Here is a 288358-nt window from a genome sequence, read left to right on the forward strand (position 1 = left end):
ATGTATCTGTTATTCTTTTATGATCTTGAGACATTGTACTTAGAACTTAAACTAATTAATTTAAAAACATTAAATGTGACTCAACGTAAAGAAACTATTGAGGAATTGAAACTATATCTGTAATTGCAAATGTGTATTTGTTGTGTATGTTCATATTGCTTCCGCATTAATGTTATCTTGATGTTGTTTAAACTTCAAAAAAATAAATAGTTCAGTAAACATTGTAATATGTTAGGTTTATTTCTCTTGGGTTCCCGAGCGGGGCGTTACAACTAGTTTCTAATTTTGTTTATAAAATTAAAAATCTTGTGAAATGTTGGTGAGCGAAGGTGTTTTTCCTAACAACTTCAACAATGAAAATATCTATTTTTGCATTTTATCGATCAAATACATTTGTTGAGGTAATGAATTTTGACTTTTATTTTTTTTAATTTAATAAGAATTTTATGGATTACTATGCAAATACATATAAGAAAAATACTAGTGTACAATATAAGATAAGAAAAATATATTAGCTTTTAGAGATATATTGGTTTGCCAAGTTATAAAATGTAAAATGTAAATAATATTAATAATGTGTTTAAAAAAAATCATTAGTAAAAATACTAAAAATATTATTATACAATTTTCTCTCTAATCTATCATGTATTTATTGGTATAAATTTAGTTAAAATAATAGATTGATTAGAAATTGGTAATTGATTTCTTTAATTTCAAAAAAAAATTATCAATAATATAATAAAAAGTAAAAATGATTGTTGCTTAGTTCTATTTATAGAATGTAAATAATATTAATAAAATGTTTCAAAAGTTTTATTATCAAATAAATTCAAAGAAGGATATTTAATTTTTCATCAATAAAAAACAATAGTTATCATAAGTTAAAATTATTTTAAAAATATATTAGTTGATAACATTATTAATTCTTTCATTTAAAAATAATAATTTCTATTGCTATAAAGTTTTATTTATAATATATTTATTTGATAAATTAATCAAGTCATTTTGAGAAAAAAAACATTATCTTTGCTCATAGTTTTGGCGGTTGGTAATGTTGAGTAGGGTGTCAAAGGCACTTAGTTTGTGAGTTAGACATTCTGTTTTGGTAAAATCTTAATCTTCACAGTGAAAACAATCCTATCCGGTCGTTATTTTATTGAATATTGATGCCCAACAATTAGCAAAAAATAATGAAATGTGACTTCAGCAGTTCTAGCTTCTAAAAAGACCATAAATGAAAACAAGCATTGAACATTCCAGGACATTGGCACGGGAATTCGTTTGTTTTACAACGTTAAAATACTTATATTACATTTCAAGAGAGATTACAACATGACAAAGAAGCGTTCCTGTTTCTTCAAAATGCACAGAAAATTTGATTGAAGACGTATGGGCCAAAAATGTTGGATGCCTGAGAATTTGTCGTCAACTATTCTTGAAGGCTGTTAATGCCTCTTTTGTTGCAGCAGATATCACCGCATCTGAGGCATTAGGCAAATAGTAATATTTCCCTGCCATTTCAAGCACATTAAATAAGTTAACAACGGGTCTAGTTTTTAACAGTGGATACTTGTGACAAGCAGATTACTAGATCTAGACATTTAGCTATCCTAACCAGAGGAGTAAGATCCATAGAAGGGCATTACCCTGAGCAACTCTAGCAATTTCCTTTGCAAAGCCCGTGGATATAAATTTATTCTCCGTGTCTATAACAAGAAGGGACATTCCTGCCTTGTAAATCTTTCCCGCAATCTCCAATATCTCCTCCTAATTACAGCAATGAACCATTGAAAATTTTCAAAGGTTAAAAAAAACGGATATCGAAATTTAGAATTTAGGAAAAGGGAAAAAATCAGAAACAAAAACCAAAACAACTTCATACTGTGACCTAAACACAAGATATCAAACAAGATTATAGCTGTATTTAGACAATCTTTACCATTCAATTTTAAGTCATTTAAAAAAGTTTGGACTAAAGCTAGTTCAACTTTGCACTGATCTAGGAATGTTGAAAGTTGAAACAATCTACAGCCATAAAGGAACATCATGCCACCTAACATATCAATGTACTATTGCCGGTGATGAATATGATATATTACAACTTAGTTATTGGTAATGTATTCCTGAGGATGCATGACATGAAAATATGCAATTCAATTTACTGAGGGTTATGGTGGTGAGAACGCAGCTGCTGATGTCACCAGGGTTATCCTGGACATCTAAGGATATCAGCGGATAAAACAGAAAGGAAATGAATAAAGCTCTTTGAGGTGCTAGAAACACTACGTCGTTTTATCACTCTTTTTTCCAATAAAAAGGTCAAATTGCATTAATCAAAAGGAGAGACTTTTTACAAAACACCCAGCATTGGTGTTTACAGAAATCATATGTGAGAAAAATACTTTTACTTCTTAGAAGATTTTTGGAATTAACTATGCAAGCTTATTTGACCTAATGTGAAGGTATGTCAAAATTAGCCAGGCCACAAAAAAGCTTATACAGTTAACCCCTAAAGCTCTCTAATAAATCTTCATGGACCCTAGGAAAGGCATGGTAATATTGTTGTGCAAGAAATATTGCACTGGGAAGAGATAGCAGAAAATGACTTTTGTAACATTCCTAGATCACTTTTCAAGGTCAAAAATGCTCTGGTAAATACAATGATTTTCATCAGAAGTTTATTGAGCCATGATCCTAACCTGATGAAGTCCTTGCTTCTATGAAGATTCTGCATCTCTCTGATCACCATTGGGATAGACAGTTCTTCATCATCAATACTAATAGGCCGACTCTCCTTTTTCTGGAGAATTAGCCCTAAGACACATATTGATTGTTGAGTTCAACATGTAGCCTTTAAATTCCATTAATCTCAATTGACTACAAGGAATGTATGTAATCAGAGATGGTTAAACAAACATTAATAGAGGTAAATCTATAAATATAAATATATATCCCGGGTCTTTCTTGAAGAAGGGTCCAATTTTTAATTTATAAAGTTATTTAACTGTTAAATAACAACAAATAACCCAAACCCCCATGTGTATGAACCAAATGTGAATGACAGGAAATCATATGGTAAAAGTAACATATAAAAATAACAGCCACAAAAAATGAAGCATGATGAATTATAGAAAGAAAACACACACAAACTAAGTAAAATGCAAGAACTAAATGTTTAGAAGATTGAAAAAAATGCAAGAACGCATGAATTAACATCCAAGAGATTAAAGTCGCAAGGTGGCATTTTAATAACTATATAATGCAAACAATTAATAATGAATACACAGAGCTCAAAAAACACGACGTTGCTAGTTTTGGAGAACACAAGAAAACAAAAGTGAAATAAGGGAAAAAGACTACAGGGAACTAGACAGAATAGAACATATAGAATTTTGGAGCATCAGGTGGAACACAGCCAAAACAACAGTTTGTATGGATAGGAAGGATATTGTTGAGAGGTTAACACTTCTACCCGCAGTGATGAAGAAATTTCCATCTTCTCAAGTATGAAACCTGTTTTTCATACAACCAAGCAGTTTTCCACAGCTTAAATTCATTCCTCTAAAGTATACACTTTACACACAAATTTAACACGTTTTTAGAGTTGAGAAAGCTTGGGACAACATGCTATTATTTTGGTTTCATCCCCAAAGTTCAGCATTCATCACATCAGACTTTTTAAAATGGAAGTCAATCAAACCTTTAAATCTTCGTACAACTTATCTCATACAAGATGCTGAGTAACAGATCATAACAATGAATAGAAATGATCTTTTTGTTCTTCAATCAGCAGAGCTCAACATTTCTAGAATTATTTTTTGAATAGATCCTATTTCATGTACTGTCCGATAAGTCAATCTGGAACACAGTTACTTGAATAGCTTTCCCATTTTTCTCCCAAGTACATCAGTGTTGTAAACAGCATTCTTTTATTAGTGAAATAAATTTATTTTAAAATCAAATATCAAATAAACTAATCTCTAATATGTCACTATAGAAACCATATTTAGTTGTTTGGATATTGAATGTGCATTGATCAAACACTGGGAATTAATATAGTTTTCTTGTATTGCCAATTAAACTGTCTTGAGTGCATTACCTTCAGCTCTTTTGATGAAGGCTTTGGTCCATCTGTAGCAGCAGCAGAATCTGGATCAGTAGACCTTTTCAATGAAATGTTGGCTCTTCCATCTGTGACAGCAACTATCATCACACGTCCAACATCTCCACTCTTTTCAGCATTTAGGCCAACTCGAACTGCCTGTAAAATCACATTTTCCTGATCTTAGTATGTAATTCAATTTTAGAAAGATCGTTGATACTTCAAAAAAGAAATATACAAATTATGTACATCTAATTAAAGAACATGATCAATTACAACATCATTTCCAAAAAAAATCAAATTTACCATGCTGAGGCCATGTGCCAAAGGAGAGCCACCACCACAAGGTAGCCGCTCTAGCCGTTTTCTTGCCATTGCTATTGATCGAGATGGAGGTAGGAGGACTTCTGCCATGTCTCCACGAAATGGTATTATTGAAACCTGCCCATGTATCTCCTCTTATAATTCTAGAATGCAAAATTGATGTTTGTCTTTTCCTTTCATAGAACATTGTGCAAGATAATGGAACTCAAATATTATTCATATTATGTCGATGATTTTATTAGTTCAACAAAACAAGATTTTAGTGCAAGACAATATTCTATAATGTTTTTCTTTCAGCATCATAAAAGAAAGAAAAGGAATGCCTATCTGTAACACCCCTCCTGTTGGCAGGTCGGTTTTCTGTTCATATTGTCATCTAGTTTTAGTTTGATGGTCGTCTTTGTAGATTTAATTAATATTTAGTCTGTTTTAATATGTTTTTGATTGAAATACATATTTTATATTGAGAACCACTTCTGTCATTAGTATGAATAGGCAAATACTATAAATCATAGGCATGATGGTAGGAGTATAATTGTGCTTGAACCATATATGTATAGATTTATTGGGTCATGTTATTTTCTTTAGCAAAGGGTTACAATACATTTCTTAATATAAAAAAACATTAAATATACATAGTAAAAATTTAAATATAGATATATTAAGTATTGGAATCACCGCTGTCATTATACCAAAAGCTCGTGCTATTTATGAACATCACATCAGCCCGAGACAAGGATCTACAAGAGGTGGTTAAGCACGTCACGAATCCATTGGTCTATGCTGAACGGTACCTTCACTTAGAGGGGATGGAGGCACCAACCTCCCAACAATCACCTGCCTCCTCCCTCCCCCCCCATCCCCCAACATCACCCAAGGGCCCGTAACCCAGTGCTCCAATACCAATTGTTGGAATCATTGCTGTCATTAAACTGAAAGCTTGAGCTATCAATGAACATCACAACAACCAGAGACAAGGATCCATGAGAAGTGGTTAAGCACATGTCACAAATTCATCAGTCTATGTTGAATGGTACCTTGACTTTGAGGAGACATAGGCCCTCCCAACATTTAAAACATTGATTTAATAATTAAGGTTAGTATTCGAACTGATTATTGGTCTTTTATACAATAGAGTAAAATAAAAATGTTATAAATATTAGTATTAAATAACATTTTCGAAGTGGTATTAATGGTATGTAATTTTGTGGCATGTGAAAATTAATACAAGTGACTATTTGCCTAATATAAAAGTGTACATTTAGTATTGTATAGTGAAATTATGTTAAGTCAATTGGATTAACATATTAGAAGAAAATATAAGTAATGTTTAAATAAGATTCATCAAGGTACATGATATGTAAATGAAAATAAACAAATATTTAAATAAAAAATTGACATGTACATATATGCATACTTTTGACACTATTGTTATCTATTGATGTCATTTTTATCAAAACACATAAATATATACTTTTATGTCCATATTACAAGGTGAATTAAGTAATTATGATTGTAGAATCAAATTAAATCTATTAGTAAGAATTTTAATAAGCTTGTCTATATTGAATATTGGTAAAACCATTAAGGATAAAATCAAAAAAAATTAATTATTATGTTTTAATTTATGTATTTATATGCAATGGCAAGAAAATAATAATAAAATATTTATGTAAATTGACTTACATACAATAACTAATTATCACCGATACAATTAAGGAGATACTTATATTTTAACATTATTAGAAGTTTCTTAATTTAAATTTGAACAAAATTGACTAACAATTATGTAATAAATAGTTATTAAATACATTTCCTTGTTTATGGAAAAGCTATATGATCACACCATGGGAAGTTTCTAAAATGATTTTGGTACCTTATGATTATTTGCATAAGTTTTCTATCAAGGGATTTTATTTTTTGGGTGGTTAAAAGGGTTTTTGAGCTTTTCTATTTGGGAAGGATTTTCTTCTTTGTGTTTTTCTAGCATCACTTTTTGGGTTTTGCAATATGAAGTTTTCCTGTGAAACTTGCTCAATCTGACAGACTAGATCTGAATCGAATGAATTTTTCTTCACAATTTTCTTTGTAAATCGACTTTTGTATTATATGTTCTCAATCTGGGGCAAGCGTGGATTACTATTTTCGGTAATGATTGCAAGATTTTCTTTTGGTGACCCTTGCATAACTGATTAATACCTTCACAATTTAGTTACATGAAAACGTTTCTTGCTTTCTGAGCAGTTGTCAATAAAATCACTTCTGCATGTGTTTGGTGTAACACTAACATTTTTTTCCTTTTGAAAAACTATAGGTCTGCATAAACCTCCTTCATGATTGGCATTATACTTAATTTTTCTTTAAATCTGGTGTTAAATCTCTCTTTTATGTTGTCCTGTTTTCTGCACCATATTTAATGATTTTGGCATCTTATTCTGTCCTTCATTCCTTGAAAGCCAATCTATAGTGGTTGTTGTGGGTTCTAGTTTGCACACTATTTTGTTGGCTAAGATTTATGGTTTGGGCTCTTCATTCCTATGCAATAGTTTTGGGCAAAATGAATTTCTTTTTATTGTTGATTGCATTTTACTGCCTTGAATGTTACACCATGTAATGTCCCCTGCTGGGACTTGGTTAAATATTTCTCTATTAAGCTTCTTGCAAAATTATTTCATATACTAGTCTCCATATATCTTTTTAATCTAAACAGGATACTTGCAAAGTTATTTCGTATACTCTCCATATATCTTTTTAATCTAAACAGAATACTTTTATAACATTATTTCAAACTGGTGCCTCATTAGAGGCAAGGGTTGAGGCTTTGGATTTATTAATTATATATATTCTTGATTTTATTTATTTATAATTAGTCTTGATGTATCATATTTAATTTATAATATATTATTATTTTAATATATTATAAAAACTATTGTTTGTCTTTAATGATGTATATTGTATTAAAGAACCAATTAATATATAACTTCTGATATATGATTATTAGTTATATTATAATATTTAATTAATATAACTTTTCTATATTTTAAGCTAATTTTATGTCATAATATCATTATTTATAATTATATTGAATCGTGGATATATCTGTATCTACATATAATATTTATAAAATATATCAATATATTTATTTGTCATAATAAAATATTATCTTATAATTGTATCATTATTTATATTATTATTATATTATTCTTGTTTATTATTTATCCATAAAATAATTCATATTTTGATAGGAATATCCCAGTCCTCCCCTCTTAATTTTTGCTTGTCCTCAAACAAAATCATAAATTTTCATGTAGAGCATATAATTGAATGCAAGGAAGCATAATGGATTAATGGAGTGTGCAAGAAAACACGAATCATACATGAAGTGAACACGTAAGTGCATGAAAACACGAAGTAGACACACCAATGCATAAAGGCACAAAGCAGACACGATGTAGACATATAATGCATGCATTCTTGATTACTGCCTTTTAATTGGTAATGAAATAGGGTCAAGAAAAAGATTTACACAATTTACTTCTTCAATAGAACCCTACAAGCACAACTTATCATTAGTACATACATGTATGTATAAGTTTCAAGAAAATGTGAGTCAAGATAATTTATTCCAATCCAATCCCATACTAAATCCAAGAGCCGAACTTTGGCCCCTTTGACCTCGGTGGACGTGTTTACTCATCCATACGGGATGGCCTACTTAGCGGGATGCTTGTTTTGTTTTGCTCTTATTATTGTTCATAGTCAAGAAGAGCACTTAGGATGTAAACAAATTGCTTAGGCACCAACTCAAGGGCTTCCCTCAAGGCTTTATAGGGCCAAGCCCTTAAGTCTTTCTTGGACGTGTCTGCAAGGCACTTGGGGATGTTGATCCTATCCTTTGAGTAAAAGCACAAACCTATGTCACCTTTTATAAAGGAAAGTGATATCAGAATTTAAACTCTTCAACTTTAACGACATAAAAGTGGCATTTTTGTTAAGAATTTGAAGATGATGTAAACTAATGAAATGTGTAAAATTGGATGAAGTTTATGTCTGTAATTTTTTTTTAAAAATTTGGGTGAAAATTTTATTTATTTTTGAATTTTTTAAGTCTATTTTTTTTTTTTCTTAAATGCTGAAAATATAGAGTTTTTTTTCCCATCAAACAAATATATGCAAATGATCATATTTTGGTCTAATTATGAAATATGTTAAGAGTTGACATGTATACCTAGTGCACCAAAAAAATAATTTGAAATTCGGCTAATATTTTTCAAGTTATAACATATTATCCATAACCAAAATAATAAAAAAATTATATGATCATAATCTTGACTCCGAGACCTACAGAAGTATATTTTTAATTTTTTTAAAAACTTCATTTTAGTAGGTCAAATTGGCCTTCAAAGTGAGATGTTTACAGAAGTTCTTATTTTTGCTTGTGTGGCTGCTACTTAGGATGCTACATAGACAGTTACGGCCGAAACACTTACGACTGAAACGGTTCCAGCCGAAACTGTTTCGGTCATAACCTCATCAGCCAATCAAACACCTAGCAGTGAAAATGATGGCCGAAAATAGCCGAAAAGTGATTTTTGCATTTATATAAAGCGTCAGGGTTATGGCCAAAACCCTTCCAGCCGAAAGGGTTTCGACTGTAATGGTACAAGCCACGTCAACAGGGAAACCTGCCACATATGTACGGTCGGAAATATTCGGCCATAACTCATACGGTCGTAAGCGTTTCAACCGTAACGCCTCTAGATATCACAAAGGGTGACACAGGTTTGTGCTTTTACCCCATTATTGGAATCATCGATTGGCTTGATTTACACTAGCCTCTCTTTGAATACACCAATGTTCTCTCTCCCAAGGTTAACCTTATAGGTAAGTTAGTAATAAACTATATGTGAATTGAAAAGGTCATGCTATCTTGGTTATAACTCTAGCCTAGAAGGAATGATGAGATACAATAGGTCACTTTGACACCAAACTTAATGGTCTCCCTCAAGGTTTTGTGGATCCAAAGCCTTAAGCTTTTCTTGGACATGTCCTCAAGGGCTTGGGGATGTTGATCCTTACCTATATTGAGATAACCTGCTAGCTGGATTTATACAGGTCTTTCCCATATTGTATCCCTACTCATTTCTTCTAGCTTAGAATTATAACTTATCTGAGCATGGGTGGTATTGATTCTACTTATTACAATAGATAATATACTTACCTCGAAGATAAATGAAGTCTTGTTCTATTAATAGAATATTCTTCCTTCTGAGTTGGTGGTAATGTTTGTATATTATATCTGATTGTATTAGACCCAAATTAGTGGATTTATTTATTTACACTTTTTAAGGGTATTGTGGGTAGTATGTTGTCGGGTTACCTCTTGATGGTGCTCAATGTAATTTAGTATAACCCTTACACAATACTATGCTTTGAGCCATGACAGGAGTCTTTGAACTACAATGCAAATTTCTCTCTCTTGATTGATAAGACACCAAATAAACCAAGGTAGAAAGAACACAGGGAAAGATCAATAATATTCTCCAAAATTGTTACTTCTGCTTGTTAGGATAGTAATGATAAGATTCAGAAATCCCTCTAAATAGACTTCTTCCCTTGAGCTCTTATCACTCAAAATCTAGAGAATGCTAATCTCATAAGATCTCCATACATGTCTTCCACATTTTGTTCCAAAACTGAGTCGGTATTCCTTGATGTTGGAATATGAAATGTCGCTCCACTCTTTGATAAACCTCCAAGCAAGTATTTCTTGTGACAAATATGTTGACAGACTTCTACAGGGCTTAAAAATTTGCAATAAAATAATATTACTAGCCCGCTATTATGGTTAGACTGCAATAGCCAAAGTTATGCGGTGATATCAATATTTCAAGCTACCCTTCATTGAGTCCAGCAATAAATAATTCTGACCAGAATAAAATTAATCTTAAGAAAATCACATTATAAGTCGAGCCCACACAAATATTTTATAATGTTTCTCTCACCGATAGCGAAGGCTCCATACTTTTTACCTTGATTTGCCCAATATGAATCTCCACCAAACCAACATGAAGTGGGTAATATGCCAATTGAGAGTCCGATATTATATTTTAAAATTTCAACTTCTAAGGACCAATTAAAAAGTTAAACTATGTTCAAAAAATATTATGGAAAACATAAATGTAAACTCCCCTTTTTTTTATGTGCTCCTTTTTGCCTTGAGAAAGGTTGCATCACGGGGCATTAGAGACCTTAATATTGAAGGAGATTCTGCTCTAATCATACATTCCGTCAAGTCTAAGTCGGCTTCTAATTGGAAATCAGATACATTATGCAGCAGGTATGGGACTCTCACCTACACTTTTAGAATGTGATTATTGGTCAGACACTCCATGAGGGGAACAATTTAGCTGATGCATTTGATATTATGGCATCAAATAATATTTAAATCAGCTTGGAAGGAACATCCAATAATCTCCATGATTTCCCACAACTTGTTCATATCCTAACAAAGGAGATGGTGTAATTTGTATCCCATATTATCATTTGGCTTGTCTTTCATTTCTAAGTGCGTGGGTACTCCTTGGGTTTATTAACAATTTGACACCTCTCATGCTCGCCGCCCCAATATCTAATACTCATTCCTAGTAATAATGGTGCAATTGTCATTCTCCTTGGGGATTGGTGATGTCATATGACAAGTTAACTTGCACAAACCAAATCCCACCATATCCCACCAAAGATCTTGAAATTCCCATTTGAAATATTTTTCGTCAGCGTTTCTCTCTCTATCACCCATCACATGGCCACGTTCCCTTGCTCGTACGCGGAGCAATTTTAATATCCTGACACGCCATTAACTCAGGCATTCATTTCTTAGTCACCACTCCTCTCTCACATGCTTTTTATTCTCCTCTTCCCTCACCATTTTTTTTTATGATTATGCCCACGGGTGATTTTCTCTGCAAGCGTGTGTTGTCATTGCTATATAACAATGAGCTCGGATGCATCGGTGTTCATGGAGAAAGAGCTTCCTCTATGTTCACGGTGCATCGGTAAGATGGAGAATGTTAAGTATAACCACCGTATTGCCATTCGCCTACAAATTCCATGTCACTCTTTCTCCGGGAAATATCTCGGAAGATGCCCTCAGTGCTTTTTTCGGTATGGAGTGTAACCAACGTGTTTCAAACCTGCGAGTCTTCCTTGGGGATGAGATCTTGTCCCCTAGTGCTCGATGCTTGTTGTATCTACACAACCTGATCTTTGTATTCCTCTCTAATGCTATAGATCTTCTTCAATCAGAGTCTAATCTGTTCGGCTTAGCAGATAAGCTCCTTAAGCCTGGCCCTTTCTCGGCTACTATGGAGGATTACTAGTTGTGGTCTTTCTTGGCATCAGTTGGTGGAGTTATCCCATTGGAAGAACTTGGAAAGGGCCCACCGTATGATCCTCTTTTTGATGCCATTCGTTCCATATTGGAGGTGTGGGACTTCAATTTTGTCAATTGGACCCTCTGTAAGTACAGTGATCAGTTGGGTAAGTCAATGGTCTTGCTTAGTAAGTCCAAGGTGAATGCACTATTTTCTCTTGTGGATCACTCCCATTATGACAAGTTTCCTCCTCCTGTTCACTATGCTTGCCATCTTTGCCATCCTGCTCCTACTCCATCAATGAGATCGCTGGCTCATGCTCTGGTGGACGCTCATAGCGATGACATGCATGACTGATGTCCCTTTGGGTATGATGCTCTTCCTAGGGTTGGCGTTTTTGGTTTCTCCTTTGGCTCAACATGTTAATACTAGATGAAGCTATTGTTCTGATAGCCCAGTTGGTGTCTTTTTGAGTTTTTGTTAATCTCAACCATCTACACTATAATTTTCTGGATAGTTATAGTGAACTAGTTTCTATGTTTCTAGTCCTATTCTTTTGATAGTCCTCTTTTCCTAGTTCTTCCTTTTTGCATCTTGGGCTCTCTTCCAATTGTTCATCCTGTCTCCTGGTCTACTTCCACTATAAACGTGGTGTTTTTCCATTCTGCTAATGGTCTATGCTCTCTATCTCATTTTGGTGCCCCACCATCTTCGATATTGTAAAAAAATTATACTTATTATTAAGAGATATAGACTTATGTCTTTTGTTTTTTAAAAACAAAAAAACTCCCCTTTTTATCAGCAGTAGTAGCCAAAATATATATCTAAATACGCTCATGCCCTTGGGCCTCGTTACCAAATACACATTTCACCGACACAAAATACTTGGAATAAAGTAATATTTATTTCTCAATAGAGATGGAAGCAAGCATCTTAATATTCAACCATGTAACCAAGCTAGACCACTCTCTCATTCATAAAAGCCTCACAAGCTAGTAGGAGAACCAACTCAGATACCATTTGTAATGTTCCCTGCTAGGACTTAGTTAAATATTTCACTATTAGATTCTTGTAGACTTATTTCATATATTTTCGGTCTATCTTTTTAATCTGAAGAGGGTCCTTTTTATACCATTATTTCAAAACTAGTATGTCATTAGAGGCAAGGGTTGTGGCTTTTGATTTATTTATTATATATATATTTTTGGTTTTTCTTTAATATTAATAATAGATTTATTTATTTATAATTAGTTCTCTTATATCTTAATCTATCATTTTGAATTTTTAATATATTATATTAATAATATATTATAAAAAATATTGTTTGTCTTTAATGATGTATATGGTATTAAATAACCAATTAATATATATTTTGATATATGAATATTAGTTATATTAAAACATTAAACATGTGATTAATATAACTTTTCTACATTTTAAGTATATTCTAATTGTCTTAATATCATTATTTATAATTATATTGAATCACTGTAACATTGTAGTATATATATTATTATATAATATTTATAAAATATGTCATTATTTTTATTTGTCGTAATAAATAGTATATTATAATTGTATCATTATTTATATTGTAACTATATTATTCTTGTTTATTAATTATCCATAATATAATTCATATTTTGACAAAAACATCACACACCATGTTTTTTGCACTAAAGCTGACTTAATGTTTGTTCTTCTGGGCATCTTTTCCCAACCCATACCACTCTTTTCTTTAAATGTACAACTATAATGTCACATAGGATTTAGATATTGAGCCAAGTTAATTTCATGTTTCCTTAGTATTTTTCCCTTATGAATATAATCCATTATTTATAAGGTTCTATTCATTGTATTACAATTGTTTGTATGTAGGAATTCATGCAAAGTTGCATTTTGGTATTTAGACCCAAAGGAGAGCTTTCAATTTTAGTTTAGTCTTTTGAGAATATAAATTCATTGATTCTCTAGAATTTAAAACTAGTCAAGGATTAGTTAGTTAAAAACTAAGTTAAGTTGGGGTTTCTCCTTAGTTACTAGTGTTTAGATATGTATTATGTATTATAGATGCAAAGTAAAATGAGGTTTTGTAAGATTAAGAAATTTATTAAATAAGTTAGAGTGTGGATAAAGTACATGTATATTAATATAATGCTTTATGTCAAATTAGAATGTAGCTCTTTATTTTATCGTTTTGACAATTACTAATGATTGGTTCTTTTTTGTTTTTTATAATTAATTAAATATAATTTTAGCATTGTTAGATTAGTAAATACATGACATATTACAATTGCATTAAGTAGAATAATTGATTAATCCAGTGAAAAGTTTAATTAAGTTGAATAAAATATGTTATTACATTATTCACCAAATGGTAATGATATAATGTATTTAATCTATTCGATTAGGACTTGTGTTTCAATATTAGTTAATAATTATAGTTAGAAATTTGACTTTTTAGGAAATTATATCTCAATGTTCGTTAGGAAATCATATTTGATAAGATAAAAGTTAGAGAACTCATAGATAAGTTTTATTTGAATTTAGATTATTAAGGATTATTAATATGAGTGGTATTTAGGTATTTACTTAGTTGTTGTGCATACTTCTTATATTGGATATTAATGCTCTCTTAGAAACTAAGGTTATATTTGGGTGGAGTTCTCTCTTCATATTTCTAGAATGTATTAAAGTTAATATTTTCTTTGCCTATCTTATCACAAATTTTCTTTTCACACTTGAACTATCTTCTTATCATCCTTAATTTGACTTGATATATCTAGTTTACATGTAATGTCTATTGATATATTTGAGTACCATGATGTAGTAGTTGAGTCATGTAGCTCTTTTAGATTTTGGAATCATTAAGTATCTATTCATCAAGTATAAGATGTTACATATGTAACTTAGATTTCATGTTGATGGTCGTTATATGTGTATACAAATGTGAGTAATGTGATGTGATTATTTGTCCTATTATAGATGTGCTTGTTTTCGTGTTTTGTTATTCGGGTTAGAAATATTTGATTTTGAATGACATCTCATAAATGTTTGACGTTTTATGGTCAGTGTTTGACATGTTGATTTATCGTTGACTTGGTATACTTATGTGATTGGATATCGCAAGTGCCACAGGCTTTGCACCATCCTTAAAGCTCGTGCCATAGTGGATTTTAAATAGATGTTTGGGGTTATAAAGATGCCAAACGGGGAACCAGAGACCAAGTGCTCAAGGTGCTTGACAGAATGCTTTTGACGTGGTGATAAGCTTTTGCCTATCACAGCCCGCTGCTATTTATCAACTATCACCCAACCACCTTGGGGGATATTGCAGGGATATTGTCGGGATTGTTTCGCCTTTGTGTTTGCCGTGGGGATTGTTTGTAGGGATATCTATAGAAAATTTCATAGCTGTCCATAAACTATTTGACAAAGTGTCTGGTCTGTGTTAAGGCTGTGTGCTTCTAGGAACACCTTTTATATGCTATGGCACACTTTTCTGATCCAATTACACTCCAGCAGCTCGCTGATCATTTGGCTACAGGTGAGTCTGCTAATATTGTCCTACAAAATGTTGTTACTCAGTCAACTTCACTCTATGTTAAAATCACAGAACAATTGGCTTTGTTGGAATCCAAGAACCACACTACGAGATACTATGCAATCTCTAGTTGCTAAAAATACAGACCTCAAGGCTAATCTGGAATCTGCTACCATGCAACTTAGGGAGTTTGACACTATCAAGGAGAAACAATCGGAGATTGTAGATAGGCATTCTTCACTGTTAACAGAGACTGAATTAAAGGTGAAGTCTTGGGCTTCTTTGTGCAATTCTGTGGCTGAGGCTCCCCTTTCAGACGTTGAGAAGTTTGTTCAAGGGAAGATGGATGATGAGCGAGTTAGGCAGACCTGTGAACTAAACTTACGAGTCCGTGGTCTCTCCATTGATGATCCCTCGACTGCTGGATACTCTTTTCTCAAGGACCAGCTGGACATTTCAGACATCACTCTTGACAGGTGTTGGTTAGGTGCTAATGGTAACTCTCTTCATCCAATTCCTCTCCCTCTTTGACAGGTTGCGAGCTCTTAGGGAAAAGAAAAAGCTATTCTCTCTTTCCCCTAAGATCTATCTAGATTAGGATCTCACCTGATCACAGGTGGCAGAACTCAAGCTAGCTCGTGCCCTCGGTGTGGCAACAAGACAAGAGGGTAAATATGTGGTCATTAGAAATCTTAAAGTAGTAACCCGCGAAACCTTTCCTATAGGCTGGGTCCCAAGGGCGGCCTCTAAGGCCAAATGACTGGCCCAACGACAGTTGAGCACAGGCTCTTTGTGTCTCAACTGCTCGAACGGTAATGGTATCCTCTGATCTATGCCTGGCTTACTTAATGATGCTATTGGTTCTGCCGAGCTTTTTATTACAAAGGCACATGAGAGCCCCATGCGTCCTCTTCTCGGTATTTCTGGCTATCAGTGGCTCTCCCCTTTTAGAGACGAAGTTAGGTGCTTTGGTGGGGTGGCCTGTCTTATTCAGGACCACCTTTTCAGTAAAATTTTATTGGTTTACTCCGACAAGTATGCCAGATTCATGTGGTTTCGATCGAGGAACCTTGCTCTATAAAGATACTTATATCGTTGTCTGTTACTTTTTGCCAACATCTTCGTTCTATGCAGTTCACAATACTAAGGGTGGGGACCCCTATGAGGACCTTCTTGAGCACATTATCCGATTCTTTGCCGTGGGGGACATCATTATTTTGGGAGACTTTAACACATAGACCAAAGACCCACAGCCTCCTCTCCATGATCGCAAGTCTGATCCCATGTGTACGATTGATTTTGATCCTAGTTCTGTGGGTCTGCTTTGGCTCTCCGAGGATTGTCAAGGGCCCTTCACCATGTATGGTTGTAATTTGTTACAGCTTTGTGATTCTTCTAATTTAGTGATCTTGAATGGACTCTCTTGCTTTCCTGGATCCGAACTCTTCACTTGTTGGCCACATGGTGGTGGTGCTAGCGTTGTTGACTATGTTCTCTCTACTGCCTCCTTCATCCCTCTCATTTTCCGCTTTACCATCTCTCACCTTCCTCTGACTGATCATGCCCTCCTTAGCATCACTCTTTGGGGACCCCTCACACCTTCTCCTTGCTTATCCGCTTCTTCTTGCCCCCCTCTTCCCTCCCCTGATGCTCGTACTTCTTTTCGCTTCTCGAATGGTGACACAAAGCTCTTTATCCATTACCTCAGACGACTTCTCCTAGAGGACCCCTTCCTCGACTTTGGGGATGTCACCTCCATGTTCCACTCACTTGCGTCCACCTTGTGGGAGTCCACCCTTCTCTCCATTCCCCACTGCACCTCCTCGCTCTCTCCTCGCCCCACTCGCAGGTCTTGCCCCATGATCTAGTGGTTTGATGAGAATTGCAAATCCTTTCATTGCATGCTTCGCTCTGCTCCATCCACTACTTCTTCCTCCTCTTCTTCTCAATTGAGGCTCGACTACCTGGAAGTTCACTTTACTGTAGTGTAAGTCTCTTTGTGCCATGTTCTTCTAGTCCCCAAAGCTCTATTGGCGTACCATGTTTCCTCACCCCCCCCCCCCCCCACTCTACTATAGACCTTCACTCCCTTGCCTCCCACACCTCCACACTCTATGATATTCTTGGCCAACCCCTTCTCCATCTCATCCTCCAACCCACCCGTTGTCACCTTTTCTCCTTCTCCCACATTAGTGAGGTAGTTAGAGTTATGAACAGTAGCAGAACCCCAGATGAGGAAGGATTTCAAACTGAATTCTTCAAGTTGGGTATCTCTGTTTTGGGTCCCTTTCTTACGGCGCTCTTTAATCGAATGGTTTATGTCGGCTTCCCCGACTCTTAGTCACGACATATTATCTATCTGATCCATACATCTGGGCCAGTCTCTGACCTCGAAAACTACAGGACCATCATGGTTGGACATAACTTCAGCGAGCTCTATGCAACTGTGTTGAATAGTATCATGTCCAGTGAGCTCGATCAGCGACATTGTCGAGCTAGAGGTCAGGCTAGGTTTTGTTCAGATTTTCAGATCATTGATCACATTTCGACTTTACGAGCCATTATTGAGGAAGCTAGCCACCGCTCGGCAAAATTTTATTGTTGTTTTGTTGACTTCCGCAAAGCTTTCGACTCTATTCCTCGGGCAGCTCTCTTTCAACGTCTTAGGGACATTGGGATCTCAAAGATTCTTATTATAACTATTATGAGGTTATACGAGCGTGTTGAGGGAAGATTCAGGACTCCACAGGGATTCTCTAATCCTATCCAGAGCACTATCGGGGTGAAAGAGGGTTGTCCTCTCTCCCCCACTCTCTTCAGCATCTAAATCAACGAGCTTGAGGCTTTTCTTCGTGATTGTTCACTCCTTGGTGAAGGTTGTTATTTACATTAGGTATTGATCTCTATTCTCTTGTTTGTTGATGATGTGATTCTCCTAGCATCTTCTCCCGATGGTCTTCAACGACTCCTTAATGGCTTGGCCTCTTTCTACGACTCATGTGAGCTAGTTGTAAATCTGGGAAAGACTGGGGTTATGGTCTTCAATTGTTTGAGGACATCCCATCTCCATTTTTACTTCTAGGGTACCAAGATTGAGATTGCATCTTCATATACTTACTTGGGGGTTAAGTTTTCTGGACCTCGATTCAGCCTGAGACCAGCCATGCAACCCAGAGTCAACAAGGGGCTCGAATCCCTTGCTATTCTTGAGCGACAGTGCTTTCAACACCACTTCCAGGATACCATGACTAAGATGTCTCTTCTTGACTCCCTGGTCAAGCCAACTATCCTCTATGGCTCTACTGTTTGGGGCCCCTCCCTCTTGGAGTCTGACTAGGCCTCTATTGAGAGTGTCCAAACTCTTTTCCTTCGATGCGTTGTCAGATGCCACTGGTTCACACTACATAGCGTCGTTCTAGCTCAGTTTGGTGCTCACCCTTTCAGATTAGGGACCATCTTTGATTTAGTTTGGCTCCTTCACCAGCTCCAGAGCTTTGCTGATTCCTCCGACGATAGTTATACATATTCCTACTTGGCTTATTGTTCCTCTATGGAGGTTGCAAGTTCAAACTCTGGTCACAGGTCTCGTTGTTGGTACACCCAGGTCTCTTCTTTCTTGGGCTCAATTGTTATTAGTTTAGATCGTCTTCCCCCCTTCCAATTTTCTCTGGATGCTCCAACCCATCTTCTTCCACCTCAACGGAAGTTGAATGAGCATGTTAGAATTGACATCTACAGACAATATGTTATCACTACTTGGAGGAATCCCACAGGTGGGCTCCATTCACACATGGCCTTCTATGCTGAGTACTTTCTTGATATCCAGGACGGGATCATTTTACGTCCCTGGTACCTCACTCGTCGTTGGACTCACGCTCTTCGCATCTCCTTGGGATCTTTTAGGGTGGGTTCTCACCGACTACGTATTCAGACTGATCACCAAATTGGTAGGGAGGATAGGATCTATCGGCTTTGTCACCTCAGGGAGGTCGAGACCGAGTCTCACTTTATTTTTCGTTGTCCCATTTACTATGAGATTTGAGGGAGATTCTATTGTTTGTTCACAGAGTGTTGGTCTCTTCCCTCATTCTTCAGATATATTGACCAGTACTATCTTGCACTCTATCTTCAGGAGACCATGTAGCTTTGCAAGCACACTATAGAGCTCCAGCCTTGCTCGACATCGACCCCTACATAGCTCATCACCTCTTTCTTCAGTCCTACAATTCCTACCCGAGAATTGAAGCGGCCTCTCTGCACTATCTCGGTTCACACCAGATCTATGAGACCCCTCAGAGATTACAGTCGGTAATGCCCCTCTAGTAGACCTCAGAGGCAACCTTCCAGAGTATTTGATTGCCCTAATGTCCATCTTTCCATTCTGGACTACTTCCCGCCTGTGAGGAGTTCTTAACTGTTGTTATTCCTTTTTCTTGGCTCTTTTGTTTGTTTTGCTTTCAGGTTCTTTCAATGGAGACCGTTTGGTGCTCCCTCTGCTAGTGTTTGCCCTTTGTACTGTTTCCAATCCTTTAGACCCTCGTTGGTCTCTTGTTGGACATTAATAAATTTATCTTATCTTCTAATGGCATTTTGTCTAATTTCATTGCTTTATGACTATTTGTAAGAACCCCCGCTGGTTCTAACTTGAGAAACACTAAACTGATTTACATTTTTAGATGTTTGACATTTTGTCAAACACTTTGCATGAAACCTTTGTCTTGCTCTCTTTTATTTCCAGATTGTATTTGCTTGCTTGAAATCATTTAAAATGAGATTTAAATGCTTGCAGATGATTACTAGGAAATCCAGGCAAAGAATTGGAACACAAATATAATCCTTTTGAACCGGTTGAGTGCATAAATATGAATTTTTACATGTTAAATATGCATCTACAGCCAATAGAGATTTTTACAAACAATTGGCATGCAATCTAGTAATAATGTAAAATAATAATCATTTACTTCAAAACTCCAATTAATTCCTTGGCATAGGCTTCCATGGATTAATTAAATAAATGGCCCCTTCCAAAGATGACTCAACCCTCATCTTGAGTGGAGTTATAAAGTTAAAACTATTCGCCATGGCGCCACCCCCTCCCCCCCATTATTTTGCCCTTTTAAACCCATTATTTTTATAGGCTTATTGATTGGGAGGATTGGGGTCGGGGGGGGGGGGGGGGGTAGGGGGGTAAAGGGGGCTTGCATCTGCATGCACCACCAACATTAGCCTCCCACATGAACACCCCCTGTGCATGAACAAGATTATAATTTTATAATAAGCCATTTAATGATTTAATAATAATTTGGCCACTAAAATAATAATAACTTCCAAAATACTTATCCTTTAAATATGTCGTTTGAAACAAGTCACACCTATTATTTCCCCATGTGGCTAAATGCACTTTCCTAAACTAGAAAGGGTCCCTCTCAACCATCACCAAATTTGCCATAAACAGTAGGTGCATGAAACTAAAGCCCAAACGAAGACCAAACTAGAACATACTGAATTGTGAACAAGACAAGACCCTCCCATAACTAAGGCTTTGCCTCAAAAGACCCTCTATCCACAAGAATTAGCCTACAAGGGTCTCAATAATAGGATAATACCTCAAACTCTGTTGCTAGCAAAAATGGGGACATTAGATTATTTGGTGCTTGTAACGCCTAGCTATGTTATTATTGGTTTGGGGAGATTCTTTTCCCTCATGTCTGGGTGATTCATAATCCGTAGAAATACTAGAGGCTTGGGGTTTGATATGATTATTCAATTGATACGCAGGAGATAATTTCCACAGCTAGTCAAATTGTGATATGAATATCAGGATTTAACTGTGTGATTTTGAGTCAAACTCGATGACCCATGTTTCATGAGTAGTGATTCAACATGAATCCATCTCTCATGAGAATAAATGGAACACTTAGCACTCATTGGATCTAGGTGATGCTCACAGGGGTGAAGCACCGGGACTTCCCGAGAGGTCACCCATCCCAGTACTACTCCAGCCTGAGCGCGCTTAACTACAGAGTTTCCTCCATAGTTAAACCCAAAGCTTGCAACCCCATTTGCAAAACCTTCACCAAGTGTTCATAAGGCACAACACTTGATGAGCTTAAGGGGCTTTCTAATGAATGGTTCATAAGGCACAACACTTGGTGAAGGTTTTGCAAATGGGGTTGCAAGCTTTGGGTTTAACTATGGAGGAAACTCTGTAGTTAAGCGCGCTCAGGCTGGAGTAGTACTGGGATGGGTGACCTCCCGGGAAGTCTCGGTGCTTCACCCCTGTGAGCATCACCTAGATCCAATGAGTGCTAAGTGTTCCATTTATTCTCATGAGAGATGGATTCATGTTGAATCACTACTCATGAAACATGAGTCATCGAGTTTGACTCAAAATCACAGTTAAATCCTGATATTCATATCACAATGATTATTCAATTTAACTTAAGTTGTTGGTTCACTTTAGGTTCGAGATTTGGATTCAAAATTCATTCAAGTTTTGGAGGGGTGGGCTCAAATTCGTCATGGGTTCATTTGTACAAAAATATATGTTTAATAGTATGTATGATATGTATATCTATAGTATATGTATATGTATATACATGAAACAACAAACAAGTTCATACACTAGTATGCTAATAGTAAAGCAAAATAGCAAAATGTACCATATTTATTAGTGTTTTAGTTCAAATGGAAAATAACTTTTTGGCCTTTTTAGCTCTCTACTTTAGGGTTGGAGTGTTGGATTGACTAAAATAGACCAAAACAAAACTTTAAATAGTCAAAAAACTCTATTTTTTGGCAGAATTTGGCCTGGGTCTTGCCAGAGATTTTGTAAATTTGCAATATAAAGGGCAAAATTTGCATTGGGTTTGTCTTGACAAAATTTGGGCCAACTTTGAAGATCTACGACAAACTTTTGTATGAATATGAAAGGACCAAACTTTTGCAAGAACTTTAGGACTTTGGGATTACTAGGAAGAATTCGATAACATAGAATTTAATGTTGTTCAGGTCATTGGTTTATAAAGTTTTCTTGTATATTTTTACAGTTTGGGCCTATTAGTGTAATTTAGGTCGCACTAAAGTCCTAGTTAAGTTTCTTAGCATCATATTATTGGAATCAGTTTAATGTTGACTTGTTTACGAATGGGGTTCTCTTAATCTTCTATTTTATTTGATGGTCATGTATTTATTATATTACGGTTTACTAGTATTCTTGAGCCAGATTATGCATTTGATGGATCAAGAAGATTTATTGTACCCAATTTGTTGGTACGGATCAAAAAGAGGACTTTCTCTTTTACTATGTTGTATTCATAATTATGGATATGCTTTGGAACCTAAAGAGTTCCTATGTGATCCTCATTATGATGTTTATATGATTTGGATGTCTTTTTTGTTATATTGGCATTGTGGATCCTATTGTGATTTTGAGTCTATGCTCCAAACTTCGTCTTGTCAACTTCTATTATTATGAGGATTTTATGTGGCTCCATTTGATTTTGATTCTTTTGATTTTAGTTTGGAGTATAAGAGGGTCTTGTTAGCAGCATAGTGTGGTTCGCAATGGGGGTTGGGGCCCAAAGTGGTTAGTCTAGGGACCCGTTGTGGAGTTTTTTAATCAAGTGGTAATTTAAAAAAATTAACTTGGTTGGGAATTCACATTAATTAAAAGATAATTGCCTCGCTCATGCCTAGAGTTTGTATGCACTCTTTTTTATGAGGATGGGTTGAGAAGGCCTAATCATCCGTGGGGCATTGATTTGGTAGTACGACACCTTGGTTTAGTGAGGTGCTCATTTCCACATTGTGTCCAACTAGGCACTAGGTCCAAAGAGACTATGGGGTGGCACTAGCATGGAACCATGCGATGACAGTCTTTTGTTTGTATCCTAGGATTCCCTCGTGTTTGTTTTAGATTTGCCTCTGGTATAGGATGTTCTTTTATGATTATCTTTTGTTATCTTTTTGTATCCCGTTGTGGACTCCTATATTACTCCTTGGATTGGATGTTTCTTTCATGATGCCTTGCTTGTGATTGTTTGCATGGTGTGGGCCGTGTGTTATCTCCTAGCTTGGGGGAATGGGCCTAAGGGTTCCACATAGTTGGGTGGAAAATCTTGTCTATCGAGTACTTTCCCTGAGTGTGATTCAGAGCTGGGATGGACTTGCATCTTCTTCTTTGTCGTCATTATTCATGTGGTCAGACAACTTCTATGATTTGTTGTATCTTACTATGCAACTTCATGTGGATGTATCATGACTATATCAGTATATTAATATACTGATGTTGTATTTTAACCTTCTTGAAGAGACAAACAGAAAATGCATTTCATTGTGGATCAGTGATTACTTGTAATGGTTTATGTAAACATGTATCTATGATTACTTGGGATATATTTAAGTGGTTTATGATGTATAACTTGATTTGTTCATATGAACGTTTGTTCTCTAGTTGCACTATTAAAATGAATGTGTGCATAGTCTATTAATGATCATAGTTTAGTGGAGATCTTAGTGTATAAATATTGTTCGTTATGTGTTGCTGGTAGCTATGTCGAGGAACCTTAGAGAACTTGGTTACCTGATTAATGTTCTATATTCATGTTTCCATCTAATGAAATGCATCATTAATGAGTCATATCAAATGAAATACTATTGTACTGTTTGTTGCACTTTTAGTTTCAAAGAAAAAAAAATTATCTGCTCTTTTCCTTGTATGTTGTGTTGTCCCCTCGGGCTCCCTGGCAGGGAATTACACTATGAGTTTCCAACTATGTTGATACACTTGATGAAATCCCTTATATAGATGATTGAAAGAAATAAAAAAATACCTGATCTCTGCTTGTGTAGCTCTCAGCCAGAAGTTGCAAGGCAGCACCTTTTGCATTCTGCATGCGATTCAATGCCATACTTCCACTGGCATCAACAACAAATATTACCTGCCAATCATCCAAAGACTTCCATCAAGAAAGATGTATTTTAAATGCCACAAAAAGTGGACATACCAAAAAAGTGTACATTAAGATTCTGTTCAAATTTGACTTCATTAAATAACTTAAAAGACAATCGTATTGATACGGTCATACTGGAATTATAAGTGTTTTCTGTCATTTATTGCTTTATAAATAAATGTTTAACATACTTGAGAACCAATGCAAAACTGATAATATGTAATTTCACATCAAAGGTGCTCATCCAATCACTTGTTACATTATTTTCAATGTGGTAAGGGACTTGATATATGTTGTACACAGGCCACGAAGTTGACATTACTCCAATATACATCACCCTTGGCAACCTGCTAATATGCACAGGATTCTAACAAACAATAGTTGAAGCCTATAGTTCTTTCATTTATTAATCTAAAAGATGTATCTTGCATATTAAAACAATAACAATGCCCAAAATGCTAATTCATAATCACAATGTGTTACAAAACTCGGTGGAAATTTTTAACTACATCCAGAAGACTAGTTCTACTTTCATAGGTTACTAACAATCGATAGTGATTAAGATTCTGATTTACACCTAATCCTTTCGGCAATATATTTAATGTATACTACAACAGGACCCATTACTGTAATGTTCTCTTTCTAGGCAACAACAAATTAGCATAGGGTTGGCCTATCACTTGAGTTCCCGTAGGTCAACAACATGGTTAGAGAAGTCATTTTGTGGGCTGTAGAGCCTTGCAAGGGCTTTGTAAGCCATTTGTCCTTCTGAAGCCAATTCCTATATTTTAGGGAGGTATCCTACATTTTAGAGAGAACTGGCATGTGACTGGATGACCTTATAAGGGACCGTAAGGCAGTTTAGGGACCACTTGAGCAGTTTTTGGTATCTTAGGTATGGTTTCTACTTATTAGGGTGAGTTCCTATTTTCTAGGAGGAACTGTCAATTAGCCTGCAGAGGTTCAGTTATCAAGAGAGATCATGTTATATGAGACAACATTCAATTTTGGGCCCAAATTTACATTTTATGGATTAACAAGGAAATGTTTAATATTTATAAGTTAAGGAATTAAATAAATTAATATTATAATTACTTTAAAATAGAAAATTTATAATAAGTTGTGGACCCCTTACCTAGGCATCTCCACATAAAAAGGGGCCAACATTATAATAATGTAGTATCTTCCCCCATGGATCGAATTTTATGAAGAGGGTGACTTTTTAATAGAGTTATTCAATGAAATAACAGGGAAAACCCTACTTAGGGTTTGAATGGGAGAAGAAACCAATAAAAAGAAAAAAGTGATTTCATTGTGGTCATCCAGGTTATGAAATTGAAGGCATTTTTATGAAGCGGATTTTGTATGACATGGTTTTCTACAATCCAAGCCAAAGAATGAAACCTCTTGAGCTTTCCAGACTGGACGTTAACCCAGTAGGCTGGAGAAATTGAAGGTTCTTGATTGTATCAGCTGATTCGCAGAAACAATCGGGATTGAACTTAGAGGAATCAGTCCAGGGTGGCATTGTGAAGCACATAATTCATAGTTCAAACCTCACAGTGTGCAGATCCGATAGGAAAAGGTCTAATTTGTTTTCGAAATAGCAGATCAGAATTTTTTGTTAACTCGTTGTAGAATGTTGAATCAGATACATCAGCCATAGAGCAGCAAATTGGAGAAAGGGAGCTTTCTAAGGGGGGCAATCTGAGTTTTTAGCCTAACCATGATCTGAAATAGCAAGCTCGATCTGAACAGTACAAATAAAAAGTGATCAGAATTCTTTAAGCCTAGCTAGGAGCTGTACACTTCCCAGATACAGCTGACGGCAATCGTAGAGGGCAACCAGTAGGATATTTTGGGATGCAGATCAGTCACAAATGTATTTCCAGATTTTCAAAATTAATTGGCACATCCTTACCTGGTACAATTCTTGTGTTGTCCATTTGATAGGAATTTACGGAGTTTGGACTCACTTCAGACCTAATATTTTTTTGTAATCAGACTAGTTATGATGATAATAGAGACATATTTGGTGTTGGAAACTTGATATCTTTGAAAACAAAATTATTGTCTATGTTTCTTTTATATTGGGCTATGTGAAAACCATCCTAAACAAGCATCAAACCAAGCATTAAACTCAGAAATCAGTATGCAGTTACCTTGCATGACAAGTGTTTGACAAAATATTTCAATTCACTTAACCGAAAAAATCAGGGCAGAATTTAGTCAGGATCTTTCAGTGATCAAAGCGTGATCTTGCTAGCATGTAGGGTTAAGGGCAATTGTTTGCCTTTCAATTTGGCTTGAGTTTTGGTTGTGGACAGCAAGTTGGATCATTTTTGAGAAGGATTCATGCTTAGTGTGGGATAGTTCATGAAGGATCTTGCCCGAGCACAACCAGATAAAAGGGAAGAAGTAGTACTTACCATATTTGAGGAATATGATACTCTTCCTATATGTTAAGAGAGAAGTATCGTTCATTGATTACATGGACTTACATCCAAGAGTATACTACAAGACTGATTTGGCAAAACAACAAAATCACAGGATAGCAGTTGAACTACTTGCACGAGAAGAGGAGCAGCCACTTATAGATACTGAAAACATGAGTCAGATCAGTGATGAAATATTGCATCAGCCTGAGATATCAGTGTTTACATATAAACAAGACAGTACCAAAGGGCTGTCACATGAAGGCACTCACAAGTCGGGCACCAAATGATGCTTTATAGATTGAGGATTTGTGGCTTGATGAGTCTGATTTCTCAAATCAGACCTTAGAAAACATATTATAAAATTCAGTTAGTTGCATTGAATCCCAGGATTGTGAGATGGATGGTGACACAACTACATGTAAAGTGGAGGTGGCTGAAGATACTATCATATTGGCAGCTTCTACATTACTAGATGAGCCATCCATTGAGGTTCTTAAGAGCATGCCCTTGGATGTTGATGAGTGCACTGATGACAGCACATGTGCTACTATAGATCATGAGGAGAGTGACGTAAACACAATATCACAGTGAAGATTTTGGGGGCAGAACACTTGCATGGGAGTTATGATTTATGGAATTCTCATCATTTGGTTGGGCAACTTAAGGTTAATGACAACATGATTGCCACATCCATTATTGTTTTGATGTTGTTCGTCAGATGTTGGCTACCTATGATTGGAGTACTTCTATGACAGATAGGCACCATGATAGTAGTCTCTCCCTAGCAGAGTTTTCTATACTTCGAGGAGACATTGCATAACTATTTACATTAATTGGCTGCTAGAGACTATCTTCTCGGGTGGGATTGCACTTGCTATGATGTGTTGAGGGGAAAGGAGGAGGTAGATGAGCTCACTCATGAGCTTGAGGTGACTATAGATTCTTGGGAAAGCACACAATTGTCTCTTCGTGAGTTTCAGTCAAAAATTGAGGGGCTTACCGTGGAGTTGAGTTTTTACAATCTTTGCTAGCTACAAATTGTCAAATACAATACAATTTTCTACAGTGGCAGTTAGTGGTGATCACATATCTACGGGTTGTGGTGATTGATGTGTTGACAATGTAGCTACATCCATTACAGAGACAGGTGCAATAGTCTCATATAGGCTGAGTATTTTCGTTGAAAACAGCAAGAAACTTGTTACTTCAAGTTCTCACGAGGTTATTACTGTGACAGATGATGCTAGTGAGATTGTTGAAAGCTCTTGTGTATTAGTGATAGATCCTCCAAACAGTTGTGTGTGTGCACAATGCTACTCTGTCATCTACACAGGAGACTTGTAGAATGTCATCTGGTTGGGAGTATGGCTCTCTAGTAGTTTTGTTTCCCTCTCTTGGAAGAAAATATGTTACTTCATCTCATGTGGTTGAGTTTGAATGCCAAATTGTGTTGTAGAATCAGAGTGATCATCTGAAGGTTGTAGAAGAAAAGGTTAATTCTTCATATTTGTTTTTACTACATGCATACATTTATTGAGTACCTAATTGATTGTTTGGAGTCACCAAGGATACTCTCGTTTGTGATTCGTGTAGTATTTTAGTGTTTGGCAGGAGAAAGTATAGATACTCTAACTACAATGCTTCCTCATATAGATTTTTTGGTTGGGCTTGCAAAGAGGGTTACTCTATCCCCTACCCAATCAGTTGTCCGTCAGAGATTAGAGCCATCTCTTGATTCTAGAGTTATCAATGATGAGCCATTGACCGAGGTTGGAGGCTTCTACCATAATTACATAGTGAAGAGTGTTCATCATTTTTCTTTGATCCACGTGTGGAGGACTTGATGAAGCGTTGATGTGGATTAGCTTTGAGAATATACCATCCTTTGTGGAATGGATATTTCCTATCTACAAGAGATGAGATGACAGGCTTTAAGTACCCATCTCAATTGTTTGCAGGTGAGTACTTGCAGGCTCAGTGTTCAGTATTCCATCATATTGACGGGTATCCGATAGAAATTGCTACTTCAATTATTCACGAATACTTGGATTCAAAGAGATCGTTACTTTGGCAAGCATGAGGGCATGGTTGGATTTCACATCCATACGAGATTGGCAGAGTGTAGAGAGAGATCTGGTGTAGTAGATGCTTCCAAATATTCTTACCACCTTAGGATGGATAGATGTGAGTTTCGTTTATTTTGGGATCTAGGTGGTAACATGGTTAGCACTGCAGGTTGGATGGGTTCCATGAGATTGTTTCACCATTTCCAGCATGGTGACATTGTGTTCTAATTAGTGCGCGGAAGAATTCTGAGAGTGGATTTCATGGAAGACTTCCCCTCTAGACTTGGGATCTATGAGCTCTCCAAAGAACTACAGTATGAAAATATGATCAGTTATATGAGAGTGGTGCAGCGGATTGGAAGAGCAATAGTTCTAAGATGGATATGAAATCTGGGAATTGGTGTTTAGTGCACAGGTGTAGATGCTTAAGGAAAAGCAATCTCTAAGAAGAAAGGACTGTAATGTCCTCTTTCTAGGTGACAACAAATTAGCAGAGGGTTGGCCTATCACTCAAGTTCTAGTAGGTCAACAAATGGTTAGGGAACTCATTTTGTGGGTCATAGAGATTTGCAAGGACCATGTCAACCACTTTCATTCTTCTGATGGCAGTTCCTATTTTCTAGGGAGGTCTCCTACATTTTAGGGAGAACTGATAGTTGACAGCATAGTTGAAAAATTCGGTTTCAGCAATATCTCGGTTGGCCAATTTTTTTTGAAAATCTTGAAATCGGCAAAAGCTCGGCGAAAAATTAGGCAATATATTGGCACTTTTATCGAACATTAAAAAATATGCAATTTCTTAAAATATATAATCTATTAAAATATCAAAAACTAAATTATGAATCTACTAAAATTTAAAATACTAATTAGTAAATACATTTACATATCAAAATGTATACAATAATAAAATCTACTATAAATCAATTGAAATATTGTTATAAATCTATTCGAATCAATTATAAATCTATTAAAATATATCTATTATTAAATTTGAATCTATTTAACATTTTTATAAATACATATTTATAAATCAGTTAAAAACTTGTAGAATTATAAATACTAAACATTAATACTGTTATATATTTAATATGTTTTATTAATAAATACTAATTTACTGAATATTAAATAGTAAAAAATTGTAAAACAAAAGTAAATAGTAAAATTCATTAATAAATATATTAAAATTTAATATACTATCACTATAGTCCATTTGAATATTATAGAATTAGGGAAGCAGATTTTGATCGAATAAATTTAAAATTTATTAAAATTTATTATTATTTGATATTGTTAAAAGTTTAAAATACCCTACTCTCTCTATCGTCGACTTCAAATGTCTACAACTGTTGATCTTCACCGTTGACTATGAAATCTCTGCCTTGTCCGCAATTGACTATGAAATCTCTGCCCTATCCGCCGTCATCTTCTTTTGATCTAGATTCCAAATGTATAGTTGCCTGCTAGAAGACGTGTCGTTGCCTGGAAATGTGTTTGTGATTGCGGAAATGGAGATACCAAATAACAGCTTTGGACGCCTTTGTCAATGATGTTTGACTGTTTTATTCGGCATTTCCCAACGATATTTCAGGAAAAATATGCAGCAATTTATTTTGAATATCGTTGCTGATATTTGCAGCAATATAATCGCCAATTGCTTGCTAATGCGAAATATCGCGATACAAGCGATATCTCACCGAATTTTTAAACTATGGTTGACAGGATGACCTTTGAGGGGACCATGAGGTAGTATAGGAACCACTTGAGTTATTTCTGGTGTTTTGGGTGTGGTTCCTACTTTAAAGGGTGAGTTCCTATTTTCTAGGGGAAACTATTAGTTAGCTTGTAGGGGCCTAGTCATCACTGTAGAGCACGTTACTCCTGAAGGAATTCAATTTTGAGCCTCAATTTGCATTTTATGGATTAATAAGGAAATATTTAATATAAGTTAAGGAATTTAATTAATTAATATTATCGAGTAATATTATGAAAGATCCCCAATCTCGGTGACCATGGAAATTGATGTTTGTTCCAAAATTCGAGACTTTGACCAAAATTTTGTACCTCTGAATAGACTTTATAGAATTCTGATTTATTTTTGGTTTTTCCTTGTTTTCAAGTTTTTAGGTGTTTTTGAAGATATATGCAAGTAAATGACAAATAACAAATAACTTTGAACTAAGAATGATGAGCAGCATTCATATATTGAAAACACTTAACAATTTGGAAATGATTCAAATTGTACTAGGCATAGTATTTAGATTTTTGCAGTCAAAGAAATAAATATATCAAATGGATTTGTTGCTATCTACAATAAACCTAACACAGCTCTAGAAGGGTTTTACAATCACAAAAGATGGAGAGCTTGCTGTCACAAACCCCTGTATGATCTCCCAACTGCAAAACGTGGTTGCTATTAAAGAATGCCACCCACAATACAAGCCCGGGCTGCCTTTGGAAGAAATGCCCAAGCTGGAATAGGTTGGCTTCCTAGCTGAATGTGATGTTTCCTTTTGATAAATGGTGCTATGAAGAATGTCGATCCTTGCCATAGAGAATAGTACCTTCCAACTCCAATACTGAATCACCAAATCCTTTTGAGGTTTGTGTCTCAAAACTTCAGACTTAGGGTCTTCGTCCCAAGCCTCTAAATCACTCCACTAGAGCAATTTCCAATCTTACAAGTTTCAAATGTCAAAAGATGCTCCACAATTAGGTCTTCATCTCCTTATAACTCCTCCCAAGTGCAAATCAAACCCTAAATGAGAATTACACTTTGCACTTTATAATAAAATAACATTTTCCCAAATAAAGGCGTTCAGGCTATAGGAAAAACATTACTTTATTAAAATGTTATAACTCAAAGCATCAAAAAGTCTCCAGCTAGTGAAAATAGTTTATAATAATTCAAGACCTTTCCAACGAGCTATAACACAAGGGCACATCTGACAGAACGAAGCCATATTCCCCTTATTACTCTGAAATGGCTATATAAATAGCCTTATTATAAATTATTTAAATGTTAACTTAGGAAATATTTAAATATATTAAAATATTCCCCATTTTGCCTCTAAAAGCCCAAACTAGCCAAATAAACGTGAAACTGACCATGTCAACTGTCTGTGACTGATACCGGACGAGATGGATCAATTGGCAGCCCCTTCCCTATAATCTAGGGATGCTCCTAGAAACTAGGGAACACACCCTATCATCTTAAAACCAAAACCATGGAATGGTCCAGTAGAACCTCACATCTGGAAACTGCTACATCCTCCTAAAATGTAGGGATACCGCCTAAAAACAAGGAACTGGCTCCCAACTGCCTGTAAAGTCAAGCCCAGTCACTGAATACCCTTTATGAGTCTCTATCCACAACTGCTAGCCTACGAGATCCCCATGATATGCTAACTCACATAACTCTGCTAGTCAAACTAAAGAGGGGAAATGACAATCCTCCCTTCTCAGAGATGCTTTCCCACAAGCAACTGCAATGTTGGGTGTTGCAAAATGGATTCACCCTCCCAAGTTGTATCCTTGATGGGAAGACCTCTCCAGCATACCAAATACTCCAGAATCACCTTGCTTCTTAGTCGCCGTTCCCTCACCTCAAGAAACTCCTTAGGAACCTAAGTCAACTTACCTTCCTCATCCAAGGGAGGTAAATCGAGTGATGCTAATACATGTTGCCACAGTGCCTTGCTCAGGCATGACACGTGGAACACATTATGAATTCTACTATTAGGGGGTAACTCAATCTCATAAGAAACCTCTCCAACTTGCCTGAGAACTTTGTAAGATCCGCAGAAATGAGGTTTGGGCTTCTCAGCTCCCCCCCCTTTAAGGGTGCTCTTTCGGTAGGGCTGTAAGCATAGGAAAACCATGTCATCCACCTCAAATACCCTCTCGGTCCTATGATGATCAGAGTACATCTACTAATTCCATGCATGTTGTAAGTTCTCCCTGAGAGAACTCATGATATCCTGGTTCTCCTATAACCAATCCTTTGCCAAAGGAACTCTGATGTCACTCAAAGCTAGATCAACAAAAGATAATGCATCGTAGCCATAAAGAACTCTGAAAAGAGACATATCAATGGACATGTGGTGCATGGTATTATAACAATACTCACCCAAATACAACCAACACACCCATGCCTTCTGCTCCCCCGACACATAGTTACGCAGATATCCCTCAATCCACTTACTATCTCCATTTGCCCATCCGTCTGAGGGTGGTAGCTAGTATTAGGAGTCAACGATGTGCCCACGAGCCTGAAAAGTTTTTGCCAAAAGGAACTCAAGAATCTGTTGTCCCTGTCACTCACTATGGTCTTAGGGAGACCATGGAGTCTGAACACCTTCCTGAAGAATAGCTCAGCTACCTAGGATGTTGCGAAATCAACTGCAATCGGAAAGTAGGCATATTTAGTCAACCTGTCCATCACAACGTAAATACAATCCTCCTACTCGAGGAAGACCTGTAATGAAGTCCATCGAGAGTCCTGTCGACTTCTGTTCGGGTATAGGCAAGTACTGCAGCAAACCAACTGGGAAAGTATGCTCTGTCTTGTTCTGCTGGCAAATCATGAATTCACAAACATGGTGTAAGACATCATCCTTGGGACCCTTCCAAGAGAATCTCTCCCATACTGCTGTATATGTCTTACCATAACCAAGGTGCCCTGCTATAGGAGTATCATGGAGGGCATGCAAAATCTATCCTTTTAATTGTGATTTGGGAACAACATAGACTTTGTTTTTGTAGTAGATGACATCATCAATCACCCTGTAATTATTATCATATGCCAATCCATCCATGATCTCACAAGCATGCTAATTTTTGGATTACTCAACTAAAAGTTGAGCCTTCCAATCTGTTTAAATCTCACTCAATGAACATAGGGCAGCAAGTGATGGTTTCCTAGAAAGTGCATCAGCAACAATTTTCTTCTTCCCCTTAATAAATTCTATGTCAAAATGGTAGGCTTGAATCTTGTTTACCAACTTTTATTGATGATCATTGAGCTCTTTTTTATCAAGGAAATATTTCAGACTATTGTGGACAGTTCTTACCATGAATTTGTTGCCAACAAGATACTATCTGAATTTGACTAATGCATGTACAATAGCCAACATTTCCTTATCATAAGTAGAGTACAACCTCTCATTATCACGCAGCTTCCTACTCTTGTAGGCAATGGGATGCCTGTTTTGCATCAAAACAACCCCTATACCCTCACCTGAAGCATCAAACTCAAGTACAAAAGGCTGTGAGAAATCAAGGAGTGCTAAAATCGGACATGTGCTCATAACCTCCTTGAGATTGTCAAAGAATCCTTGTGTTTGCTCTGTCCATCTGAAGGCTCCCTTCTTTGTGAGATCTATCAAGGGTGCTGCTAATTGAGAGAATCCCCTCACGAACCTCCGATAATATGCACATAAACCAAGGAATCCACGTAACTCAATAATGTTCCTAGGATAGGGCCAATCCTGAATTGCCTAGATTTTCTCCTCATGCACCTTCACTCCATCAGTATTGATCACATGGCCCAAAAATAAAATCTCATTGAGTCCAAACATTTGGACAACTTAGCAAATAGAGATTGGTTCTCCATGATGCTAAGTACCTCCTCTAGGTGTCTGAGATGATCCTCCAAGTACAACTATAAATCAAGGTATCATCGAAAAACACTAGAACCGATTTCCTCAACTACTTCTTGAATACATGGTTCATACAAGACTGGAAAGTGGCCGGTGCATTTGTGAGACCAAAAGGCATCACCAAGAACTCATAATGCGCATAGTGACAACGGAATGCAATCTTATGTACGTCCTCGTCCCACATACGTATCTGAACCTAAATGAAGATCAATCTTAGAGAAGTAGATAGCTCCATGAAGCTCATCCAACAACTCATCAATGCGTGGAATGGGATATCCATTTTTTATCTTCTTCTTGTTCAAGGCCCTATAATCTATACACAACCGCAGAGTCCCATCCTTCTTCTTAACAGGTACCACATAAGAAGAAAAAGGACTAGAGCTAGGGCGAATGAACCCCATGTCTAACAACTCATGAATGGTCTTCTAAATCTCATCCTTGTATGCTCGAGGATGACAATATGGAGTGGTAATTATTAGCTTAGCTCCATCTTCCATCTCTATCCCATGCTCAAATCCTCTATTAGGAGGTACACCCAGGGGTATATCACCAAACACTCGACCATGCTGATCCATCACTGACTATATATCGACATGAAATGCCCTGCCATCCTAAGGTGTAGGTGTCTTGGACTTCACATAACAATGTGTAGCCCAAATCACATCATCATGTCTAATGAGTCTCTATCCTGTGAGAAGACACCTCCATAGGTCCACCATCTGATGCTGCCCTCAAGATAGTCTTCTTCACTCCAGAAAGGAACTCTAACTACATACAGCGGTGGTCAATAATGTATTGTCCAATACCCTGTAACCACTACATGCCCAAAACCACATCATAATCCTCCAATGGAAGTACATAGAAATCATCTATCAAGGTATAATCCTCCATCTGAATGCTAAGTTGAGGAATCCTCCTAGTACAGCTCAATACTGCACCATCGGCAACCTTCATCCCAAAACCAGCAAACACCTCATATTGCAAGCCACACCTATCCACTCATTTCTGATCAATAAAATTGTGCATGGCGCCTATGTCAACCAAGCTCATAACCCGCTAGCTTTGAAGTGTTCCTTTCAAACAAAAGGCATGAAATATGGGATAACTAGATAGAGTAGCCATAGTCACTTTAACTCATGCCAAGGGCTTAGAAGTGCCTAACTCCAACTTTAGATGCTCCTTCTCAATCTCCTCCGGATTATCCTCAGTATCAGTATCAAGAATTTCCTCATCTCCCATCTCAGATGTCACATCAATCAAATGAACTTTACGTTTACCAAGGCAACGACATCCGGGCTCCCATGGCTCCTTACATGAGAAGCATAGCTTCTCCTTCTCAAATCGTTCCTTGTCTCCTAGTCCATCCTGCAAGGTCGAGGTGATGATCCACCTCTACCTTGGGGAGTGTTGGCCTTCTGTCGAGGTCAAGAATCCTAGAATGGCTTCTTATCTGTCTGATAAGAAGTAGGGGTGATGTCCAGTCTCAATGTCACATCAATCGCAACCTTGGCCGGCTTGAAAGCATGTACCAATCCCTTAAGCCTATCTTGCAGTCCCTCAATAAATAACATCAAGCTACGCCTCTGGGGCATATCAGGTACCATAACTGCAATACAATGGAACTCATTGACATATGCCTTTGCATGTCCAGTCTGTCTAAGATACGCTAACTCCCTATAGTAGGGTTTTGTGTCCTTATGGTCAAACCGGGTAATGAGACACTCGGTGAACTTTGCATAGGAGTGAACCATGGTGTGATCCTAGGTGACCAATCCATGGTGCCACCAGTCATAGGTAACCCTGTCTAAATGCAAGACCGCAAATTGAATAGCATCACGCTCAAGCATGGGCCTCAAAGATGGATATATGTCCAACTTGTGCACCCAGGCTCATGCACTCGTACCACTAGTACCATCATATGTAGCCAATGGGATCTTCCCAATAGCTATATTGAGGTCATTGTTCTGCTGGGCCTATGGCCCATGTCTCCTCTAAACCTAGCAACATCTCTCTGTTGTGCACAATATTGGGGAAGAGGAAAAGCGTCCCTAACCTCCTGAGGTAAGGTTCTCCACTCATCTATGGCTGCCATAACTGAATCCTGGAATCCCACCTCGGGTGCTTTTACTTGTGTCAATTTCTCACCTTGTACAAACCATGGAAGTAGGGCTCTATCCCTAACTGGTGTACGAGGGCATGCCTATCTGTTGGAATGAAGGGAGCTCCCAACTGATGTGTGGGATCTATGACTATGCTGACTTCCTGCGACTAAACTTGATCTGCTCCGCTCCTGTCTCTCATGCCTACCTCCATGTCTACCCAACTCCATCTGTTCCAAGGTGCCCTTTAACCTTTCCAAGGTCTGAACTATCCTAGGTTGTGTAGTGATGAGAGTTCGCATCATCTCCCTCTCTTCCTCCTTTGTTTGGTTATGTCTAGCACCTCTCTATTCATCTGCTATAATAGTTTCTTGTTCAATTCCAAACCCTTGCTCGAATTGAGCTCTCCTGCGAGTGTAAAATTTGTCTATCTCAGCTCTAACCAAATGCATAGAAGTGTCAATAAAATTCACAGGTTGGCAAGATTAAAGCTCTGATACCACTGAAAGATTCCCAATCCCAATGACCTTGGAAATTGATGTTTGTTTCAAAATTCGAGACTTTGACTAGAAATTTGTACCTCTAAATAGACTTTATGGAATTTTGATTTCTTTTTGGTTTTTTCTCTTTTCCAAGTTTTTAGGTGTTTTTGAAGATATATGCAAGTAAATGACAAATAACAAATAACTTTGAACTAAGAATGATGAGCAGCATTCATATATTGAAAACACTTAACAATTTAAAAATGATTCAAATTGTACCAGGCATAGTATTCAAATTTTTGCAATCAAAGAAATAAATATATCAAATGGATTTGTTGTTGTCTACAATAAACCTGACGCCAGCTCTAGAAGGGTTTTACAATCACAAAAGATGGGGAGCTTGATGTTAGAAACCCTTGTATGATCTCTAAATTGCAAAACGTGGCTGCTAATAAAGAATGGTGCCCACAATACAACTCCAAGCTGCCTCTGGAAGAAACGCCCAAGCTAGAATAGGCTAGCCGCCTAGCTAAATGTGATGTTTCTTCTAATAAATAATGCTATGAAGAATGTTGATCCTTAAACCAGAGAATAGTACCTTCCGACTCCAATACTGAATCACCAAATTCTTGTTGAGGTTTGCGTCCCAACACTCCAGACTTAGGGTTTTCGTCCCAAGCCTCTAAATCGCTCCACTATAGCAATTTCCAATCTCACAAGTTTCAAATGTCAAAAGATACTCCACAATTAGGTCTTCATCTCCTTATAACTCCTCCCAAATGCAAATCGAACCCTAACTGAGAATTAAACTTTGCACTTTATAATAAAATAATATTTTCCCAAATAAAGGCATCTAGGCTATAGGAAAAACATTACTTTACTAAAATGTCATAACTCAAAGTGCCAAAAAGTTTGTGGATAGTAAAAATAGTTTATAATAATTCAAGACCTTTCCAACGAGCTATAACACAAGGGCACATCTGACCAAACGAAGCCATATTCCCCTTATTACTCTGAAATGATTGTATAAATAACCTTATTATAAATTATTTAAATGCTAACTTAGGAAATATTAAAATATTCCCCATTTTGCCTTTGAAAGCCCAAACCAACCAAATAAACTTGAAACTGACCATGTCACCTGTTTGTGACCGATACCGAATGAGATGGGTCAACTGGTAGTCCCTTCCCTATAATCTAGGGATGCTCTTAGAAATTAGGGAACACACCCTGTCATCCTGAAACTGAAACCATGGAATGGTCCCATGGGACCTCACATCTAGAAACTGCCACATCCTCCTAAAATGTAGGGATACCCACTAAAATCAAGGAACTGCACCCAACAAGTTGTAAAGTCAAGCCCGGTCATTGAAAATCCTCTATGAGTCTCTATCCACAACTGCTAACCTATGAGACCCCCATGATAGGCTAACTCACATAACTCTGCTAGTCAGACTTAAGAGGGGACATGACATAGTAAATATAATAATATACATTATAATAAGTGTTGGACCCCTTACCTAGGCGTCTCTACATAAAATACTAAAATAAAGGGGCCAACATTATAATAATGTTACATATTCCCCTCATGGATCGAATTTTATAAAGAGGGCCGACTTTTTAATAAAGTTGTTCAAGATTATAGAGAAAACCTATTTAGGGTTTGAATGGGAGAAGAAGCCAATAAAAAGAAAAAGGAAATTAATTTTGCTTATCTAGGCTATGAAATTGAAGGCATTTTTCTGAAGAGAATTCTGGATGACAGGGTTTTCGACAATCCAAGCCCAAGAACGAAATCTCTTGAGCTTTCCAAGCTGGATGTAACCCCGTTAGGCTGGAGAAATCAAAGGTTCTAGACTGTATTAGCTGATTGGCAGAGAAAGTTGGCATCAAACTTAGAGGAATCAGTCTAGGGTTGCATTGTGAAGCATATAATTCATAGTTCAAACCTCGCAGTGTGCATTTCTGATTGGAAGATGCCGAATTAGTTTTAGAAATACAAGATCAGAAATTTTTGTGAATTGGTTGTATATTGCTTAACCAAATACATCTGTTGGACAACAACAAATTGGAGAAAGGAAGTTTTGTAAGGGGGGTAATCTGAGTTTTTAGCCTAACCATAATCTGAAACAGAAAACTCGACCTGAAAAGTACAAAATAAAAGGTGATCAGAATTGTTTCAACCCAGCTAGGAGCTGTACACTTGCCAAATACAGATGACGTCAGTCAAAGAGGACACCCAACAGGATATTTTGGGATGCAGACCAGTCACAAATCTATTTCCAGATTTTAAAAAATTATAGCGCACATCCTTACCTGCTATGATTCTTGTCTTGGTCATTCAAAAGGGAATTTAGGGACTTTGGACTTACCTCAGACCTGATAAACTTGGTATGATGATGATAAAGACATATTTGGTGTTGGAAACTTGATGTATTAGAATGCAAAATTATTGTTTATGTTCCTTTTGTATTGGCATATGTGAAAAGCTTAGTTACCCACTTCTCCCTCTAGCCCTTTGAACCAGATGAATTTCGAACCGGACATTGATCCTAAACCTGGTTCCCTTTTGGGTTCGACTTAGGTTCAAACCCAGGCAGCCGAACCTAGGTCATGCCATGATCAAACCAAGGCAAACCGATTGCGAACCTGGTACAGTTCTGTTGAGAAACATTCTATAATTTAGCGTAGAAAACGATTATTACAGAATTTGAATTAAAAAATTTAACATTACAAAACAAAATTTGTTGAAATTCAGATATTTATTACATCAAATTAAACTAGCCCTCAAGATTTCTTCCTGTGAATTTTTTATATTCAATTGCTGATAATGCCCCCCGTTCGATTAATTGGAAGCTCTGTAAAGAGATAAATCATATTTTAAACATCAAACAATATCTTCAATAGTGAAGGGAGTTGCAAGATAGTTATATAACATTTTTCAAGTAGGATGTTAATTAAAAACATACAATCTCTTTATACAATGTAAAAGTAATAAGCATTTGACAACTTCGATACAAGCTCTCTATACAATGTAAAAGTAATAAGCATTTGACAACTTGGAAAGCCAGAATATTATTAGTGCAGCTGACCCTGTTGACATTGGCAGTGTTTGTGAATCAACTAATGCCTTTGATGAATAAGAAGAAGAAGAACATGAAGACTTACACAATCCATTAGATGATTGAAGTATTAAGTTCTACATGTTGAAAGGTAAAATAATGATACTTGAACTCAATATTATTTTAATATTTTGGGGTTGACAGTAGATATGATGCCATGATTACAAGTTCGTAAAGTTTTTGTTGTTTTTATGATACTATGTGGCATTCTAATCTTAATTTTAGGATATATTACATATTTTTGTACTAACGAACCCAACCCCCATTTCAAAATTTTGTCGTACCAAAAAACCAGTTCTTTGAACCTAAACTCGAACCGGTAACTTAGGTGAAAACCATCCTATAAAAGCATTAAAATCAAAAATTGGGATACAGACCTTGCATGACAAGTATTCAACCAAATGTCAATACATTCAAACTGAAAAAATCTATAATAAGTTAATAACCCCTAGCCAGTTATAACTTTAATCCTGTCCGTTATGACCTCAAACGAACATCAATTTTCTTTACTAATCAATAATTTGTCATCTTGTCAAACACTTGGCAGGCTGCACTATTCTCATGATAGTTACGAGACTCGGACTCGCCTCTGACTTGGAAAGTCAAAATCCGACTTAGACTTGGCTCGGCGACCGGACTTGGCAAGGACTTGGAAAATCGAAAAACTCATGAAATTCAAAGATTTTTAAAGATTTAACGATTTTTTCATGCATCATTTAGTCAATTAACATCAAATACACAATAATTGAGATAAATAGAAGCTACTTAACACTCCTACACAATTTTGCATAGATCACATAATTATAACACCGAATTTCTGAAGAAAAAAGACTGAATAACAAAATATAAAGTTGAAGATTTAAGATTTAAGATTCAATTCTTAATAAATTCCTGACATACCACAACATCATTTTCAGAATTAATATACACTGAAAAAAAAAAACACCTTCCAGAAATCTCTATCTTTTTAAATTTAAAAAAATTTAAAATAAAATTCAAGAGAGTCCTGGGCTCGGGACTCGGTAGAGTCCACGTGGACTCTACCAGGACTTGGCCAAGTCATAGTCCAGAGGCCATTTGCCTCAAAAAGGCCGCCTCTGCCTCGGACTCGCAGATTCCCGAAACATTGATTCTCACTGTACAAATGAAATTCTAAAATTTCAAACACCAACTAGAGAATGCAATGAAGATCTTATATCAATTGGAACTATTTGGTTCTAAGTAATTTGCACACATGAAAGCAAAATATGGATATATAGTTCTGCCCTATAGACTTTACAAATAGACAACTCTGGAATGAGAAATGATTCACACCTAACCTCTAAGTTTATTCATTAGCAATCAATCCCACTCGATTACAATTTATCACACTGAAATTTACAATTGCATAATTAAATTGAATGATCTTAAATGGAACCTGGATAGATTGCAATAGCTTCCATACAGATCTGATATGCTAAATATTATGTGAACTGCTTAACACAATGGAGCCTCCAACATACATAGCAGTCCCAAACAAAAATGCAGGTCTGAAACTTATAATCGTTGTTATCAAACCCTTCCAAATCAGACAATTACACTTGCATAAACCGGCTCCACTTGCCAGTAATCACAGTTCTGAAAGACAACCAATTCCTCTCAAGAAATCACGCCCAAAAACAAACAATAATAGTGTCCAGATCAGATGTATCCAGATTCAATTTCTTCAGTCATCAACAAACTTCCCAGTCACAACATGTACAGTAGGAAAGTCCAGGCAGCAGCAAATTGTAAACAACTCCAAACAATCTCGACTACAATGCTAACTCCCAGCCACAATCAAAACAGTAAGGAGAGACAATTTTCAAAATTAAATCACTATACCTCAACGATGATTCAGTGTACCTCTCAGCTTCAAACCTTTATACCTCAGCAAGGGCACAGGAAACAACCTCAGAATACGTCACAAAGACGACAAGCAAATAAACAAATCAATAATTGGATGCTTTTCTCATCAAATGTCCTCATATTTATAATCTCCAAATCGCACCAGTTTCGCAAAAGAACTCCACTTACACCACATTAAAATATAATAAAGTGCCATTAATATAATTTATTAATTGCTTTTGGCTCCAAAAATGACCTTTTCCACCATAACTTAATATTTTGACACACAAGGCCACTGTTTCTTGTTCCCATGATTTCAAACTTTTGGTCTTGGTTCCAATGAGCTATGATACTGAGGTGACCAACCAACAACAACAAAAATAGCAACCTCAACGTATTTAGATAATGAATAATAATAATTCACCTGTCATGCGAAAACATTTGAAGAAGCATCATAATCGAAACCTAACAACACCAAAGTAACCTTGATGATGAAAGACAATGAATGAACCTGACGGGGTGACTTACTATAAATAGACGTTCCCTCCAAGATTCTTGGAGCCCAAACTAGAAGCGCAAAATAAAAATTGAAAGCATCACACAACTCCTCTAACTCAATTGAGCTAATCAAAACCAACAGTTGACTTACAATAAATAAGTCCGTCAAATGGAGCCAAAACACACCATAGGCCGTTGGAAAGCCTACTGCCAGCTCGATAAGGTTGCAATGGTGAACTGACCTAGCTAACTCCAAGAAGCTACCAAAATTGGAGACATTACAATCCTCCCTCCCTAAGATTGCTTGTCCCCAAGCAATCTCGGAGCAAAATGGACATCACAATCCACCTAGATCCCAAAGGTAGAGCTGCGTACTATTCTTGTTGTGTACAAGCGACCCCTGTAGCACCAACACCCAAATACTGAACATCAATATCAAAATTATCTGAAAAATGACCCAAGGTGCTGATGAAGGCAACAATTCATCAGAACTCAACCCAACTAAAATACCAACTCTGTCCACACCTGAGTCCCCATCAAATTGATACTCGCACCCAACTGCACTATGGAGATGGTAACAACCATAGGTACCTGAAACACTACCACTAACTCAAACCTCTACCAAACTGTCACCTGAAGCATGCAAGCAGAGGTCCAATCAGTCACCCCATTCATTAACCTTTAAGCTCTATGCATCCAAGTTGTTATTGTAAGGTCAAGACTGTGCATTCTTTGTACTTTATGTTAGTAAATAAAAGAATATTCATCGGATGTTACTCTGGAAAACAAAAAATAAGTCTCTGCTTTTCCATGTATATGTCTTGGATATATCCATAGATGATGCATGATCATGTTAAGAAATCAATCTCTATTAGCAAGGAGTGGTCAGAAATCATTGATTTAACAAGTGGCAATTACAGGACAGTGAACAGTAAATATCATACTCATATTGATCATAATCACACATATATAAGGCAGGGCTAAAGACTTGTTATATGACTTAGGCAAGCGTGTTTACAACAGTAAACAGCAATAACATATTATGATATGTAATTCATGACAAGGAAATGGAGTCAGGAGAAATATTATCTGCATGACAGAAATCCATAATGTATATTCACTTCATATTTGCATGGCCTTAACAGGACTAAACATCCTCATTAATATTTCGCTTCATTGATACTGTTTTGCAGGTATGGTTCATCATATCGAACCACGATTTTCAAGAATATGAAAAGCATGGATCAGCAATAATCAAGAAGGCACCAGAATTAATAAGAAATGTCTAGTATGGAACTAAGGGAAACAAGTATTGAGTGACTTAGAGAAGCAAATAAGATAATTAAGATTATATTTGATATCGATTCATAAAAGGTGCATATGTTAAGGGAAAGGCAAGTCAGCTATTAGGGATAAAAACAGTGTTAATTGTATTATGGCAGAAATCACTGAAAGGAGAGTAATTGCCTTAACAGCGATCCAAAAGAACCAAAAGATGAGCTTAAGAACGATGGTTAATGTACAAGCACTGTTAAAGAGAATACAAGCTACAGGGGTGCAATTTAGTTAAACAAGGAGTTGTGATTCACTATGAAGAAGCGTTTCACTTTTAATCAATGTATCCCTATCACCTCCATGTAAAGACGTGAAGATACAGAAGAAGAATTTAGAAGGAAAGGGAAATAAGTGTAAGAAATTTATTATAGAAAATAAAACTAAACCATGTGCTCAGATTGAGCCACAGACTTGTAAGTCATGGATGCACGATTCCTAAAGAGGTTGTAAAACAGAAACATCATTGTAAGAACATCACATAGGCAACAGGATCTATATCAGAAACAGTGATAAAGAGGTTCAGTTTGGCTATAATATCAAGACATCCTTTGAATCAGGGATTAGATCATCACATAAATCAGACTAACAAGATCACGAACATGTGATACATCCTAGCCACCATTAGAGTCAGAATTAGATCATCATATAAATCAGATTAAAAAGATTAGGAACTGCGATACATATATCAATTGAAGATTCCTGTAAGAGCAATTATACTTCTAATTCATACGATCCTTGAAAAAAAAATTAAGACTCATCAGGCATCTTTATTGTTAGATTGGAATGTCCATATGCTGTGTTTATCCTACATATTGATCAGCAGGTTGCCATCTTAAGCAATTGTAATTATAATTCATTGCACCATAATACCTGCGATTCATATAGGGCCTCCAATATCTCTCAGATCAGATACATAAAGTAAATCAAAGCAATACAAGATTGAGAATTAGAGAGATCCATATAAAACATTCATATTGGTGGATCAATTGCTAATTATATCACTGATTATCTTACATTAAGCATTAAGGATACTAAGTCAATCTTTGTTGATCAAATGTACTATCCATCATATTGTAACTATACCATTATCAAGAGTCATATCCAAAAGAGTTGTTTGGTAATATAACATGATTGTTTGGCAATAGAACTCTTGCATAACATCAAGATGGCAGACATTTGCGTTCATAAAATCAAGGATATTGTTACCATACATATCTGTGAGTCATATTAAATACATACATTTGTATCAAATAAAGGATTACACCAAAAGAAGTCTCTTTCAATTTGAGAATTTAGGTAAAACCATAAGAAATCACATAAGGGTTACAAGTGGTATCAGTGAAAGCAATCCTGCCAGCCTGTGAAGGTTTATGGTAGGGAAAGAAGTGAATTACTACTTTAGAAAGAAATCTGCGAAACTACAGAAGTTAAGATGACATCCAAGTCCTCCTCAAAGAACAGAAAACGAGAAGAAATTACTAGAAGGGGAAATGGAGAATTCGACAACCACATGAATAAGTTCATTGCAGAACAAAAAAACACTCATGAGAGAATGGCTAAATTGTTGGACATGCTAACACAAACCATGATAAACAACGACAATAATGGCAACGATGATGGAAACAACGGAGGCAATGTAGGGAATGGAGATCAATCCATCAACAGTCGAACTCCAACTAGATGTATGCCTACAACAAGTTTGAGGCTGATGATACCAACATTCCCACCTACAGTAAAATTTCAAAAAGGCAATGGACCCACATTGGCTAACCTACAAGATCAATTTCGACAGGACTTAACAAATGGAGGATTACAACACAATGTCTCTATGAGACTACATGCATCTAAGGATGAAGCACGTGCCTAAAGGACATAGAGATCATCTCTTTGACCTAAGGAGAAAAATTGAAAAGTGTGAACACTTGAAAGAACAAGAGATGAATGGTTGTGATTCAAATATTGTATCAAGAGTTTCACATAAACTCATTTAACAATAATCACAAAAAATGTTATCAAAGGCCTTGAAGGTTGTTACATCCAAGTGAGTGGGTCTGAAGAGTTTGACAGTTGCAAGTTATGAAACCTCAGATTTATACAAACAAGAAAAGGCTAAATCAAAATAATCATCAAGCATTACAAGAAGCAAAAAATCAGAATATTATTGCCAAACACCTTAAGGAGCCAAAGAACAAGGGACGAACTAGATTAAAAAAGAGACTAAGCTACATGTGAAAAACCTATGATCATTGTCCCATAGAATCAGACGAAGAAAGTTTGTAAATTGAAAGTCTATGGATACAATTCAACTTGTGAGTAATCCTTTCTTTGAGGTTGAAGTGAATAAGGTCTATTATAACCCTCTTTTTGAGTTAGATAAAGAAGACACTCTAGAACCATGTGATAAGATTGAAGTCAATCAAAAAACTCAGGATCCAGATGCACTTTCCTTCAATAAAGATTTGAGACATAAGCAAAGCTGAAAGGTAATTCCTAGTGGTGTTACCATTAGCCACTCCCCAAACAATTTACAAGAGATTGCAATTCAGAAAAGTACAATTAACTCTTTTGATCAACAAACAAATGTTGGACACTTTATTTTGGTTGAAAGAAAAAGGGACACTTCAATTATATAAATGTTCATACCTCCTAAAATATATAGTTATTCTTTTCCCATAGTAATGACAACAATTAATGACCAAGTGGTTGTTAAACCATCACTAGCTTTATGGCAGCTAATTGTGAGAAATACTGCAAGCACAATTCAAATTATTGCATCCACCATAGTGAACAGTGATCTATGCCCACAATCTAGGGTATTGCTATACATGCCTACCCAGAACTTCACGATGATTGTAACAGATTGGAGAACATGGAGTTTCCCTTTTGATGCCTTACAGAAATATATTAAGGAATATGTTCAATAGTTCAACAAATTCTCTTGCCATTGAACAAGGATTAGTCTAACAGTGATAACCATTTCAGATTGGATTTAGACAATGAAAACTTTTAAAATTATAGAATAGACGGACACAACTTGGGCCTAAGAATCAGATTACAGAAATCAGAGTAGCGCAGCATCAGCATGATGGTTCCATTCCAAGACAAATTTGGAATCTTGGATTCATTTGGGATCCAATTGTTGTGGTGAATGAGATGGACTATGATGGTTTTTGAAGGCTTATGAAATTAAGGTTGAGTTCATCAAAGGACATTATTTGGAAAGATAGTGCAACTGTCGTCGGTAGATGTTGCATTCTGTAGCTGACTGGGTTATGCCGTCGGAGATTTTGTATTTGGTAGCTGACGGGTAGATTAGGATTGTTTTGTAGCTGACGGACCCCTTCAGGAAGGTTCGGTGGAAAGTATTTATAACCCGTCTAGGTGCATTGTAATTCATCTTACCATTAGTTATGTAATCTCTTGGCATATGCGAATAAAGGAGTATTGCTGTTGCTATTCTTGTTCATTGTCTATGTGCATTAATCTATTTACTCTATGCCGTAAACATTTGGCGCCATTGCCGAGGAACGAACCTGGGTCACCCGCGTGATAGGCAAGAATACTCACCACTATGTGGCACTGCAGGCTATGACTCAGCTGAGGGAGTGGCATTTGGTTCGAGCTTACGTCAGGGGATTTGTTCGCAACGGTTCCGTTCATGTTTTGAGGAGGTTGGCCAGCAATCGAGACATCGGAGATGTTGGCAGCTTGGGCCACTAAGCTGGAGTTGGGCCCGTGCAACACTGCCATGGAGAAGCTAGCGCACAAGATAGTAGGACTATACAAATAAGTCTACTATGCTCGCAGGCGTGCAGAGGCAGACAGGGCAGCAGACAGAGTTGCAGCCGAGAGATCTCTAGCAATCGAGAGGGAGGCTAGGGAGAAGATAGCGACCGACTTGGCCAGCCAGCAGCATGGGCAGCTAAGCGGGCAGCACTATTGAGGGATAAGGAAGTAGCTGTGCGAGATAAGGATGCAACAGAACAGGAGTTGCAATTAGCTAGGACACAGGCTATGGATGCGGCACTTCTTCTAAAGGAGGCCATAGAGGTTAATTCACAGATTCAGAAGGATTTGCAAATCCGGACAAATCAAGTGTATGAGTTGTGTCACCAGCAGCACTCTTCAAGGGCACTATCTTCTCTCTAGTATTTTTTGTTTTGTTGTATGCGGGTTGTCTCCTATTTTGTTAGTCGTCAGGAGACGACTTTTCTTTTTGGGGGGGATGATGTCATCGGTAGATTTTGCATTCTGTAGCCGACTGGGTTATGCCGTCGGAGATTTTGTATTTGGTAGCCGACGGGTAGATTAGGATTTTTTTGTAGCCGACAGACCCCTTCGGGAAGGTTCAACGGAAAGTATTTATAACCCGTCTGGGTGCATTGTAAATCATTTTATCATCAGTTATGTAATCTCTTGTTATACGTGAATAAAGGAGTACTGTTGTTGCTATTCTTGTTCATTGTTTGTGTGCATTAATCCGTTTACTCTATGCGGTAAACAACAACTAACCTTGGGACCTCGAAAATTTATATGACAGGTAAGCTACACAATGAGGTGATAGAATCTAACCACCCTTATAAATTTAGTGACAAAAAGCAAGGAATGTGCATTGAGGTATTCTACTAATTTAATTGGGACCCTGGTATCAACATGAAGATCTACAAATGCTTCTGGTCAAGCAATTTCCAAGGAGGGGAGACCGTAATAACCCTATTGGTTATTAAAGGCCAAAGGCCACTAAATTGATGAACAAGACATAGACAATGCATGATCATGTTAAGACATCAATCTCTATAAGAAAGGAGTGATCGGAAATTGTTACAGGCCCAACAATACTTCTTAAGAAACAAACAAAGTTCATTGAAGTTTGGCGGATATTTGTTCTCTTTTGCAAGTTAGCAAAGTTTCTTGTTTCTCACTAGAATAGATTTGTTTTACAAAGTTAGTAGGAAATGAATGAAGGATTGCTAGTATTTCTTATGGTGAGATCACTAACTTCATAATTCATACCTTTTATGATTGGATGATTTTCAATTGTAGTGTAAGGTTAGCCTAAACTTTTGAATGATAAACTTAACTTCTATTACTTTGTTCACTATTACATATCTTCTATTACTTTGTTCACTGTTCAAAATATTGGTGAACATGAGTGGTGTGAAAATCTATTAGGTTCCTTAAAAGATTGCACCGTCTGTGGAGTTGTTGAAATCGGCAAAAAAAAGACATTGATTTCAAAAATGTAATACTCATCTCTTGAATTTGTAGGAGTAGTCCATGAAATCAATTTAGGGTTAGAATTATCTTCCTAAAACTCTCTAGTTTTGCATTTTATTTTCAACGGTTTTTGTAGATGTAAATCCAAAGAACTCAAAGCAATATCATTCAAATTAAAAAGTGTTGGAGGAAGTTGGCAAAACTTGGAATTGGGTTAACATCCAAGAATGATTACATAAATCTCCTTGGGTATCAGCATTACATCAAGCCAAATTGAGTCTATTCCAAAAAGCAAATTACCCACAGTAGGAACCTTGGAGTCCACTTTGTAATCGCATAGTTTAGCACATTGAAGGTTTTGTTCAAGAGATTAAAAACAATGACAAAAAGAGTCACCAATGTCTGGGGCTTTCTATTCAATGAACTAATAACAGATGGGAAGTTCCACAAACAGACACAGTTTACTATTTAACTCAATTTCAAAAGTTTTGGAATATGAATTATGAAAGGATTATCTAGTATGTTGAAACCACACATCAAGGTTGATCATCCTATTTAAATGAGGGAAAGATTTTCTCTTCAAACAAAAATGAAGTAATTTTGAGAAAAAAGATGATCATTGAGCCTTTTAAATAATATACTAAGGCATGGATCTTACAAATTAAGGCATGAATGGCACGATCCAGATGTTTGATGACTAGAGAAACATGGTAAACAATCTTCTAATATGAGGATCTCCTTTGCAAGAATAATAACTTGTTTGATATCTTTTAAACTAAGTTTCTAACACAAATTTATGAAATGGATTTGGACGTACGAATTCCAACACACAGGTTACCCAGAATAAATTAGATAGTCATTTCAGCAACTAACAAATCTTTGGTGATGAAATTGAGCTTACTGTTGTCTCAGCCATTTTATGTGCATTGTGAATAATGGACAATACCTTTTAAAGTGTATTCTGAAAATCCTGTTCTTCACTTTTAGTAGATTTTAGGAAGGACAAAGCTGCAACATGAAACACTTGGACTAGATTCTAAATTACTTAGCAGTGAATGTTGAGACCCCTATGTCAAAAAAGAACATATATTAAGAAATACACAAGTTATGTGCTTTAGAATACCATCAAGGCTGTCTATATGCCAGAACAACGAAATACAATTACCAGAGCTCCAGCTTTGCGTGCCATTCGCTTGGATCTCATGTCCGTCTTCTCCACATAAACCCGTTTCAATTCTCCCTTTTCAAAAGCTCTCTTCCTCCGCAATTTCTGGTATGGTGCTGCAGCCCTTAGGGTTGCATCAACAGCTAGTCTCCGCACAGGTCCCTGTTTAAGAGTCATCTACTCAGAATGTATATTAAGAAGAACTTAGAGAACCAGGCAGGGTTGCAAGAAATAATGATTTCTACCAGATACCTTTAGACTTCTACTTTTCATTCTTGTTTAACTCTTTATTACTAGACCAGCTGGAGAAAATAGGTACATTTTTATATATAAACAGGTTGCATCTGTAAGAAGTTCAATTTGTAAGTCCAATCTAATTTACCTCATTGTTTCTGTGAGAGGAAAAGTTTTCATGAGATAAGAAATTATTACAGATAAAAGAAAAATTACTGCAAAAGAGAATTCCCAGCTTGATCATTATCAGAATGCATGCTAAACAATGACTTGCCTTCAGATGCGTTCCTGATTCTGAAGTGCCCCAGAAACAAATGATCTATGAATGTCTTCTAACCATTTACTATTTTTAGTTTTCTATTGTTTCCAACTTGATGAAAATTATAGAAGCATCCAATGCAAGCTACAACTAGATAGAGGAATATAATTATATATACATTTAGAAGCTTAGCCTTAATGTCTTAGCCTCTGTCCCCAACAATGTAACATTAGTATCACACCTAGCTTTCGCCTTGTGCCTCAGTGCTTGTCCCTTGGGCACAAAATATATATGCACAAACTATTTTTCATTTTCTTGCATTTTTTTATATTTTGAAACAGAAGGCCCTGAATAATTACTCTCCTTCCAATTTGTTTCCAACTTGAACTAAATATAGAATTAGGATCAGATACAAATCACAACTAGATAAAGGAATATAAACCTTTGGAATCATAGGCTTGATGTATCGCCCTCTATCTTCAGAAAATATGACATTTTTGGCACGCCCAGCTTTGCCCTTGCGCCTCTGTGCTTGTTGTGCAAAGAAAAGCAGTTTTGGATCCATCAAACCACCTTCTGCATCAAAGATAAATTCATCCGGTATTTGCTCTTCCTGTTGTTGTTCATCTTCAAGGTCATCTTCTTCCTGAATCAAAGGCACACAAGAAAGAGTGATGTTAATACAAGCACCCACACATAAATAACCGTGTCTTACATCATCCAGGAAATGACACAACAGCAGAACCAAGCATATGTAGAAAATAAAAGTGGAAAGAACTGTACAGAACAAAAATACAAAAAAATTCAGGATCATCTTACATCTTCTTTCTCTTCTTCACTTTGTTCTTCTGCAGGGTCCTGATTTTGAGGTGGTGGGGGTGGAGGAGGAGGAGGAGGTTGGTTTTGCTTCTCCTGTGGGTTATCGTTCACCATGGAACGAGGTAATATCACCAATTCTACCTGCATTTATGAGAATTAATGTGGCTACTCGAAGAATCAAACTCTCTTTTAAAAACTTATTCTGATTTGAAAGAAATCTCCAGGAAAAACAAAGGGCAGATACAGGTGCAAAAAGAATATGCCAGCAAAGAATATACGCATTTATTCACCACTATTTTCAAGTCAGAGCTAACACATTTAACTCAAAAGGAATTAGGATCTCATCCTCTAGTTTCTGCAAACTAGAGCTATTGACAGTTCAATGTGCTCAGACCACTGCCATTTTTGAAAAAAAATCAAGAACCCCAGTTACCAAGAAAAAGTTTGGTGCCAAAGCGACAAGTAGTCCTAAACCTACACTTCCATATAGTCCTACCTCAAAATAAAAAATATGAGGTCTAATATCTTCATAGCTATAAAGTAATATTCTTTACTTTAATTTCAGAAAAGCATGCAAAACACATATTCCGGACTACTAAACTGCATTAAACCCCCAAAATGTGACTGCTCTTTTAGGAGATACCTTGAGAACAAAAATCCTTTAAACATTATCAAAATTAAAATGCTAATTTTTGGCTTCAACTTTAACTTTGCTAAAAAAATTCAGTACAGACTCGAATTTTAGAAAATTATATTAAAATAACATTTTTTACACTACTTTGAAACATATAAAACTAATCAAATGCTTGCTACTTTGTTCACAACTTCACACACAAGTACACATAAAAACAATGAGTCCAAAGGCAAATTTGACCTAGAGAAAACACGATTCTTCAACATATTAGTAATTGACAACTGGTTTTAGTGTACAGAAACTATGAGTAAAGGTATCCGGGCATCAAATGCAAGAAGGGCAACATGGACTAAGGTAGAAAGGAGCCTACATCACTCAATCCAGGATCAAGAGCTTTATGGAGGCTTCTGTAATAGCATTCCAAACAAGTCCTCAAGGTTATTGCAATCATGAAACCTCCATGGTTGTTTGTGATAACCTTGGGATCTGCTCAAGCCCTTTGTGTTGGAGTTATAACATTTATATTAGTATATTAGATTAGTAAGTATTTAAATAGATGCTTTAAGTTGGTAAATAGATTATTACATAAAAGTCATTGAGAAGTTTTTCAATAAGTCGGTTTGGGAAGTTAAACTTTGAAATGGCTTTATAAAGCCAGATTGTAATGAATTTCTAATCAATCTGTCATCCCAAATGAATAATATTATTTTTGTGACCTTGTCATGATGTAAGCATTCATCATTCTCAAAATGGTGTCAGAGCAGGTTCTGATGTGGAGCAGAAAAGGTTATGCTTAAGGAGATGCAAAGTGGGGTGAAGACTTGCTCATTAAAATAACATGTGCAGCAAAGAAGCTTTGTACCATCCCTTTTTTGCATGCATACATAAAATGAGCTACTACTTGATGAAGATCAACTAATTATTATTTGCAGAAAAGGAGACTTGATCGGCAGCATTAGTAATATGCTCATCAGATCACTAAAATTTCATCATCTTTCACTTTACTAGTCTTCCCCAAAGCAATACAAGGCCTTTCGTAATGCGTTGTTTTTTCCTTTACTGCTACTGGCATCTGTCTCAGTAAAATTTATTTTAAAATCCCTAGAAATTCAAAATATGATTTGAATATACAATTTCTTCCCCAAAAACAGTTGCAATAACTATATGTGAGTAGTTGTACCCTGCAGGAGAATGGAGAGTGTAGTGAAGTGGACCGTTTGCCAAGTCCATAGATTGAAAAATGTTTGGACATGGAAATACTGTATGCCTCCTGTAATTTTGACCAAATGTTGGAGAAGAATTGCCACCTCTCATACCTTGCAAAGATAATGTGGTTATACATCCTACTTATGCACTATTGGACATGATGGTTACATGAAAGGAAGACTAGAATGAAAGCACGATACATCATGCTGACTCCAATGGTAGCTGGGTGCTATACAATGTGAGCACAATTTGCCAATCTCTGCAATGTGTGAAGCGAACAGAAACCACTAGAATAGGTCGTACACTAGGCACTGAACAATAAGGAGACTGTATGCTTGGCACTGAACGAAGAAGAGGTTGTATGCTTTTGCATTTACCAGCTTATAAATATTGAGATGCAATCTCTCTATCACAGTCATTTGTATGATCAAGAAGATAACGACAGTTGCAGAATTGAATATGTATGAGGCACATGTACGATCGAATGAGGGTACATAGTAAGGATTCACTTCCATACAATGAACCCTAGACACTGCCATATGCTCAATAAAATAGATTGTAGGTCAAATGAAAGAGCATATTGTAAAACTAATAAGATATGCACAAGCCATACAATGCTAAGGTTGGGAGGTTTGTATGATTCACCTTGTATTTTTTCTAGTTATCCATATGATGGAAATGACTCTTGTATGCTCTATGATGAGAACAACCAAAATCTGACTGCAAGGAGAATAATAATGAAGGATTGCTCGATTTTCATACCATATAATACGTACAACTCTCTAAGTCCATACATTAAAGGGTACTTCATTTTGTCTCCTTTAATGATTTTCTGGCAATCTTTTACTTTTTGCAATTTCTTTATAATTCATTCCCCTTCATTGTTGTGCAACATAAAAAGTGTTTGGCCTTATTTTACACTTATTAAAAGAAAATTTTTAATACTGGCCTACTTCCGTATTTAAAAACTTCACATATTTAATTTTATTATAATTTCCAGCATTAATATTTTTTTGACTGTCATCATTTCAAACATATTTTGCTATTTCTTTTTATTTTCTTCTCCACTTTCTCTTTTTTTCCACCTTTCATTAATTTTTACCTTTATCTCCTAGTTATATTGTTGCATGCACAAATCATAGCATCTTCCATACCATTTGTTTTCAAAATATGTGGCCATACACTCTAAATTAAAAAGTTTATCAACTATCAGCAATGATGTCAAACTCTTTCTACATTTCGATGATCATCGAGAAACCTTCCTCCATGTTATTGGTACCAGGTAATAGTGTCTTTGTATTATCAGGCTTCCAAGTGGCTTGTGAATGGCTTGCCAAAGCCTACTTGTACATGTTAGTGGTGGTGGCGACATCCCATGTTTCTTTGCATACTAAACCAGACCCATTGTATCCTGACTTATTCAGCCATAAAGCATTTCATCATTACTATAGGTCACTGCTTTGGACCTTCTCCATCTTCCTCTGCAGACTTGGGCCATATTGCTACCTTCTTACTTCCCCTTCCTACAATGTATTCATCCATCTCATGGCTTACATATCTAATTCTTTTTCCCAAATAGAGAGCACTCATTATAAAGGAGCCATCATAAAATCATATTTGTGTAGTCATTGACCAAATAACATGAAATATTCCAAACGGATCTTTGCTCTGCTGCTGCTATAATTTTTAATTATATAAATTATATTTTCCTATAGATTTTTCGTGATCTTATAGAGCTAGATAGTAGTTGCAAAAGAATGTTGTTTCTTTTTGTATTTTTCAGAATATAGGTGTAATGTCCCCGTTTTTGGCCAGTCTGTGCAGTTGATTGAGTTAGCTCATCATAGCGACCCTCGTGAGCTGACAAAGTGTTTTGGGGCTCTCAATTGATTACTTACTATTTTTAGTAAGTCTATTATGGGCAATTGCTATTTTTAGCAGCACAGTGGATGGCTTGGCAGTTGGTCGTCACTTGCGGTTGATCAGGTTAATAATTACATGAGCTCTTATTTATTTATTCATTGAGTTGCATTATTATAATAATGTTTATATTATTATTATAAATAATGACTCAAAGAGATATTTCTAAAAAGCAAGTCAAAAAGTTTCTAGTGTTGAGTTCTTTTGTGAAACTTCCATGTTTTCTGAAGTGGAATTTTATGGAAACTTTTGCCATCGAAAAGCTTTTAAATGAGAGCTCTTTTCATCGGGAAAAAGCACGCTTGATTATATATATTTGATTTTGCGCCTTTGTGGCTTCTTCCTGGATTCTTAATTGTATGCCCTTGCTGATGTATAAGGGTTGGAAATTCTCAGAATTGCACTTGCAATTTAGCTGCTGAGGTATAGTTAAGATTGCCTAACTTCTCTACTATTCATTATTGTATCTGAGAAGTGTTTTATTCCACCGCTGAAGTATAGTGGATTTGTCGTCTTTCTCCTATTGTATTCCTGTGTCTAAAAAGAGTTTGGTTGTGAGCGTCTTCAATTGTGGTGATTTACGAATTTCTGCATGGTGGAGGACGTTATTGATTTCTAAAGATTACATATTGCTGGCATCGTCTTAAGGAGCTTGGAATTGTGCCATATTGGGGCAACGTTTCATCTTGGGTTTGCAGGTGACTGTCATTATGACCTACGTCCATTCTTCTACCTCTTGAATGCTGAATGGACACACACAGCAACATATTTTAAGAGCCATGCATCAGCATTGAGCATCCTCATTTGTGGCTGGCCTGCATTTCCCATTTTCGGGCACATTAAAGGGTCTGCGGCTGCATTTCTAGGTAAGCCATCAGCATCCTACAAGCCTATCGTCTAATAATATATTGCGGGAGCTTCATTGTGAGGCCGAACTTCATTGGCAGGTGGGCTATACATTCTAAAGGAGCCGTTTTACATGTTGGAGGTTGTACCTGTGATTTTAGGGATATCAATTATACAAGCGGGTGCCACACATAGCTGCCAAGTTCTAAATCATATGTATTGATTTGAAATTTAATTAGATAAAATATCTTCATTCAAGTTTGGTGAATGGTTTCTATTACTTTTAGTACGGAATTGCAAATTATTGTTTATGTTTGAAATGTTAAAAGTATATATATATATATATATATTCAAAAACCAAACTAATCAGAAAACAGGGAAAATCAAAGGTTCTTTTCACAACTTCCCAGTCTTGGATAAGAAAGGGTTTTTACAATAGCTATTACAATGAATAAATACAGTAACCGATAAAATAGAAGTGATAGAAATCATATGCAGCAATACATACTAATCTGGAAATGATTCTAAACCGTACCAGTAGAGTCTGACTTATTTCAAAATAGTCCCAATAAAGACATACTTCAAACAAGGTTGGTGCCAGCTAAAGACGGGAACCAGCTACAACCAAACAAGTTCAAATGATAAAGCCCAAGCTGCTGCAATAAAACAACTCCTGTCTGCTGCAAATAAACACCCCAAAATTCCTCACTTGAGCTGCTTCAAGGAAACACCAAGCTGAACGAAAGTGGCCGCCTTCCCTAAAAATTCACTACCTGCAATGTGTGACTGAAGTACTAAAAATCAATCCTCTGGCTTGATCAAACTTTATGCATAAGAAGCTTCGAATCTGATCTTGTTGAGGGCTACGTCCCAACAAATCTGCTCTTAGCACTAGGGATTGCGTCCTAGGTGAGGAATGCTCTTCTAAAGCAATGGCGTCCAAAATAGGTTGATAAAATGATAAAGATACTCCTCTTTAGTTTGCCTTCTCTTTTGTAACGTCCCCTTTTTAGCATTCATAGCATGATGTTGTCGTTAGCCTATTTCCCCACGGCCCCGTAGGCTAACCAGGACATTAAAGGGGCTTAGAGGCCATTTGGCCTATATAGTTTCAGTTGCAGGTCTTTCTGAGGGGTTTTGAGGCAACTTTGGGCGTACTTACTATTTATAGTAAGTCATCTTGGACATGGGCGGACATCCAGTGGCAACGGTATGTCGATGGTAATTGTTTAAAAAATCAACAAGAAGACTTGTTTATCATTGATAAGATTTGTTATGCATTGATAAAGCTATTTTATAAAGTTAAATTTAAATATTTAACTTTATTAATGCATAGACTATAGTTTGTCGGAAATATTTAAATTAAAAGAGTCCCCTTTATTTTATAACACATTGGAGACATAAGTTACATAAAGGGAGTTATGTTTTATCCCACATTGAGAAAACGAAGGATGGAGCTCTTGTGAAGACACTATAAAAGAAATGGAAGAGCTTCTTTTATGCATGGTTGGAAATATCAAAGAAATTGGGAAATTTTCTGGAGATTATGTCTCAATAGTTTGAAGGACGAAATCCCTTCAAGCTGGAAATCTTGACGCCATTGAAAGATATGGTCTTGAGATTCAACAGGATAGCAGTCTGAAAAAGCAGATACGAAAAAGCAGTTCGAAAAAGCGAAACCGAAAAAACAGTCCGAAAAAGCGAAACCGAAAAAGTAGGCCGAAAAAGCAGTCCAAAAAAGCAGTTCGAAAAAGCAAATCGGAAAAGTACAGCCATCTACAACCAGGTTCCTTTGTTAGTATTTCTTTTTTAGGTGTGATAAGTTTCAGCTGTAGGTGTGCATTATACCAGCATTATCATTTTGTAATCCATGTAAATGCCAAAAGTCTTGGCCATATTTCATGAGCATTGTATTAGAAATTTCATTGCAAATTAATAAGATAATAGTTGCTGGTGTCATTTAAGCAATACAATATCATTATTTATCAGCTAATTAGTTTGCATACCAACTGTTTGTAAAAATGCCAATTGGCTGTAGGTGTTCATTTTTCATGCTTAGATCATATCAAAGTAACAAGAATCGGAATCGGATCGAAATCGGCAAGGCCGAATCAAATCGTGAATCGGCCATGAATCGGAATCGAATCGGCCATGAATCGGAAAATTAAAAAAACCCTTGAAATTTAGTGAGTAACTTATTTCATAAACCCTTTATCGCTGATTCGATTCACTGATTCACAAAAAATCGTTTGGCTTGAATCGAATCGCCAAATCGCGTGAATCGCATGAATCGCCGTGATTCTTGGAACTATGGATCATATATATGCACTGAATATTGTCAAAATTAGTAGCACACTCATGTTAGGCCATTGTGTAGTCCATTTGGAGTCTTTTAGCATAAGAATCTCATTGATGCAAATTGAAAAAAGTCATTTAAAACCAGCTGAAAAATTATATCAGTCATACGTCCCTTGCATGTGAATTGTTTGATGAAATTCCTTGAGCTTTCATCAACATTTTTTGAGGGCAGATTTGAGGAGGGTTATTACATCTTTATATCCCCTTTCCAAGGCAATTTGAACCCTAGAAGAACCCTAAAGTGGAATTCATTTGAACTTTATAATATAACATTATTTTCCCCAATAAAGGTGTCCAAATAGAAAGAAATCATTACTGTATTAATAACAAATAGCTCCAAGCATCAAATAGGTCCTCGTAAGTGATAATCAAATTGTAGAGACTGAGCTCTTTCCAAGGAGCGATCACACATAGGCAAATCGATCCAGATGGAGCTAGAAAACTCTTTATTACTCTAAAATGGCTAAACACTTAGCCTTATTCAAATTATTAAAATGCTAACTTAGGAGAATATTTAAATATATTAAAATATTTCCCAAGTAGCCAAGAAACAACCCAAACACCTATAAAACATGAAACTAAGTTTGCCACTTGCCTATGATTGATGCTAGACAACCTGGGCCAACTAGCAGTCTCACTCTCAAATCTAGGGATACTCTTAAAAATAGGGAACACACCCAAATCTCTTGAAATTGAGACCAAGGGGTAATCGTATAGAACCTCAACTCTGGAAAACGTCACCACCTCCTAAATGGTAGTTAATCTCCTCCTACAATCAAGGAACTGCTCTCAACTAATCTACTATTGCTCGTAATACCAAATCCAAACACCGAAAACCCTGACTGAGTCCCTAATCAACACTGCCGACCTACGAGACTCCATAATAGGCTAACTCTCAAGTCACTGCTAAACAGAGCTAAAGAGGGGACATGACATAACATACAAGTAATTGAATGTGGTTTTTTTGTTGATATAGCAATTCCTTCAATCCCTTATGCAATAGGTTGCTCCACATTATTACTCGATTGGTTGACTGGTTTTCTCTAGGTTGAGCAATCCACCATAGAAATCATTAATTTCTTCAATCTCTTAAGCAATCGGTTGCTCCACTATTATTACTCTAGGCTGGTTGACAGGTTTTGTGTGCATTGTGAAACTTACTGTATTGATTGCAACTTGGGTCTCTATTCTCTCCTTGCATAGTTCTAGTTATGAGCCATTTATATTGTCTCTGGGTAGAGTGTTGTCCAATCTCCCCAACCTATTGGTTCCATTATCACAAACCTTTCTAAGGGACCTAGACATCTCACTTTGAACTTCCTTTGTTTAATATTTTTACATTTTTTATATTTCAAATCTAATTGTCTAGGCTTGAACTTCATCCTTCAAAGACGTTTCTCATGCCAGTACTTCATTTATGCATCTCTTTGGTTGCCCAGTAAGAAAGCAACCTTCATTTGTCAAGCTTATTCAACACAAAGAGTCATTCCTTTATATTCTTTGTATCACCAAGTCTCCACGGAAATCCTCAAACTCAAAACCATGTATTCAGCAGGGATGATTACTTCCTAGTCATACAACAATGAAATGGTGTGCATCTCATCATCACCGTGTAAATGGTTCAGTGTGCCCATATTATAGCTAGTAGCTCTCCTCCCAATCTACTTCAATGTGTCTTACCTTGATTATGAATAAAAGAATGTAATTATATGCATTCATTCACTCTCATATATTAAGGTCCATAGTGAAGCAAAAGTTAGAATTTACAACAAAATAGTAATATAATGTTATGCAGGATAAGGGTATGCACAAGATACAAACAAGAGATTAAGACAATGAATACATATATTGGAGTTCAGCATATTTGGTAACCCATTTCATAAGTTGATAGTATGCCTTCTAATAATAGATCAAAGCAATTAAAATTATGCATTCTACTTTTCTTAAACATAAAGGAAGCATGCTGGTGTCAACAATCACAGTCACGGTCAATTGAAAGGAAAACTTACTGCTTTCTTCAGATCTTCTACTCCAACTCTATCACGTCCCTCCAGAGCAGCAAAAGATTTTGCAACTTTAGTAGCATACAATTCAGCCCTGTGGCCCTGTCACAATTCCAATTTGTAAAAGAAATTATCTTTCTTTACACAAGGAATCTAATGTAGCACAGATATTGTGTAACAGATTTGAAATCAAAGACATGTAAATTATCATAAAGGAAGTATACAAAACTTTATTTGTGAAAGAAAATATTCTTTGAAATCAAAGACAAGTAAATTATTGTAATGGAAGTATAATAAAACTTTACTTGGGAAAGAAAACATTCTTCCTCATCAACCAGTTGCTTTACCTAAAACATTATATTCACACCTCCAGACAACTTAATTGACATTCCCAAGTTATAGTTCTATTAAACAATTATGTAGCATTACAGCATTGAAACTAAGTTTCTAAGTTTCTACAGTCATGTTACACAACCATGAAGTACACAAGAATGCATTTTTATTAATTAGTGTTCATACTTTTTCTTAATCTATAGATGCTATATCCTGCAAAGACATCACACACATTTATCAGTGTCAAGAATTCATATGGTTTGCATATTTTTTAAATTGGATGCATAGAATTTCCTTTTAATACATCAATTGTTTTTCAGAGAAAATAAATACTGCGTAATGGGCAGAATTATTCATAGTAGTAGCAAATACTCATTAATAAACATGGATAGCTGGAGCAGAGCTCCTCCCCCAAAAAATTACAGGACATCAAGAAGACTTTATAGGGGGTTGTTTCATTCTAATTGCTTATAGATTGCAATGAAAGGAAACTGATGACTGTATCAGAACGTAAACATGCTGACATTCTTCTTTTAGATCATTTTCAGGTGAGGGAATCACTATTTAGTAGCAGTCAACACAAATTTTCTGTAATAGACAATACTTCGTCAATTATGTTTGTTATTTATTCATCCAAGTCTTTGATTATGATTATGGATTCAGCTGTACCATCTCATAGTTCTATAATTCTATTCATGTGCATTTGTGTAATTAAAAAGGATATAATAGGTACATGTATTGATCGATGATAATCAGTTGTTTTACATATGCAAGGCACCATGTCTGCACACTCACACAACTCCACATTCAATTTCTATTCCTAGAGCTGCAAACTCGAGAATTGCAATCAGAAGAGCAATATCACTGCTTGTCTACATGAATGTAAATCTAAACACCTGATAATGCAAGCAGTCAAAACAATGTTAGATAGATGGAAGTTCATTAACTTTGGTATGCAGTTGATTTTATTGATTGTAAAAATGAACACAGAGAGAGAGTTGTGTCTAGCTGTCTTAATTGGCTATGGCACAGTTTCCAGCTACTGCATTAAAAAGTTATTATACTGTATACTTGATTCAGCTTCATGTAAGATCATCAGTGATGGGTTACTTGAATATTTATTACAGCATAACTTATTTGTCTACATCTATATAAATTATAACTATTTTATAAGGGGGTCACACTGAAAATCCCACATGGTTAGTTCATAGGATTGTAAACCTTGAGCATAGTATTTTAAAGTGGTACTTTGAATTTGTACATAATAGTGGTTATATCCACTAGAGTGTATTCAACCCATAGTAACAAGATTTACCGTGAGTCAGGCAAGTCATCCGAGTCGGCAAGTCGAGTTACCTTGGCCGGGTCAAAATGACCCGTGACCCTGACTCAGTGGGTCAACTAGGGTGACTCGCCCGACTCGCTTGACTCGGCTGGTTGACTCACCTGACTTGCCTAGCTGACTCTGCTGACTCATCTGACTCGTCTGATTTTTTATTTTTGTTTTCAAAATTTTCTTAATACATTTAATGTTTACCTTTGTACTTATGTAATCGATGTATATTATATATGTGATCAAATTACCTTCTATTTCATGATGTTATTGTGTCTTTAAGCTTTATTCAATAATGGGTGCATGGAATTTCTTTAAATCCTAAAAAATCTCTAAATTTCAAGGGCTTTGTCACTTTGCCGAGTTCGAGCCAGGTCACGAATCGAGTTACCCTTGCCGAGTTCGGGTCGGGTCCAAGTCTCGTTACTTTGATTCAACCTACTCAACCAAACCTATTGACACCCATAGAAGGCTCAACTCTTACATTTCCCCTCCATAAAAGCTTTGTCCAATAAGTATATAAATGACAGCATATAATATACATGATTAGAATTCATCAAACATCAATAAATTTGCACCAAGAGGTTTACTTCTATTTAGCAATTTAATTCAATGGAAAAGTGTGTATAGTAAATCATCTTTGAATTATATTGGTGTGTATGGTAAATTGTTCTTCAAATTATAATTGGAAGTTCCCTTTGACCTAAACTTCTGAGTTTTAAATGCATACAATACAAACTTAATAAGAACTTATCATTTTTTCCCAATCTGTAGGAAAAGATGATTTCAACACATTGCAGTGGATAATAAATATTGGGACATATTAAAGCTATCTACAGCAAAAACTAATTAAACACAACTAAAGGACATTTATAATTTTCAATTAATGCAAAGGTCAAAAATCATTAATGGAACAACATAGGATGGATTAAACATAAAGATGTTTACCATGTCATATATGAGAAGGATTGTGGACAAGTTCCTAGTACTTCCACTGATAACTTAAACAATACAAAGATTTCTTAACTATTGGAAACACTCAACTCGCAACACAAATGGCTTCAAAGATGATAACTTTGTGAACAAAAATTTCACCAATAGGCAGCTTTGGAAATAACTAATAGTAAACTTGGTGCACAAAGGCAATTATTTTTAATGTGTACAAAGCCTAGTATACACATAAATGAAGGAAATAAACTTACCTTTTATCCTAGAAATAGCCCTCTTGCATGCACCATGAATGCAAGCTTCATTACCATTTATTCCAACCATTAAAAATAAAAATAAAGCATGCAACTATTAATTAATCAAACAATTGGGATTACTAAAATAAAAAATAAAAACTTACCTAAACTTCACATCATTTGTTGGAGTAATTAGGATATTATCTAATTATTTTTTTGTTTAGGCCCTTTAATTACATTATTCACTTAAGCTAAACTTAGGTTATTTTTCCTTCTATTAGAATAGGCTAATAATAGCCTTACTTAATTGAGCTAATTTTAAGTTATTTGAGCTAATTTTAGTCTCCTGATTTTCATTAGGTTGCTCTTGCTTTCTATAAAGCAAGTCATTCATTCTTTTACAAGTTAATCACAAGATCAAATTACTTTTTGGATCAATTCTCTCCATAGCATTAATCGTGGCTTCTTCTCTTCAGATGTGATAGGTATTTTGCTTGTAACTGATTCAAAACTTATGGTGTAGAACAAAGAATTCCAACATGGTATTAGAGCACCAAATATGTTTAACTTCCAATCCGTTTTTTGAGAGATCCAACCTTCAGGAGAAAAATTGGTTCATCATGGAGAAATTTAATTTTGGATTCTTTTCATAACCACAAAAATCCATTTAGGTCATCACTCTTCCAAGATTCGTTGTATTTTGCAAGAAAAATAAAAAAGCAAACAAGAAACTGAAAATAGCACAAAAAAGAAAACAATCAAAATATGCCCATAACCTTTCTTCTACCAAAAACAAAAAAGTTTTCGCATTGTATTCTTCCCCCTGAAAATCTATATGCATATTTATCGAATTTTGCAGAAGGTAGGCAGATTTTGCAGAAATCAAATCACAAAGGGTTGTGCTGTTGGTTGTCGGCTAGCTGAATTTAGCTTGTTCTTTTTGCCATAGCTTTAGCATATGGTGTCAAGATTGTGCAAACAAGATATTATTGGAGAGATGTTTTCAAGCACTTTCTAGTGGTGGTGGTCTCATCTTCAAATTCTACTCCATATTCTTGTTATTCTCAATCAAACTCAGATCTTTAGTTTAAGCTTTGAGCTCCCAGTAAAAATTGCTTTGACATGGGGGCATACATTCTGTTATATTTTACATTTTTTGCACACATATCAAGTTTGGTTTGTACACTTTGACCACCCAACATAATTTTCTTGGTACCACTGTAGCAACCATTTAGTAGTCTCACATCAAGTTTCTGATTGTTGCACACTATAACAGCCATTTACAACTGTATTTTCAGATGACCTAGCAAATAGAAGACTTTCTTTGTAATCATTGTGTTTAGTGCACAATGCAGCACCCATTTTGCAGTCATTCTTTTCAGATTATCTAGCAGTAACCTTTTGCTAGAGTTGACTACCATAACACACCATGCTAGATTTGTTTGACTCTTCATTCTCTATCATGACTCCTAGTAAGTAGCCCTTGCTAGATCAAGAAGTCGTGTCACTTCTCTTAAGGCTCCTAGTAAGAAACTCTTACTAGAGCTAGATGCCATATCTCTTCTTTGTTCTTGCATGCTCTATGTGTGTGTAACCTATGATGATTGTGTTTGTCCTTTTATCTTGATATTTTAGATTGATAAGTTCCTAAGTCTTGGGGGCCTTGTGTTGTCTTGTCTCTTTAAGTCTTGATGAAATTTTGTTGATGCTATCCTACACTTTACCAAAAGTATGAACTAAGATCTTACTCCTACTCAAGTGGGGGATAAATGTAGTGTCGTAAACTGTATCCTCATTAATTTCACACTCATTTGGTGCTCACTTTGGTTGTCTTCCCTCATGCCGCTACAAGATGACTGATTTTGCTCATTCCATGACCAAATCTAGAAGCCCGAGGCAATCCTAAGCACCCAAACTATAATTCACAACAAAGTAGCAAGCTATAGTGCTAGGCACCGTTGTATAGCCATTTTGGGCCCAGATTTAAACCACTAACAATCATAAGTTTGTTGAGCAGGAACGTGCTCCCAGTATTGGCCTATTTCAAACATTCAATGACATTAAGTACAAAAACAAGTGTCACCCCCTCATTTAAACGTCTCCCATCAAGCAATTATATTCCTATTCACATCGAGCAATTGAGCAAGCAATCAAGCATCTCCAAGTCATTGAAGGAGAGATAAAACATTCAATCATTTGAATCTCAAGTTGGAATCCATGATTAAGTTTATGTGTTTCTGTCATGCCCCAAAATCTAGGGCAAAACACACCTACAAAATTTTTTTGAAAGATAAACCTAGGTTATTTACACATCGACATTAACCCAATTTAACATTTCGAGTATCATCGTGATTCAGTTTCTATCATAACAATGGAACACTGAAACATATCCATTAAAACCATTGAAACATGTAAAATAGGTCCTAGTTCACAACATGAGTAAAGATTGCCAAAAGTGGCATGTTGTGATGGTTAAGTTGTTGTGTTGATGTCCTTGCCATCAAGGTCCAAATCTCATGGGGATGAGGTCCCCTATTTGTGGCCTCATTGGTTCATAGCTCCAAGTCAAAGCGTTTACCCCTCTTTAGAAAAAAAAAAAACATGAGTAAAGATCACCATAATGCAGACATTAAAGGTAAATGATAATGTAAGTCTCTGTCTAACAAACCAAAAGTGTGTCAAAGCATCGAGTCATAAGGTATCAAAATGTGAATAAATCATCTACGCTATGATGGGTCGGGGTGAGGCCTCACATCCTCCCCTCCTAGGCATGAACCTCCTCCTAGAGTTCATCAAAAAGGTACGGGTATTGTGATCTCATCTATGTTGCATCCTCCCACAAAGCCATGACCAAATCATAACAATCGCATTAGACCCTAACTTGGTCCAACAAGATAAAATGTGAATGGGCTCCAACGCTAACTGTCCGTCCGACTCTACTTGCAAAGCATCCCAATCTATGATGTGAGACTCACCATAAATATACCTCTGCAATACAGAAACATGAAATGCATTGTGGATGCGTGGCAAGCTAGGTGGCAGGGCTAAACAATAAGCAACTGGTCCTGTCCGCTCCAAAATCTCAAAAGGTCCAACAAAGCGAGGTGCTAACTTAGAGTCTCTTCCGTAAAGGATTGGACTCTTGTGCGGTCGCACTCTCAAGAATACTATGTCTCCAACCATATACTCTCTATCGACGTGTTGGTTCCCAATACCGCAGATTGGAAATTCAAGAGCTTGTCACTTCTCCAATAGGATTCCGCAATCAGGTCTGGCCAACGAACGAGAATCACCTTGATTCCCCTGCACTTTAGGCTCTGCTACACCTAGGCGGGTAGACCTTCTCCTCAAACCTGATGACTTGGTTTAGAGCTTTTCTAAAGAGGATTTAAGCTTTGGGAGTTCTCCGGCTACCAAGGTCCTTGAACTTGATTAAAATGAGACTAAATGCTGAGTATTTGAATTGAATGAATTGTATAATATTTTTAAATAATGGATTTGATGCTTGTAGGAAGGAAATATAGATTTTCTGACTTCAATAATAAAAAGACCAATGCCTCTGCTCATTCAAGCAATAGAGTCAACTTCAGTGAAGATTTTCACATACAACTTTATAATGTTCTACGCACTTATACCGCCAACAATTAAATAATCAAGATGCGACAGATCAAATATTTATGCAATCTTAAATTAGTCCTGATTGAACTTTAACTCCTCTGGTAGGGAGACAAACTAGACACAAATACGGAAACAATTTGATATTTCACAATATCTGTGATGATCATATTCAAGATGCTAAATGACCGTGTCCACTTATCTAACATTTCAATTGTACGCAGAATTCAAAAAAATGATTATAAAGGACGAATCATCTACAATTTAATTCTCCATGCCATTTAGAAATAAATAACAAACATTTTATTATAATTAAAATAAAATAATAGAATTCATATTACAAAGCCATATTGAGCCCTTATTGCTCCATACAAGTAGTTATAAAATGCTTCTTCTTAAGAATGTCTTTTTCAAATGTGTCTTCTTTTGAATGTCTCATTTCTTTCCAATATTTATATTTGCCAATATAATAAATCACGACTTTTCACAATTAAAAGTCACATCATCTCTTGACCAAAGTAAATTATCTTTTGATTTATCAATTTTAATTATCTTCTATTGAATGACCATGTATTCGAATTCGACCTTAATAAGGAACACCGCATACACATCCCTGATGATTAGCGCATGATTTTAATATTCATACTTCACAGTAATATCAGTCATTCCCATCGCAGCTCTGGGTTTACTTATCTGCCAGCACATATAAAAGCTTTGGAATGAAGTCGTTAACAATTGAGAGCATTCTGAATTCTCTTCTTCTAACCCATAATAGTTCCGTGATTTTCCCCATTTTCAAGGAGTCTTCTTCAATTTTAAATAGAGACGATTATTATCTCTTGATTGCCCACCGCGAATGAATTGCAAATATTAACCGTGACTACGCACAACCTTTGGTCATCTACGTGAACAAACTCTCAGTATCACATGTCTCCAGTGCTCCAAATTTGATCAAAAATAGGTCTCAAAGTCACTGTTAGATATTTTCCATAAAAAATCTACAATCATTTCCTCTAAGCATCTCCAGGTTCAATAATCGCAGAATATTTGAGGAATTATTATCGGGTGATAGAAAAAAATTCCACTCATAAATCTCACGTGGAATCTTCAGGTTGGACACAATGGTCTTTATTGCCAGGCCTCTATTTTATTACTGACTCATAACCAAAGAACTCATCCTTGTCTCAATTACAAATTTTCTGTTATGCTTTTTATCTTCAGTCCCGTTCATGCTCAGTTTGCCTCTGTTTGTGGCTCCCTTCTCAATCATGCCTTTCTCAATTTATTGCAGCCTTTGTCTCTTACCACATCTTTTATATGCTGAATTATTTTCCAAATCCTTGACAATACTTGGATGATGTTATAATTTTGTCTTATATACTGCCATCCTCTGCATTTTGTCTCATCGCTGCACACTCTATGTTGGTGATCTGGACAATAATATCCCATCTTTATCGTTGTGATTTTTAATTTCAGTTCTCTTTCTTTTGATTGTATTTATATGATGTATAAATCTGTTCATCTCTGTTTCTTTACAGCATCCTGATTGCAGATATTTCCTTCATACACAAATATTGACTAAAACGTTGGATAATCACGTAGAATTCTGGAACTTTCAGCATGCTTGCTACTCCTTTACCAGATATGATGATCATATCACCGTGCACAGGTGGTTGCCTGATATCAGATATGTATAGGATGCTGCTGTATGATGCTTTTACTTTCATGGTGATCTTTGTATATGCTTTGACTTGTTCATAGTTACAATGTGATATTTCTATTGTGACAAATCTGGAAGTCACAGTCCTTTACATCCTTATAAATATGAATGATGAAATGCTGAGGTATATACATGTTGCCGAGGTATATACATGTTGCCCAAGTGTTTGCCTCCGGTGATATCACTGACTGTTATATCTCAACCCTTCTTCATTGCCTATATTATGTGAAACTCTCGTTACTTCTTTCATTCTTCTGTTATCACTGATATATATGGAACTTCACCAAATCATGTTATTTGTATTAGTTGTTGTGGCATCCCACTCAATGACAATACCATAAAGCATAGTTTAAAAACTCGATATCGGCAATATCTCGGCGGGCCCAAATTTTTTGAAAAACTCGAAATCAGCAATAACTCGGCGAAAAATTCGGCAATAAATCGGCACCTTTATTGAACATTCAAAAATATACAATTTCTTAAAATAATCTTAAAACACACGCAAGCTTGGTTTTTTTTAAATTTCATTGTATGATTTATTCTCAAACAGGGATCTATTAACATTTTTTTACATTTTTTACAAGTATCTCTTAACAAAACACTAAAACACTTAATAATAAATATTATAAATTTATAATATTACAAAATAGTAAACAATAAAATATAAAAACAAAATTAGTATATTTTTAAAATTGTAAACATGTAGTATTTTAATAATTTTTATCAAAATAAAATAGTTAAATAATTTTATATTTAAATTTGTACAAAATAAATTAAGTTCTAAGCATAACATTTAAGTTTGAATTTTAAAATCAAATAGATTATAATTAAAAAAGAAAAAACAATCTGGTAAATTCAACTATGAATGCAGTTGTGTAGAGTCCGAATGGAAGTCAAACTGTGAATGAAGACGTGGTAAATTGCCTGCACGAAATGTCCAGATGGAAAGCACGAAAACTCCAAGTCCAAAGGCACAAAGACTCTAGGTCAACCATGAGGAGTCCAGATCGAATGCAGGGTCAGGTCGAATGCGGAGTCCAGATTGGATGCGGAGCCGACAAAGACTTTTCAATGGTTTTTTCTAGCGATTTTTTGGATTTATTGTGAAATGTACAGATTGAAGTGCCACAATTTTTTAATTTATTTCAGCGCCGATAAATGCTGCGTTAAATTCGGCAAGGAAAACTATGCCATAAAGTTTTCAACATTATTTCACAAATGGAGACCTAAATTTTTCGGCTCCATCACCACCCTCTTCGCATCTGCATATTTCTTTTATCTATCCTGGGCCTCTTTCAGACGTTGCCTCCATGATTAAGTTTATGCTAAGTTGTCAATTCGGGTCCGAGGACGGATTCGGGTTCGGGGTTCGTGGGTTCTAGCAAAAAAATTCCCATTTGGGTTCGTGAGCATGTGTGTGTGTGTGTGTGTGTGTGTGTGTATGTGTGTGTGTGCATGTGCATTATATATACAAAAAACTCGGCGAAAAATTCGGCAATAAATCGGCACTTTTATTGAACATTCAAAAATATACAATTTCTTAAAATAATCTTAAAACACACGCAAGCTTGGTTTTTTTAAAATTTCATTGTATGATTTATTCTCAAACAGGGATCTATTAACATTTTTTTACATTTTTTACAAGTATCTCTTAACAAAACACTAAAACACTTAATAATAAATATTATAAATTTATAATATTACAAAATAGTAAACAATAAAATATAAAAACAAAATTAGTATATTTTTAAAATTGTAAACATGTAGTATTTTAATAATTTTTATCAAAATAAAATAGTTAAATAATTTTATATTTAAATTTGTACAAAATAAATTAAGTTCTAAGCATAACATTTAAGTTTGAATTTTAAAATCAAATAGATTATAATTAAAAAAGAAAAAACAATCTGGGAAATTCAACTATGAATGCAGTTGTGTAGAGTCCGAATGGAAGTCAAACTGTGAATGAAGACGTGGTAAATTGCCTGCACGAAATGTCCAGATGGAAAGCACGAAAACTCCAAGTCCAAAGGCACAAAGACTCTAGGTCAACCATAAGGAGTCTAGATCGAATGCAGGGTCAGGTCGAATGCGGAGTCCAGATTGGATGCGGAGCCGACAAAGACTTTTCAATGGTTTTTTCTAGCGATTTTTTGGATTTATTGCGAAATGTACAGATTGAAGTGCCACAATTTTTTAATTTATTTCAGCGCCGATAAATGCTGCGTTAAATTCGGCAAGGCAATCTACTCGCAAAATATCGTGAGATCTGCAATATTTCGCCACTTTTAAAACTATGCCATAAAGTTTTCAACATTATTTCACAAATGGAGACCTAAATTTTTCGGCTCCATCACCACCCTCTTCGCATCTGCATATTTCTTTTATCTATCCTAGGCCTCTTTCAGACGTTGCCTCCATGATTAAGTTTATGCTAAGTTGTCAATTCGGGTCCGAGGACGGATTCGGGTTCGGGGTTCGTGGGTTCTAGCAAAAAAATTCCCATTTGGGTTCGTGAGCATGTGTGTGTGTGTGTGTGTGTGTGTGTGTGTGTGTGTGTGTGTGTGTGTGTGTGCATGTGCATTATATATACAAAAAAACTCGGCAAAAAATTCGGCAATAAATCGGCACTTTTATTGAACATTCAAAAATATACAATTTCTTAAAATAATCTTAAAACACACGCAAGCTTGGTTTTTTTAAAATTTCATTGTATGATTTATTCTCAAACAGGGATCTATTAACATTTTTTTACATTTTTTACAAGTATCTCTTAACAAAACACTAAAACACTTAATAATAAATATTATAAATTTATAATATTACAAAATAGTAAACAATAAAATATAAAAACAAAATTAGTATATTTTTAAAATTGTAAAAATGTAGTATTTTAATAATTTTTATCAAAATAAAATAGTTAAATAATTTTATATTTAAATTTGTACAAAATAAATTAAGTTCTAAGCATAACATTTAAGTTTGAATTTTAAAATCAAATAGATTATAATTAAAAAAGAAAAAACAATCTGGGAAATTCAACTATGAATACAGTTGTGTAGAGTCCGAATGGAAGTCAAACTGTGAATGAAGACGTGGTAAATTGCCTGCACGAAATGTCCAGATGGAAAGCACGAAAACTCCAAGTCCAAAGGCACAAAGACTCTAGGTCAACCATAAGGAGTCTAGATCGAATGCAGGGTCAGGTCGAATGCGGAGTCCAGATTGGATGTGGAGCCGACAAAGACTTTTCAATGGTTTTTTCTAGCGATTTTTTGGATTTATTGCGAAATGTACAGATTGAAGTGCCACAATTTTTTAATTTATTTCAGCGCCGATAAATGCTGCGTTAAATTCGGCAAGGAAATCTACTCGCGAAATATCGTGAGATCTGCAATATTTCGCCACTTTTAAAACTATGCCATAAAGTTTTCAACATTATTTCACAAATGGAGACCTAAATTTTTCGGCTCCATCACCACCCTCTTCGCATCTGCATATTTCTTTTATCTATCCTGGGCCTCTTTCAGACGTTGCCTCCATGATTAAGTTTATGCTAAGTTGTCAATTCGGGTCCAAGGACGGATTCGAGTTCGGGGTTCGTGGGTTCTAGCAAAAAAATTCCCATTTGGGTTCGTGAGCATGTGTGTGTGTGTGTGTGTGTGTGTGTGTGTGTGTGTGCATGTGCATTATATATACAAAAAACTCGGCGAAAAATTCGGCAATAAATCGGCACTTTTATTGAACATTCAAAAATATACAATTTCTTAAAATAATCTTAAAACACACGCAAGCTTGGTTTTTTTTAAATTTCATTGTATGATTTATTCTCAAACAGGGATCTATTAACATTTTTTTACATTTTTTACAAGTATCTCTTAACAAAACACTAAAACACTTAATAATAAATATTATAAATTTATAATATTACAAAATAGTAAACAATAAAATATAAAAACAAAATTAGTATATTTTTAAAATTGTAAACATGTAGTATTTTAATAATTTTTATCAAAATAAAATAGTTAAATAATTTTATATTTAAATTTGTACAAAATAAATTAAGTTCTAAGCATAACATTTAAGTTTGAATTTTAAAATCAAATAGATTATAATTAAAAAAGAAAAAACAATCTGGGAAATTCAACTATGAATGCAGTTGTGTAGAGTCCGAATGGAAGTCAAACTGTGAATGAAGACGTGGTAAATTGCCTGCACGAAATGTCCAGATGGAAAGCACAAAAACTCCAAGTCCAAAGGCACAAAGACTCTAGGTCAACCATGAGGAGTCCAGATCGAATGCAGGGTCAGGTCGAATGCGGAGTCCAGATTAGATGCGGAGCCGACAAAGACTTTTCAATGGTTTTTTCTAGCGATTTTTTGGATTTATTGCGAAATGTACAGATTGAAGTGCCACAATTTTTTAATTTATTTCAGCGCCAATAAATGCTGCGTTAAATTCAGCAAGGAAATCTACTCGCGAAATATCGTGAGATCTGCAATATTTCGCCACTTTTAAAACTATGCCATAAAGTTTTCAACATTATTTCACAAATGGAGACCTAAATTTTTCGGCTCCATCACCACCCTCTTCGCATCTGCATATTTCTTTTATCTATCCTGGGCCTCTTTCAGACGTTGCCTCCATGATTAAGTTTATGCTAAGTTGTCAATTCGGGTCCGAGGACGGATTCGGGTTCGGGGTTCGTGGGTTCTAGCAAAAAAATTCACATTTGGGTTCGTGAGCATGTGTGTGTGTGTGTGTGTGTGTGTCTGTGCATGTGCATTATATATACAAAAAAATAAGAGAAACCCATGTGTCCACTTGAGTCCTCCCGGGTTCGTTGTGGGTCCTCCTGGATTCACCACGAGTCCTCTCGAGTTCACCGTGGGTTCGTCCGGATTTGCCCGAGTTGGCTGCGGGTCCGAGTAGGGTCCTTAGTTTGGACCATAGTTATGGGACTCGGACTCGTCTCTGACTTGGAAAGTCAAAATCAAACTCAAACTCAGACTCAACCAAGACTCAGCAAGGACTCGGAAAATCAGAAAACCCATGAAATTCAAAGATTTTTAAGGATTTAACATTTTTTTCATGCATCATTAGTCAATTAACATCAAATACACAATAATTGAGATAAATAGAAGCTACTTAACACTCAAAATGGATCACATAACAGCGAATTTCTGAAGGAAAAAAACTGAATAACATAATATAAAGTTGAAAATTTAAGATTTAAGATTCAATCCTTAATAAATTCGTGACATACCACAACATCATTTTCAAAATTAATATACACTGAAAAAAAAAACCTTCCAGAAATCTCTATCTTTTTAAAAAAAAATTTAAAAATTAATTTTTTTAAAAATAAATTAAAATTTTCAAAAAAAAAATTTGGGAGAGTCCTGGGCTCAGGACTCGGCAAGTCCACATGGACTCTACCAAGATTCGGCGGAGTCAGAGTCCAGAGGCCACTTGCCTCAGAAAGGCCGCCTCTGCCTCAGACTCGTAGAGTCCTGGAACACTAGTTTGGACTATGGGTCCGCTCCGGTTCGCACGGACCCACAGTCCAAATTAAGGACCCTGCCCAAACCCACAGCGAACCTGGGCAGCAGGTTCCAAACCCGATAACTAAGAGTTTATGTGTTTCCTCCATGAGTGAGACATGCATGAACTCCTACTTGGCAGCATCACCCTTTCGCACGGACCCACAGTCCAAATTAAGGACCCTACCCAAACCCACAGCGAACCTGGGCAGCAGGGTCCAAACCCGATAACTAAGAGTTTATGTGTTTCCTCCATGAGTGAGAGATGCATGAACTCCTACTTGGTAGCATCACCCTTTCATAAATCTTCAAGGCGCAAAGGTCATAGCAAAGGTACAATTTAACTAGCCTCTAACTAATCACAGGGATGCTCTTTTTCTAACCATCTTTGTTGTAGTACAGGTTAATTCCTAGTTGGGGTTTGACTTAGGAAGCCCCTATAGTACCCAACACATTTTCTCTCTTTTCTACGTGGATTCCAAAACCAATGAAAAAGGACTACACATCCATGAAGAGAAAACTAAGATGAGAAAATCCAAACGTTTAAGAGGGATAAAGACCTGGTCACTATCAATATGCCCTAGTGGCTATCACTTTTTGTGCAAAAATTTAGCAAAATGATGTGTTAGACATCTTCATCCAAAACTCATGATATTTGTATCGAGTACTTTCAAGTTAATGGCACCTATCTTCATAGACCAACATTTTAACATCTTTCTAAATCCTATCCTATTTCCACATTGTCTTTAGAATTTGCATATCTATTATATAGTGTAATGCCCCCTTTTTAGCCGGTGTTTGAGGACAAGTTATTAGCCCATCATTGTGACCCTTGTGGGCTAATGTTATGATTAGGGGGTCTCAGTTGCTTGAACCAGTGGCTAGTTCCTACTCCATTGGTCAAGGATGTTCAAGTTTGCATTTCGTTTGAGATAGATTGGTACACTTTCTATTTATAGTGTCTATTTCGGGTAATATTGCATTGTGATATTGATGGAGTTTGCTAGCAAGATGGAGTTGTGGTAAATATTGATGGAGCTTTCAGTTTCAGACTTACTATTTATACTAAGTCAAATTATGTTCAGAACTATTTTTGGCATGGGCACTTGAACTCATGGTATGCACAATGATTCACTCATTTGCCAATTGGTGCTAAGTTTCAGGGACTTACTATTTATAGTAATTCAATATTGCCCATGTTACCATTTAGAGTAAAGCACCTAGACATTATGGGTTTTCAGCGTTGATCTCCTAGTCCAGTTGATTTGGTCAGTTGATAAAAAAATTTAAGAAGTTATTATCATTAAATTTGTTTTAATGATAATAAAATATTATAAAATCGTAATATAAATATTTATGTGCACTTTATATCCAATGAATCCATGACCCTTCATTTAGGTGACTAAAAGTGCAACAAATGATTTTAATATCTGAGGTCCATTTATTGCTACACATTTTAAAGTCGAAAAGCAAATATAGCGTATGTTTTTACATGATTATTAAAAAACATTACTTTTGAGAGGCCATTTATTAAAGCATTCAAAGAAGTTGAAAAGAAAAGAATTTGTACCATTTTAAATCATTTAAAGCACACATGACGGAAATCGACCTCTTGATGAAAATATATAAAGCTTTTGAAAAGAAAATAGAAGGCATTCATTCATTTTGACAATTGAAGACTTTGAGGTTTGGGCTTGTGCTCTTCTCATGGAGAACTAGAAACCAGCATTTCTTGGTATTAGCATTGGAGAACGAAGATTCTTCATTGTTTTAGCAATTTTGGGGTTGTGAAAGACCAGCTAAAGTTTGCCTGCAAGACTGACTTCATCTAGAAGTCAACATTGTGTCTCATTGGAGATTATATCAAGGACTTTGAAGGATATTTGATTGCTGATCAGAAATTTGAGGATTCACTTTTGGAGAATACTCGTTGCTGGTTGTATCTCATTCTTCTTCAAGACATAGGGTTTATATTGTGCATATTGGGAGCTATTATCTATAGAATTCAAAAGGGTTTGCAGTTGAAAGTTGTTCTTTTTGGGGCAGGCTGAGGGTTTGATATAAATTCTCTGCATTTGTTTATTGAAGAAATTCATCTGCTGCTGATATTCATCTTTTCAGAAGCTTTCAAGGCATGTATTACCTTAGTTCATCAATTGTAATTCTTAGATTTTCTAAGTATTGTTGTTTTAAGTGATAGGAGTTATTTGATGAATTAGGTTGTCATTATTGTGAAAATTCTAAGTATTCAAGCTGGTATTGAAATCTGAAATTTGTAGCTATGTATTTTCTATACAATTTTAGTTTTGAGTTGGAAAATTGTTATTGCAGCATCATTATTTTCTGCATTATAATCATATCAAACATTGCAAATATACCACATTCATTCATCAAAACAAATACAAACAAAGCAGAAAATTTGTATTTACAAGAATCCGCTTGGAGAGGGTTTTTACAGTGGTTTCAGAGCTTGCACGTAAAGTGTCTGACCAAATGTCAAACATCCAAAATTGAAACAACTCCAGTGTTTGTTAGAGTTAGAACCAATTGGGGTTCTTATAATGTATCAGAGAAATTTCATGTCATCCTGTGGGAAAGGCTTCTTACATTCAGGACTAGGGGTTTATGTGAGCCATAGGGAAAACAAAATCTATACAAGATCTCATGCCAGAGCTTATGCATGCCTTGCAAGGTTATAATGATGCCTTTTAGAACTATTATAAAAAATATTCAGAACTTCTACAACACCTAGAAATTTTGGATCCTTTGTTTGCACAGAAAAAGAAGCAAACACTTATTCAAGTACCAATAAAAGTTCTGATTTTTATGACAGCAGTCCCTTGCTTGAGTGTAATGATGGTGTTGATGACATGGCAGGTATGGAGGATGTTGACATTCAAAATGGGAGTGTCCAACATGAAGATTGTTTGAAAAATACGAGCTACTACAACTCTGATTTTCATGACAGCAGTGACTTGTGTTTGTATTAGCATGAGACAGCAAAGGTTTCACATATGGATGATGTTGGTACTTGAGATCTGGGTACTTATGACGTAATTTATGAGGATAACTCAAGCTGCAGTGAGTCTGATTTGGGTACTTATGATGTAATTTATGAGGAAAACTCATGCTGCAGTGAGTCTGATTTTTCATATCAGACCTTAGAAAATGAACCTGAAAATTCATTTATGGGTAATGGGTCCTATGATCGTGACTTGCAGGGACTTGTATTTACATGAGAAGTGGGAGTGACCAAGGGGACTATTGTAGAAGCAGCTTCCACTTTATCAGATGGGCCATTTGTTGAGGTGCTTAGCAGCAGTACCTCAGTTGTTGATGTGTGTGGACATGATAGCACACATGATGATTGTTGTCATAAGATGAGAGATGTTGATACAACTTCATATCACAGCGCAGATTGTGGATCAAAGAGCTTGCATGAGTGTCATGATTTCAGAGACAATAATTGGTTGGGATACTAAAGGTGAATGACAATCAGATTGCCACAGCCATTAAGCATTTTGATGATGCTCGTCAAATGTTGGCTACCTATGGCCAGGGTACTCTTGTGACGGATGAGCATTATGATGGTAGGCTTTCTCGTAGAGAGTTTTATACATTTCAAGAAGCCATCAAAATAATAAAATAGAACTTTTTACGCATATTGGTTAACAAAGAGTATCTTCTCGAGTGAGGTTGTGCTCGTTATGATGCACTAGGAGGGGGGGGAAGGAAGATGAACTCGATGAGCTCATTCATGAGTTAGGGGTCTCTATGGATTCTTTGGAGAGCACCTAGTTGGCCCTTTAGGAGTCAGTCATTGCTAGAGGAGGTTACTGTGGAGTTGAGCGCAGTCTTCACCATCTACAGTTGGTGTACAGTTTCTTACAGTGGCAGTTGGTGATGGTTAGATATCCATGGGCTATGGTTGTGAGCAAGTTGAGTATGTGGCCACACATATCACAGTTACAAATGCAGATAATGAAGTTGGGATGAGTGCATTTGAAGAGAGTAGTAGAGACCCACATATTCCATCAGGTTCTCCTATGGTTACACCCACTAGAGGTATTGATGGTGATGATTCAAATGACAGAGATTATATTTAGAGCTATGACAAGCGCTTGACCAAGGTGGGAGATTTTTATCGTGATTGCATAGGGAGTACTCATCACTACTTGACAAATCCACATGTAGAGGATTTGATGATGCATTAGTGCAGTTTGGTTTAGAGATTGTACAAACCTTTGGGGGATGTGTATTTTTCATCTATAATAGATAGGATCAGTGGCTGCAAGTTGCATTACTTGCAAAGTCAGCACATCTATTGGAGCCTAATAGAGGACGGAGATAGTGGTAGTGACAGACATTTTCAAATGATCTTATCAGGTGGATGTGATTTTAGTGTGCTTTGGGACCCACGTGATGACAATAGCACTACAATTTTGGTGGGTCCCATTGATTAGCTTCACCACTTTGGGCACAGTGAAGTTGAGTTCAAAGTTGAGTAGTAGAAGTTTGAGGATGTTCCTTTTGGTAGGTTGTTCAATGTTTGGGATCCTTCTAGTGCGTTGGGATTTCAAATAAGGCTCGCAAAGGAATTTTGGTATGTGTACATGGTGTCAAGCACATATGGTTTTATTTTTGACCCTTTGTGCATGACCTCTGTCGGGTGCATAGTTCAGTTGTTCACGTGTTAAACGGTGTCTATGGAAGCTCACTCTACATAGTTTGGAGAAGCAAGCTTTGTCAATCTATCGAATTGGTTCTCTTTGAGATGTTCACTCCTGTGACATCTACCATCAAATTTGAGTCAATTTTGTACGTTCTTCAATTGTACTAGTGAACACGTTACAAGAGTTGGTTACTGATCACTGCAACATTACACAATCTTACGCTTGGGATCCAAGTGGATTGATGTGCTATTTGTTTTTGAGATTGCATGGGGATAAGAAATTTCATGGAGAGCAGATTATAATGTCCCCTTTTTAGCCTGTGCCTAACGACGAGTTACTAGCTCATCATTGTGACCATCATGGGCTAATGTTATGGATAGGGGGTCTCGGTTGAGCCAATGACCAGTTCCTACTCCATTGCTGAGGGATGTTTAGGTTTGCACTTTGTTTGAGTCAAATTGGCACACTTATATAGTAAGTGTCTATTTCGGGTAAGTCAAAGTTTTTATCTTTAGCAGGGTACCTAGACAATTTGCTAGCAGTATGGAGTTGTGGTGATATTGATGAAGCTTCCAATTTGGGACTTACTACTTATAGTAAGTCAAATTATGGTCAGAGTTATTTTTTGTAGTGGCAATCAAACTCATGGTATACATAGTGATTGACATTTGTTGGTTGGCTAAGCTTGAGATACTTACTATTTATACTAACTTAATTATGCCCATGTTACTATTTTGATTAAGGCACCTCGACATTATAGGTTTGCAATGTTGATCTCCTAGTTCAGTTAATTTGGCGAGTTGATGAGTATTATGCAGTTATTATCATTAAATTCATTTGAATGATGATAAAATATTATAAATTCATAATATAAAGTTTTATGTTCACTTTATATCCAATGTGGCCATGACCCTTCATTTAAGTGACTTAAAGTGCAATTAATGACTTAATTTTTTAGGCCCATTTATTGATGCACTTTATAAAGTCAAAAAACAGGTATAAAGTATGTTTTAATATAATTATTAAAAACATTACTTTTTTGTTACATCCCAATTTTTGACCTAGCTTGAAATATAGATGTTGAAGTTCACACTAAGTCAGTTGGTAGTTTAATTTGATATAATCTGGCGAAATGGTAAGATAGTTAGTCGTTATGATTTCAAGTGAAGATGACATGCTAGTTATTTGTTAATCGCGAATTCATGGAATTAAGACGAAAGGTTAACTAATATGATTATTTATAACCTATAATTTAGTTACAGAGAAATTCCTTGCAGGGAGCTTGTCAAAGGGGTGGAAGCATTGTCAGAAAAGAATTAGGCAGGGCATCACCATCATTGGACAGACAAGTAGAGGACCAAGCGATTTGTAACAGGACTTATCTCTGGAACTGCATGAGTTGTTAATAATTAATTAAATTTAATTAATTAAGTTTAAATATAAAACGTATTCTTAAAAGATTTTAAGAATCTTTCGTTGTATTATTTTTAATAATAGTTTATAAATGTGTATTTGAATATAAAAATACTTTGGCATCTTTATATGTTAATAAATTAATAGAATGATGTTTTTATAAGATTTTAATAAATTTTCGAATTATATTTATATTATTAAAACTTTTTCACCCCATATTCCAACGTTTCATATTTTCCAATCGATGGGAATTTCAATCGCATTTCAATCTTGTAACGGCAGAAGTTGAAGAGCCATTCTTTATCTTTTTATATGCTTGCCTAGTTGTTTTCAGAGATCACCACTTTATACCATTTGTTCTTGACTCCGCCATAGTCTTAGACCCTCAGTTATTTGCAACCCAAGTTAACTATTCGCTTTGTATTCTGTTTTACCCGACTCAAATCCTTATTCTGCAAATACGTTTATCCTATGCTAAGTTTCGTCGCCCATTCTGCAAAACATCATCACCTGCCACATTAATCCTGCTTAGCGCGATATCATACCACTAAGCTCACATGGAAATCATTCTTGCGCATCACTGAGCAGGGGATACAGCGAGTATTTTGAAGAGATCACAAAGCAGGGCATAGTAATTCGTAGTCAAGTAAGGATGTGCTATTTCGTTTCTAAATTCTTTCACTCATGTTTTTCTTTGTCTTTTCTAGGTCGGGTTGATACAAAATGAAAGAGTTGAATGCACAGAATAGAGTCTGTTGTTACCTTGAGCTCAGCATATTAGAAAATGCCAACAGAGCTTGTTACATGATTACCAAAAAGGTAGTTGATAAAGGAAGAAATAAAACTTATGTTCTCATCTTATTTGTCTGATATTACTGATTGCCATCACTTAATTCAAAAATGTTTTTGAATGTAAAACTAAACCTTTATCATACCATGTCTTAAATTTGTAGATTGTGTCATGAAATGTTCTATCACCAACAAACAAAAACAATAATAATGATCAACTCAGAATACCAAGGAAATTCTGAGAATGTAAAGTCTTAATTTTATGAATAGGTATAAGATGTACTGGATCAAGCACCGAGGAGACACCAATCTAAAGATCTGTTGATGGTTAGTGAGTGCAATGAGTTGTTCTTTTCTAGTTTGCAAGTTGGATATAATATGAGTTTATTTGCTGTATCTGTGTGTATTGGGAGTTGTTTTTCAAGGATATAGATATTAAAAATTGGTTGAAGATATAAGCGTAGGAGACAAGTAAGAATGTTACCGAATTTAGAATGGCCAATCGTGTTTTTCTTTCTAATGCAACTGTTGAATCAAGAATGTTTAATAAGTCTCTTTTTCATTAATACAATTGTAGACTGAATTGAGATGGTCAGTAAAAGAATTCTTGTTCTTGGAAAACTATCATAAACCATAAATGTTTCTTTATTCATAAGAGAGTATTAAACATATAAAAAAAATATGGATATTCAGTTTAGAATGTATTACAAACATTCATACCCTACAAGAGTGAATCTATTGATATTAAACAAGCACCTAGAAATCACGAGCTTGGAGGCCTGATGAGATTGAGGGGGCGTGAGGAAAGATTCATCAACAATAAGAATCAGTAATATCAGTTATGACATTTTAATACATATCATTAATAATAGCTCATGCATATTCCTATTATGATGATCTCCTGCTGCCAAGTCGTATGGCGTGTTATATATCATGATGCCCAGTGAATGGTAAGATGTTCCCTGTCAATTCCGGGTAGGGAGGGCCTTTCTCGTTAAGAGATCGTGTGGGGATATATATTGTGGTCCGAGGTTGGGTGGTAAAGCCCCTGGCAATGTTTCACCTCTCTCAAAATATCAGATATGCGTCAAACAGAGATAAGTATTGAAATCAATTGTCTATCAGAAATAGGTATTATCATTTTTGTTTATGAGAAGGTAAGATTAAATTGAGGTATTTCATTGTTATTTTACTTCATATAAATGAATATTGAATATAAGTAATTATCTAATTTTTAGAAATTGTCACAGATAAGCAATCGGAAGGAAAAGAAATCCGAAGCCCTAATTGATTGTGTGATAGTTGGAACCTTAATTGATATGGTGGTATTGGAAGCCCTAACTGAATCCGTGGTATCGAAAACCCTAGTTGAATCCATGGTTGCAGAAGCGCTAAATTGAATCCGTTGTCGCGGAAGCCCTAAATTGAATCCGTGGTCGCAGAAGCCCTAAGTGGTAAAGCAATACCAAAAGCCCTAAATAAACCGATGGTAATTGATGCCCTAATTGGGAAGATGATATGTGATGCCCTAATTTAAGTTATAATGGTATTTAGTGGTATTCATCAAATGATTTTTGAGATAGCAGTCGATTTGAGAAATTGTTATAGTAAATTTGTGGACTAACTCGGGTGGTTGCAGAAGCATTCTTAGATGAATTTCAGTCTCAGTTTTTCCGAGGTATGTGATTTCAATTTCTGAAGTAATTTCATTAAAAAGTATTTCAAGTATTTAGTTAAGCAATTTTGTTTAACTGACTTTAACGGTAATCTTCTTGACATGAACATGAATGATGTAACTGCCTTCCTATGAAATCAAAGTTATAACTGAATTCTACGCTTATGTTAGATGTTAAAATTTAGACCCGGAAAATCTGGATGTTACATTTTTAGAGGACATTTATTAAAGCATTCAATGAAGTTGCAAAGAAAAGAGTTGATATCATTTCAAATCATTTAAGGTGGGCATGAAGGAACTCAACCTCTCGAGGAAAATATATAAGGCTTTTGAAGAGAAAAGATAAGGTACTCGTTCATTTTGATAATTGAAGACTTTGAAGTTTGTGCTTGTGCTCTTCTCATGGAGAAGTGGAAATCAGGGATTGTTGGTATTGGCATTGGAGAATGAAGATTCTGCATTGTTTTAGCATTCTAAGGTTGTGAAAGACCAACTGAAGTTTGTTTGTGAGATCAACATTGTGTCTTATTGGAGATTATATCAAGTGTTTTGAAGAAAATGTAAATGTTGATCAGAAGTTAGAGGATTAATTTTTGGAGAATACTCGTTCTTGGTTGTATGTCATTCTTCTTTAGCGTGTGGGTTTTATATTGTGCATACTGGGAGCTATTATCAATAGAATTTAACAAGGGTTTGCAGCTGAAAGTTAGTTATTCTTTTTTGGGCAGCTAAGGGTTTGATATAAATTTGCTTCATTGTTTTGTTGAAGAAATTTGTCTTATGTATTACCTATGAGTTCAATCATTGTATCTCTTAGATTTTCTGGGTATTTTAATTTTAGATGATAGGGGCTATTTTCAATACAATTTTTTTTTGAGTTGGAAAAAATATTATTGCAATATCTTTTATCTCCTGCATTTTATTGTCATAACAAACATTGTGAATATACCACATTCATTCACCATAACAAATACAAACAATGCAGAAATTTGTATTTACAAGAATGCGCTTGGAGAGGGTTCTTGCAGTGGTATCAAAGTTTGCATGCAGAGTGTTTGACCAATTGTCAAACATCCAAAATGGAAACAATTCCAGTTTTTGTTAGAGTTAGAATTGGTTACGATTCTTGCATATAGCTTATTGTTTATGCGGGTTTGGTCAATTTCCTAGCATTCATCCTAGTTATTGCATCTTTGGCTATCATAATCATAATCGATCATATCAAACCTTCAAAAAAGGATGATCAATTAATCCATCATGATCATCTCTCTTAGGGGACTATTGTTGAGCCCAATTGATTAATCCCCTAATGAAATAGAATGATTCCTAGGTTGTATGCTTAGGCTAGATCCCATTTTGCCTACATTTCAATGACGGTATGCTACTTGACCAAAAGCAACGACTACTAATTTTGATTGTGCATTCAAACAGTTAACTCTCTTTAAAAAATAAGATCTACAACTAGATTTATTTCAAACTGCTTGACAAATAACATTGAGTTTGAACTATTAACTGATACTGACATTGAAATCAACACCTCCTCCATCATCTTTTCTATCTTTGCTTGTACTCAATATGTAGGATTCATTATTTATGGTATCCAAAGTACAACTCATGTGCTCACTATCACAGGAAATCTTGTGAACACAGGTCCATGTTGGAAGCAACAATTGGAATAATTATTATGTTGTCATTGATGTCAAACATTATTGGTGAAACATTTACTAACAGTGTAGAGTGTCATATCAGTTGATTGATGAAGAGGATTTGAAAAGAGAGTTAACTAGATGAACTAGGGAAGTTGTTGAGTAAAGAGGAGCAAGTATGTTGGAATTACAATGGACACTTGATCAGTTAAGTCTTTGACAAGATAATGTGTTGTTTAATCATTATATGAAGTGACGAAGACAGTTGAGTTGATGTATAGAAAAGAAAAAAAGAAGTTGAGTAAAACACTAAGCTTGACCGAGCATCAATTTTACTAGGCTAATGAAGCAAAAGATTAACGTGCTTAAGAGATAGTCGAGTAAACAGTATTAGCCGAGTAATAGTTATGGTCGAGCAAGATTAAGTAGGAAAATATAGTAGTGACCAAGCGTAGTGAAGACCGAGCGAACCAATGTAAGCCGAGCAAGCCAGAACAATAGAGACTGAGCTACACGGTGATGATCGAGTGTCAGCATTTTTACAATTTGTGAAGAATCAAGTTTTGAGGCCTACATAGTTGAATTTTCAGATTTGTCAAATGGGTGGATGATAAGAATTGATGAGCTAGCGTATTTAATGCACGAATTGAGTTTGTTAAGTGATCAAAGGAAAGGATTTAAAAAGAAGTTTCTAGAAGTGTCAAGAAAGGAGAAGGACAAAATGATGATCAGATTCATTGAATCTAATCAAACCCTAAGATCTACAGTGATGTTTAAGCGGCAAAAGATCAAAGCTACCTATTTAAGGAGGGCATAAGGGATGTTTATTAAGGTTTGTTCATTGTTGATTAGCGATTTTGTGGAGAATCTATGAAGAACATAGTAGCAGAGGAAAAGTGAGATAATTGGTGAAGTGTGATCAGAGATGGAGACTATAATGAAATCCAATCAACGAACCAGCAATTAAGCCGAATGGAGATCTGAATTTACAAAGTGAGTTGTATCTTGAGTCTTGACAAATCAAACCTAGTTGTTACTCTCTAACAATTGTGATAGTAAAATTCTTTAATCAAGGTTGACCTCACAGTCATTTGTAAATCCTTAAGCAAGGTGACATTCCAATAGAATGATCCAAACTTCTTTAGCCAAGCCACTCTTAGCAGGGTGATTAAATCCTCTAACCAGGTCACACCTAACAGTGTATTTTGTAACCTTTAATAGGGTTGGCTTAATCGAGCTCACTTCAGAAGGTTGAAAAGTGGTAGCATGTTACTTGGTGGTTTTTACCAAATTGGGTTTCCACGTTAAATCCTGGTGTTATATTTGTGTGAATGTTGTTTTGTAATGCATGCTATGTATTGATGTTTTATTTCTGTTAGTCGGCATATACTGAACAGAGGGTTAGTGATGAATGAATAAGTTAAGTTGCTGATAAGTTGCTATATTGGCCAAGTGATTTTATGAGTTTGAATAAGTTGTTTGAAATTGTTGAATGTTGAATTGGTACATTTAGACCTGAGAATAATTGATTCACGCCCACCCTGCAACCCCCCCCCCTAATTATTCTAAATATTATAACAGTCCATGCAAATACAACTATACAATCTAGAAAAACATTCAAAGTTGCAGCTGTCAAAGCTAGACTTCAATTGTCAACTATGTTGATCAATTGCAAATTTCCTTACATGGATATTGACAATCAAAGGTCTCTTATACTTGATATATTAGCACCAACAAACTTGTATGTTGGTCCTATGACCTTAGCTTCACCATTCTTGCATGGTTAGAACCCCTTCATGGACATTGCATTTATTCCAGATTTTCTTTATTATTTAATGAATTGACCAAAGCTTTACACAATTGTCTCACAAGCATCAATAGTTCTTACAAAGGTGGATTCCACTCTTTTTTACTTTGAAGTACATGGGACCAACAACAAACAATAAAACATCATCAGCACTGCCTGAACAATGAAAACTAATAAATAATCAAAAGCAGCACTGATGATGATTGGCTATAAACATGCCCACAAAAAAGATATAATCTTAAAGAGATAGCTTTCCATAAAGCACTATTTACCAACCTGGCAACCACCACGTAGAGCTTCCATAACAAGGTACTTTATTTGATCCCTACTAACATTTACATCCTTCAGGTACTCTCTAGCTAGTATGATCTGCGTAGGAACAAAAACATGATAAGAAAGTCTTATCTAGCTATTCATGCTAAAGTTAAAATGCTTGAGATTTAACAATGAAACCCTTTACTTTACAGGAATCTAACTTTTAATGTGAGCTTATTCGTCCACTCAATGTGTCCAATTATGAAATAAAAAACTCCAAATAAATATGTTCAACATCCTTAAACTAACCCATATGCTTGCCCAATTAATACATTTTTCTTATTTTCTGAAAGTTGTTTCAGCATTTTCATTTCATTAATTCTGGAATATGAAACTTGAGAAAGGTCCAAAGACACACTGGAGTCACAGTTCCTCCTCAGTTATGAGGTAATCTTCTATTTATTTATTATTATGAGAGATTTACAGAATTACAAACCCAGATTGATTAAGATATCCACATTCTGCATAACTGATATTTCAGGCATCTGCATGATGAAATTTCTCTATTAAGACTACTTTGAAAAATAAAATAAGAACTGTGCACATCTGTACAGTAAATAATAGAGCACAAAACTAAATGTGATAGGATAAACCTCAAAAAAATTAGCATGATATTCCAAATACACAATCGCCTCAATTCAGCCTTTTATGCTTATCCATGTATGTTTGATGTTGCCACTTCTGGGGCCTTATTTCTACTCCCCTGTCTGGAGCTCTTAACTCGACCTATTTGATCCATTCTCAAGGATCCCATTCTAGGAGAAATCGTAGCTTCATCTTATTGTCAAAACTTTAAGAACATCAAAATCTTATTATCAAGACTGCTGTCGCAAAATTCAATACTCAAATCTGTGTAAAAATAACGTTTTGTTTTTTCAATACAAAGCTTACATAACCATGTGAAGTCCAATTTTCCCCAAAAAAAGGAAAGTAGCTGCTATGTTCAAATAAAAAAGCCACTGAAATGTCCTCTATTGAAGAAATGGAAAAAGGTTGTAGCATTTTAAGAGCATTAATATGCAGATTCATGAGGACCTGTCTAGCTCCAAAAGCCATGCAAATCTGGATTAAAAGGATCAAAAAGCCTTGGATTTAGTAAAGATACTTGTGGCTATCTTCTCCTCCAGGAAATAAAAAGATCAAGCTCCCCAAGTAGGTACTTGGTCCCAGAAGAAATTAATGTTCAATAAAATTTTGGTCTATTTTCAAATCAACAAAAAAGCTTACACGCTCATCCAGGATGGGTTAATTTTTATCCCACTTTTTTACAAGTGAATACTTGTGGGAATGTTCCTTACCAAATATAAGAAACACAGTATAGAAAATAAATTTATTTTTAAAAATAAGGCATTCCTGAACCAAGGTAGAACATTTATCAATATTAATTTGGAAAAGCAGTTCCTAGCAGAATTTGTCCGAGGGAGGTGGTGTATGGGAGCAACCAGCTGATCATGACAATATCCCGTTTAGGCGTAGCATCTAAACACGCACACCTGAGGAGAGTTTATCTCACAAAAGAACATCCTGAAACAAATGGTGAGAATCAAACGGACTAAAGACAAACACAATAAGAATGAAAGGCAAGTGGCAACCAAAATCTAAGTTAAAGATATCTGCAATGTAGAAACCATTCAGCATGGCAGCAAAGGATTTAATTTGGTGATAAATTTTTCGACTAGATTACATTTCAAACAAGTTTTAAATGGTTTCACCAATGATTCCATGCATGTGACCCAAGTTCATCTGTATTGTTGAATCTTATTGAGGTGTGTGGGGTGTGTGGGGTAGACCTTCTTCAATGTGTGGGGTAGACCTTCTTCAAATAGAACTGGAAATCAATTTCCTTGCATTCCATCAAATAAATTTGGTTGATTAGAGATTAAAGCCAGTCAATATCTAAAATCCCCTTTTGGAAATACTTGTTTCATTAAATTATAGGTAGCTATTTTACTGTTGTTGATGATGAGAGACGACTCCAAAGTAATATTTTTAGTAGATTAACTGAGGGTTCTGTATGGAACCTCACCCGAAGGAAATACGCAAAGTACAATAAGGGCTGGATACATCATATAATACCAGAAAGGAAGCTAAATTCCAAGAAGACTAAAATGACTAGGACAGCCACCTGGGAAAAGATACGCCCACCAAAAAAATACAAAGGCCACAACTAAAAACTATTGTTCTAGAAAAATTAATTTCTTCCACCATTCAAATGATAAGAGGTGATCTAAACCAAAGTTTTATATTTTTTTCAAAGGAATAGATCTAGTATAAGCAAGCAAATAATGTCCCATTAGTTGAGAAGATCACTGAACTTCACTGTAAACAAATAATGCTCAATCAGAGGTTATGGGTATCCTATGACCTGATTGAACCTCCGGATTCTAGGCCAGTTCCTATCTGATGTTATACAATGAATCACCTAACTAAGGAAAACTAAGGAATACTTGTGAGGGAAAGAGATAGAGAAATACTGATAACTGAAAATTGCATAAACAAACAAGGGTGATGCACCAATATAATTCAAATGAAGCTAATATCTTTCCAAGCACAATCTACCAGCTTACAGCAATCTAGACACAGATACAACTCCTGGTTATATACTTTGCACGTAAGTATTTCAGAGGAAAACTTAGAACCTAAAAATATTAAAAGGAATCAATCAGAATTAATATCTTCAAACACTTGAGATAACCCCTGACCTGTGCATAATACCTTAAGTCATAAAGATGCAGAATGAGACATAATCTGAAGGTTTCCTATAAGAAACACAAGAAAATAACATCAATCACTGCCAACGCATACAAGTATGACTCCAGAAATAGATCCAATATATGTTATATAAGCTCTCACTAGCTCTGAAAATACATTCTCCAAATCTGATACAGTAATGAAAAATAAGCACAATGCCCAAAAATGCCAAAAGCTCTGCTCTCCAAAAAAATGACTCTCTACACTCAAAAATGAGAAGTATATATCCTAAACTGATACCTGACCAAATCCTGCAAGATACAAATTCTGAACTTGGATTCGGAAAGAATCAGTCAAAAATAGGACTCTAAAGACTCCAAAAAGGTGCCAAATGTCTCTCAAACTCCATCTCTGCCATGTGTCTATGATGACAACTCAACTGAACCTACAAAACATCCACAAAAGACTCCAAATGCTAATGAAAAGTTCTACTCTCTTGAAGAATTCCAAAAAAAACCCCAAACTTGTTCCATCAAACTTCAATTCATAAAACCTTAGGTGGTTTCTAATATATGAATTAATGATTATTAGATTAACAATGCAAGGGTAAGAATCTACCAATTTTGAAGAATTTTATGTCCATGGGAAGAAACTAAGGTTTTATATTTCCAAGAAACACGTTGCCCAAAGACAAAATACCCATAGAGATTTAGTCGAACATCTTTCCCATTTAAAATATGTTTCACTAGAAAACTATTGGTTACACCCTAACCAAATACCCCACAATAAGAAACAAAGAGCAACCTTCCAATGGGGTCTCAACAAAGAACATTTTTGAAGCCAACTATATGATTGTTGTTTTAGGCTTACAAGAAGATCCAAGGACATTTGAACCTTTTGGATAAAGGTTAGCCAATTCACTAAGAGTACTCATAGTGCATCAAAGGGTTATCAAAAAAATTCTTTTTTCTAGAATAAGAAACATCTTGAAGGACATTAAAATCTTATTTATAAAGATCATACAAGGTGAGGTTTTATTGAATCTATCCAACCAAAACAAAAGAACTTCATTTTAGAGAGGACTTGCAATTCCAAGTAAGGTCCATGACTAATTCTTAAAAGTGTGGAAATTCATTGTTGATGTTTTGTAGCTTCAGTCGGATAAATCCCATGAGACCATAGTTACACCGCCTTGCGAGACTGGGGGACAGCGAGACGGGGGGACAAGTTTCCGAGACGAGGAGACAGAGGAGCCTTGATTTGGGGACGGCAAGGGGACGGCGGGGTAGCGGGGGGAGCAAGGGTGTATATACTATACTATGGTACTCGAAATGCTAATTATGAAAATATGCACTACAATTATACAATATAGCTTGATATAATCATATAAAGATGTAAAAAAGTTAAAAACAGTAAACTACTAAACTTAAACAATAAAATATTAACATTGAACATTGCATTAAGGTTTGAATTGGAACATCATGATTCATGATCAAATGACAAACAAACAATGAACATTGACATTGAACATCAGCAAATATTAGTCTATATATTAGTCTTCAGATCAATAGTATGAATATCTAGATTCTACTATTTAAAAGTAATCAATGATCATATGAGTCATGACATAAAGATGATTACAATAAGTATCAAGTGCCATGAATCATGATATCAAAATAAGTATATAATATTATAATGCAAACAAAAACTACAAGTCTCCCCGCACCCACAGTAAAGGAGACTCCGTCGTGTCCCCCCACAATAAAGGAGACTCCGTCACGTCCCCACGCACCCACATAGGAGACGTCTCGCCGTCTCCGGCGATGGTGGTGCCGCTCGAAATGCCGAGACACCATCCCGCCATCCCGGGGACGTCCCTATCTCCAAGACAGCCCAATTTTTTTTTGGAGGGGGGACGGATCCCCATGTTACACTGCATGAAACTAAACTGAAGATATATATATGTATAATCAATTATTATTATGTTAATCACATAATAACAATAGACATGTCCCTTCGTCTCACCCTGCCTCATCCTCAATATAAATGCAAGAGAGATCACTACATTTGAATAACACATAAAACACAGGCAGTGATATTACATTTGCAACAATCCTAAGTTAACATGGTATCAGAGCAGGTTGTTTGTTGAGAATAATTAGAGTACAAAGGTCAAAACTTAGCAAAGAAAAATTGAAGGATTTGTAAAAGCCAGTGCAGATCCACACTCTAGAGAATACTTACAGCCTCGATATTATGAGAGGATTTCAATGACTAGGTCGGGCTACTACCTCACACACATGAATCCAGATCAAGTCACATGCAGCATAATCCTGAGCTTTTGCGTTGATTTGCATAGGATGTGTGCGAGTGGCAAAAACTACCACAGATTGCAGCATGGAAGATTAGAGGTATTGCTAGTGGGTATCGTGTAAGACCAAAGCCTTGTGTTTGCTGAAACTACATTGAAACTAGGAGGCATTCATGTAATTTTCAACAAAAGATTACAGTAATGAACAACACTATGAACATCAAGCATCCTTGTCCTTAATTATTCATTTTGCACTTTAATGGTAGTTGTGAAATGGAGGATATTTCATTGGTTCCAAGACTAATATTGGAAACCAATATAGTTATGTCAAACATTACATATCCTGACACATTCCTAGTGCAACATTTTGAATAAGTTCTGAAAAGGCCACTGTATCTCGACACGTCACTTGGAACTGAAATTGGAGCAAACACATTGAGCAGAAAAACATGAGGTTCTTGAAAATGCATAGGGCCTGCAATGGCACCCATAAGCACTAAGAAGGGGATGGCACATATGAGCACAGAGAAAAGTCACTTAGAAGCAAAATCGTGAGTTCTAAAACTCATTTTGGAAATTGACACCAGATTTGGAAGTATAGTAAAAAGGGTATTTCATCGAGTTTTGAAACAAGTATCAAAACCCGATGGAGGTTCTAGTATTTAACCATCTCACCGATAAGAATGGATTTTAGAAGTTTCTATTTTGTTTATGACAGTAGTGATGAAGTCCTCTAGAAACCTGTGTGGCCAAAGCATATACGTGGAAGCACAAGTGCTCAAAGGTGCTCGAAAAGAGCTCTTGAACTACTCACCCCACTCAATATGTTGTGAGAGGGAAAGTTAAGTCATCAACATATTTATAAGAATGTGGAAATGGCTTTGGAGCCCACACAAGCGATTGCAAAAGGAAATACTTTTAATTTTCCCAGTATAGCATGACAGGCCAAATTATTAGTGAATACGAAGGGCCCCATCATTCTAATATGTACCTCGATGAGTACAGCTTTAAGGTATTAGCATATAAAGCTATTATTGGTAAAGAAAATAGAGAGCTCAATGAAAACTTCCAACCAAGCCTCGAGGGAAAGGGAATATTTGGATATGGTATAAGGACCAATTAAGAATGCATCCTTGGTTGAATGTGTCGATAATACAACTTACAACAAGTTCTTGTTGCCTATCTCCCTATGTATGGATGTTATTCGAAGCACACAACATGCACTCAGTTGTACAAAACTGCCCCATCACAATTTTGTTTCAGATCTATGAAGGTCATAGGACAGAGCACGTGTTTTCTTAGTTGATTGATCTATATAGATGTGAAGGAGCAAGATTGATATCTCAAATTTAGAGGGAGTCTAACACTTCATCAGAGGTAACTTTGGATCAAGAGCTTAGAAGATTGATTCAGAAGATTGATTCAAAGGGAGTCTAACGATTTATCATAAGTAATCTTGGATGAAAAGGTCAATAGATTGATATCTATTAATGAGTTCTTCTCTGTGAGAGAAGTTCAAGGTGAAATCCCTTGTTCTACCCTTTTCAAGTAGGTATGGTGGATCCACCCTCTAGGTTGAGGCATGGGGGAAATGCATACTTCTCTAAGAGAAGTTTGAGGTAAAAGCCCTTGGTTCCACCCTCTACGTTGAGGCATGGTGGATGTCACGTGAGTTACTACATGACTTTGTGGTTACTACAGTAAGGTGATGGTCTAACAATAGTCTAACCCTCTATCATGACGAATATCTTATGATATCTAAGCAAATCATGATAGATTATATCTTGCATGGTGGATTAATTTCCTTGAACAAGCCATGAATATTATGTTCCTATGGTAAGTATTATTGAGGATAGGTGTGCACATACCTTATGAGCATTTTGAATATTTTGTGAATATCATGTGATTTGATATTCAGGAGGCCATTACTCAAAGTACTTGGTGAATTTCATGCAACTTGATATTTTGAGGCCATTGTTCTTGATATCATGAGATGATATCTAATGGTAAATATCTTCTGATTAATGATATTCTTGAACATGTCATTCTTGATATTATGCTGATGTAATATCATATCCTATGTTTATTCTCCCTAGCTAAGAGGGAGTGTCGATGTTTTGTAGCTTCAGCCGGATAAATCCCATGAGACTAAACTGAAGATATATATATATATATATATATATATATATATATAGTTACATAATCAATTGTTATTATATTAATCACATAATAATGAATAGACATGTCCCATGCACATATGTGTCTCTCATTGCCTCATCCCTAATATAAATGCAAGAGAGATCACTGCATTTGAATAACACATAAAACACAGGCAATGCTATTACATTTGCAGCAATCCTAAATTAACATTCACAAGTAGGAGAATCGTTTAGATTTTCTCTCAACTTCTTGATTTCTTAAATAGCTCCCAAAAGCCTCTACCATTCAAATAAAAAGATGAGAGAGGATCACCTTGTCTTATACCTCTAAAATAAGAAAAGAAACTGGCATGGCTTCAATTTACAACGATAGAGAACCAAAATTTAGTTACTATATTCAAAACCCATTTTGTTTAACAAGGGAGAGTTTAACGCAAAGAGAATTGAGGCTAGTAATAACAAATCAATCTTATCATAAGACCTCATTATATCAACTTAATAGCAATACCATGTAGTTTCTTTGTTTTGAGAGAGTGAAGATCTTTGTATGATGAAAGATGACATCTAATATTTGTTTTGCACAAACAAACCCACCTTATTCTAAATAAATCAAGTTATGGATAAAAGGCTTCAATCTTTATCCTATAGCTTTTGAAATGAACTTTTACATCGTGTTATGTATAAAACAAACAAAAGGTTGTCCTTCTTTGAAAGGGAGGAAAGTCCATTTGAGATCTTTTAGCACTTGTTTTGGTTTTTTGGGTTCACTTACAACATCTATGAGGTGCTTACTAACTCATGAGTGGAAGAGATGTGCTCTATGCGACGGAGAATATAATAGCCCTCTCTAAAAGCCTACTCAATCTCCCTCATCAAGGCATCCACCCGATTCTACCCTACTCTCTCCCTGAGAGCCCAATCCTTCATCATAGCAAAGGACTTTGTAGCTCGTCATCCCCGAGACTCATAGAACTCTCAGAATGGAAGGTTACATCCCCCTTGAACAAAAGTCAACAACCTCCCCAACTCTTGAACCACCCCTTCTTGGGCCTGTGTATGAGAATAGGTTATCACTCACCTAGCTCCTATGGCCACATCCTATAAGTACTACTCCAAGCTACCATCTCCAAACTCCCTTTGTGGCTCCTATAGAGGGTCATGCTCCTATTGTAGGTACAATGTCTCTGTCAGGGGTATGCTCTGGCATAGTTGGTATAATCGTCGAAAAATTGGTGAGTTTCTACTAATCGCTGAGTTTTTGGGACCGATGAGTTTTTCCAAGATTTAATCGCGACTTGGCTAGAGAAAAAATCGCCGAGTCTTTGTGAAAAAATTGTCGATTAATCGCTGAGTTTTTGCAAAAAATTGGCAAGTTTTTCAAAAAAACTCTATTTTTTTAATTTAAATTTATTTTATTTTTGTTAAAAACAAAAGGCAAAAATCCTATATATATTATGCAAAATAGAGAATTACAGTATGCTAGTAAAGCTATGAAGAGGATGATGTGATTGTACTGATGTTTTTACTTCTAGTTTGACACAAACTAATTACTATTATGCTTCCCGCCATCAGCATTCCACATGAGAATGCGATTTTGTACCCACTATGCATTTACATATATCTTAACTCCTGCTTGTTTCTTTTGTGTTCTCTTTAATTAACTCATTAGATGCATCTTCTCATTGAAATTTGCAAAAAAATGTAATCTTGAATTAAATTTTAGTAGTTTTTTTAGGTTCCCAAGTTTTCCTGTTTTTTTTTTAAAATGGCCGAGCTTTTCCCAATTAAACTTTTTGGGGGCTTGGCGAGTTGTTGCCAAGTCCGAGTTTTCCAACTATGTGCTCTGGTACTATCTCTACTAAAGTCTCTGGCTCTCGAAGATGCTCAAAATCTATCTGCTCCAACTCAATGGGCATTGGCCAAATTGGTAAACTCTCATCATCAAGATCTACTATCTCATGAGCAAGAGGTAATGTGTGTCAAGGAGAGGTGAGGGTGGTTCTAACTAGTGCCATCACTGTTATGTTGTACTCACTTAAAAAAGAATTTAGCTTTTTTTATCTCAGCGTTTGGTAGCACACCACTCCCCATAGGCTCTACCCTCTACCTCTGTCTCGGCTATCTCTATCTCTGTTTGCGGCTCTACAGGCTACCAATCTCTTCCAAGCAACTCCAACTCAGCTCTAGGATCCACTATCTCATCTGTTGCGAGAAATTCCTCAACCAACTCCATTGGTGCAACTACTATTGGTGCCATGCTTACAAGTGTCCAAATCTGACTGATGGTAGGAATGGGTGTCGTGGTCATCAACCCTACTTATGTTGACATTGTTAAGTGTGTCCCCTTGAACAAAAGAGGTTGTGTTGTGTGTGTGTATGGACATGGATGCCACAATGCCAATTACAACAGACTCTACGGCCTCATCCTCCACCACTTGACTATCACCAACTCAGCTCTAGGATCCACTATCTCATCTATTGCGAGAAATTCCTCAACCAACTCCATTGGTGCAACTACTATTGGTGCCATACTTACAAGTGTCCAAATCTGACTGATGGTAGGAATGGGTGTTGTGGTCATCAACCTTACTGATGTTGATAGTGTTAAGTGTGTCACCTTGAACAAAAGAGGTTGTGTTGTGTGTGTGTGGACATGGATGCCACAATGCCAATTACAACAGACTCTACAGCCTCATCCTCCACCACTTGACTATTACAACAAACTCTAGAGCTCTCTGACGTAGCTTCTCTTCCTCTATCCACATCCTTAGACTCGGACCCCGAAACTACTTGATGTCACTTCTTCCACCGCATTGGCGTTGTCCCTAAATCTAACTGCCTCCAATACATTATAGGTGGCTCGCTATTTGCTAGGATGCCCTCAAGCTTCACCTCAAGCTCTTCCTGTGGAATCTGTTCCTGCGCAGCATCCAAAAACAAACCTATGGCATAATATGGCATGAAGAATGCCTATATGCTACAACATCATAAACTCAAACATTCAATCTGCTAAGAGTGTCGGCAAGTCATACACTAGGTTGTTCATGAGGCCATTCATCAAGACAATCTAGGGAAGGGCTATGTCTAAGGTGCTCAACCCTATCAACTGACTCTTCACTGCATTCATAATGCATCTCTATGACCCTTCTACAATGAAGGACTTCTTCATCCCTAACCTTTTTGACACTTTTGCCACCATGTCTATCTCTTTAGGTTCGAAAGTTTTGGATACCATTTTAATTCAATATTCCTTCACCTCCCTCGTCATCTTCTTTTCCTTCACATCAATCTTCTTACCATGTCTTCCAAGTATGCCAAAGACTCTAGTAAACTCTGTAGCAGTAAAGGAAACCTTCAAGTCACACCCCAAATACTGAAACGTGTTGGATCATGAGAATCTGTCAAAAGTATATCATTGTCTAAAGGGGACCCTTGTAGTCATCGTCTGAAGGGGACCCTTGTAGTCACGAATGTAGAAAATGGTCCACTGAACTTGTGCTTTCCTCGGGCTTTTCTCTATCAAATCATCATCGGGAGTATCTTGTCACCATTTTTTGCACCCCAATTCATTCAATCCCTTAAAGACCATTGTTTGTGGTGTTACCGCATCTTTTTGAGCAGCCACTTGTACCTTCAGTCCTAGTTTCTTCTTGCCACTAAAGCTTGTGTCCATTTTGCCTACAACTTTGACACCAAATGGCAACACCCTTGTCATTTATCCATGCTAGAACTACTCGATTGTGACTGTAGTTGAGCCATCCAATTTCTTTTCCCAATTGAGAACATTAATAAAAGTCTCTTAATGTGTCATTTTGTATAAGAATAGCAAAACGGTTAGGGTTATTGGCACCCCAAATGGTGTTCACACCTGTTCTTCACATGCAAACTTATGTCTGCCAATAGTGGTAGTGTCGTGTGGCCCAATTCTGCCTCCAATTGTCCGTGTATATCCTACATACAGTATCCTCCAATATCGTCGTACACAATCCCAAACCTCATGTATCACCATGAGTCTTCTTCCAACCTACCCATAGTCTTGTCGTTCTCCATACCTTGCATGTGTCTTACATCCTTGGTGGAGAAAAAAGATGAAAAAAAGCCCTTTTTGTTTCTTCGCATGGTGCCCTTGGTGGTTTAGTCCTTTCCCTATGTCGTGCTACCTTAATTTGGTGTGATATTGTACATTCTTCAGAAGAAACTTTGTCATCTTGATAGGATTTTCTACCGCCGAATGCCTATACACGTGAAGACAACCTGGCACATACCCCTTCATGCGTTAATGCCTCTTAATATACCTGTGTTCTATTGCCTATTCCATATGGTCTTGGTAGATGTTATTGTTGCTTCATTATGGAAAAAATCATCATTCGACATGTCTGTGTTTCCCACCATACAACATGGTTTTAACAACTACCAAAGCTTGCTTGCCTAGCATCATACGGTATCAACGCCACCATCGATGGTCACCATACAAGCCCACCACCCAGTGGACACCAAACAATGACATCATATGGTGTGCACTGGTTGGTCATTCTCTTTTCTTTTCTTTTTTCAAATTCCTTATCGACTTCATCTAGAAGTGCCCTCTGGCTCGAGACGCCCTACCTGTTGTCTTCGCCTTTCACGCCAGGGCTTCATCTTAGACCCTTTCACCACCTTCGAGATCTCCTGTCCATCCAGTGTCCATAATTTGATAGCACCACTCTCGCCAACTTCTTGTACCTGGTATGGACCTATCCATTTAATCTTAAATTTTGGCATCTTGATCTCATTCCTTCTCTTGTATTTAAATGGTAGTTGCCCTGGGGTTAACTAAACCCATCTGAGATGCTTATTATGCCACACATTGCACCTCTTATGCACTACTTTGGTGGCCCACTAAGTCGTCATCTGACACTCATGCAATTTGTTTAAGTAGTACAATCTCTCTCGGAGACTTTCCATATCACCCAATCTATTTTCAATCGCTATTTGACGCTCAAAACCATGAACTTTGTGGGGAGAACAGCTTCCTATCCGAACATCAACTGGGATGGTGTTTGCTTGGTTGTTACTTTGTAGGTTGTGCAATATGCCTAGAGTAGCGATGGTAACTTCTCCTCCCAGCCAAGTTGTTCTACTCTGCATGACTTGTATATCACCAACACCAAGATCTTGTTTGTCTTCCACTTGGTAATTGGCTCGAGGGTAATATGGACTTGATACATAGTGAATGAGAAATCTTTAACTTTGTTGTGAGCAATCGGATGACATGGTTCGCAAAGTGACCTCCTCTATCATTAGTCAACTAGATTGGGATATTGTACCTTGTAATGTTTTGCTCATATATGAACCTTGCCATGTCCATTGTTGAGTTGTCCAGCAAAGTTCGTGCCTTCAAAGGTCTGAAAAATCCAAGCCCCAACACTCAAGAAGTTCTTGGGCATGAAAAAGATTAAGCGGCATGAAATCCCTCTTCAGTAGTTTCCCCACTCTCTGACAAGTGTTACAACTTATGACCCAATCCCTAGCATCCTTGTACAGAGTAGGCCACCACAATCTTGCAAGGAACACCTTCCATACGATGATATCTAGTCCAATATGTCCTACAACTGGTCTTTCATGTGCCTCTCTTAGAACGCTCTATACTTCCTCTTCCATGACACATCTCCTCAACACTTGGTCGAGTCCCATTTTGTATATCAGACCGCCAATCAAGTGAAAGGTCTGACTTGTAAGTACCATTGTTGCTCCCCCAATGGCATGTCACTCGAAAACTGTGAGGTTGATAAGTACTCTCTGATGCTCTTATACCAATCTAGCAAGACTACAATCTGAAACAAGTGTGTCAGGAAAGTCACAATTAACTCCTTCTGGCGGCTCTCTAGACTTAATCCTAGAGAGTTGATCTGCGATGACATGGCTCTTCCTAGGCCGCACAATAGTGAAGGTGAATTCTTGTAGCAGCAACAACCATCTGCTCACCCTCCCTATATGATTGGTTTATTCACCAGATCCATTAGTGTCTAGTGGTCCATGCAGAACATGGATAGTGTCGCCAACAAATAATCTCTAAACATTGTACAACATAAACCATTCCTAGCGCCTCCTGCTCTGTAATGACCCCTCGTCAAGGCCTATGGAATTTGGGACTGATTCCTTCAAATTGTTTATAGAAGACTTCTTACTCATCAATGACTTTACTTAAAGTATAATATCCTTGCAATTTCAGATGGACAATCTGATATCTACTAGATGACTTAATGTTATAGTCACACTTAGTGCTCTAAGATCTCTATTAATCCTGATAAGATTAGGTTGGAAAGAACTTGATACTCAGTAGGTTTCCCTAAATTGATGTAAGAGTGGACTGCTGATATAAATATTATTTCATAATCTATAATATTCTGGACGGTATGACTGAAGATCCCATTTTTGTACACTCTATTGGCGCTCGAGTGCAATCAGTGCTGAGACCCACCTCTGTAGGTCTTATTATTGTTGGAGTATATGGTATTGATGTGTTCTAAGACTGCAACAGTGCCTTGTTATGGCTGATGTGACTTTGCAGAATGGTTGCCTCGATGCCTCCTTGTAATGCCTTATTGCTTCTGTCTGCTCAATCTGCCACAAAAATGTTATTCATCTTCTACTTAGTTTTTCCATTCATTGTTTTCTCTCGGTGTTTTCTGCCTTATTGCTTCCTGCGTGACTTATCTCTGTCAATATATACTCCCCAAATAATATCCAAAGTTGTATTGTAATTCCTGCTCATGCACCAACTGTATCATTTGATTGGGGTTTGAATCCACGTTCCTATCCAGTGGAAGTTAAGGTTAATTGTAATTCCTCTGTGCTGACTCGATAAGTTTCGGTGCCTTGGAGAGCTCTACTTGTTTCCACCATCAATGATTCTACTCATGCTGACTCTGTAGTCTTTCATCTTATGCAACTCTCCCTTCTATATTCTCCTTGCTATGCTCTTCGAATGGGTACAAGTTTGATCCTTTATGGATACTGTAGTTATACAATACAGAGAAGAACGATGCCTGCAATTTCTGGCAGACTGTATTTGATTCATGATATCCCCTTATGTAATAGAATGTCACCTTGCATTAGATAAATAAGATTCTTTTTATCAGACCTTGTGTCTATGGGTCTATGGAGCAGTCAGGCCTCTAAACTACTATCCAAAAGTCACGAGCCTCTATTCGATAAAGGGAAATCTGCGAAGGATCTGAACTATGAATAAATATCAAGGATTAATGCTCAATGTGCTAATGAATATCGTGCTGACTGTGTAACTGAATGTCGACTTGACTATTTGTTTTCTGATCACTATATATTTATATACTCACAACATATCTTTGCCAGTCAGACCTTGTTGAACTGTGCAGATCAAAATCTGGGCGTATATGGAATGGAATGTTCTGAATGCTACTCTCATCAATAACAACAAAGGATAAGATAGTGATTGATATATCTGATATGATATATTCTTTATGCTATTTCCTTCAATTGGTGGTACTATCTCACATATGTGCACACGAATTCATAATTGATTCAAATCCTGTAGCTTGCCGTTTCTACAGAATATCGAATGATGGAAGTAGGACTTGATATTTCTATTCGCTGATTTTCATTTCTAACTTCTCTGTTTTGTGATTTTCTGAACATAATAGAATAATAATATGTTATGTTTCGTCCATGATCTCCTCCCGATTCCTTCTTGTTTTTTCCTTCTTATAGCTTCTACATGCGATTAGACGTGTATTGGTCATGACACCATTATAGTTGGAATAGATTTATATTTAAGTTTTCTTTTTTATAAACTTGTTTATATTGAATCGTTATATCATATTGGTGATTATATCACTACCTTGTTTATAATTGTTTTTATCATTTATTTTATTGTAGTGATATTATTATCTAGTAATAATAATATTAAAACATTATATTCATTTAATATATTATTATTTTTTTATCTCCATTTTACAATTTATTTATGTGCCATGATAATAATATCATTTATTTTAATATATTATATCTTTATTGCATTATAATATATTCTGTTATATTTTTCTATTATCATTATATTGATAATATAATTAATAAATACTATTATAATTTATTTATTCATTTTGATTATTATTTTGTTATCATTTATTATTTAATTCTATTGAAGGAAAATAGGGGACATGACATGCTCCTTTGTAGTATAATTCCTTTTGCACTCAACAACAACCTACTAGCAAAATAAATGGGGTGGTCCAAGCCATGATCATACAACTGCGCTAGAGTTGCACCAATTGCAAATTTAAAGTATCCACGTGCACGTGGAACTCCCTATCCCAATTGAGATATGCTAGAATTGGTGCCCCGATTAGTCTTGTCTTTTGTTCTGCAAATGAGGCATCTTGTTTCATTCCCCAAACATAGGGTTCTCCTATCCACATCAACCTATCAAGGGGGTAGGAAACTTGAGCGGAGTTCTTTATAAATTGCCTATAGTAGCCAATATGGTCCAAAATGACTTCAACCCTGTGACATCTGTGGGAGCCTCCATCTCGATGATTACTCTAACCTTGTTGGGGTTGGTCTTTAATCTGACCTTGCAAACGATATGAGCTAGCAACATCCCCTGCAGGACCATAAACCTACACTTCTTCACATTGAGTGCCAACCTTGCTCTCTATCATGTCTCCATAAATTCTCAAAATGGTGCTAAGTGTGTACTACCCACTGAAAATTGATTAGTCATCAAGGAAGACCCGAAAATTCTCTATCGACATCTTGTTGAAGATGTGGAGGATTATTCTTTGGAATGTTTTCCGTGCATTGCATAGACCAAAGGGCATTCGGTTATATGCATACACTTTGTCCTCCACACAAAGGTTTTTTCCACTTAACCTCCTTTGCGATGGATATTTGGTTGTATCAAGAGAATACATCCATAAATGAGTACATTTCATATTCAGCAACCTCCTCTAGGACTATATCCCTAATCAGGATAGGGAAGGGATCCTTCACGAGGCAGCAGTAAGGCACCTAAAGTCGATACAATGTCTGATTTGGTTGGCCTCCTTTTTCAGTGATATCACAATCGAGGACACCCATTACTTGTCTACACCTTGAGAATGATCCCCACATCGAGCATCCATTCAATCTCTTCATTCACCCTTGTTGCATAGTCTTTATTCATTTTGTAAGGCCTTTCCCACACAAGTATGGTTCTAGGTACTAGAGTAATGCGGTGTACACATAACTTCAACGGTATGCCCTTGAGATCTTTATAAGCCTATGCGAATACAACCTTGTCTTCCAGAAAGATCTTGAATGTCGCGGACTTTAACAAAGGATTCCAATCATTTCCTAGCAGTATATGTGCGGATTTTCTTCATCTCAAAGGTTGGTTATTTGTAAGGACAGTTCTTCATACTTGATTGGTCTCTCAACATCAAATTTGTGAGATGGTGTTTTGTTCACACAGACCTCCCCCTCTTTATACTCCTCGTACTCAAGCGGAAAAAAATCTCTTCAACACTTGTTCTACTTCTTCCACCTCCAACATATAACTGTCAAATAGCTCATAGTCTTCCATTTGCCAGTGAAAGAGTCCATTCATCAAGCCAATTTCATCCTCTGAACATTCCTCAAGTTCTAGAACACCTTCAGCATTAGGCTACATTTGGTTCTCCTTCCTTCATCCACTATGCCATGCTCTGTGTCAGATTCCAACTTCGAGGAAGATGCAATCTCTTCGCTCACCAACTAGGTACGGAGGTCGATGACAAACATTCTCAGATCCTTGACACCATCCTAGGAAGCAAAGAGTAGTGATATTGAGAAAGTGATGCCTCTTATTCCAAGATTCAATAGGGAGATATTGATTACTAAGTTACAAGCCTTCAAAACATCTTGATTAAAAGATGCTTCACCTAAAGTTGAAAACTTGAATCTTCTCTCAAATCTATTGTTCATAAGGATAAAATAATGCTAATGAAGACTGTGAGAACTAGAAGAGCTATTAGAAACCTTGGAGAATATGCTAAGGATTGGGCTTCCAATTGTGATTGACCCTCACCACCACTAGCCATCCCCTACCGAGAATGGTGTCATATCATTTCTTTTTGAGTGGAATCATAATACAATCTAGCACGCACGATTGTGTTCCTATAGTGACCTGTTGGGCCATTAATGTCCCAAGGGTTTTGATTCCCTGTCGGTCTGCCTCTAGTAAATTGAAAGTTGAAGGCTAAAGAGTTGGTTTCTTGAGTTTCTTCCACATCTCCTCCAGAAGGACATTTACCCCAAACTAGTCATCTATGATGGTATCTGTCAAAATAGTTGTAAGGATGAACATCTCTACGACCATAGGGTGTCTACCATTATTCACAGCTAGCAACATCAAATCCATGGAAGACCTGCCAAGAACATTCATACCACTTATTTAATTGGTTTTGTATTTAATTAATTTCACATGCCTTGCAGGATAGTCTCTAGCTGCATCCTTTATAGCTCCATGGCCTATGTCACATATGGTTGGATCATCAATGGTTCATTGTACAAATCAGTGTTCCGGGACTCTGCGAGTCTGAGGCAGAGGCAGCCTTTTCGAGGCAAATGGCCTCTAGACTCTAACGCAGCCAAGTCCTAGCAGAGTCCACATGGACTTGCCGAGTCTCGAGCCTAGGACTCTCGATTTTTTTTTTTTTTTTTTTTTTTTTTTTAAAATCTTTTTTTTTAATTTAAAAAGATAGAGATTTCTGGAAGGTGTTTTTTTTTCAGTGTATATTAATTCTGAAAATGATGTTGTGGTATGTCAGGAATTTATTAAGGATTGAATCTTAAATCTTAAATCTTCAACTTTATATTATGTTATTCAGTTTTTTTTTTCAAAAATTTGGTGTTATACTTATGTAATCTATGCAAAATTGTGTATGAGTGTTAAGTAGCTTCTATTTATCTCAATTATTGTGTATTTGATGTTAATTGACTAAATGATGCATGAAAAAATCGTTAAATCCTTAAAAATCTTTGAATTTCATGGGTTTTTTGATTTTCCGAGTCCTTGCCAAGTCCAGTCGTCGGGGCCGAGTCCGGGTCGGATTTTGACTTTCTGAGTCAGAGGCGAGTCCGAATCCTGTAACTATGGTACAAATACTCCACCTTCATATTCTGAGTTTGATGAGTAAGAAATGTTATTCTATATTCCAAGAGACACTTGTAAGAAAGTATTTCATGAAGGATGGGAAAATTTTACCAAATTTTCCACTCAGAAAGCTTTAAGAGAACTAGCTTCCTCTCTGGAGTTTACAGAGTGGGCTCTTAATAATGCTGACAGAATAATGCTAAGTCCAGCTGGTAGTACGAAAAACAATTACTATACTGACAGTGATTCTATAGATTCCATAGAAGAAGATCATAGCAGTGGCGGTGGCTGGTTTGATAGACAAAGATTCTAAGAAAGTTTTAATGGTCATTCCTATACAAAATGAGATCTGTAAAAAAATCAGATGATGTCGAGATTATTAGGACAAATGCTTTCATCCTCCAAAGTCATGAGACAAAGGGTGTTAGCATGTTTTTGGTTAGCATCTGTGATACCGGATTGCATATTGACAGAGATTGGTCTTCCAATCACCAAATGAGACAGCGACAGGCAAGTCAAACTCCAAATTCATAAGAAGTATCACAGTTAATGATATCGGCTAGTGACTAAGGTTTCATCATGACTTTGCATCAAGATTAGATATGTCACATAGGCTCTAGAAAATAGTGTTGGCAGTCACAAGAATTTGTAAAGATCGACACGGGCTCATTCAACAAGATGTTTGCAATTATCCATGAACCAAGGCGTGGCTTTTACCCTTTTGATGATTAAATTCAAGAGTCTTGAGTGCGTAGATCCCCAGTATAAGAAAGAAGAAATAATTATTGTTGTTTTAGTCACTTGCAAAAGAAATCTGAAAGATGATCCTAAATTTCACAATCCTATCCTTTGTAATTATCACCAAAGCAATAACACATGATGTCGTGCAGTGAAGATAAAAAGTGTCTTTGACAAGGATATCAGTGCATGGGTAATATAGAATAGATACATTGATGGGGTATTGATTGCTGACTGAAGCGCAAAAGGAAGCATTTAAACATACGCACTTTTCATCCAATTGTGTTGGTGAGTATGTCCAAGCATGGGTGATAGAATTATATTTGAAAGGGTGTGATAGCCAAACTAAAGAAAGTTAACATAAAAATATATGAATTTTTAAGGGAATGACTTTTCATTTGAAAGGTCGTATCTTCCCTTATAGCTAAGATATAAATAAGGGGTAAGTTATTTGTAAATAGGACATGAAGTTAACTTATTGGGCCCTCCCTTGGTTACACAAGCTGATTTTTGGGCTTTCTAGCACAAGAACTTCATAATATTTTGGCTATTAAGGGCAACAGCTTGGGCATTCACTCATAATCATCTTCTCTATCAAGATTTGGGAGCAGGCATGTAGGTCTGCCATACTAAATTGAATCAAAAGGCTTACACCTCTTTTTCCAAATTGGCTAGTAAGCCTCCTCCCACAAGCAAAGTTTGTGATACCTTTCTGAGACTCGAGACCAATCTGGAATCAATCTGAATCTTTGGTTTTAGCCATATTAGTATCATTTCCTTAAGATGTGGTCTCAAAACGAGGATTGATTAAGTCTATCACTTTTCAAAGAGAGGTGGAACCATCTAACCCTCCCCTCCTCTTCTTGTTGAGTTTGGTTGCATTGTATTTGCAGGACTGCAGATTTTTGAAGTTGGACCCACTTTATGGAGGAAATGATATACATTTTATTCACATTTGCTCCTAATCTTCCAACTTCTTTTTGATTCTTTTTTTATGTAAGGGTTGGTATGCCTACCCAAAGCCCTCACTCTGAGGCAAGTGTAGATGGTGGTATGCCACCCCTGCCATCTAGTTGGCCATTGTAAACAGAGGCTATGCCCTCTCAATCATGTACTGGAGGCTCTTCCTCTTCATCCCCTTGTATGCAAGATTTCGGTCCTAAGCTACACCAAGGGTTTTCTTCCCCTTTTTTTTCCCTAGTGCCCGAACTTTAAATGGGGTAAACAATGTAAATATTTAATAAATTTAATAAAATTTGGCAATTGCCTTTTACTGACCTAAAAAATAGAAAAGAAAAGCAATAAAAAAATTACTCAGTATCCAAATTTTGTAAGGAAGGTTGCAGATCAGAAGGAATGGCTTGTACATAGACTGATATATTATAATTTAATGATAAATAAAAAATCTCTATTTGTGTTTATTTAAGGCAAAGAGAATAAAATACAATTTAAATTTGTCCTTTGTGATCAATAAGGCGATTATTGGATTATTTCCAACAATGCTTATGCGTTAGATGTTATAGCATTCTTTGTTTGATAATTAGGGATATGTGAAATATATATATGTGTGTTTCCTCACCAATGTCTAATTGGACTTCCCACCAAAGAAGTTAGAATCCTTTTAGACTGGCATCAAATTGCATAGGTGATTTAGCTTCTGCATTTAGAGCACAGGAATAATTGATGATATTTAAATTATATTGTCTCATAAAGTTGTACATAAGAATCTTCATTGTGGTAGGGGCTGATTTTTGGGCTCTCCAGCACAAGAACTTCATTATATTTTGGCTATTCAAGTCGGCAGCTTGGGCATTCACTCATAATGATCTTCTCTATCTAGAGTTGGGAGCAGGCATGGAGGCCTGCCATACTCAATTGAATCAGCAGGCTTACACCTGTTTTTCCAAATTGGCTAGTAAGCTTCCTCCCACAAGCAGAGTTTGTGATACCTTTCTGAGACTCAAGGCCGACCTGGAATCAGTCTGAATCTTTGGTTTTAGTCATATTAGTATCATTTCCTTAAGATATGGTCTCACGACGAGTATTGATTAAGTCTATCACTTTTCAAAGAGAGGTGGAACCATCTAACCCTCCCCCCCTCTTCTTGTTGAGCTTGGTTGCATTGTATTTGCAGGACTGCAGATTTTTGAAGTTGGGCCCACTTTATGGAGGAAATGTTATACATTTTATTCACATTTGCTCCTAATCTTCCAACTTCCTTTTTTGGTTCTTTTTTTACATAAGGGTTGGTATGCCTACCCAAAGCCCTCACTCTGAGGCAAGTGTAAATGGTGGTATGCCACCCCTGCCATCTAATCAGCCATTGTAAATAGAGGCTATTCCTCTCAATCATGTACTGGAGGCTCTTCCTCTTCCTCCCCTTGTATGCAAGACTTCGGTCCCGGGCTACACTAGGGGTTTTCTTCCTCGTTCTTTTTTCCCCAACGCCCACACTTTGAATGGGGTAAACAATGTAAATATTTAATAAATTTAATAAAATTTGGCAATTGCCTTTTACTGACCTAAAAATAGAAAAGAAGAGCAATAAAAAAATTACTGAGTATCCAAATTTTGTAAGGAAGGTTGCAGATCAGAAGGCATGGCTTGTACATAGACTAATACATATATTAATGATAAATAAAAAATCTCTATTTGTATTTATTTAAGGCAAAGAGAATAAAATACAATTTAAATTTGTTCTTTGTGATCAATAAGGCGATTATTGGATTATTTCCGACAATGCTTATGTATTAGATGTCATAGCATTCTTTGTTTGATAATTAGGGATATGTGAAATATATGTGTTTCCTCATCCATGTCTAATTGTGCTTCCCACCAAGAAGTTAGAATCCTTTTAGACTGGCATCGAATTGCATAGGCGATTTATTCTCTGCATTTAGAGCACAAGAACAATTGATGATATTTTAAATTATATTGTCTCATAAAGTTGTAAATAAGAATCTTCATTGTGGTAGACTCTATTGCTTGAATAAACAAGGCACTGGTCTTTGGAATCATTGAAATATAATCATTGGATTTATATTTGAAGTCAGTGATTCTCTTATGTATTTCCTTCTTGCAAGCATCAACTCAATTATTGATAAAATCTTATATAAACATTAAATCGTTTCAAGCAATCATATAACTTTATTTTGATCAAGTTTAAAGACTTTGCCAACTTATGAATTCACAAAGGTAAATTCATTGTAGAAAATATTTGAACCAAGTTAGAAGGATTAAACTGAAGGTTCATCCACCTAGATTTAGCGAAGCCTAAAGTGCTGGGGAATTGAGGTTATTCCTATTCATTGGGCAAACTTGATTGGGTAATCCTATTGGAGAATTGGCAAAGCTCTTGGATTTCCAATCTCTGGTTTTGGGAACCAACACTTGCCTCAATAATGCAAGTGCATTTCCATGCTTTCATCTTCCATATTCAATCCATTATCCAAATTCATTCAAACTCCATATTCCTACATATGTAATTGTATTCTCCAAACCCAATTACATATTTACATCAAGTAAAAATGATGATTTTTACCATATGTAATTGCATCTCTTAAACCTGATTTTGATAATAATAAAAACTCACATTTTTAAGCACCTAAACTCTCAGTTTGCACACATCCATATGCTTCCAACTTGCATTCTTTGTCATGCAAAACAAAAGCCCCATTTTGCCTACATGTATTCCATCATCCTAAACCTGATTTTGGTCATTTTTGCCCAAAATACAAGCTATCCTAAACATTCCCAGCCTTCTAAAGTGTTCAACAAATATCTAAATCCATACTTCAAACATGCATCCCTCATGGATTTGTCATTGTAACTCAAATCTCAAAGTTTTCAAGGATCCAATCCTATTGGAAGATGTTTTCATCTTCATGTTATGGTGCACTCTTCAAGATATGTCATAATTTCCTCAAAGAGTAGAGACATCCCATCAAGAAGATATGCTTTGAATCCAAAGAAGCAACTTTCATTTGGTCTCCACTTTCCCAATGGCTTCCCTAGAGCCTGAGTTTGTGTGAAAATGCGTTAAAGCACTTTGATCCGAAAAAAAAAAACAGAGAGAGAGAGAGAGAGAGAGAGAGGGAAATCAATTGAAGATGTTTATGGGAAAGTTGTTACAGGTTTACATCTCAGCAACTTTGAAAAGGTCCTCGAAGTGTTGAAAGTTCCAGAATGTGTAAACCTGACAAAGGAGGATTAAGAACTTGATCACATCAAGTTTTCAAAAGACAATTGGCAATTCATTAAAGAGAATATATTGGCAAGGAATATAGGGACTCCCGATCCAGTGATCATCCACAATTGCATCACCAAGTACAGAGGTTTTCGCTAACAATCTACAAAATTGATTCAGCAATTCCAACTTTTGCTCCATATTGTTGTAGTTTCAGAAGATGGATTGCATGTAATCCAATTACATGAACCTTCAATCATGTAATCCAATAAATCTTCTTTCCTATTTTGATTGAGTCAAGGTGGAGTTTCTCCCACCATTTTCTCCTTTCTCTCATTCCTTTTTCCTATATAAGGAATGCCCCCCTCATTGTAAAAATCATCCTTATTATATGCAAGAGAGCTCTGCCAAAATTGTGCAAGCATAATTGTGATTGTGTAGCACAAATTTGAAAGAAAAGTGAATAGAAAGAAACATTTGGATTCTAAGCTGTGACTAGAAACAATTGCGACAGAACAAATTCGAAGTTGTGACTGCAATTTGTTTCTATTATTTTTCGTTCAAGTTATTATTGTGTGTTTAAATAGAGCATAGTGAATCTAAGAAGCAATTGGAGCCGAAGTTGTGATAGGGAGCAATTGTGGTAATTTATAGACTATAAGTTATGATTGTAGCTTATATTACTGTCTAAAATTCATGCACATAGTTAGAAATTATGTTTGTTTACCCCAATGGTAGAAACTTTTCTTATAGAATAGATAAAAATAGACAGAGATCTAAGTCGATACACTCAATCAGCCTATGAGTTGGTGTTTAGTATTGGTATCATTGTTTCCAATTCCTATATAGAAGTCTAGTTTAGAGGTTCTTCTTTCCCATTACCCACTCCACGAGTAAGACGATTCTTTCTTGAAATAAGAGGAAAGAATAATAGTAACACCCTTCAAAAGACCTCTAGCTTCTTGCTTACCTTAAGTTGATCCAAGGGGTAGTGAGAAGGGGGAACCTTCCCTTCAAGGTAGGAGAGGATTTGTCTCACACATTGTAGCTAGTCATCCCATTTTGTGACTGAATTTGAATAAATTGTTGGTTGCAAAATATCCACCCAACACAACCTTCCAATTTCAAATTTTAAAAGATGCTATAGAAGAGGTTGGCTCTTCAGATGTTGTGTAGGTAGTAACAAATTCAGCTCAGATGTGTAGGTCAGCTTGGATTAGAGGAAGAGAGTACTTATAGGCACAATTTTTAGACCCCATGTTATGTACATGCACTGAACAACACCTTGAAGGACATTGGAAAAATTGATTGGATAAAGGCTATGGTATATAAGGCTAGAAATGAGAAAATGTTCAGCCGCAATCACAACACATGTCTTGCACTATTTAGGACATTTTCAAAGAAAGAATCCCTCAAGCCCGTGGAGGCTAGGTAAGCTAGCTACTGTATTTTGACGGAGAGGATGCTTGAGGTCCAAGAGGCCTTAGTTCATGGTGATCAATGTAGAGTGGAATAGATGGCATGAATCTCATACACAGGTTGGAAGAAGTGTGAAACAAAGAATCCTTGATGATAATTGGTGGTCTACCATGAGATAAGAAATTTGAAAAATTGTTATTGCTGATTTAATAAAATTATTTCTGATTTTAGCATTTACTGATTTTATTATTTAAGAATTTAGAATTTTAAAATTTATGATGTTTTTAACTTGTAACTTTTTTGCATTTGCAGCTACATTTGCTCCTTCATTAATATCATTGTACAAGTCACTATATATGTTGATACTGACTTTCCTAGCCTTGGAGAGGTTTATGTGACCTTTGATAGCATGCTTGGGCAAATCAAGCATGTCATTCATGCCAAGGACCCTACTGGGGAGTTTTATGAGGAGCATCTTAGGCCCATGTGATACAATGGTGGAACATTATGAACACTACAGTCTATATGGAAGCCTATGCTGTGAATCCTAAATGTTATGCACTGAGCCTTAGGAGAGTCATTCCATCTAGGGATGAGGAGGTGAGTCTCGAATCTAAAATCTCGAATTTTCAGTTTAAAAATATTTAATTAAATCATGTGAAATAGCAAGCTGCAAATTTCTTTCAAATTTCAAATTAATAAATAAATATGTTTTTTATTTGTTCAACTTAGGTCAAGGAGGGCTTCTTCAAGGCCCTTGCAAAAATGTACAATCTAGATGATGCTAGTAAGATTCGTCAACAGTGGCTTGACTTTGCCAATCTCCTTCGTCCAACATTAAATAGACTAGAGGCAAAAACAAATAGAGCTACATTAGCTCAAAGGGACCCCATTGGATTGTGGACGTGGCATGGAAAAGATACACCTAAGCTGAATATTCTTGTTGTTCATCTTCTTTCACAGGTTGTGAGTTCCTCTGCTATAGAGAGGAACTGGTCCACACATAGCTTCGTCCAATCAATGATGAGGAACAACTTTACTTCTAAACAATCAAAGAAGTTAGTGGTTGTTCATAGTGTATTGCGGCTACAGAATTAGTAGACTCCTCCATATTGTTAGACTCCAGCATTATGATAGAATGTTAATCCCAAGGAAGCTCTGCAGGTTGAGGAGGATGACACACCTCCAGGACTACTTGGGATTCCATTGGATGAGATCCCTCATCCCACCCCTACCAGTGACTCAAAGGCTAGCTCTCATGATGATCTTGATTTAGATTGAGATTCCTAGAGGACAGTCATTTATTTGGCATATATCATATGCAGATACATTATTGATTTTGATTATTATGGACATATGATTATGGAGTTGAACTTCTATGTTATTGTTTAGCATTTTAGTAGGACTTTTTTTTATGTCATTTTGATCTCATGCGTGAAACTTGGAGCCTTTGGGCAATATTGGTATATGTACGCCATATTTTTAGAATGAAATTGTAAAATTGTTTGAATCTTTTTTATTTGCTATTTATTCATTGTATTGAATCAATGTTATGATGTGCATATATGAATTCTCTCTCTATATATATATATAAATTTTCCTACGTTTTTAATAGCTATCCCTTGTCGTCTCTTAAAATTTGGCTTCGAACAGTACCCATATCAGAAACACGTCCTAACATCCCCGCCCCTAATACTCTATGGAGCATAGATCTAGAATAAATGCATGCCACACTGATTTGTTGACAAGAAAGCATTAATCTCTTTTTCAACACTCTAATTAGCTATAGATTGGTAGGTTGGTCACTTATTTCATCAAATGGTCTTCATTCAAACACCACATTTATTTGTTAACGTCATTTTAAAATGCCTACATCTAAGCATATTTCATTATGTCTACTTTGATTGTTTTTTAAGGCCTCATAGAAGAGGTCTTTATTATGCCAAATCCTCGGCGTTAAAATGCGCTTAATCCATAATCCATTCCACACTAAATTAATTCACTAAATCAGAAGCCACTGAAAGTAGACTCTCTCTCTCTCTCTCTCTCTCTCTCTCTCTCTCTCTCTCTCTCTCTCTCTGCACACGTGCACACACACATCTCTATGTGTGCATGTGTGTGTGTAACTACCTAAATTACATATATTTCATGTGTGTGTAACTACCTAAATTAAATCACTAAATCAGCAGCCACTGAAAGTAGAGGTACAAAAACCCTTCTTCCATTTTCTAAATATATAAATATATATCTCTCTGCGTGTGTGCATGTCTGTAAGTGGGTGTGTAACTACCTAAATAATATATATTTCATGTGTTTTTGCCTGTGGCGTACATGTGTGTGCGCGCGTGTGACTACCTAAATTATATATATTTCAGATCATAAGAATATCAAGTATGCACACAAAACATAAAAAGAAACAAATTTACCTGAGTCTTTATTGAATCCGTTGCCTCTTCTACTGATTTAAATACTTCCTTGGAGCTTTCCTGGAACTGTGTTGCAATATCAACGGCTGATACGCGATCATCAAAATCCATAGGAACATCAGCACTGCAAGGTAAACCAGGTTCATAACAATGTCTATAAATAATCCCAAGGAAACTGGTAAACTTTGTATTCCCCCACCAAAAGATCCAATATTAACTTTCCAAACTTTGGTATCCATGATGTAAAATTTAATGTGTATGTCATTTAGTGATACTATAAAATTCTTAAACAGGGAAAAACAAGCCAAATTCAAACATAACCATACCTCAGATCAAGAGAAGGTAACTGAGCAAACATTATTTGTTGATCAAATTATTAAAAGAAAGGAAAAAATACCTGAGGTTAATTGCAATCCGATCAAGTAAATGTTCCCGTACAGAGCCTTCTTCAGGATTGTAAGTAGCAATGAGAAGTGGTTTGCAGGGATGCCGAAAACTAATTCCTTCTCTTTCCACAGTATTCACCCCTTCTGTAAGAACATTGAGAAGCAAGTTGCATATACCTTCCTCAAGAAGATTTATCTCATCAAAATATAAAACCCCTCTGTGAGCTTCAGCAAGAAGACCTGGCTGATATACTGTTGTTCCAGATTTAACAGACTCTTCAACATCCACTGACCCAAGAAGCCTATCTTCTGTAACCCCAAGTGGAATCTGTATTTCAAAGAAGTAATAACTTGACCAGTAAGAGAGTTCATTGCAAGATCCAAAGAAAGTCCCAAGCTTAAAAGACCAAACAAGCTACCTGCACAAAGGGAGCTTTGATTATCTTTGTCTTCAGTGTACCGTCACTATTATATTTCAATTGATTAGCTAGTCCTTCTTCCCACCTGCAGATGAATCATTAATTTCTACTTGATGGTAAGAAATTAAGTATACATAGGTTGCAAAAAACAAATCAAGGCAGTTTGTTTTACAAATATAGGTTAAATTTCAGCTGAAACAAGAATCCCATTCAACACTAAGCACATATCTCCATATGGTTGGCTTGCACTTAGATATATTGTACTTCCACTAAGCTTGCCAGATGATTATGGTAAAACTGTTCCATTTTTACCAGAGGTCTAAGGATTGATGAGATTATAAAATGCAAAAGAACTAAAAAGTACTTTTAATGATATAATAAATAATTATTGTATATGGCAATAAACAAAGTGCATGTAAGATTTCTCTACAACAACTTAGCCAGGTTAAGGAGGCCAATGCTATGGAAAGGGAGATGAAAAGGATGAGACTATTTTAATCACAAGGTGATCTCAATAAACAAAGTGTCAGTAAAAATTTTCTACAACAAGATCTCATATCTTAGCCAGGCTTTGAAAGTTAAAACTATGAAAAGGAAGAGTATTATATACTAATATTATTTACTACTACAAAAAGGGAGATGAACTCCCACCATTCCTCCCCCAACCCCCACACTCTCTCTCTCTCAAGTATAATTTAGTTAGTAGAGATAACTATAAATTCTTGATATAAATATGTCTAACAACCTGTATCTGTGATCATGGAAGGCACATAGCCTCATGAAAGTTTACAATCATATGAAGAATGGTGAAGTCTGCATTAACCATGTTCATCAGAATATGTTTTGGCAGAAACTCACTGCCAGAAAGGTTAATTAATAAATCAGCTAACAGTATAACTGCCTCTGGAAGAATGTCAGAGTTTGTGTGGCATTTGGCATAGTTAGAGACTCAACTCAAAATTAAAAGAAAAGAGATACAATTCTTGACAAAGCTCAATGAATAACCTCTTCCTATTAGACCAGAATTCAAATACTACCTCACAGGGTCAAATTATTTACCAAATATTACATTTGGTGCAAAAACTTTCCTAGGACCACTTGTCATCAAATAGTGATTAAGTAGCTTACTCTTCAGGACACAACGGATCAGCATTGGCAACAGATCCTTCAACAACTTCGATGGGGGGAAGTATATCATGCAATCCACGTGCCATTACTGTCTTTGCTGTTCCTCTTTTTCCTGAAATGGTAATGCCACCAATGGCATTGTCCACAGCTCCCAGTAGCAATGCAGTCTTAATAGCATCCTATATATAAAAAAATAAAAAATCAGAAAGCATAATTTAGTAGTAATCTCTCTGCAGAGGTCAAGCACAAGTTAACAACCAAGCAAACAACAAACAATATAATTTCCCATGGTAAAGACTAACAAGAATGCTCCATTCTCCCATTGATACACAGATTCAGCTAGCTAAAAAAGCTCAGAAAAAAATTGGAAGACTAAAGAACAAAATGCTAAGACAATTTGAATAAACCTTAAGTTAGATCTAAAACATTAAACAGAGGGCACAAAAGTGACAAAATGCACAGTCTAAGCAAATACACAAAGCAAAAAACAGCTATACACTAAACACTCAACTGCCAAGTGCATTCGACGGTGCATTTGCTGAAGCCCATGATGCATCTGTGGATTTGATTCATTTGAATAAGCAAATACAAAGAGGTTTGTGTATTTCTTTTCTTTATTTTAGTTTTTTCCATTGACTATTTGAAAACTCATTTTGTCCACTTTTGATCACGGTGCAAGAGAAAAAAACAAAAGGGAAATATGAAGATCTTATTTTCCTTTGACTTTTCCTTTTTAATTTATTTTTCCATAATCGGTTATCTCCTCGCTCCCTCTGTCCCCCTTTCTTCCATCCCTCTCTTTCTCTTAGTCTACCATCTGCTTAGTCTACCGTCTGCTTGTAATCATGTAGCCTACGTGTAATCTTACTGGAAGAGGCATCAATCCCATTAAATTTCACACTGCTTGTATGTCTGACCAGCATCCTTCTTTTTGCACAGAGACCCATCTGGAAGATCCGCAACAGGTGAAGACTCAAACAGAAATTTTTGATGGAAAAGACCTCAGAAACAGGAGAATAGAAAAGATGGCAGCCATGGACCAAGCAGATACTTCGAGTGTTCTTCCATTGCCTTCAAGTTCAAGCACAACTGTAAGCCCTGGAGAATGGATACCAGTATTGTATTCCTACATTGTATCATGTACTTCTCTAAGTTCCACTGCTTGCAATCATGGTTGGAAATTGCAATAGACACAAGCGCAAAGTCAAAGGCATGTAATTGGAGACTCCTTGTCGTCTCATACAATTAGATATCATCTGACCAGGTAATTACTTCTGATTGTTGTTTGAAAGTCTGAATTTTGATTTGTACGTGTCTTGAATTTTGAAAGTGTGTTATTTTTTTTTTATCATACTCGCTTTTAAAGATCTCCTAATTGGAAAAATTCAGTGGACGCTAATATTAATTTTGGAATGAGGTTAAAAGTCCCTACTGAACAAGAGATAATGGGTCCAATTATGAATGTAAAGACAACAAATGTGAGGTCCATAAGTGATGAGCAACATGATATATGGTAGAAAAATGTTCGACTCACCATGTCTCATGGTTGAACAAATAGGAGAAATAAGGCATTGAATTTCTTGTTTCCTCCTCAAGTAGAACAATTTTCTTGAAATAAACAAAACATAAAATTCCTATGCAAGAATTTTGAGGAAGTTGTGGCTGCAATGGGTGAGGCCAATGTTGTAATATCCCTGTCATAAAATAAATGAATTATTAAAACCTTTGTTTATGGGCTGATTTATTTAGCAGATCTCGGACCCATTTTATTTTTAATTGTTTCCATAGGAGCTTGTCGTCTCTTTTTGGCATGTAGTTTCTCCCTCCACGGGTTATTTATACCCATGAGGTTGAGTTATTTTGATATGCAATTTTGTAATTATTTTGTTGTACTGCAAATTCCTGTTGGAGTTCAGTATGTTCATCATTTTGGAAGTGGAAGATCTTCCCTACTTGGCTATTTCCGGTTTTGGTGAGATTCAACCCTCACCTGATTTTGTTTCTATATTACTTAGCTCGGATCTAGCAAATCAGAGCACCATCATTTTATTTGCAACTGTAATCTCTATTCAGTGTTTTGTGTGCATTCAGTGTCCATTTGGCAATTCGAAGGTAATTAACAATCTCTATGTTTATAAAAACATCGTTGATCAAGTCTGCCATACCATACAGATCACTCTATTCATATCCATACATCCTTGCACGGTTGCCCCTCCATCACCTCTGCCCTCCATACGACTTGTTCAACCCTACCGTATGGCCAGCCCGATCCCCACTGTACGGATTGCCCCATATAACTATGCGAACCTACAACTCAGGCACTGTCAAACGACTATATTTCCACCACCGTACGACATCCTTCATTGCTCATTTGTACGATCTGTAGCCATTACCATACAAGTCACTATTGTACTCCATCCCAACATTTACCGTATGGCCCTTTCTTTGTCCATACACTATCTTCCCTCCACCAACATCTCACTCCGTCCAACTTCCTCCAGAATCCCTCCCATCAACCTTATATCATACGGCTACAAGCCCTCCATACAAGAAACCCCCATACTGTACAAACTTTCAGCTCTCCCAAACATCCCATTATGTACGAATATTTGCAGCTACTATGCACTATTCAATTAGCTTCAACTGTACAAACATTGTTCCATCCTTCGATAGATTTGGTGGATCCAGAAACAAGGGTAGTTTGGAACATCCTGCCAGCCTGTGGACAGTAAATGAAAGTTTATAGCCGAAAACGAAGGAGATCCCACTCAGTTGATAGAATGGCAGATCTACAAGAACCCACTTTTGTTGAAGTTGTGGCATTACTGAGGGAGCTTTCAAGGAATCAAGCACAGATCAATAATTTTCAGCGACTTATGGAAGACTCTGAGGAAACTAGCTGAAAGTAAAATATCTAGCAAACAAAATGGTAATAGTGATGATTCAATTTCCAAAAAAGCGAATCCTCATCAAGCACGCTCTCAACCCTCCATGCCAACTTTCCCTCCACCGACCGAGGTGCCGCACGAAGGAAGGGTACCAACTTTTGAGGAAGTTCAAGAACAATTGAAAGAAGATTAGAAGAATGCAAACTTGGAAGGAGATATATCCTACAAAGACTACACGGAATTGAGAATGTGATATTCTAGGGGTTGAAACCGAGGATATTTTAACAATGATCTCTAAAGGAAGTTGAGTAAAGTAAATCTGTCTCCATTTGATGCATCCGGATCAATATCTGCAAAGGCATGGGTAATGAAAGTTGATACCTACTTCCATCGCAAACCGATGCCAGAAGTAGAAGCAATTAAATTTGCAGCGATCTATTTGGAGGGAGTGACGCATGAATGGTAGCGTCATGGCACAATTACGCTCAGAGATGACCAAGTAAATATGTATGCAAAATTCATTGAAAATTTGATAAATCGGTTTGATGGCAAAGATCTAGAACTTAATTTTAAAGAGTTGACGTAGTTGAGGCAAATGAGATCAGTCAACCGGTACATCACAGAATTTCAGAAACTCTTTGTACTAGTTACAGACATTTTTGAAAGGAGGCGGATAGTACTATTCATGGACAGACTGACAGAACCACTAAGGGGTTGGGTAAAGAGTTTCTGTCCTATCAAAAAGGCACAAAGTACGGCATTGTCATCGGCATTATACTCTTGAGGTTACTCCCACTCCAAACCGCCAGTAATCATTAGGGACAAAGACAACAAACCTCCGCTGAAGAAGCCTTCATTGGACGAAGTGACCAGACATGAGCTCCAAAGGAAGAAATTATGTTTCACTTGTAAGAAGTTGTGGCAACCTGGGCACAGATGCCTTGAAAAAGGGATATAATTACATAGAAATCATATCTAATGATAAGATTGAACAGGAAAATTTAACCACAGAGGGTGGTTACCCACCAGAGGACACCAAGATGGTCAGCCTAAATCATACAGAGAATATCACTGCATTGGTACACTGCAGAGGAACCATCGCCCTAGTTGAGAGCCCGAGATGTAGGGTACTCCGGGTACAGGGAGTCCTTCAAGGCAGAGGGCCATTGTGATGTTGGATAGCAAAGCTACTCTAAACTTTATAAATTCATCACTAGTGAAACAAAGAGGTCTACCTACAAAGGCACACATAAGTTTCCCAGTTAAGGTCACTGGAGGACGCTCTTACCTTGCACCCATCTTGTTCCCCAAGTTAGTATCACCATGGCCAATCACAAAATGATGGAGAATTTCTTTGTAGTAGACCAGGATGATATGGAGGTCATTCCAAGCATATAATGGATGGAGTCATTGAATGAATACACACAGAGCTTCAAATAGATGGACTTCACTTTTGTTGTCGATGGGAAGAAAGTTATTCTTTGAGGGATGGCCAATGAGGGACCGAAGGAAGTTTATGCACAACAAATGGAGATCATTTTCCAACAAGATGACATTGTGTGGTCTCCACATTGTTTTGTTTCAGCAGAAGCATTAAAAGGACAACAGACATACCATCAAGATGATGAACTACAAGCCATCTTGAATAACCAAGATAATTTTTTTGCAAACATTCCTCCTAGCATACCTCTCCATCGTGGTTTTGAGCATACAATCAAATTGGAAGCTGGCGTCAAACCAGTTATCACTACGTCATACTATAACCCTCGAAAATTTAAAGATAAAATTGAGAAGACAATTTAGGACCTACTTGAGAAGGGAAGGATCCATCCCAACTCTAGCCCTTTTGCATCCTCAGTATTGTTGGTTTAAAAGAAGGATGAGACGTTACGCATGTGTATAGACTACCGTGCATTAAACAAGACAACAATCAAAAATAGATACCCTATTCCCAGGATCAATGAATTGTTGGATGAGTTGCATGGTGTAGTTTATTTTTCTAAAATAGATCTTTGCTCCGGATACCATCAGATCCGCATACGGGAGAAAGATGTGGAAAAGACGGCTTTTTGTTGTCACTACAAGCATTATGAATTCCTAATCATGCCATTTGGATTAAGGAACGCACCAGCTATATTTTAGTCCTGCATGAATCGCATCTTCAACAAACAGTACTTGTTGGTATTTTTTGATGATATCCTTATTTACAATAAAGCATGGGAAGAACACTTGAGGCGTTTGGATGAAATCCTTTGGATCATGGACGCACAATTCTTGTTCGCCAAGCAATCCATGAGCAAATTCAAAATGACAAAGATATTATACTTAGGGCATGTTGTCAATAAATTTTGAGTACAGGTCAACCAAGAAAAGATTCAGGTTATCCTTGATTGGCCTCCACCAAAATCACTCTTTGAGTTGCGAGGTTTCTTTGGGTTGTGCAGTTACTACTGGAGGTTTGTAAAAGGATTCTCTCAACTTAGAGGACCATTAACAAATCTAACTAAGCAGGGCTCCTTCCAGTGGAATGAAAAGGCGCAACACACTTTTGATAAATTAAAAGAAGCAATGAGCACTTGCCCAATTCTCACCTTACTTGACTTAACCATTCGTTTTGGAGTGTGATGCATCCAACAAGGGCATTAGTGTTGTACTGATGCAGGAAAGGCACCCTATAGCCTATGAGAGTCAAAAACTTACACAAGTTGAGCGTCTATATTCCATCTATGACAAAGAGATATTGGCCATCGTCCATGCCCTAACCAAGTTTCGGCAATATTGGTGGGAGCCAAGTTGGTTGTGCGTACCAATCATAATAGCTTGAGAAATTTTCTGAAGCACCAAGATCTAAACGAGAGGCAACAAAAATGCGTAAGATTCAAGTTTTTTATTTTGACATTGAATATGTTAATGGAAAGAATAATGTGGTAGCAAATGCTCTATAAAGAAAACCCACCATTTATTTATTATCTCGGATTTCAGCCGATTGGAAAGTACACTTATTGGTGGAATACTCTAAACACACATTTGCATGTAATCTAATGGATGGCGACATTTAGGACGACCAATATAAGGTGGTTGATGACATCATTTACTACAACGATCGAATATATTTATTATTTAGTGCCTGAGTCCAAATTGAAGTAGATAATCCTAAAGGAAATGCAAGCCTCACCGTTGGTCGGACACCCTATGTTTCTCAAGACCTATAGATAGCTCAGGGAGAGGTTCTCGTGGAAAGGACTTAAAGATGATGTCTTGCATTACATCCAGGAATGTGCAATATGCTAGTAAAACAAATCCGAACTCATCTTACCTGTCGGATTATTACAACCCTTGCCAATTCTAGAATAGAAGTGGGACAGAATCTCTATGGATTTCATCACCAGACTTCCGAAGGTAAATGGAAGGGATTATATCTTTGTGGTAGTTGAGCGGTTGACAAAGTACGCGCACTTCTTCGCCATCTTCTCAAATTTCTAGGTCACCCAGGTGGCCGACTTATTTTTCAGTGAAGTTTTCTACCTACATGGGTTACCCTGAGACATTGTTAGTGACAAGGATGGTTGATTGATCAGTACCTTCTGGATAGAATTATTTTTGTTGGTGGGAACAAAATTATCACCAAGTACCAACTACCACCCCCAAACCAATGGACAAACAAAGATTGTGAACAAATGTTTAGAAGGCTTATGTTTCAACACAGCAACGAGCACGGGTCAAATGGTTGCATTTCAAGGAATATTATTACAATACAACATATCACATGTCGATCAGGATGGTACCCTTCAAAGCACTCTATGAGTATGAGCTCCTTTCATTTGTGGACATGATTTTGGGTGGCAGTTGCACACCTAGGACCAAAGACTAGCTATAGGAGGTACAAGACATTCTGAGGTTCTTAAAGGAAAAGTTGCAAAAGGCACAGAATTAACAAAAGATCTATGCTAATAAACATCAAATAGAGAGAAGCTTTGAAGCGAGTGATCTGATCTATCTCAGACTACATCTGTATAGACAATCATCATTGAAGGCAAATGGAAACGAAAAACTAAGGCCACGTTTTTACGGTCCCTATCATGTAACTCGCCGCATCGGTAAAGTGGCCCATGAACTTGAACTACTAAAGGGAAGTCACATCCACAACATCTTTCTTGTATCTTGCTTGAAGAAAGTCGTGGGATAGAATATCACAGAAACCACAGATCTTCCACCTCTCAATGAAGAAGGGAAACTTGTGTTGGAATCGGTTGAAATCATTGATGTATGAGAGAAGACAATGTGGAATCGTGTAGTAAAGGAATACTTGGTACGATGGAAGCACTTTCCACTTGATGACGCCACTTGGTAAGGTGAACACATTCTACAGCATCTGGCTTTGTGTTTGTTGAGGACAAGAAAACTTTGGGACGGGAGGACTGTAATAACCCTGTCATAAAATAAATGAACTATTAAAACCTTTGTTTATGGGCCGATTGATTTAGCATATCTGGGACCCATTTTATTTTTAATTATTTATGTAAGAGTTTGTCGTGTCTTGTTGGCCCTTAGATTCTCCCTCCACAGGGTATTTATGTCTATGAGGCTGAGTTGTTTTGATATGCGATTTTGAAATTATTTTGTTGTACTGCGAGTTCCTATTGGAGTTCTGCATGTTTGCCATTTCGAAAGTGGAAGATCTTCCCTACTTGGCTATTTCTACTTTTGATGGGATTCAACCCTCACCGTATTTTGTTTCTGCATTATTTGGCTTGAGTCTGGCAAATCGGAGCACCGTCATTTTATTTGCAACTATAATCAATGTTCAATGTTTTGTGTGCATTCAGTGTCCATTTGGCAATTCGAAGGTAATTAGCAATCTTTGTGTTTATAGCAACATCATTGATCAAGTCTGCAATACCATACAAGTCCGTCCATTTATATCCATACATCCTTGTAGGGTCGTCCCTCCGTTACATCTGCCCTCCGTACGCCTTGTTTATCCCTACCGTACCACCAGCCCAATCCCCATCGTATGGATTGCCCCATATCACTGTATGAACCTACAACTATGGCACCATCGGACAACTATATTTCCACCACCGTACGACATCCTTCATTGCTCATTCGTACAATCTGTAGCCATTACCATACGTGTCACTACTGTATATCCCTTTCTCCATCCATATGCTATCTTCCCTCCATCAACATCTCACTCCATCCACCTTCCTCTAACATACCTCTCGTCATTCTTACACCGTACGACTATAGGCGTACCATTCGGGCAATGCCCATACCATATGGTCATTCAGCAATCCCAAACATCCCATTTTGTACAAATATTTGCAGCCACTATATGCTATTCCATTAGCTTCACCTATATGAACATTGTTCCCTTCGATAGATTTGGTGAATCCAGAAGCAAGGGTAGTTTGGAACATTACAAATGTTGTGCAAGTAATTATAAAAAATATAGCAAGTTATTTTGTTGTGAGTAGGCTTCTCATGAAAGAGCACCTATCTCTTTTCTAAAATCCTTGTTCTGCTCATTTCCTCAACCTTATCGTAGATGATATTGCCAAAATTCCTTGGATCAAACCCATTTTGGACCATGGTTGTAACATCTACCATAGATGAAAGACTCACAAAAAACTCAATGAATTTTTGAAAACCCCCCAGTTTTTTTGGCTCTATGATTTTTTGCACAAGAAAACTTGCAATAATAACTAGTCGAGTTTTGGCAAGTTTTAACTCTAGAGATTGTCCGAACTAGGGTCGTTTTTCCCTAGGTGGACAGCATGGATTCCAAAAAAAATCAAGAGTCAAATTTGTCCTAACATGGGTGTTTTTTTCCCTCAAGTGGAATTTAGAATGTGGGAAATTTTATAAGTGTCGAATTTATCCAAACTAAGGAGTGATGATAAATCGTCTTAGTGTTGAAAGTGTCCGGACATGGATGTTTTTTCCCTCAAGAGGAGTATGGAATGTGGAAATTTTTCTAAGTGTAAGAATTATCCTAACTAGAGTTGAATTTCCCCTTTGGAGCTAAATCGCAAAAAAATTCCAAGTACCGAGGATGTCCATACTAGGGTGGATTTCCCCTTTGCGATGGAAAAGTGAGATCAAATTTTTTGTAACTACAAGTTGAATCCTATCCAAGCCTTGATCATTTTTTCCACTTTGCATGATCGCAATTAGAGTGTGGATGTGCCCTTTGGATCCATGGATGATGTGTTGGAGAGGGAAATGTGGACTTAATCAAATTCTTGGAAGTTCATACCTAGGTCATTTTTCCCTTTTTAGACCTTTTTTATTATTAAATACAACAAATAAAGAGAAATTAATAAAGTAAAGTAAGAAGCTTCTAGAAGGGCATCAAACTTTTGTCCCACATTGCTTGTGGGAGGTAAATCAACAAGCTAAACGCCATTAAAAGGCCATCAATATGAGAAGAAATCATAAGGATTAATGAAGACAAAGGCTAAGTGGCTCAAAAATCTAGAGCGACCAAGGTGAGACACAATCCAACATTGGTGATTGGAGTCTAGGTGAAGAAGGAAGGTGGCTATCATTGAAAGGGTGGCCTGACATTGTTGTAAGTCTGAGGTAAGCCATGAAAGTGACTGAAATCTGACAATAACCTCCATGGAAGTAATGTTGTGCCAAACATGAGATATTTATCCTAGCTTCTAAACTGGTCCAGCTATGATTGCAGACTTATGGAGAGTATCTTCTGAGACATGAAGGCCACTGGAGGGCCAAAGACAAGGATTTTACAGTCCAAATCTGCAGACTTCTGAGATTGGCGATTATTTTTAAAAAGTGATGAAATTTTTTTCAAGTGCCCAGATTGCGAAGCACTCATTCTAAAATCCTTGGGCATCGAGGAGGCCATTAGAGGTTTAAATATAAGATATGCAAGCCCAGATCAGAAAAATTCATTAACAGGGGCGATTTTTTTGAAAAATCATAGAAAATAATCGAAGGGTTTTAAGCATCCAAACTTGTTTGCAGACTGTTTGGTCACCATCACCAAATACCTTTCTTTTCAAACCACTTTCAGTCATTAGGGAACTGTGGCAAGTCTGCCACAAATGAAAGTCTGAGGACTATGTGAGAAAATCACATTTTTTCCATGTAAATCTGGGTTTTGTCTTTGTTCATAATCTGATCCTAACCTTGTTACAGCCTTTTGATGGCATCTTGAGGCCCATTTCGAGCCATTTGAAGTCTGAAACCCTTGAGTTGCAGACCCAGGTCTGCAGATATAAAGAGCAAGGGCAACTTTATTTGAATATTCATATAAATTCTTTGAAGGCTCAAGGCTCCCAGCACGCATTTGCACATTGATCTCCACATCAAAACCTACCATTTCCAATTGATTTCAGTCACTTGGGGTCTGAGGTAAGGCTGTTACAAGCAAAAGTCTGAGGATAATTTCTGGAAGTCAATTTTTTTTAAGATCTGGGATTGTTCTATTCATTGCAATCTAATCCAAGTCATACTAGCACCTTGTGCATGTCACCTAAAGGTAATTCCGTAGGCCATAAAAAGATCTGAAAAGGTATGTTGCAGACTTGTTCTCAGAAAATCAGGACTTCTCTTGTCATGGCAATAAGGTTTGACCTAAGTCAAATCCATTCATGCTCCTATGAGAGCTCACATGTATTGATTGGATTATGTGGGGATTAATGTTGGAGCCTGTTTAAAAACAATTTTCAGACTTATTTCCCTAATGTCTTCATTGCAGTCTGATTCAAGTCATGCTAGTACCTTGTGGATGTCACCTAGAGGTAATTTCGTAGGCCATACAAAGATCTGAAAAGGAATGTTGCAGAATTGTGTTAGAAAATCAGGACTTCTGTTGTCAGGACAATAAGATTTGTCCTAAGTCAAATCCATTCATGCTCCTATGAGAGCTCACATGTATTGATTGGATTATGTTGGAATTAATGTTGGAGCCTATTTAAAACTAATATTCAGATGTATTTCGCTAATGCCTTCATTGCAGTCTGATCCGAGTCATATGAGCAGACCTTGTGGATGACACCTAGAGGTAATTTCATAGGTCATACAAAGATCTGAAAAGGTATGTGGCAGACTTGACCTCAGAAAATCAGGACTTGTCTTGTCATGACAATAAGGTTTGTCCTGAGTCAAATCCACTCATGCTCCTATGAAAGCTCACATGTATTGATTGGATTATGTTGGGATTAATGTTGGAGCCTATTAAAAACTAATTTTCAGACTTATTTCCCTCATGTCTTCAGAAATTAGAATATAATACAGGTCTGATTTTATCACTTTTTTGCAGTAAATCATGATTCTAATCATAGCTGAAAATTTTGGTTTAAGCAATTTCTCAGCCAGGCCAAAAAATTTGAAAATCTTGGAATCGGCACTTTTATCAAACATTTGAAAATATACAACTTAGAATATTCTTAAAAATGCACACACACACCAAATTTGTTATAAATTTATTAAAATATATTTATTATTAATTTTGAATCTATTGAAAATTTTTATAAATCAGTTAAATGTTAAAATACAGTAAAATTGTAAATACTAAATAGTAAACTGTAATGTTCCTATATATTTATAATTTTATATTATTAAATACTAATTTACTAAATAGTAAATCCCAAAATTTATTTTCACTTATATTAACAGATATATTAAAATTTAATATAGTTATACTATGAGAGATATTATAGATATTAATAATTATAGCTGAAGGAAACATTACTAAAATTTATAGACATTATTTAAAATTTAAATAAAATCCTCTCTCGCTACCATCAACTTCAAATGTTTGCAACTTCATTATCAAATCAAAATGCTCTACCTTGATTCATAACCTTGTCCTGGACCCAGGTCTTCATTATACTTCCTAGCTATTGATCTGGGTGCTAGCTGGAATATCATTATTAGTTGTCGATCTGGATACTAGCTGCAATATCTCAAATCTCCTTTTCTATTCTACCGTAGGCCTCATCCAAAACGGAGATGGCGCCATATTAAAACTAAAAACCTAAAAGCGTCTGACTTTGTCAATGATATTTGACTATTTTTTCCACATTTAGTGCGATATATTAAGAAAACATCACTGCATTTTTTTGGTAATATTATTGCCGATATCTGCAGCGATATAATCACAGTCTGTTGGCTTCCGCGACATATTGTGAGACTTGCAATATTTCACCTTTTTTTAAACTATGGTTCTAACTTCTAATAATGACAGATCTTGTGTTCCAAACCTTCACTACAGTTTTTGTGTATAGATTTAGAACTATGTTACCGATGCGTCAGCTCAAGAGGGGGGTGCGGATGCGGATGCGGATGCGGACTGGTGCATGGATGCGGGAGGAGGCATGGTGGATGCTAGCAAGAAGCGCTGTTGTCTCCTGCAGATGGGCACAAGGTGCTCTGGAGAGTATCCCAAAGCATCTCGTGAGCATCCAGCTGTTTCCACTGCCTAGTCACTTAAGTGACTTAAAAGACGTGCTCTAAATGGTTTTTTTTTTGTTTTTCTTCTTTCTATTTGCCTCACAACCCTAAAACGGCCCTAAAAGAGGCCATTCATTGCCCATTCTTCCCATTTTGTTTTCAGCTGGGCTCTCTTCTCATTTGGTCTCCACTGTGAAATTATGGAAACAAGGTCATTAGTTTTGAAGAGGATCATTCGTAGGGTGTCTATTAAGCTTCCACAAAGGATGAATAAGCATCTAAGGTAAGCATTCGATCCATTTCATGAGTTTTTTTAGTTCTTCATGAATTTTTCAAGTTTTAGGAGAAATTTTTCAAGATATTTGTTTTTTTTTTTTGTAAAGAAATGGAGTAAGTTTTTTTAAACATTTCTAAGTTAAATTTTTCTATTTTCTTATTAGATTCATAGTTTCTATTGTGCAAGAATGGCCATTACTAATAGTCAAAGTTCAGCAGCAGGGCAAGAACGAAGTGATAACTTCAATATTGATGTGGCATCTCCATTATGGAGACACGCCACAAGATTATCACAGGTTTCTGGAGGTGGGTCATACATTTGGAGATGCAATATATGTCATAGTAAACCATTCAACAGCTCATATTCTCAGGTCAAAGATCATTTTATGGGCCCTATAGGTAAAGGAATAGCATTGTGCAAGGGAAGTAAAGATGGAAAAAGGTTGAGCAATGCACAGTTAGCCGAATTCATAAAAGAACAGGAGGCTGCTAATCGTTTAGTGAGCAAATCAAAAACAAGTTTGTACAAACCTTCATCTACAAAGAGCAAAATGAATGTGCCCACTGATCATGTTGCATCCTCCAAACATCCATTCTTGGAAGTGGGAGAGGAGGATGATGAAGTAAAAGTTATTACTCTCAAAAGAGGTTTGTTGGATCAAGCATTCAAAATGGAGGCAAGAGAGATTGTTGATGAAGCAATTGCACGTTGCCTTTATGCCAATGGTCTTCCTTTCAATTTGGTAAGATCGCCATGTTGGAGGGAAATGATTGCAGCCATCCTTACAGCACCAGCTGATTACATTAGCCCTGGGTATGAAAAGGTGCATACTACTCTTTTCCAAAAAAAAAGATTTCTATAGACAAAACTCTTCAACCAATTAGGACATCATGGAAAACTTCCGGCATAACTATTGTATCTAATGGATGGAAAGACACAAGAAACCGACCATTGATAAATGTGATTGCAATGTCCCCCAAAGGGGCAATGTTTTTGAGGGTTATTGATTGTGAAGGACAAGTTAAGGATTCACAATTCATTTCTAGAATTCTCATTGAGGCAATAGAGATGGTGGGTAGTGAGAATTTGGCCCAGGTCATCACAGATAATGCCACGAATTGTAGGGGTGCAGGTGCTTTGGTTGAGTCTCGATACGACCATATTTTTTGGACACCATTCATCGTACACTCTCTCAACTTGATCATGCAACAAATTGGCACCCAAATAGATTGGGTGAAGTAAATATACCAAGAGGGAGAGGAGATACAAATGTTTGTGACAAACCACCACATGTCACAATCTATATTCTAATCATTCTCCAAGTTGGAGTTGTTGAAGGAAGATTTAAAATCGTAATTATTTAGTTTCATTTATTTATTTATTTTGAATAAGTTTTATATTCATGTTCAATATTAAATTTCTTGTTTATAACTTCGTTTTATATTTGATGTCATATTGTCAACTTGCTTATAGGTAGCTGAGACTAGATTTGCATCTCATACTATTGTTCTGAAACGACTCCTCAAGGTGAAATCAGCATTGAGCCAAATGGTTATTTGTAACCAATAGGCTATACAGAAGGCTTCAAATTCAGAGAGAGCCTTGAAGGTCAAGCGTATGATCTTGGATGAGCATCAGTGGGCGCGTGTGTAATTTGTGTTGGATTTCACCGAGCCTATCATGACTATGCTATGCTTTTCCGATACAAATGCACCTTGCTTGGGGGATGTGTAGGATGGCATGGACACCATGGTAGAAAAGGTAAAGCTTTCCATACAAGCACATGAGACTAACCCCACAGAATGTGAAGACTTGTGCAAAAAGGTGGAGGATATTATTCATCATCGTTGGGAGAGGATGACTACCCCATTGCACCTCCTTGCATATGCCTCATCTCCAAGGTACTATAGCCAGGAAATACTTGCTATGCCGGATAGAATTGCACCATATACAGATGAAGAAGTTGCTATTGGGTGCTACATTGCATTTGTAAGACACTTCCAAATGATGAAATACACAAAAAGGTGAGGCAAGAATTTGGCTTATTTGCTTCAAGATCAAAACTTACTCCATATGCAATAAAGGACCAAAATGAAATGGAAGCTATCACATGGTGGTACATGTATGGTCAGCCATTCAAGCATCTACAACCTCTTGCAATCAAGATCCTCTCACAAGTAAGTTTTCATTTATTTATTTATTTCTAGCAATTGTATTCTACACTTTAGTGTTTAATATTCTCTAATTTGCTTTTCATTTGTATGTTCAATTTTAAAATTTTAAAATTTTATGAACACTATTCAAGGTGCAAGTTCTTCTTTTGCTGAACGGAATTGGAGTACATACTCCTATATCCATTCAGTGAAGCGCAACCGGTTGGGCTCAAAGAAAGCTGAGGACTTGGTTTATATACATACCAACTTGCGTCTTTTGTCATGTGAGGATGATGGATACAAGGAAGGGTCAACCAAGCTTTGGGATGTAGCCCCTGAATCTGCAGACTTGGATGCAACACTTCAAGATCTTACTGTGATGACGGATGATGATGTTGATAACATCATAGCACGTGCATCTAGCACAATTGGAACCATGCATGGTTCAAATGAATTTGCAAATGTTGCAGCAAGAGGAGATGATGAGAATGTGGATTTTTTTGAGAATCCTTATGATTCTGAATGACTGAATGTGATTTGTGAATCTTGAGACTTGACTCTTGATTATCAACATTGAACCATGAACTATGTTTTGATTTTGTAATTCAATTTGATTATGATAATGATTCAATGAATGGTTTATTTTTGTATATTTGATATTTCTTGTATTTCTTTGCATACATTGTCATAAATTATAGTTGACAACTTTATATATATATATATATATATATATATATATATATATATATATATATATATATATATATATATATATATATATATATATATACAAACACACCCAAACGCATCCAAAATCCCCAAAAAAAAAAAGCATCCACGCATCCACGCATCAACACGCCGCACCCGCATCAGCATCAAAACCAGAATCAGTAAATTAGATTTAGAAAATGGTTTGGATCAATTGCAACTTATCTTCAGACTTGTCCTTAGAAAACTTTTGGTTAGTTTTGATCATGAACTTGGTTGTAATGCTTCATCATTTTGGTCATGGCTCACTAAAGAGTCCATGGACAAAGAATTTTCTTAATTTTGAATGTTGGGATCATCTTAAGAGGGACTAAAATGCAATTGCAGACTTCCCTTCAGAAGTTTAAACTTTCCAAGTAACTAATTCACTGCCCTGATCGGATTGTTATTTGTTTCCAAAGTCTTGTGTGAATCTTAGGTCATGATTTGGAGTTAATTTGATAAGTTAATAGGACTGAATTAAGGATGTTATCATGAATAATTTAAAAATCAGAATTCATAAGTTTGTCTAAGCATTAAGGATCTTTGATATCTTCATATTCTCGCTTGCATTTTGATTGTTTCTTTCCTTGGATTAGTTTGTTAAAACTAAGTGTGAATTAATCATTTCATCCATGGATACATTCAAGCACTTTCATGATCTAGACTTGATATTTTTTTATCTTTAATCCTACTAACTTTGAGCTTTGTACTAGGAATCGTGTTCAGATCAAGAGCAGGGACAGTCACAAGGAAGTGAACAGAAGATGATGGAAGACAAGTTCAAGCTCAAGGCCAAGGATAGAATTGAAAGAGAACTAGTATAAAGCGGTCAAGATCAAAGGAAGACAACACTTCAAGATGGTGTGCACTTCAAAAAAGCTGGAACAAAGGAAAGAAAGATCAATGATCAAGTTCAAGGAATTATCCCAAGATCAAACCTTCATCAAGCAAGGACATAACGAAAAGTCTGAGGTTGAGAGCGAGAAGGAATTCAAGGACAAGACTCTCATCGCGGGCGTGATCCTGATGATGATTGAGGCACACAAGGAAATGGATTTAATATGCCAAGGAAGATGTTAATGTGTTCAAGGGATTGCTCCAAGGATCAAATACAAAGATGAAGAAGACAAAGAAAAATTCCAAACAATGAAGGTGGAAATACCAAGACTTCAAGTATTGTAAAGTTCATCCATCCAAGAGAAATAAGTCCAAGAACGATGAAGAATTCCTAAGGATAAGGTGATGAATTAAGAGAAAAATTGCATTCATAAGTTAGAGGTCACGAAGTTATAGCATGGAGGCCTTACTAGTATTGACAAGGAGAAACTTAGTCAAATTTTACTTAAGTTCATTGATAGGGAAAAGGAGAAAGGAGTATACATCTTGGATGATAACTTGGCGGCTTCCTTGTTTCTTATTGGTCCTTGGGCCATTGAATTTCTTTATTGGCCTATTTTGTGGTGCTTCATTTCTATTGGCTACTTTTGGTTGCCCCAATTAGGGTTTGTAATAGATTAATTTGGGCCATTGATTTCAGATCAATCTTGGTCGTTCGTTGTAATTGGGGCTCTTATATTATCCTCACCCCTCTCATTTCTAAGCAACACTTGTTGGAGAATTGTTGCTAATATAATGCCAGATTTTCTCTACTTTTCATTGTTGTGTCTTGCATGGTGAATTGTTGTGATCAAGTTTGCATTATTGCATGGTGATCCATATTTCCTCACTTAGCTTAGGATTTCATTCATGTTGTTTGAAAGTAGTTTAGTGGATGAAAGATTTGTGGATATTTACTTGCTTGACTCAAATATAAACTAGGCCACTAGCATCTTGCTAATGGTAGGAGCACCTTGTGAGGTGAGCTAGTGAAAGTACTTAAATTCAATTGATATCCAATCTTTAGTTTGCATCCATCAATGGGAATGAAGAGGGTAGATATTGATTTAAAAACCAATTTAGTATATCCTTAGAAGCTTGCACTAGGTGGTGGAGTCATTGATTAAGCTACATCTAATAGAGCCCAAGTCCATCCATGATTCCTTGCATTCATAGTAGAAGTAGAAGTAGAGGTTGGAAGTTTAAGTTGAAATTGAAGTGGAAAATTCAAACCATATTTTCGTTGCACATTGTGAAGCTAAATCTTTAGAAGTGAATAACGTAAGTCCCCTAAGTGATTACAGCAAATCAGATTATTTCACTAAGCGAGTATCCATCATTGAAGGAAACCTTGAAGTCATTTCATGATCTTACTTTGCAAGCTTAGCATGAGAGATGACCTTATATCAAGAGAGAATTGAATATTTGGTGTTTCACTCTGAAACATTGAGTGTTTGATTCTGCCTGTTGTAGTGGAATAAAACTCACATTAACAGGTCTCCACGCCCAACCTCCACTAGTTAGTGCAGTTTCTTGTCATATAAGAAATTTGACTACAATGAGGGGGTCCAGAAATGAAACCAAAGTTAAGAGCTTAGATAACAAATTTTATCACTGCCATAATATCATAGATCAATGATGAAACATCATACTATCAGCATCCAAGATTCAAATGTGATTATTAGAAAATTAGAGCCTCTCCCAAAGTTTTAACTAGAATATGGAAGAGGAATATGTAAAATGTTGTAATATGCAATTTATGAGTTATGCTAAATCATGATCATGTTCAAAGGCAATGATCATAAATTCATTATAGTAGTCAGCTGACCATAATATTAGGATTACACATGAGGATGCAATTTTGTACTCAATTTGCAATCAAATCAATCTTATTTAATAGAACACACGTTTGTACTCTTCTGTAGAACCATTCGATGTTGTGTTTGAATTTTGTAATAAAAACATGTGTTTCTAATTAAATTCAAGCAATTTTTTAAGTTTTCAAGTTTTTGCAAAGTTTTTGCTGAATTTCTACTAAGTTTTTGCAAAGTTGCAGTTTTTGGGCATGTTGAATTCTTGCCAAGTCCAGGTTTTTCAAATATGACATCTACAATAACATATCAAATGATGCTTGGGTCCTCGACTGAATAAGGAAACATACAAGGAGTAAAGAGTGAGTTCATCTCGATTTAACCCACTTTGAGACCAACTGTATCACATTGTAACTTTTGTTTCAATCAAATGTTGTTTGTATGTTTGTTAGTGAGGACTAGTCCTAATCCTCATGATCACAGACCACTAGAAAAGTTGATGTTGTGGATTAGGTCTTTATAAACAAAAATTTTGGCTTCCATCATGGAGATTGTAGAGGCAAGTTCTTTTGCCTCCCTCGGTAGTTTTATATTCTTCTTCTTTGTATGTCTTCTCATTTTTTTTTTCTATTTTTTTAACAGGACTCAAAGCCTTTTGTAACATCCCCTTTTTCCACAAGTCTTAGCTAACAACTAGCAAATCAATGAAATGCAGTTACTACTTCACATTCATTAGAAGGCAGTTATAACAGTTATCTTACATGTTCATGCTAAAGAGATTTAACGGTTACAATCAGTTTAACTGAAATATCATAACTAACAATTGAAGGTATCATCAATAAATCTAGATAGATGATCTAAATTTTCCATACCCTAAATTCCAAAACCGAATTCGCCTAGGGCAGCATCTACAAAACCCAAGTTAGTCCACATATACCACTTAAAGCACAAATAGATATACCATTGTATCGTAATGACAGATACCATTTAGGGCATCAAATACCACTGTATCATCCCCTTTCTTTCCTATTGATGATTATATCAATAACATATAGTTAGAAGATACGTTCATTTTCGTTATTCACATAAAAGGACAATCATAACATCCATCAGTAAGCCTATCTCAAGCATACAGATATATTTCATGTTCAATTGGAAGATCAACTAATCTAACTGTCTACCAAATTACATTGAAGAGGAAAAATTGATTCAACGGTATTAATCAATCTAACATATCTTCAACTTGTAATTTCAAGAATCACAAAAGTTAAATACCCATTACTAGAAGTTATTGAATGCGTAATCATATCTTTGTCTTGTGCAAGCCTTGGCATTTGGTGGAGAGGAGAAGCATTGTCAGGGGCTTAACCTCCCAACCGTGGACCCTTAAATATCCCTACACAATCTCATCCGAGAAAGGCCCTCCCTACCCAAGAATAGTCATGGAACACCTTGTCCAGCCACTGACCATCCTAGTACTAGAGTATCAATCCCACCGCTCGACTAGGCATCAAGATGTAAACATTGGACTACCATGAGCTGACTCAGTATTACTTATATAGTTTAATTATTCATTTACTTCCATTTACTGACATTCATTTGTTCTTGCAGGGATACTTCTCCTCCTCACCCATTCATGGCTGACCTTCCTGGTCTAGGGTGTATCTCGGGAGGTCTCAATGTATACAATGCATTTCAGTATAGTAATCAGAGTTCCTTGCTCAAGTTTGGTTCTTATCTCAATAGCATATAGATTATACCACTGTATAAGTCAGATCTCGTGAGTAATATTAGGACAAGCTCTATATATATATATATATATATATATATATAGTTGTTGTACAATTTACACATTTGGTTGTGATTACTAAGAAAAAATAATACAAGTGAAAGAATGACAGTTGATCGGGTTTGTGCATTCTATATGACATCCATCACCCGATACATCCAAAATATAATATGAAAAGAAAATAGAATAGCTTCCATGCTCTCTAAATCATTATTCAAGGCCTTCGGACAATGCTGGTGTTTCTAATCCTAACTCATGGATGCAAGACATCAGTATGATCATTCATTATCAACAGTATGTTTGAAAGAAAAGACAGAGTGCATGTAAAAGTGTAACATGGCAAATGGTAGCATGACCTGAGAATTGATATTCACGTTGGTGATTGCAGCACCTCACCAAGAGCTTCAATCACAAGCTTTGCTTTCTGAACTATGAGCAATCGCTGATTACTTTGCAGTTTGAGATGTCATAAGTGCAACAAGAATGATGGTTTATCAATGTTGCATATGCAACGAGAATAATGGTACATCAATGTCGCATAATAATTCTCTGCTCAGACTTCAAAGTTCTTATGCTTATGGAAAAGAAAAGAGGAGCGCAAGAGAGAGTCTCTTTGGTAGAGGAAGGCTCATATATACACTACACACTCCCTCCGTTACAAGACAGGAAGTGGTGTGATCATCCATCAATCACTAGTAACTCCTCAAGAGTCTTTAAATGAATTTCAAAGAGGATTGTGGCCGATATGGAGGTGGAAATATCTCAATGCCATGGAACCGATAAAGACATATAACTCAAATTTGATATATAAATACAAATTATATATATATTGGCATCATGTTATTTCATGTCACCTATAATTGTACGTACACCTATGCCTATGTATATACATACATATGCACGTGTAATTTCAAATCATGTGGTTTGCTTTTTTCTTTTCAATTTATTATTTTATACACACACATATGTATGTGTATATGGCCATACATGTAGGTGCAATTATAGGTGTTAAAATATAATGGTGTATATATATAGATTCACATACTGACGACAACTTAATGCCACAACAAAAATTAAAAGAAGGTCACATCTCCCTTTTCAACAATTATTTAAATGTTTACTTGCTTTAAGAACTGACTAGGTAGCTCATGGTCGGCCAACATACACTCTTGCTTGTATAGCCATTTTCCCTTAGCCATAGTGGTTCACGACTCGTACCTATTTTCCTAGTGACAGTGGTGCCCCCCCATGCCCAATTCGTTTTTGGCAATGTTTTCCCTCCCTTTGACGTGCTCCTATCAACTGACTTCACATGAAAGCTCAACGGCTATGAACAATTTTAAATTGAGCCAAAACTTGGGATGTAACACCTTTAATCAGTTTTTTTCATATTATTGAGAGGAAGAAACCTTTGATGGGTTATGTGTAAGAGCACATGGGCATGACCAAGCCTTCAGAGCCATCTATGGTAGCATTGGCAGCAAACGCCATTCAAAAATTATCAACTGGTAAGAGCACCATCAGCTCTATAAGCTGCTACGTACAACAACTTCTCTCCAAATCTAGTGTTAAAATTCTACAAAATGTCTAGGCTAATGAAGAGGGTTTAAGTAGGCTTATACAGTCATAGAGTGGAAGGACATGAGTTCTCAAATGAAACAAATAACCATCTAAGGTGGATATTTTCACAATTGCACAAAGGCAACACTTTTCTTGAGATATATGCAACACAACTGAATGGACATTATAGCCAATTAAAAGTTATTGAAAGTCATACTTTTAGTTTTCTTGAACTATTCATAAATAGAGACCTTGAGCTCTTTTCCACTTTTTTCTACTTAATTTGAGACATATGGTTGGAGAGGTTTGTTACTAAGGTACCCAAATTCAAAGGATTGTTGCACATATTTTCATCCAATCTTCCAATGATTATTGAGTGCATATGCAATTGAAGTATACTTGAGCACATACATTACAAGAAGCACAATAAATTGACCATGTGAATGTTGAATGTGGTGCACCCATATAAAAAAAATCTTTTTTAAACCCTTGAAGTTGTTTTATTTTTTACGAATGTCAAATTGATATATAGATAAGCCTAATATCATAACCATAGATAAAAAATAACCCCAAAAAGTATTTTGAGAAAATTAGGTTCCCAAGTCACTTACCCAATAACCTAGTGGCATTTTTTACAGAAAACCCTTCTAACAACTATAAGATGCTATCACTGTCATTCACAACAATAGGATTCTCTAACTATTACTTAGAAAACAACCCTTCCAACTACAAATAAAAAATTTTAAAAATCTATGTTAAGGATTCAACCCTAGGATGTTGGAATCAGAGTGTATGGTTTTAATGTGGGTCCAATTTAGATTCACCTAGGGTTTCACCCTAATGCCCAAGCAAAATAAGGTGGAACCCTGGGCAAACTGAGACTAAACTTGGGCAAACCTAGGCATTTCTAACATCCTAGACATCTAGAACAGGCTCTAGAATGCAAAAAAAAGAAAAGCCCTAATTTCACCCTAAACTCCCTTCTTTTTGTCATTCTAACTCATTTCTTCACTACAAAACTTGCATTCTCACTATTTGTTTCCCAAGCTAGTTTTGAAGGTTGCTACATTTGTTCTTGAGGTGACGGCTACAAAGGAGTAAGACACATACCAAAGTATTAGAAATCGTTGAAGAAGGAAGATTTAGCCATCAAAGGTGAGTAAATTTCACCCTTTTCAAGATTTTCAAGTGTTCTCTAGTTTTTTGGAAATTTTGGATGTTTTTTCAAACTTCTTGTGCATAACAAGGGGTTATAATGCCAATTTTAAAAAATCAGTGTTGATGTTTGGTAGCTTCAATCAGATAAACCTATGAGACAATACAATTGTAGGTATATATACATATATATGACATATAACTTTTATATATATATATATGAGATATAACTTTTACATATTTAAGTACTATTATGTTAGAGAAATAAATGCCATAAGATATATATATATATATTAGAGTATATGTTAATGAATAGACATGTCCCATGAAAGGATATCTCTCCATGTCTCATCCACAATATAAACAAGGACACAATGCGTCTAGTTCCTGCCATAGTAGTTTAGTAGTTTTGATTTATGTTGCCGATAGTGTTGTTGATTTTTGTTGCATTCAATAGAAAGAAGTAATATTAATGTAAAGTGTTGTTTAACAATTAAAACAAATGTTATTGATTTTTTGAGGAAAAAAAAGATGTTTTTAGAATTTCTCATTAACTAATAAATACTACTTTCAATGAAAAAATATTACTTTTAATGAAAAAAATAGATGTTTCAAGAATCAAAAGTTTATTAAAAAAAAGTCTAGAGTTGAGGAATAAATATTACTTTTTATGAAAAAAATAGATGTCTCCATACTTGTGCATTTATTGCAACCACCAACTAAAAATTAGATATGTCCAAAAGTTTATTAAAAAAGTCTAAAGTTGAGGAATAAATATTATAGTTTTGAAGTTGTTGCACTCATGACTGTTCATTGTACTAACCAATAAGAAGAGATATAAAACTTTTTTAATAAATTGTATTTAAACATTAAAAATTAGAAACATTATAAATGCACAGACATTTGTAAAAATTCTATGATTTGATTGGTCAAAAGAAAAAAAGAAAAAACATTCATGAATGTTATAGTATCCTGCCTATGGCAAGAACTAATAAGAGAGAGATTGCTGCCTTTGAAAAACACATACCAAACTAGTTGTGTTATTTGTTAATTCTGTAACTCAGATATCATAACTGATATGAACTACAAATTGTACAGATCCAGTAAAGCATGAATATCCTTAATAGGATTTGCCTCTTTGATAACCTTATATGATTAACCTAATCGGCAGCTTCCTTAGGAGCATTTAATAATGTTTATTTTGCATAGTTGTTGTTAGTATAATTACTAACTAATTATGAATTTTGGGAGACGCCAATCTTGGAATATTATCATTAGTTTATACATAAGGGCCAACCTAGAAAGAGTCATGTCCTTTGTAAGGACATGCCTCTTGGATGCTATATAAGTATGAGGTAAGAATGAGGATAGAGAACACACACAAATAAAATTAAGTCTGCTCCTCTACATTACTACCTTATGCAATTTATAGCAGGGATAAACATTTTCGGATCAATTATTATACTATATGTAACACTTCATATACAGGTCTATATATTCAAGACCATCTTCAACATAAAGAAAGGCATTATATCAGTTTGATTCATAGCAGAATTTGCAGAAACTTTACATGGTATCAAAGCTCTGGTAGTCGAACCTTGGCTCTGCAAATTAGTAATCAGACTTAATTCATATCTAGCATCATTCTTCTACCTACAATGACTGCAACAACTAATGCAATCAAACCCGAAGATAGATTTGATGATAAAGACCATTTCATTGCATGGAAATTCAGAATTATGATGGCTCTTGATGAAAATGATGTATCACAATTCGTTGATAAGGAATCCAAGCAACCTGATATTGAACCTAATAAAACTACTTGGATCAAAGGAAACAGGAAAGCCATGAGAATCATATTAGATGGAGTTAAAAATGAAATAGCACCTATGCTAATGAAACATCAGACGGCATTCAAAATGATGGCATATGAGGTTAAAAATAAAACTAGAACCCTGTCACTAAAAAGGCAACTAAATTATATAAAAATAAGGAAGGGAGAATCTATGAATTCATACTTCCTAAGGGTGGCTAGTCTAAGAGATGAACTTACAAGAATTGGGTACATAATTGATGATGAAGAATTAACATTAATGGCAATAGATGGATTACCAGATTCATAGGAAATATTCTCACAAAGAGTAAGTGCAAGAGACAAATTTCCAGAGTTCAACAAACTTAAAGGAGATTGTCTTCAAGAAGAATCTAGGCAACTCAAGAAAGGAGGAAAATTGAAAACTGAAAATGAAGAACTTCATGTTCTCAACACAAATTCCTATAAAGCTAAGAAGAAGTATTTCAAGAGGAAGGGTAATCAAAGAAATGACAAACCTAAGAAAAATTTATCCAAAATAAAATGCTTCAAATGTGAAAAATTTGGACACTATAAATCTAATTACCCTTAAAATTCAAAACAGCAAGTAAATTGTACAAACGTTACTAAGAAAGATGAAAATTATAATTCTGAGAAACATATATTGTATTCAGCACTATCAAGTGAATTATCAAGCAAATCCTAAGTAACTGATAGTGGATCATCTCGACACATTACAGGATACAAAGAAGTACTAGACTCATTATCAGAAGCAGTTTATGACGAAGTTACCATAGGTGATAATTCCACTCATCCTGTCAAAGAAATTGAGAATTGCACCTTGAAACTAAAGTCAGGCATTTCTCTTCATCTCAAAAAAGTACTCTATGTATCAGGAATCAAGAGGAATCTAATCTCTGTTACAGCACTTGAAGATGATGGGCACAAAGTTGCATTCATGGATGGTAAAGTAATGACTTGGTCTAAGAACTCTTCATTTAAGAAATCAAAGTTAATTGATCCACGAAAGGGATACCTGTATGAATTAAATACACAACCTAGTCAACCTATTCAAGCCTTAATTCATGAAGATATTGATGTAAAGAAATATGGCACAGAAGGTTAGGACATCTAAATTTCAAAACCTTATCTACTATGGAGAAGATGGTTACTGGTTTACCTAAGTTGAATAAAGATCATTTGAGCATCTATAAAGGATGCGCTTTAGGTAAAAACACCAAAAATTCATTTCAAAACAACACTAGAAAAACTAACAATGTTTTAGAATTAGTCAACTCAGATTTATGTGGACCTATGTTTGTTCCTTCCCTTGGAGGATTATGGTGCTATATACTATTTATAGATGATTTCTCTAGGAAAACATGGATTTACTTCTTAAAATGTAAAGAATCAGAAGAAATCCTTAAGAGATTCAAAGAATTCAAATCCTTAACTAAAAACCTATCAGGATACAAAATTAAAACTTTTAGGTCTAATAATAGAGGGGAAAACACTTCAGAATTGTTTAAAGATTTTTATAAAGAAGTAGGAATTAAGAGGGAGTATATTGTTCCTTATAACCCACAGCAAAACGGGGTAGCAGGAAGGAAAAATAGAACAATTATAGAAGCAGCAAGAGCTATGATACTTGATCAAAATTTAGAGTATTATCTTGGGCAGAAGCCTCATGTACTGTTGTCTATATTCAAAAATAGAAGTCCTCACTCCTACCTTAGAGATAAAACTCTTGAAGAAGTCTTTTCTAAGCTTAAACCAAATATAAGTCATCTTAGGATATTTGGCTGCCCTGTATACATAAATGTTCCAAAAGAAAAGAGAACAAAGTTAGAACCTTCCGGGAGGAAAGGTATTTTTGTCGGGTATAGTAAAACATCTAAAGCATATAGAGTTTACATACCTGGATAGAAAAATATTGAACTTAGTAGGGATGTAATATTTGAAGAAGATTTAGCATTCAAAAGAGCCCTAACTTCTAAAGATCCTACACATATACCTAGTTCTGAAGAAGATCATGAATCTGAGTTTTAGAAGGAGAACATTGAAGAAATTGAAGATGAAATTCAAAATCTTAATCTTGAGGAAACTCAAAATCCTAAGAAAAGACCACTTTGGGCTATTAAGGTTGTAGAGGAAGCACAAGACTTTGTTGCATCGTCTGAAACCTTCAAAGAAAGCAAAAGACCCAAAAGATTTCTTAGCTACGCAACAAACTTGAGGGATTTATCTAAATCGGAACCAACCAATGTTTCAAATGCTATGAAACATATAGCTTGGAAGGATGCTATGACAAAAGAATATCAATCCATTATTAAGAATAATGTTTGGGAAATTGTTCCAAGGCCTAAAGGAAAATATGTTGTTTCTTCTAAATGGATATTTAAAATCAAGCATGTTGCTGACGATAGCATTGAAAAATATAAAGCTAGATTCATAGTCAAAGGCTTCTCTCAGAAGGAGGGAATTGATTATGAAGAAATCTTCGCTCCAGTTGCCAGATACACTTCTGTAAGAGCAATCCTAGCTATTGTAGCATCAAAGGAATGGAAAGTACATCAGATGGATGTGAAAACAACATTTTTGAATGGAAAGATTACAGAAGAGGTATATTTGGAACAACCTGGAGGATTTGAAACTCATAATCCTAAAATCTTTGTTTGCAAACTCAAGAAAGCTCTATATGGACTAAAACAGACTCCCAAGGCATGGTATGAAAGAATCGATACATATCTCACTAGTTTAGGTTTCTCTAAAAATAAAGCTGATCCAAATCTCTATTACAAAACAAATAAAGATGATATGATAATTTTGATACTATATGTTGATGATTTACTAATAACGGGTGATGATCATCTTATAGATCAATGCAAGAAAGATCTGATCAAAGAATTTGATATGAAAGATTTAGGACTCCGTTACTTCTTAGGACTGCAAGTATGGCAGAACTCTAACAGCATCATACTTAATCAAGGAAAGTATACATTGGAGAACTTGAAGAAATTTGGAATGTGGAACTGCAGACCTATGTCTTCTCCAATGGAGACTAATCTACACCAACTTAAGGAAGCAGCAACAGAATTACCTTCCATAGATTCTACTCTTTATAGATGGATGATTGGGTCCCTTGTGTACTTGGTAAATACAAGACCTGATATTTGCTATGTTGTTAATGCCTTAAGTCAGTTTATGTGTGAGCCAAAGGAAATTCACCTAGTTGCAATCAAACACATTATGAGATACTTACAAGGCACTCTTAACCTTGGGCTCAAGTATGAGAAAGTTGACTTGGACTTACATGGGTTCACAAACTCAGATTGGCCTGGAAGTGTTACTGATAGGAAAAGCACTTTTGGATGTTGTTTCAGTTTAGGCTCAATGATGATATCATGAATATGCAGAAAGTAGGCATCAGTAGCACAGAGTTCCACAAAAGCTTAATACATTGCAGCAGCAATGGCCTCTTGGGAAGTAGTTTGGCTTAGAAAGTTACTTGTGGGATTATTTGGTCAACCCATGAATCCCACTATTATTCACTATGATAATCAGAGTTCCATCAAGCTTTCTATGAATCCAGTTTTTCATGACAAGTCCAAGCATATTGAAATTCCTTAACATTATGTAAGAGATATGGTAGATGGGAAAAATGTCAAGTTAGAATACATTTGCACTACAAATCAGGCAACGGATATTCTTACCAAACCTCTCTCTCGAGTGAAGATAGATCACTTCAGGAAAAGACTTGGTATGGTTGAATTATAATACAGTTGTATTCTTTAATTACTAATAAAATAATTGTATGTTAAAATTATTATTGTCAAACTATTGACTATTATGGACTTCACCATTTGTATTCATTATCTAAGAGGTGACGATCTCTGAGATAATGAACCCTTGTATAAAAGACATTATGAGAGATGACAATCTCTAAGATAATGTACTAAACAATAGAGAACTATTGTCAGATCTGGATGAGTTCAAGATCACATTGTGATGTAGACATTTCTATGCCTATGAGTCACAACTTGGAGAAAGGAAGAATTTAATCATTCTCCGAATTTTATTCTGTGTAATGGTAGATCTTAACTCAGGATTATATTGTGATATAGGTCTACCAGTACCTATGAGTCACAACTTGGATAAAGGAAGAATTTATTCATTCTTCGGATTTTATCCTATATATTGCATTCCATGCAACATTGTTATCACAAGTATAAGTGATAAGTCATATCACAAGTATAGTGATGTGACATAGTATCATGTGTTCAATGATACCACATGCTTAGAAGATTCAGATAGATATAGAGTATCAATCTATGCTTATTCATCTTAATTGATGATGCTAGATATGTTATCTCTCAGTATGATTATCAAGTTAAGAGGGGGTGTTAATTCTATGCTTATTTATCTTAATTGATGATGCTAGATATGTTATCTCTCGGTATGCTTATCAAATTAAGAGGGGGTGTTAATTCTGTAACTCTGATATCATAACTGATCTAAACTACAGATCATACAGATCTAGTAAAGCATGTATATCCTTAATAGGATTTGCCTCTTTGATAACCTTATATGATTAACCTAATCGGCGGCTTCCTTAGGAGCATTTAATAATGTTCATTTTGCATAGTTGTTGTTAGTATAATTACTAACTAATTATGAATTCTAGGAGATGTCGATCTTGGAATATTATCATTAGTTTATACATAAGGGCCGACCTAGAAAGAGTCATGTCCTTTGTAAGAACATGCCTCTTGGGTGCTATATAAGTATGAGGTAAGAATGAGGATAGAGAACACACACAAATACAATTAAATCTGCTCCTCTACAGAGATTTATAGCAGGGATAAACATTTTCAAAATAATTATTATACTATAACTTCATATACAAATCTATATATTCAAGACCATCTTCAGCATAAAAAAAGACATTATATCAGTTTGATTCATAGCAGAATTTGCAAAAACTTTACATTATTACATTTGCAGCAATCTCAAAATTTAACATGGTATTAGAGCTAGGCTGCAAATGTACACAAAGAAATGTGAGGAGCTGCATAGTGCATAGCATTGGAAATGGTAGATGGAGGTTGGGCCCATACGTCTGAGCAAGCATGACTATTATTGGAGCATTTAAAGAGGAAGCTCACTATTTTGTTTTCTACAAGGATAATGTGCACATCAATTTAAAGAAATAATATGTGTGTAGGATGAAGTGTACGTTAGAAGATAAGGGAAGTGCAGGTGAGAGATAATAGAGGCGTAGCAAGCATGAGATGGAAATTGCATGCTTAAAAAGCATACTTTTGTGTGTAATGAATAGACAAAAGGAAGAGTGTTCAATAAGGAGCACTTCCAACCAAGTACGTGTTGTCATGGTACGCCGAGCAAGGAAAGTGCATTGTGGAGACATTGGTATTTAAGAATGGAGCATAAATTAGAGAGAGACGATCAAGTGATCTCCCTATAACAGGGAAGTAGCACCAACAAAAAGGGACGCTTTGGAATTGAATGTATACTTCAGAGAATTCTCTTTTGCAAGATTCCTTGCAAGGAAGACATGTGACAATAGCTAAAGCAATTTTGAGATGAGAATCGCATAACACACAAAGATACAAAGAAATTCAGATTATTGAAGATAATCAAACCGCACCATACTATATTGTAGCGGATATCAAATATTATCGGAGAGGATAATAATAAGATTGCAGCATCTATCTATCGCAGAAGATACAAAGGATACTATCACAAATTGTCATAGATATACTAGAAGGTTTATATATATATATATATATATATATATATATATATTGCAGATTGCAGTATATATAATTGGGAGGTTATATATATGGATGTATATCGCATCATATACATCGCAGAAGATAGATAGATTATAGAAGAAAATATTCATCGCATTAGGAGGTGGAATGAAAACATATTATACAATTTTTGCATAAACCGACACTTGCAAGGGATGACGTGGGTGTTATTCACCTCGATGTAGCCATCGGCAGGCAAGAGTTAGCAACCAAAAATAAATAAGGCGAGAACCATAGTTTCAAGGACGGCCTTTTGATCTATCCGTGAAAGCAGGAACGAATTGAAAAGGGTGTGTGATAATACAAAAATTGGGAAATTATTTTTAAGTACCGCCTTCATGTGGAATAAACCATAGTTTTTCAACCTATATTATTAAGGTGACATGCAATCGTACTTTTCCATCAAAGATGGTAAATGAGTCATAAGATGAACACATCAGCAAGGATGAGGACAATCAAGGATGTTGATGTATAAATATGTATTTATTATCCTTAAATATTACATTTATCTACTCATTATAGTCTCTCTCTTATTTGTATATGTATTATAAGAGTTATTTGTCTTGATCTTTTCCTTTCTCTCCGAGTATGTTCTTGCAAGAAAAGGGAGATTGATATCAAACTCAAAGAGAGTCTAACAGTTCTTTAAAGGCAACATTGGATGAGGAGCTCATATATTGATATTCAAAGGGAGTCAGAAAATCCATGTATGTAACTATATGATTTTAACAGGCATGTCCCCTGTGTAAATCATGAGGAAGAGACGACTTCCAAATTATTATCACTTGTATTTGTAAAAGTTATTGGAAGGTGACGATCTTTCAATAACTTAATCTTCTATTATGATGTACATCTTATGATATCTAAGTAGATCAAGATAGATTATAACTTGCATGATGGATTAAGTTCCTTAAATAGACCATGGCCTTTTATTATTATGGACATCTTATGGCCTTCTATTATGATGGACATCTTATGATGTCTAAGCAGATCGTGATAGATGATAGCTTGTATGGTGGATTAAGTTCCTTAAACAGAACATGGCCTTCTATTGTGAAGGACATCTTGTGATGTCTAAGCAAATCATGATAGATTATAACTTGCATGGTGGATTAAGTTCCTTAAACAGACCATGGCCTGCTATTGTGATTGACATCTTGTGATGCCTAAGCAGATCATGCTAGAAGATAATTTGCACAGTGGATTAAGTTCCTTAAACAGACCATGAATGTTTCTATGGTAAGTATTATTGAGGATATATTATCCATGGACATTTTTGAGTACTTATGAATATCATGTGGCTTGATATTTTGAGGCCATTACTCTTGATATCATGAGATGATATATAAATGGTGGATATCTTCCGATTAAAGGTATCCTTAAAACTTGTCATTCCTAATTTTCATTGAGATAATATAATATCTTATGTTTATCCTCCCTACCTAAGAGGGAGTTGATGTTTGGTAGCTTCAGTTGGATAAACCAATGAGAAAATACTATTGTAGATATATATACATACGCATACATAGTACATACACACACACAAACACACACACACACATATGTATATATGTACGTATATGTATATATGAGATATAACTCATATATATCTAAGTATTATTACGTTAGAGAAATTAATGCCATAAGACTTAAGAATTACTATATATATATATATATATATATATATATATAGAGAGAGAGAGAGAGAGCATGTTAATGAATAGATATGTCCCATGAAGGGACATATCTCTCCATGTCTCATCCATAATATAAATAACAAAGAGATTGTTGCCTTTGAAAAGCACATGCCAAACTGGAAATGCTATCACATTTGCAGTGATCTCAGAATTTAACAATCAATAATGTTTTCCATTTTAGGTTCATTGCTCATATATAATGATTGAAACTAGAATTTCTAGTTCAGTTGCCCAGGGCCACAATGAAGAGAGACCACTTTGGCCCTATACAACAATGATTAAGCAAAGGTCTGGTAGTGAGAGCTTCCTTTGGCGGTGTAGCCATTGCAACAAAGAGCAAACAAGATCATATAGAGTTGATTGCCCTCGGACAGAGCGGAGTTTTGAGTTGGGTGACATGGTTTACCTTCCTCTCCAACCTTACAGGCAGAGCTCCTTGAAGAAGAGTGGGTCTGAAAAACTTCAGCCTAGATTTTATGGTCCCTATCACATTACTCAAAGGGTTGGGGAGGTCGCTTATGAGTTGGACTTGTCAAATGACAGCAGAATTCATAACGTTTTCCACGTTTCTTGCCTCAAGAAAGTGGTTGATTAGCATGTAGTACCCTTTATTGGATTGCCCTCACTTGATGTGGAAGAGAAGCTAGTATTGGTCCCAACAAAGGTGATTGAGATCAAAGAAAGGAAGTTGTGTAACAAGTCCATCAAGGAGTACCTAATTCGTTGGAAAGATTTGCCATGTGAAGATGCCACCTGAGGGCGAATCAATCTCGCAGCATCCGGCACTTAGATTGCTTTAAGGCAAGCAATCTCAGGAAGAGAGGACTGTAATGTCCCCTTCTCCTCCTTGTCGGTCTATCTTTCCATCCGAATAGGCTAACAACATTTATTTTTAGGATGCCAACTAGTCACAGGTGTCTATTTGGTTTCATTGGGAAGATATTTAAGTGGGAACTTCCTAAAGTTAAGTCACTTTATTTTATAAAGTTGATTTATAAAGTTAATCATTTAAAGTCACTTCATGACAAAAGTAACTTATGTGACTAAAAAACGAAATTGGCTTTTATCCCACATTGCTTAGTTATGTGCATCTTCCCTCACATCGAGGTTATAAAAGCAAGGAGCTACATTGGGATTTACACGATGAGATATAATATTGATAAAATATAATAGGTTGTTTAAATGTGACTAGTTAAATCTCCAGGACGAAACCTCTTGAGATAGTGGAGACGTTGGACATAGCCCCAGTAACTCCTATTAGTATGCACTCAGCTTTAGCGATCCACGTTATAGGAGAAAGAGGGAGAAGCAGGTGACAGTAATTGGGCCCAAGCAAATCACAGACACAGGTCCAAGTAAGGGGAATAGTAGCTGCAAACTGTAGCGTGGGAGTTTGGGAGGCAAAAATTTGGGATCACATCCATATAGGTTGGAGATAGCCAAATCTGTCATCTAACCATTAACATGGGAATGCATGGCTCTGCAGTAATAGTTTACGGTGGGATACTAGACAGTCTATCCATATTCACACGTTTGCACCTATTCAGGGGTGGTGTTGTTTATGCCACAAGGAGAATAGTGGAAGTTGTAGATACATCCTACTCACCTCAAATTATACTAGTATATCAGACGTGAGTGTAGCAATGGAATTCAGAACTGGAACCGACAGCAAGCACATGTATTGGAGAGCAAAACAAGGGGACTTGTATAGACAGCAGTGTCATCAACGAACACATTCCAGGTCAAGGTTCTTGTTCCCTTCATTCATGATTGTATTCATGTAATCAATAGGGCGTTGATGATTCAAACTTTGCATATGAATGTGTAGATTTAAAATTATGTAATAGACAAACGTGGGCTTGGTCTAGTATGCTTAGAGAATGATAAGACTATATTTATTCCCTTTCAAGTTGTCATATATATTGGATTTTCGTTCGTACTGTTGCATTATTGGAGTTTGGGATATTTCAATGGTATCAGAGCCACAAGGCTTGCCAACTTGTGCGAAAAGTTTGAGTTACAAACTGGTTTAAATAGGGACAATGTCAAATAGGCATGAATAGGAAACCTTATAAGTTTAGTCACATCCGACCTGAACAAGCGGGGTCTTTAGATCAGATTGACATTGAGGACAGTTATACAATTAATAAGGAGTTAACATTTGGGACAAGCTTACAGGTTGAACAAGTTGAACAAGGTGAACAAGTTGAACAGGTACAAGACATTCAAATGGCTCATAATGAGAATGAACAAGAACGGAAAGTGAGGGAAACCTTGCGGGCTATTAGAGATGGACAAAATAACATTGCTACTGCACTTCAGCAGCTAGCCCCGACTCACAGGAGAGCACCGAGTCATCACAGTGGAGGTGATAATGTGGCAAGATCACCCCAAGCTACCAGGGCCCCCACACAGAACACTGACAGGCCATTGATGCCCATTTTTAATGCAAAGGAGGAAGTAGCGCAACCCATGGCACCAGGTTTACTTGTGGATAATATTATGGCTATGTACAATGAATGGGGTCTGTTCCCTGATCAAATTAAACAGAATCTAACTTTTTCTCAATACATGAATCAGAAAAAGGAGACAGAGAGACCACAGCAAAATAGGAGGCCTAGGGCACAGAACAAGGACTTGAAGCACGCCATGAACAAATTATCTCTCTCCATTTTTTATGGCAACAATAAGACATCCACGAGAGCTTGGATTCACAAGCTAGACACCTACCTAACATTTAAGCCCATGTTAGAGATAGAAGCCATTAGATTCGCCACAATGCATTTAGAGGGAGCAGCATATGATTGGTGGCATCATGGGTTGGTCACCTAGGATCATGGTCTCATCACGTCTTACAAGACTTTCAACTCTAAGTTGATCACCAATTTTGACAGGAAGGACATTGAGGTCTACTACAGGGATTTGGCGTAGTTGGGACAAAGTGGATCTCTAGATGACTTCATTGATAAGTTTCAGCAGATTTCAGTGATGGTCCCAGATATGTCAGAACAGTGTAAGGTAATGTTGTTCACTGAGGGTTTACAGGACAAATATAGAGGTTTGGTCAAGGTCCTTAAACCAAACACTTTGGATGATGCTATTAAGATCAAACATGATCTAGAATCACCCTCTTCGATACCACAACCTCCTAAGAAACCTTATAAGGGGTCTCCTTCATTCCAAAAGAACAAGAACCAGCATAAGACTACCCCTCCTAGGTTGGACTTAGAGACACGAAATGAACTTAGGAGGAAGAAGCTATGTTTCACTTGCAGGGAGCCATGGACACTAGATCACAGATGTCTTGGCAAAGGCAAAATACATTATGTCGAAGTACTCTTGTAAGAGAAGGATGAGCAGCAGGGGGGCAGCGATGTTGATGGCAGCGATGAGGAAGAAAGTGAGGAGCAGCCTCCTAGGGAGAGAAAGAAGGAATTCACTCTGGGACAGTCTCTTATTATAGCTTCCCTTTCCAACAATCCTATAGGACATCCTTTTCGTTTGAACGGTGTAGTTAGAGGATAGCGTATTGTGTCTTTTAGATACAGGTGCATCACATAACTTCATAAGCGCGCATTGGGTTTCAAAGAGAAAGTTACAGATTGATGACATACCCAAGTTCGAGGTTAGAGTGGTAGGAGGTGAGAGATTGAGGTGCACAGGGAAAGTGTCAGGACTTCTGATTCACTTTGATGAATTTCTTCTTGAGGCAGATTTTTATGTGGTCGATTTGGATGGATTAGATGCCATGTTGGGAAGACAATGGTTGCAAACTATTGGCAAGTACACAATTGATCATGATAAGATGCAGCAGGAATTCTTATAGGATGGCCGACAAGTGATCCTCAAGACTATGTCAGAGGCTGAACCCAGGTTGATTTCAACCCACAGGATGGAGGCTATTATGAGGTATGATGACATGGACTGGGCAGCACACTGTTTCATTTCCTCTAAGGCTACTTTAGACTCAGGACAGCAAATTCATATTGACATTCAGCTGGTGCTTGATAAGCACAAGAGGGTTGTTGAGGACATACCTCCAAACATTCCCCCAGATAGAAGGTTTGAGCATATCATTGAGTTAGAGGAGGGCGCCAAACCTGTCATCACCACACCTTATCGTCATCCCAAGCACTATAAAGAGGAAATAGAAAGGACGATTAAGGAACTCTTAGATATGGGATACATCAAACCTAGCTCCAATACCTTTGCTTCTTTAGTCATCTTGGTGAAGACAAAGGATGGCACTCTTTGCATGTGTATTGATTACCGTGCTCTCAACAAGAGGACCATCAAGAACAAGTACCCTATTCCTCGCATTAATGAATTACTAGATGAACTACATGGGGCAGTTTATTTCTCGAAGATAGACCTTAGATCTAGATACCATCAGATATGGGTTCACGAGGAGGATGTGCATAAGATAGCTTTCCGATGTCACTATGGACACTATGAGTTCTTGGGTATGCCATTTGGGCTCACTAATGCGCCGGCTACATTTCAGTCATGTATGAACCATATTTTTAGAAAACAGCTACAAAAGAGCGTGTTAGTATTCTTTGATGATATCCTATTTTTCAGAAGAACTTGGGAGGGGCACCTGCAGCACCTAGATGAGGTACTTAGTATTATGGAGGAGCACTCATTGTTTGTGAAGAAGTCAAAGTGTGAGTTCGAATTGACCGAGATTCTTTACCTTGGTCACGTGATTGGTACAGATGGGGTGAAGGTACACCAGGAAAAGATACAGGCAATCCTAGATTGGCCACCTCCGAGGAACGTATCAAATTTGGCTTCCTCGGTCTTTGCTCTTATTACAGGAAGTTCGCTCGAGGCTTCTCTCAAACAACAGCTCCCTTCACCGATCTCACACGAAAAGGAGCATTCAAGTGGACTGATGATGCAGAGGTGACCTTTGATAAGCTCAAGAAGGTGATGAGCACATGCCCGATTTTGGCACTTCCCAATTTCTCTCGCCCTTTTTTCCTAGAGTGTGATGCTTCAGGGAGCGGAATTGGTACAGTTTTGATGCAGGATAGACATTCGGTAGCTTATGAGAGCAAGAAACTCAAGGATGGTGAGAGATTGTACTTCACCTATGACAAGGAAATGTTAGTCATTATGCACACTTTAGCCAAGTTTAGACAGTACTTGGTGGGTGGAAAATTCACAGTTAAGACAGATCACAACAGTTCGCAATACTGTTTAGAACAGAAGGATCTTAATAAAAGACAACAAAAGTGGGTCAGCAAGATTCAGGCCTACGATTTCGACATCGAGTATGTCAAGGGTAAGAACAATATAGTTGTTGATGCGCTTTCCAGGAGACCTTCAGTAGTAGGGTGTTGTGCCATTTCCGAGATTTTGGCAGATTCGAAGTCCCAATTGCTGGTTGAGTATTCTAAGAATTCTCAAGCGTGTCAAATCATGGATGGGCAGCTCCAGGACAGCAAGTACAAGGTAATTGATGATGTGATTTTTTATAAGGATAGGATCTATCTCGTACCACAGTCTAAGCTCAAGGGAAAAATTATAGAGACTCTTCATGATGCACCATCAGTCGGACACCCAGGTTTCTTCAAAACCTATAGGCAAGTCAGGGAAAGATTTTCATGGAAGGACCTCAAGGATGATGTCCTTCAGCATGTCAGAGAATGTCGAACTTGTCAGCAGAACAAGTCAAAACACGAGTTTCCAGCCGAATTATTACTACCTCTTCCTATTCCAGCACAGAAATGGAAGAGTATCTCCATGGACTTCATTATAGGATTATCGAGAGTGCAGGGCAGAGACTCCATTTTCGTGGTTGTGGACAGATTGTCTTATTTTGCTCACTTTTTTGCTATAGCAGCAGATTGGTCGGCCTCTCAAGTAGCCGAGTTATTCTTTCGAAAGGTTTTTCGTCTATATGGTCTCCCTCGAACCATTGTGAGCGACAAAGATAGCAAATTTCTTAGCACTTTCTGCAGGAACTATTTAAATTGGCAAGTACGGAGTTGATACCCAGCACAAGTTACCATCCACAAATGGACGGGCAGACCGAGATAGTAAACAAATGGGTGGAGGGTTATCTCCGGAACTATGTATCAGGATAGCAAAGAGCTAAAGCTTGGGTTAAATGGTTATATCTGGGGGAGTACTGCTACAACTCCTCCTACCACATGTCCATTCGGATGACTCCATTTCAAGCTCTATATGGCAGCAAACCCCTATAATTCCTAGATCTAGCTTTGCAGGACAGCAGGGCACCACTAGCTAGAGATTGGACACAAGATCAATAGGACATTCTCAGATCTCTTCGGAAGAACATTGTACAGGCTCAAAATCAGCTGAAGATGTATGTTGATTGTCGTCGGACAAAGCAGAGTTTTGAGTTGGGTGACATTGTTTACCTTTGTCTCCGACCTTACAGGCAGAGCTCCTTGAAGAAGATTGGGCCTAAAAAACTTCAACCTAGATTTTATGGTTCCTATCGCATTACTTGAAGGGTTAGGGAGGTCACTTATGAGCTGGACTTGCCAGATGACAGCAGAATTCATAATGTTTTCCATATTTCTTGCCTCAAGAAAGTGGTTGGTCAGCATGTAGTACCCTCCATTAAATTGCCCTCACTTATGTGGAAGGGAAGCTAGTATTGGTCCCAGCAGAGGTGATTGAGATCAGAGAAAGGAAGCTCTATAACAAGTCCATTAGGGAGTCCCTAATTCGCTGGAAGGATTTACCATATGAAGATGTCACTTGGGAGGGCAAATCAATCTTGCAGCATCTGGCACTGAGATTGCTTGAAGGCAAGCAATCCCAAGAAGGGAGGACTATAATGTCCCATTTTCCACGCTAGAGCTTACAGCACCTTGTCGGTCTATCTTTCCATCTGGATAGGCTAACGACATTTATTTTGAGAATGCCAGCCAATCACAGAAGTTTATTTGGTTTCGTTGGGGAGATATTTAAGCGGGAACTTCCTAAAGTTATGTCACTTTATTTTATAAAGTTACTTTATCATTTAAAGTCACTTCATGACAAAAGTTACTTATGTGACTAAAAGACAAAATTGGCTTTTATCCCACATTGTTTAGTTATGTGCATCTTCCCTCACATTGAGGTTATAAAAGCAAGGAGCTACATTGGGATTTACATGATGAGATAAAATACTGATAAAATATAACAGGTTACTTAAATGTGACTGGTTAAATCTTGAGGATGAAACCCCTTGAGATAGTGGAGATGCTGGACGTAACCCCAGTAACTCCTATTAGTATGCACTCAGCTTCAGCAATCCACATTATAGGAGAAAGAGGGAGAAGCAGGTGACAGTAATCGGGCCCAGGCAGATCACAGACACAGGTCCGAGTAAGGGGAACGGTAGCTGCAGCCTGTAGCGTGGGAGTTTGGGAGGCAGTTAAAACTGGGATCACATCCATACAGGTTGGAGATAGCCAGGTCTATCATCTAACCGTTAACGTGGCAATACGTGGCTCTGCAGTAATAGTTTATGGTGGGATACTAGACAGTCTGTCTGTATTCGCACGTCTGCACCTATTTGGGGGTGGTGTTGTTTGTGCCGCAAGGAGAATAGTGGAAGCTGCAGATACATCCTACTCACCTCAGATTATACTAGTATATCAGACATGAGTGTAGCAATGGAATTCAGAACTGGAACCGGCAGCAAGCACATGTATTGGAGAGCAAAACAAGGGGACTCGTATAGACAGCAGTGTCATCAACAAACACATTCCAGGTCAAGGTTCTTGCTCCCTTCGTTCGTGATTGTATTCATGTAAGCAATAGGGCGTTGATGATTCAGACTTTGCATATGAATGTGTAGATTTAAAATTCTGTAATAGACAAACGTGGGCTTGGTCTAGTATGCTTAGAGAATGATAAGACTCTAAATTTATTCCCTTTCAAGTTGTCATATATATTGGATTTTCGTTTGTACTGCTGCATTAGTGGAGTTTGGGATATTTCAGCTGGCTTGCATCCTTTCATGCTAATGCCACCACATTCTAAATCAAAGAATGTTTTCATTGCATGAAAAAGAGGCCCATTGGACAGGGCCTTTGAAAATGAAATCAAAGAGATTTCATATCAGAGCATTGCTAGTTCCATTTATGCCAATGGGATTCCTTCAATACTGTAAGAAAACCCAATTGGTGAGAGATGGTCAATACCCTTTGCAATACACCAATGATGACCGGTATGATATTTGTTCAATGACCAATGATGGCTAATTATTGGCAATTGACATTATTATTTTTTAACTATAAAATCTAATATTTATCATGATATTTGAATTTGACTAATATTTGACTGTTGATATGGTGGTGGATTTCCCTATTTTATTTGATCATTATTATTATGGTGATGTATTTTGAACTTAAATACTGCTCCAAATATTTCTGATTTATATATGTTTTTGTATTGATGCACCCAAAATGAACCCAACCCCAAAATATTTGACTGAACTATCAAACCCAAACCAATAACTTTGCAATCCTGCTATTGACATTAATGAGCTTAGGAAACTTCTATCCATGGATAGTGGGATGGATAACAAGCACCATTCTAGATTCCCATGACCACAAATGCCCCTGCTTCTCTTTTAAGGATTATATATTATGTCTTGATTTTAAGCCTGCTTTATGAATAGAGATAAAATTTCCGTCTAAAAGATGCAAACCCTGCTTTTTAAAAATAGTGTAGCCATAATTGAAGAAAATACATATATTTCAAGTTGAACAGCCTTATTCATACCTCATGCTCTCTAAAATAGTGAATAGCATTTGTTATATTGGCAGATTGGGGATGACAATCATGGCAATTGCACAGATAGGTATGGCCATTGTGTTCATGTCTTCAGTGAATAGACTTAGGAAAAGAAAGATCTGACAGAGGTAGTTGTTTCCATTGTGCTGCCTCCTTTTCTAAGCAAGACAAGTCTTGTTTCATCTTTACTCAATTTTTATTCACCCTTACCTGAGTCTTCTTATTATTGTTGTTATATACCTTGCTAACCTAAGGTTGAAGCTCAGGTTTTTCTTAGTCTATGCAATTATTAGGTTCTTCGTCATGGCAAAAAATAACATTATGAAGTGTTGAGTTACCGACTAGATCTACACATGAACCATGGAGGAAGAGATTAACTTTCTCTAACAATAGATAGGTCCCATTTCTTCATCGGCACAAGGAAAGAGTATCTAGAAAATGAAAAGAAGGTAATTTAAATGACCAACATTGGTTAGTCTGCTCAGCAACCCATTAGATAGAGAAACCACATATTTCAATTGGCTATTGTTGTTCATCATCTTGTCTAAACACTAGTTGATTTTGCCAAGGAAGAAATGTTGATTTATTTCGATTGTTCATCATCTGCTCCAACTGCTAGCTATAGATGATCTAAAAGAATCAACTAACATGGTTGATAAAATTTAATTGAGCCATTCCGGCATTCACAGCTTTGTTGGCAGAGAAAATAGATGACTCATTGGCAAGTAAAACTAACAATAGATAGGAATCATAGGATACTAGAAACGCGTTGGATATTCTAACTGCGGTGGTGGAGTTGTGAGCAATGAACTGGTAACCAATGGGCAGTATAGAATCAGCAATACCATACGACTTACAGAGCTTATAAATAACGTCAAGAAAAAACATCCTTGCAAATTTGCATCATCTTGGAGAGATTGGAGATCTATAGGCTAGGAGATCACCAATAAATGTGCAACATTTCTTCTCTCATTAAAGGAAAGGGCAAAAGAAATGGAGAACATCAGTGGCTGGGTGAATCAGTCAAATTCCAAACCTTATCGACTCCATACAGTATGCTTGAATGAAAATCTGTTTCAAATCCGACAAGTAAACATTCAAGCGGTATATGAGGTCAAGCATTGTGTAATAGTTTTAAAAAAAAACCAAAAAGCATTGTATAATTCGTTAAGAATACCCATGCGTATGCTCTTCTGAAGCCAGTGATGCCAATTAAAGGCAACTTCGATGCTTCTTGTACCCAGCTTTAATGGTCTCACTGCTCGTATTTCTATGATGGTTGTATTTACTGTTTTAAATCATAGCCATCAGGGACACGTAAACAAAACTTCCGGAATCTATATCATTTTCATCATTTGGAGGGGTCCCAACGGCCCCTAACAGTGGACTCAATCAATTCAGATTTTATTACACAGACAATATTCATTTGGAGTTGGGAAACTTCCTTGAGCCCTAGAAATATCGTCATAATAATTTTCAGCTTAGAAAACGCTTCAGTTTTATATGCAATGGCCTCAACGTTCGCTTCCAGGCGAGGCCTTTTGTCATTCAACCACCGTCACTATTAGAACATTTTTTGTTGGCTTTAGTTTCAGATTCAGCAACTTAGACTCAAATCGTGTAGCTATGGTGGATAGGAATATTGAGTCTCTTCTTTGCCGTTAATTGTATTCGTAATCATGTTACTACTGATGAAATTGCTACCTGCCACAACAGGGGCATTACTATTTAATGTTTTGGTCGCCTAATTGGTTCGTATGGCCGGAAGATGGGTGATTTGAAGCCTGGCCTCGAATGGATTTATGTAATTTTAACCATTTTCAGTTTTGTTGTCTTCACTTTTAGCAGGTAATTTCTGAGTCAAGCAGGCTGGAAAAGCCTTAGAGGTTTCAGCAACTCGCGGAATTGGATGAGATTTATTTTAACGGACAGATTTGTTTCTAAAGTGTTAAAATGAAGTTTTCTACTAAAATTTTACATTGGCCTACGGCTAGGAAACGTGAAAAACGATTGACATCAATTTTAACTTGAATTGTCCTTTTATTTCAAAGAAACCTTCTAATTTGCTCTGTTTGGCATGCGTTTAGAAGCCCCTCCCCATGCACAGCAATTATTTTGTTTCGCGCAGCCATACAAAATACACAGCACTTTACTGGATATAATTAAATTCGTTTTCCATTCTCTAACAATATTTATTAAAGAAAGAGCAATGTCGATCGAAGTATGGCACTGTTCAAGCAAAGACCTGTCCAACAACGGCGGCAAGGGGGAAATATTGACGGCCATAGTCGCTCCTTTCGGTTTCGTTTGGAGAATGAACGACAGCGGCTCCATTGGTGGCATTGGTGATAACAAGGCTAAGGCGCCGAGAACGAAAACTAAGCGTGCATCGGCTCCACGAAATTCTCTGCCCAGCAAACAAGAACGGCCACTCTCTCAAACGCGCAGATGAGCAGGGTAGCGGAGGTGAATACAAGGCTGCTTCCATGTCCGCCACTCGATCAATTCTCTTGAATGCAGCTCAAAAGTTATCCGCTTCAGGAGGGAGGACTTGTTTGTGATGTTTGAATTGCTTTTAAGTGTCTAAATCTCCTCCTTAATAGTTGTAAATATGAAATTTGCGCTCCCGTGCCATTTCCATTTAGTTTTAGCATGTTGGATTAAAAATATTTAATTATTATTTATTTGTACTTTTTTATATTATTAGTTTATGCCACTTCACGAATATCAATTGTGTTGAAAACAACTGTTCAATTGTATATTGTCTTTGATGTTACACAAAATGTCATATCTTTATCGGTCACTGTCTGTCAAACTCACTCAGGCGATGAAGACAGTTTCCAATATTTGTCAAGCATTCCAAAGTTTACCAAGTTCAAAAGGCAGTGTCTACCGAGTTCACTCGGGCACCAAAGAGAAGTTTGCAGAAGTTCAGTGTTAATCGAGCTCACTCGGTTAACAAAGGAAAGTTGGCATAAAACTAGTGTTAACTAAAGTCACTCAGTTACCAAAGGAAGTTTACGAAGTTGCAGTGTTTATCGAGCTCACTTGGTTAACATAGGAAAATCATTTCAGAGTTAGTGTCTACCGAGTTGGGTCAGCTAACAAAAGATTTTCTTATTTTGGCTTATTGAGTTTAATGAATTTGTTTGTTGGTTCTAGTTGACTGAAGAGATGAATATTATTTGTTTTAAGTTGTATTCAAACTAACTTGACAATGTATATGATATAAGGTCAAGTTGATGATTGAATGTGCAAGAATGTGTGGAAGATAAGAAGATGCTTAGAGGAAGCGAATTGGAAGGATAAGCAGAATATCCTCGTTGAGCTGCAAAGATAAATCTAATCAGGAAGAATCGAGTATTCAAGCTAGAATTGAGATCTGAATCAGCAAAGACAGTTGCATCAGTAATCAGGTCAAGTCATTGTTACTCTCTAACCATTGTAGCAGTGAATCAAATCTGTTAACAGAGTTAGCCTAACAGCTATTTTGTAAATCCTCTAACAAGGTGGCATTTCTAGATTGAAGTGTCTAAGAACTTCTAACAAGGCCACTCCTAACAGGATGATTAAATCCTTTAACAAGGTCACAACTAACATTATGTTTTATAATCTTTAACAAGGTTGACTCCTAACAGGGTTCACTTCAAAAGAGTGAAAAACGGTAACTAGTTGCAATCGATGGTTTTTTCCCAAATTGGGTTTCCATGTTAAATCTTGTTGTATCTTTTGTTCATGCTATCTCTTTTATATGTATGCAACTAAGTTAATTAAGATTAATCGCACTTAATATCTTATGATCTGCATGTTCAGTATTTACTAAGTAACAGTTGATATTAGAGTACTTGTCGAGCAACAATAAATTGTTAGTGTTAACCGAGTGCTTTTGTGTTAACCAAGTAACAACAGTAATTCAATTTGAGCAAAGTTTTGGTTTTGATTTGTATTGACATCTAAGGGATCTAGGATTTATTTTAGTGGTAACTAATTCACCCCTCCCCTCTCAATTACTCCTCTTATATTTCCAACAAATTGATTATTCTGTTTTCCAATTAATTAGTCAAATCCTCATGGAGAATTAACCCAAAAAACAAAAATCAACAACTACAATTTAAGGTTGTAAAACTAAATAGCACACTAATAATAAAAGTATGTAAAAAAACATCTAGAAGAACAACCACTAACAAACTAGACACGCACACAATCATATAATAAAATGGTCTAGAAATCTATCAACAAATAAAATTCCTTTTGAAGTCAAAGTCCAAAGTAGAATAACACATCAAAAAGAAAGTTTTGCTAAGAGCCTCATAGGGGAAAGAAGTGTTGAGAACCATAACCAGCCACAAATTAAACATAGCAAGGAGATTTGACGTCAAAACCCAAATTATAAAGCATATGACTTCAGTCACCCTTAAGGAACTTGGATAAGTCCCTGTAACTGTATTTGTCTTCTTCATTCTTGTCGAGAACCCTATACATCAAACATAGTGAAGTAACACAATAGTGTTGAACTTGTGGGCTAAACCTAGAGATACTTCCCATCTTCCTTTCCACTTTTAGCATTTTGGTTTTCAATTCCCTTACCTTAGTCTTCAAAATAGCTTAGCTCTAAGGTAGTTTTTTGACAATCAATATAGGTAAAATTACCAACAACATGGTGGCATTCACTTCTTCAGGCATTATATCTCGAAGTAAGTAAATTGGCTCCTCTTTCATGTTATCGATGATATGAGTGGAGTTATTAGTTGTTGATTTGCTAAAGCTACCTAGAGTTTTAGTTTCATCGTCATCACCCTAAACCATCTCCCCCTTCTCATCATTTTTTGTAATCTTCCCACTCCCTGGTTAGCATCATTATCTTTGAAATCATAGTCAACAAGAAAATTTTCCTCCTTCATCATTGACCAGATTCTCATCCTATTAGACCTATGAGGATTAATTTGTTCTTCGTTGGTAATCACCTCCTAGATAGATAATTTGGATTTCTAAGAGGGGAGAGGTTTGTCCCTTTTCTTTTAGTAGTGGTCATAATTTGGACAATTGGATCTTTAGCGCATCAGGTTTAGTGAGGGGAACATCAAGGTTGTGTGTTTTAGGGTCCCAATTCTAGAGGTAATATTAAGGGATCCCAAAATGACATGCACTCTTTTTCTTGCTAGGCCCTAGAGCATCAACAATATTCATAAGAGGGGTGAGAGCGAAGTGGGGACCTGATAAGACACAATGGGTTTACGAGGACAAAGGGTTAGATGAAAAGTGTAGAGCCTCAAGATTAGCCTCTCATGTTGAGGAATATGTTTATTACCCTAGGTTTAAGCATTCCCCTTAGGTTCTAGTATTAAACTTCCAAGCGAATTGAGAAGGAAATAATATCATGATTCCTAAAATGGTCAAGGAGAGGCATGTCATAATAGTAGTAAATTTTGAGATGCACTTCTAAAGTGAAAAATTGCATAATCATAAGAAAAACCTAGTTCCAAGGTGGTGGCAATTGTTCCCTTTCATATCCTTCTTGCATCTTAATTAAAGCTTCGCCTCCTGTGAAGAACCTTTTAAGATCACCATTATACACCACACAACTAGTCTTCTTCCATTTTCTTTCCTTCCAAGGATAACTTAGTAGCTTTTGCAATCACCTACTCACTAATTTTGAAGCAGATTCCTCCTATGATAACTCTCCTATCCTCTTACGAGTTAGAAAATTATATAGATAAACCCTCATCAAAGCCATTTATGGATTCAATAAGCTCATAACCCCTCCTTGCACCCTACAAATATGCAAAAAATGGCATCATTCTTGAAGTTGTATAGCTTACCTGGCTCAATACAAACTCTATCCCTCGCCCCCCCCCCCCCCAATTCTTGTATTGGAAAAATGATAACCAGAAAGGCTTGCACTAGAAATGAGATTCCAAGCCCAAACATAGTTAAAGAAACTTGTTACAACACAATGATTTAAAGGGAAAAAAAGAGCTTACTTATTGAGTTGGGTGAAATTATTAAACCATCCTCTCAAGATACTCAACTTGTGTAAGATGCAATTTCTTAAATACGAAAGTATTTTCAACCCAAAGTACAAGGAATGTAGTTTTTAACAAGGGAAATAATAGCTAATGCATAAGTAATTATGTGTGATAAAAATATGTTTCTATCTCCAATTGTACGGCCCACCCTATATTTTATGTGGTTCCTATATGTTGTGGTCTCACAACACATGCCCCATTTTTGGAGCCGAGAATGGGGATCCCCCCCCTCTTTTGTTTCTTTCTTCTTGTAGGTCATGGGAACCTACTCTTTAGGACATGATGTCTTATGAGGTACCTCGAGGAGTAGGAATACCACAAGTAGGGTCTTGTACTAGGAAAGATTGGCGGCATCCAAATTGGATGATCGAAAGGAGTTTTTTTGTGGAAACACTAAAAATGTGTGCAGCTTGAGCACCTGTGCAAAGTGTGCAAAGTCCAAACTTCCCCTCACAAGATAAAGTATGGAGGTGCACACATGTGCATGTTGTGTACTTGTGCACCTTGCGCAAGTGCACAACTCCATGTACTATGCATAAGGATCTCCTATATATACACTACACAGCTCCCTTTTTTGTTCATTCTTGTTTGGAGACTCCTTGATTGCAGAATTGTGCATCTCATCTCCTCTGCAACCTCTGAAATCCTTTTGCTTGTACATTAAGGTAAACCCTTCAGCTATGTAGGTTTGCATGGTCCACACTTTTCTCCACCCACATCCAAACTAACATCATATGCATGTGTAGCATTGCGCAGTTGCACAAGTGTGCAGCGTGCACACCTCTCCTCATTCCTCCAACTTGCCACTTGCATAAATTGTGCATGTGCATTAGTGCACACCTCTCAATTTCCTACCTTGTTTTGCTATCTTCTTAATTTGTTTGGGTTTTTTGTCATATTTTTTCAGCACCCTTGTACTTTCTAGGCCATGATATTATTAACACCTATCATTTTGTGTAGATCACTATGGCTTCCACTTCATCTTCACCGATGAAATCAAAGATCTCCCCCTAATTGATGACCTTTAAGTTTAAAGGGATACCAAAAAAATCAAGGTTCATAGACCTGCATTCGGAGATTAGAGGCACAGAGCTTGGATATATTGACTAGAATGAATTTGCCCCATGAGAGATTGGATATGATCACGTCATTGATACAAAGTGGACTAATCAACGTTGCTTCACACCCAGTCTTGGTACAATCCTCAGAGTTGGTAATGTCTTTAGCACAACACTATATCCTCAATGACAAGGTTGTTAAGAGTGTCATGGGGGATATTGTACTAGACATCCAACCAAACAACATAGAGAAGTTTTTCCATCTCCCCGCTACTGACCAATAGTATAAGATTACAAATGATAGTGTAGACAAATGGTACAAAGAGCATCGGGAAGAAGCCAAAGCCATAGTGTAAGATAAAAACTTGATCTCTAAGACTCCGCACAATAGTCCAAGAAAAGTCAACATGAATCAAGGATACATGATAGTAGATATTGGTTACTACATAGTTCTTCTAAGCAGATTGATGGGGTTTCCTATAGTTGACCATCTAGAAACTTGGATGGTACACTTTATAGAGATGATCAAAACAAGGGCTAACAAGATTGACTGGGGCACTATCATTAGTGATTCCTTGGACTAACAGTTGAAGATATTTTAGAATGACCCTTGCTTCTACATGACTTTCTATGTAGTTAACCTATTGGTCGCCAGGGCTACATATCTAGGGCTCACAAGAAGAGGGGATATTAAAGACACCAATGCATAGTCACATATTGGATACCCTTAATTGCTACTATTGTCACCTAAATTTGCACCCTATCAAATTACAAGAAAAACTTGAAAATTTAGGCCAACATTGGGACAGCCAAAGGCTATGGGTAACCTATCAATGGCTGAACCTCCGAATTTTAGGCCGACTCCTCTATGGAAAATCATCTGATTGATTCTTCTAACACTACTTTCTTGCTGAGAAAAGGGTTAAGGAAGATTGCAAACTGAAAAAATAAACTATTTTCTAAAAGGTGATGCACCAAAGATGTTTAAAGAGAGGTTTCAACAAATAACAATCTTTTACCATCAATATATAGGAACACACTAGTAAGCACTCAAACTTTATATTGGCCTACAACAGTGTTTCACATTAAGGTTTTGATTCTCACTCATTAAGGAAATAGAAATTTTCACTTAATAAGATGATAATAAAACAAACACTAAAAAGTGACCTGCAGACAAAATACAGTCTAGTGATAGGGTAGAAACTGAGACAGATTAACAAGGAACCTTTGAATTCACAAATTAATCTATCAAATCAGAAAAACACTATACAACATCACAGAAAAAGAGTAAAGGCTTAAGAAAATCCCACAATGAACTTGTAAAAGATTATCATATATTCAACTTATCTCCAAAATAGTTACAGAAAAATGCATAACAATACTCAGGATAAAAAATCACTCAATACTATTTTGCATAACTCAGAACTGTCTCCAAATGAGAGAGAAAAGAAAACTAAGTACAAAGACCCTCTCCACTCCTTGGGTCGTATGCACAATCATAGCCCTGAAAATAGCCTCCCCACTCCTCCAACAAGCATCAATTGACTAGAAAAGTCAAGCCAAGCTATCAACCACCCATGTGACTTATCAAAACTGCCCCCAAAAGGTTCAAACTGTCAATAAATGACCCTTAACAACCCCTTGGAATGCTCAATCCGATCCTTAAATATGCTCAAGCAAGTCCTATATTCCCTTCATTGGTTCCCCAACTAATTTTGCATGCCTCACAGGTAATTAATTGATCATAAAAATCAATTATTAAATGCTTATGCACATACAAAATAAAATAAAGCTCATAAGAAATCTAATAACATATTAATATATCTTTTACAAGATAATATTAACACATTATTAACATATTTACACATTGAGCTTTATTAAACAAAACTAAGGGAAATAGAATAAAAGAAAATGTTGATAGGCATAAGGGCTCGGACTTGAAAGGATATTACAATATAGAAAAGGGTGTCTTTAGCATTTGAACCCTAACATCATTAAGCATATTTCATTTTTCCATTTTGCTTCTTGTCTGTGATAATGAAGGGTTCTGAAACCCTTGCCGCCATGAGAGCCTGAAATATAGTTTGTGTGCTAACTGAAGACATCAGTCCATTTGGCTTTTCCCTTTTTCACAGTTTTTTGGGTAAAAAATTGTGTCCATTCATTCAGCTCAAGCTGCCATGTACAATAATAGGTAAAGCATGTATGAATTTGCTTTGTTTTGTTTCTGGGTCTTAGAAGGGCTTCAAAAATATAAGAAATATGTGTTTTTTTTTTTGTTTTTGTGTATTTCTACCCCTTTCACAAGCTCTTTTGGTTGGCCATAATTTCCTTTTGATGGGTGTTATAAAAAACTTGCAGACTTGCATTTCTACGAAATTATTTTGCTGCTTGTACTTCGAAGAGGGTTTAGTGTCAAGTGCTTGTTTTTATTGGTATTACGGCTGCCATCTGTAGGATTGTTACAAGAATTCCTTGCTATTATATTAAGAAGAGTGTTCTTCAAATTCTAGGTTCTCTTCTTTTGTTGGAGATGTATCTTTTTAATTTCTTGGCTTTCTATACACGATGCCTTCTCCTGAAAGGCCCATCTTGAAAAGTAGACATCTTTTGCATTTTCCATTTCTGCATACGGGTTTTATTTATCACTTCATACTATAGATTTGCTGGTTGCCATGAAATACATGGATTTTCCATATGCAAATATATATACCCATATGTGATTCCATATGAGTAAATTCTCACTGGCCGCCTGCAAGATGTTAAAGTCACTATTATGAACACTTCTAAAACCCGAACTAGGTTTTCCTGTAGTTATATCAGCACTTAATTTTTTCCTTTGCTGGTTCTTCAAACCCGTATGTTGCTGCCTGTTGAATACTTTTTTTTTTGTGGTTTAGTATTCCATGTTGTATTTGATGTTCTTGCCTCTAACCAGCTGTTATAATATGCAGATTACTTTGTTATAAATGGACTTGGAAGTTATATTTCCAAACCCGAGTAAGGTTCCCCTTTTTTTTTATAGAATTTCCAAGGTCCATACACAGGACTTTCATAGAAACTATCACTTTCATGGATTGGAATAGGCTTACCACTGCTATTTATTGTATCAACTGGTCAAGTTTTAGCCACAAATCCATTATGAAGTTACAAGTGCAATCAAGTACCAGAAGGATCCTTGCCTCTGAATAAGTTTAATCATGCTCTTTGAATTAAGGGAATTTATAGTGCATTGATTACAATATTCTTCATCTATAACTTTCACTATATTTGTTGCTTGATCATAGAGGTGCTCACCTATTGCTTGTTTGCATAAACAACTGAATGTTGTGGCATGTATAGAATCCACACTTCTATCCACATTAGTATTATTGACCTTTGGAATAGATGTTTGTCAGGTCCTTTGCAAAGGTAATCTTGAATCACATGGATATTACAAATGCACTTAACATGCTCATTCTTTGAAGGATCCAAGGTTATATACTTTACTCAAACAACAAAACTCCCCAAATATAAATCCTTTTTGGTATGATTAATGGATGTTTTCTCATGAGTCCCATCACAAGATTCAAACTCAAATGTATTCTCTTTATTACAATAGACTACCTTCTTTCTTCCCAAGCAACAATTAATCTGCACTTCTGGATTAAAAATTGTTGATTGAGTTGACTTATAGGGTTCGAGCACGGACTTGTGACACCTATAAAAAACTTCATCAGCAGTTGAACTTGTTATTGTTCATTTTAATGTCTCTACTTGCTACACATGGCACAAACATGTTAATAATAAAATCACTTGTATACATTGTTTTGATTTTCAGACTCTGATATTGCTACTCCATGATTAATTGAATTCACTGTTCTTGTTCAAATTAGGATCACAGGTAAATGGTACAAGTATATATGTATGTTTTGCGGAACCAGACATTGCTTAGATCCATAAGGATCTAACTTGTACCTTTCTTTCACTTTTTGCAGGAGTTGGATGCTTGGGGAATCAAGGAGAACTCTATTTCAGCAAAGCAACCTCGGGACTACGGACTCAGACCAGCCATATACCCCTAGGAAATGGCTGGTTCCCTTTCTCATACTCTTGCATTTCATTTGTATCATTTATTCTATTTTTTACATGTTCCTTATTTGCACTAGAATAATGAATACTAGGTTACTCTCACGGCCTTGTGTGAGAGATTTTGATCATTTTTTCATTTAGTACATGTTCTTTAATTCTTTAATGTATAAACTCCAAATTGAAATTTGTCATTGTTTAATACAAATAAAGAATTTTCTCATTTTATCAATGCAATGTATTTTTTCTGTTTCTGTGAACATTGGCAAATGAATGCAATTGATAAACAGTAATGAATGTTAAAGTAAAATTTTGTAGGTAATGAAATTTTGATAACAGGTACAAATAAGCTTCAAGATGAAAGCCCAAAATATAGGATAGTCAATGACGTTTTTGTCTTTGCAGCAATTTGATTCATTGAAGTGGATTGCGCAAAAAGGCTATTAGTAGAGACAACAACAAAGGTTACACAAGTGGTAGGATACTACATCCAGTATCTCACCTTTACCTACATTCAGGTGGTTGGCACCCTACTACATCCAAAGAAGTTACCACACTATCCATTAAATAGACTTATCTTACTTATCATACTAGAGATTGTCCGACAACTGAGTTCAACATATGATAGGATATGAGACAAGCATAGAAGATTTGGGCATAGCCTATCACCATCAGGCCCTATGAAGTGAAATAAAAGTAGGACATTTTCACTTTTGATGTGGAATGGGAGAAGTATCCTCTAGAGGAGTACCCAGTGATCCACCCCTATTTTGACAACATAGGGATGCTCAAACATGTTGCAAGGAGGGAATTTATTCCCAATTCATCTATCAAAGATCGCTAGTTGAATTGTGTTGATGATTACGATGTGTAGATTAAGGACTATTGCAACATGTATTTAACACTAGCAAAAAAAGTTCTTAACTTGCATATGCCCCTTAAGGTGTAGAATAAGGATACTCATTACATCCTAGATCCCAACTATAACAAGGATAGAATCTTTGAACGTCCAATAATGAATGTTGAGGTGAACAAAGAAAAAATAATGATATTCAACATCGAGCCTAACATGTTATTAAAATGACCAAAGATTGGCTATAAATGTCTTTCCCTTTGGACCCCTTGCCTAATAATTTTAAAAGTGCCAACCATGCTGAAGAAAGGTGAAGGGACCAAGGTTACTATCCCCACATATAAATAAAAGTCTCCAGTAAGGATTGAAACAGTGTATAGGCATGATACAAAAGTAGTTTATGTCTAGACAGAAGAAAAGGAGAAGGACAATAAGAAGCAGAAGGTTGTGACAAAGTTGGAACAAGAAACACAACCCGAAGAGCCTCGATCTCTAGCCGAAGCCACCCACTCAAACCTAAAGAGGAGAAGAATAAAGACATTGGTTACTAGGGTAGAGAGGAGATGACTAAAAAGAAAAGCACTCCCTCATGCTCTATTCTTGAGACTATCTTAGAAGATATGGAGGAAGGGGAAAATGAGTGAATAGAACACATCCCTCTCAATAGGTGTACACATTCAAAAAGAGTAGTTGAAGAGGAGAGAAGGAGAAGCCTAACATAGATACCCTCTGTTACACAAGACCAACCTATCCAGATCAAGAAGTCTTTCAATAAAGAGAAGGAATGATGGACAAAGTTTACAACACGAGATGGATCAAATGAGATTTAACTCTCTAACTTTGATTTTATGCCTATAGGAACTTACTTGGATGAAGGACGGATAAGGGATGCACCATGCCAAGAGTTGCAAGGCTATTATTTTGGAACGTTTCCTTCATTCTTACAGGGTCAAATAAAAGTGCCTCCTCTGCCTTTGGGAAGGCCAAAAACACCTCCTCCACCTCTAATAGAGCCAACAATGATGCTAGTACCTCCTCCCATGTAAGAAGAACAAAGTAAGGATATAATAGAGAGACAGGTACATACAACTCAAGTAGAGAAGGCTCCCACAGTTAAGGAATCTCTCATAGAGGGGTAGGTGGCTCCAATAGAAGAACAAGGTCCTCTAACAATTCAATAGTCTCCCTCTCCTCCTAGAATTTTAATGGCTATGATGGTGGTAGAATAATCGAGGGTGGAAAAGACTCTGGAAAGGAGACTAGACAAAGGAAAGGGATTAGCATCAGTGATGACCCTGTCACTTAGTCAATTCATGTCACCATTGAGAACCACTCTGAAATGGATGACTTAGGAAGTAAAGACCCGAAAGAGGACATACATCACAACTCCAATGGAGAGAATGGTAGTTTTGACAAATGTTGTGCAGCCAACCGTGCAAACTTTGAAAGACCCCTAGTAGATGGCATTCATAATGAGGAATTGATAGGATAATTTAGTAGCACATGTGGTTATTCCTCCACTCCATGTTGATCCTTAGATTATAACATGCCAAGATTACCAAATACAAGAGATTGTGTTGGAGAAGGCTACTAAGGAGTCGACCAAATTTTGACAACCATTGTTCTACTACAAATATTTTATTAGTTGGATCAGGGAGAGGAAGAGATCCAAGTTTTGAGGAAGCAAAACAAGATTTTGTAGGAGTTTGTGAGAGAGGTTACAAGTCCCATTGACCCTAATCACCCTAAAATAGTATTGAAGGTTTCCCTTGAGAAACGAGCTCTAGCCCCTCTACCAAGTGATTCATTTTTGGATGCTTGCAAAAGGTGGCATCACAATTTTGAATAATAAGGAGTAGAAATCACTGAGGAAGATATGCATTTATTGTACGACATATAGGGTAACGAGGGAAAGTTGGTGACTATAATCAAACAAGATTTTGGGTTGGTGGATGAAGTATCCTCATGCTCCAATTATCTAGTTGCTTTAGAGAAGATTAAAGGGGAATAGTAATATAGGATACTATTGGGCATGTACATAGGAGAAGGGTTGGATAAAATTGACAATTGGATTGAGAAGATACAAGATGGGAATAAGGTTTTGTTATCCATGTTCAAAGAAATCCAAGATATGGAGTGGAAAGCTCGAGCCCAAATAAAAGAAGTGGATAATTAGTATAGAGCAATAAGCCTAGAGATTTTTGTGGATGACTATAAAGAACATTTATGCTTGAAAGAAATAGTAGTAGAAAAAATTTGAGCATCTTTTGAAGTGGTGTCCTACAAGGATGATATTCAGTGAGTATTTAAGACTAAGGAGACATTAAAAGAGTTAGATTCTAAAATGGGTAGTTTTATTGAAGTGTGGGAAGAAGTCTATGATTTCCATAAGGAAGTGAGGGTCAAGTACAAAGCTTTATACTTTCTAGATCCCTTGGAAATCATTGTAACAATAAAAAAGTTCAATTAGCTTATCCAAACATCATTTTGGTCGAAGATCAGCAAGTCCGAATGTCAAATTTTGAGATTTTTGACTTAGAAGAAATTACCTAGAACTTTCGTAGGTGCACAATGTTGCACCTGCACAACTTTGTAACTCTCAATTTTGAAGATTTTGGTGAAGGTACAATTTTTATCTTTGTATCTCCACAACTCTATAAGTGTGCTTCTTCATAGGTTGCATTGATAGTTAACTTCCAATTTCAATTTTTGGGTTAGTTAGGTTTTGGCGGTAAATTTGATAGTTTAGAGCTTTAAAAGACTGGGTAACACAAAATAACAAATGTTCAAGTTGGGATTTTAGGGTGGGAACATTAAAATTAAAGTCCGTCGAGATCATGTTCTAATGGATTGAATATAAAAACCTAAGTTTATTTAAATTTTGGCTAGTCAATTAGTCTAAAATTCCATATAAAGGCGTATTCTATGCATGGGGGCCTTAAAATCCTTATACATTTAAAATGGCTTAAATCCTAAGGAAAATTATTTTTTCTTTATAAAAATAAACAAAATCCAAACTATACATGAATTTCTCTTCATATTTTGATCAAAATCCTGACTATACATGAATTTCCCATCATATTTTGGTCAAAATCTGAAATATACATGAAATTCCCTTCATATCTTGATCAAAATCCAAACTCTGCATGATTTCCCTTTATATTTTGATCAACATCCAAACTATACATGAATTTCCCTTCTTAATTTGATATTTTTGAAAAACTTCTAAGTGTTGGAGGTCAAAATCCAAGCATACCATGAATTTCCACCACTTTGGATAATGCTAACTAAACTTTTTCTAAGAGTTGGAAAAATATAGACAAGGGGTGATTCTCCCCCAAGTGCGAGCTTGAAAAGCTTCTAAGTTTGGAACTTGTCTAAATTAGGGTCATTTTTACCTCCTACCCCAAGTGCGAGCTTGAAAATTTTCTACGTCTAGAAATTGAACAGACTAGGGTCATTTTTCCCTAGGAGGAAGTATGGAACTTAAAAAAATTTAAGTTTGCAACATGAAAAAATTTCTAAGTCTAGAAATTGTGCAAACTAGGGTCATTTTTCCCTAAATGGCAAGCATGGATTCCAAAAAAAATTCAAGAGTCAAATTTATCCTAACATGGGTGATTTTTTCCCTTGAGAGGAGTTATGAGTGTGGGAAATTTTCTAAGTGTCAAATTTGTCCAAACTAAGGTTGTTTATCCCTTGGGAAAAATAAGGAGTGATGAGAAATTGTCTTAGTGTTGAAAGTGTCCGGACATGGATGTTTTTTCCCTCAAGGGGAGTATGGAATGTGGATGGAATGTTGAATTTCCCCTTTGAAGCTAAATCACAAAAAAATTCCAAGTACCAAGGAGGTCCATACTAGGGTGGATTTTCCCCTTTGTGATGAAAAAGTGAGATCAAATTTTTTGTAAGTACAAGATGAATCCTATCCAAGCCTTGATCATTTTTTCCACTTTGCATGATTGTAATTAGAGTGTGGATGTGCCCTTTGGATCCATGGATGATGTGTTGGAGAGGGAAATGTGTACTTAATCAAATTCTTAAAAGTTCATACTTGATTCATTTTTCCCTTTTAGGACCTTTTTTTATTATTAAATACAACAAATAAAGATAAATTAATAAAGTAAAGTAAGAAGCTTTTAGAAGGGCATCAAACTTTTGTCTCACATTTCTTGTGGGAGGTAAATCAACAAGCAAAACACCTTTAAAAGGCCAACGATATGAGAAGAAATCATAAGGATTTATAAAGACAAAGGCTAAGTGGCTGAAAAATCTAGAGCGACCAACGTGAGGCATAATCCAACATCGGTGATTGGAGTCTAGGTGAAGAAGGAAGGTGGTTTCCATTGAAAGGGTGGCCTGACATTGTTGTAAGTCTACGGTAAGCCATGAAAGTGGCTGAAATCTGATGATAACCTCCATGGAAGTAATTTTGTGCCAAACATGAGATTTTTATCCTAGTTTCTAAACTAGTCCATCTATTATTGCAGACTTATGGAGAGTATCTTCTGAGACATTGAAGGTCACTGGAGGACCAAAGATAGGGATTTTACAGTCCAATTTTGTAGACTTCTAGGATTGGAGATTATTTTTATTTTGAAATCCTTGAGCATTGAGGAGGCCATCAAAGGTTTAAATATGAGATATGCAAGCCTAGACCAGAAAACTTCATGAACAAGGGTGAGTTTTTTGAAAATTTATAGAAAATAATAAAAGGGTTTTAAGCATCCAAACTTGTTTGCAAACTATTTGGTCACCAAATACCTTTCTATTCAAACCACTTTCAGTCATTGGGGAACTATGGCAATGTTGCCACGAATGAAAGTCTTGGGACTATGTGAGAAATCACATTTTTTCCATGTAAATCTGGGTTTCATCTTTGTTCGTAATCTAATCCTAACCTTGTTACAGGCTTTTGGTGGCATCTTGAGGCCTATTTTGAGCCATTTTAAGTTTGAAAACCTTGAGTTACTAACCCAAGTCTATGGATATAAAGAGCAAGGGAAATTTTATTTTGAAAATTCATATAATTTTTTTGAAGGCTCAAGGCTCCCAGTACACATTTGCACATTGATCTCTACATCAAAACCTACCATTTCCAATTTATTTCAGTCACTTAGGCTCTGAGGTAAGGCTGTTACAGGCAAAAGTCTGAGGATAATTTTTTGGATGTCAATTTTTTGTTAAGATCTGGGATTGTCCTATTCATTGTAGTTTGATCCAAGTCATACTAGCACATTGTGGATGTCACCTAGAGGTAATTTCGTAGGCCATAAAATGATTTGAAAAGGTATGTTGCAGACTTGTCCTTAGAACATCATGACTTCTCTTGTCATGGCAATAAGGTTTGTCCTAAGTCAAATCCATTCATGCTCCTATGAGAGCTCACATGTATTGATTGGATTATGTATGGATTAATATTGGAGTCTATTTAAAAATAATTTGCAGACTTATTTCCCTAATGACTTAATTGTAGTCTGATCCAAGTCATACTAGTACCTTGTGGATGTAACCTAGAGGTAATTTTATAGGCCATACAAAGAACTGAAAAGGAATGTTGCAGACTTGCGCTCAAAAAATCAAGACTTCTCTTGTCATGACAATAAGGTTTGTCCTAAATCAAATCCATTCATGCTCCTATCAAAGCTCACATGTACTGATTAGGTTATGTTTGAATTAGTGTTGGAGCCTGTTTAAAACTAATTTTCAGATGTATTTCCCTAATGCCTTCATTGCAATCTGATCCAAGTGATGTAGTAAGGCTTTGGGTGTCCTTCACAACTCCAACAATGGAGTTTTTTAGGGTTACCAATAGGATCGTCCAAAGACTTCTCCATGGGCCCTTTCTCTCCTAGAAACAAGAACTCATCAAATTAACCCTCAACTCAATCTATTCTATAAGGCTCTCCAAGATACCCTAGTGTCTCGCCAATACCCTCATACTCCTGCTACAAGATATTTTCAATTCAAGGTGTCCAACACCTTCCACAAACATCAATGAACTTGTTTGTCCATTCTCCAAATTGGGTTTCACCCTTTCTCAATTCTTGTTCAACAATGCTATGCTTTACCCAAAACAAACCTAATAGAAATAACCCTACTAATTAGTGATTTTGAAAATTCCACAAATTTGACATGAACAAGGCTCCAATTTTTTTAAATATTTGGATACCCTTTTGGAAGAACTATCAAATTTCAAATAATCCCATATCAGTTCCGTACAGAGGTTCCCCAATCACAAAAATCTCTTTTTTAGGCTTAAATCTAGGGTTTAAACTTGATCCACTTTGTTTCATGGTAAAAAATCTTCACAAAAATTCCAAACCAAGCTCAAATCTTCCATACCAACAACTAGCCCTCTCACCACACAACACCTCCACTCCCTTACACCCTCTAGAATCTTTCACAAATACCAATCCCCAAATGCTTCAAGTATCACCACATAGAACATCATCCAAGTTTGGACCTTAGAAAATAGGAGTACTAGAGGTTGAACAATCACAAATAAAAAAAAATCCAAGAAAATTGCCATGGGAGCCCAAAAAATAGAAGTAAACATTTAATTTTGCAATCATACGATAAGGTTCACATGTTTGACTAGTTGCCTTTACATTAGATGGAATAATAATTGATACACGATTTGAAGAAATCTTGTGAAAACCTTTTTGGTTCAAGAATGCATCTAACATTCATGTGATAAGCTTGTGAAACTACCATGACATGTGTTACAAAATGACTTAGATTCACACCCCCACTCTAAAGACTTCCACTCCATGTTTTTCCAAAAATCTTCCTAAGAAGCTTCCAAAGACTTCCACTCCATCTCCTCCCAAAATTCTCTCACTTCTTCATACATCTAAATCTCAAGATATTTCCTCCATGATTACTCCATCATTTCACAACCCTTCTAGTTGTGTGTTAATGTTGATCTTGCCTACTTTCTCACCTACCCTTATGCAATATTTTCAAGCCTATAATTACCTGCTATCCATATTCCTTATAGCTTTCCAAAGCATAAAACCTTTTCCTCCATGTACATTATTATTGTTCATTTAAGGTACCAAACCTTGCATCATTACTTACAAGGCTACCCTATGCATGTTTTTCCTTCTTGTGATGACTCAACACTACCCTTGTTCAACCATAAACTCACCATTTTGGCATCAAAACCAAGGATGAAAGGTTGGAGAACTTATTTACAATATTTTACCCTCACCCATAGCAATCCACAAAGCCATAGCCAGTTAGAGGCCATGGATTGCTAGGATTCGTTAAAAGCTTCAAAACCCTAGTTGCTAAGAAAACACAAAATGAAGAAAAATGAATAAAACTATTGGTCTAATATACTTTACTAATTTAAATCAATGCATTAAACATGTGAAAGAAATATAGAGATTGAGTTCAATCATTTCATCACACAAAACCAAAAACTTTCTTGAAAAGTATGGATCAACACTCTAAAAGGCGCAAAAAATTTGCTCCAAAACTTGTCTCCTTGATTCCAACCCAAAAATATGGTGATATCCAAAACATATACACTCCTCTAGGTCTTTTGGTCATTTACCAACCAAATTTTTCACTTGGTTATGCATTCTTGACAACTTTTGCAAGAAATTGCAAAAACTGCAAAAATTGCACTTTGCAACTTTTAGCAACTTTTTGCACTATTATGCAATTTGACTCGAACTAGGCATAAGATGATCCAAAATCATGTATAAAGACTAAATATGAAAAAAAATGATCAAATCCATCCTTGAGTCAACCTTTGACCAAATTTTGACTATGTTTGACCAACCTAGAACATTCTAGACAAACAAATACTAGGTGATCTTTTGGCCTCCAAATGAGTTCACCAACCTATCAAACATTACCATTAAGGTCTCTAGGCTCAACCTATCCAGTTTTTTTGCCATTAGAGTTTATTACACAAAAACATTGATTATTTCACTAACTAGACCCCTTGTCTACATTGTGCTCCTACACCATGCTCTAGGGGTACAAAAGAACTCATGTCCCATGAGTTGTCATATTAACAATTGTCTTGCCATGCTTGATGATGTCCAACTCAGTCATCCAAGTGGCTTCAACTTTAGGCAAACCTACCCACTAAACTAAGTAGTCTTTGTAGACTCCCTTGTCTTTTTCAACACTTTGGTGTCCAATATGCTTTCAGGTTGCATACGCTAAGGGGTGGGAAAATCAGTGACCCAATCATCCACCTGAGAGTTTTGCACTACTTCTTTGTCAACATTTGAAGGTAATCCTTCGTAGGCATATAAATCAAATACATTGTGTATCATCTTAAAATGGAAGCACTTCCATGATAAGAGTGTTTAGCCCTTCGAGTAAGTGGTCTGGGGTCATGTCAATCACCTTGAATAGGTCTTTGCATAGATCTGATTATTTTTCCCCTATTCTGCTTCTCTCTCTGTTTCTAGCCTCTTTCTAACAAATTTCTCTGTGAAACTGAGGACTTTGACTTTCTAGGTTAGGGTCAAGGTTGACCTTGACCCTAACCTAGGTCAAGGATGACCTCAACCTTGACCTAGGGCAGGGTCCACCTCATTCCTGACCCCAAATTAATTTTTAAGTTCCAGGAGTTTCGAGATATTGAGCTTCAAAAAGTTTCATTTTCCCACTTTTGGGTTAGTTGTTTTGGGTTTTGAAATGCTAGACTCTTAAATTACATTTAATCTAGGTCCATTTCTAGGGGTTAAGGTTAATTGGGATTTAATGCTCCCATGTCGGCCTTCTCTAGAAGTTTATGCCCTAGATCTCTATATAAGGAAGCCTTCTTCCCTCATTTTGACATGGACTATCTACATGAAGTTTTTATCCACTTACTAGGAGTAACTACCTACTTTTCATAATAAGATATCAGACAATCCATTATCAATCATTCAAGCACTCAAGTATTCAAGATCCAATTCATCAAGGAGATCCATTGTTAGGTATTGAAGGATTCAATCTCTCATGAGCCCTCTTGTTGAAGATTTCTCCATCCATATTCATCCAAGCCTCTTCCTATGCAAAGATCTATTCAAGATTGGTGTTGAAGATCTAATGCCATTGATTTGAGACATCCTACATACATTTCTACATTCATTTGGAGCATTCATACTTGTGGATTCAAGTATTCAAATCCTCCACAAGGACTTCAACATAAGCAAGGTAAATAGTTCAATTTACTTTGTTTATACATATTGCAATTTTAGTTACATTTCAATATTGATTCCAAACTGGGGATTCTAAACTGGGGTTTGTCCAAGGAAAATCCCCCGTCCAAACAAAAAAACCATTTTTCTTGTAGGTATAGGTGTGGAACAACAAATTGAAGTGCATATTTAAATACCTTTTTTGCCAAACTTGCGGGATCCATGAGCAAAATTTTTGTCAAACTAGTGCAGATCAAGGTCAACTTTTTGGGGTACAATTGTGCCTGGGGGTAAGATTGTGCCCCAGTATCTGGCTCAAGGTTGACCTACCTTCAAAAGGACAAAACTTTTCTAGGTTTTCTCTATCTCAACATTTCCACTTCGGAGAAGTATGCAGAATTCCCCGAAACTGTACACAGACATTAGAAATCAGCATTTTCTAGATTTTCCCTACTTTGAGGTTAGTATTTGTCTTCTATTCATTCAATATTTCAAGCACATACTTTCTATAGTAGATTATAGGATTTCCTCCTTTATTTGTGTTCTCAATTGATTGATTCATTTATGTATTCATCACTTCTTTGTGACTAATCAATTTGGATCTTTCCTTTTGGGAATTTGGGTTAAGGATAGGTCCTATATTCCCCCCTCAGATTCATTCATTTTTTCCTCTATTCATTTTGGCGAACCCAACACACTTACCCTCTTTTTGTTTGTGGAATTAGATGCCCTATTGTGTTTTGTGGTGTTAGATTTCCTTTATCTTGTTTGTGTTAGATTAGTATTTTATGTTAAATCTTGCATGCTAATTAGATTTCTTGCATTTATATTTCAAAAATATTTAAAAAATTGCAAAATCTCTTTCATAATACAAAAAATATTTATGTTTTATGTTTTCTTAGTTTAGTTCATTTTCATTGCATTGGTTTATGAGCTTTATTACTTCTAATCCTACTTCTAATCTTCTAGTTAGACGAAGTTGTAGACTTATGGGTACCTTTGATCCTGAGTCTTCTTCTCCTTTCCTTAAGATCTTGGATGAGCATTTGATTATTCCTGATTCTAATCCTATTATGGAGCAAACACTTCTCAGTCATCTCATGATGAGGATGATGCTTTAAGAGTTCCTCCTGAACAAGTCCAAAAACTTTCAATTGAACTTGATAAAATGGTTACTTGGCTTATTCAAGAAAACCATAATCAAGATTCCATTCATAGAGACTCTTAAGAAAGTTCTTTGTGATAGTGATCAAGGTGTTAATCTCTTGCATGGTATTACTCATCTTGTGCATTTCAATGTTAAACCTTTAGCTCAAGAAGCTCATGATTTAGGGTTGACTCCTCCTATCACTGGTGTAGAAGCTTCTTATGTTCCTTTTTCTACTATTCCTACTTATACTCCTTCTTTGGTGGTTGCGATGGTTCCCCCTATTCCTATGAGTATTCCTCTTGTGTCCCTTCCTACATCACAACCTTCTTATCATAATGTTCCTTTTACTTATTCTACTCCTCTGTCAACTGTAGTTCCTAGTGTTCCTCCAATTGTGCCTTCCATTCTTGCAACTTCCTACACTTTACCTAGTGTTTCTAATGTTGCTATTCCTCCTATTTCCTCTAATGATTCAACACTTATTATTTTGGCTCAAATTGTGTCTTCTTTACAACAACAACTTGCATCCTTGACTCAAAACAAGTTTAGTATTCCTATTTGTGACATGGGCAGCCCTTTTTCCTGGGATATCATTCCTACTCTTGTTCCTCAGCAAGTCGATATGCCTTGTCTTGACAATTACAATGGTAAGGGAGACCCTATTCATCACATTTCAAATCCTTTGTAGTGATTATGCTCATGATCATAGGATTTTAGCCAAGTTGTTTGCTAGAGCTTTTTGTGACAAGGCTTTACAATGGTTTTGTTCCTTACATCCTTATTCTATTGATTCATTTCTACAACTTACCAAAGCTTTTATTCAACAATTTCAAAACAACATTGGCCTACAAGTGTCTTTGACTAATTTGATGCATTGTAAACAAAGTTCTAAGGAAAAATTGACTGAATTTATTGGTAGATTTAAGCATTTGCATGCTCAACTTTCCTATCATGTTCCTGATATTGATATTCAACATATGTTTATTTCAAATTTGCAAAAGTATATTAGAGATAAGATTCTGCTTATTGAATTTACCTCTTTTCAACAACTTTGTGCAACACTTCATCATTATCAATTACAAGTGAGTTAATTTGAGAGCACCACTCCAATGGCTCTTGTTCTTGTTGATACAAGTGATGTTGCTCCTAATCCAAATAAAGTTCAAAAATTTAATAACTATGTCAAGATAAATAAACAAGAAAATGTAGTTGCTAATCAAGTTGTTGTTGCATCTCATAGTGCCACTTTTGCATCCACTGCTTTTTAATTAAATTGTACTTTTACTCCTCTTTCTAAATCTTTACATTCTATTATGAATAGGTTTTTAACTACTAATATGACCACTTTACCTCCTATTCAACCTCTTTTACCTGCTATAATTGCGTTTAAATTTTTTGATCCTAAATCTTTTTGTCAATATCATCTCCAGAATGGTCATGATACTGAGAAATGTTATTCTTTAAAACAAGGTTAAGGATTTAATTGACTCTAATACTTTAATTGTTGATCATTTTGATGGTAGTGGGAATACATCTATTTCTCCTCCTAATCAAAAATTTCAAATCTAGACAAATCCTTTACCTATACATGATACTAATACTATTGCTTAGCCATCTTCTATGGATATTGTGTATGATTCAAAGATGGATAATCTTAATCATTTTGTTAATCAAGTGGAGCATGTTGTTTAATCTATATCTCCACCTCAACCTCTGCTTCAATCTCAAGTTCCACCTCAATCTCAACTGAAAACTAAGCCTAAATTGAAGCCTCAACCTAAACCTTGACAACAACCTAAGAATAAAAGAGCTCAGAAAATTTTGATTACTTTCAATGGTTTTGAGACTATGAAAGCTCCTGATGGTCCCCTTTATATTGTTGCTAGCATTTTTGAGATACCTACTCATGGTTGTCTTGTTGATCCTACCTCTTTAGTCAATGTTATTACTAAATAAAATCTTTTTATGAAAAAGATTGCTAAGTGATTTTTATGATACATCTGATGTGTGGATTCAAACTTGTAATGGTTTTCTTTATCCATCATTTGGTTCTATTAATTTACCGATTGAGCTTTGTGGAAAATTTTTGAACACTACCTTTGTTGTTGTTCCTACTTCTGATTAGTTTCAAGTTAAGCTTGGTTTTTCGTGGTTAAATGCATGCATATTGTTGCTTCACCTATCCATAAATGTCTTAAGTTTTTTCATGATGACAAAGTGAAGACGGTTAATCATAGTTTATATCACACTTCTAGGCCTAGAGATTGTGCTACACATGACTTCTTTTGGCCTTCATTACCGAATTCATGTCCTTCTTGACCTGATCATCTTTTCTGTTCATATCAAGCTTACAAGCATCGTAATATTCTCAATTTAAGTTTGCCTCCTATGGATCTTAATCGTGGTCTTTTTGCTATACGTTCCATACCTCCTTTATCTATGGCTTTTACATCTGTTAATCAAGATCTTCTATTGCTTGTTAGTCTATTGATAATCCTAATAATCCTCCTATAGAACCTATGAAGGATCTAGTAACTATTCCTCCCAGTTCTCAACACATTTCAAACAAGACAAAATGTAATCAATCTACTAATGAACTTCATAAGAAGCATCATGCTTAAGATAGATCTTGTAATCATGTTCTTAAAAAATCTTTACCTTCTTTGAATACAACTATGTATGATTTGTTAGAAGAAGTTGTTACTAATGATGAAGTTAAGATGCATGATTCTAAGGATTCCATTCATATCTTTGATCCTATTTTGATTAATCTAGATGAAGAAGATACTCTTGATGATATTGATGATGGCAATGATGAATATGAAACTATTGACATTGATATTGATTTACCTAATATGCTTTCCTCACAATTAAAACTTACACCTATTATTGAACATTGTGATTCTCAAGAGGATCCTTGTTTGGAACTAGACATCATTCCTACTATGTTGGATATAGTCCCTCTTGCGAGTTACCCACCTTCCCTAAATGATATAAAACGAGATGGGGAGAGTAGGCGACATGCTTGATTGGATTGTCCTTTATGGTAGCTTTGTTGTGTGTTTGTCTGTTGTACTGTGCTTCTCCTATGATGTGTTTGCTAAATGTTGTTAGATTCTTTTATATGATCTTTGTCTCTTTGTTGGTACAAGGTGATAAAGGAATTGAACTTGTTGTATTATTCCTCTATATGTATCTTTATTCTTCAATATGCTATTTAATGTTATGTTGTACATGTACTATTGTCTGTACATGTTTCCTTATGTAATATACTTGGATCCATGACTTGGTACCACTGATTCTTTTTGGTCTCCAAGTCATGGTCAGAAAATATTCTTCTTCGTAGCTCTTATGTGATTTTTCCTCCTTTGTGATTGTAGTTCTATGTTCCTTAGGGAATTATGTCAATTCATTTGCAATAATATTATATATGTATTATCTTATGATCATACTGACCGCACAGTAGGTAGATTCCTTCAGTTTTCTGTATGTTTATGTGGTATTTCCCTTGATTTGTCTTTCTCTAGGGGCATCTCATAATATAAACATAATCAATGGAGTTGTTTATGTTTTCGTTAAAGCCATTGCTCCTATTAAAGTGTTAGTAATGAATTTAATGTGGGTGTATATGCTTTGCTCGCCTATTACACACACACACATTTTGATATACATATATATTATTTTTCAAGATACCTTTTCTCCCTTTTTGGATTAGTGACTAATCCTTAAAGCATGGATTTATATTTTTGGATCTCTTGATCCCTCCAGTTTCAAAAAAATTGATCCCTTAAGGTGGAAGGTGTCCTTAAGATTGGATCTCTTTTTCTTTTTTTGGTTTTACTCTTGTGGAATACAATATTCTTGAGGGTGAATACTTGATGGGTTGACTAGTTAGTAAGCACATTCACTAGGTGGTTCAATCCCATCTTTCCAGTTGCACAGTTTCGTCGTGTGGTTCACAATAGGACATCAGTTTTCATTGGGTGAGGTGTAGTGCCTACCCCTAGTTTACATTTTTATTACTATTTCCAAACTCTTTTAGGCCAATTTTATGCTTGATGATTAGTAGCATTATTTTGAGATTATCAGATATTGTTTCATATTCAATCGATTTATGATGAGATTACTTGGTACTCTATACTTCACGTATACATGATGATTATTATAGTATTTTTTGTTATTGATAATGATTAGTTAGATGGATTATCATATGTGTTTTCTTATGGATACTTACACCATACTGCATGTGTATAGTGTGCGTGTATGTTTTTCTTTATGTATGGTGTGTCTGATGTGGTTAAGGAAGGGAGTTGTAGTCACCTGCTAGTTGGGATCTACACAATGCACCACTTCCTACCATTGTCTGTTTAGTTTAGAATATTGTGTTTGTACATGTGTGGATTTTATGTAGATTGCAAGTACCGAGTATCGACTTCCCTATATTGCTAGGATGAGCGTACCCTATCGCATTATCTCAATGGTAAGAGAGGGGAGATAAATTCTTAAGTCCAAATCCTAACCTTTGAACCCATTTGTTCTAAAAAATTAGGACAATTATTTGAGTTGATTACCTTCCAAATGTGTCGAATGACATTAATTCGTGATTATAACCCTTCAGTTTGATCTTGTATGTGTTTTTCTATGATGGGTTTTCGTATTTTGTTTTATGAGTCTTTGGTGATTTTTCTATTAATTAAGTCGAATTAAATGATTAAATTAATGATTTAATTTAATGAAAAATTATTAAGTTATTTATAATATTTAATTAATTGGGAGAGTAATTAAATAAAAAGAATTAAATTTGTAAGATAAAAGTTATAAGAATAATTTTAGAATGTGATAATAATTATTTAATTTAATAATAATATATTTAGAGTTCATTTTTAAATAAATGCTAAATACTATTATTATTTAAGTTAACAAATATTTTATCATTCAATGTTCGAAAATAAATTAAGAAGTGAAAAAGATATTAATTTATTAAAAGTTTCAAAATTGCATAATGCATGCATGAGATTAAAATTTAATAAATTAATTGAATAGAGAAGTCAAGTGAAAATTAAATAAAGTTATTTTATAATTCAATAAACGTGAATGGAAAAGATAAAGAAAAGATAATAAGAGTTAAATTCTGGTGAGCAAGGAGTCCTCTCGAGTGAACGCACAATTAGTGCCCCAATTTTAAAAGAGAACTCCTTATCACCAATTGAGGGTTCATTTTCAAAGGACCATGAATTTTGGAGGAGAAAAGGATTTCGGAAACGAGAAGGTTTGAGAGAAGAAATTTCTCTCACAATCTTCTTGGGCATAACGATTAGCATCAGAGTCCAGGTAGATTCTTGTAGTTATTCGCACAATTTATTACACTCTTTCTTTTCTTGTCTTCTTTGTGACTATGGATTATCAATCCGAATTTCTCGGTGACGAACTCGTGAATATTTCAATATTATAAATTACTGAATGCATGTCAATATCTTTTGTATACGTGAAGGTTTAAAATATAGTAAAACAAACCACGTTCTGTAGATTTGGAGTTTTAATTTTATTCGGAAAGGGTTTGAAATGATATGGAAATTTTATATTGAAAAGTCGATTGGTTCGTTGAATTTTCTCTATCAGAGTTTGGTCATAATTTTGTTATAAAAAATTATTTTAAATTATTTAATAGAGGGGGGGGGGATTTTTTATTTTGTTTCATAACAAAGTGGCGGTACCTCTACTTCACAGGTACTGTGGCAGCAACGGTACCACGTACCATTGCTGTTGCAGGCCCTGCGCCAACAGGGTACCTGCTTACTAAAAGGCCGACGGGCCTTAAAAATAAATGCATTTTTTAAATTTAAATATTATAAAATTTTTTTTATCACTAATTTTAATTAATAAATTTTATTATTAAGTTAATTTTAATATTAATAATTATATATATATATATATTTAAATTTAATTCATTTTTATTAATTCATTTTATTATTAAATCTGTTAAGTATTAATAAAGGATATTAATATAATTAATTCATTGGTATGAATATTAATTAATTTAATTAAATATAATTTAATTAAGTTTAGTTATTACATGAGAAGTATCTAATGGATTTAAATCTATTTTATTCTATAATGATAATGACTTTAATAAAATGGAAATTATTTTATTTAAAGACCATTCGCTATTATTTTAATAATTTAAATAAATAAATAATTACCCTTAGGTTATTTTAGGAAATTGACTTAAGATATGATGGGATAATTCTATATTTTATTCGAATAATGAATGGGTTGACTTGTAGGGATAAACTAAGAATCTTATGTACTCGAAACATACATTGAAACGAAAATTGAAACCTTACATTTAACTCAACAATATGTTTTCAAATTAAACCAAACTATGAGACTATTCTATTTTCTATGTTTTTTTAATGTTTTTGAGTTTTTGGGTTTGACCTAGCTTTGACCAGTCTTAAGATGTTACCAGAGGCTTGGGGGTTATGTGATTGTGATGTTATGATGTTTGAATTTGGTCTTTTAAATCCAACCGTGGTAATGTGTCTGGTATGCACTATGATGTGTGTTGATCTATTGATTGTTATTCCAATCTTCTTGTGTGATTCTGAAGTGAATGTATGACCTACTTGACTTAACCATTTTGAGTCCTTGATCAGTTGTATTTGGATTTCTTTTCAGTCGGATTTATAGGACTAAGATGTTTGGTATGATTTGTTATTGGTGATATCATGTTATGAGATATTTGACTTAACCATTTTAAGTCTTCGATTAGTATTTTTGGGATGCTTTGCAGTTGCTCGTAGAGAACTGATATGTTATTGTGAATTATCTTTTCCAGTCACTTGTATAGGAGCTGTTGTCCTACAATTTGTCACCACAAAATTTTTGTAACATCACAAAACTTTTTCAAGCTAGTTTTGTGTTTCTCTAAGCTTGAATTTGATATTCAATTGCTTAATGTTGATCAATCAATCCATTTCAATTTGGATATCAAATTGTTTTACTAAAGGCCTTTGTCAAGTCATTTTCATTTTGCTTTCTATCGAACCTTTGCTTGATTTTTGAAGCCTTCATAGTTCATTCTTTGCTTTTGAGTTTTCATTTGCTTGTTTTTAGTCCTTTGGATTTGCTCATGTCATGCCTTTCATTTTCTCCTTCGATTTCATCTAACCTAGAGGTTGATTGGAGTTGTCAGTCAAGAGATATGGTCATTTTAGTGCCTCAAAAGTAGATATTTTAGGTGCAACAACACGAATTAAAAAAATGATGTTATATTTTCATTTTGACATTCACTTTTTCAAAAATATAACATTTACCCACTTTTTGTTATGTTTTGAAGTTACTTTTCATTTTAATTTATAACTTAAAGTGACTCTAGTGCACTTTATGTTATAATTTTAAGTTGAGTTACTTTTTAATTTTTCACTTAAAGTGACTATAGAACTATATAGTTACTTTTTAAATTTTTGATTTTTAAATCAAATACTTATATAAATGTCACTTTAATATAATGTTTATGTATTATATTGATTAATATGATGCACAAATGTTATTTTTGATTCATATTGATGACATTTTTATAAAATTAAGTGAAATACATAACTTAAATGCCTTAAAATGGACTTTTTATGTGCAAATGCATGTAAAAAAACTATGAAAAGTTGAAACTTTTCATGTTATTGCATATAAAAACTCATTTTGAGGATACTTTTCATGCCATTACATCAAAAGCTTGTAAAAGTGAACTTTTTTGATGCAATAAAATGAAAAGTTGAGTTTTTGTGCTTATGCATCAAAAAGGTGAGACATGTTTTTAAAACATGTGACTCCAAAAGGTCCGATTTTGGTGTCTAACACATTTTAAAATATGCAATGAGCTTCAAAAAGTGAGATTATGCATAAAGACATATTTTAAAACATGCAATAGACTCTAAAAGGTTTGATTTTGCCTTCCAACATGTTTTAAAATATGTAATGAACATGAAAATGTCCTATTTTGTGAAGAAAATATGTTCTTGCTCCAAAAAACTCTGATTTTGACCATAACTAGAGATTTTATCCATGGATTTGAATGAAATCTCTTGCATTCAAGGCATTTTGGATTGGTGATCATTTTGCCCCCATAAAAAATCAATTTATTGAGCCCAAAAATGTGTTTAAATCTCCCAATCTAGGGCATGAGTTTGCAAAAAACTCCATAAATCTTCAAATTTGGATCACGTTTTTGCTTGGAATCAAATCATTTTTACCTTATTTTCTGATTATATCACACTGTGATCATCATTTTGGTGTTAAAACACCAAATCGATTTGTTTGGAGAAACATGTTTTTGCTTGGAGAAACACGTTTTTGCAAAAAATGTCCCAAGAGATTGAAATCTTCAAAACATTGGAAAAGGGAGAGGATCTAGGGCACATTTTGGCATCTTGCATAATAATCTCCTTGTTTTCTGCCCTTCATCATTCAAATTTACAAGATTTGAAAAGTTCTCACCATTTTTGAAGAAGATTTCAAACATAGAGCATCTTTTCCTTCAATTTTGGCACTTATTCTTCATGTAAGTGGACCTCTTCTTTCTTGAATTTTAATTCATGCTTATCTTTGCTGATTTTATTCATGAAATCATTGAATGGATGCCATTTGTAAAAATCTTTGCCTTAGAATGTGCATTTTTCCTTTAAATATGAAGTTTTCTTTCATTTTCATGTTTTTGGTTATTTCCCAAGTTCCAAATTCGAATTTAAACTTTGAAGTGCATTACATATTGACATGTTTTGAGTTGTTTTCAAAGATATGTTTTGTTTCTTTTGTTTTGGTTTTGTGTGCTTGGTTGTCGATTTTTCTCCATTTAGAGAAGTTGCAAGTTTTTTCCCAAAAACTTGTTTTTTCCTTCATTATATGCCAAAGAATTGTCATTTTTCACTTCCCATTTCCATGTCATTCCATCTCACATCTCATCTAACAAATGTGATTACATGTTTTTCATCTCATTCGCCATCTGCACATCCATGTAATCTCATTTTCCATTTCCATCCATCTCACTTTTCACTTCCATTAGCACGACATGATTGCATGAAATGTCTTACATGTAATTGTATCCAAAAGGTCCAATTTTGATCAAAAATCATATTTTGAAAAGACAAAAAGATGTCATTTTTTCTTTCCGTGTACTTGGACTTCTTCTTTTCTCCAAAAGTGACTATATAACTCATTACCTTACCTCCATTTTTCACTTCCATCTTCTCATACACATTCGCGCTTACATGAATAAGTACATGTTTCCACCTCATTACATACTTTACATGCTATCCTCCATCCGCATATACATGTAAAGTGTACCTTCCATTCACACTTGCATTTCATTTCACCTTTCACTTTTCGTTACATGTTGCATTTACATATACACATGTTTCATACAATAAAGCTTTGAAAACATTAAGTCACTTTTGAAATCAACAACTTTCACTTTGCACGTATTTCCATGCATTTCACTTTCGCACATTTTCATTCCATTTCATTTCTTTCCATTTTCCATTTTCATACTTTCATATCATTTTATTCCACATTCCGTTCATTTCATTTCACTTTCCATTCCATTGCATATACATATGCATTCTCTTTGAAAGTCACTCCTTTTTGAAAACTTAACTATTGCTTCGAAATTCACTTGCATGGAGATTCCTTTTGATGATGTATTTATGTTTTGGGATTTTTATGTTGTAGCACAAGCACAAGATATGTCCTCACCATCCAAATCTAAGGGAAAAATGAAATATCAATATGATAAGGAATTGGCTCATGCATATCCTTCTTCAGTTACATCTGTCTTGGACAACGTGTTGGACATGAAGATTGATCATGTAGATGTGGTTGATTTTCTACTAAGAGTTGAAGCTCCAGATACTCATGAAATGAAGCACATTAGGAGAAGCAAAATCCATTTGGTTTCTACATTTCCCATGGTAGCTATAGAACCTAACTTTGTTTATGGATGCACTTGGTGGTTCACTCCTAAAATAAGGACTATCAAAGATGCTGGCATCAAGGTTATCATTAGCCTTGACCCTGAATTTATTAAACAAATCTTCAAAGTTCCTCACAAATTAGAATGTGTTGATTTGACCAATGAATCATTATTGGCTTGTTGGAATGAGAAAAAGAGAAATTATCAAAAGTATGTTAGCCTTTACTAGTTAGACAACAAAAGAAGCAATTTTTCCAGGTGGCCAAAGACTCTTCATCAGTCAAATTTCAAACAAGAATACAAGGATCTCTTCATCCTTCTCAATAGGATATGTAGTCTTAAAGATTCTTCTGATTTTGAGCCATGGATGTATAAATTTATGTTTCAAATCATAGAGAACAAAGAACACATCTTTTGGGGAGAGCTTATCAGTATTGCGCTCTGCCAATAGATAAGCAATGTAGGAACATCAGTACCTTTTTACATGAATTCTTATCTAGTTTACATTGTTGCTGCCATGGGATCATTTTCGGGTCTTTCTACCAAAGGAGATCATCTCCAAGTACCTATTTCGGAATACTATGACCAAATCACTTTGGCTAATAGTAAATTCCACTACAGAAGAGTCCAAGACACCTTCTTTGGACATTATAGGTGTTTTTTTGACAAATAATTGTCTATCAAAAGAGTATTTGATGCAGCATGGGAAAAGGTAAACTAGTACAGCTACATTTTTCTTCAATTTCCCACTTTCACATACTTGAGAGTTGAATATTTCAAGGGAGATTCGTATACCTTACCTAGGTATGCTACAGATTGAATCATTCTAATGGAGTTAGCAAGACAACTCATGGAAGTGTAGAGTGATCAGCATGCTTCACATAAACCCAGATTTGCCATTACCTCAGCTAGGCCTTTATCTATTGGCAACTATTCAATTATTTCTGTGCCTAAAGCAAAGAATATTGAATTTGAGTTGTAGTTGATTACATTGAAGAAGTTCAAGGCTAAATTTTATTTTGATTATCAAGAGATGAATTCTTAGATAAAAAGGGCCTACACTCATGTTCATTGTGTTGAAGATATTTGTATTGACATGAGAACAAAATTTGACATTATGAAGATGGATTATTGCAGGTTGACCTTGCAACAAATAATCAATCTTAATATGTTGGAAATCCCTCCAGATTTCCAAGTTGAAGATGATGATGACATCCTTGATCCAGAATTCCATCAAGCTAGTTTTGATAAGAAGTGTCCTTTCCCTATTCAATGACAACAAAAGGAAGGTATATCTATCATGGATAAGTTTCAATCTATCCTAGTAAACACTAACAAATGGTTGAAAAATAAAGGCCTTAAAAGAGTAAATCCTAAGATGGGCCTAGATTGTGGAAGTTTTGGTCCTCCTAGTAGGAAATCACAATTGGAAATTACAGGGAAAGATGGTACCTCATCTTCAAATGCCAAGAATACCTTCAAATTCAAATTAAATGGTAGAAAAGGAACTAAATCATCTCAAGTTCCTGAACCAATTCAAGAATCAATGACATAATTAGAAGAAGGATTGGAAATAGAATCCGAGAAAGAAAATTCAGATGAAGAAGGAGACATTAGAATCACATCTCCTCCAAAGCCTACACAAGCCTGCATGTCTTCTCTACATGAAGAACCATTTTTGCATGAGGTTGATGATGATGTAGATTCATTTTCTACTATTTTCACTCATTCCATTCCAGTCTTAGAGGTTAACACCATGGCTCTTCCTATTTCATCAGCCGCTCCTCATGTTCCTAGACATGAACAATATGAACACTTAGCAAATGTGTTTGAAGATTTTTTGATTCTTACCAGTGGTCAAGTTTCCCAACTTGATACATCTTTGATAGGATTTGAACTCTTCATGATGGAGTCTTCTCAACATGTTCCTATGCCTTTAGCGGTACAAACTAAATCATGCTTAGTTACTACAGATACACAATCTAGATCAATGCCAATGGTCTCCACTGTGCTTGCTTCTATATATGAAAGTTTCAGCCTACCTGTATGGTTAAGTAGAATAACAAAAAAGAGAAGGAAGGTTGTTGTTCCTCCTAAAAATCTTCCTATGAAGAAGACTAAATCTAAATCTTTGAAAGATAAGATTGTTTGCAAAATTTTGGTTGATTCCGACAAAACCAAATATGTTGAAGTTGTTGAGCCCTTAGTAGATAAACCTATTGAAGAGCTTACCTGTTTTGACTACAAGTTTACTAAGGTTGAATTTGGAAAGAAATCTCATTTGAGTTGTTTACAAGATGCTCAAGATGCATTGACAAATGTCTCAAAAAGCAATCATGAGCTTTGGGAAAAGAAGAATTAATTGAAATAGGAGATATCTCGTTTGAATGAGGTCATTCAGAAGCAAACTTCTCAGAATATTATTGTTACATCACAAACATCTAAAGAGAGAAGGCTAATTGAAGTTGCTAAGTCTTGGATATAGGAAATCATTGCTAAAGGAGTTCAAGCTATCATAGAGACACTTGCAGTTCTAAGGTGTGTCAAAGAGATGAACAAAATAGAACTAAGCTTAATTTCTTCTTTGACTCAAGAAGCAGATAACCTGAAGGAAATCCTTGAGGATTGGGATGAAATGATAAAATTTGATCTGGATGCTATGGTCTCATGTGACGTTCTTCTGTCATGTGAAATGTTTTTCAAATTTCAAGGACTCATTGGTTACGAGGAAGAGACCTTAAGAAAATTGATCACAAAATTGCAAGTGGCTCTTGAAGATTCTCAAGTAGTTGAAACAAGCCTTACTTGTGATTTGGAGCAATTGGGATGCCATGTTACTGATAATATTGGTAATTTTTCGGTAGCAGAGAGAGTGAATTCAGAATATACAATCAGGATCAATGTTGATGTAGATTTTGAGGATTTTGGTTTACACACAATGAACAAGTTTGTTTTGTACAAATCCTTGACAAAACACTAGTTAGATAATATAACACCAAATTCCCAAGTTGTGCAGTCAACATATGAAAATGTAGTGAGAATTGAAGCCAAATCAAAGACTATGGAGATTTTTTTATCTTTCCACAGTGCATGACATCATTATGAAATTCAAAGCCTTAAGAAGCAATCTCTAAGATTGTTGTATAGTTTCTATTTCATAGTTTTTTAGAATGCATTGCATGAAAAAGTGTAATTGCATGTAATGTGAATTGCATGTACACAAAAGATGTAATGTGAGTTGCATGTAACCCTTTAGTTTCTGTAGTTAGACTTGGTCAAAGTTGGTTGAGTTGCTCCCACTTTTTTCTCCACCTTTTTCTCAACTTCTTTGCCTATATAAAGGAGTGCCTCCTCATTTTAAAATCATCATTATCTTTATGCAAGAAAACTCTGGAAAAATTGTGCCAGCATAACTTTATTTGTGTAAGCGCTATTTTGAGAGAAAGTGAATACAAAGGAGCATTTGAGACTTAACTTTGATTAAGTGAGATTGTGATTTGAGTGAATTGTAAGCTTTGTCTATGATTCATCCAAGTTGTCTTTGATTCATAATGTCTTGTGTTATTGATAATTGTTCTAGTGAATTGAATTGAAAAGAGTTAAGAAACAATAGAAGCCAGAGCTTTGACCAGGAGCAATTCTAAAAGTGTATAGCTAGAAGCTTTGTCTGTAGCTTATATTTTCTGCTTAATTAGCAAAATAGTAGTATTCTTACTTTTAGGAGTCTTTGTGCCCTAATTGTAAAGTTTTTCCATATAGAAGTACGATCGGACTTAGAGCCAAACTGGTACATTTTTAGCTAGCCTTTGAGTTAGTGAAGGTTTATCATTATTACTATTTCCAGCTCTTGATAGAAGTGTAGTTAGAGATTTACCTTGCCCATTATTCATTCTATGAGTAAGTGGATCCTTTCTTGAAAGTTAAGAAGAAAGGATATTAGTAACACCTTGTTTATGAGATCTCTCAACTTATTTCTTACCTTGAGTTGATCCAAGGAACGGTGAGAAGGGGGAGCCTTCCCTTTTAGGTAGGAGAGACTCTGTCTCACATGCTATGGCTAGTCATCCTATTTTGCAATTGGATTTTTACCCAAAACTGTCAGTTGCAAAATATCCACCCAACAAGATTGAGGTGATTTTATATGATTCTTTGATTTATACTTTTATGAGCCTAGGGTAGGTTATCTATATGTAATGTCAGGAAGTGGCTTGCAATGGAGGTCGGGGCCCTAAGTGGCTACCAGGGTAACCCATTGTAAGTTGTTTAGTAAGTGAAAACATTACACTAAATGGGAACAAAATGAACCTAATAAGAGTCTTTGTATGTTCTCACTCATGCCTCGAGTGCTAGTATAGACTAGGATGGGAGTATAGAGAACGCTTGGTTGTGACCATGTATTGTTAGCATGGCTTCTCAGTACGAGAGGATACTAGTGCTGCATAGGGATCACTAGGGGGCTAGGGTCCTGAGAGACTGCCAGGGTAACTCTAGTGTGATTCGTGCAATGACACTTGCCCATTTACATAGTAGGTTTCCTACATGTCTTTGTGTGCCTCTAGGTTTAGATGTCAATTTATCTTGGTACCTTTGAGTTAGATTAATTTTAGGATTTCTTGGACTTAGAGAGTACTTTTGATATTTGGATTGATATCCTGTTTGGGACTTGCAACTATCTCCTCAACACAGTGGGAGTGGACCATTTAGGTTCCACACGGTCAGGTGGTAGTGCTTTTTACTCTTACCATTAAGATCCATCTATTGCTACCATGGCTAGAGTTTCCTTGTTTGCATTTCATTTTATTCTATCCTTGTGCATTATGATGGATGGTTGTATCTTTATGATGGATAGTTATATCTTTACGTTGATTGATTTCATTTATTGTATTGTACTTTATATCATGGATCTGAAATGGATGATGTAATCTATTTTTTATAAATGTATATTCTTTTAGCCTTTCATACCCTGTGACATGTACAGTGGATGATTGAGCATTCTGAATGTTTGATGTGTATGTTATTCTTTCTTGTAAAAAAAAAAATGTTTGGCAAACTTAGTAAAACTTTAGGTTAATTCTTTTGGATCCCTTGGCGAGGTGTTACATGAGGTAATCACACTCTTTCTCTTTTTCTAGAGATGTCTCTCTTATTGTGATCTTGGAGTTTACGAAGACTTGAGTCTCTATGGGCTTAAGGATCTCTTTGTCCCTTTGATTTTAATAAGATAATCTTTTCATTATGATCTACTTTACCAAGAGTTTGCATCGAGTCCATACTCTTGCTAAAGTGGGGGCTTAATATATCATCTTAAAATAGAAGCACTTCCATGTTAAGATCATTTAGCCCTTCAAGTAAGTGGTATGGGGTCATGTCAAGTACCTTGAATAGGCCTTTGCATGGATCTGATTATTTTTCCCCTATTCTGCTTCTCTCTCTCTCTCTCTCTCTCTCTATTTCCAACCTCTTTCAAACAATTTTCTCTGTGAAATAGAGGACTTTGACTTTCTAGGTCAAGGATGACCTGAAGGGTCAAGGTTGACCTTGACCCTAACCTAGGGTAGGGTTGACCTTATCCCTGACCCCAAGTTCAATTTTTAAGTTCTGGGAGTTTCGGGATATCGGGCTTTGGAAAGTTTCATTTTTTCGCTTCTAGGTTGGCTATTTCGAGTTTCAAAATGGTAGAATCTTAAATTACATTTGATATAAATCCATTTCTAGGGGTAAGGTTAATTGGGATTTAATGCTCCCATGTCAGCCTTCTCTAAAAGTTTGTGCCATAGATCTCTATATAAGGAAGCCTTCTTCCCTCATTTGACAAGGACTATCTACATGAAGTTTTGATCCACTTACTAGGAACAACTACCTACTTTTCATAAGAAGATATCAGATGATCCATTATCAAGAATTCAAGCATTCAAGTATTCAAGATCCAATTCATCAAGGAGATCCATTGTTAGGTATTGAAGGATTCAATCTCTATGGAGCCCTCTTGTTGAATATTTCTCCATCCATATTCATCCAAGCCTCTTCCTATGCAAAGATCCATTCAATATTGGTGTTGAAGATCTAATGTCATTGATTTGAGACATCCTTCATACATTTGGAGCATCTGTACTTGTGGATTCAAGGATTCGAATCCTCCACAAGGACTTCAACATAAGCAAGGTGAATAGTTCCATTTACTTTGTTTATACATATTGCAATGTCAATTACATTTCAAGGTTGATTCCAAATTGGGGTTTGACCAAGGCAAATCTCCATCCAAACAAAAAAAATCCTTTTTTTTAGGTACAGGTGTGGAACAATGAATTGAAGTGCATATTTGGATACTCTTTTCGCCAAACTTGCTAGATCAACAAATATAAATTTTGTCAGAGCAGTGAAGGTCAAGGTCAACTTTTTGGGGTACAGTTGTGCTTGGGGTAAGATTGTGCCCCACTATTTGGGTCAAGGTCAACCTATCTTCAAAAGGACAAAAGTTTTATGGGTTTTCTCTATCTCAACATTTCCATTTCAAAGCAAGTTGTAGAATTCTCCAAAATTGTACACAGAGATCAGAAATCAACATTTTATAGATTTTCCCTACTTTGATGTTAGTATTTGTCTTCTATTAATTCAAGATTTCAAGCACATACTTTCTATAGTAGATTATACGATTTCCTAGTTTCTTCATAGTCTCCATTGATTGATTCATTTGTGTATTGATCACTTGTTTGTGATTGATCAATTTGGATCTTTCCTTTTGAGAATTTGGGTTAAGGATAGGTCCTATATTCCCCCTTCACATTCATTCATTTTTTCCTTTATTCACATTGAGGATAGGGGAGATTCCCAAATCAAGTGGTAGTTCCAACTCATAGGAATTGGTACCATATTTGTGTAATACCTTGAGGGGTCCTATATTTTTCATAACTTGGTTGGTTGACCCTTAGGTAACCTCTCCTTTATGAGATAAGCCATGAATAGATCTCCTACCTTGAACTTGACTTCTCTTCTTGACCTATGTTCTCTTTCCTTATATTTATTAGGACTCTTTTGAAGAGCTTGATCATGAATGTCTTTACTATGTTCAACAAAGTTCTCTCCCAAGGAACTCCTCTTCTCCATATCTTTGGCATCTCTTAGTTCTAGTACTCCTCTTGGATGGTAACCATAAACAATCTCAAAAGGACTTCTATCAGTGCTTCTATATACTGAATCATTATAGGCATATTTTTTTGACCCTATAATTAGATCCCAAACTTGTCCATGTTGTTTGGTAAGGGTCCTCAAAAAATTTACTAATGACCCGTTCACTACTTTAGTTTGAACATCTGATTGATGATGGTAAGTTGAAGAAAATGCAATATTAGTATCAAGCTTTTTCCAGAATGTCCTCCAGAAGTGGCCAACAAACTTGGAATCCCTGTCACTAATAATACTAAGTGGGTAAACCATGAATTTAGATAATTTATTTAAAGAAAAGACCTGCAATATAGGAAGCATCATTAGTGCTCTTGCATGGAATGAAATGAGCCATTTTGCTAAATCTATCCACTACAACATAGACACTATCATAACTCCTTATTGTTTTAGGTAGTCCCAATACAAAATCCATACTAAGGCATTCCCAAGGCCTAGATGGTATGGTAAGAGGTTGATAGAGCCTAGAATTGGATGATATTCCTTTACCTTTTTGGAAAATTCCACATTGTTCCACAATTTTTTTTACAAATTGGTACATTTTAGGCCAAAAATAATGTCCTCTTTACCAATTCCAATGTCTTGTCATATCCAAAGTGTCATCCAAGACTACCTTGGTGTTTCTCTTTAACAATGTTGGTGTTGATAGAGCCTAGCATTGGATGATATTCCTTTACCTTTTTGGCAAATTCCACATTGTTCCACAAAATTTCTAACAAATTGGTACATTTTAGGCCAAAAATAATGTCCTGTTTACCAGTTCCAATGTCTTGTCATATCCAAAGTGTCATCCAAGACTACCTTGGTGTTTCTCTTTAACAATGTTGGTCCTCATAGACCCTTGAGGTATACACAACTATGGCCCTTTAAAAATTAATCCATCCTATAACAAATAGTCACTATAATCCACATGGGATGCATTAGAAAAATAAGAGAAAACCTTATATGCTTCTACCAAATCTTTATATATGACATATTTCTCCTTTAATGCCTCTAAACCCACGCTTTGCAATTGGACTTCTTGGATTTCCAACACTCTTCTAGTAAGGGCATCAACTACCTTGTTTGAAGTACCCTTCTTATGCTTTATGATGAATATATAGGCTTGCAAATACTCAACCCATTTGAGATGCTTCCGATTCAGCTTATGCTACCTATTAAGAAAACTTAAGGCATGATTGTCTGTATAGACTATAAAATCCTTGGGAAGGAGGTAGTGTCTCCATTGCTTTAGTGACTGCACCATAGCATACAACTCTAGATCATGTGTTGAATACCTTTGTTTAGCTTCATTAAGCTTCTTTGAAAAGAAAGCTATACGATGGTCTTCCTGATTCAAAACTACACCTATGGCCAAGTTACTAGCATCACACTAAACTGTAAATGCCATGTGAAAATTGGGTAACCTAAGGATGGGTAAGTCAGCTACCGTCTTTTTCAAGTACTCAAAAATTTCATCTACCTTAGGTGTCCATGCAAACTTGCATTTTACTCCTCCTTTAGTAGTGTTTAAGATAGGTGCCATGATATGACTAAGGTTTCTAATGAACTTCCTATAAAATGATGCCAAGCCATGGAAGCTTCTGACATCCCCAACTGAACTAGGTGTAGGCCAACTCAAAATTGCCTCAACCTTAGACATATCCATCTTCAAACAACCCTATGATACTACAAAACCAAGGTAAACCAATTTAGTTTTGATAAACTCACATTTAACTAGATTAATCATCAAATTTTCTTTATGTAACTTGTTCAAGACCATGTCCAAATGCTTCAAGTGCTCCTCCTTAGTCCTGCTAAAGATCATAATATCATCAAGGTGCACAATTATAAATTTTCCAATAAACTCTACCAATACCTCATTCATTAACATCATGAAGGTACTAGGTGTGTTGGTCAACCCAAATGGCATCACCAACCATTCATGCAAACCCTCATTGGTCATAAACATTGTCTTCCACTCATCTCCAGGTTTGATTCTGGTTTGATGATAACCTGACTTCAAGTCAATCTTGGAAAAGTACCATGCTCCTCCCAAATAATCCATGAAGTCTTCTATCCTTGGGATGGGAAACCTATACCTTATTGTAATTGTATTGATAGATCTAGAATCAATGCACATCCTCCACTTTCCATATTTTTTAGGAGCTAGTACAGTAGGCACAACACAAGGACTTAAACTCTTCCTAATTAACCCTTTGTTCATCAATTCTTTCTCTTGTTTACCTATCTTTGCATTTTGACCAGGAGTCATTTTATATGTTGCCTTGTTAGGTAATGTTAACCTTGGTATGAGATCTATTTGGTGAATTATGTCCCTCATGGGTGGAAAACTATCTAGTATCTCACTAACCACTATATCCTAATATTTATCTAATAGCTTCTGCACATCTCTAGGCAGTTCTGTGACCTTTTCTTTCTGGGATTCTTCTTTTGGATTTAGGATTATGGCATAACCTTCTTGTATTGGTTTAGTCTTAAGAAATTTGAGGAATTCCTTCCTACTCAATAACATGACACTAGAACCTATGGCTTTATCCTCTACTACTTCTGGTAATGGATCCGTCTAAAACTTCCTACCTAGTTTGGTGATAACATAGGAGTTCCTTTCCCCATCATGTATTGCCTTGACATCATACTGCCATGGATGTCCTAGAAGAAGATGGCACACATCCATTGGTAGCACATCACAAAGAACCTTGTCCTTTTACTCTCCAATTTCAAATTCTATATAGGCTTTCTCATCTACAAGCACTTGTTGACCGTTCTTAAGACAAGATACCTTATAGTGAGTAACATGAGGCAATCTCTTCGATTTCAGCTTTTCTACCATTTCAAGAGACACAATATTTTTAGTAGAACCTGAATCTACTATAACCTTACATACCTTTCCATGGGATTTACATGTAGTTCTAAATAATTTCTTCCTCTATGGTGGCTCTTTGAGTTGGGGTACTTTCAGCAACGTCCTTCTCAGCATCAAGGTTTCTCCCTCTTGGACTGGTCTAGCCTTGTCCATAGGAGGAGTAACTCTTTTGGACTCATCTTCTTGCATAAAGATGGTTCTTCTCTCCATTTTTTGTGAGGAATTATTTTCTAGACATTTGCCCATTATGTGTCTTATCTGACCACAGTGATAGCATTTCCCAATGAACACAATAGTTCCACTTCTACCAAATCTACCAAATCTATCTCTTGATGGACTTCTACCTTTGTAGTTACCCCTACTACTTCTTACACTACTCTCTCCACTTCCTTCTGGTGTCACGTTCTCCTTGTTACCCCTGTTAGGTTGTCCCCTGACAAATAAATCTCTTCCTCTAAAACCTCTTTGATTCCTACCTCTTGGATTTTTCTCTCCTTTCCTTCTCAAATTTTATTTTGCTCTCAAGGCTAGTTGGAAACATGTGTTCACTGTATCAATATCCATAATGATGATTTCATCTTGGATGTTAGTCCTTAGCCCATTCAAATATCTTGCTAATTTCTCAGGTTCACTTTCTTATTTCTTGGATCTCAAACTGATTCTATGAAACTCTTTAGTGTATCCACTCACATAAAGATCTCTTTGTTTGAAATTTTGTAACTTCTTGTACATTTTTACTTCATAATCAGTTGGGAGAAATTGGGCTTTAGTTCTGATCACCATTTTTTCCCCAAGAATTGATCCTCTTCTTGCCTTGGTGAACTCTCTCTTCTTGCATCACATTCTACCATATTAATGCTACTCCTTTCAATCTTACCTTGGAAATACTCATCTTCTTGTCTTCATCCACTTCTTTAAGGTCAAAGTGGCTATTCAATGCATTAGTCCAGTCTAGTAGTTCCTCACCATTCAAACTTCTATTATACGCTCGTAAACTATCAAAATGATCTATGTTTAATGACTTCAGGGCATCTAGAATTTTTTTGTGTTCCTTACCAAATTTAGCTACTGTTGGGGTGGAAGAAGTGTCTTCTTCTTCTTCTAGTTCTTTTGCATCATTTGATACATCACCCCATTCAGTGATCTTACCCTTTTCCTTCCCTTTATTCTACCCCCCCTTCAACTCTTTCTTTTGGGTGTCCAACATTTCTTGTACAAGTTTTTTGACAACTTCCATGTTAATAGACTTTAGAGGCATACTTTCCACCTCAGTTTCCCCTATAAACATTAACTCTTCTATGCTGACATAGACTTCCACTCAATCCTTCTTTGATACCACTCTAATGCAGTAAAGCTTTGGGTGTCCTTCAAAACTCCAACAATGGAGTTTGTTAGGGTTATCTCAATCCTCCAAGGATTGGTTGGGGTAGGATCTTCCAAAGACTCATCCCTAGGCACTTTCTCTCCTAGATACAAGAACTCATCAAATTAATCCGCAACTCAATCTAGTCTATAGGGCTCTCCAAGATACCCTAGTGTCTCACCAACACCCCCACACCTCTACTGCAAGATCTTTGCAATCCAAGGTGTCCAACACCTTCCAAAAACATAAATGAACTTGTTTGTCCATTCTCCAAATTGGGTTTCACTAATTTCTCAATTCTTGTTCAGTAATGCTATGCTTTACCCAAAATAGACCTAGTAGAATTAGCCCTACTAATCAGGGATTTTGCAAATTCCACAAATTTGACTTAAACAAGGCCCCAAAAAAATTTGATATTTGGATACCCTTTTTGGAATAACTATAAAATTCCAAAGAATCCCATCTGGGTTCTGTACAGAGGTGCCCCAATCACAAAACCTTCCTTTTTTGGCTTAAATCTAGGGTTTAAACTTGATCCACTTTGTTTCACGGTAAAAAATCTTCACAAAATTTCCAAAACCAGGCTCAAATCTTCCATACTAGTTTGTATTATTCATTTAAGGTAACGAACCTTGCATCATTACTCATAAGGCTACCCTATGCACGTTTTCTCTTCTTGTGATGGATTCAACATTGTCCTTGTTCATCCATAAACTCACCATTTTGGCATCACAAACAAGAAGGAAAGGTTGGAGCACTTATTTGTAGTCATTTTACCCTCACCCCTAGCCATCCACAAAGCCATAGCCAGTTAAAGGTTGTGGATTGCTAGGAATTCATTAAAAGCTTCAAAACCCTAGTTGCTAAGAAATGACAAAATGAAGAAAAATAAATGCAACTATTGGTCTAATATACTATACTAATTTAAATCAATGCCTTGAACATGTGAAAGAAATCAAGAGACTGGATTCAATTAGTTCATCACACAAAACCAAAAACTTGCTTAAAAAGTTCAAATCAACACTCTACAAGGCATAAAAAATTGGTACAAAGCTTGTCTCCTTGATTCCAACCCAAAAATATAGTGATCTGTAACACATATCCACTCCTCCAGGTCTTTTGGTCATTTCCCAACCTAAATTTTCACTTGGTTATGCATTCTTGATAATATTTGCAAGAAATTGCAAAAATTGCACTTTGCAACTTTTAGTAACTTTTTGCACTATTATGCAATTTGACTCGAACTAGGTATGAGATGATCCCAAATCATGTATAAAGACTAAATATGACCAAAAATGATCAAATCCATCCTTGAGTCAACCTTTGACCAAATGTTGACTATGTTTGACCAACCTAGAACATCTTGGACAAATAAACACTAGGTGATCTTTTGGCCTCCAAATGAGTTCACCAACCTATCAAACATTACCACTAAGGTATCTAGGCTCAACCTACCTAGGTTTGTTTCCACTAGAGTTTATTGCAAAAAAATTTGATGATTTCACTAACTAGACCCCTTGTCTACATTGTGCTCCTACACCACCAAGTCATATGAACACCTTGTGGATGACACCTAAAGGTAATTTCATAGGTCAAACAAAGATGTAAAAGGTATGTTGCATACTTGTTTCTCCTTGTCATTGGTTTATATTGTTACCATACAACATTACCTATACCATGAAAGTACTTCTGGATATAAAAGAATATACAAACAATTAGGGAACCAAGCTTACACATTGTATTCTTTACCTTGCTTATTGATGATAGATTTTCTGCTAGTTGTAACATTTGTAGCTCAGCAAGATCATACTCATGATATTTTTAATCACAATCTTCCATGCTTGGTCCACAACCATACATGACACACTATTTATTCTACTCAATTAATAGAATTTGTGAGCAATGACTCTCACTAAAAATTCTATAAGTGGATCAGAAATGCTTGTAATGGATAGACCACGTCCATTCCCCTCCACTCCTGTATTTTCCTCAACTTCTCCTCAGCTCAAGCATCACATGGGTTTCTTCTTTTCTAGGGTTAGATAATCTATAACCCTATGTATCATCTTCTTTGTGATTTCTGCTGATCCATTCTACAACTAGTACCTCATATCATGAACTGTACTCATAATAACTTTGATCCATTCAATTCTAAAATTTCTCAAAAATTCTAGGGCTTGAGTTAACCCTTTTCTCTCAACAATCTTAAATTTGTCCTTCAAAGTTCCTTCATTACACATCTTCTCATAAGATTCCTTGATTTCAAAATCTCCCACTTCTCCAATTTTACACATGTAACAACTTTTGACATTATGAATCATAATGACTTTAGGTAGTATCGAGGATAATGCACCCGTTGAGTCTCCTTTTACAACAATCTCTCAAACAACATGAAATTTAGGTGGACGATAAGCATCCCTTCTCACTAGTTGAACTTTACTAACCTGTTGACTGATTTTAGTGATCGATGAAGCTGCCATGATTATAACTAGGGTTTGATGTTCTTCCTTTTCTGGATACTCGACACTTGTTCACACTCTTTACTCATTCAATATTCTTGATCAAATTCCTCCTTGAAATCTTTTTTGGTTGCTTGAATTCACTTAATCACTCTGAGCTCTTCAAAAATCTGGATGCAAGGTATGAAGTAATGTATTAAAAATGTGTTTTATACCTCATTTTTTGATCAATTAGGTTCACCATTAATGTTGTGTACTTCATTGAGTGGAAGCCAACTAGCACAATAGCTCGGTCTCTTCCATAACCTTTAGTCTCTATTGGAGTGCTCGGTCTATGTTGAAATGCTTGATCAACACAAACATTTTAACTGATACTTGGCAAACTTTCACAAGCTTTGTTCTCATGCATCTTATATATGCATATATGAACTTTTAGAACATATTAATGTAAGGAACTAATATATGATATATCATTTAGGTATATAGTTCCATACATACCTCTTTTGCTCAATTAGAGATGACATGATCACCTTCTCCATTGGATTGGGTGACCTTAGGTCCATTAGCTCCACTATTTCCATCTTCTAGTTTCTTTTTCCATTTCTAGCACATTTCATTCCTCACTTGGTCAATGTCCACTTTTCCTTTTCCTTTGTCCTTTGTCTTCTTTTGAATGTTCTTGAGTCCTGTAATTCTTGCTTTGGTGTCCAAACTTGTGACACTTGGAACATGTATTATTATATGCATAATTCTTCTTTCTCTAATTTGGCCAGTAGGGTTTTTCCTTTGATATGCATTAAAATGCTCTATGCCCATTTTTTTTAATAGTTGTAGCAATATCCTTCAAATCTAGGTGTAGTAGGTGTATTCCTCAGTCTTGACCTAGACTCATGTATTTGATGTCCTTGTTTCTTGCAGTAAAAGTAGTAACCGATAAACTTAGGTTTAGAATTTTTCATACCATATTTGCTTCGATAGATATTTGTAGTATGACCAATTTTTCCATAGTGATAGCATGTTGCTTTGTCTTTTGGCGTTTCATTTCTCATTTCTCCATTTCTGGATGATTCTCCTTTCTTAGTGCATGGATGTTGTAATCCATTAGAATAGCTTGATAACTTCATAAGTTCTTCAAAGTATTTCATCGCTTCCTTTGGTTTTTTGAATTTCTCCATAGATTCCTTCTCATTTTAAAGTTTATTCTTTAGTATCTCATTATGAGATTTCAGGTTTGCAATATCTGCATCATTGTGATTCAGTTCCTAATTTGTAGTCATTAGTTGATTCATCAGATCCATTTGTGTATTTGTGAGCTTCCACACATCTGATATCCTTTCTTCAAGTCTGGTAGCCATTATCCTTTTGTCTTCTTCTACCATAGTCTTTTCTTCTTCAAATTTCTTTCTTTGTTCAGTCACTTCACCTAGTCTCACTGATTAGATTTCATGTTCTCTTTTCAGTGCCCTTATCTCTTCATTGAGGAGTTTTTTTTTTCCCCTTTCAAGTAGTTTAGCAGATGCTTTGTCATTGGGATTGATTGGTTAAAATAGTCCTTCAGTTTCAACTTCTTCATAAGAGTATTGCTTTATTTGGATGACAATTTCCTTTCTCCTTTTTAGGGAATCCTTAAAATCTTGTCTTGCCTTCTCAAGTTTATGCAGTGTGAGTTGGATGTCAATCACCTGATTGTCAATAGCCTTGTCCAGTTTGAAAGCCTCCATCTTCTAAGATTTAATCTTGAAGCCTTTAAGCTTCTTTCAGAGAACCAATGCTTTGATACCAATTGTTTATTTATGGAGGAGTAAACTAGATACTAAGAGGGGGGAGGGTGAATCAGAATCTATATAATTTTATACTTTTCACATATTCAACCAAACCTATCAATAACTTGTGCATGCAAAACTATAAATGTAAACTTGTTGTAACATGTAAATTAGTTTAATCACATGCATGAAAGTAATAACAAAAAACACAATATTTGTTACCTAGAAACCCTCCAAGGTGAAAGTAAAATTGGGGTGGGGATGACACCCACAAATCTTCAATATTGTAGTAATAAAATTAAGCAATTAAGGTTACAATGGTTGACCATAAAATATGATCTACTCTATGAGGAGTCTGTCCTATTAAAGACTTAATAAACTGTTAGGTTTCAACTTGTTAAAGGATTTGACACTTACAAAAAAATAAGGACTCTATTAGGAAATTTAAAAAGATATGTTAAGACCACTCTATTAAGAGATTTACCTTGATTCAAGTTTGATAAAATTGATTCAGTAGCTAACTCTTAGTTTTCTCTGCAAGCTAATTTTGAGTCTTCTCCTTACTAACTGATCCTCTCGTCTGATATGATAACACTTGTCTTTCCCTTTCACATTCACTACTTATGAATAGGTCACTTGCTTTTTTATATGACAATAGATCCCTTGAATGATTTCTGATCTTCTCTCTTCTTACTTTTCTCATGCTTACTTCTATGATCTAGGTTAAGATCATTTCTATTTAAAGATTTCCATAAAGAGTTTTCTAGATGGTTCTATGTTTTGCCTCTTCATCCTAATCTTTGAACATACACATAGGGACATGTGATCCACATCATGCAAATATTCTATAACAACCTCTTCAAAACTTAAATAAACCTTCCAAGTCAGCTTGGTAATTGTTGTGCCTAAAACTTTGTTCCATTCCTGAGTTTTATGTAAACTCTACATTGCTTGACCTTTACTATTTTTGATGCTTGACATTGTTGTTGCTTGACTTTTGTTAACCTTCTAATGCTCATAATTGTTCTTTCTTGACACATACTATATCCCTTGGTACTTACATACTTGGAATTTACTCGATCGTTGATAACTTGCTTGGTCACTGATGAACTCGATACATATAGAAAATTACTCTATGACCATACTTACTCAGCTTCTATAGAACTTTCTTGGTATATACTATCTTATGTACATGAATTGACCCATGTAGAGTAGCTCGATCACAGTGATGACTGTCTAAATCTACCTTGTAAATGACCAAGTGGTTGACAATAATAGACAACGATGGTTAGAAATACCAACATCATGTATAGTAGAATAATTCCTCTGTTATGATAAATTAGAGAAGGAATCATTATACAACTTCACATAATGATTTGTTGCATGTGTGCATACTTCTCGTGGCTGCACTATTTGATGAGTTGATAAATATCATGCAATTCTCATTAGTTCCCTCAATGATTGCATCAGTGGAGTCAAGAAGACGCTACTCTAAATTTCATTGGTTCTACTACTCAATCCCATCAAAAATTTAATTCATAGATGTGTTTCTTCTATGACTTGCATCCTTTTGGGAATTTGATTTTCATCAATATACTTTAATTTCTTGCTATCCCATCTCTATAATTTTCTTTTCAAACACTTGGTTAGAATAGGAATACTTATAGTAGCATTTTTAGAAATTTTCATTCATCATAAAATCTATGTTACTAATTTAGCCTACACCTAAATTGCCATGTTGAATTTGCCTATATATTGAGCTAAGTGTTTTTAAAGTTGTTGTTCATACATATTACATAAAGATTTGAATGTAGAAATAAGGTACAAAATTCAGTTAACAAGAAAAAATTGATCATTTCTATTCAAATTTATACATAAGTACAAAAGAAGTATACTTTTATTGAAATATGTTTCAGAATTATTTTATGAGGCACAAGATGTTCAAATTTTTGACAATACTTGATACAATGCATTCAGATAGTAGACAAGTTGTGGCATATCCTAATAGACTATCTAAATAAATACATTGCATAAATAAAAAATATTGGATCAATAAGAGGAAGAGATTCCATTTCATGTATGGAAGGTTGTTGTGTTGAACTTTGAAAAAAAACTGGGCTCATATCTCCAGCTTTGAGTAGACCTGCAAAATTTAAAAAGTGGGGTCAATTCAATATGAGCTAAGAAATGGAAACAATTCCCAAAATATCTACAATACTAAGTTTTCCTATAATATTCTCATTTAGATAAGTTCATTAAAAGGTATAAAGGAGAGAAATATCTGAAAACAAAGCAAGTTTTATGCTAATAAGTTAGTTTCATGTGTAGATACATGTATGAAGTCTAAAGTTTTAAGGGAGATTATTTCTGTTAACTACCCATCACATGGAGTTCATTTTTAGTTAGTGGGAAATATGACTTCTTCATGCATATATGAAGGGCTTAGGTGTTGTTTTTAAGCTATTAATGGGACAACTAAGACTGCTTTTAGTAGCTTTACACTTACAGACCCTTATTGAGAAGATTTTTGCATATTTTTGAAGAGTTTGACATGCTATATTTTTGGCTTGTTTAATGGATTTGAATTGGGGTTTCCATGGGTTTTTGAGAATTTGGAGAAATATTTTAGTTAGCTATTAGTTGGATAGGTATTTGAAGGCATATTTGATGAGTTTCTTCACACTTTGGAGGAATTTTGAGATATTTCTTCCATTTATATTTCTGATATTTGAATTAGGGTTTTAGACCTCTATTTATTGTATATTCACCTCATTTATAAGTCTCTTCTTTTTTTTTTTTCATATTTTTTGCATATTGCAAAACTTCTAAGTAGATTTGTTGGAGCACTTTGTAGTAGATATTTTTTCAACATTGATTATATAGATTCAACGGTTCCTTCTCATTGATTCTTGTGCAATATTGTGGATTATTTTCTTTTATGTTTTGTTTATCCTTCATTCAAGCTAAATTCCTTATTGCATGTTTGAATGTGGAAACTTTTAATTTCAGGTATTTGTTTGTGTCCTTATTCTTTTTACAATTTTTTTTTAGCCTAATTTTTCCTTTCAAAGAAAAAGATTATGGGTCTTTGCATAGAAAGAATTTTGTAATTACATGCTTGTCTAGGTATTGTGAATAATTCATATTGTGGGTAATTTGTGTTGATTGAATTGAAGCTTCATATAAATCATTGGTGTATTACCTAGTTTAGGTTTATTAATCATTATTATCATGTACTTCTCATCCCTTTTCCTGCATACAATTAGTTCTTAGGTGATTGCAGGTTCGAAAGATTCATCTCTCATTTTAGGACAACCCACAACCTAAGAAAGTTTTAATGTTTTAACAAGATAGATAGATTTTGCATCTCTTTATAGGTGCAATTCTGATTGACAACAACTTTTGGCACGCTGAGTGAGAGCCAAACTATTTTACAGTTCTTTGAATTACTATTTTTTTCCTCTATTTTGGTGTGAACAACATAATTTCTGCATTTTTGGAGGTATTGTATAGAACCCAGAGACTCCATTTTGAAGGATTATTGTAGATTTAGTTATTATTTTAATGAGGAGGACTCCAACAAGATCAAATAAAGAAGGATTTATATATTAGGAATTGCAGCTAGGTAGAAGAGGAAACTAATCAACAAGAGTAGAAAGAACACCATGGGCTTCAAGAGGAAGGTCTTCTTCATTATTTGGATATGATTTCTCTACATTTGAAAATCCTATATTTGAAGATTAGGTTGAAAATTCTAAGGAACCTAAGGTAATTATTGAAGATATTAGTTTTCCTCAAGATTATGATGTTCTTTATAATTTTGGATATGAATTACCCATTTTTTAGGAACCTCCAAGAGATCAATTTTCTTCTATAACATCTATAAATGGTATTGCAATTGTTTCTTGATGTATCAAAACATATCAAAAAAAGGTAATTCAATATAACTAGCCTTTACTACCACCTTTTATTCAGTAACAAGTACCACCGATTCATCAGATGGCTCAAAGTTCATCATTTGTAGCTTTTAATGCAGACAATCCTTTATAGATTTCTACTCATCATGATATTCTACCAGCATCACTAAAGAGTTTGCCATATTTTACTAGTGAAAATCATGTTTCAACGGTTGAACATATCAGTGATGTAGCCACTCTTATTATATTACATTAAGTTACTCACGAGGATGAAGAATTAAAGTTGTTGGAAACTTCTCTCAAAGATAAAGCATTAATTTGGTTTCAAGGTTTAGCAGTGAATTCTATGTAATATGGGTGAGTTAGGAACCATTTTGATTAGTAAATTTTAGGATAAATATGATAATATTTCATTGGTTGTGTAACTTGTTAGCCCTTGTTTTTGTGCCCATTATTTCAAAATAGTTCTATGTTATTTTAAAATTTTAATGTTTTGTATTCTTTGATTAGGACAGGAAATTTGATTTAAATCCTAGATACAAGTGTGAAATACTTTGAAATACCCTAATATTAATTTGATTTTCTTTAGAAGGGTTTTTCCTTATTAAATATAAAATTAGTCTAGAATAGGGTTAACTCCTTATAATCATGTCCCTACTTAACCTATGGTTTCATCATGGTTACCCCGTGTCCTGCATACATTTCCTTTTTCACCCAAGTTGTGAGTTATCTTGATAAACCCCGATCTTCCTCAAGATCTATGATCATCACTATGTCACTATGAAAAGATATGGTGGTTTTAACCAAAGTGACATAACAACAACCTGACACCTGTCATGCGAGACCACAAAAGGTGTAGCAAGTAGATTTTTTAATTTCAGCCATTAGATCTCGTTCAGTACAACATTTCTTGCCATGTCACTATGAAAAGATGTGTAAGGTGACATAATGATAGTATGACACTTGTCAGTGGGGCTAGAAAACTATTGCAACACTCAAAATAAACACCATCGTAGATCTCCTCAAGATCGATGGTTGTTGTTATGTTGTTATTTAGAGTTGTAAGGTTTTTAGTCTTGGTGACATAACAACAACAAGCCACATGGAATAGGTGGGACCAGCCTAAGTTAACTAAATGCAATAATAACAAAGAGAAATGTCAGTTTTTGATCTAGTTTGATGGCCTTATTTTTCACCCAACAAATATTTTTGTGAACTCTTGTGAAAATCAGGAAGAAATTTGGTTTCAACTGCTTAGGGTTTCTAAAAATTTGTTTTCCCTTATAAAAATCCTAGGGCAATAGTCATGTCTTGTATTTTGTTGGAATATTCTTAAGTTGACATGCAAAGTATTAAATAGGGATATGTGAAAATTTTGCTTATACTTCAATATCCCCAAGTCTTTGGATATTTTGTCACTTTATATTTCATTTTTCCAAAGGCTTTTAAGTTGCGATGTTGTGAAAGTGTTTCAATCGTAACATCTCTCCTTTATGATCCCTAACCATTTTGAAAGGTACAAGGATGTGAAACAATCATTACCACGTTTAGTGCAACTTCATAGATGTTAAGCTTAAATGTCAAGTTTAATTTACAAAGAGGTGATAAGCTGGTAATTGTAAGATTGCAAGCAGTATCAAGCTTAAGATATTTAGAGTTGCAGAGAAGTGATTAAAAGCCATGCAGTCAAATTTTGAACCATCGCATGATCACAAGTGGTCAGATAAACTCTAGTTTCTAAGTTTTGAAGGTGTAAAACACAACAACAGTTAAGTTAAATGGTTATCACATCTTCGCAAGTGGTTAAAGGTAACCCATAATTAAGGTGGTGAAATAGTGAAATCTTTGATCGCATCTTCGCAGGGTTAAGTGTTGAGTTAGGATTTCAAGTTGTGAGGTTGCGACTGAAAGAAACAATTAACTTTAAAAGGTTATCACAAAGTCATGGGTAAAAAAACATTGAAGATATTTCAAGTTTTGAAGCAGTGATGAATGAGAAAATAGTCAAGATAACAGTCATTGTAGCATCGCACAATTAAGCTAAGAGCAACAATTTGAGTTGCGAAATTGTGAAGAGCATTTGACAGTTAAAGGAAATGTTCATCACACCATTGAAAGTGTCAGAGTTACAATGAAATATTAAGTTACAAAGGTACAAAATGTGATCATGATAGTTAACGTTTAAAGTAGTCGCAACATCGCATGGAGTTAAGGCTAACCTAAGATCAAAGCTACATAGTGGAAAAGTACTTTGATCGCATCTTCATGGGGTTAAAGTTGCGGTAAAGACTTAAGGTTGTGACACTACAAAAAAAGAAAATGTTAAGTATAAAGTAGCTATCACAACATTGTAAGGTTTCAAAGATAGTTAAAATTTTGAGTTGAAACATTGCAAAGTGAAATAACGATTAATCATAAAGGTTTAGTGCAACATCACATAGTTAAAGCAAGCTTTGTGTCTAGGAGTTACAAAGAGGTGACACGGTTAATAGCTCAGGAATTATCGTGTTACAAGTATAAGAAGTGTTAAGTTCTAAACTGCTAATGCAAAATGATAAAATTGATGGTAATTTCCTGGTCAAAGTGATTAGTAAATTGAAACATTGAACAACTATGAAGGAGCGATAAAGCATAAAAAGAAGTGATCATAGTTTTGCAAGCCCATGTAGTCAATGAAGAAATAAGGCTACAAAGTGGTGATTAAAGGGAAACATAATGTCACAAGCTTGATATAGAAAATACAAAAAGGGGTAATGAAGTTGCGAAACAATTTAAGATAACCCATTTCACATTGTCACAACTAGGGATAAGGAAAGATAGAAAACTGCGGTGAAGTAGTGAATAAAGAGGTCATTGCATCATCATAACTCTCAATTGTAAAGGCATAAAATAGATTTAAAACGATCTTGTTTGAGTTGGAAAAAAGGGATGTGAGCTGGAAGTATGAAATATGAAAAAATAAATATTTTTCTAGCTTTTCTAAGATTGATAGTTTTTAAAGTGTGCTGATTTAAATGCCATTAATTCCATGCTCTTGTTGTAGAGATAGATAAATTCTACGAAGCACATAGATTTTAATTACCAGTTGCATGATTATTTGAGTATTCAAAGTAGAGATAGAGTTGCAGAGTGAATTTGAGCAATTTCTTAGCATACAAAATTCATAATACTTGAGATTATTTTGTAGAAATGGCACAAAAGGAAGGATAACTGATAGCACAAGCTGTAATTAAAGGATCCTCTTCAAAAGGGAAAAGTCCTAGCCCATTCATGGATGAATGGATGCATATCCTTCCCAGTTCTTCAAATGCACAAGTTTCTAATGACCATGCTTTCAGAGATCCTTATGCATTCTATAGAGATGCAAAGGTACCTGATAGAAATGATAGTGAACTATTCTAGTATTTTTACAAGAATAGGGCAGAGAAAGTCCCAATTTGCAACCCTTGGACTAGAAACTTGGGAAAGTTGATCATGCTAGAGGTCTTCGTGGATGTCAACCTAGTGAAAGCACTGATAAAATGTTATAACCTAATAGTTAGCAAATCATTTCATAGGAAGGATAGGAGCATCTTCCTGGTGTTGGAAAAGGAAACATTCATTGAAGCATTTGACTTGGGAGGCCCTATGTCATTGCCAATTGACATAGAAAAATTTAATGAAAATTTCAAAAGTCACAAGAACTTTTACATGGGTAGGGTTATGACCAGGCACATCCCTCAAATACACAAAGAGAAGGGGGAAATACCAAAGAAAAAGGAAGTGGATGGATCCATGTCACTTGAGTTCTTTTAGAGGTATATGAAGAACATTGTTTTTGCATTGAAAAAAACCCTAGGTTCAGATGGAACCATGTATGCTACTAGTGCAAACTACATCATCGCATTAAACATTCAGGATCCCAACACAAATGTGGGATATGATTTTTTTGAGTACATCATCACCAAAATTCATGATGAAATTGTTGCTTCTTAAGAAGGAAAATTTGAGAATTTCATATTTTATCACTACTCCATGATCATGCATCTGATCTTGTTTAGAAATGTGGATCTCTTTGATTAGAGTTTCTTTGAGTACAGAGGAGTGGGGCGAAAGATTACCTATGCAAAGATGGACAAGGGTATGGCAAATATTCTACCATTATTCTAATGCTATTTCTTTCTATAATCACACTAGTACATTTGCACTTGTTTTTCTACCAAAATTTTTGACCAAATCTATGATTTCTTTTTTAAAAAAAAGTTTTCATCCCCGCGTTGGTCGAAAGTGTCCTAAGTTTTCCCAAGTTGGTTGAAATTTTGACCAACTCAGGTCATAACAAACAAAAGGTATATTATTAATCTTATATATTTGCGCATTGGGCTTGGCATATCATATGTCTTATTATGTAGGCTAGGCTTCATTCCCACGTAGGGCATCATTGAAAATCGTGGGTAATTTTGGGGTCATTTTGTAGTGGCTGCCTTCCCCTCCTTCTCGACCCCAATATCCAATTATTCCACTGCTACCCAGAACCAGTAACAAATCAATTTTAGATCCTCCATCATATAAGTGTAGGGAAGGGTAGGGTAGAGCCAGTTCATGTTGTTGATTCTATTGAGGTTGTCAATGTTGTGGAAGATTGATCCAATTTAACCGGCAGTAGATTCACTTTGCCTAGTTTCATATCCTCCAGATCAATAACTAGTAGTGTCCCTTCCAGTTGATTTCATTAGATAGAGAGGTAGCTAAATTAACAACGAGACTACAGATTGCTGAATGGATCATGAACACATGAGAGGTAGCCTTCTTTGTATGCAACTCCATTGGAGGTAATTAGTTCCTATTGAAATGAAAGATGTTAATATTATTGCAAAGGTATATAATTATCTCGATATTAAAATGTCTTCTTGGGCTTGACATAAATTATTAGATTTCACTCTTTCTTATTCTTTTGAAGAAAAAATGACCTACAACTTAGTTTGCTATGTTGAGAATTGATTGGAATTTACTTAGTCTACATTTGTTACATGCATTTGTTGCAAGCGAGGTTTCTTCATTATAGAAAGAACACAAAAGTGGAGTTTAGATGCTAAAATTTGTCTAGTAGTCACCAAGGAGAAAGGTAGGTCAAAGTACAATTGCATGAATTGAAAACTTAATAGCCTTTCTCTTAGAAAATGGTGTATACCCTAGCAAGCAGTTTGCAATTGACAATTATCTTAACAATATGGTCTACCTTTCCTTTTAATCTAGCAATCTCTCAGTCCTTATCTTGCAGCTCTTCATACTTCTTCTACAATTTTTTTCTTTCCTTTGACCATTTATTTTCCTAGAGCTATAACAATTGAGCTCTCTTCCAAAGTTTTAGGGAAATGACATGCCAAGAGGGCATAGGATAATCATAGGGAATATTAGTAACATGGGGATTTTGTGTACGCTTCTTGGATCAATTTTTTCATGGGATTCCTTTCTAGCCATCTCTACTAGTATCTCTAGATTATTATCATGTTGCTTTCTCAAACCTTGGACCTCTATATCTGGCATATCCACCTCTTATCCTATTTCTCATTGTTGGAAAATTTCAACTAATGCTTCTTCTTCTTCTGACCAATCTTGTATAGGCCTTCCAAAGAAATCTAAGTTTGTATCATCAGAAAAGTCATCTCCTCCTAAAGGTGACTTTTCCCTAAACATATGTTTCCTCTCACCATTGGTTTCAAATCCAATCTCTAACACTTTCTTGGCCTTGGTTTGGACATTATTTGATACCTAACTTTGATTTCAATTGGTTACATTTTCTAGGGGCTTTACTAGTTTTTTGTTGCTTTATTTTTTTCTCCATCACATTGACATCAAGGAGAAATGACATAATCACTAAATAAATTTGTTACTATGTCCCAAAAAATTGCTCCCCCTTTCAAGATTATCTCTATATTGTACTTCTCTCATCATACTGACAATATTATTATTGTTGCACAAAATAAATCTCATCCTATCAGGGACAATTGATCTTTGCAACATTTTTCTTGCAACAAGAAAACACAATCTTCATTGCTCCCCATGAGAGTGGCAGCCATATCAATCCAAGAGACAAAAGATAGACATTGATTCTCCCCTTAAGAAGATAGACCACTCTTATGCATCTAGTTTCAAGGGAGGGGCAATAACCCCTAACTTCTTTCTCAACAATTTTCTCCCTCAATAAATGATATTGGATAGATATATACTATGTCCTCCAATGCACTATTGGATTCTTTAAAATACTAATAGCACTTATATTATTTATGTCACTTGTATTATCACACATAATTGAACTGCTTCATAATCTACAACTTTTATATTTTTAAGTGTCTACTTCATCCACAACACTTGTGCACAACAAGATGCTTCTGCAATATAATCTACCCCTATAGAGTCTAATGACACTAAATACTATTTTCATGACCCCGATGTAGCATAAAATTAACATCAAAGAAGAATGTGGACTAGGACTCCATCAAAGTTATATTAAGTGCTATTGATTAGAATCAGGTATTTGACTTGACTGCATGTAATGAATTAATGTTGTTTTCAAGAAACTCTAAATCTCGAGAGACAAAGTACTGATCTTAGGTTTCAATGTTTGCATATGATAAATGCAGATGATGTAAGATTATCAGTAATTATTGTGTATGCACAGTATTGTTTGTGTTCATTTATTTTGCTTGTTACATTTATCTTTGTTGAGACCCACTAAATGCACTATAAAAAATTTTCAAGCAATGCAGGGAAGCTGCAACATTACTAAGTTACCTTTACTAGTTTTGGACTAGGTGGACTAGTTATTTTGAGTTGGTTGGAAGCTGTTTAACCACCAAACACTTTATGAATGAAATAGTATTAGAACTTTTTATAGGTTATATTCTACAAACTTATCAAAATAGGCTCATTAATTAAGCCTACTACATTGTACATTGTACATTAAGACATCATATTTCCACAATTCATGAAATTGGATCAAATAATTGAACCTGAATTAGATTCTGCATTAGTATTTTCATCAACATTTCATATCACACTCAGTGATCCAGTATCAAAATGTTAGATTATGAATGAATAGCCTTTAGAATGCTGGTAGCTATTGAACTATATATTTAGCACATGATATTTTGTTTTGGAACCTGAAGTATAGTGTTGATGAGTCATGGTTCTATATCTATTCATTTGACAAATCATATTAGAAGTTTCTCAGTCCAAGTATATAGAGGGAAACTATGTACCAACATGGTAGAGTAATAGGTGATGGCTTAGTACCTATTGTAATCATCTCATTGCAAATGTGATCCCCTCTTTTTGCTTTGACAGTAGAAGTAATATTCTTAGGTTATCTAAGTTGGTGACAATATTCAAGTCTGTAAGTCTTAAAGATCAATTTGAGTAACTTTGGCTTGCTTGGTAGTCAAGTCAATCAAGAATATGGGTTGGTTCAGGAGGTGAAGTTGAAATCAAGGGATGCATGATGAAATGAGTTAGAATATTTCAAAAATCCTTATTCCAATTTCAATTTGATATTAGAAAGTTAGGAAAGTTTGTGGGAGATAATAATGATAGAGATGTATTGAATTTTGAAATTTGGCTAAGTCTAGATTTTTTTAGAAACTCCCAAGACCTAAAATATGTATTATAGTTCCTATGAATCTAAAACCACTTTCAAATATCCTAACAGAAATTATATAAATAATAACTTGAAGTATAAGAGTTCTTATACTCAAGTGATATATTTTATATAAATCTTTTCACCCTCCAAGCTGAAGAAATGGAGTGGATAAGTTTGAAGTTTCGACATGCAAAATCAGGCTGGAATTCCCAAGATCTTGGGAATTCTCTCCAAGAAAATCCCCACTTCACCCAACCTCTACCACAAGGCCTCAATAGCAATTTTTCTCACAACTTGGGAATTCCATTCCCCTCTTCTCCAAATTTATGCCCTAGGAAAAATCGATTAAAATGGATAGAGGAAATGCAATATAGGGGGAAGAGGATGACATTTACTCACATTTGGAAAAAATAATGAAATCTAAACATTATATTAAATTGAATCTCCTTTTAGCTATCTTGATTTGTAAAAATCATATTGAAATCCACAATGAATGAGCTTTGAAGGCATTCCAAACATGTAAATAAGCTGGAAATGATGAAATGGGCATGCGAGATTAAGCCCAAACTCACAGGATCTTGGGAATTACACCTTGCAAAATCCCCAACTCTGCAATTCTTCACCCTACCATAGATAAGGTTTTGATGAAGTTATTCAGTGATAATTGAGTTATTTAGTTATTTAAAGAAAGTTGAAATCATGCATAACCAATGCTAGTCAAATATTGTGAAGGCTAATGATCTTGCCTGTAGAAAGAGAACTTGGATCTTTGTTATTTTTGTCCTGCTGATAGAAACAACCAAACTCTAATTTTGTGCTGCTTCTAGTAGCTATGATCATACTGCTCAACATCTAGCTAGAAATGGATTATAGTCATTATTGATGTTGTATAGCTAGCACAAATTGATTATAAATTGATTAATACACAACTCCAAAACTTTGATATGCAACTTGATACCTGATGCTTATGAAATGTTTTTTCAAGCCTTAACACCAAACTTATGGATGCCTAGATTCGGCCTAGAGGTGGTATAACCAAGGAAATGAAGTTAGAAATGTATGTAATTTGCCTTACAATCCCTAATAATTGAATAACTGATATGTCCTTTTTTCCCCAGTCTAATGCAAATCCTCCTCCAAATTTGATGAAACTCTGATGCTATCTCTGAATAGTGATACAAAATCATATCAGGACAACTAGGTTTTCATTCATCTCCCTCTACTTGTAAGAGTGTTCATTCCTTGAACCTTGATTGTTGCTCAAACCCTTCACAAAGATGAAACTTCAATATGTTGTTTTGAAAATAATAACTTGGATAATTGAGAATGGCTGCCCTCAATCCTATCACATTTTCCTTTTCACTCCATGTGAATTGAACCATTGAGGGTTTTCTTGATTTTATCTTAATTAACTTTATTATGTTTTATTTTATTCCCTATAGGGAATTAAACCACTAAGGCCTTATTTATCATGAATAAGAGTAGCCCTCTTTTAAATATAACTTATAGCTCAATTTCCTAGGGGATTGTGCCATGGGGCCTTTTATATTATTTTAATCAAACTTAGGTAATAATTTAATTATTTCTAATTTATTCAGAAACTAATCATTTGGACTTTAAACTGAGGTTTAACTGATGTCATGCACTAGTCCATGGCTGATACTTGAATATTGTAGGCAGCCTAGGAGTCTCCCCTATACTCCCCAAAAAAAGGAATTGTAAACAAAGTCTCCAAAATGATCCCAAAGGTCCCTTGATGCACATTCTGATCAATTCCCAATCAATCCCTAAAAAGTAGAAACTCTCCTAGAATTTAGGAGATTGTCTCAATCTTCTCAAAATAGTTCCTAAAGCCCTTGTATAGCTCCATAGCCCTCTCTATGGGTTTTTCATCCATACTATTGACCTGCGAGAGCCTAGGTTTTATGACCTACAAGAAAGTTGAGTAGATAATCAATAAAAGAAATGTGAAAGAGATTCTTTCTTATGGAAAGTCTCACTCTTGAGGGGTTTCTCATGTGGTTAGTGTAGCTCAAGAGACTCCTACAACAACTATCGGCTAGTGCCACCTGTCTCTTATTTTGATTGCTTAGCTTTCCGTTAGCTTGTTGTTTCCCATGTTCTTGGCCTACCCTTGGTTTTAATGTAGCACTCATTTGCTCTTGAGATGCTTGAATGTTAGTTGGCATGTCTAGATATATGTTACTTTGTATAAAAGTACAAACATACATCATTATAAGGTTGTGTACATTTCAACAACATATTGAGAAGACAACTTGTTTTATTTCATTGACAAGGGTGTACTTCAGCAGTTAGTGATTGAAAATGCTGAAGCTGGATGGAAGAAATAGTTGCACTAAGATATCTAATAGTGTCTTCTAGTGTCTCATCACATAAATGCATCCAGAAAAAATAAGAACACTCTGGTTTTCATTTCCCATCTCTTTAGCTAAGGAAAATGCATCAATCGTGGCAAGCTTTGGCATGATTATTCCACTTGAAGGGTAGTTGATGTTGTTGGTTCCATGGTTAGAAAAAAAAGCTTTGGCACATCATTGATGTGTCTCTAGCATTATTTAGTGATATGCGTAACAACTAGTTAAATTTTTTTTGACTTAATACCATTCAAAATAGTAATGATAGTTCTATTGCTTCCATATTCAAGTCTTTGTAGTCAAAATAAATAGAAATTTATACGCTTCATTAAATCTTCGTCAACTTATTTTTGTAATGCTAAGTGTTCTAACTACTTGAATAGAGATGTCTCTAAATATATTACCCTCACCAGTAATATCTTTATTATATTTTGATTCTCTTATTTTGTTTTGGAATGGGCATATCAACACTTCTTGTTCCCCCTGACAATCCCAAGTATGTTAGGTTTCTCTACAAACATTACTGATTTCCATTTTCATCAAAGTTTTGCTTAATTGAAAGTTCAACATCTTGCAGATCAGTTAACTTCTCTTTTTGTGGTCACTACCAGATGCTTATATATTGATTATATCTCTTATGGAAATGCTATTGTTTATGCTATGACTACATGAAATGGTTGAGCTTATTCAAGTTTCTAGTTTTATATCATGACTACATTTTACACAATTCAATGCATTGAATGGTATGTTCATTAAGAGTTATTGCTAAAAAAATTTGTATCCATATGTTTACTGCCTTTTTATGTTATGGATCCTTGGAGACCCAGGGAATTGCACTCAAAATTGAAAAAACTTTATTGTATTATAATGTAAAAGTTTTGTTGGATTCAATTTTCAATAAAAACCCATGTAATATTAGTGTGCTAAGTTTTGTTTTTATATTATAGCTCATTGATTGTAATTTCAGTAGATCCCCTATTTCATAAAAACACATATAGTTTTAGTCTCATGATTTTGTTTTTTGTTGTTATTGGTTATTGATTATAAAAAATTATACTGCATTCATTGTAGATATTTTACAGCCCCTCTAATATGAATACATAGAGATTAGGAAATCATAGATGTACATATGTTACACTATTTATTGTGACTATTTGCCATATTCTGCTGTGCAGAGATTTGCTACAACATTAACAGAATAGAAGATTTCTTGTAGCATTAACAACACGTAAGACACCATTGGACTAGAATCTGATTTCTATTCACCAAAAGGTACACATGCTTTATATCTACTTGCTTTCCATTAGCTTATCTAGGTCCAAAAGATTGTCTTGCAGGAGTAATTGATATAGGTGTATCTATCTGAGGAATCATTTGTCCATCCTATATAGCTATTTCATTTCCCATCATCGGTTCCATGAGATAATATAACTCCAAAATAGATTTATCTATGATTTCATCCCAAGCCTCTTTCTCCATGAACTCAACATCTTTGTTGATAATAGACTTCTTGGTGATAGAATTAAATTGTTTATATTCATTAGAATCCTTGAATCTAATAAGAATACACTTCTCACTTCAATCATACAACTATTTTCTCATGTCTTTAGGTACAAGTGCATAAGGCCACACATTCTCAAATCCTCCCTCATATGAGATAAACTACTACTCTTACCACTCCAAGGTCACTCACAAACTTAGAGCTTCACACTCTTAGTTGGAATTCTATTTAGTATATAAATTAAACAAATAACAGGTGTTCCCCAACACTCAATTGAAAGATGCTTCTCCTTCAACATAGTCTGTGTTAGAAATGCTTTAGAATAACTAAGAGGGGGGGTGAATTAGTTATTCAAGGTCCAAATGTCCAATTCAAATTTTGTATCAAGTAAAGTGACCCTTTTAAATTGTTCATTCATCCAAGCTTAAACTTTCCTACTTAGCAAGTTACTGTAAATCAACATGCAAGCATAACACATGAAGAATCAACACATAACACAATGATTTACGTGGAAACCCAATTTGGGAAAAACTACCAATAACATGCTACTCAATTATCACTCTTCTAAAGTGATGCCTTGTGAAAGGCCTACCTTGTTAAAGGCTACAACACATTGTTAAATGTGACCTGGTTAAAGGATTTAACCACCCTGTTAGAAGTGGGCCTGGTTAGAGGACTTCAGAACATTCACTTGGAATGTCACCCTGTTAAAGAATTTACAAATGGTTGTTAAGCCAACCTAAGTCCATAGGATTTTTACCCTAACTGATACAATTTCTAGAGAGTAACAATAAGGGGTTTTGACTTGATTACAGTTCACAACTTATCTTGCAAATTTTAGATCACTCTTCAACTCATAACATTGCCTGGCTTCTAGTCTCTTTAGTTTTGATAGCTTGTCCTCCTCTCAAGATTTGTCTCCTTGAGTCTTCATACTTGATGTACCAGTACAATCCTCTCTTTCTAACCACGTATCAAAGAAGAATCTTTGTGGTCTATTCTTCCTTCTCCTTGACACCCTTCAACCATTTCACAATTTTGGCACACCAACAACTCTAGCTTCTTGGTGTATGACTCCTTAAATAGGATTTTGGAATTGCTTTTCCTACTCAATTCTTTCCTCCTTTAATTTCAGTTCGAATGGATTAGGTATGATTCATTGAATCTAACCCACATCTTGTTTCTTCTAGAAACATCTTGAAAAATCCTCTTGAATTTGCTCAAAAATGGTTTACATAAAATTCTGTGCCACCAGCTCATCATCCTTATCCTCCAACTGGTTCACAAAATTCAAGGTAACAACTTTGTCAGCTCAGATTTTGTGAATCTTAACTTTTCCAATAATGTAGTAGCTCGACACTATTGAAATTTTGGTGCTCGACAGATACTGTGTTACTTGGCATCAACTACATTTTACTGATGCTCGACACCTATTGTGGATTCACTTGGCATCCACTAAGTTTTTCTAATGCTCGACACCTATTACTTTGCTCGACACTTGAACATGCTCGGCTCCTTCTATATCACTCGACACACACTAATTTTTTCATTTGCTTGACACTAATTGAATATTTGTTCGGCTCCAACTAGCTTGCTCGACACTCACTAATGACCTTAGTTAAGCTTTGCAACCAACCTTATTACAACTTATACTTCTAAAGTTTCTTCATGTGGCCAACCTCTGTATCTTTGAGTATGGTATCAATACATCATTTTTCTAGTGTCTTAACTGATCCTTGCACTTCATTACAAAACCATAACTTAACCTTTCCCTTAGGTGCTTTTGTTACATCTTGTTGATTAAATGCTCTTTGTCAATCAACTAAGTGATAGTACTTGGATCTTATAAGCAATTGTTATTCTAGCAAATAGGAGTTCTGACATCAATGACAAAATAATGATTGAAAACATTCTTTATCAACAATTTCCCTCTTTGCAACAATCTTCTTCATTATTCAATAATGATCTTTTCAATCAAATTTCCAACAATCTCCCTCTTTGGCATTGATGGAAAACCAAACTAATCAACCATCAGACCAATCTATTTAACCAAGTTATCAAAATGCTAACTAGGTTAGAATAGTAATTCAAATTCCAAAAAGAAAACTATATTCAAAACTATTCATTCTATCAGCAACATAAGTTAACTTATGACTCCCTTTGAATTCTTTTGCTGATAAATTGACTTCTCCCTCTTTGTTCTGCGATTCCTCTGATTGATTCTTGTTTGCACTATTTTCTCCCTCTAAGCTGCTATTTCCTTTTTCATATCTATACATTCTTCTTCTTTCTGCTACACCTGACTCCTTTTTTTTTACATTATTTCTTCCTCTAAATGCATTGATCATATTCTAGTCTAAGCTACTTTAGCTACTTCTCCCTCTATCTGATTGAATGTTGTTGATCAAATGCTATTGATCAATTTCTTCATTCTTCTCCTTCAACTGTTGATCAATTTCTCTAGTCTTCTCCCTCTTTGACAACAATGCCAAAGACATACTATTTCAACATCTTAGCATGCAAGTGTAGCATTTGTAGGTACACCAATTTCTCCCTTTGTCACCTTGCTTGTGACTGATTTGAATCTTTAGCACTTTGATTACTTCAGGTAGAAATCCTAAAGTAAGTATCCTCTGCATCAATTTGTATTATGCCAACAATCAACTCATTTGATGTACGACAATCTTGCTCTTTCTCAAGTAGCCTTGGCTAGGGGTATCACCCCTAATTTACCTCTAAGATACTCAAAGCATCTTTAGGTAGTGCTTTTGTAAAAATGTCAACAATCTATTCCTTTGAACTGACATATTCCATCCTTACCTACTTGTCTTCCACCAATTCTCTTACATAATGATACTTAATTGCAATATGCTTTGTTTTGGTATGCATTATAGGATTCTTTGATATATTGATGACACTTGTATTATCACAATAGAGTATCATAGGTTCATTTACTTCTTCCTTCATACCTTGAAATAGATGTTTGATGTATACAATATTGGTGCTATTAATAGCAACATCAACATATTCAGCTTCTGTTGTAGACTGTGAGGTACAACTTTGCTTTTGCCTGGTCCAAGTAACCAATATTTTTCCTAAGAAAAGTGCTCCTCCACTAGTGTTCTTTCTATCATCAATATTTCCTCCCCAATCTACATCAGTGTAGGATTTCAACTCAAACTTTTCACTTTTCTTATAGTACAAACCAAAGTCATCAGTTCCTTTTAGATACCTCAGTATTCTCTTCACTGCCATCAGATGATTTTCTCTTGGGTTAGTAGAAAATCTTACCACTATTCCAATAGCTAATGCAATGTCTAGTCTACTATGTACAACATACTACAACTTTCCAATCATTGATCTATACATAGTTTGATTCACTTCATCTGACTCATCATTCTTGGATAACTTATGTCCTATTACTATTGGTGTACGGACTAGTTTTGAATCTTATAATCCAAATGTTTTTAGTATCTCCTTGATGTATTTTGATTGGGTCACAAATATTCCATGCTTCAGTTGATGTACTTGCAATCTAACAAAGAATTTGATTTCTCCAAACATTGACATCTTTAACTCATGTTTCATTTCAGCAAAATCTTTGCATAGAACAACTTTTCCTCCAAATATTATATCATCAACAAAGATTTTAGATATCAGAATATCTTTACCCTTTTTTGCCTTGATGTATAGGTTATTTTTGTCATCTGTTCTCTCAAATCCTATCTTCACAATGTATTTATGTAGTCTCGCATACCATGCTCTAGGTGCTTGATTCAAACCACAGAGTGCTTTATGCAATTTGCAAACCATATTCTTGTTGTTGTCATCAACAAATCCCTCTGGTTGTTCTATATAGACTTTCTCTTCTAGTATACCATTCAGAAAAGAAGACTTGACATCCATTTGGTAGAATTTGAAATCTTTGTAAGTAGCATATGCAAGTAGTGTTCTTACTCCTTCCATTCTTGCAACAGGGGCAAATGTTTCCCCCTGATCTAGTCCTTCCTGTGCATAACATTTGCAGACTAGTCTAGCCTTGTTTCTTGTTATCTTACCATTCTCATCAAGTTTGTTCTTAAACATCCATTTCGTACCAATTACATTTTTATAAGCTAGTCTTGGAACTAGAGTCCAAGTGTTGTTCTTCTCAATCTGATCTATCTCTTCTTCCATAGCTTTATGCCAATTGCATCTTGTAATGCATCTTTCACTATTTTGGGTTCAATCTTGCTCAGTAGACATGATTCATTCCTTAGTCTATTCCTTTTCATTGGTCTTGCATCCTTGTCACCAATGGTTTGTTCTACAGGGTGATGTCTTCTTACATACTTGGCTAGTCTTGGTTCTATCCTTCTTTCCATGTTTGGTTCTTTAGTTTCAGAGTCACTTTGTAAACCACCATTTGGTATTTCATTATCTCTTCCATGTGTACTGATTTTAGAATTAGAATATGCATTTTCTTCATTCTACAACTCAGCTTCCGAATGCAGCTCAACATTCATTGGCTGTGACTCGACTGATACTGAAATTTGTTGCTGATTTCCAACTTGATTGGCAACTTCATCTTCAATAGACATTCCTTCATAGAAGTATACAAAAGATCTATAATCTTTTGGTTTCTTGGATTCATCAACTTGGACTTCTGCATGCTCATCAAAATTTACATTTGCACTCTCCACAAGCTTGTTAGTGTTAGTATTGAAACACTTATATGCTTTGCTTCTAGTGGAGTATCCAAGAAATATGCCTTCATCACTCTTTGCATCAAACTTGCCATTTCTAGTATCCTTAAGAATATAGCATTTACAACCAAATACTTTGAAATATTTTACATTAGGTGAGTGACCATACCATAGTTCAAAAGGTGTTGCATTTGTACCTTTCTTGACTTGTACTCGATTTAGGGTGTAAACTGCAGTGCTTACAACTTCTCTCCAATACTTTAGAGCAACATTTTTCTCCATCATTAAGGTTTTGGTACACTCTATCACTGATCTATTCCTTCTTTTTTCAATGCCATTCTATGGGGGAGTTCTTAGTGCTAATGTTTGTCTCTTGATTCCTTTGTCATTGCAAAATGTCTCAAATTCTTTTTATGTAAACTCTCCTCCTCTGTCTGATCTCAAGCACTTTAGACTCTTTCCTTTTTCCTTCTCAACCCTGGCCAAATACCACTTGAACATTTGAAATGCATCAAATTTTTTCTTTAAGAACATGGCAGTCATCATCATGGAGTAGTCAGCCACAAATAGCATTATGTATTTGTCTTCTTGGTAGCTTTGTACTTCTATTGGACCACATAACTCTATATGGACTAGTTCTAGTACTTCTTTGGAAGTGTATGTTTTACTTTTGAAACTAGACTTAGTCATATTTTCTAGTTGAAATTGTTTACACATTATGTTTTCAAGTTTTTTCAGCTTAGGCAAACCTCTAACTTTCTTCTTTTTGCTAATGCTGATCAGATTGTCAAAGTTAACATGACACAACCTTTTATGCCATAACCAAACATTAGCAAGTTTTACAATGAGATAGGTTGCATCTTCCATGTACAGGTAAAACAAGTTAATCCTAGTTTGTTCACCTTTTCCTATTATATTTCCATTAGTGTCATACATTTTGGCAATTTTGTTTCGAAATTCTACTTTGCAACCTAGATTGCCTAACTGTGATACACTTAGCAAATTTTAGTTCAGTCCTTCAACATAGTATGCATTATCACATGAAATTTTCTTTATAAGTTTAATAGAACCTTTTCCTTTGATTTGACATGGAGAATCATTACCAAATCTAGCATTGTTTTTATCATATTGAGTAAAGGTAATAAACTTACTTTTATCTCCTATCATGTGATGTGAGCATCCACTATCTATGATCCACTTGTCATTCTTGTTCACATAGGTTACTAGTGCTATTGCCTCATCTTCACCTGATTCATCCTTCATGGCTACATAGACAACTTCATCATCATTCTCATCAGAATCTTCTTCAACAATGTAGCATCTTTTGCCTTTGTCCTTGTAATCTCTACTATCTTCTTCTCTTTTGTTCTTGTACTTGTTTCCTTCTTTGTAGTTCTTCTTTTGTGTATAGCTTGCAGCAATATGTCCTACTTCATTGTAATTAAAAAAAATGATAGGTAGCTTACCTTTGAATTTACATTTGCCTCTATGAAATCTTCTGGCTAGTAGTGCTTCCAATTGTTCCACATCTTCCTTATCTATGTTTCTATCACTGGATGCATGCTTTCCTTTTCTACTCTTCTTCTTTGATTTCACCTCCTTAGTGTTTTTCAATGTTAGCTTGGCCTTGAAAGTAGATTCAAGATTCTCAGGTCTGTAGCTATTAAAATTGGACAACTCAAAAGCAGTGAGTCTTCCCACTATACCTTCAAAGGTTAGTGTGTTCCTTGGTACACACCTTAACTCTTGGATGGCTGAAATTCTAATAGCATAGATGGGGAGAAAAGTTCTTAAGTACTTGCTATTAACAATATCATCTTCCAATTGACCACCCAAACTTCTTATTGCACTTACCACTTCTTTCATTATGGAGGCATACCAAGCAACATTCTCACCTTCCTCCATTTTCATGTCATCAAACTTTTCTCTGAGGCTTTCTCTTTTTGCTCTTTGAACATTCTGATCTCCTTCATAGATATCTAGCAGGGCTTTCCACATCTTGAATGTAGTGTCACATCCTTTGATGTCATCAAATTCAACATAGCTAAGTGTAGAGGCAATCTCCAACATTGCCTAATTATGCTCATTCCTTTTGTTCAAATCATCTACAGAGAGGGGTCCAGCTAATCACCTATTGATCCAAGGTGCAGTTTCATTAGGCTTTGCCATGTAGTGAAGTTATCTTTGTTGAGCTTGGGAACTTCTCTCTTGGATATCTTGATCTTTCTACTTCTAGTACCTTTAAACTAAATCAACAGATGGTTCTAATACCAATTGTTAGAAATGCTTTAGAATAACTTGGGGGGGGGGGGTGAATAAGTTATTCAAGGTCCAAATGTTCAATTCAAACTTTTTATCAAGTAAAGTGACCCTTTTAAATTGTTCATTCATCCAAGCTTAAACTTTCCTACTTAGCAAGTTATTGTAAATAAACATGCAATCATAACACATGAAGAATCAACACATAACATAGTGATTTACGTAGAAACCCAATTTGGGAAAAACCACCAGTAACTTGCTACTCAATTCTCACTCTTTTGAAGTGATGCTCTATGAAAGGCCTACCTTGTTAAAAGCTGCAACACATTGTTAAATGTGACTTGGTTAAAGGATTTAACCACCCTGTTAGAAGTGGGCCTAGTTAGAGGACTTTAGAACATTCACTTAGAATGTCACCCTGTTAAAGGATTTACAAATGGCTACTAAGCCAACCTAAGTCCATAGGATTTTTACCCTAATTGATACAATTGCTAGAGAGTAACAATAAGGGGTTTTGACCTGATTACAATTCACAACTTATCATTCAGATTTCAGATCAGTCTTCAGCTCATAATATTGCCTGGCTTCTAGTCTCTTTAGTTTTGATAGCTTGTCCTCCTCTCAAGCTTTGTCTCCTTGAGTCTTCATGCTCGATGTACTAGTGCAATCCTCTCTTTTTGACTACTTATCGAAGCATAGTCTCTGTGCTTTTTTCTTTCTTCTCCTTGATGCCTTCTCCTTGACACCCTTCAACCACTTCGCAATTTTGGCATACCAGCAACTCTAGCTTCTTGGTCTATGACTCCTTAAATAGAATTCTATAATTGCTTTTCCTGCTTGATTCTTTCCTCCTTTAATTTTAGTTCGAATGAATTAGGTAGGATTCATTGAATCTAACCCACATCTTGTTTCTTCTAGAAACATCTTGAAAAATCCTCTTGAATTTGATAAAAAATGGTTTACATAAAATTTTGTGCCACTAGCTCATCATCCTTATCCTCCAACTGGTTCACAAAATTCAAGGTAACATCTTTGTCAGCTTAGATTTGGTGAATCTTGACTTTTCCAATAACGTATTAGCTTGGCACTATTGAAATTTTGGTGCTCAACACATATTGTGTTACTCAGCATCAACTACATTTTATTGATGCTCGACACCTATTGTGGATTCACTCAGCATCCACTAAGTTTTTCTGATGCTTGGCACCTATTACTTTGCTCAGCACCTGAACATGCTTGACTCCTTCTGTATCACTTGACACACACTAGTTTTTCCATTTGCTCTGCACTAACTAAAAATTTTCTTGGCTCTAACTAGCTTGCTCGACACTCACTAATGAACTTAGTTAAGCTTTGCAGTCAACCTTATTACAACTTATACTTCTAAAGTTTCTTCATGTGGCCAACCTCTATATCTTTGAGTATGCTATCAATACATCATTTTACCAGTGTCTTAACTTATCCTTGCACTTCATTATAAAACCATAACTCAACCTTTCCCTTAGGTTCTTTTGTTACATGTTGTTGGTTAAATCCTCTTCATCAATAAACTAAGTGATATTACTTGGATCTTATAAGCAATTGTCATTCCAACAAATAGCAGGTTTGACATCAATGACAAAACAATGAGTGAAAACATTCTTTATCAACAATCTCCCTCTTTACAACAATCTTCTTCATTCTTCAACAATGATCTTTTCAATTAGATTTCCAACACTTTGAACCATGTTCATGATGGTGCAATACTTCTTTTTAGCAACTCCATTCTACTATAAAGTGAAATTAGTAGTAAATTATCTATTGATTCAATCACACTAAAACAACTCAATGAAAACATTTAACATATAATCACCTCCTCTATCTAATCATAGAGATTTAATATATTTGCCAATATTATTTTTGACCGATGTTTTAAACCTTTTGAATACAATAAAAGCTTCAAATTTTTGATGACAAATTGAAATCATCAATAGAAGTTATGAAATAAACATTACTAGTTAATGATTAATCCACAAAAATTTGTTTTGTCTGATTACATCCAATATGGATTCTATTTTGTGACATTTACCTTAACCCTTGGACACCAAACTAAATGCATGATGAATTATGGTGAGTATACTCTCTAACAAACAAGTAAACTCATTTTTTCATTGATTAGAATCTAAGATATAATTAAACCCTTGATCTTAACTGTACGAAAGAAGGTTTTTAATGAGTTTTACAAGATTCATTTAATATTTCATTACCTTCCATGACTAATCACACAAATAGTTCCAAAACAATCTTGAATCATCCCTTGATCATTCAAAATCAAATGTAAGGCCATTGAAATCTATTTAATAATCCAATGACATCAGAGCTTTTCAATTAGAGAATGCCTTGGAAGAATATAGGGATATTCCATGTGGATTGATCCACTTAGATATTTGACACTATTGGTATTAAGATCTTTGCAATAAAGAACCAATCAAAGTGCTAGAGATGCCTTCCCATGCTGATCTAGATAGGTAGATTTAACAAGTCTTAGACTAGAAGCTGTTGTCAGAGGCAAAGGAAAAACCTATATGACCAGGCCAGAGCTATTCATTGTTTGTAGGATGAAATTACAAATTTCTTTAATTATTTGCATCCTTCTATATGAATGTTTGGTTTAAATTGGTAAATGGGTTACAAAGAGTAGATGTTTATCTTTCTATTGAATTGTAACAATGATCATGTCTTCCTAATTCTTGTTTGAATCGATTAGAATCTTGTTGCAAACTATAGAAGAGATTTCTATTAATTTTGTTTTTACTAAAATTTTTGAATTTACTTAGATCTCTGCCTCAAGCTTGATGCAGTGATACATCCTATTTTAGGAAGAATTATGTGGATGCTTTTCTTCAGACATTCTCGTTTCTGGGGATCACTAGGATATTACTCTTTTGTTAAGTAGGGAGAGATGTTCCTAGGACATACTAGATCATTTAAGATAATTGATATGGAGGGTTGGATATTGCACCTTTGTTCTCATGCATCCAACAACAGGGATATGGCTCACTTTTATCATGTTGTTGGCCAACTGTTGACTTCTTTATGCTAGTTTTTCTTTTCACAAAAAATTGGTTGCTAAGACTGGAACAACATAACCTTGCCATGTGTATTAGGATTGAATTATTTATTAAATCTCATTTGTCCTCTCAATATAGTTTCATCTTGTCCTCTTCTTTTCCCGACTTCTATTATTTATTTTTCTTTTTAATTTTGAGTCTTGAACTTTAGTTTCCTTGGGAGTTACAACTATGGTGTAATTGAATCACATTGTTTTCACAGGACTACAGATGTAGACTAACCTCATTATGTGTTACCTCTTTGTATTAACTTGGGTTAATTTTCAAAAAAATGAAGTTATACTCTATACGATTGGTGTAATATTTGGCTATTTTGTAGGAGTAATTCTATAAGCTTTGTTCTGTAGAAGAATTTAAAGAAATAATATGCTATAAAGATAACTAGCAATATATATTTGACTTTCTCTGATTTTTTTTTTGATACAATGGTACAACAGTTGCCAAAATATAAGCTATGCTAGATACTGCAGAATGAAATGTACCTGTTTCAACATTCTGGTTTAATGAAATTTTGAAAGGGTACAACTATTTTCTTTATGCCACTTAATGGCTACATCTATGAACAATTTAGAATTTTAGGGGTGGAATCATGAAGCTTTGTAGGTAAATTTATTTAACACAAGAAATGCCTAATGCAATAGTTTTAATCTCTTTAATCCAATGAAGTACCTAAGTGCTTTTTTGTATGTAGTTTGGAGGAGGCAAAAAAGAGAATATATATTGTGTGCACAACTGTTTACACAAGATTTAAATGTGAAATATCTTAGGAACTTGCACAAGTAATGGAGAGTGTGTGTTCTTCACTGTACTGTTAGGCAAGTCCTTCAATCCCATATTAACATCATAGAGTGGATTAATGATCTAGGTAAGTCCTTCAATCCTAACTTTGCACAACATATGCTAAAATTTCCTTTGACTAATGAACATGTCGGCTGCATCAGATTAACATTAGTACTTATCTCTTTGACTTCAATATCTGATCAAAGAGCTCTCCATCTTTACATAACTCCATCAGTTTGTGAACACGATCGTCATCATCTTCAAATGTATTATAGAAATGTATTTTAATCATGGAGGCTGGTACTCATAATTTTTTTGGAAATGTAAGAGGAGTAACTGAGAGGGGAGGGGTGAATTAGTTACTACTAAAATAAATCCCAGATCCCTTAGATGTCAGTAAAAAACAAACTCTTAAAACTGAATATTGCTGATGCTCAGTAAACACACATAAAATGCTATAATTCAATAAGTATTGATTATGTCAATATTTAAATGTTATATGTGATTACCTTACTTTAAATTAGTTGAAAACATATAAAATAAAATAGCATGAACACATTTGACACCAGGATTTAATGTGGAAACCCAATTTGGGAAAAACCACCAATTGCAACTAGTTATTATTTTCACTCTTCTGAAGTGAGTCCTGTTAGGAGCCAACCCTGTTAAAGGTTACAAAATACACTGTTAGGCATGAAACTATTAAAGGATTTAATCACCCTATTAGGAGTGGCCTTGTTAGAGGTCTTAAGACAATTCAATAGAACTACTACCTTGTTATAGGATTAACAAATAGCTGTTAAGCCAACTCTTTTAAGATATTTAGATCATTGCTACAATGGTTAGAGAGTAACAATGAGATGAATTGATTTGAATGCAATTGAATTGCTGATTATAGATCTCTATTCTAGCTTGTACTTGATCCTTCCTGATCAAATGTAGCTTTTCTACTCCACAAGGATATTCTGCTTATGCTTCAAATTCACTTCCTCTCTTCATCATTAAATCTTCAATACATTCATCACATCTTCACACTCACACTTGACCTTATACTTATATCTTTCGTATTGCCAATTCAGCTCATATACAACTTAGAATAACTAATATTCATCTCCTTAGTCAGCTAAAACCAATAGATAAATCAATTAAGCTTAATATGCCAAAATAAGAAAATCCTTCATTAGCAAAGATCCTTTGGCAACTGAGTGAGCTTAGTTAACATTGGTTCCATCCAACTTTTCTTCATTTACCAAGTGAGCTCAGTTAACACTCATCTTCTGCAAACTTTCCCTTGATGCTCAACTGAACTTGGTAGACATTGCCTTCTGAACAAGTCAAACATAGGAATGCTCAATAGACATAGAAAACTATCTTCACTGCCCGAGTGAGCTCGACATACACTAACTAATAATGATATGAAATTTGTGTAACATCAAGGAAAATACACAATCAATCAATTGTATTTAACAATCTCCCTCTTTGGCATTGGTGACAACACAACATGTCATAACATAATAAAATTTTGGAACAAGAATAAATTAAGGAGCATATCCTTAGTTTTATTCATGAGAACTCCCTCTGTCATTATGAGCTCTTCCTTTCACTAGATTCTCCCTCTATTTGCAACAACTTCTACCAAGTTTATTCACAGAAATTTCTCCCTCTTACAACATTCTTCTCCTTCTTTGGAATGACAAAAATTTCTCAAAGATATGATAATAAGCTTCTCCCTCTTTGAAAACACATGCCAAGGACAATAACTCAATTAATATCAATGTACCTTAAGTACTGATTCATTTGCAATATGCCCTTGTCAATTCTGCACCAACTGATTGATCTTCAAACTTGTTCTGGTTGATGCATCACTAAATTTTATTCAGTGAGCTTTAGATAGGGGAATGACCCCTAGCTTGCCTCTTAGATACAAAAATTCATCCTTAAGTAATGGCTTGGTGAATATGTCTACAATATGTTCTTTTGTATTAACATATTCCAATCTGACTTTTTTTTATCCTGCACCAACTCTCTTAAGAAGTGATATTTTTTAGCAATGTGCTTTGTTTTGGTGTGCATCACTGGATTCTTTGATATGTTGATTGTACTGGTGTTATCACAATATATGACTATTGGATCCTTGATCTCTATCTTCATTCCTTCCAATAATTGTTTGAACAAAACAATGTTAGAAAAATTAACTGCTGCTGCCACATATTCTGCCTCTACTATGGATTGAGAGATGCAATTTTGTTTCTTGCTTGTCCAAGACACTACTCTCTTACCAAGAAAGGATGCTCCACCACTAGTGCTTTTTCTATCCTCAACACTTCCTACCCAATCAACATCAGTGAATACCTTCAAGTCCAAATTGCCTCCAAGTTTGTACCATAATCCATAGTGCTCAGCACCTTTCAGATATCTCATTATTCTCTTGATTTCCATCATGTGATTTTCTCTAAGATTCACTAAGAATCTTTCCACCATTCCAACCGCTAGTGCAATATCATGCCTTGTATGTACTAAATACTACAATTTTTCAATCATTGATTTGTATGTGGCTTTATTTACTTCTTTGGAATCAACATTTTTGGAAAGCTTATGTCTAGTAGACATAGGGGTTCCAACTAGTCTTGAATCTTCCATTCCAAATTTCTTTAGTATCTCGTTGATATACTTAGATTGAGTGATGTAGATAGCATTTTTGTTCTGTTGTATCCGCAACCCAAAAAAGAATTTTATCTCACCAAACATGGACATTTCAAATTCTTTAGTCATTTCTTCTAGCAATTATTTGTACAAGTCATAATTTCTTATAAATAGAGTATCATCAACAAATATTTTTGCCAACACAATCTTCTTGTCTGGTCCTTCTTTGATATATAGACTACTATTATCATTTGTTCTTTGAAAGCCAATTTGTACCAAGTAATTATGAAGTCTTTCATACCAAGCTCTGGGAGCTTGCTTGAGACTGTATAATGCTTTATGTAACTTGCAAATCATGTCTCTTTTGCTAGGATGTACAAAACCTTCTAGTTGTTCAATGTAGACTTCGTCATCAAGAATTCCATTCAAGAATGCAGATTTAACATCCATTTGATATACTTTAAATCCTTTATGTGCTGCATATGCTAGCAAAGTTTTGACACCTTCTAATCTTACGACAAGAGAAAAAGTCTCACCATAATCAATACCATCTTCTTGAGAATAACCTTTACATACCAATCTTTCCTTGTTTCTTGAAACTTTTCCATCTTCATTCAACTTATTTTTGAACACCCACTTTGTGCCAATTACATTCTTATCCTTGGGTCTAGGAACAAGAGTCCAAGCTTTGTTTTTTTCTATCTGTTCTATCTCTTCATTCATTGCTTCAATTCAACTTTCATTTTCCAAAGCATTTTTGACATTTCTAGGTTCAAATTTAGCAAGTAAACATGTACCTTTTAATTTGCTTCTTGTCATTGTTCCATCAGATTTGTCTCCAATGATCTGATCAAATGCATCATGCCTTTTGACATATCTTGCTAACACAGGTTCTTTGGGTTTTGAATGAGTTCCACTGTCTTCATCATGAAATTTAGTATCAAGCTTAGGTCCTTCCATCTATGACTCGGGTCTATCAGACTCAGTTTGAATAAGCTCGGTAGCCTCTGACTATGACTCTTGTCCATTAGACTGTGACTTGGGTTGCATTGTCTACAACTCGATAACTGTTGGAGATTTTGGGGACTCGGGAGATGAAGCCTCCTTTCTTTTAAATAGATTTGGCAAGGTATCAGGTTCATAGTAAACAAATCTTTTGTAATCCTTTGGCTCCTTATTGCTTTCTTCTTTACTCTTTTTTGCAAAGTCATCAATTCTAACATGTGCACTTTCTATTATTTTATGAGTAGACAAATTTAAACATTTGTATGCTTTACTTCTATAGGAGTATCCTAGAAATATACCTTCATCACCTTTTACATCAAATTTTTCTTTTCTATACTCTTTCAAGATATAACATTTGTTGCCAAATACTTTCAAGTAACTTACATTAGGTTTGTAGCCATACCATAGTTGATAAAGAGTTTTGTTTGAAACTTTCTTCAACTATACTCTATTCAAGGTATGAACTATAGTGCTGATAGCTTCCTTCCACTATTTGAGAGCAACATTCTTTTCAATCATTAGGGTTCTTGCACAATCCATGATGGATCTATTTCTTCTTTCAGCTATACCATTTCAGTGTGGTGTACTAGGGGCTGATACTTGTCTTTTGATTACTCTTTTAATGTAGAAACTATTGAATTCATTGAAAATGAATTCACCACCTCTATCTGATCTTAAACATTTCAACCTTTTTCTAGTTTCTTTTTCTACTCTTGCTAGATACCATTTGAACTTTTGAAAGGCTTTTGATTTTTCTTTTAGATACATTATAGTCATCATTCTAGAATAGTCATCAAAAAAAAGAATGAAAATTTTTTCTCCACTATAACTCTCTATTCCAATAGGTCCACATAAGTCTATATGAACAATCTCTAAGACTTCTTCTAACTGATAGTTTTTTCTTTTGAAACTATTCTTTCCCATCTTACCAATTTGGCAATTCTTGCATAAACCCACATCAGGTTTCTTCAAACTAGGAATACCTCTTACTCTTTTATGTTTGCTTATCTTGACTAGATTATCAAAATTTACATAGAATTTTGTGCCATAGCCAGCTTTCTTCTACTTGAGCAATAAAACATGAACAATCACTGAGATCAAGATAAAATATATTACCTTTTGTTTACTTTCCAGATCCAACTAGATTTCCTTTTCCATCAAGTAGTTTGGCCTATCCATTCATGAATTCTACCTTGAATCCAATGTTATTCAACTGTGTCACACTTAGTAGATTATGCTTTAGTCCTTCAACCCAATAGGCATTATCACATACAAGTTCTTTAGTCAATGAAATACATCATTTTCCTTTTATGTTACAAGGTTCATTATTTTCAAATCTCACACTACCTCCATTGTAATATTCCATGTGCTCAAATTTTGTTTTATCTCCAGTCATATGATGTGAACAACCACTATCAATAATCCATATATTATTTTTTCTAATATGATAGATAAGTGTCATCTTATCTCCTTCATCATCAGATTCATCTTTTATAGCAATGTATACCATTTGATCTTCACTGTTATCAGAATATTTAACTATAAAAATGGTTTCTTACCTTTGTCCTTGTAGTTCTTGTAGTTCTTGGAATCCTTCTTGCCTTTGTGCTTATTTATTTTCTTTTCATCTTTGATTTCTTTGTTTGGACACCTTGCAACAATGTGACCAACTTCTTCACAAGAAAAGCAGATAAGAGGAACTTTACCTTTGTATTTTCCTTTGCCTTTGAAATACTTTCTTGCAAGTAGGGTTTCAACAACTTCAAGATCACTATCTGAACTTTCTTTTGATTCTTCTTCTTCACTTCTTGATTGAATAGACTTTGATTTCTTACCCTTTTCTTTGAGTGAGAGTTTGGATTTAAAAGCAGATTCAATGACCTTTGAACTAGGGACATAGTTATCAAAGTTGTCAATCTTCCAACTAGAGCATTCAAAGATATTTTATTATTTGGATCACATCTCATTTCTTAAATAGCAAACACTCTAATTGCATAAATAGCAAGAAGAGTTCTAAGTACCTTGCTTACAACTATTTTCTGTTCAATGTCTCCTCCATATGCTTTGATTGTACTTACACTTGCTTTGATTCTTTTCACATATTTTGCAATATTCTCATCTTCTCTCATTTTCATCTGATCAAAATGACCTCTAAGACTTTCAGCCTTAGCTCTTCTTACATTTTAATCTCCTCCATATATGTATTTTAGTTTGATCCACATCTCATGAGCTATTTTGTAATCTTTAACTTCATCAAATTCAGCATAACTAAGAGCAGATGCAATATCAATCATCATGATGTTATGATTCTTCTTTTCAGCAATATCTTCAACAGATAATGTTCTAGTGGGAGTCTTGTATTCAATATCAAGATATTTTCATCCTGAGTCATTGATAGTAGCCAAGTGTAATGTCATAATTCTTTTCCATGCTGCAAAATTGTCTCTGTTTAGCTTAGGGATCTCTCTTCTGTAAGACATCTTGATCTTTAGCTTAGGTCTTTGAAACCTTCTCTGAAAGCACCAAAAGCTCTAATACCAATTTTTGGAAATATAAGAGGATTAACTGAGAGGAGAGGGGTGAATTAGTTACTACTAAAATAAATCCCAGATCCCTTAGATGTTAGGACAAAACAAACTCTGAAAACTGAATATTGCCAATGTTCGGTAAACACACATAAAATGCTGTAACTTGGTAAGTACTGATTATGAAAATATTTAGATGTTATCTATGATTACCCTTACTTTAACTTAGTTGCAAAAACATAAAATAAAATAGCATGAACACATTTGACACCAAGATTTAACGTGGAAACCCAATTTGGAAAAAAACACCAATTGCAACTAGTTACTATTTTCACTCTTTTGAAGTGAGCCCTATTAAAGGTTACAAAACACATTGTTAGGTGTGACTCTATTAAAAGATTTAATCACCCTATTAGGAGTGGCCTTGTTAGAGGTCTTAAGACAATTCAATAGAACTGCCACCTTGTTAGAGGATTTACAAATAATTGTTTAGCCAATTCTATTAAGAGATTTAGATCACTGCTACAATGGTTAGAGAGTAACGATGAGGTGACCTGATTTGAATGCAACTAAATTGCTAATTACAAATCTTTATTTTGGCTTGTACTTGATCCTTCTTGATTGAATGTAACTTTTTTGCTCCACAAGGATATTCCACTTATCCTTCAAATTTGCTTCCTCTCTTCATCATAAGTCTTCAATACATTCATCTCATCTTCACACTCACACTTTTTGAATCCACAACTTGACCTTATACTTATATCTTTCATATTGTCAAGTCGACTCATATACAACTTAGAATAACTAATATTCATCTCCTTAGTCAGTTAGAACCAATAGATGAATCAATTAAGCTTAATATGCCAAAATAAGAAAATCCTTTGTTAGCCGACCTAGCTTGATAGGCACTAACTCAGAAATGATTTCCTGTGTTAACCAATAGAAGCTCGGTTAACACTGCAAACTTACAAAGATCCTTTGGAAATCAAGTGAGCTCAGTTAACATTGGTTCCATCCAAATTTTCTTCATTTACTAAGGGAGCTCAGTTAACACTCATCTTTTGTAGAGTTTTCTTTGACACTTGAGTGAACTCAGTAGACACTGCCTTTTGAACTAGTCAAACATAGGAACACTTAGTAGACAAAAAACTATCTTCACTGCCTGAGTGAGCTTAACATAGATTGACTGATAATGATATGGAATTTGTGTAACATCAAGGAAAATACACAATTAATCAATTGTATTCAACAAAAATATGCTCAAATGGATGCCTAATTTTTTTTAAATTTTAAGGCTCAATCAAGGGTATTAGGATATTGTAATGTTTCTCTAATAGTCATTGTAGTTAGTCTATAGTCTATTAGGTAGTTTCTATTTTTGTTTCTAATTCACATTGTTTCTTCTAAGCATGTAGTCTTTGTAAATCTATATACAGAGCTTTCATCTTCTCTATTTAATACAACAACAATTTACCATAACCCTCATGTAGCGGGAGTGGTGCTCCATTTATTGTTGGTTAAAATGATGTCAAACCAAATAATGACCATAATCTGGATCCTTTTGAAGACTAAAGACTATTATACAAGTTTTTGACTCTATTTATTTTAAAATTTATAATTAAAATGATTTCATTTGAATTGTCCTAGACATATATGATACATAACATAATATTGGATTTTTCAACTATCAACTAACATTTATTTTTATGACTATAATGCAGTATCATACCATCAAATTGATAATCTATTGTGTTTTTGTAGAATAAGTGGTGTCCAACACCTGGCTATGAATATGTTGTAGAATTTGTTGTTGGAAGTGGTTGTTATGACATTACTTGCAAATGCTCATATATCTTTTACTGCAATGCAAGTTATGTTTTGTGTCTTAGTTTGCTGATATCTGATTACACCAGCAACTAGGCTTTTCCCTTTAGTGACATAAAAGGTAAACATGCTGAATTGCTCATTCAAATTTGTTTCTTCCCATGTCAAAAGTTTTTATTCTTTTATAACTCAAATATCCTCTAGTGTTTAGAAGAAGCTCACTATCCAGTGGATTGTGAGACAGTGGCAAAGTGGACCTTGAAGAACAGTGCAGAGTCTAAAAACATGAATTGGTAAGCTCTAATGGATTTGACTTATAGGCTTTTATTTAAATCCCTCTAAGTTACTTTGACCACCTGAACATATTGGTAAATATTCTTGTAGGTCTTGAAGCATTTTTCTTGTTTCTTGATAGTAAAATTAATCATCAGTATTAACATCAATACTTCCTAGAGAATGACTTGTTCATCTAATATAACTTTTAGTTTCCTATATTTTTTATTTTCAAATACAAATCATTTCATGTTTATTTTCTTCTTGCTATTTGCAATAGTTATTACACATCATCTTTCTTATTGTTGACAATTTTTTGGCCATTAGGATGAGGTTCTCATTGCTGCTTTAACCTCAAGTTGCTGGAAATTTTTCTTTCAATCTTAGCTGCGGCTTCCTAGAATCCTATTCATAAGATAATAGATGAGGAAACAACAACATCTATGGAGTAAAATATTGCTAATACTTTAGATACAAAGTAAACCCACAAAATGTTGACAAAATGCCTCGTAAAGAATTGAAACACAAGAATGGAATGCACGAATTCTTTCGCATGCACTAAAGTACTGATGTGTAGATAAACTCTAGAAAATTCTAGTTAAACCACCTGTACAACCTTTTCTTGTGATTCAATGGAAAATTTTGAGAAGAATTTAAACATACAACAATTTTGTGTGAAATTTATATGCATATCTTTGTTTCTAACCATTGAAAATTAATGGTTTTTTTTGATTTGGTTAGTATTGTGGATTTACTTTCATGTGAATTTGGTTTGAGACCAAAAGGTTTTATATTCTGGGAGAAAGATGTTTTCCCTAGGCGGACTAGACATGCAAGTTTCTTTATTTTTTAATGATAGTAAAATTAAGGTTCATTATTGGGGTCATAAATTTAAATTGCACTATTGGATTCTTTTCAAATTTGAATACGTTTTTGTGATCCTAATTCTCCACAAACACACTAGAATGATTTTACAAATTTAGTCTAGGTTGGAAGGTATTCATCTTTGTGTACTAGTCTATAAAACTGTCATCAAGAAGATGATCTAAGAGAGAGTCCATGGGTAGGCATTCATTGGGGGATTCACCCGCTATAATTTTTTTTAAAACAAATTAGTTTGGTCAAAATTTTGACCATCTTTTGAAAGTTTTCGACCAAGAATTGGTGGAAATTTTAACCAATTCTTGATAGTTTTTTACCACTATTTGTTCAAAATTTTGACCAAAAATGACAAATCAGAGTTAGCAAAGAAAAAAACTTTTTGACGAATGTATTCATTAAAATTTTGACTAACCTGCAAGTTGGTCAAAATTTTGACAAGAAAAATTGCCATGAACTACTTGGTCAAAATTTTGACCAAAATTCGTCAAAAATTGAGTTCAAATTTACTAGCGTGACTTTGTACACCCTGTGTTAAAGATGATAGGAACTATTAATGAAAGAATACGACATAGTGTGAAGAAGATAGTTAAGCCAAATTTATGTTTTGATCAAGGAAAACAATTAGGACATAATTAGGGTAGTGTTTTTCTTTTTGAAGATTATACTGTTATTAGGGTTTTTGGAAATTGATTTTATTAAACATGGAACACTTAGGTAAATCTATCAAGAAGGGCACTTTCCTATGTAGGTGTACAAAAGTAGGAGATTTTGAGATAGGTAAAAATGCAATTGAAGAAATTGATGTTTTCCTTAGGGAATACAAATTACTAGTGGCCCTGCTAGAATTTATGACCCCAACAATGTAATCAGGAATGCCTTAAAGAACATGAGGAATTATACCTTGCCTCCAACAAAATGCCTATGGGAGGAGGATATCATTACTGACAGATTGGATGAATATGTATATAGGGAGATAATGATTAAGTTTTGGGATGTTGTCATTTTTGAATAGGAAATGAAGAAAGTTGATCCATCTTTCAAGGGATTTTATCCTGAGATGGAGTACTGGGCTCGACTGAACAAATGTGTTGAGAATTTTGATGAAATTTTAGCTCATGTGCCTGATGAAATTTGAAAAAGAGTAGATCCTAAGTCTTCTAACTACAACACTATGGTAGAATTTAGTGATGATGAGGAAGACCAAGTAGAGAGTTTAGAGTGGGCCCAACAGAGAAATAAGAAGCATAAAATGGTGAGGATTCTACCAAAGGATACATAGAAAGCCTTACAAATTCTCCCAAGGGGCAGCTAGTATTTTGACACTGTGAGAAGAATTTTTTTGATAACCCAAGCCACTGATGATGAAAAGAGGGCCAAAAAGCTTGAACTCCAAGCTCAAATTCTTGATGACAGGGTCATAGAGGCAAATGAATTCATGAGTGATGATAACTTCATCAAAATAGAGGAATTCAAGTATTTTCTGTTTAAGTTGAAACATAATGAGTTATCCCTACAAATGAAGTCAGGTGACTCAGATGAAGTAGTTGCTAAGATGGTTCAGAAACTACAAGAGTATGACCCTGCCAGTGAAACCCTCATCGTGGAAGAAGCTAGAGAGCTAGTGCAGAGGAGTGGTATGATTGTCTTTCTAGGATGAGACATCAAATCTTCATTTTTATTGGATCAGATGAGAAGACATGAAAAAACCACATCCTTTGAAGACAAGAATCAAATGGGATAATTGAGAGGCTCTAGGTATAACATTGATGCCAAACTATGGCAATATGGAGCTTAGCTCCAGAGAACCAGAATCCTACTCTTATGGAAATTAAAGAGTCCCCTAGAGGGAATCTTATATTATGGAATGTGCACTCTACTTCTGGTAGCTAGATATATGGGTTGCAAAATTCAACAACAATGATGGGCAAGAATAGGATAGATGTACTAGAGGAACAACTAGAAGGAGCCTATGAGTGGTACATTAAAACCAGAAGGCATTATGAAGATGAGATGAAAAAGACCTATGTCTTAGAATGAAGAAACATTTAGTTGGAAAATGAAATAGTGGTTTTAAAGAGCACTACCAAGTCCACTGCATAAATTGAAGACAAGGGCGTCCAGACAGAGGGCCAAGCATCTAAGATGGAAGGTACATCAGGTCAAGCTATGCTAGTTGATGAGGAAGATTTGGAATCTAGTAAGGAGATTGAAATTAGAACTATCAAGAAGTTTTTGGGTCACAAGTTAAATGCATTAAAACTGGTCTCTCAGAATGTACACAACAATTATCTTGTTTTACAAGGGGCATAATATAAGTGTTCTGAGGCAGTTGCTCTGTTGTCTCCCCTTTTCACTACATGGGGTCCTTACACTCCATTTTTTGATAATATTGTACCTCTATTGGCATAAAAGAAAGATTTTCCAAAGGAGATGATTATAAATGTTAGAAAAATGATAAATAAGGTAAGGATTTAAATGGTTTCTTTGCTGGTAAGTTGTAATTAGTTCAAAATAAAATGAAGGCAATTGCCATAGGAACATCCAATTTTGTGTCCATAATTTTGGATAGTGATGGAGGAGTCAAGGATTGGATGGAATGGTCATCTTCTTTTGACAAAATTTTGAATCATCCCAGATTTCTAGCCTATTGCAATGATGAAGCAAGTGTGGTATTGGTATACGATTTAATAGATATGCTATACAAGTTAGAGGCTGAAATGTCCAAGATAACTGTTGATTATTTTAATTGGAAGTCAATTAAATAGGTCAATTATTTACTAGTGTGGCTTTGTATAGAAATGGATAAAGCACTGATCATAAGTTGCAATGCAAATTGATGCAATTATTTGGTTACACGTGTGTGTATGAAATGTATCACACTTCTATAAACCATTATTCTTGAGAATACTCATGAAAGAGGGCATCTGAAGAGCTGGCTTATAGATCTCTATCTATGATGTCTAAAGGATATGAGACGGTGGCTCTCAAATGAACCAAACTATGTAACCCTTGCAAGGTGCACTATAGAACAAGAGATTCAAAGAGTAGAAGCAAGAGTGCCAATATCCAAGAATCTAGAATAAAATGCAATGCAAATGCAAGTTATTCTAAATGAAATGAAAACTAACAAAGAGAACTAAGCTAAAACATAAAGGAAACTAAGCTAAAAGGGATGCCATAATGTAAGTAGAATGAGAGCTAAGCTAAAATGCAAAAAAAATGCAAGAATGCTCCAAGTCTCCAAAATAACCAAGAAAACCTACAACATAACAATAGCATGAGAGACTAAGATTCTTGAATGAGGAGAGAGACCTCCTTTTTAAAGAAAAATGGACAGTAGAGATTAAGAGGCAAAAGAGGCATAATCAAGGGAGGATAATGCATCTTGAGTGATCCATGTGCACAAGCATCTGAACCAATCACAATTAATGGTTGACTTTTGAGAGGGTTTGAAATGTGTGGAGGAGAATTAAAGTTATTTTAAAAATAGAAGATTCCTCCCACCTAGAAAATTGTGCATTCATGTGTAGACAAAAATGTCTTTTATTTTATTTCTAAGATAGGAATAATACTTTATGTGTGCACACTTAGGATAAGTGATGAGTGTGGAATTTTATTTAATTAAAAGGGGGATATGTTCTTTTAGTTAAATATGAACTTAGGATAAAGTGGTCAAACCATAGGTTATAATTGAATAAATAGATTTTTGAGGACTTGATCAAAGGTAACCAATGGATAAATTAAGTAAAAATGCTAGAAAGGGGGCTCATAGTCTAGATGACCATTTGGGTGATTACAAAACAAAGAAAATTTAAATCAAATCAATATTTACTTTATGCAATGAGGAATCAAATTGTTGGTCATTACTTGTTTGTAATATTTTTCCTCTAAGTTATAGTTGGCTACTATAATCAAGGAGTTTATTACAAATCTAGAAGTTTATTGACCTTTTCTGCTATAGGGGATAGATCTGAAAAGAAGAATGTGAGTGAATGAAATTTAAAGAAAGAATATCAAATAACCAATCATTTCAATCCCTAAGGTGCACCTGCCTTGGTCCTGCAGAGCCTAAAGTGTAGAGAGTCCTTGTGCTCTATTCATATTGGTCCAGATCTAAGATTAATTTGGTTGAAAATAGGAAATAACTAATCCTTAAAATTGAGTTTTGTCTTCTGCATTCTAGTATTAGGTATTTTGTAACCTTGTAGTTTTGAAACACCGACATGGTTAAAGATCCATGGTTCTCATTATGTGGCAATCAAAAGCTATAGGTATTTTAACCATAACGACATAGTAAACTTGTGATGTGTGTCCAAGGTGGGGCTAGTAAATTTGCAAGTTTCCAAAAGGGCCTAACATCATTTTAAGTGATAGGTGTTCAATAATGATTCATCTTGTGATCAAGGTCAGCCAATTTTTGGAGACTTCTCTCAGCCGTTGATCAGATCAGAGATCAAAAAACATCACTATGTTATTATAAGAAGATACGAGTTGTTTAACCAAGATGACATAGTAATGGGTTGGCACGTGTCCCTATGGGCTAGTGTAGCTCAGTAAGTGGAATATCTTCTCAATCGTCAGATCAAGAATACATCTAGGGTTGTCATTATGTCGTTATAGAAAGATGCATGATTTTTAATTATAGCAACATAATGATATGATGAAACATGTCCCCATGTGTTGTAGCCATTACATGAAGGATGTTGATGAGATAGAAGGTTTCCAAATGTCACAACATGATTAGTTTGACTGCCAGGTCAGAAGATGAAATGTGAATCAACAACTAAAATAAATTGTATCCCTCAAATTTTTGCAGATCAATGGTCTCTTTTCAAATTTTGAAGTGAAATATGCACCCTTGCTCAATGTTAAGAATTTATGAAAATTGAATGCCTCTCGTGCGAATTGATATAGAAAATATAAGAAAAAAATGACATCTTACCCTGTAAAAAGATTGTTGAAGAGCCAGAATATAGTGCTAGTAGAAACTAAGTTCCTTGCAAAGCCAAATTGCAAATTACTACAACAAGGAGCTGAAGAATTCAATCCTAGTAAGTAATTTTCATTCCCCTTGAAGAATTTTGGTAATTATCCTTTTTTCTAAAATGCCTTGAAAAAGGGTTTCTCTAGGCAAAGGGATTACCAACAACAAAATATTCATGATGATTTATTAGAACAATTGAATGAGTTCACCAATGATGCAACACATATGAAGAAATTTGTTCTAGTTACTCCAAGGTTGAAAGAGGCTGAAGGTTTATATGACAGAGAAAATTGGACTCATCATGTGACAACATCTAAAACTGGGTTGCAACATTCCATAAATGGTTCTTTGAGAAGAAATTGTTTGCCCCACATGGTAACATTTGGTATTTTGACCTAGGGATATTAGTTGTTCCAAGGGTGTTCATGGTGTTGGAAATATTCAAGACTAGCTAGGTTACTAAGAGGGGAGGGATGAATCAGTAACCTCAAAAACTTTACCAAATTTAGATCTTAATTGGAATAATCCAATTATCATTTAGTTCATCAAATCAGATCTAACTGCATGCATGATAAACTAAAAATATAAAACATTCATAACACTTGAACACAATAATTTGGTGACCCAAAAACCTTCCAAATAGAAAGTAAAACTAGGGTGGGGATGATACCCACAAAACTTCAATACTGTAGCATAAAGTTGGCCGGTTAAGGCTTACAATGATCACTTCTAATGATCTACCCTATTAGGAGCAATTAGGATTGCTAGGTCCACCTTGTTAGAGGTTTTACAAACACACAATGAAGTATGCACTCGGTAAAGAGATTTGAGAAAAGACTATTAAGTCTGCCTTGTTAAAGGATTTGGATGGGTTCACCTATTAGGATGAAATAGTGGATCTTTGACTTACAACTAATCTACTAATAGATATTCCTTGAAGTACTGATCACCTTTTGTGATGGATATGTCTCTACTACTCCTTTACTGATATGGCCTTACAATACACTTTGTTTGCTGCTAATTTAAATTCGCATGCTTCTTTTTCACATTATTGTCACACTTGGATATGATACAATACATTACATATATATATATATATATATCCAATTTACATAATTAAAAAGTTGTCCAATATACAAGTTAACACCAATACTACAAAGTCGACCCATATGTAGATAATCGGGTTCAAAAGACTGACTTGGTGAAGTTTTGATACTCGACGTCCATTGTCATTACTTGAAATTTTCATGCACTTGGTAGAAGTAGAAGCTCAATCCATACTAATCACCTCAAAGTAGTCTTGAACTTGATCTACACCGGTGACTTAATAGATACTGTGTAACTTGGTATAAATTGAATTACATGTTTATCATGACTGCACTTGGTAAAAACTAATCATCATACAACTTGGTTAACTAACTTTGCTTTACATGAACTGCTAGCTCAGTAGAAACTACAAAGCTTGGTGACCAACGAAGTGCTTGGGTTGAACTGCTAGACTTCACATTGATTGAATTCACTTGGCAACCATTGAAATGCACGGTAGGAACTGTAGTGCTCGATGGCTACTGAATCACATGGAAAACACTGTAAACTGTTCAATGAGCTTAGTAGATATACAAAATTTGAATAAGTGTTGTCACTAATAACAAAATTGACTAATATGTCAACAATCTCCCCCTTTGGCATTAGTGACAAAATCATTTATCAGCCAAAACTTATATACACCACAATGTGATACTAGCTTGGTATGGTATACTATTTTTGAGATTTTTAAAAATTTGTCTTTGTAAGTATATACAATATACTATATCTAAAAATTCTCTGCTATATACACTTTCTCCCTTTGCATGATTCTCCCCCATATAATATCCATAATATCTCACTATACATAGCATAATAAGTGTCTTTCCCCATATATAGAATACTAAGTGTCTCTCCCCCTTTTTGACAATAATGCCAAATATTTATTCAAAATTATTTACATGGAGACACCAAAATGAGAAAGAAACTCAGAGTGTACCTTAAGTATAAGTGCTAGAGTTTTATCCTAGTTTTCTTGCAAAATCTTGCATGTATGGAGAGCAATTTGCACTTCTACAGAGAGTTCTATCATGTGATCTGCAATGGAGAAGTTGTTGTCATAGATCATTGTTTTTGAATAAACAATATGCTTCTACACTGTATCCATGATGTCAAGGATCATATTCTAAATATCTATTAGTGTACACTGGATCCTTTCTTCTTCTCTCAAAAACTCTGCCTGCATATCTAACAAGAATCTAATCTTCATATGATGTGCAGAGCTTGAACTAGAGTCAAGTTGCAATTGCTATGCACTAGCCTTCAGATTAATCTTTGCTAGTTTTCTCTTTATCTCCTTTGTGAACTTGATAACATCACACAACTTTCCAAAAAGTGATGTTACATTGGTGCAAGAGGTTTCAAGATTGGGTAGAATTGAGGAAAGCTCCACTTGTTGGATAGCTATTTGCTGAGCAATGTGCTCAAGCACTTTATTATCAAATTTCTTTTCTACTTTCTCAATTAACTTGTCTTGACCACTAGAGTCCTCATTAAAATTTTGGATTGCCTCTTCTAATTGCAGCAAAATGTGTTGAGAAGTATCAACTTCAACACCTATCACCTCAGTCAAAATATTCTTGGCATCACCACTAATTTTATATTCCCTATCTCTTTCCTCTCTTAATTTCTTCTGCTTTGCCTTCTTTTGGAGGAGTTGACTAGCTATATGCATTTGATCTGCAGTGATATTATCAAAGTCCCATTTAAGAATTTCAATCTCCTCATCTAGGTCTATATCCTCTTCTATCTCCTTACCTCTACTCAAAAATCTTGTACTTGGTTGAGCCTTTGGTTCAACTATCTTTGTACTTAATGCCTTTGAATCTGGTATGGAAACAATAGTAGAGATAGTAGGACTAGTTGTGAAAATTGATATAGTGCCAACATATGGAATACTAATTGGTATGCTTATTGAATCCAAAATTGAAGTACTTATAGAAGTATTCAAAATTGTAGTAGCCAAAATTATAGAATCCAAAATTATAGTATTCAAAATTGAAGTACTTACTATTGAAGAGCTCAAAATTGTAGAAGCCACTGTACTCATGCCTGATGACTTGGTAGCTAAAGAAGAGGGAGGTTGCAGCTTGGTAGATGAAGTGGTAGAAACTTCTATCAGTGATGTGCTGAGCTATGAGGGAGGGAAGAGTGATTTGACATTTGATGTATCTACTATGGTCACAATCAAACTTGTTGAAGCTATCTCCGAGTTTGATATGGCTACTAGTTTTCTTGGAGAGTGAGGAAGTGAGGCAATGACTGTGGCTACTATCTCCATAGGGCAAGTCTCCTCATCATCTTCTTTATCTTCCTCGGTAGCTTCTTCCACTTTATCTTCTTCAAATTCCTCATTATCAAAATGTGTGGGCTTAGTATAAGTTTCTTCTTCATCATACTCACTGCCATCATCCTTAACCTCTATTGGGAAGTCACTTTATTTATGCAAGTGATAAAAATTTTCCCACATACTTGTGGCATTCTTAACCACATGCTTCATATCTTTGATCAAAATTAAACAAGTATTAAATCTAAGAGTCATCTTATCTTCATTTTTCTTTAAGGAGTCTTTTACCTCAGCATCTGTTATGCTAGGTAGCAACTGCCTCAGGGTTTGTGCATAGATATCTTTTTCTATTTGCATAGCAAAGTGCCATCTTGGCTTTATTTTCTCTAATAATTCATTAGAGATTTGGGTGGCTATTTGATTTGGCGAATACTTCCATTTTTCCATTTTGGTTAACATCAGTTCTTCAACCTATTTCTTTTCTGCCTCTAATCTAGTTTCATACTTCAAGGATTTGAAGTTTGTTATGCCTGCACCTTCTTCCAATTGTTTCAATTTTTCTTGGAAGGTGGGAGGAGGTTTTCTAAAGACAATTTCACTGCCTTTCTTCCCAGATTTCCTTGTAAAAACTTTAGTGGATGGCTTGGTGATGATAAACTTGCATTTCTTCTTTACTAATTCTTCTTTTTCTGATTCCTCTTCATCCTCTACTTCTTCAACATCTTCTCCTTTTCCCTTGGTTAACATAATAGGTGTGCTTGTTTTTAGTTTGGCTATCCTCCTCTTACCTTTGTTAACCACTTGTGGAAGCTTGATTTCAAGCTCTATTCTTGCCTTGGCCTCATCATATGTTCCAAAGTATGGTGCCTTTGGATCAATAGGCTCATTCACTAGGGTTTCAATAATGTCTTTGGTTTCATCTATATTCACTTCATAGGGAAGAGGTTTTACCCTTACAACTCTGGGTTTTATTGCCTGAATGTAGACTCTGTCACAGTTTACCAAAGAACAAACATCATCTTTGTAGTCTTCAACCAATTTCTTGGGTATCCTAAATCTGTTATTCATTTTCTCCTTGAAGACATCAAAATAGTTATCCATTATGCTAACAAAATTCTCTCCCATTTCAAAAATATATTCATTAATTTGATATAACACTGGCACATCCTTTCTCCATACTACTATTCCTTTTGAAGGGAAAACTTCTGAACATAGAAAAATAAGCATGTCAACAAAGAACCAAATTTGCAAGGGTTTTTCTTGGAGTTTCTAATGCTCTCCATGTTCTTGTTGAACTACTTCAACAAAAAATTTGCAAGATCATGTGACAAGTTGTTTGTCACAACCTTGTATGCCAAGTCAACAGCTTCACATGACACACTGTTGAGATGGCTAGAACTATAAATCTTGTGAGCTATCACATGTATGCCAAATTTTAGTTTTGCATTAGTTACACTACTAATCTTCATGCCTATACCATCCCACTTGGCTAGGGTTTTCTTTTCTAACTCCACTCGACCTAGGGTTTTGGTGGTTTTGGCTTTGGTGAGCATGGGGAGGCTGGTGATACGATGAATCATTTTCTTGGTAATCAAAACTAATTTCTCAAGCCATAACTAACCATTGTGAACTTGGGTTAGGATGTATCTAATCCATTTTATTTGAAAACTTCGAGGCAGGTGGGGAATGTGGGTTAAACCGTTGTCTTCCAAATTTTTATGTTCAAGTTTGAGAATCTCATTCACACATAGTTCACCTAGGGCATCATCCATTTCTAAGGTTCTAATTTCTTGAATTGTGCACTTGAAATGAGTTTGGATGTCGTTAATGAGTAGTACTTAGGAGGAATCTGCAATTGCACTCCATTTGGATCGAGGGTTTTAACAATCACTGACACAAGTTTGAAATTAGGTGCTTTCCATTCTACTCCTTAGACCAACATATCTGACCCTTTCCTTGCTTTACTGCTACTGCTTGATGCCATGGTAACTCGGTAAGCTATGAAAAAGTTTGAAGAACTTAGCTACAGATTCTGCTCAAAGTTGCTTGATCACTCTCCAATTTGCTTCTTCCTAAAGGCACTTAGATTTCTCGGTGAAAAATAAATTTGATTTCCTATCTTTTGTTAAATTTTTTTCCATTAATGCATAGTACAAAGGTAGCTATAATGACATCATGCATGATAGCTTATCATCCACTATTCAATTAATTACTCGATGAAGGTTTTGTGACTTGGTAACCATGTGTGACTTATTACTCCCGACCTTGCTTGGTAGAGTCTATGACCTGACCTTACTTGGTAGAGAAGGTAGCTTGGTGATAACTGATACCAATCTCACTTGATGATCCTTTTGTATCTTGAATATTGATTTGGATCTTTACTTCCTTTCAATTGGAACTATTTGGATGTGATCTTGATAATGTAGTTCCAGTTCTTCCTTAAGAACTTAGTTGGAAATGGTGGAGTCACCCACTTCTTGAGTGACATGACCATAATTTCTTGAACTAGCTTCCTTGGTAGATTTAAGAATCCATTGCTGCCTCATCTTCTTTCAAATGTTATCTACTTTTTCTTTCTTTTCATCTTCAATTCTACCTATATTCATGCAATTCTTGGCTAGATGACCAAGTTTAGTACAAGTGAAACATCTTATGGTGGCATCTCTTTTCCTTGTGTGATGTTTAACATAGTTCATGCCAATTTGTCCATATTATCCACAATAATGACATCTACACCAAGTGTTGTAGTCCCAACCGAATATTGCTTTCACAATTTGCTCTGTTGGATTGAATGACATAGTTCTACAATCTGATGCCTTGTGACACTTGCCTTGAAATTTTGGTTTCTTTTTGCATTAATTAGCCTTATGAACATGCTAACTAAAATTGTAGCATTTACCATTGAATTTTGCTTTACCATTATTCCAACATTTTTTTGATTTATGACCTATCTTACCACAATGATTGCAAGTAGGTCTTTGATTCCTTTGAGCACCTTGTTCGAAGGATTCACCTTCCTCTTTGTATCCAATTCCTACTTTACCCTTTTGCCTATAGAGATTCTTCTCATTCAATTTATTTAATTGATTCATGTCTGCTCGAGATTTCATCATTCTTTCATTGATTTGCTTTTCAGTGTTTAGGTCATTTTTCAATCTTTCACTAATTTTGTTTTTAGACATCAACTCATTTCTTATTCTTTCATTGATTTATCTTTCCAAATTTAAATCATTTCTTAATATTTCATTGATCTATTCTTGGCTCATGATTTCCTCATTTGCATTGGAGATTTGATCCATAAGATCTGCATACTGAAGGGATTGTTTTTGAATTTCATTATTTCTTCCATCCATTTCTTCTTTCATCTTGTTCCTCTATTCTAAGATTTCACATAGCTTTACTGATTGAATTTCTTGTTCTCTTTTAAGCTTTCTTACTTCTTCTTGCAGGGAACCATTCTTCTCTAAGAGTTCTTTGATTGCATCATTTGCTTCATCTAAACTACTTGAAGGGAAAAAATCTTCAATTCTTTTTTCAATGTACTGATGATCATTCATTTGATTTGCAAGTTCCTTCCTTCTTTTTAGGGATTGGGAAAGTTGCTCCTTAGCTTTCTTGAGTTGTGCAATGGCCATCTCTAGATATAGCTTTTCATTGTCAATGGCTTTGTCAAGTCTACATATCTCCATTGTCCTTGATCTTTTCTCAAGTTGTCAAACTTTATCCTAAGAACCACAAAGCTCTGATACCAATTGTTGGAAATATTCAAGACTAGCTAGGTTACTAAGAGGGGAGGGGTGAATTAGTAACCTCAAAAAATTTACCAAATTTAGATCTTAATTATAATAATCCAATTACCATTTAGTTCATCAAATTAGATCTAACTTCATGCATGAAAAATTGAAAACATAAAAGATTCATAACACTTGAACACAATAATTTGGTGACCTAGAAACCTTCCAAATAGAAAGTAAAACTGGGGTGGGAATGATACCCACGAAACTTCAATACTGCAACATAAATTTGGCTAGTTAAGGCTTACAATGATCACTTTTGATGATCTACCATGTTAGGAGCAATTAGGACTATAAGGTCCACCTTATTAGAGGTTTTACAAACACACAATGAAGTATGCACTCAGTAAAGAGATTTGAGAAAAGATTGTTAAGTCTACCTTGTTAAAGGATTTGGATTGGTTCACTTGTTAGGATGAAATAGTGGATCTCTGACTTACAACTGATTTTCTGATAGAGATTCCTTGAAGCACTGATCACCTTTTGTGATGGATATGTCTCTACTACTCCTTTACTAATATGGCCTTACAATACACTTTGTCTACTGTTTGTTTACATTTGCATGCTTCTTTTTCACATTATTGTCACACTTGGATATGATACAATACATTACACACACACACACATATATATATATATATATCAATCAAATTTACATAATTACAAAGTCAGCCAATATACAAGTTAACACCAATATTACAAAGTTAGCCCATATGTAGATACTCAGGTTTAGAAGACTGACTTGGTGAAGTTTTGATACTCGACATCCATTGTCATTACTTGGCATTGTTATGCACTCAATAGAAGTAGAAGCTTAGTCCATACTGATCACCTCAGAGTATCTCAAACTCAGTCTACACTGGTGACTCGGTAGATACTGTGTAACTCAGTATAAATTGAATTACATGTTTACCATGACTACACTCAGTAAACACTAATCATCATACAGCTCGGTTAACACTAACTTTTCTTTACATCAACTACTAGCTCAGCAGAAACTACAAAGCTTGGTGACCACTGAAGTGCTTGATTTGACTGGCTAGACTTCACGCTAACTGAATTCACTTGGTAACCACTAAAATGCTCAGTAGGAACTATAGTGCTCAGTGGCTACTGAATTACATGGAAAACACTATAGACTATTCAATGAGCTTGGTAGCCATACAAAATCTGAATAAGTGTTTTCAATAATAACAAACTTGACTGATATGTCAACACATGGATTCAAACCTTCTCATTTTAGTAGCCATAATGTATGACCCAATAACTAGGCTAGTGAGGGGGATAAATAGAGAGTTTTAATTAAAAATAACACCCAAAGAGATTTAGGAAATATTTAGGTTGGACCCTACTTCACAATGCCATGAGACTATTGACTTCCGGGAGTTAGAAAAGGGATACCAATCTCAGAAAATGAAAATTAGGTAAGGAGAATTGAGGGGACACCTTGAAACTATTGGGAATTTAACATTGGTCATAGCATCGACCCAAGAACCTTTTAAGAAACAATTTTTCAAATCCCGTGCCCTACATATCTATATGTCCTTATGTAGGGTTTTTGGTGAGGATGAACAAGATTTTATGCCAATCAAGTTCATGTATATGATGGTACAAATTTCCTATTTTGGAGTGAGTATCATCTTTTATTTTGCCTCTTTTCTAGTTGAAGAAATCCACGTTGGATTGATTGGGATTGCAAAAGGAAAGATAGAGAGAACTTCTGGGTGGTATTCAATGCTGATGCATATGTTCCTTTTCAAAGAGGCCACTTATTTTGAGAAAGAGATGCAATTGACAAGAGCAGATGAAGAAGAACCTTTGCTTGTCTAGCTATGGAGTGCAAACATGTTGTGGGATCTAAGTGAGGAAAACTTTGTTAGGTTTGACAAGTATTTTGTTTCAAAACTGAGGATGCTCTTGTCAAATGATAACCCAAGAATTCCTAAATTGCTTTTAGATTTTATTAGACCTATGGATTCCTCGAATAATTTGAAATTATCCCATAGTTGAACATACATGATCCCATATCTAGTATCTACTTTGTTTATAGTATATGGATTTCAAGGAACTCCACATGTGCTACCATACCAAGTGCCTTTGAAGGTTGGTTTAGCAGAGATATTATGGAAAATAGGTGGGTTAGAGGAACTAGAATTAACAGGTAGATCGAGAGGCTTAACTTTCCCAACATGTATAGTTGCACATCAATTTTTGATTACCAAATGGGGTTGGCTTATCTTGTATAAAATTTTACACCCTTATAAAATGGCCACCTCCCAAGCAAGATTTACTAATAATGAGGGTTTTTTTGAGATATTTAGGAAGAGAGAAAAAGATAAAGCTCGTGAGCATGTTTTTTATTAACATGAAGATATCATAAGAAATTAGTTCTCCTTGTAGAAGCAAGAAGTGACAAAAAATGGAGAGTCTATTCTAGAGTTTTGGAATTTGTGAATTGTTTTGAGAGAGATTGCAACCCATTATCAAATGCTAAGACAATGGTTGATAAGATAAAAAAGTTGATGATATTCTTTGTAGGGATAATGGATACTCTTAATGAAAAGAAATCTATCCTCATCAGAACTTACCCTGATAGAGAAAGAGAAGTCATGAAATGACTATCTTTCACTCCTACTAAAGGCTTAGAGTAGTTTGTTGTTCAAAAGAGGTCTGGCTGTAGCATAGTCAAGATTGGAAAGCAAGATGAAAACAAGGGGAAAGTAAGAATAGAGAGATGTATTTGTTTGCCCAACCCATAAAAGAGCTCAGATTGAGGAAAGGCCATCAGAGCCAACACCCCAAGAGACAAAGGTCTAGAGAAGAGTCCATGACTCAAGGGCCAATTTATACACCATCTAAATCACCCCTTTGCTTGGGAGATGAACAACTCACAATTGAGCAAACAGAGTAGCTTGGAAGCCAGGGTGGAGGCTTTATTACCATAGATGAGTTAGAAGAAGGAATTTTGAAGGAATCCCTTGCACCCAATTTGGAGTTGATTGTAGCTGATTTCAAGGGAAAAGAGTTAGATCTTTTGATTGAACAGGCTAGCCATAAATTATTATTAGATGATAGCTTCATTAAGTCAAGAGATTTTTACCAATTTGCATGGAAGATAAAGGGAAAGGCCTCCATTGTCTGAATGGAAGATTCGTTGTTCTGAATGTTGAAGGATTGAGCCTGCATCTCTGTTAGGGAATAGCCCTACAAAAATGAAAGAAGGGGAGGGTTAGTTCATATGAATTGAGAAATGGAAATATTTCTAGTTATCTCCACACTACTATTCCTACAACATGGTTATTCAAATAATTACATTAAAAGATAAGAAGGCAAGAGAGAAATCTGAAAATAAAACAAGTTTATGCTAATGATTTTGTTTCATGTATAGATACAGGTATGAAGTTTGAGGTTGTTGAAGGATCTTTAATAAATTACATGCATGAAGCCTTTCGACTAAATCATGTAGAGGCCAAGACTGAGGGACTAAGGAGGCTATTGAAGGGACATGCATAAATTACAATTGTGAAACCTTTTGGTCAAATCATGTAGGGGCAAAGACTAATGAGATGGGGAGACTGTTGAGGGGGCATACATAAATTACAAGTATGGGACCTTTTAGTTGAACCATAGCAAAAGGTTGAAGACATAAGGAGATTGTTAAAGGGACATAGATGTGTTACATGTATGAAACCTTTTAGTTAAATCATGGAGGGCGTATGAAATTCTTAGTCTACAAGATGGAGGAGTTGGAGCTTTAAAAGTATACAAGCAGAACATGACACGAGATGTAAAGAACAATACTCAATTATCAATATTAGACAAACTATGTAATGATAAATTTGAGAGACGTGGTTGCTGCTATTGAATAGTTTAGAGACTAAATGGAGGAATTCATGATAAACTTCTATGAATATGATACTTTACTGTTATGAAAAAGAAACATTCCATACTGTATGTACTTTTTAGAATAACAAATTAGTAAGTACAATCAAAAGAGCTACTCAAGTGGCAACTAAAAATAGAGAATAACAAATAGAAAATAAAGAACCATGCTATGCATTACAAGTTTACATTAAACAACTAGACCATCATAGCCTGGAAGATGGATTTTTTCTAAAGCTAATACAACAAGTACACTTGGATGTGAAATATCAAGAACAACAAATCTATTAAAAGAAGCATAGAAGCGAGAATTCATGTTAGTAAAAGTGAAGGCTATAGAGAAGGAGGGAATTTTAGTAGATGAGAAATTGTAAACCTCACACATTGAATTGGAAAGAGAGCTGCAACATGAGCATCAAATTATGCAGGAGCTTAGATAAATTTGTAAACCTAAGTCATTGAAGATGAGATGGATAGGTTGGAAGTAGAGCAATCTCACATAGAAAATGACAAGAAAATAGTGAACAATGCCAAAAAAGAAGAAATAAGAGCACAACATGAACTTTCTTTGTTTGCATCTATTTCAATAATCAATCTAGATTTAAGTATAATAGCTAAGTACATGGGTCATGTTGCAACATTATTATCTGTAGTGCTCATTTCTTGTATACAAGGTATCGTACAAAGCAACATAATAAAGCAGCAAAGGTACACATTTACAATAGTAAACATTCATCTACAACAAATAACTTTCATCATAACTCATGCCGTTAACATGAATTCATGAAAATAATACAAGTCACAACAAGCATGATACAGACCTAAGGAATTCATGAATTTCATATAACTAGAGAAAGAAATGGGAAGATCAACTCACCAAGTGGAGTTCACACCATAAGTCATGAAGATGAAGTCATTAAATGAAGAAACCCATGCAAACAAAAAATATGGCAGGCATGACATAAAAGAAACCAAGATTGTAACTCCAACACCAAGAAAATTGCAGAGCAAGGTAAATGCAACCCAAGAAAATCATCAACAAAGTAGCCCATGACTAACATGAATGAGAAGCTCATGGTCCTCATTAGTAGGACCCCATGAATAAAATAAAGCCACATAGCTAGAGAAAAAGAACAACCTTCATAGCATCCAAATAGATTTAGAAATGCAACCCACAAAATAAGTTCATAGCGATAATTGATAACCGATGGTCCATCATGAAATGAAAGTGATGATATTCAAAAAAAGAGAACTCTCATAGATTTAACAGTAGAATGAAACCCACATAGCTGGAACCCATGGAAGAAAGAAGCTCATGCCCATCATAGCTCATAAACTTGTGAAGACATCCAATAGCAAAATCAACATCCAACAAGTAAACCAAAAGAATATCCACCAAAGCATGGTATCCAACAAGCAGAAAAAATTGCAGGAAGAAGCTCATGGTGGCATTTAGGGTTTTTAAAACCCCATTTCCTCTTCCTTGCGTGAATCACCAAATGACCAAAACAAAATAAGTGTTTTCCCTTTTGCCTCTAGCGATATTTGTTATATTTGATAAAGATTTTAGGTCCATGGTAGGGGCTTTTTATTATTCATTTTTGTAACTCTTAAAAATATTTGATATAAGTTATATATATTAAATGAATTATGTCTATTTTAATCATTTAATACATATAAAATTTATAAAAAATATTTTATATTCCCTTTCTCCCATATTCATTAACATTAATGTGTTTAAATTAATAAATAAAAAACGTTAATTGTTAAACACATTAATATTAATAAATATAATAAAAAGAAGGATATCATTGTAAAATTAATATATCAAATGGCTATAATTATAAAGCCTTTTTTATTATTAATTAAAAATTAAGTAAAGGGAGTTAAGGTGAATTAACAAATTTGTTAATGCCTAAATGCAAGGGGAAAAGTTCAGTGGCTATTTTTGAACTCAGAAGTGATATTCAATTAACTCTTTCATGCAAAGACAAGTTCTATTTTTAGCAAAGATGGACTGTTTGAGTTAACTGAACATTACATGCAGTAATAGAGTCAAGTATGGATCTATTTTTGGAGGCTAAGGATGGTTTGAATTTCTCATGTAGTGATGGAGCTCTTTAGTGCTATTTTTGGTGATTTGTGGAGCAGTTAAGGCCAGTTGTGCATGTAGCTCATTATGGGAGCCTATTTTATGCATACTTTGCATATTTTGGAGGAGTTTTACATGCTATATTTTTGGGTTATTTGTGAGATCCGAGTTAGGGTTTTATGCATGATTTTGAGGAGCTAGAAGCAGTTTTCCAATTATCTATCAGTTGGACAAGTGGTTGAGAGCAATTTTTAGGTGCTTCTTCATAGTTTGTATCATTTTTTACTTATTTTTTCTAGGCATGATCTTGGAATCCGAATTAGGGTTATGAGCTCTATATATTGTACATTCACCTCAGTGTGAGGAATCTTCTTTTAGATTTAGATTTTTGTGCATTGTAGATTTTGAGTTGATTGTAAGAGCAATTTGTAGCAGAGGTTTTTTTAGCATTAGTTATAGAGATCCTGTGATTCCTTCTCATTGATTCTCATGCAATATTGTTAAGTTTTTACTTTCTTGTTGTGTTCGCCTTCATTTAAGTTATATTCCTTATTGTAGATTTGAATCTTGATATGTGTGATTACAGGTCTTTATTTGTGTCCATTATCCTTTTTACAAAAAAATGGTAAAGCTTAGGTTTTCCTTTTGAAGCTGAAGATCTCGGTCCTTGCATAGAATCACTTTTGTATTTGTATGTTTGTCTAAGTATTGTGAATGAATTGTGTCTTGCATAATTTGTGTTGATTTGAGTAAAGTTACATTTAATATCATCGGTGTATCACCTCATTTAGGTTTGTTTATTATTTTTCATTCACTTCTCATCTCTTATCTTGCATATAATTTAAGTTTTAGGTGATCACTATTTAGGAACCAGCCTAGCTTCCAGAGATTCATCTCTCATTTTAGGACAACCCACCACCTGAGAGAAATTCCATGTTTCAATAGAATAGCTTGATTTTGCATCTTTCTATAGGTACAATCCTGAGTGAGAACAGTTTTCTGGCATGCCCGGTGGTTCCACAAACTGCTTCACAGTTCTTTGAATTATAAAATTTTACTATTGTTTTGGTGTGAACAACAATATTTCAGCCTTTTTCAAAGTATTTTATTAACACCTAGCGACTCTATTTTAGAAGTTTATCATAGATACAGTTGCAGTTTTGGTGATTTTCTTAATGAGAAGAACTCCCATAATGCCAATAAGAGGAAGAAGGACATTACTGGTTACAAGAGGAAGGTCTATTTCACCATCTGGATTGGATTTTTTAGCGTTTGAATATCCTATAATTATAGATCAGCCAACAAATTCTGAAGAATCTGAGATAGTTATTGAAGATATTGGTTTTCCTAAAGATTTAAGTGTTCATGATCATTTTGAATCTGAAGTGCCCATTTTTGAGGAATTACCAAAAGATCAATTTATTTTTTTAGTATCTACAAGTGGTACAACAACTACTGTTAAAAGTTCAAAAACATATAAGTGGAAGGTAAATCAGCCTAACCAACCTTTATTGCCATTTATAATACAAAATGTACCACCAATTCATCAAATGGTCCAAAATTTTCCATTTGTAGCTTTTAATGCTGGCAACCCTTTACAAATTGCTATTCATCATGATATTCCACCAGCAACATTGAAAAGTGTGCCATATTCTACTAGTGAAAATCATGTTTCAACAGTGGAACATATCAAGGATATAGCTACACTTTGCAGATTACATCAAGTTCAACATGAGGATGTGGCCTTAAAATTATTAGTAGCCTCTTTTAGAGGAAAAGCATTAATTTGGTTCAGAAGTTTAGTGGTAAATTCAATTGCCTCATGGGATGCATTCGGAAGCTTTATTAATCAACAAGTTTGAAGATAAGTTTGATAATCTCTCCTTGGTTGAACAATTGACTACCATCAAAAGGCATCCTTATTAGCATTTTTCTTTCTAATTTTAATTTTCATTTTTAGTGAACTTGGGATAGAATTCTAGCATCTTTTAAGCCTTCTAATGATTATACATTCTTATTTTATTTGAAGGCTTTTAATAGTGAGATTTCAGTTATGATACAATCTATGCGAGGATGTACTTTGCTTGATGCATTTGATATTTCTATAAGAGCTAAAAAAAACTTAATACAAGCCGACAAGCTATCTCCTAGGTCTCCAATGTCTTATTCTACATAAATATAGAAAATTGTACTAGTTGTTATACCACTGTTAGCTGTAATTCCACCTATGCTAGCATTAGCATTTAATGTGCAAGTTGCAACAAAAGTACACACTATTATAGCTCCTATCAAAGAGCTAAAGAGTAGAATTTGGACTTAATTGAGAAAAGTGATAGTGTGATGTGATCTTTGCAGACTTATGGAAATGAAATAATGAATTTGAAAAGGCAACAAGGTCAATACAATAGGCCTAATCAAACTTCCTATTAGGAAAATAGGAAATTCAATCAAGCTTCGAGATCAAATTAGCAAAGGCAAGCTCAAGGACAACACAGAAACTATGGTCAAAGAGCTAACCAGCCCTACAATTATGAAACTCCTAGTAATTCTAAAGAATTGGTAGTTATTCCTCAAAACAACTATGCACATGATGAGGAGTGGTGTAATACTTGTAATGCTAGACATTATTGGCTTGATTGTACACATGTACTTAAGGTAAGAAGATGAGATGTTCTTAAAGGACATCAAATAGCAAACCAAGGAGAAGTTCATCATGATCAAGTGCAGCAACAAGGTAATCCAGATGCTACTATAATGAATTTTTGTGAAGATGAAGCTGTTATAGCAGCAAATTTTGATCAAAACCAAGTTTGAAGACCTGTATCAGCTGGTACAAGGTCAAAGACTCAAGCTACAAATGTGTAACAACAAGTTGATAAGGCAAAACAATAGCAAGGTTAATGCTAATAATACTCAACCAGGACCATCAAATATGAAAAAAATGCAATATGTTCCAAAAGAACAACAAGGAAAACAAGTGCAAGCGCAAAAAGTAAGTTTACAACCATTACAACAGAAAAAGGAGTCTTCTGTACCAAAAAACTAGTCTAAGGTTAGTATGCAAAATTTCAATATTGTTGAGCATCTGAAGAAGACTCATGTTCTTATTTCTATGTGGGACATTTTAGCACTCCCAAGTCAAAAAGATATGCTATAAGAAGCATTATAGTCACTTACCTTATTTGATGAAACTTTAGCACAACAAACTCCTACAGTTCTAATGGCCGCAAATGGTAATACGTCACAACAACCATCTAGGATAGTTAAACCACCACCGTTTTACATTATAGTCATAATAGGCAAGTACCTTGTTCATAATTGCACAATAGATTTAGGTGCCACTAGCTTAGTTATGCCAAAAAAGATTGTTGACTAGCTAGGCCTTAAATATGAGCCAATTGAAAAGGGGGTAGTCCAACTAGATGGGACAATTATTGAGACAATTGGAGTTATAAGGAAGATGGATTTGACCTTGCATTCTTGTCCTAGTTTTTCAGTCCCTATGGATAAATACATCATTGATTACCTCCCTATTTTTCCATATGTTTATCACGTGATTTCACTACCAAAATAGGAGGTTATGTATTTGCAGATTGGTCTCACATGCTTTTCCACACTAGGTATGGTACTAAGATCACAATTCCATCTGAACCTATTGCTAAGGATTGCCTCGAACATAATATTGTTACTGTTGAAAATGAAACAACAACTATTTTGTTTGACCAAGAGGAAATTAGTGTTGTTCATGAGTCCAAAATGTAGATCAACAATGTTCCTGATATGTTATTAGATGAATGGGCTGCTAAAAATGCTAAAATTATAGAATAGGTTGAAGAACCAAGTTTGGGCAATTATGTCATTCATGAAACTACTGATTTTCTGCCAAATGCCATGAAAAGTGCAGATTTAAGTTCAAAACAACAAGATAATGAAGTGTGGAAGTTATTTTTTGATGGTTCACACATCAAAACATGTGTAGGAGGAGGCTGTATGCTGATTTCACCATCAAATGAAAGGTATTATGCTTTTTTCAGATTTACTTTCAGTTGTAATAATAATGTTGTTGAATATGAAGCACTTGTAAATGGATTAAAATGAGCCATAAAGTGAGGTATCAGTTGTCTGCAAGTTTTTGGTGATTCTAAACTAATTGTTAACCAAGTTAGAGGCATCCATGCTATTAAAAATGATCTGCTAAAAAGTTATAAACTTGTATTTTGGGATTTAATTGAAGGTTTTGAAGCATTTAATTTGCAAAGTGCACCCAGAAATTAGAATAAACATGCTGATAGATTGGCTACAATTGGTGCACAATATGATATACCATTTGGAATCAGTAAAAATAAAGGAAATAATCATGTAAAAGTTATTGTTAGACCTGCTGTACCAAATAATGCTGAAAGTTGACAAGTTTTTGAATTTGATCAATATATTGTTAATTTTTAAGAGAAGAAGTTGAGTTTTCTTAGCCTAACCAGCAGAAACTATAGGATCAATATGAGGACCAGATTATTCAATTAAGGAAAAATAAGATGCCTAAGGGTTTAGTAATTTTAGAATTCATATTTAATACTAATGATAAGTTTAAAAAGGATAAATCTAGCTTGCAGATCAAAGAAGAACACTATGAATAAATTAAACTTACAAAGGATAAAAAGCTAAACTTGGAAAGGCATGTACTCTTGAAGAGCGTCAAACTTTTGTTAATTTATGCCATGAATTCCATGATATTATTGCTTTGAGTTATTCAAATTTGAAGGGGTTTGATGCTAATATTTTCCAACACACCATTGCATTGGAACCTGGTGCAAAACCAATTAGACATAAATAGAGGCCAATAAATCCAAAGTTAGAACCTCTTATGATCAAAGAGCTGAATAAGTTAATTGAAAGCAATATTATATTCCCTATTAAACATACTTCTTGGGTTTCAAATTTGGTTCCAGTTAGGAAGAAAAATGGAGAAATCAAATTGTGTGTTAATTTTTCATGATTTAAATAGAGATTCATTGAAGGATAGACATCCTTTGCCTTCAATGGAACAAATCTTACAAGTTGTTTCAGGATGAGAGCGATTTTCATTGTTGGATTGTTCCTCTGGTTATAATAAGATTTTGGTCAAGGAAAAGGATAGATTTAAAACAACATTCACTACCAAATGGGGAACTATGGCTTATCTGAAGATGCCATTTGGTCTGTCAAATGCAGGTGCAACCCTTCAAAAAGCAATGGATAAGGCTTTCCTAAATTTAATGTATATGTTTGTGCTAGTTTATCTTGATGACATTACTATTTTTTTAAAGAATGTAACAGATTATTTTCAACATTTAAGGGTAATATTTGAAGGATGCAGGGAATATGGTATATCTTTGAATCCAAAGAAAAATATTTTTTCTATTCATGAAGGTAAATTGTTAGGATTCATTGTTTCTAAAGAAGGTATCACTATTGAACTTGAAAGAGTAAGTGCAATTCTTGCTCTACCACTCCTAGCACACAAAAAGGGACTTCAAAGTTTCTTAGGTAGCATCAACTTTGTGAGAAGATTTATTCCAAATCTTGCTGAGTTATTAATACCATTGACAACTATGCTAAGAAAAGGTATGGTTTTCAGCTGGACAAAAGAAGTTAAATGTAGTTTTGAGTTGATAAAAGAAGCATTAGCTGCTGCTCCTACATTGTTAAATCCAAATTTTTCAAAAGATTTCATATTATATGCCTATGGAAACATTGATTCCATTGCTGCCATGTTAGTACAATAGAATGACAAAGGTTTTGAACATCCATTAGCATTTTTTAGTCTCAGATTGGTTTTGACATTTGAGTATCAACACACTTAACCAAATTCTCAAGTAAATGCCGAGTATAATATAGCAACTGAGCTATAATGTATGCTGAGCTAGAGAATTCAATAGGTGTTGAGTGATCTTTAGGTATCAAGCAATCTTCAAATGCCAAGCGAAGTTCAAGTACTAAGCAATGTATAGGTGTCGAGTCACTATAGATGCCAAGTGAAACAAAATTGCTATAGGAGTTGAGTGAGCTAGTTTTTCTATATGTGCTGAGCATCAGCAACTAGTATGTGCCGAGTAACACAAAATCAACATATGAGTTTGTGCCTTCACAAACTCAGATGTAAACCATTTTTGGAGCCAACATGGGATGAATCTCAAAGGATCTTGGAGATAAGAACAAATATTTTACATTACCTATGTAATCAACATGTAGCCAATAAGAAAAATGCAATAGACATGCAACCAATAGGAAAAGTACATGAATTAAGAAAGAAATGAAGAATGAATACAGATCATAGATTCATACCTAATCCTAAGTCTTCAAAATATTTAAAAGGAGGATGAAACCCCATTGTATATGAGGATGAGAGAAGTGTATGGGTGAAATATAGCAAAATTTAGAGGGGAGTTTAAAAGACTTAGTGAAGAACAGAGTAGCATTGTAGAATCCAGTTATTGAAGAACAAAGTATCAGAGCCTCATAGAGTGACATATCAAATCAAGTAAGGATCAGATCGGCAAGAATAGAAAAAGGAACCGGAATAAGCAATTAAAGATTACAAAGCCAATAGGACAAAAGCTTTCTAATACTCTCTAGCAATTGTATTAGATATGGAAATCCTATGGACTTAGGTTGTCTTAGCAGCCATTTGTAAATCTTTTAATAGGGTGGCATTCCAAGTGGATGTGCAAAAGTCCTTTAACCAGGCCTACTTTTAGCAAGGTAGTGAAATCCTTTAGCCTGGTCACTTTTAACAGAGTGTAAAGTCTTTAACAGGACAAGCCTTTCCTAGGGAAAACTATTGGAAGTGGTCAAACATTGTAACCTTAAACAGTTACACATTGTTGCAGTGATATTTTGTGGGTGTCATACCCACCCCAATTTTACCTTCTCATTTTGGAGGGTTTCTGGGTTACCAAATTTGTTGTTGTCTATTTTCATGCATGTCATTACTTTCATGATTATTAGATTAATTAGATGTATGTGAATGATTTCAGTTAAAAGAATTTAAAAAGGCTAAAGTTAGTTACTTTTGATTCACCCCCCCTCTCAGAAGTAAATCTTCCTACTTGTTAATTCCAATAGGGCTTAAGGATTATGAACTGCATTATAATTTTGTTGAGAAACATGTTCTTGCTATTATAAGAAGTTTAAAAAAATTCAGACATATGCTTTCAAATAATAAGATCAAACTAATGGTTGCTCACCCTTCTGTTAAAGATTTTCTTCTCAACAAAGATTTGATTACTAAAAGAGCAGGTTGGATCATAAAAGCCATGGAATATGACATTGAAATCAATGTAACCAAACTATTAAGAGGCAAAGGTTTATGCGAACAACTTGCTAGAAATGGAAATAATGATTTAAATCATGATGATAATGCTGTTTTGACCCTATTAGATGATGAACATTCTGATGTCCATAATATTCAGAATGATTGGTTGGATGATATGATAAAATTCTTGCAAACAGGACGATGTCCTGAAGGTTTGGAAAGATCAAAATGAAGATATTATAGATTGTAGGCCATTCCTTACTGTTTAATGAATGGTATTTTGTTTAAAAAGGATTTGCAAGCTGTGTTGCTGAGATGTATTAAACCAGATCAAATTGAGCATATTTTACACCAATTTCATGAAGGGCCAACTGGAGGTCACTTCTCACCAAGAGCTACAACTCTTAAGGTGATGAAAGTAGGCTATTATTGGCCAAGTGTGTTTAAGGACACACATTTTTGGGTAAGAAAATGCAGGCAATGTTCAATTTTTGTTGGTAAAGAAAAGTTAGCAGCGTTGCCCTTACAACCTATTTAGGTGGACCAACCATTTATGAAATAGGGTCTAGACTTTATTGGCATCATTAACCCACCATCAAGTGTAGGTCATAAGTGGGTGCTGATAGCCACCGATTATTTTACAAAGTGGACTAAAGTAGAAACTCTTAAAGATGAAAATGAGACTACTTTTTAAAATTTCTATGAAGATTTAGTTTGTAGGTTTGGTGGACCAGATTCAATTATTTTAGATAACACACTTGTATTCATAGGAAACAAAATTGTAGAATGGGCTATCAAGAAGGGCATGTATTTGAATACTTCATCAAATTACTACCCATAAGGTAATGGACAAGCTGAATCCACTAACAAGAATCTAATTTATATTATAAAGAAGACATTAGAAGGGAATCAATGTTCTTGGCACAAAAATTTGAAATCAACACTGTGGGCTGATAGAATAACTCCTAAAATATCAATTGATATGTCTCCTTATACGCTAGTTTATGGTAAAGAAGCTATATTACCTATCTCAGTTGAGTTTCTAGTATTAGATTTTATGCATCAGTTAGAAATGATTGATGAAGAACTTATGACTATAAGGCTAGTTCAACTCATTGAATTAGAAGAGAAAAGAAAAGGTGCTTTGCAAAAGATTGAGCATCATCAAGCTCAAATGAAGAGGACATTTGATAAGAAAGCATCTCCCAAAAAATTCCAGCTAGGAGACATCATATTAAAATGGGACAAATTGAAAAGTAGACCTAGAAAGCATACAAAATTTGATGCCATGTGGGCTGGTCTATATATCATAATGGGGAGTACACCATACAATGCTTTTCATCTCTCTACACTTGAAGGATAGGAGTTAAAAATCATGGTTAATGGGATTCACCTCAATCGATGCTTTTGAGGTATTTTTTAGATTGCAATAAGTACTTTGGCATAGTAGAGTAGAGGTGTGATTTAGTTTTCAGCTTTCAATAAGTGTTGTTTCAACACATTTAGATTCAAGTTTTAGCATGTTAGTTGTTAGTAATAAAACTTGAAACTACAACACATCATTATCAATCTACCATAAATACATGAGGTACATATCACACAAGGCATGGAATGAATTCTGATCCCTTGAATCATACATACTCCATGGGTTCATAACAGGTTCATGATGACATGGTATAGTTTTTAACCATTTAGCTATAAGGAAATTAGAGAACATCCAGGCATATTGTTGGTACAAATTCTTTTGAAATACTCTCACAAAAATAGCAAGTATAAATTCTAATTTTGAATTACAATTGACTTGAATAGTATCTTGCTGCACAATAGTAATATGATGTCTTATCCATCATCATACTAAACTGATATACCATTCTATAGAAACATGAAAATACTAAAAAATAGGAGGTATGGTCATTCCAAAACAACTGGTATATCACCTTAGTACAATCATAAATAACACACTAGATTTTTGTTATGATGCAAGGTACGAATTCAAGCTTAGTAGTTGAGTTTTATAGTTGTTTTCATAGATTTTTTTCAGCCAAATTTGCAAGGTGTCATAACAACCAACATCTATTAGTCCTCACAACCACAATACAATTGTTATACCACAGAAAATAAATCATAAAATGAAACCATATTCATCTCTTTGCAATGATACAACTCCATCCTAGTTATCAAAATGAATAGCTACGGGATCCTATGGCAACTAATAGATTTGGTGAGGTGTGTTTACTTCAGCAACGCTTTTTAGTTTTTCAGTTTGGTAGTTTTCTAAATGCTAAAGATAACTCTGTGCCTAATGGATTTACATAAGACAGTTGCTCTATTATTATTTAGCAGGCAAAAAACCCTAAGAGGTCACCAAAAATGTTACCAATTTAACATACCTCCTAAATTGCTATGTTATGCTTGCCTTTATGATGAGCATACATATTACATAATGAAATGGATGCAGAAAGTAAAGTACAAAAATCAGTAAACAAGAAAATTGATCATTTTTATTCAAAATACAAGTACCAAAACAATACATTTTTATTGAAGTATTCAAAAATATTTTTTGATAAGGTACAAAGTGTTCAAATTGTACACGGTACTTAGATATAATGCATTCAGATTCCACACAAGCATTCTAAGCTCCTAACATAATATTTGAATAAACACACTGTATAAACAAAAAAGTACTGATAAGATAAAGGGAAAGGCCTCCATTGCCTGAATGGAAGATTCATTGTTTTGAATGTTGAAGGATTGAGCCTGCATCTCCATTTGGGAATAGCCCTACAAAAAAGAAAGAAGAGGATGCTCAGTTCAAATGAACTAAGCAATGGAAATATTTCTAGTTATCTCTACACTACTGTTCCTACAACATGGTTATTTAGATAACTATATTAAAAGATAAGAAGGCAATAAAGAAATATGAAAGTAAAATAGGTTTATGCTAATGAGATTATTTCATGTGCAAATACATGTATGAAGTTTGAGGTTGTTGAAGGATCTTGTAGAAATTACACGCATAAAGCCTTTTGACTGAATCATGTAGAGGCCAAAAGTAAAGGACTGAGGAGGCTATTGAAGGGACACACATAAATTAGAAGCATGAAACCTTCTAGTCAAATCATGTAGGGGTGAAGACTAATGACATTGGGAGATTGTTGAGGGAGCATACATAAATTACAAGTATGGGACCTTCTAGTTGAACCATAGCAGAAGGTTGAAGACACGAGAAGATTGTTAAAGGGACATACAAGTGTTACAGGTATGAAACCTTTTAGTCAAGTCATGGAGGATGTATGAAATTCTTAGTCTAAAAGATGAAGGGATTGGAGCTTTACAAGTATACAAGTAGAGCATGACACAAGATGTAAAGAACAATTCTCAATTATCAAGATCAGACAAACTATGTAATGATAAATTTGTAAGACGTGGTTGCTGCTATTGAATAGTTTAGAGACTAAATGAAGGAATTCATGATAGTTTTTATAGTTACAGGAAGTAGGTAAACTTCTATGAATATGATACTTTTCTGTTATGAAAAAGAAACATTCCATACTGTATGTACTTTTCAGAATAATAAATTAGTAAGTACAGTCAAAAGAGCTACTCAAGTGGCAATTGAAAGTAGAAAACAACAAATAGAAAATAAAGAACCATGCTATGTATTACAAGTTTACATTAAATGAGCATACCATCATAGCCTGGAAGATGGATTTTTTCTAAAGCTAATACAACAAGTACACTTGGATGTGAAATATCAAGAACAACAAATCTATTAAAAGAAGCATAGAAGCGAGAATTCATGTTAGTAAAAGTGAAGGCTATAGAGAAGGAGGGAATTTTAGTAGATGAGAAATTGTAAACCTCACACATTGAATTGGAAAGAGAGCTGCAACATGAGCATCAAATTATGCAGGAGCTTAGATAAATTTTGTAAACCTATGTCATTGAAGATGAGATGGATAGGTTGGAAGTAGAGTGATCTCACATAGACAGTGACAAGAAAATAGTGAACAATGCCATAAAAGAAGAAATAAAAGCACAATATGAACTTTCTTTGTTTGCATCTATTTCAATAATCAATCCAGATTTAAGTATAACAACCAAGTACATGAGTCATGCTGTAACATTATTATTTGTAGCACTCATTTCTTGTATATAAGGTACTGTACTAAGAAACATAATAAAGCACCAGAGGTACACATTTGTAGTAGTAAACATTCATCTACAACAAATAACTTTCATCATAACTCATGCAATCAACAACATAACATAAAATCATGAAAATAACACCAGCTACAACAAGCATGAAGCAGATCTAAGGAATTCATGAATTTCATATAACTAGAGAAAGAAATGGGAAGATCAACTCACCAAATGGAGTTCACACCGGTAGTCATGAAGATGAAGTCATTAAATGAAGAAATTCATGCAAACAAAAAATATGGTGGCCATGACATAAAAGAAACCAAGATTGTAACTCCAAAACCAAGAAAATTGCAAAGCAAGGTAAATGTAACTCGAGAAAATCATCAACAAAGTAGTCCATAGCTAGCATAAATGAGAAGCTCAGGACCTCATTAGCAGGAACCCATGAATAAAATAAAGCTACATAGCTAGAGTAAAAGAACAACCTTCATAGCATCCAAATAGATTCATAAATGTAGCCCAAAAAATATGTTCACAACTATAACTGATAATGGATGGTCCATCATGAAATGAAAGTGATGGTATTCAAAAAAAGAGAACTCTCACAAATTTAACAGCATAATGAAACCCACATAGCTGAAACCCATGTAAGAAAGAAGCTCATGTCCATCATAGCTCACAAACCTGTGAAGACATCCAACAGAAAAAATGATGTCCAACAAGTAAACCAAAAGAATATCCAACAAAGCATGGCATCTAGCAAGCAGAAAAAATCGTAGGAAGAAGAAAATGGCAGTGGCTAGGGTTTTTAAAACCCCATTTCCTCTTCCTTGCATGAATCACCAGATGACCAAAACAAAATAAGTGTTTGCCCTTTTTCCTTTGGTGATATTTTTTATATTTGATAAAGATTTTGGGTCCATGGTAGGGGCTTTTTATCATTCATTTTTGAAACTCTTAAAAGTATTTGATATAAGTTTTATATATATTAAATGAATTATGTCTATTTTAATCATTTAATACATATAAAATTTATAAAAATATTTTATATTCCCTTTCTCCCATATTCGTTAACATTAATGTGTTTAAAATTAATAAATAAAAAATGTTAATTGTTAAACACATTAATATTAATAAATATAATAAAAAGAAGGATATCATTGTAAAATTAATATATCAAATGGGTATAATTATAAAACCTTTGTTATTATTACTTAATAATTAAGTAAAGGGAGTTAAGGTGAGTTAAAAAATTTGTTAATGCCTAAATGCAAGTGGAAAAGTTCAATGGCTATTTTTGAACTCAGAAGTGATATTCAGTTAACTCGTTCATGCAAAGATAAGTTCCATTTTTAGTAGAGATGGACTGTTTGAGTTAACTGAACGTTACATGCAGTAACAAAGTCAAGTATGGAGCTATTTTTGGAGGCTAAAGATAGTTTGAGTTTCTCATGTAGTGATGGAGCATTTTAGTGCTATTTTTGGTGATTTATGGAGTAGTTAAGGCCAGTTGTGCATACAGTTTGTTATGGAAGTCTATTTTATGCATACTTTGCATATTTTGGAGGAGTTTTACATGCTATATTTTTGGATTATTTGTGAGTTCTGAGTTAGGATTTTATGCATGATTTTGAGGAGCTAGAGGCAATTTTCCAGTTATCTATTAGTTGGATAGGTGGTTGAGAGTAGTTTTAAGGGGCTTTTTCATAGTTTGTATCATTTTTTACTTATTTTTTCTAGGTATGATCTTGGAATCCAATTTAGGGTTATGAGCTCTATATATTGTACATTCACTTCGTTGTGAGGAATCTTCTTTCAGATTCATATTTTTGCGCATTAAAATTTTTGAGTTGATTGTAAGAGAAATTTGTAGCAAAGGTTCTTTTAGCATTTTTTATAGAGATTCACTGGTTCCTTCTCATTGATTCTCATGCAATATTGTGAATTTTTTACTTTCATGTTGTGTTCACCTTCATTCAAGTTATATTCCTTATTACAGATTTGAATCTTGATACATGTGATTATAGGTTTTTTTTTTTTGTCTATTATTCTTTTTGCAGAAAATTGGTAAAGCTTAGGTTTTCCTTTTGAAGTAGAAGATCTCGATCCTTGCATAGAATCAATTTTGTAGTTGCATGTTTTTCTGAGTATTGTGAATCAATTGTGTTTTGCATAATTCGTGTTGATTTGATTAAAGTTACATTCAATATCATTGGTGCATCACCTCATTTAGGTTAGTGTTTATTATTTTTCATTCACTTCTCATCCCTTATCTTGCATATAATTTAGGTTTTAGGTGATCACTATTTAGGAACCGACCTAGCTTCCAGAGATTCATCTCCTTGTTTAGGACAACCCACCACTCGAGAGAGTTTCCATGTTTCAAAAGGATAGGTAGATTCTACATCTTGCTATAGGAACATTCCTGAGTGACAACAAGAGTTTAATAGGATAACTCTTGAGGAGGGAGGAAAAATTAATAAAAGATGTGGAGTACTGTTCCTTCCTAATTGTGATATCGCCGATGCTATGGTTTTTGACATAATAAGAAAAGAAATGAGTATCAAAGAACATTAGGGGGTGTAAAATACATTGAAGACCATGCTACCTTAGTCATTTGGTCATTACAAAGAGGAAATAGGACTTGCCCCTCTGAGCTTGTTTATTCAGATATAACAGGGATTTTGACTGTGAAGAGTAGAAGATACTCCAAATGAGGAGGTTGTTGAGATGAATGTGGGATTTGCAAATCTTACACTAGCTACTGCTAAAAAAGAAAAGAAATTAATGTAAGAATTATAGGTGAAATATGAACAAGTCCTGGCAGCCTCTCATGAAGAAGTCAAGAGGAGGCTAAGATTTGAAAATAAACTTTCTCAATATAAAGGGCAACAAGTCAGAATATCAAAAGTTGGAGACTCATCCTAGAGACTAATTGCATCTTCACTTGCTCCTGCACTACCAACTAGCCTTATAGTTGAAATCCTTCATAGTCCTTTACATCAAGAAGACACCACTAAAGTGGATATGGAGTAAGAAAAGGCTAGGCTCAAGGCTATGTAGATAGAAGTATGGTAGAGGTATGAGCACAATATAAGGGAGACAATGTTGTTTTTTGTCTATGATATTGATACTAGGAGATTGCATTACATGATGACCCAATTGTTCTCTATTGTTAAAGCTCCTAGTAATGATGATAATAAGCCAAGGGATATCTTAAATAAATGGATAACAAGAGAAGATGTAATGACATAAATATGTTTTGATATAGTAGATAAAGAGCATAATGACTATTATGGTGAAAAAACATATGACTGAGTGATTGGCTTGTTAGAATATGATGCAAAAGGGGAATTATTGCAAAGATACATAGGGTCATGCATCTCTAGATGTCAGAAAAAAAGGTTCACTTTCTTTCCTTCATTATTCATAAAAAGGTATGAGATAAAGACATTAACAGATTGGGATGATGACATTTTGGCCATGTTGAATGATAAAATAAGCAGGATAACAAGTAATGATGACAATGATTTGTTTATAGATGTTGTATCGGACTTGACAGAGGCTAGAATATTTTATAAGATTTTTATTTTTGAGGAAAAACATTTCAAGAATGAATGGAAAGATATTATTAGTAAAGAAAAAGAATACATTAGTTATGATTGGCCTGATGATTCAACATATGATGAATGGGTGGACAAGTATGTGTCAACAATAGAATCTTCATAGATAGCAACAAATGACAAACTATGAGATAAATCAACAGCTACTGATGAACTAAATTTTGTTGACAAACCTATTCAAACAACTGATGAGACAATAGAAGAACTGAATTCACAAGTGTCTCAGGAATTTGAAGCCAAGAAAATAGAGATAGGTGAGACAAGTCCTCAACCAAAATAAGTAATTAAAGATGCAGTACCAAAAGTGGTTGAGGAAAAAGATAATTAGTACCTAAAGAAGAATAGAAAGATAAAGACCAATCATCAGGTATTATGGAAGAATAAGAAACAAACAAAATAGAACATGCCCCACCATAAAGTAGCGAATGAAGGGGATATTCTATTTTCAAGAAAAAGGCCACGAATGTTTTCAGTTTTCTCATGCAGTAATGAAAATGATTTTTTTTTCTTATATGTAAGTCTTTTGTTTTAAAAGGACAACTGTCCTTTTCCCTCTAGACTTGAAGCTTGTTGCAACTCATGCTATAGAAGTGAGTTCTCAAGGCTAGAGGAAGGGTTTGAGTTTCATTTTGTTGAACTAAGTTTTGTTCATTTTGAGTTGGTTGATACATACTATAATTTTGTTCCAAAATTGAATAGAAAGTTAACAGTTGTTGGTCTATTTGTGTTATTTTCTTTCAAGGATGGTCATTGAATTGTACACAATTTCAAAGAAATTAACACAAATGCAAAAAGCTAGTTGTTCATCCTAGATCTTGTCTCTTCACTTATCTCTATTCTATTATCTGAGATTTAATGGAAAAGTTTATTAAATTTCAGTTATAATTGATTTTGAATTATATTTCAATTTTCTTTTGTTGATAATCTAATGGGTAATGTGAATGCTAAATGTAAATTAGAAGAACTCTATGGTTTTCATCGAAGATTATGATGAGTATGAGATCTAGAAATTAATAATCTTTTAACAAAGTGTCAAGATAAGATTCAAAAGTAGATGTTTAATTTCTATGAGTTTATAACCCAATAGATAAGACACTGGTCATCCTTGAAGTTGATCTAGAGAGGATATTTTACATAATGAAAAAAATTCTTATAAATAAATCTTTTACTATTTTGTTGTTGAATTTTAAAAATGTTAGCCTGTGCTTGATTCATGAAGTTCTAGGGTTTGATAAAATAGCCATTTTTCATCTCTTTTACTATCATTAAGTTAGAAAAAAGAAGGCTATAGCATCTTTTATTTTGGAATTCATGTTGAGTTTTGAGTTTTAAAGAAATAAAGAATGAATTCCTAGGTAAACCCACCGAAATCTTGCAGAATTCAAAGTGGAGAAGACCATTAGAGGCTTGTCAGTTGGTGCTTTTAGTTTGTATTTCATAATACCCATCATGGTCTTTAGCTAATTCCTTAGTTTTTTGATCATCTAAGAGGCTATTGAAATTATGTCAAATAAAAAACCAACAACATGGCGACTCTACTGGGGACTATGTAAAGAAATTCATTGTTTAAAATACTGGAGTCTCTAGTATAAGGTGTACATTTGTAGTCTTATTTTTAGTTGTGTCTTGGCTGTGTTGGTATTGGTCTATTTTAAGTGATAAACCTTGAGAATTTAATAAATTCAAATTCAACTAGAAGGACATGATGTATGTTGTGTTTGAATAGTGCCTTGTCTATAGGACAAAATTTACATTTCCAAAAGTGCATCGTATTAAAGTCATTCTGTGTTGGGCCCCTTGTGTCAGATTTATTCTCAAACATTCTTTCCCATGATATTTTCCTATCTTCTAGCCATATTAATTTTTTTTCCCTTCATTGGGTGGCAGCTCGGTCAAAGGTTTTTTTGCTAGTGCTATATATTTCTAAGTATTATTTCAAAATGGGAGATAGAAGGAAAAATACAAGAGCATACACAAAGACCAATCCAGAAGTGCCTCTGTACATAGAATTCCAAAGAAAAAGGAGATCCTAACCACACGTGGAAGCCTAGAGATAGTGTTTCTTTGCATTCATAGTGTCAACTAGTAATAGAAAGAGAATCTTCATCTCTAAACTCTAAATCTGAGAATACTAGACTCTTAGGTGAAATGTTTAATATCCCATTACCTGAAGAGAGAATATACCAGGAAAAAACTATCTCTTTTTAGGAAGTATCTCTTTTAGACTCAATGTGTCTAAAGAAGTGAACCAAAGGTGGGGATATAAAAAAACTCTGAATATTAGACCAAATCCTAGACAAATCCCATACATTAAGAGAAACCTCATTGATTTAGATGATCCAGTAGATTTAGAGACCATCTCTATAGACCCTGATGAATTGTTGTCCGAAATTGAAACTCTTAGGAAGACGGTTGTAGAGGAATATGCCAAACACTTACATTTGGAAAAGGAAAAATAAATGATTAAAATGAATGCTATTATAGAGAGAAAGCCTTCTTAGAAGGATCTAAGGTCTAAATGAGAAAAATAGAAAGTTAGAAGAAAGATCTTCTACTTTTCGTTCAGACATCTTTGGAGATTTTGGAGAGATAAAGTCAAAAATCCAAGACCAAGAATGCCTTCTAAGAGAGAAGGAATGACTTGTCATTTCCCAAGTCCAACTCTACAAACATATTGAAAAAAATTTCATAGATTTGACCATTAAGAACCCTAATAAATGAAAGAAAAAGGTTGTAGGGATAGAAATCAATGAATCTTGAGCTACATCTAAAAACTACATCATGTTAAAAATTGACCTAGAGTTGGAAAGAGAAAAGAAAGAGACAAAAGATATAGCTAAAGAGTTGGAGAAAGTTGAAAATGAAGCCGAAGCTGCAAAGATAAGGAAAAAGATACATTTCCTCAAATCCACCTTTGGTTTAGCATCTTGGCCAAACCAACCTTCATAGGCCATGCCTTTTATTCCAATTTGTGGACCTATAGTGAATAGCCAAAGTTTGTCCCAGTCAATACCAACTTTCGCTTCTACAACTACTGGCCAAATAGCTGCAACTCAACAAGTTTAAATCACTACATAGACCCAAGGAGCTGGACCTAGTAATCCAAAAATCTTAGGTTTCTAGAAGAGAATTATCTATATGGAGAGGTACAAAAAAATGTCCTTTGTAGGTATCCATGGATTTCCACATCCTATCTATAATTACTTAAGAGATAAGGTCATTAAATTCTCAGAAAATAATGCTATAACAAGTGAAGAGCATCTCAAAAAATTCACTAAAATTCTAAACGACTATGAAGTGGAGCATGAGGATGTGGCTATGAAATTTTTTGTGCATTCACTCACTGAGGATGCAAGGGACTGGTTCAGAAGACTACCTGATGAAAGTATTGGTTCTTGGGATGATCTAGAGAAGTTCTTTAAGGAGTAGTATGGTGATGACACTAATGCAAGCTTTATGTTGAATGGGTTCAATAATATTAAGAAAAACTAGAATAAGTCAACATTTTATTTTAATGTAAGGTTCCAAAAGGGAATGCATAAGTTATTTCTAGTTATGAGACTAGGAGATAATGTGTGTCTTACCACCTATTTCAATGCCTTTGATAGCAAGATGGCATATATTCTAAGAGATAAAGATCCTAGAACATTAAGGGATGCTTTTAAGATTGTTGTCAACATTGAAAACAATAGGAGAGCATCTAGTAATCTTGGGAGGAGAGATGATTCAAAATTATTCAATCCTAGGGGAAATGAGAAAGAGGGTGATAAGCCTGTCACTACTAAGAAGCTTGATGAAGACAAGATGGATCAATTTTTGAATCTTCTTAAGTATTTGAATCCACCAGGGAACCATGCAAATAAGCCCAATTTTGATGAGAAGCCTTAATTCAATAACAACTATAATAAGAAGACCAGATTGCAAAATTATCCCTATAACACACAATGGAAGGATGGAAAGCCCATCCATAATCCTACCTAAGGCCCACATGATAAAAATACACTAGATCCATTATAAAGGAATTCTATAAATATGATGGAGGAAATGCCTTGGTGCATTATTTGCCAATCTCCTCATTCTCCTGACTATGGTGTTGTTGTCCAATCATTTTCTACAAATCAACAAACACAACCTGAGGAAGGTGAGGAAGAAAAGAGCCATGAAGATGTGACATGTAATATGATTAATTTATGTGAAAATGATGAAAAATCTAATCTAGAAGAGTCTAAGATTGATGTTAGTAATCAGAGAAATATGTATCAATTACATCATCAACAAGTATTTTCAGATGATGAGGATCAAAGTGATGATGGGATGTGCAACATGATATCATATGCATAACATATGAATTTGAGGAAGCCATCTAAACAAGAAATTGATAGAATAAATGCTAAGATGGTAACCCAAGTTTACAAGACCTATAATCTTACAAAAATAACAGTAAACAATGCTATTGGGAAAGAATATGTTATTTTCATCAAAGACATAACTCATAAGATGGATGATGGAAATAAAGAATAGAATCTAGTGAGTCAAAATCAAAGACAATAAGAGTAGGAAATGAGAACCTAAAAAGAAAGTGTGGTTTTAGGGTCTAGAAGTAGCCAAGATGAATACACAAGAAAAGGAATTGAATCCTAATGCTACTAGATAAGTGGAGAAGCCTGTTGTTCAAATACAAGAAATAAGAGGCAATCTTTGTAAATATCTTGTTTATGATCATGTTGATATGATTTCAATGTTATCACAAGTTATTGTTAAAGTCCCTTTATCTGAAATGTTTAGGATAGGGGAGCATAAGAGTAAAGCCCTATCTTAGTTAGGGGGAATTGGGAATAGTAATATTTTTGAAAAGGAATCATCCATAGGGAAAGATATACCACTTGTAGTAAAAGAGAAGGAAGAAAAAGGAGTCATGTCTCAAATACCTCAGATGTATTTGGATAATTCTTTTGCAGCTTATATAGAAAGCATTGACCCTTTCTTCCTTAGCCTGATCATAAATGGCAAGACTTTAAAAAACTAAACGATTGATCCAGGAACCTCAAATATTATCATGCCCTTTAAATTCATGGAAGCCCTTGGTGTAAAGGTAGATACTAAGTAGGGTAGATGTAGCACCATGGATTCTAGAGAGGTCTCTTTCATAGGTACAATTAATGCATTACCTTTTAGACTAGCTACCTATCTAGATGTTGACTTGATTATGACTATCCTAGTAGTTGACATTCCTCCACAATATGGAATGTTTCTCTTAAGAAAATGGAGGGCAACAACAAGAGGTAGCCTACAGTGTGACCCTTCTTTTGCCACATTTCACATAACAGATAAAGCCATCAAGGTTGATAGAGAGCCAAGGGTTATCCACATGATTGAGGATAGCATTGGTACAGATGCTACTTATTTTCTAGATATAGAAGTGAATGCTTTTAGAGCTAAGATCACCTTTCAAGAAGTTGAAAAGATAGTCCCATTAATTTCATAGAAAGCAACAAAATGTATAGATTCTCAGAATATTTGGATTATGTATTTTGATGGGGCTAGTTCGAAAGAGGGGTCAGGGGCTAGGGTAGTTTTCATATCTCTAGAAAAGAATACATTTAGATACTCATTCACCCTGAACTTGTACTAATAACATAGTAGAACATGAAATGCTTTCACTTGGATTAAGAGTTTCTACAAACCATGGTATAAAGAAGCTACATGTTATTGGAGATTCATGATTAGTTGTATCTCAGATTAAGGAGACATATGCATCTAAGAACAAGAGGTCAAACCAATATAGGAATGTTGTTTGGGATCATATTGAAGCATTTGATACTTTTAAGATTTCTTGGATGGATAGAAGTAACAAAAAAATGGATGATTTGCTAGCTAATGTAGCCATTAAGCCTGATGATATCTCATTTTCTAGTGTTTCCAAGATTGAAATGCAAAATAAACCACCCATTCTTGATAACATAGAGAATTGGTAGGTATTTGAGGATGATAAAGATATTTTGAATTTTCTTCTGAATGAAGATAAATACCATGGCCAGGAAATAAATTGCAACACTTTGGTTGAGAATATAGATGGGAAGGTCACCATCTTTGGCCAAGAAATTTTATAGCTAAAAAAAAACAATGTGTCCAAAGGTCTAGTGGTTTTAGAGAGTGCTTTTGACAATCAAGATAGAGTTCATTTAGAACTCAAAGACAAGAAACCACAAGAATTGGAAGAAATCAATCTAGGAAATAGTGAGTCTCCCAAAAAGGTATATATAGGTAAGACTCTCTCTCCTTTAATAAGAAAGTCCCTAGTTGATATGTTAAGAAAATTTAGGCATGTCTTTGCATGGTCATATGATGACCTTAAGGCTTATAGGGAAGACTTGTTTCAACATGTTATACCAATAAAAGAGAATTTCAAGCCCTTCAAACAAAAGAAAAGACCTTTTTAGCCCCCAAGGTGCAAGAAGAGCTTATGAAGCTTAGGGATGGGGGGATTATTAAGCCCATTAGCCATTCTTCATGGGTGTCTAACCTAGTGCCAATTAGGAAGAAAAATGGTGACATTAGGTTGTGTGTAGACTTCAAGAATTTGAATGTTTCTTCCTTGAAAGATAACTATGGCTTGCAAAACATGGAAGCCATGCTATAGTAGGTTACTGGTTCTGAACTAATTCCCATGATGGATGTTTTTTTTGGATATAACCAAGTGCTAGTTGATGAGAAGGAGCAGTTCAAGACAACCTTTAAACCCCTTGGGGAACATATGTTTATATTCAGATGCCTTTTGGATTGATCAATGTAGAAGCTACATTATAGAGAGCCATGGATCTTGCTTTCAAATAATATATAGATAAATTCATGGTTGTCTACCAAGATGTCCTGACAGCTTATTCCAAGAACATTGAAGATCACTGTAAGCATTTAGAGAATTTTTTTTATAAAAGCTCTGGAATATGGAGTTTCACTTAACCCAAAGAAATGTACCTTTGGAGTGACATAAGGGAAATTTCTTGGCCACATAGTTTCTAAAGATGGAGTTAAGATTGATCCAAAAAGGGTGACAACAATAGATAAGGTTCTTAGGCCTAAAAATGTCAAAGGTATTCAGTCTTTCTTTGGAAAAGTCAATTTATTAAGAAGGTTTGTATCTAATTTTTCCAAGATTAGTAGACCTATTTCCAAAATTCTTAAGGAAGGGGCTATGATTAATTGGGAGGGTGAACCATCAGTGGCATTTCAAGAAATCAAGGATGCCATAAAAAATGCTCCATTACTGAGAACACCAGATTATGCAAAACCCATGCATATCTTTTCATTTTCCTCCTTTCACACTATTGGAACAATCCTCCTCCAAAAGAAGAAAGAGGGATATGAAAAACCTATTGTCTTTTTCAATAAATCACTCCAACCTGCAGAGCTAAAATATGAAATAAATGAAAAATAGGCATATGCTCATTTAAAAGTTATAAAATATTTTAGATGTTATTTGGTAGGTGCTACTGTTATAACTTTTAGGCCTAGTGCAATTGTAAAAGATGTATTTTCCCAACAAGAGGTGTCTGGAAGGAGATGTAGATGGATTAATAGAATGCAGGAGTTTAACATTGAGATTCAAATAACAAAATTGGTAAGAGGCCAGGGGTTAGTGAAATTGATGGCTCAGTCAAATTTGGATGCTAACTAGATAAATGTTGTAGATGAGAACCACAAGTCAAACATATGTGATATGGATGATTGTGATTGGTATAGAAATGTTATATATTATGGAAGCCCTATCTCATTTCATTGATAATGAAAGGAGATCTATGAAGCTGCATGCAATCGAATATATTATTATCAGTGGGAGCCAATGGTGGAGAAATTTTGAAGGAATACTATTAAAATGCATTGAGCACAAGGAGTCAAAGAAGGTAGTCACTAAAATTCATTCAGGAGTATGTGGAGGTCATTACATGGCCAAAAATACTACTCATAAGGTCATGAGAGCTAGCTTTTGATGGTCAAGTTTATTTAAGGATGCACAAGCTCTAGTTAAGAAGTGTGATCCCTGCCAAAGGTTTGCTAGAAAGTTAAAGTTCTCTGGAAATACCCCTTTGAAGTTGGTAGAAATGTAAGCACCTTTCCAACAATGGGGAATGGACTTCATAGGTGAAATATCAAATAAGTTCAGCATAGGTTATTCATGGATTATAGCAGCGACAAATTATTTTACAAAATGGATAAAGGTCATTCCTACCAGGAAAGCTACCAAAAAAGTGGTGAATAATTTTATGTAAATAATATAATAACCAAATTTGGGTGTCTTGAAATATTAGTATTAGATAATGCAATGTGTTTTAGATTAGAAGAATTAATAAAAATTTGTGATAAGTATGACATTAGAAGGTCAACATCATCTCCCTATCATCCACAAGGGATTGAGCAGGCTGAATCTACCAATAAGAGTTCACTAAAGATTATCAAGATGACACTAGATGATAATAAGAAGGCATGGGATTCCAAGATTCATCTGGCAATTTGGGCTGATAGAGTGACAGTCAAGAAAGCCATAGGTGTTTCACCTTTTGATCTAGTATATGGAATCCAAGCTAGAATGTCTCAAAATAACCTAATAGACCTATACAACTATATCTAGATGTATCTTGATGATATAATAGATGAAATATAGGAAATAATGGATGAATTGGTAGGATTGATTGAAATCATGTTGGAAGCCTATATCAAGAATGCAAAGTTATAGTTGCAAGCAAAAAAATTATATGACAAAAAGGTAATGGCAAGAAAATTTGAGCTTGAAGATCTAATCTTGATGTGGAATGCAAGGATTGAAGACAAAGACAAGCATGACAAGTTTGATACAATTTGGCTGGGCCCATACTTGATAGAATCCACATGGGGCGAAGATTCATATATTTTGAAGGAATTATCAAGTCATATTCTTGAATTTCCAGTTCATGGACAATTCTTGAAAAAGTACTTCTATTGAAGGTACTTTTCTTTCCATGAAACTTAGTTTAGGCCTGTATAAAAATTGTAAATCCTTGTATCTTTGTGTTTCCTTGTATTTTTGTTGTGTTTTCTTGTGTGTGTCTATTCCTCTCTGAAAAAGTTTAATTTTTACCAAATATGGTATGCTTCTACCAGAGTTTTTGAGCCCTCATATGAATATGCATTATTCATTGTCCCCAGATAGAGCCATTGTTAGCCCTTGTTTTGTGCCCATTATTTCAAACTAGTTCTAAAATATTTTGAAATTTTAATATTTTGTATTCTTTTTTCATGGTACAAAATTTTATTTAAACCCTAGATATAAGTGTGAAATACTTTGAAAGACCCTAATATTACTTTGATTTTCTTCAAAAGGGTTTTTCCATGTTAAATATAAAATTAGCATAGAATAGGGTTAACTCCTTATAATCATGTCCTTTCTTAACCTATGGTTTCATCATGGTTACCTCATGTCCTGCATTAATTGTCTTTTTAACCCAAGTGTGACACCTATCAGTGGGGCCAAACAACTGTTGCAACACTCAAAATCAACACCACCATAGATCTCCTCAAGAATGATGGTTGTCATTATGTCATTATAGAGAGTTGCAAGGTTTTTATTCTTGGAAACATAATGATGACACACCATATGGAATAGTGGGACCAATCCAAGTTAACCAAATGTAGTAATAACAAAAAGCAATGTCAATCATTGATCTAGTTAAAGATCCATGATTATCATTATGTCGCAATCAAAAGCTGTAGTTCTTTTAGCCATAGTGACATAGTGACCTTGTGGCATGTATCCAAGGTGGGGCCGATAAATTTGTAGGTGTCCAAAAGGGGCTGAGGTCATTTTAAGTTACAGGTGTTCAATAATGATTCATCCTTCTATCTAGGTAAGCCAATTTTTGGAGGCTTCACTTAGTTGTTGACTGAATCAAAGATTAATGAATGTCACTATGTCATTATAAGAAGATACAAGTTGTTTAACCAGGATGACATAGTGGTGGGTTGACATGTGTCCCTGTGGGCCAATGTAACTTAGTAAGTAGAATATCTTCTCAACCGTCAGATCAAGAATACATCTAGGGTTGTCATTATGTCATAATAGGAATTTACATGATTTTTAATTATAGTGACATAAAAAAATGATGACATGTGTCCCATGTGTTGTAGCCATTACATGAAGGATGTTGATAAGAAAAAAGGTTTCCAAATGTCACAATGTGAATAGTTTGACTGCCACGTTAGAAGATGAAATGTGAATCAACAACCAAAATAAATCATATCTATCAGATTTTTGTAGATCAATGGTCTCTTTTTAAATTTTGAAGTGAAATATGCATCCCTATTCATTGTTAAGAATTTATGAAAATTGAATGCCTCTTGTGTAAATTAATATAGAAAATATAAGAAAAAAATGACACCTCATCCTAAAAAAAGATTGTTGAAGAGCCACCAGAAACTAAGTTCTGTGCAACGCCAAATTATGAATTACTGTAATAAGGAGCTGAAGAATTTGATCCTAGTAAGTAATTTTCATTCCCCTTGAAGAATTTTGGTAATTATGCTTTTTTTAAAAATGCCTATGAAAAATGGTTTCTCCAGGCAAAGGGATTACCAACATAGAAATATTCATGGTAATTTCTTAGAACAATTAAGTGAGTGCACCAATGACACAACACAGATGAAGAAATTAGTTCATGTTACTCTAAGGTTGAAAGTGGCCAAGGGTTTATATGATAGAGGAAATTAGACTCATGATGTGATGACATCTAAAATTAGGTTACAAATTTTTAGAAAATGGTTCTTAGAGAGAAAATTGTTTGCCCCACATGGTAACATTTGGAATTTTGACCTAGGAAATTAGTTGTTCTAGGGGTGTCCATGGATTCAGACCTTCCCACTTTAGTAGCCAAAATGTATAATCCAACAACTAGGTTAGTGAGGAGGATAAATGAAGATTTTTTATTAAATATAATACCTAAAGAGATTTAGGTGGTATTTGGGATGGACCCTACTTCACAATACCACGAGGCTATTGACTTTCAGGAGTTAGAAAAGGGATACCAATCTTAGAAAATGAAAATTAGGCATAGAGCATTGAGAGGACACCTTGCAACTATTAGGAATTTAACATTGGTCCCAAGAACCTTTTAAAAAAAAAAATTTCAAATCTTGTGCCCTAGATATCTATATGTCCTTATGTAGGGTTTTTGGTGAGAATAAACACGATTTTATTCCAATCAAGTTCATGCATATGATGGTACAAATTTCCTATTTCAGAATGAGTATCATCTTTGATTTTGCCTCTTTTCTAGCTGAAGAAATCCATGTTGGATTGATTGGGATTGCAAAAGGAAAGACAAAGAGAACTTTTGGGTGGTATTCAATGCTGATGCACATGTTCCTTTTCAAAGGGTCCACTTATTTTGAGAAAGAGATGCAATTGACAAGAGAGCATGAAGGAGAACCTTTTCTTTCTAGTCGTGGATTGCAAACACATCGTGGGATGTAAGTGAGGCCATCTTTGTTAGATTTACAAGTATTTTTTGTCAAAATTGAGGATGATCTTGTCAAATGATAACACAAAAATTCCTAAATTGCTTTTGGATTTTATCAAACCTATGGATTCCCTAAATAATTTTAAAGTCTCCCATAATTGGGTAGACATTATCCCATATCCATTTTCAACTATTTTTAGAGTATGTGGATTTCAAAGAACTTTAGATGTGCTACCATACCAAGTGCCTCTGAAGGTTGGTTTAGCAAAGATATTATGACAAATGGGTGGGTTAGAGGAATTGAAATTAATAGGCAAATCAAGAGGCTCCATTTTCCCAACATGCACTGTTGTACATCAATTTGTGATTACCTAAGGGGGTTGGGTTTTCTTGTATACAATTTTCAACCCTTATAAAATGGCCACCTCCCATGCAAGATTTGCTAATAATGAGGGATTTTTTTAGATATTCAGGAAGAGAGTAAAAGAGAAAGCTTGTAACACCCTGCCAAGGGATCCAAAAGAAATAACCTAAAGATTTACTAATTTTTCCAACACTTTTTTTTTTGAACAAGAAAGAGTAACATACATATCAAACACATAGTAGCGGAAGTAGTAACATACAATCATCTATAAGCATACATAACAGGTTACATTCCTTAAGGATCCCATGACGTTGAATCACATTTAAATTTAATTAATACTAAGTCTATATAATTACCACATCCACATGAAAGAATAATTGAAAGTCCAATGTCCATTTGAATAATACACATTTGTTCTGAATGCCTCTTGGTAAATGAAATTTGGAATGCTCGATCATCCACTGTACATGTCACAGGGTATGAAAGGCTAAAAGAATATACATATGTAGAAATAGAAATACATCATCCTCTTCAGATCCATGATACAAAGTACAATAAAATCAATGAAACCATCCACCATACATGATATATCCCACCATAATAAAAGATATAAACATCCTTCATAATGATACAAAGATAGTAGGAAAGGGAAATGTAGAGAAAGAAGCTCCAACCACGGTGACCATAGATGAATCTCAATGGTAAGAGTGAATGTTCACTACCACCCAATCGCATGGAACCTAAATGGCCCACTCCCACCACGCTGAGGAGATAGTCTCAAGTTCCAAATAGGATATCAATTCAAATATAAAAAATACTCTTTAAGTCCAAGAAATCCTAAAAGTAATCTATCTCAAAGGGTTCCAAGATATGTTGACATCTATACCCAGAGGCACACAAGACATGTAGGAAACCTACTATGTAAGTGGGCAAGTGTTATCACATGAATCATGCTAGAGTTACCTTGGCAATTTGTTAGGACCTCGGGTCCCTAGTGATCCCTCTGCAGCCACTAGTATCCTCTCATACTGACAAGGCATACTAAAGAATGCAAGGTTGCAACCAAGTGTTCTCTCTACTCCCATCCTAGTTTGTACTAGCACTCGAGGCATGGGTGAGAACATACAAAGACTCTTATTAGGTTCATTTTACTCTCATTTAGTGTAATGTTTTCACTTATTAAACAACTTACAATGATTTACCCTGGGAACCACTTAGGGCCTTGACCCCCATTGCAAGCCACTTCCTGACACTACAAGTAGATAACCTATCCTAGGCTCATAAAAGTAAAAGTCAATAATCATATAAAAATCACCTTAGTCATATACATGTGATTGGAAAGCATCAAAAGATAATCATAATAATCACATCAGTTCTCCATGAGCAATTAGAAAGCATCCCAAAAGTACTTATCGAAGACTTCAAATGGTTAAGTCTGAATATGTCATAGCATGACATCACCAAGAATAAAGCAAACACTTAAGTCCTATCAAAGTGACTGGAAAACAATCCAAATATGATTGATCGAGGACTCAAAAATGGTTAAGTCAAATAGGTTATACATTCACCTCAGTGTCACGCAAGAACACTGGAAAGCAATAACAATCAGTAAATACAAACATATCATAGAGCATACCATCACATTACCATGGTTGCATATAAAAGATTGAAATCAAATCAGCATGACATCACAATCACATAACCCCTGAGCCTTTGGTAACATCTTAAGACTAGTCAAGGCTAGATCAAACCCCAAAACACAAAAGCACAGACAACAAACAAAACAGTACAATTTCTTAGTTTGGTTTTATTTGAAAACATGAAGTTGAGTTAAAAAGTAAGGCTTTCAGTGTGGGTTTTCATGCTTAAAAGATTACATCTCAATACTTATAGTTTAACCCATTTCCTATATTTGAATTAAAAGTACTATTACCCTAGTTCGATTTAAGTCTATTATTCCAAATTAACTTAAGGATAATTGTTTATTTAGAATATTAAAAATAATCCCCATTGATTTTAAATAAAGTAATTAACCAATTTCATAAAAACCAGAGTTATTAATTATAAAAGACCCCCTTTGAACATCTCATTAATTATTAAATATTAATAATTAATAACAATACTAATATTTTCATTTACCAATTAATTTAATGACTAAAACTCATTAAATAACATTATTAAATACTAATAAAATTAATATTATAATTTATTAATAAAATTACTAAATAATATAATTTATATTATAAAAATTATTAATAAAATATTATTAAATAATAATAAAGTTAATATATTAAAATTTATTAATAAAATTATAAATAATATAAAAATTTATATAAAATTATTATTAAATAATAATAAATATTAACTAATTTATAATTAAAAAAAACTTATATAAAACACACATCACATATTAATTAAAAAGCCCTTGGCTTTTATATTGCCGTGCAACCACAAACCTTGGCTGTTGCTGTCGGCATTAGTTATTATTGTTGCCACGTGTAGTACAGGGTCTGCGTATGCAAGCAACCTAGCCACCTGACGGGGTGGGGGGGTTATGGGAATTTCCCAACCCCATCCAAATTAATTTAAAAAAAAAAATATTTTATTTTGTTCTAACATAAAAAACCAAACTTTTCCACCCCCTAATAAATTATATATATATATATATATATATATATATATATATATATGTATGTATGAATTCATTTATAATAAAAACATCCCCCTCCCTTTTAAATGATTATCTATATATATATATATATATATATATATATATATGTATGTATGTATGTATGTATGTATGTATGAATTCATTTATAATAAAAACATCCCCCTCCCTTTTAAATGATTATCTATATATATATATATATATATATATGCAATTCTAGCCTGATAGGGAAAATTTGATTAACCATTCAAATTTTCTAAATTATATTTCCTTTTAAATCTCAAACCCTTCCTAAATTGAATTCTAATTTCTTTCATCTATGGGATGAGGGATTCTAATTGAGTTTTTCCTTGATCTCTTCGCGCATAGAAAGAATCAACATGCATACCAAAATTTCACAATATAAAACATTCATAACAAGAATTATCCAAACAACCATTTAACGTACGCGATGAAGACAGGAAGAAAAGAGCGTATTTAAAATATGCAAAAATCACAAGCGTCTACCTAGACATTGATGCTAATCGCTACCCCCAATAAAATTGTACACAAATTCCTCCTCTCAGAACCTTCTCCTTTCCAAAAATTCTTTCCTGCTCCAAAATTTGTGGGTCTAGATTCGTGTCCCTCGAAAATGAACCCTCAATTGGTGATAAGGAGTTCTCTCCTCAATTCGGGGCACTAATTGTGCGATCACCCGAGAGGACTCCTTGCTCACAACCCTTAGCTCTAAATTAACTTTTTTTAATCTTTTCTTTATCTTTTCCATGCACGTTAAATGAAATATTAAATTGCTTTATTTAATTTTTACTTGACTTCTATTTTAATTGATTTATTAAATTTTAATCTCATGCACACATTATGCAATTAAAATATCTTTATTAAATTCACTTGTTTTATCTTTTAATTAATTTCTTATATTTTAATCTCATGCATACATCATGCAATCTGAAAACTTTTAATAAATTAATATCTTTTCACTTTTTAATTTATTTTCGAA

At 35.2% G+C, this 288358-nt stretch overlaps 1 protein-coding gene across 1 annotated transcript; it reads right to left on the reverse strand.

Moving 5' to 3' along the window:
- Positions 1-1280: 1280 nt before the first annotated feature.
- Positions 1281-158928, reverse strand: ALB1 (ALBINA 1). Its single transcript, XM_089809317.1, has 15 exons — positions 158603-158928; positions 115563-115741; positions 114435-114519; positions 114027-114343; positions 113630-113753; positions 86530-86622; positions 60528-60623; positions 51555-51695; positions 51178-51381; positions 50243-50404; positions 24178-24285; positions 4409-4543; positions 4100-4261; positions 1647-1767; positions 1281-1511 (listed from the first exon to the last, which is right to left on the reverse strand). The coding sequence occupies exons 1-15, from the start codon at positions 158843-158845 to the stop codon at positions 1426-1428; spliced, it is 2256 nt and encodes a 751-aa protein (XP_089665443.1). The 5' UTR covers positions 158846-158928; the 3' UTR covers positions 1281-1425.
- Between the last annotated feature and the right edge of the window lie 129430 nt (positions 158929-288358).

Source organism: Cupressus sempervirens, chromosome 11, assembly GCF_028749045.1.
Source record: "Cupressus sempervirens isolate cs-2001-9-10 chromosome 11, ASM2874904v1, whole genome shotgun sequence".
NCBI classification, from domain to species: Eukaryota; Viridiplantae; Streptophyta; class Pinopsida; order Cupressales; family Cupressaceae; genus Cupressus; species Cupressus sempervirens.

Bases quoted from the DNA above. Each gene is read 5' to 3' on its own strand.
- ALB1 (XM_089809317.1), bottom strand. From the start codon at position 158,845: ATGGAAGCAGCCTTGTATTCACCTCCGCTACCCTGCTCATCTGCGCGT. The intron at 114,520-115,562 runs GTAAGCTACTTA...ATTCATCTGCAG, and splicing joins GATCCGTTGTGTCCTGAAGA to GTGGGAAGAAGGACTAGCTA. The intron at 51,696-60,527 runs GTAAGTTTTCCT...TCATAAATGCAG, and splicing joins TAGAAGATCTGAAGAAAGCA to GTAGAATTGGTGATATTACC.